The sequence below is a fragment of the Rhineura floridana genome, chromosome 16 (genome assembly GCF_030035675.1).
Source record: "Rhineura floridana isolate rRhiFlo1 chromosome 16, rRhiFlo1.hap2, whole genome shotgun sequence".
In the NCBI taxonomy this organism is placed as follows: Eukaryota; Metazoa; Chordata; class Lepidosauria; order Squamata; family Rhineuridae; genus Rhineura; species Rhineura floridana.
Window position 1 is genome coordinate 19,605,234 of NC_084495.1, and position 266,913 is coordinate 19,872,146.

At 44.9% G+C, this 266,913-nt stretch overlaps 4 protein-coding genes across 10 annotated transcripts; 2 read left to right on the forward strand and 2 right to left on the reverse strand.

The window, feature by feature from the left end:
• Nucleotides 1-1,643: 1,643 nt before the first annotated feature.
• FAAH2 (fatty acid amide hydrolase 2) lies at nt 1,644-24,760 on the forward strand. The gene is made up of 11 exons (XM_061598755.1): nt 1,644-1,947; nt 6,459-6,541; nt 8,336-8,472; nt 12,946-13,155; nt 14,452-14,571; nt 15,770-15,905; nt 16,506-16,623; nt 17,823-17,942; nt 21,752-21,863; nt 22,480-22,674; nt 23,602-24,760. Exons 1-11 carry the CDS (start codon nt 1,705-1,707, stop codon nt 23,775-23,777), a joined length of 1,650 nt encoding a protein of 549 aa, XP_061454739.1. The 5' UTR covers nt 1,644-1,704; the 3' UTR covers nt 23,778-24,760.
• A 19,597-nt stretch (nt 24,761-44,357) lies between these two features.
• On the reverse strand, nt 44,358-64,727 carry CLIC2 (chloride intracellular channel 2). Its single transcript, XM_061598561.1, has 6 exons — nt 64,249-64,727; nt 56,443-56,552; nt 54,804-54,929; nt 50,268-50,374; nt 49,834-50,015; nt 44,358-48,065 (listed from the first exon to the last, which is right to left on the reverse strand). Exons 1-6 carry the CDS (start codon nt 64,303-64,305, stop codon nt 47,904-47,906), a joined length of 744 nt encoding a protein of 247 aa, XP_061454545.1. The 5' UTR covers nt 64,306-64,727; the 3' UTR covers nt 44,358-47,903.
• A 3,252-nt stretch (nt 64,728-67,979) lies between these two features.
• On the forward strand, nt 67,980-86,086 carry LOC133371336 (protein eva-1 homolog C-like). Its single transcript, XM_061598657.1, has 7 exons — nt 67,980-68,121; nt 70,701-70,900; nt 76,984-77,107; nt 78,039-78,191; nt 79,678-79,821; nt 81,291-81,365; nt 85,574-86,086. Exons 1-7 carry the CDS (start codon nt 68,022-68,024, stop codon nt 85,957-85,959), a joined length of 1,182 nt encoding a protein of 393 aa, XP_061454641.1. The 5' UTR covers nt 67,980-68,021; the 3' UTR covers nt 85,960-86,086.
• Nucleotides 86,087-97,303: 11,217 nt separating this feature from the next.
• Nucleotides 97,304-197,448, reverse strand: NHSL2 (NHS like 2). 7 transcript variants are annotated; one of them, XM_061598235.1, is made up of 8 exons: nt 197,378-197,448; nt 125,374-125,520; nt 122,540-122,674; nt 119,552-119,747; nt 114,832-114,963; nt 110,404-112,653; nt 108,215-108,347; nt 97,304-105,027 (listed from the first exon to the last, which is right to left on the reverse strand). In XM_061598235.1, the coding sequence occupies exons 2-8, from the start codon at nt 125,407-125,409 to the stop codon at nt 104,733-104,735; spliced, it is 3,177 nt and encodes a 1,058-aa protein (XP_061454219.1). In that variant the 5' UTR covers nt 125,410-125,520; nt 197,378-197,448; the 3' UTR covers nt 97,304-104,732. The 7 variants fall into 7 exon arrangements, with proteins under 7 accessions (XP_061454219.1, XP_061454213.1, XP_061454215.1 ...); XM_061598229.1 differs by lacking the exon at nt 197,378-197,448 and adding an exon at nt 164,926-165,170 and having other exon boundaries at nt 122,540-122,676; XM_061598231.1 differs by lacking the exon at nt 197,378-197,448 and adding an exon at nt 149,507-149,580 and having other exon boundaries at nt 122,540-122,676.
• Between the last annotated feature and the right edge of the window lie 69,465 nt (nt 197,449-266,913).

Here is a 266,913-nt window from a genome sequence, read left to right on the forward strand (position 1 = left end):
TCAGTGTAGATAGTACTATGCTAGATGGAATATCTGGCTCAGTATTACACAGCTTCTTATATTCTCTTTATTTAAAAAGTATCCTTTAGTACAGTGATTCCCAAACTCCCCCACCCTGGACCATTTGAAAATTGCTGATGGCCTCAGCAGACCACTTAATTATTTTTCTACCTGTTATAGTAATTGTAATGTGCAGTGATAGATGCTGTACATATTTTATTGTATTACAATTTGCTTGCCATAGAATTCAGATTGTAATACAATAAAAGTAAGATTGAAAAGAACAAAATACAGTAAAGAAACCAAGATGAGTATTTAATGCAGATGTGCCGCACACCACGGGAATGAAGCTTGCAAACCACTGGTGCCCCACAGACAGCAGTTTGGGAAGCCCTGCCTGGAGGTTTCCTTTTTGACATTTCCACCATCACACTCTCCACCCTTAAGTCAGGTTTCCCAAAAGGGGTCCGCATGAAATATACCTATTGATTTCTTCATTGCATTTTGATTGTTTCTTTTATGTCTTATTTGTTTTTATTGCCTTACAATTTGAATTCTACCGCATGCAAACTGCAATACAATAAAATAGTGTTGCGCGCCTCCCCAATCTCCGAGCGGTGAGATTTCCTGGGGTCCCTGCGCTCGCCCTGGGTTTGGTTTCCTTGGGAAGAAGGTCAGCAGAGACTGTGGTGTCTTGATGAAATATGGTTTGTTTATTTACACACATTCCAACCTGAGCTTAGGATGGAGGGGTTCAAGGCATCAGCCGTCCAATATCCAAGTTTCCATCAGTGTTACAGAAGGCATCCTAAAGCCATGGTGCAGAGAGCCAGTCTCTCTGCCTGCTTCCAGTCCCCAGCCAGTCCACAACTCAAAACACAAGCCTTTCCTAGGCCGCAGGAGAGGGGGGGGGCTCTCCTGAAGAGTTTCAATGACAAAAGGGTCTTCGTGGCCCATTCACCAGTTGCTGGGAACCTGACAGACCCATTAACAAACCTGCCACTCTATTAGCGTGACAAAAGAAACTCATCTGGCCAGCCCAGCGAGTTTCTCTCCCCAAACCACAGGATTCCAAATCAGAGGCTGGAAGGGCTCATAGGAATTATCCATTCCAACCCCCATACTCACAACAATATAATTTAAGAAAGAAGCAATCAACAGATAATTAAAAATCCTACAGCGTCCACTGCAACCGGCTTACTTCTGCCGGTTTTCTTGGCTGCTTCCCAATGACATACAAGCCAGTTATTGAAATAAAAAAAACTCTATAAAAAAGGAAACAAGGAAAGAAGCCTAAGCGGTGGCTGCACGGCCTTCTACTCTCTTGAATTTCACACTTTTTTCCTCCACTTCCCAGTCCCTTTCCCCTGGACCGGGACAAAAGTACAAGGCTTTGCGTAAGGGACCATGGTGAAAATCCATACTGTTGGGAGAAAGAATGCTACGCTAGCACCGCGCGTTACAATGGCTACAATATGCGGAGGTCAGCCAAGGCCCAAAGCAATGTTCATGTAGTCCGTGGGGAGAAGCTTGGGAACCCCTGCCTCATGAGAAACTTTCTTCTTCCACCAACCAATGTAAATCTCAGGGGGAGGAGGGCGGGGCTTGGCACAGGGCCCCAACCACAGGCCAATGGGCGTGGCCACACACCCCTCCCTCCCAGCGCCTTCTCTCAACTTGGTAGTTGGGCTGGTTTCTGGGGCCATGGCGCTGTCGCGCGCTGAGCGCTGCGTTGTGCTGGTGCTGCGCTTTCTGTCGCGCGCCGTCCTCGCGCTGCTCAGCCTCGGGGCACGCGCCTCATCCTTCGCCTTCCCAGGGGGGGCGGCGGCAACGGCAACGGCGGCTCCCGCTGCTGCCCCCCGCAGAGCCCGCGCCGTCCCGCCGCCTGACCAACCGCTGCTGCTCCTCTCCGCGGTGGAGCTGGCGCGGCGCATCCGCCGCAGGGAGGTAAGGAGGCGGGGGTGGGGCAGGAAGCAGGTTGCTAAACCCATCACTCGAATAAGAGGCTTTGAAGGCGACAGGAGAAGGGCCCGCAAGGTCTCTTGGGAGTTGTAGTGTTTCTGTTTTTGACAGGGACGGTGAAGAGGGGGGTGGGGGAGCGATGGCCGTGCCCCTTCATGTCAAGAGGTTCGTTTTGAGGCACAGCCTCACCTTCTGAGCCTCTTTTGAATGTGTGGAGCCGAGGGGTGTGTGCCTGAATGTGAACGAAGGGGGGGGGAAGCGCCTTCTCCGAGCATGTGCAGAGTGCCTTGCGTGGCTGCTTGGCTTCAAATACGTTGTGAACCGCCTCGAGATCTTTGGTCATTCATTCAGGACTATTTACAGCCTGCCTGATAACCAAAGTACTTATTACAAAATTGATTTGTTCATTAGCAAATACATCTCTTTGTGCTGAACAATAATCCTGGCCTCCTCCTCCTCCAACTGATTAAGCTTTAGGCTGTGTACATGCCATACATTTAAACCACAACCCTCCCCACCCAAAAACAATCCTGGAAGCTATAGGTTATCCCTCACAGAGGTACAGTTCTCATCACCCTTAACAAACTACAGTTCCCACGATTCTTGGGCAGGGTGCTTTGAAAGTGTCATTATGCATAGCCGTTGTCAATTAATTAATAGCCTGGCTATTAATCTAGAGGGGGACTTAGTATGTTTTCTGATTGAGTGCCTGTTTATGGTCTCTGCGCTAATTATATACAATCTCTCTCCCTTCCCGCACTCCTAATCAGGGTTTAAGGAACAGGGGACCTAGGCTTCCATAATTTCTGGACTGGATACCTAGCATGTGTCAGTCTGCTTAGGAGATCCTGCCACAAAACCAGTCTGGACTCATAGGTGGATGTCCTCGTCCAGGGACATTCAGTTAACACAGTTCCAAGCTGGCAGGGGAAGGTCTGCTCCCCCCCCCCTCGCCTTGGCACCCTCTTCTTCTTTAAGGCTTGGTGTCCTGCAGTGTGTGTGTTACTTAAGGAATTTACACCTGGTCATTCCACCTCTCAGTTCTTCCAGGTGATTTCAAAACATGCCTGGTGAGAGATGTTCTCTGCCTAGGTAAGGGTGGGGTGGGGTGGGGTGGGGTGGGGTGGGGTGGAGGCTTCCACATGTAGACCTTCTAGGACAAAGCAACAAATTCCCTTGCCTTGAATCCCAGAACCTTCTCACACAGAACAAAGTCCTGGCAGCACCATTAGAAGCCCACCCCCTTGCAAACAAAAAGCAAACTTACAACAAGAATGTGGGGTGACCTTGCATTCGGTTAAAGGAAAGAGGCCACTTTTAATATTAATTGGTGCCACTTTTACAGCCGGCATGGTAAAGGCAGGTAATCTCAGGCAGCATATACAGAGCAAAGTGCAAGTATTTGCGGGTGTGTGGCTTGGAGGAATGATGTAGACACTACTGTTTCTACAGCCCACACTGCTCACTCCACCCAGAGCAGAAGGTAAAAGGAGCAAAACAATATCCCCTTGCTACACTAGCACAGTGAAGAGGCCTGCATCACGTGTCAGCAAGAGGGCTGGCAGAGGATCCAGTGGATCCTGTGCAACCCCAGTTCCCCCTCCCCCCCCCAACCTGTTTCAGGATTGCTCCTGGTGTGGATGTTACTGGTCATAGGTTCCATCTGGTGCTTGGATGGGTGCATTGCAGTGCCCCTCACTGATAGGGCTTCCCCACTGACAGTGGAGCTCCCCTGGCTGTGGAGGCCAGAGAAGTGACATCTCTCCTCCCTCCAACCCCACTCCAGCACAATGGATTGAGAGTTTGGATTGCTCCATTAGTCACCCGAGGTAGTGGTCTACTGAGTCAAAACATTTAACTTTCATACAGAAGAAAATCAAGAGCTGCGGGGAAAAATCTAGTTCCTAAAAATATGATACCTGATACTTTTCTAATTCTGCAAGAAGGTTTGGTGTGACATCTGAAGCAGCCCATTATCTCTGCAGGGGGAAAGTCTGTGAGCTGAACATTGTACTCATTTGAAAAAGGTCTCCTTGTCTGTCTTCAGCTCACCCGCTACATAAAAGTGTGTAAAAGAAATCCTACCCAGTGCAGAGGCAGCCCTTCTCCTGTTGTTTCTCTTCTGCCCGCTTTTCCGTGGTTTAAAATGTGGTCTCTCCCTCCCCTCAATACATAAATAAATCTGCAAAGAGCCCTGCTGGTGTTCATGTTGACAGAAATTGGGACTGTTTTCAACTCAAATAATTCTCACTGGCGTTGTCAATATGTGACAGAAACCAAGCTGCACCTGTGCATCCCTAGAATTAACCTAGTAATCCTGAAACAACCAAAATCGCCTGGAGAAAACTAATAGAAATCTTGTAGAAACACCCCAGTTGTGTTTTTATTTATTTATTTTATTAATAAATGTATTTGTATACCGCTATTTCATTTTTAAAAAGCATCAAAGCAGATTACAACAATTGTTTATAAACTCTATAGTAAAAACCATTACAAATACAGTAAAAACAAAAGTCAACTGTTGTAAAAAGACATTTTCTAATTGCCTGCAAAAGCCTGGCAGAACAGAAAGATTTTCAGCAGACATTTAAAAACTGAAGGCGCCTGCTGAAACTCTGTTGGCAGAGTATTCCAGAGAACTGAGCAGATGACACCGAAGGCTCGATTTCATGTCGATGTTAAATGAGCCTCGCCAAAGTAATGCAAATAGTTAGTAGGGGCAGAGAGTTACTGGTCCACAGTGATGTTGATCACGTTCCTTTATCTGCCTATGTTATCAGTTTGTGGCATGTTTGCAGGTTGGGTGGAGGAACAATAAATCAGCCTTTCTTCCTTGCCTGGTCAACTGGAGGCAGTTTTACATTCAACAGGTTTCTATTTGCAGGCCTAAATTTACGGAGGTAATAAATCTTACCTCTGTTGATGCTGTTGCTCTACTTTTATTGTCGCCTCCTCCAATTTAAAATACACCTGTTGCATAAATTGATCCTATTTTGTTTCACTGGCACTTGTTTCAGTGGAAAGTGCTATGCTCTGGGAATGCATGTCCTTCTTGAGTTGCTTTTTGTCAGGGTGGTGAAAGGATACCAAAAGTCTCTTCTCTTGCCTTTCCTTAAAGGAATGTGGGTGTGTGGTTTTTTCTCAGTAGCTTTTGTGGTGTGTGTTGCAAATAGGCTTGGAATCTTGATGGGTGACTTAGGAGGAATCCTGCATCTCATGTACACTCTCATTTGGTAATTTTTTTTTTTTTAAAGAAATCTTCAAACACTGTTCAAATTGTAACTTATCCAGAACTGGTATGATTAGCCTGGTACAGAGTAGAGACATAGGCAAATGACATTAGCTGTTACTTGCCCTTTATAGCTATACAGACGTGTGCACTCATTTCAAGCCTTCTCATGTGATCTTTCACATGCTTGTGTCACACCAGGGGTTCCCAAACTGTGGGCCGTGAGCTGCAAGCAGGTGGTCTGTGGCATATCTGGAAGATGGCACGTTCATCACATTAAATAGTCAGAACTGAGTTTTAATTGTATTTTAATTTCTTCTGTTTTATTTCTTATATTGTATTACAGTTTGAATTCTATGGAAAAATACAATAAAATCAGAGCTTGGAAAAGTTACTTTTTTGAACTACAACTCCCATCAGCCCTAGGCATCATGGCCACTGGATTAGGCTGATGGGAGCTGTAGTTCAAAAAAGTAACTTTTCCAAGCTCTGAAAAATACATAAGAAATAAAAGAAGCAATAAAAATACAATGAAAAATCAGACAGCATCTAAGCCAGAGCATTACAATTGCTCCAAAAGGCAGAAAAATTGTGAAGTGACCTGCCGAGGCCTTCAGCAATTTCCAAGTGGTCCATGGGAGAAAAATGTTTGGGAACCGCTGATGTAGACATATCTCTTCACTGTAGATGAGTTTCCAAGTAGGAAGAGAAGTGATTCATAATGATCAACATAAGCCTCTGGATGGCAGCCAAATTCTGCCGTTCTCTGAAATCATTCTTGCTGATCAGAGGCCTCTCCCACACTGCAGCACACACCCAATTGATGATAATTTGCTTTATCTTATTTATTACCGTTTGTATCGCATGTGTATTCTGCCCCAAGGAGCTCAGGGCTGGTGTACATGGGCCTCTCCAATCTTGTGAGGTACGTTAGGCTAGAATACAGTGATTGGCCCAAGGTTACCTTCTATGGCTGCATGGAGAACCTTTTCTCAAACAGTAAATGATATTCAGTGGCATACTGACAAACAACAAGGATAGTGTTGCTGGCTTTCTGTCCTCACTGTGAGGAATGGGATTAGATGGCCCTTTGATTTTCTCCATCATGGTTCTTATGAGATTCATATCTTGATTTCCCTTATCCAAGCTCTAGCCATGCTGCCAATTCTTGTGAAACAAGACATTTTAAAATATTGAGCAAGGATGCCTCTGAAAGCCACCCAGTTTATGCAAGAAATCATTTCACAAAACCTTTTATCTCTTGCAGGTGAAATGCATTGATGTCCTTGAAGCATACATTGGGAGGATCAAGCAAGTCAATCCACTGATCAATGCCCTTGTCAAAGACAGGTGAGCCTGATAAAGCCCAGCCTTTTTATCCTACAGGCTTCTACCCGTGGAAGAAAAAGGTGGACAGGTGCGGTGCTCTGCTAGAGGTTCTCTACGTCTCAGATGTTGACCTACTTTGAGTCAGTCCTGTGCCTGACGGATTCTTCCAAGCACTCATGCGGTTAGGATTTGCCACACCCTCATAGCAAAAGTAACTAGTTTGTAGCTTGTCTAAATCCAAACAAAGGGAGCTCTGCTTATTCTTAAAGCACTCAGATTTTCTCTGACCTTGTGCAGCCTGTATTCAGACTAAGAACCCGAGAGCTGGCCTACTGGAGTTGGGGGAGCAGGCAGGGGGAAGTTTCATCTCACTTAGCGTTCTGTCTCCAACAGTGAATCGGATCAGATGCCCCTGGAAAACTTGCATGGAGGGGAGGCATGGTGGAGAAAGCCATTCCCCATTGTTTATCTTTAGAGGCTTGCAATCTGAATATCAGGGCTCCATTTGTTTTCCTCCACCCCAGCTAGCCTACCCTGTTTTCAGAAGCCCGATTTACAGATTAGTGACCAATGATTGAAAAGCTGGTTTGGCTAAGCATTCTCCAGCATGCCATCTACTAGTGTGTGAGACCAGCATCTGGCACTGGGTAGGGAGCTGTTATCCTGGCAGGAGCCCAAGAGAGCCTTATATCTTCCCTGCCAATGCCTCCCCTTTCCAGGACATCAGCTGGGTCATAGTTCACAGCACAGTCTTCTTCTTTCCAAGGAGACCCCTGGTGAGAAAGCACCCTGGTGGCCAAATAGGTGCTCCTATGCTGGCTCTGGGCCTCCCACCAGATCTTCTCCAGCTGCCGTCCCTCTTGAAGTGTGTGTGGGGAACTATAGTAGGTTCTTCCTGGTCCCCAGCTTGCTCGGCAGGCTTCTGTGCCTCTTCCTCCAAAGTCTTCCTTGGGCACCTGGTTTGTTTGGATGTGAGCACGTGGCCAGCACCTGTGTTAACTTTTTAACAGGTGCATTCTACTTTGCCTGCTTGTTTCTGTTAAAAGCCAAGATAAGTTGCATGTTTGCTACTTCCTACATCTGTGCTGTATATTTAAAGCACTATCATGCCACTTTAAATATTCTTGGATGCCCCAGAGAATGCTGGGTACTGTGGTTTAATGGTACTGAGAGTTGTTAGACCCCTATTCTCCTTGTAGAGTGACAGTTCCCAGTGTTTTTACAATCTGTCCCTCTTCCCAGGGAGCTCTGGACATTGTAGCTCTGTGAGAGGAATAGTCTCCTAAATTTCTAAGTAGTCTCCTAATTCTCAGCACCCTTCCCAAACTACCCTTCTCAGGATTCTTTGAAGGAAGCATTTAACTGTTTGCGATAGTGCTTTAAATGTATGGTGCAGATGTGGCCATAATGTTCTTTTGTTGAGGATTTTTGAAACCATGGGACAGCTAGTCTTTTCTTCCAGCTAAGAACTAGCCCAGAGTTGCAGACCTAAGGGAACAGCTGGGGGCAGATCACTGTTTTGTCTATCTCTCTGAGACCAGGACCTCTGCAGAAGAATTAGCCTCTTTGCCACTAAGCAAGGCGTTGCTGGGTTGCAGTGATCACGAAGCAAAACATTTGCTCTTGCTTCCTCTAGGCTGCTTCTCTGAAGCTTCTCCTCGACTTCACCACTGACTGTGGCCCCAAAATAGAAATTTGGGAGAAACAGTGGGAATGGGATGCAGTGACCATTGCTGGAAGGTCAGTGAGGCTACAGGTAGAGATTGATGGATTTTCTCTCTTTCTTCCTGTTCTTTACCCAACTGTCCCTCCCAGGTTCGAGGCGGCCTTTCAGGAGGCACATCAGGTCGACAAGCTGCTTTCTGAGGGGCATGATGATGAAGAGTCACTGCAGGAAAAGTTCCCCTTCCTGGGGGTTCCTATTACCATCAAAGAATCCTTTGCACTGCATGGTATGTGGTTTTGTATAGCCTCCTTCACCCGTCTGTTGACCTCAGTTCATAGTCTTCCCTTATTTGATTTGTTTACCTATTTTATAGATTTACTGTATGTCATGTATAGCCTTTCAGTATGAATATTTCCAGGGCAATGTACAGTTGTCAAAGGTTCCCCACATCTGCCTTAAAACAGCAAGCAGGATAAAACCATAGGTATTTTCACAGTGTGTTTTCTCACCATTTGCACCCATGCTGTCTGCCTTCCTGCTTCATAGCCCACAGTTCCTTGGTAAAGTACAGAGGTGCAGAAAAATCTTCCTGGTGGCAGAGAGTGTCAGGCGTGACTGTGCTTCCATTGCAGTCATCTCTGCACTCCATGGAGTGAGTAGGAAGTCAGGCATGTCAAATGGAGAGTACCTAAGGGCCTTCGGGAATCCAGATGCCATCAGCCACCAGGGATAGACAATTCTAAATAAGTGGTAGGGAACTGGATCTGACTGGCCAGCTGGATCCCGATGTCCCCCAACCCCTGCAGACCACTTTGACAGATGTGTGGAGCTGCCCACCTGTTAATCGCCTAATGTCAGGTGAAGGGTTCTGCTTAGTGTAGTTTGAAATCAAAATTCCTTTGGGCAGAGATTGGCGGCAGTATGGTGTTTCAAATCATGGCTTGGGGCTTGCTCTGAGTGCCAGTCAACCGATGAATGCTGACAGCAAGCCCCAGTTGGGCAGGGACTAAGTGCATTATGGAGTTCCCAGTTGGTGCAGCTGATCCCAGTAGGGCTTGCTTGCCAAGGAACAATCAGGAGCACACTTTAAGGACAACCAGGAACACACTTTACTTGCCACCCCCCACATCATGTCACATATGACATCAGATGCAGGGCAGATGGATGAGATTTCTCCTCAAAGGCCAAATTAGGATCCCAGAGGGCCTGATTTGACCTGTGGCCCAGTGGTTCCCTCCCTACTGTTCTAAATATGTCTACTGTGTTCCTTTTATAATTGATTTCTGTACCTGGTAACGGTGACAAACAAGGAGCAGGGTTGTCTCATATACTGTATCTAGCTTCTTAGTTTCCAAACACCTGCCAATTTGTTCCACTATAAGTATTGTTCAGGAACTGTCTTCTCCATCTGATGTCAGGCCAATACAGAATGTTCCAAAGATGTATTGTTACATATGCTCCTTTGGTATTGTTCCCAATATGCTTGTCTAGATTGGAATGATCATTTGATTTGTTTGCTTAAAATTTTTACTCACCTTTACATGCAGAATACCCAAGGTGGTTAACAATAGAATACATCTTAGTATATAATAAAAAGGTAAGGCTGTCATAACACAGCTGTTCACTTCACTGCCAATAGGTGGCACTGCAAACTACAGCACAACAACAGACTTTTGAGAGTTGCTGGACCAGTGGAGGAGGGGAACGGAGGCAGGCAGGTGTAAAGGGAGGGGGTGTTTTTTGGTGAGGGCGGATGGGTGGGTAGGTGTGGTGGGTGAGCAAAGTGAGCAGGGTTGCAGCCCCAAGAGAACAAACTATCATAACAAGTATATATGCATGGTGTAACTGGCATTAACTGATAGGCTTGTCCCTTAGTTGTGTTCTTCATAATTCATTTTTCTCAATGCCCATCAACTGGGAGTAGGCAGTTTCCCACTTCCCCTTCCCTGAATCCCCTTCTCTCATTCCACTGAAAGCATGTGGGGTTCTTTGCATTTTAGTAAGTGTAATGTAAAGCCAATAACCTTGGGTTTCAACAGCCAGACCAGAAATACTGGGCAATATCCAGCTAAGTCATATTCGGAGTAGACCCGTGGAAATTAATGGACTCAAGTCTATTGATTTCAGTGGTCTACTGTGAGCACGACTCACACTGGCTATCGCCACATGGATTTTTAAGCTAAAGGTGGACCTCAAAAGTGGGTTGTCCAGGCCACACGCCAAGAGGATCAGTCCAAGAGGATCAGTCACGGCCACCCCAAACTCCAGCAGGAAATGCTCTGACCGTGATAGGCAAGTAGGAAAATCCCTCACAACCAGAACCCTGGGCTAGCCAAGAATACCAAGTCATGAGTGCACATGTGTTGGGGACAGCCCCTAGTTGCCATGGAGGCCATGAAATGTATTCTTCATTGCCACCTCTACCCATCTTGCAGGCAGCTTAGCCCTCTTCATTAGCCGTGGCTGGAAAGATGGGCCTGGCAGACAGAGCTCGTTTTCCTTCCTATCCCCTTTAGTTCTCTGTGGTGCTGCTGCTCCCTCCTTCAATGCTCTTCTCCCTCCTTAAAAGAGGATGCTCCCTTGTCCTGAGCCAGACCAATGATCCAAGTAGCTCAGTATTGTCTGCACTGACAGGCAGCAGTTCTCCAGGGTTTTAGGTGGGAAAGTCTTTCCCAGCCCTGCTTGGCGATGCCAGGGATTGAATCTGGGACCTTCTGTGTTCAGTTCATGTGCTCTGCTACTAAGGTGTGGCCCTCCTCGTGCACATTCATTTGTTTCCCATCCCCTTTCACAATTCTCTAGTTCCCAATAGGCTGTTTGCCATCTTGCTTCCGGGTTATTTGTTGACAGTTAATTCCTCGGATCGTTCTGCCTTTGGCTCATTTCAGAGTTTTTGCTTGCGTGGCCCAGGGTGTTTTAAACTAGCAATTTTAGCATTTTAAAGGTGGTTTTGTTATTCCCCCCCCCCTGACAATGATAGACTCAAAACAGACAGCACAGAACACAAAAGTGAAATTATCACCAAAACCATCAATAAAACATATTCCTCTAGTAGAATCAGGTGGTTTGGGGCGGATCTGGGCTTTGACCAAATCGGGTTGAGACAGGCCTACATTGGCCTGGGCCGAATTGGTGAGTGCAGTCCTGCTGGCTGTGGGGGGCTGCTTCCCACTGGCAAGCAACACCCAGCAGGGTTAAACTTTGCTGTGGTGGGGGGACAGTGGAAGAAGGGGCAACATTTCCCCTTCCAACCATATGTTTAACTAGGGTTTTAGAACCCTAATTGAACATTATGGCTGGCCCCTAAATCAGTTTGGGCCCTCATCCAGGTTGGGTTGACCCTGGATTGGATTGGGTCAGGACCAGTCTCAGTTCCCAGACTGAGGCCTGGATTGGGGTGGGTGGGGCATGCACAGTCCTATCCCAGAGCACACAGTCTGTATACAAATCATCCCAGTCCTAACAAATGGCTTTCTGGATACATTCCCAAATTCCTTTTTCAGTCTTTCTCTCTCTCCCAAGTCCCATCATCTCTACTGTACTGGCTGGAGCTGATGAGAGTTGCGAGGCCAACAACATCTGCAGGGCCACAGGTTCTGCCTGCCACTGACCGGTACCAAGTCAGTTTGTTCCTGACTTTCTTAAACTGCAGTTCCTGCATTCTTTTAAAAGCAGCTTATCTCGTTCCCAGTTGAGGAGATCTTGAAAACAATGATTGCCGACCATATGTAACAATGTTGCTTGAATGTGACTGCGGGCGAATGCTAGGGGCATTCTTCTAAGAGTGCATGACTCACCCAGGACTTGGGAGACAAGCAGGTGGTTCCACTACTAACTTTGAGGACTTTGCTTTGTGTAATTGTGCAAGCTGTGTTAAAATCCTGCCATGTTGAGGGCTCCAGATCTGATTGCAACTTAGCATTTCTCCTATCCCTGAGTCCTTGCTGCCGCTCAGGGTGGGTGGGAAGAATAGCAGACTGCTTCAGCAAAATGCTTCTTCACCTGTCAATCCCCAGCCGGTTTCTGTACTACAAGGCTGAGCCAGGGGAGTAAGCAGGGAAGAGGAGGAGGAGGAGGTCAGAGGAAGCTCAGCCAGGAAATTAACAGATTGTACGTTGAAAACTGGTTCCTTCTTGGCTGAGCCAAACTTCTTTCTACACACTCAAAACATGCGAGATACTGCTTGGTTTGAGGACTGTGTGGACTGGAACTGGCTGGAAAGGAGGAGATAATTATAAAGCACAGAGTGAGCAAAATTCTTCTTTGTCTTATGATTATGATTAATTAATTTATATACCACCTTTCCCCCTGAAGGAGCCCTGGGCAGCAAACATAAACAAAACAATTTAACAGGAATCAGTTCTTAGGTTTTGTTTTTAAAACTTTTGTGTGTTTCTGAGCTTGTTGTTTTGTCCGTTTGAGTTTGCAGTGAAAGTGTGGTGTGTTGCTTCCCCGCGCTGGAATGCTGGGAAGATGAAGATGAGCTTGTTTCACTACAGGCTAGGAATGGTTTCCTAAAAATGGAAACACCTACAAACCAGAACCATTCCTGCCTGACAAAGGGTCATTGAAAAAATGCCATGTGCCTGTGGCCTGCTGTCCAGTGTATTGCTCTAGTTTTTAGATAGTCCTGGAGTTGAGAATGTCACCATGTAGCCGTTTGGGGGGCGGCTACTCCCTTGGCTCTTGGTCTCATCATTGTCCTTTATCTGTGTGCTTGACCAGTATATCTCTGACCCATTTTTTCCTTTTGTGTCAGGGTTGCCCAACGCCTCTGGATTGGTTAGCCGTCGCAACATCATCTCCACGTCTGATGCCACAGTAGTCTCATGGGTAAAGCGAGCAGGCACCATCCCACTAGGGGTGACCAATTGTAGCGAGCTGTGCATGTGGTTTGAGTCAAGCAACCGGATCTACGGCCGGACCAACAACCCATATGACTTAGAGCGCATAGTAGGAGGCAGCTCGGGTGAGTGGGCTGTCCCTTGTGGGGAGCACATGCGTGACTCATCAGATGAATTGAACCTGGCTAATAGAGTCTGCTGCAAGTGATTAACTGCCCGTGGGACAGGGGAGTTTGGACACATGACCAGAACTGAGCAAGAATGTATTGGGCACCTGAAGTTCACTATGACCACATTCATACCATACATTTAATCCAGTATTATTCCACTTTAAACACTTATGTCTTCCCTATTCCCATCACAGAGGTTCAGTTCCCAGAATGGTTTTAATAGTCAATCCCTCTTCCCAGAGAACTCTGGGAGCTATAACGCTGTTAGGGGAATAGGGATCTCTTAACAACTCTCAGACCCTCCGTGGCGCAGAGTGGTAAGCAGTGGTAACGCAGCCAAAGCTCTGCTCACGGCCGGAGTTCGATTCCAACGGAAGGAGGAAGTCGAATCTCTGGTAAAAGGGGTCGAGGTCCACCCAGCCTTCCATCCATCCGTGGTCGGTAAAATGAGTACCCAACATATGCTGGGGGGTAAAGAAAGGCTGGGGAAGGAACTGGCAATCCCACCCCATATATATGGTCTGCCTAGTAAACGTCGCAAGACGTCACCCTAAGAGTCGGAAACAACTCGCACTATAAGTGCGGGGACACCTTTACCTTTACTTTAACAACTCTCAGCACCCTTCACAAACTACAGTTTGAGCTCCTACTGGGAGGAAGGGCGGGATACAAATTTAATAAATACATACATAATACTTACAGTTCCCAGGTTTCTTTGGGGGAAGCCATGACTGTTTAAAGTGGAATAATAATGGAATAAATGTATGGTGTGAATATGGCCTTGGGAACACATTGCTTACTCTTCATTTAAATATAACGTACCATTTAAATATAATGTAGAGGAAGGGTTGTATGGAGTATGAGGTGGAAAGCAACGTGGCATAATTTGCAAGTTAGGTGTGCATAAAACCTCTGGGTGGTATTCAATGTTAGTCCTACCTGAGTAGACCCATTGATGTTAACGGACATGACTAACATAGGTTCATTAAATTTTGTGGTTGTATTCTGAGTAGGCCTTAGATGAATACAACCTCAGCGGCCTTTCTGTTCTGTTGGGTCTGCAAGTGTTTGAGATTAAATGAAAAGCACTGAGTGGTGGCACAGTCCCCGGAGCTGGAGGAAGTTGCTTCACTAGCTCTGATTCTCTGGGTGTATTTGGCTCTCGCAGAGCAGATCCTGTGAGTGGCAAATATGAGGTTGCTCAGATTTGTCCCTGGTCTAATGCCAGTCTGACTTTTTTTTCCCTTCTAGGAGGAGAAGGCTGCATCCTGGCAGCTGCTGGCTCCGTGATTGGCCTGGGCGCAGACATTGGGGGCAGCATCCGTATGCCTGCTTTCTTCAATGGGATCTTTGGACACAAGCCCACCCCAGGTCCTATATGGCCATTTCTTGTTGAATATGTTTCTCATTCTCACCAAGTTAATGAAAAGAGCCAGTAAGGGGTAAAGAACAGTTGTAGGTCCTCTAGATGCGTGGAATAGAAAACTGATCTGGACCTTAAGGCACCTGGCTTTAAGAATCTGGGCATCCAGTTCAGCAGGAGAGTCGTGGACTTTTCCTGAAAAGTGTGGCTGTCTTGGCCACATGAACTGGCATTTCTGTAGCAGAAGCAGTCCAAATGTTGCAGCAGTCTCCTGTTGAAAGTCATTATTTTTTTTTTGTCATTTGGAAACTGCCTGAAATGTTCTAAGCATTGTGCAGCTATGAAAAGACAAGACAATCCCTGCCTGTGGGCTCACAGCTTAATAAACATGCTGCAAAAGTAACGAATGGGGAGGAAAGAGAGCACAAGCTTTAGAACCCCTGCTCCTTCTCTGGCCCATGTGTGGGGCCAGGTTGATCTCCCCTGCCCATAATGGTCCTTCTGGCAGCCAGGACCTGATCGTGCCAAAGGCCAAAGTATGGTTCCCTTCAGCTCTCTATTCTCAGGGACAATTGGCAGTAGGAGCAGAGAGTTCTTTCTGTCAGAAAGCCATATTGTGGTTTGGACCTAAACTAACCTTGAATATAATACTGTCTGTCTATCTGTGATGGTATATGAATATGAATGGGTTGCTAGTTTGTTTCCGGGCCCAATTCAAGGTGCCCTTGCTCATATTTAAAGCCCTAAACAACTTAGGCCCCAAATATTTGCAATACTTCCTCCTTCCCTACAGACTCTCTCAGGTGTTAAAATCAGCAGAGGGGGGCCCCCTTGGTAGTTGCACTGCCCTCAGACACTGGGGTGGGGGATGGCGGCCCAGGAGAGGGCATTCTCTGTGGCAGCTCCTAAGTTGTGGAATTCCCTCCCCAGAGAGGTGCATGTAAGCTGAAGACCAATCCTGGCCTTTGACATCTGAGCGAGAGATAATTTCAAGACTCACCCAATTCCTGTGACTGTAATTTGTTTTAAACTGTTTTTTTTTAGTATTGAATTTTATATTGCTGTAAGCACCCTGGGACGCCTTATGGTGCAGGGTGTGTAAGAAATTAGATTAATGATGATGATGAATCCTACTCCATCACTACCACCACCAAACCATAAGGATGTGGTTTGTCATGCAAACACCATGCCTCTGTGTGTATCTAGATGTGGTTCCCAATGACGGCCAATTCCCTAATGCTGTGGGTATTCGGACAAAGTTCCTGTGCACCGGCCCAATGTGCCGTTATGCGGAGGACCTGGAACCTTTGTTGAGGGTCATGGCTGGACCAAGCATCACAAAGTAGGTGGTTTCTCATTGCTTTGTGGTGCATAAAAATGAATCCCGACCCTCATCCTAGGAAGCACAAATGCTTTTGGTGTCTGCCATCAGTATTGCTGGCTCTCTCTTGTCACCCGATTGTAGAACTCTGCAAGGGGAAGAGCAGGGCTGCCTAAGGCAAAGGTCAGAAATTCCTCACCCCACCATACCATGTACAGAAGCCAACTGGACTAGCAGCTGAATCTTATTTCAACGCTGGCAATGGGGCAGCATCCTTTGCTGTACCCGCGGGCAGCAGGCTTGCTTAGGGGGTGCTGCACTAGCTGTATGGCATACCCAGCTCCAGTACTTTGCTGCTGTTCCCTGCCCTCCAGCATCTGCTGACTCAGTCTGCCTAATGGTTGGGCCGGCCCTGGGAGGACAGTATTCCCACTGGTTTGGGCCCCTCTGTGGCAGTAGTATTCTACCGAGATCTGGTAATAAGAACTAGGTGTTCATCAAGGAGTTGGTCCATGTCAAAGCCTGCTGTGCAGATTGGAACTTGTTTGCCCCTCTGAGGGACAATGGAACCACAGTGCTCCTCACTGTTGACTTGTGGCTGTCTTCTTTCTTTCGCTTCAGGTTGAAGCTGGATGAAAAGGTATCCCTGGAGAATGTAAAATTCTACTTCATGGAGCATGATGGAGGCTCGATCTTTGTTTCCCCGGTGAACAAAGAGATTCTCCAGGCTCATCGGAATGTAAGAGGAACCTGCATCAGATTGCTTAAAAACTTGAGAGCCATCACAATAACAGGGTGTTTAGGTAGGAGTTTAGGTAAACAGCAGCTTAGACAGGGAATTCTGTCTGTGTGCTCCTTCTTGCACCCCAACCTATCTGGGCACTATTTTTGTCAGAATCATACAAAGCACAGGTTCAGTTCTTGGTATCTCCAGATAGGGAAAAACCCCTAGAGAGCCACTGATACACTGCTTTTGTGTCTACCCTGATGATGATGATGGTAGTGGTGATTTTATAGTCCCAGGCTATGGTCTGAATACACATGAGGCCACCATCTTGCTGAAGCTAAGCAAGTCTGGGTCTGGTCAGTGCCTGGCTGGGAGACCGCTTGGGAACCACATATATGCCTCCTTGGGTTCTATGATGAAAGAAAGGCCGAGTATAAATGAAATAAATAAATAAGTAAATAATAAATGTATTTCTTTTTACAAAAAAACAAGTCTCAAAGGGACTTACAGCAAGATTATGAATACAAAGATACCGTAAAATGGCCAAAAGCAATAAAATCATGCGTACATACCTTGGTGTAGGATTGCCAGCTCAAAATGGCAACCTTAAGGGATACTTGCGGAGCTGGGATATCTAAGATTGGGGGCATTTTACTCTGTTTCAGCTGTGGCTGTCTTGAAACTGGAGGGTATTGATCAACCTTCCGTCAGTCACTGTTGCAGTGGAAGTATTGAAGGGTATGGAGCACTGTTCTCCATCCTTCGCTGTAAGAGAGAAAGTGTTCACACATGATTACAACTGACTGATGTATGCAGATATTTGGGGGGGGGGAAGGTCACTTTCCAAAGTCCACAGACAAAGTCTTTGTATCATGGCACCTGAAACACAGTGATACTGCTGGAAAGTTGTTCAGCTGTGGATGCCCAAGCCATGAGCCATATCAAATTGTGTCCATGCATGTGTGAATGACCCCTCAGTGTTTCTGCAGCTTGAGATTAGAATGTGAGAGATGCTGCCAGTTTCTTCTGTCTCCATTGGAATGGTGATAATACTGTTTTCCTGTCCTCTGTCTGTGTGGTGTGTTAAAAATCTTGTATTTCCCCCCAATTGTTACTGGTCCTTGAATGGCCTTTGACCCTCAAGCATCCCACCCTCTTTTAATAACTATTTACTATATGGCTGTTCTTCCCCCTCCCCCTTATGTTTTAAGGTGGTAAAGCACCTGGAGGCTGACTTAGGGATTCAAGTTCAGCACGTGACCATTCACAAAATGAAATATTCCTTCCAGATCTGGTCTGTTATGATGTCTTACAAGGACAGCGATGGGCAGGTATGCAAAATGCAGGCTGGGGTGTAAGCCCACTGCAACAGAAAGTCTTTATTCCTGTGGTGATGTTGAGGAGAGAGAGGCTAGTGTGTTTCACTCTTACAACCTTCAGAGTACCTATTTCACATTGACTGTTAAAGAATTCATGCATGTTGTCGTGAACCCACCCTTCACCAGGGTTGATCGCTCCTAACACCCCACACTTGGTTCAGGAAATCCCCACCCAGCGAGATGCTTGCCTCACCCTGGGTCGGATATGCTCTTTGCACAAGCTTCAGCCTTTCCACCTTTTGTCCCACCCAAAAGGTGACCACTGGTGTGCACTGTTAGCACAATAGGATGTAGGTACAGGAACTGAACAGGACCCTGATATGCTAGCACACGTGACAAGGCAAACATGCAGGAATTTAAATGAACCAAGTAACTTTATGAAAATACAAGATGTTAAATAGTATATTGATGTATAGTCCCTGTCCTCCCTGCCTGTCCTACCCCCCTCTAACTAATATGTAATCCACCCTTTTCCACCCAGCTCACTCCCACAATACAACCTCCCTCCTTCCACTCCAAATCACAAATCACAAAAACCTCCCAGCTGACAAAAACAACTGTCTTTTATTCAAACCTCCCTTAGAACTCTCACTCATACCTCCCCACACCTGACAGTCTTACATCTTTTATTGTTAATCCTGTCTTCCTAATGGCAGCACACTTTTCAAATCTTCCAGATGCTCCTCCAAGGTTGCATTTATAAATGGCTGTGTCATCTATGTAAGCCAGGATGAAATCTGACATGCCACGGAGCACTTCATTAACCAGTTTTTGAAAGGATGCAGGACTATTTGATAAACCAAAAGGGAGCACTTTGAACTCATAAAGCCCGTCTGGTGTTATAAAGGCTGGTTTTTCTCTGTACTTTTTTCCTCAACGTGCATTTGCCAGAATCCCTTACATAAATCACTGATGGATATTACTGTGGCTGCACTCAATAAATCTAATAGGGTATCCATTCGTGGCATAGGCTAGGCATCCATGACTGATTTTGTTAAGCCTCCTATAGTCCACACAGAATCTGATGGTTCCATCAGGTTTATTAACTAAAACTATTGGTGAGGTCCATGGGCTGTTAAATTCCCTAATAACACCCAATTCAAGCGTTTCCTGCACTTTTAAGGTTGGTTCTACCAGGCTTTGAACTAAAAAGGATTGTAAATGTTTGCAGAATTTCTGTGATAGCATCTTGGGTTTCCTTAGGTGTATCTTTTGGCCCATTTAATTTGATCTAGGCCTCCACTCTCTTTGCTTTGCTGCAAAAGATCTTGTGCCTTTCTATAATCTTCTGTGGGTAATATTGTGAGATGGTAAACAGGAGCCTCCCTACTGTAATATGGATTCAACACATTAATGTGCACCACTTCCTGTTTTCCCCCCTCCACATTTGCAACATTGCATGGTAAGGTCATATTTATCCTTGACCGTATATGGCTCCTCCCATCCAACTTCCAATTTATTATGCTTCCTAGGTTGGAAAACCGTAACTTTGTCCCCAGTTCCAAAATGTCTTGCTCTAGCTTTTTGATTGTACCACTGATTCTGTCTTCGTTGCGCAGTGGTTAAGTTTGCCTGAGCTAGTTCCATTGTTTCCTTTAACTTTTGGCGTAGGTCCATAACATATTGTACTACAGACACTCTCTCTTCAGACACACCTTCCCAACCTTCCCTCATAAGGGATAAAGGGTTTCTTGGCCTTCTGCCAAACATCAGTTCAAATGGGGAAAAACCAGTTGAATCTTGGAGCACATCACAATAAGCAAACAACATACAAGGCAGTTGTTTGTCCGAATCATATGGGAGGTCTGCCACAAATGATTTCATCATATTCTGTAAAGTTCCATTATATTTTTCCACTAGGCCATTGGTCTGTGGAAGATACACTGTTGATGTGAGGTAGTTTATGCCACAACATCTCCACAAACATTTAATTATATCTGATAAGAATACAGTTCCCCTATCAGATATTAGTTCACGAGGAAATCCTAAACATGAGAATATTTTTAATAGGTCCTCTGCCACTGTCAATGCATCAGTGTTTCGGAGAGCTTCAGCATCAGAATAACGAGTTGCAAAAGCCACCACACTGATTGCAAAACGTTTTCCACTCTGAGTGGGTTTTGTAAAAGGACCTACTATATCCATAGCCACTCTATAAAAGGCTTTCCCAATTAAGGGCATTGGTTGTAAGGGTGCTTTAATTCTTCATTCACCCTTTCCCACACGTTGACATGTCTCACAGGATTTATAATATTCTGTAACCTCTCTGGAGATATTTGGCTAATAGAAATCAAGCACTAAACATCTGCACATTTTCCCAGTTCCCAAACGTCCAGCCACAGGTATGTCATGAGCCAATCTCAACAACTGTAGGTTGTAGGTCTTTGGAACTGTTTTTCAGCCACACAACGTTCACCTCTGATAACTAGTAGCCATCTTCTATATAGCAAGCCATTCTCCCAGAAGACTTGTTCCCTTTGGGATTGCCCAAAAGAACTTTCTTCGTGTTGTGCTACAGCTCTCAAAGATTTCAAGCTCTCATCATACCTAGTAGTGCTTTCAAATTCACTGTCTCCCTGTGCTGCGACGGCAGAAGGTAGCGGGCACTTGTATCACATGACTGGACCCCTCCCTGGTTGCTAGGCACAAGGGTCAACATTGGATTTGCTTCTGACACATTCTTACAGGCATTATTTTCCTCATTCAACATTGAAACTTTCTCCCCTCTTGCTTTCTGGGACCTAATGACAATATATGATTGCTTATTATGAAACACAATATGCTTCCCCAGAATAAAAGACTCACTCTACTTAACCCCATATTCTCCTTCAAAACCTCTCCAGTTCACTGCAACTCTTGCCAATGGAATTTGAACCAGCTCTCCCCGTAAAATATTTTCAGGTTTAACCAGATCTGTGCATATAAGTGATATTTCTGCCCCAGGTCCAAAACTGCCAAATAAATGCATTCCTTCACAGTCACTTTTTCCTGAGTGTCAAACTCAGGCAGTCTATTCCACTTCAACATATAATGTTGTAACCCCTCAGGTTTGTTCGACACAGGGTTACTCTGAACCTGGACCCACCTCACTGAGGTGGTTTTTCCCTTATCAATTCACATTTGGGGACATGCAGACTTAAGATGTCCAATTAATCCGCACTGGAAACATGCTCTGTCTGTATTGCCAAACAGTGGTTTAACAGACTGCTGTTTCTCTGGACTGGCTGGTGTCTGCTGAGTTTTGGCTTTTTCCATATCTCTCTTCAATTCCCCACTTTTATGCATTTAATGCATGTGCTTCCCCCACAAGAATCCTAAGAACTGTAGTTTAAGGGTGCTGGGAATTGTAGTTCTGTTATGAATAAACTACAGTTCCCAGGATTCTTGGGAGGAAGCCATGTGCCTTAAATGTATACAGTGGATGTGACCAAAGATTCTTCCTGGAAATGTACATTGCAGAGGAAGATCAGTAATGATGGGCAAATTGCTTTTCAGGGATGCTGATCTTCTCCCTGAGGCTTCCATGAAACTCTATAATGTTCCCTAGCATTTGAAAAAATGCTCACTAAAGCCTGTCCATGTCTGGTTCCACAGCTCTTCCCCTCCCACTATTGAAGATTTGTCATATCCAGTAACAGTGAGCTAGTAGTTTTGGTACAGACTGCAACCCTTGCATAGAAAAACACTAGTTATTCCACCTAGAAGCAGGAAATGTTCCAGAATTCTCTCCATCCTTGCTTTTCAATGCACTTTATTTGCAGGAAACTGAAACATTCACAGATCTGCTTGGTGATCATGGAAAGCCAGTGTGGCCATCATGGGAGCTGGTGAAATGGATGATTGGGAAGTCTACACATACTCTCCCAGCCATTGGTAATGTCTCGTTTTTCAACTCAGAATTTTTTTTTTTTAAAAATAGTTGCAGTTCTTTTTTGGGTTGGAGGGGGTAGTTTTGGCCAGGCTGTGGATGATTGCCTGGTAACTAAAACAGGATTGTAGTAAAAAAAATTTCATGCAATAATGTTTCAGGACCAGAAGGTGGCACCATTTCTCTAGAAGTAGGATGCTGCTGCTGACAATCTAGGCTCTCCTTGATAAGGAATTCAGGAGTCTGTCTAGTCATCCTGCCCAGTTGTGTTCATGGAGATACCTGCTTCAGAGTGAGGGACAGCACCTACTTGACCAGAGCAGCAAGAAAGACAGAATCGCTAAGAGTTGTTTTCAAATGATTGTGTGTCATGCCTTGACTCTCTAATTCCTAGTGTGGTGCCTTCCAGATGCTGTTGGATTCCAAGTCCCATCAGCCCCAGCCAGCATGGCTAACAATCAAGGATGATGGGAGTTGTAGTCCAGCAGCACCTGCGGGGCACAGTGCCAGCTACCCCCTGCTCTAATAAATGACTTTATAAATGCCATGGACTGTTGCAGTAACTGCTTTTCAACTTTAACCTGCCCCTGTCTCTGCTCTCTATTTCTCCCCCTTTTTTAGCACTAGGATTAACTGAGAAGTTTGTGAAATACAGACCCAAGGGGAATGCTAAGCTAGCAAGCATGGCACAGAGTCTGAAGACCGAGATAGAGGATTTACTGGGAAATGATGGTGTCCTCCTATACCCTTCCCACCCTGTAGTTGCTCCCAAACACCACACTCCCCTGGGGATGCCTTTCAATTTTGCCTACACGGGTAAGACGTTCCTCTCTTTCATATGTTTGTATTAGGTATGTATGCCTGCTTAAGAGACCCTTCACATTCTACATCTATATCAGAATTGTCTTTAGACATCATAACTGTTTGTATTTGCCACCCTGGAAGGGTGGGATATAAATTTAATAATAATAATAATGTAGTGCCTTTATTGTGCATGAGTACAAGAGGACAGGTCAATGCCCCAAAGAGCTAACAATGAAAAATTCAACATAGAGGAAACGGAGAAAAGGGAGGGAAGCAGAGGCTAGGATAAACCAGGAAACAATATTCAGTTGTCTCAGTTGCATGTGCTTTGCTCACCTGTAACTCAGCCTATCGGTATAGGCTTAGCATTGCCTCGAAAATGGCACCGAGGTGTTGACCATTTCAGCTGTGCTATTGGTATCCTCAGTATGAGGGTCTTATTGAAGTTTATTCATCAATTTTGTGTACAAATATTCCTGGTAGTGTGGTTTTGTCTGAAAGCTATTTCATATGTAGGTGAATCTGGATTTCTTTACATGTAATGGAGCGTGGGTTTGCACATGTGTATATGCTTATGTGCACCAGCCATATAATATATGATGCAGGCAAATGTGTGGTGTACACCTGTAAATGCAATACAACCCTGTCCCCGAATCCCACTACTTCTAAACAAGGGTGATGAACCTTTTACACTGTCATCACTGTGACCGGGACTCTCTGGATGTGGAGCAAACTGTGCTTTGTTTATTAGAGGCCTCTGTGACTCATGTTGTCTGATAGCCAATTCAGATATTCTTGCACTTTAGAAAACCAACTGGATACATTCCAAATTCTCAAGGAATGATTCTAGATGGCAGCGGATGAAAAATGACTGGGTTGTTTTGTTTTGTAAAGAAGTGCTTTAAGTCTCTAATTTTTCCACTCTCTCTCCTCATTCAGCCATTTTCAACATACTGGGCTTACCGGTGACCCAGTGCCCACTGGGCTTGAACAAGGAAGGCCTCCCACTGGGTGTCCAGGTGGTGGCGAGACCCTACAATGACCACTTGACTCTGGCCGTGGCGCGATATTTGGAGAAGGCATTTGGAGGCTGGGTTCTGCCTGGTACATCATAGCATGACTTGCTTGGGCCCTGCTGACAGCAGAAATATGAAGACCATCCAGTCTGTGAAATCCAGCATCGGGCAACTGCATCTGAAACTGGGAGAGCTGTGATGCCACGTACACCCCTGCTTGCAACCGAAGGGAACTTAGATGGCACAACTCATCCACCTTAGGTATCCTCTCCCATGAGGCCAAAGGTGACATGGTGGAAGCCCAGCTGCATCTTTCATTTTCTCCCTTTCCCATTACAAAGTGACTTGAGAAGCTTAGGCAGGAGGACATTCTCTGCTTTCTCAGGGAAATCAGGGCTTTGGGGTTGGGGGGCTGTGTCTGGGGACAATCGCATTCTGTGATGTGGGAGAGGGTAGTCTGTTCATTTGTCTTGACTGAGGGATTGGCAAAACAGGGCTTCAAGTCCCCTACTTCCGTTATTTTTTTCTGCTTTTGAGACCAGACCAGACCAGACCAAGGACATCATAGAGCTGTGCTGGAGATTAATTCCCCTACAAAAAAAGTCTTTGGGAGACTGGGGTCCCCATCTTGGATAGAACACTGAGAACAGTGCTGGACAAGGAGCTCTCTTGTAACCTTGCCTTTTCATGGACTCCTGCTTAAGTTGGGCTTGGCATTTCCTCTTATGGTGGGAGATGCATAGGGCAGCTATTACATCTCTTGGAAGGCACATTTTAATACATCTGGGACCACTTCGTTTGAGGCATGATGGATCAAGTGCATGTACACACATACACACGCACATACACACACTCCTCTTCTGATCCTATGGGACAGCGTCTTGTAGCTGTGAGGTCCAAGTCCTGCTTTGTTATTGGTGGAAGCCTTTTTTTATTGTGACGCTGTTGATTGATCATTACTATATTCCACACAGGCCTCTTGATCTGGTGCATTGAAAAACAATGGGCTGTCAACCAGTTGTCGTGGGCCAAATAAAAATGAAACGTGTCGTTGCACTTAGAGAATATAATGTATTATCCAACACCTCAGGTCTGTTCCTTTGTTGGTTTTTTCCTCTTTTCTAACCAGATCTAATGTTAGTCGTTGTGAAGCAAGGACCCGAAATGTCCTTTGGCCATAAGGATGATGGTGTATGTAATTAACTAATTAGGTTGTGCTGTTCTCCCAGAGCTAGACCTAAAAGGGCTCGAGAAGCATTTATGTCTTCTTGAAATGAAAGGCAGTATATAAATTATTTTAGTGACAATAATAATTTGCAACTTCACACAAATGAGGCACCTCCATGGCTGTGTATTACTTTGGTCATTCACTCATTTTATTTGTATACCACTACCACCCTAAAAGTGGTTCACTACAAACAGACCTGCAAATACATCAACAAGGCATTATTACGTACATCACCTCCTTATAAAAAAGTGATTCAAAACAATTTAATACTACATACAAAATAAACTAATGTTCTTTCCAAACAGACCATTCATAATTTATTACTAATAGGAGGAGAGTAAAGATGCCCTCTGATCTAGGAGGTGGTGGCAGCCATAGGAGCGGTGGCGTGAGCTCTTTTCACAGGGCTGCAAAGGGATTTGGCATTTCACACTTCACATGTGCGCTCTGTCATCTTTACAGCATCACTGTTGCAAGCGAGTGGGAAGGCTGAGAGCAAGAATGGGTTTTTTTAAGGCCACAGTCCATAGAAAAGGTGAGAGGCTTCCTGATTCATAATAGTCTACAGCTCTATGCACTGCATCTTGTGGGAAGGAACTAGGATCTGCAGGGAACGGAAATCTCACCCCCTGATCAGTGGTCAGTCTTATGCACGACTGCTCTGGCTTCTGAGATCCCCCCCCCCTTTCCCCAAATACAGTACATCTTGGCAGCAGTAAGGAAAAGGAATTTTCTTTTAAAAAAGAAAAGAGTGGTTCTGACAATGTTGAATTGCAAATGCTATGGAACGTAGACAGCCCTGGTTTACCACTTTACACAATTCCGCCAGCTTTTTGTTTACACAGTTGAGGTGATTTAAGATAAATTTGTTCACCGCTGCCCAGAGTTACTAGAGAATGGAATTGTAATCACTTGACACTGAACATTAAGCATGACAGGTTAAAACGTTCAGGACAAAAAGGATAAGCTAATAGAGGGCGGCATGCATGGTTCCAAAAGGATATCGTGGAGAAACCTGCATGTTATCTTTCTCCTGGTTTTGTAAGGACAAGGAGTGATGATGATACTCTAATATGGAACTCAGTGTTCTACCCACCCTGCCCCAGATTGACAAAACTGCCACTGTGAAACAAGGGGCAAGGATCAGCCTGCTTGGGGCACCCTGAGGTTTGAAGCAGCATAATCAAACATCTGCATGAGAACTGAGTATGTTCAGTGGCCTCCAGGAACTATGGAATGCGAGTCATTTGAAAAATGTAAACAAAACTGCAGGCCTGGTGAGTGGTCTGGCTGGCTTGAGCCCCTTACAACTTTTTATAGTATCACAGAAGAGAGCATGGCTAGCTGGAACCCTGAACAAGAGCACTCCTGTTTAGGAGGCAAGGATGTACCACAACATTTTGTTGTACTTGCTTTATACTCAATTGCAGAACTCCCTCTCCCCACCCTCGCCTTCCCAAATGCAGACAAGCAGTTTAATCCGTTGTCCATTGCAGAGCTTGGAAAAGTTACTTTTTTTGAACTACAACTACCATCAGCCCCAGCCAGCATGGCCACTGGATTGGGCTGATGGGAGTTGTAGTTCAAAAAAGTAACTTTTCCAAGCTCTCGTCCATTGTGAGATCAAGAGTGGAGAGATTTCCTGTAAATTGTGGATATTTGATTGTGGACTCGTGGGGGACGGGACGGCGGTAACTGCTCTACCACCCTTTCTATATCCTTTCATAAGAACGTAAAGAAGAGCCTGCTGGATCAGACCAGTGGCCCCTCTACTCCAGCATCCTATTCTCACAGCGGCCAACCAGATGCCGATGGAAGCCTGCAAGCAGGACCTGAGTGCAACATCATTCCACCTGTGATTCCTAGAAACTGGTATCCAAAGGCATGCTGTCTTTGTGGAAGCAGTACACAGTTGCCATGGCCTGAGCAGAATAGCACTCTCTCACTCATGGTCCCCGGCAACTGGTGTCAGCGGAGGAAGAACATAGCCATTGTGGCTAGTTACCATTGATAGCCTTACCCTGCATGAGTATCTAAACCTTTTTTTAAAGCCATCCAAGTTGGCGGCCATCGCTGCCTCTTGTGGGAGTGAATTCCATTGCTGATGCGCTGAGCGAGGAAAAACTTGTCTGTCCTGAATCTCCTAACATTCAGCTTTATTGGATGACACCAAGTTCTAGTGTTATGAGGGAGGGAGAAAAACCTTCCTCCACTTTCTCCACAATGTGCTTTCTCTAAAGTAAAAAGCCCCAACTGTTTCCTCATAGGGGAGTTGCTGTAGCCCCTTGATCATTTTGGTTGCCCTTTTCTGGACCCTGTTTGGCCCCCCAATATCCTTTCTGAGGCGTTCCCTGCTTGCTTAGCAATGGCTGCCCCACGTGTGGCTGCCTTCAGTGGGTGGCTCCTCTTCAGCACTCAGGTCTATGAACTGTGACCCTGGCTCCCCAAACTTTTTTCCAAGGGGAATCTCTGCATCTTGTTCCTAGATGCTGCTGTAGTGCCCTTAACTATGCAAATAATGCGCTAGCAGCTGCTAGTGATGGGAAGACAAACATCAGGGTTGCTTTGGTATAGCAAACAAAAAGGAAAAAAATGCACCAGGCTTTTCCGACCCAGAGACAATGGCCGTTTAAAGTTTGCCCCCAATGCAGGTACCAAAGCACAGATGAACTACAGAGTTTACATAAACTGCTACATTGGCTGATATTCTTGACAAAGAATGAATGACGTGGGTTGGAACTATGGTTGCCAATTTTGGGGGGGTGGGGTGGGGGAGGGAAGAGAACAGACACTAGCCTGACCTGCTTGTATTCTTAACAACAGCAGGCTATGTACAGAAATCAGCCAGTAAAGCTTTCCAGGGCAAGGAAACGAATGCCTGCTAATGTCTGCCCATTAAGATACTGCTAAAGTTTACAGCTATAGCAGCCTGTTGAAAAATCCAGCAGAAAACTCTGATCGAAAATGCAAAGTGCATTATCCCACAGTCAACTGTCTCAATAATTCCGAAAAGGAGATGCAGGAGAAGTGACTCCAGTGTGCCTCCAGATGTTGTTGGACCACAATTCCCATCTTTCCTGACCATTGGCAATGCTGGCTGAGGGTGATGGGAGTTATTGTCCAACAACAGCTGGAGGCACACTGGTTGGGAAAGTCTGGACTAAAGATTTATGGATGCAAGGCCAAACAAGCCTGACCCATTCACTGAGATAATGTACCATATTGAGGGAGCTGCCTTCTCCCAGCTCAGGCTATCTGTCCATTTAGTCCCTGGCTGTGACTCTCCAGGGTAAACACACAGTTATTCACCACCCTTTTGCTCCTCTGTGGCTGTTTTGTTTGTTAAACAAACAGTACTAGTTTATTTTGAATGAGCCTCATGGCCTATGGGGAGTAAGAGACTTCAGTTTGGCTCTCCCTTCTGCCAAAGCAAAGGAAGGGAGATCAATGTTTGAAACATATTTATTTACACAATTTATATTTCCTACATTTTCGGCATACATTCATGTTCCCAGGGCAGGTAACAGCATAGTAAGAAAATAAATGTGTAATTAAAAAATAGTAGTCGTAGTAATGAAAAATAAGGAAGCATCAAAATAAATAAGCTGAAACAGGAAAAACCTACGGAAATAGAGGGTAAAATCAAATTGGATTAAGCAAAAAATGGTTACGCTAGCAGGTCTTAAAAGGCTAGGAAAACAGAAATGTATTTGTCTGGCCTCACAAGAGCAAGGAATTGTTAGGAGACCCCTATTCTGCTCACAGGGCTACAATTTCCAGAGTGGTTTAACAATCAGTCTTTCCCAGTAGGGATGGGATCTGTTGGCCGGTGCTGGTTCCAAAGCATTGGTTCCAAAGCATTCCATCAACCTAACAGACTGGTATCGAACAGAGTTGGTTCTTTATCCACAAGGTGCTGCTTTTGCCTTCCAGGCGTTTCTTTTTATGCTGACAGGCCTACGCAGTTTTTCCAAATTTTCTCAAGCAGCCAGTCATTTTAATGATTGTTGTATGCTACTTTTAATCTTTGAAACGTTTTCATATTGCTGTACACTGCCCTGATATTTTATGAGAGGGCTGTATCGAAATAACTTTATAACTAACTAATTAAATAAACAACTGTGGTCCCTTTACAGGTGTACTCTGTGACATGCCATTGACGCAATCAAAGTGTGTTAGTGGTGGATCTATAGCTGAACACTCCACATATCAGTCTGCTTTATTAGTTGTTTTACAATGCTCCCCCAATGTCAGTGCATTATTGCCATCTGGAGGGTCACTCGTGCACTACAGCGCAACGAAAGCGGGGGGAGGGGAAATATAAACCGGAACGTTTGTGGTATAAACAGTTACAGGATTTCAGCAGGATGTTCCAGGACATGGTTGGAAACAAAGCAGTGTGGCTGCCCCGAATGTTTGCAGGCACAAACAATACTGAAAGAGGAATTGCACATAACTGCCCAGAATACCATCATGAGCATGAAAATCAGCATAAATGCACAATAAAAAGCAGGCCTGGAGGACTGCTGTATGTCTCCTATGAGTCTTCTGGAGCTTCTTTGATACCCTCTTTTTGCCTTGAGCCAGCTAGTGGCTCACGTCTAGAATTTTTCATTCGATGACACCCGACATCAAATAAATAGGAGCAAATTGGATACAGGACACAAATAGATGTTGTTAGGGCAAGGTACCTGAAGCAATGATGGGCACTTCAGGCCAAGATGGATGAGTGTTCTGTTTCATCCATCTTTCCTCTCCCCTCTCTGACGGGCAAGGGATGTGCTGCTGAAGGGAAATTAGGCTGTCAGGACTGAGGGTGAAAAACGAGCTTCGAAGCAGCTGATGTGACTCCTCTGGAAAGATGCAGGTGGAATGTTTGTCCATTTTTCTGCAGCCGTATGTCGGTGGCTCTGATGTGGAGCCATCAAGAAGCACAAAAGCAGAAGCTGGCTGATGTAGCTTTTGGGTCTCCTATAGGTCAGCAAGCCGCAGACAAGAGTATTGTTGGAGCTCCAATGTCATAAGGTCATAAGAAGAGCCTGCTGGATCAGTCCAGTGGCCCATCTAGTCCAGCATCCTGTTCTCACAGTGGCCAACCAGGTGCCTGGGGGAAGCCCGCAAGCAGGACCCGAGTGCAAGAACACTCTCCCCTCCTGAGGCTTCCGGCAACTGGTTTTCAGAAGCATGCTGCCTCTGACTAGGGTGGCAGAGCACAGCCATCATGGCTAGTAGCCATTGATAGCGCTGTCCTCCATGAATTTGTCTAATGTTCTTTTAAAGCCATCCAAGCTGGTGGCCATTTCTGCATCTTGTGGGAGCAAATTCCATAGTTTAACTATGCACTGAGTAAAGAAGTACTTCCTTTTGTCTGTCCTGAATCTTCCAACATTCAGCTTCTTTGAATGTCCACGAGTTCTAGTATTATGAGAGAGGGAGTAGAACTTTTCTCTATCCACTTTCTCACTGCCATGCATAATTTTATACACTTCTATCATGTCTCCTCTGACCCGCCTTTTCTCTAAACTAAAAAGCCCCAAATGCTGCAACCTTTCCTCGTAAGGGAGTCGCTCCATCCCCTTGATCATTCTGGTTGCCCTCTTCTGAACCTTTTCCAACTCTATAATATCCTTTTTGAGATGAGGCGACCAGAACTGTACACAGTATTCCAAATGCGGCCGCACCATAGATTTATACAACGGCATTATGATATCGGCTGTTTTATTTTCAATACCTTTCCTAATTATCGCTAGCATGGAATTTGCCTTTTTCACAGCTGCCGCACACTGGGTCGACATTTTCATCGTGCTGTCCACTACAACCCCGAGGTCTCTCTCCTGGTCGGTCACCGCCAGTTCAGACCCCATGAGCGTATATGTGAAATTCAGATTTTTTGCTCCAATATGCATAATTTTACACTTGTTTATATTGAATTGCATTTGCCATTTTTCTGCCCATTCACTCAGTTTGGAGAGGTCTTTTTGGAGCTCTTCGCAATCCCTTTTTGTTTTAACAACCCTGAACAATTTAGTGTCATCAGCAAACTTGGCCACTTCACTGCTCACTCCTAATTCTAGGTCATTAATGAACAAGTTGAAAAGTACAGATCCCAATACCGATCCTTGAGGGACTCCACTTTCTACAGCCCTCCATTGGGAGAACTGTCTGTTTATTCCTACTCTCTGCTTTCTGCTTCTTAACCAATTTCTTATCCACAAGAGGACCTCTCCTCTTATTCCATGACTGCTAAGCTTCCTCAGAAGCCTTTGGTGAGGTACCTTGTCAAACACTTTTTGAAAGTCTAAGTACACTATGTCCACTGGATCACCTCTATCTATATGCTTGTTGACACTCTCAAAGAATTCTAATAGGTTACTGAGACAGGACTTTCCCTTGCAGAAGCCATGCTGGCTCTGCTTCAGCAAGGCTTGCTCTTCTATGTGCTTAGTTAATCTAGCTTTAATAATACTTTCTACCAGTTTTCCAGGGACAGAAGTTAAGCTAACTGGCCTGTAATTTCCAGGATCCCCTCTGGATCCCTTTTTGAAGATTGGCGTTACATTTGCCACTTTCCAGTCCTCAGGCACGGAGGAGGACCCAAGGGACAAGTTACATATTTTCGTTAGCAGATCAGCAATTTCACATTTGAGTTCTTTGAGAACTCTCGGGTGGATGCCATCCGGGCCCGGTGATTTGTCAGTTTTTATATTGTCCATTAAGCTTAGAACTTCCTCTCTCGTTACCACTATTTGTCTCAGTTCCTCAGAATCCCTTCCTGCAAATGTTAGTTCAGGTTCAGGGGTCTGCCCTATATCTTCCACTGTGAAGACAGATGCAAAGAATTCATTTAGCTTCTCTGCAATCTCCTTATCGTTCTTTAGTACACCTTTGACTCCCTTATCATCCAAGGGTCCAATTGTCTCCCTAGATGGTCTCCTGCTTTGAATGTATTTATATAATTTTTTTTTGTTGGTTTTTATGTTCTTAGCAATGTGCTCCTCAAATTCTTTTTTAGCATCCCTTATTGTCCTCTTGCATTTCTTTTGCCAGAGTTTGTGTTCTTTTTTATTTTCTTCATTCGGACAAGACTTCCATTTTCTGAAGGAAGACTTTTTGCCTCTAAGAGCTTCCTTGACTTTGCTCGTTAACCATGCTGGCATCTTCTTGGCCCTGGCGGTACCTTTTCTGATCTGCGGTATGCACTCCAGTTGAGCTTCTAATATAGTGTTTTTAAACAACTTCCAAGCATTTTCAAGTGATGTGACCCTCTGGACTTTGTTTTTCAGCTTTTTTTTTACCAATCCCCTCATTTTTGTGAAGTTTCCTCTTTTGAAGTCAAATGTGACCGTGTTGGATTTTCTTGGCAATTGGCCAGTTACATGTATGTTTAATTTAATAGCACTGTGGTCACTGCTCCCAATCGGTTCAACAACACTTACATCTCGCACCAGGTCCCGGTTCCCACTGAGGATTAAGTCCAGGGTTGCCGTCCCTCTGGTCGGTTCCATGACCAACTGGTCTAGGGAATAGTCATTTAGAATATCTAGAAACTTTGTTTCTTTGTCATGACTGGAACACATATGCAGCCAGTCTATGTCCGGGTAGTTGAAGTCACCCATTACTACCTTCAGATGCCCTGGTTTTTGAGCATTCATCCTGATTTGCTTGCACAAAGTTAACACGGAGGTTAGATTACACCCAGTCCTTATTGAACATTTGTTCATATTTGTTTGCAGGGCGGTTATACAACAATGAGCGTTCATCCTGTTTCATCCTCATTTGCCTGCGGGGTGCTTATACAGCTTCCTATTAGTCATCCCTTCATCCCACACTTTTCAATGCATTTTCCCTTCACTTTCCAAACTGCAAGAAGTCAAATTCTTTTCCAAGTGGATTTGTTGCACTAGGGTGATAGAGCCCTTTAATCCACTTTAACTGTGGAAACCTGAAGTTCCAGATGCACTTGAATCCCTCCTGCAATACTGTTACAATGTGGAGGCACCCAGTGGCTGAAAGCTGCTTGGACAGCTCTTTGAAAGTCTGGACTAAAATCCGGAGTGGATTTCACTGCCCCACTGACATGGCACCACCAGCCGCCACTGGAGGCACCCATAGTCACACATTTTAGAAAAGGAATAGGGGTCCTGTGGTCCTCCAGATGTTGGACTCCAAATTCCCATCAGCTCCAGCCAGTATGGCTGGTGGACTTAGGGATGATAAGGGCAGTTATCCAACATCATCTGGAAGGGCATAGGTTCTCCACCCCTGTTTTAGAATTATATAAACATGCATGATCTGGGCACAGCTTAGAAATAGGACTTCTCCAGTAAAAGAGGGCTTCTCCAGTTACAGAAATCTTCTCCAGTTAAATAGTGAAAGAGGGCTTCTCCAGTAAAAAGGAGGCAAGGGAATAGCGAGATACAAGCCATTCTCAGATGGCTGGAACCTTTAGCCTTACCTTCCTGGCTGGCTACTCTTAGTCTCCCCTACTGACAAAAGCTTCACTCCTTAACCCAGCACAAGGAAAGGATCACCAATCAACCCATATGCAGCGGGGGGGGGAGCTCAGAAATAAGCGCAGGTGGTTCAGTGGACAAGAAAGGGCAAGATCCGGTTTGCAAGCAGGAGCCCTGATTAGTACAAGGGGCCTTCAGCAGCTTCTCAACAACTGTTAGCCCTGACAGCTAAATGAAGCCTCCATGTGCAAAGAGAGTGTACTTGTGACTAACAAGGCTGGTGAAAAAACAGTTGGAGGGGGACTTCATGTGCCACTTGTTGTGGGCTTCCTAGAGACACCTGGTTGTCTACTATTTGAAACTAGATACTCGACTAGATAGATCTTTAATCTGTTCCAGCGGGGCGAGAGTCTCCTTCAAGAACAGTTTTGAACCATGAACAGCTGATCACTTGCCAACAGCAGAGTGCAGCTAGGGCTATTCCATGGACATCCTTTTGCTTTTAGTGTGATGTCTTGGACTCCTACTGAGAAACCTCAGGCCCTGGAGCCAAATGCAGCATTCCAAACCTCTCTGCCTGGCCCTTGGGACTCTCCCAGGCCGCACCTTCCATTGGCCTTGCTTCACACCCTGCTCGCCTGACTTGCACTTTGGGAAGGGCTGTAGTTCAGCGGTTCCATGCGGAAGGCCCCAGGTCCATCATCCCCAGGTAGGGCTGGAAAAGAATCCTACCTGAAATCTTAAGTAGCCACTGCCAGTCAGTGTAGACAGCACTGAGTGAGATGGATCAATGGTCTAACTCAGTAAAAGGCAGCTTTCTGTGTTTGCCTGGATGGAGGATAGAGAGGGGTGTGCAAGTAGAAACGAGCCTACTGTACAAAGTTAAGTTTTACACTCATTGCTCTGGCTACTATTGCCTTGAGCCCTCCCCATCACTGGCATGTGGCCCCCAGAAAGTTACCCAGGAGGGAATGCAGCCTGAGGGCTGAAAAAGGTCTCTTATTCCTATCCTATAAGAATGCATGGATGATCCTAGCCTTGATGGACTCTTGACTCCAGCAAAACTTTGGCAGGAAGCAAAGGAAATGCATTGCCAAGGAGGTGCTGTTTGCCTCCTAGAAGTAAACTCCTCTGCATGGCCTTTAAATGGGGGGGCGGGGGCGGTGATCTTTGCAGAGTAATATCCCATGAACAGGAAATGCTGGTTTGCATGATGCATACCAAAAAAAGTATCATTTGTTTTACTGTCAATTCCATTCATTCCAGACCCAACTTGTTGTTCACTTCGGTAAGTCCTTGACGTCACAGCCCTCTGATTCTACCACAGGTTCTCTTGGCCAAAGCAAACGGTAATGACCTCTCCGATCCAGTCCAAACATTTGTTAAGGGCTACCTGTTCAAGCGACGATAGGACAGAAGTGTGAAGGGATGACGGTGCGTTGGGATGACAAACCCTGTTAACGCTTGTCCGTTTGTCACTGCGATTGATGGATGGCTGGGATGGTGAGAATCACTTACAAGATGATAATGTATTGATCTTGCAGAGATAGATAGATGGAGGAAGAGGGTATAAAGGAGGGTCCTTTCTGCCCAAGCACTCAGGGCAGTGCAAGATCCTTACAGTTTGGCCAAGCTGCGGAGAGGGGGCAGCAGACAAATGGAGATGCAGTTCCAGATTTTGGTGTATGCTGTTGTAGCCCTTTCAGTTGCCCGCTGTGTGGACACCTATCCTGTTTACCCGGACGTTGATGGCATGCAAGGTAAGAGTCACTTTGGGGTGGAAGTTGGTTGGTGCTGTTGTGATAGTTTCATGCTAGGCTATGAATGCATAAGAACATACTTGGAGCGCTGCTGGAGGTCCATCCAAAGGTCCGTCTCACCCTTCCCCAACCTGGTGACCACCAGATGTTGTTGGACTCCCAACTCCCATCAGCCCAGCAAGTGTGGCCAATGGTCAAGGATGACGGGTGTTGTCTTAACAACATCCGGATGGCTACAGATTCCACATTCCTGAATTACAGACTCACAAAAAGGAAAGGAAGTCTTAGGTGTAACCTGAAATCTTCATAGCAACTAGTACAGAGATGGAAAACCAGGCCCTCCAAATAGACTCCGAATCCTATCAGCATCAGCCAGCATGGCCAAAGGTCAGGGACAATGGGAGTTGTAGTTCAAAACTTATGGGGATACTAGGTTGAGGAAGGCTTATCTGTCTAGTCCACCATCCTCCTGTCTGGTCCACCATAGTAGGATGCCTACAAGCAAGACTTGAGCGCAATAGCCCTCTCCCACAGTTGTTCCCAAGCAACTGGTATTATCCTGTGCTGCCTCTGAAAATGGGAAGTTTCATATTAAGAGCTGCATTAACAGAAGTATAGTTTCCAAATCGCATGACGTACTAATTCTCCTCTATTTGGCACTAGTTAGGCCTCGTGTTGAGTACTGCATCCACTTCTGGACACAACATTTTAAGAAGGATGCAGACAAACTGAAAGAGGTTCAGAGGAAGGCAACAAGGATGATCAGGGGACTGGAAACAAAGCCCTACGAGGAGAGACCGAAAGAAGTGGGCATGTTTAGCCTTGATAAGAGAAGACCGAGGGGAGATAGGATAGCACTCTTCAAGTACTTGAAAGGTTGTCACACAGAGGAGGACCAGAATCTCTTTTCGATCATCCCAGAGTGGAGGACATGGAAAAATGGGCTCAAGTGACAGGAAGCCAGATTTCAGTTGAACATCAGGAAAAGCCTCCTGACTGTTAGAACAGTATGACAATGGAACCAATGACCTAGGGACGTGGTGGGCTCTCCAACACTGGAGGCCTTCAAGAGGCAGCTGGACAGCCCCCTGTCGGATATGCTTTACTTTGGATTCCTGCATTGAGCAAGGGGTTGGACTCGATGGCCGTATAAGCTGCTTCCAACTCTACTATCCTATGATTCTGTAATTGTCATGGGATTATACATCTCCTTCATGCATTTGACCAATTATCCTTCTTAAGCGGCGGCATCATTGCTACTTCAGCAAATTCTATTATGTGGGAAAGCGTGTTTACGCGAGTCTGCTGTCACTGAATGATTTTGAATTCTAGTAATATATATCAGACATAGGGATGACATAGGGAAGGTGAATATCATTTCAGGTCACATTTAAAGCTGAACTTACGTACTTCACACTTTCCAAAACAAAATGTGAACGGTAACCCAGCCATCCTTCAAACTTTGCACTTCTCTGAATTTTACAGTCCAGTTCTCCAGCCAAGTAATGTGTACAAAAAATGCATGTACTGGGGGGGTAAAGTGTATATATTGATGAAAATAGCATGCACAAATGCATTATAACAGGGGGAATTGGTTTGCAAAAAATGTGTATTTTAGGCAAAATTGCATGCAAATGTGTATATTAGGTGAAATTCTCCCTGAAATGCTGATATTTCATGAGGACTTTTTTTAAGAACAAAATTGCAAATTTATGTGAAAAGTGAAGAAGAGAGAAACTGGGAGAAATCAAACTTGCCAGATGCACCCATTCATAAGCAGAGAGTAAAACACCTCTCTATCCACTTCCTCCATACCCTATCTAAGCAGTCTTGCAAGAGGAAAATTTATATAGACCTTCCCTGGCATGGAACCGAACCATTCAAAGTCCTGTTTGGACTCTTCCAAATAGAGGAAATCAGGTTTGATCATTCTGAGGCTCTTTCTGTATTGGAAAGACCATAGCTCAGGGGTATCTTCTTTACATGCAGACCCCAGGTTCAATCCCCAGCATCTCCAGATAGAGCTAGGAGAAAAAAACCTGTCTGAAATCCTAAAGAGCTGCTGCCAGTCTGTGTAGACAATATTGGACTACATGAACCAATGGTCGGATTTAGCATCAGGCAGCTTCCTATGCTCTCACATTTAATGAACTTCTGCCTCGGATTCATCCCATGCTCTTATAATCCAGGGATGGAGAAGCTTATGCCCCTCCAGATATTGTTGGACTCCATTTCCAATCAGCATGGCCAGTGGTCAGAGATGATGGCAAGTGGAGTCTGGAAGGTCCTGCTCTGTTTATAATCACACCTAAACTCAGCTTCAGTTTTTGTTTAAGTTGCATTGTTACATCACAGTTTCTTCATCTGTGCGCCAATCTGTCTCTTTTTTCTCCCTGATGGATCACTGGGGCTTCTATGGTTCAAAGTCTCTTTTTTTATGTTCTATTCAGATTTTGTACCTACGGATTTTAACTTGGTGGACAACGCCGAAGGCTTCATACCAGATGATGCACCTTCTCCAGGACTTCGTCAGTCCTGGAAGCTGAATTCAGCTTTCTCTGCCCTGGAAGAAGGAATTAATCAGATCCAGAAAGGTGGACGGTGGAATGGTTAGTGCGAGGGCATGGTTTGGGGCACTCCTAGGGGGCTGTGTTAGTTTGCACAAAGTTTGGTTGTCATCCCACACTCCAGTGCAATTATAGAGGTGGTGGGCTCTCCAGCACTAGAGGCATTCAAGAGGCAGCTGGACAGCCACCTGTTAGATATGCTTTAACATGGATTCCTGCACTTAGCAGGGGATTGGGCTCAATGGCCTTATAGACCCCTTCCAACTCTACTGTTCTACGATTCTACGATTTACTTTTTATTACTTTTTTCTTGGACAATGACTGAGAGCCATTCCTTGCAGGGCAAAGCCCAGTAGTCTCTCTCTCTGTGTGTTTTGCTGTTTGCGGAGGGATTTCCAGATGTATTTTATCATTGCAGGAGGCAAGGAGTCTCTTCAGGAAGACAGCCCTGATAATCTGGTGAGTGTTCAAGGCATACGCTCCCAACTTTTTATAGATTAAAACAGATCACATATATATTTTAAACCAGGGATGGGGGAGAAATTCAATTAAATTCACATTTAAAGATGAATATATCAAATTTCACTGCGAACAAGGAAATCATCTACCCAGAGGGACAGGGTGAAATTCAATTCAGTTTGCAATTGAAGGTAAACTTACCTAATTTGTACTTCGTGAAACAACGCACAAACTGAAACATAGCCATTCTTCAACATTCACACTCCTCCGATTCCCCCCCCCCAGCCAATGTATACCAAAATGTATATACTAGGGGAAAGTGTGCTAAAAATGCATATATTCGTCAAAATAACATATAAAACCCCATTATAAAAGGGAAAATTGCTTTGCAAGTCTGTGTTAGGCAAAATTGCATATAAGCATTTGTATATTTGGAGAAATGTGTGCTAAAATGGTAATGAAGTGTCATGAGGATATTTTTTAATGCAAACTAACATGGAGAACTGCTCTTGAAATTGGAAAAATGGGAAAATGAGAGAAACCAAATTTGACAGAATCACCCATTTCTGGGGACACCTTAAAATAGCATTTCACTGTAGACAAGAAAATTATCTATCCAGACTAGGGATGAGGGAGAAATTTGATTCAGTTTGCATTGAATCCTGGAAAAAATAGAAACATAGAGTAATCAAAATTGACAGATTCACCCGTCCCTAACCCAGACAATGAGATGGTTCTTTCTAAACTTTGTACACATTTTAATGTCTCTCTCTCTCATTTTCCAGCTACTCCTTTTTATTTTCCTGTTAACTGTTTGGCAGCTCAAGAATGCACATCATAGGGTAAAACAGGCCTAGAAATGCATTCTTTGAGACAAATGGATTTAAATACACATTTAATCCTTGCAGATTTGGGGGGGAAAGCAATTTAATGTATAACTGGGAGAGAACAGACATATGAATAAACACATGCAAAACTGACAGGGACTGGAAATAGACTGATCATCTGTCCATCTCTGTATTTCAGATGGAGGATGTGAAGACCATTCTGTGGAAACTGGCAACAGCAGACAAGCTTCGGAGCCAGGCTTTTGTCAAAGCAGATCAGTCTCCTCAGAAGCCAAGCAAGAGAGGTGAGAGACATCTCTGGATTTTGGTAATGTGAGTGAAAGCGAGCTGGTTTCTACATTATGCAGATAGTAGAATTCCTCATTGTACCACTTCAGGCCTGTACAGGTAGAAGGTCCCTAGGGGGAGAGGCCTCACAACATTCTTAGCCCCCTAACCAAATTCCTATTTGAGAAAATGGATGGGGGAGATATTTGATTCATTTAAAGTAAAACTTAGCCAATTCACACTTTCTGAAACGATATGAGAACCGAATCACAGTCATCCTTCAAAATTCACACTTCTCTGAATTTTGCAATACAGTTCACAGCCAAGTAACATGTACTAAAATGCATATACTGAGGTAAAGTGGGCACAGAAATGCCTATATTCATGAAAATAACATATAAAAATGCATTATATGAGGGGAAACACTATCTAAAATGTGTCTATTAGGCAATATTGCATACAAAAATTGATATATAGGGGAAATTCACACTAAAATGCTCGTCAATTTTCATGAGGACTTTTTAAAAAACTGATGTGGAAATGTAGAGAGCTGAAGACTGGGAAAGTGTGCAAGTGAGAAAAAGTGAAATTGACATATTTACCCATCCTAGGGAAAGCCATGACAGTTAACCCTTCTCCAGGCCTTCTACGCTCATGTAAAAACAATTTGCACGGAGGGGGAGCAGGGATCAGTGTGCTGAGCTCTGCCCTCTCTTGTTGTCCTTGGTCATCTCCAGACTGTCAGTATTTTGCAGACGGGATTCAAGGCAACACTGGAAGCTTTTGGCTCCTCCAGGCAACATGTTTGTTCAGCTTTCATCCTGATTTGCTTCCACAAATCTTACTCGGTGGTGAAGCTGTGTCTGCTCTTTATTGAACATTCATTCTGATTTGTTGGCAGGGAGGTTGTACAAGTATGAACGTTCATCCTGATATGCTTGTGGGGTGTTTACACATCTTCCCATTATTCATTTGTCATTAGTCATTAGACATTTGTTCAAGGTTATCCAGACACATAGATGCTGACGTGTTTCAATCTTTTTCTTGGTCCACTGTTGTTTTGAATCTTTTAAAAAACCAAAACAGCAGATTCACCATCCTAGCAAAGGTTTAAAGCCGCTCCCCATTCCTGTCATCCTGATCCCAAACACCACCCTCCTGCGATGGCTATTTAATTTTAAAAGTCCATTTTGATGTACTTTTATTTATTTAACTAACTAACTAACTAACTAACTTATTTATTTATATCCCACCCTTCTTCCCAGCAGGAGCCCAGGGCATGAACTTTTGCATGAACCATGCCACATCTCGTGTGGCCCTTAGTGAAACATTTTGCTGGTCCTATGTGTTTGTGCAGTGGTGCTCACTTTTATCTAGGGATGGGGGAGCAATTCAATTCAGTTTGAATTTAAAGCCAAACCTATCAAATTCACACTTTCCAAAATGATATGAGAACTGAAATACAGCCATCCTTCAAAATTTGCACCTATCTGAATTTTGCAGTGCAGTTCACCAACCAAAGAATGTTTAGAAAATGCATCTATTAGGTTAGGGGGAAATGTACATATCACGACTATATTAGTGAAAATATGAAACTGCAATGTTAGGAGAAGATGCTTGCAAAATTGTGTATGTTAGTCAAAATCGCATATATTAGGATAAATTTGCCCTAAAATACTAAAAAAAAGATCGCAAGGATTTTTTTAAAAAGTGCACTTTTCTGAATTTTGAAATGTAATTCTTCAGCTAAGCAATGTGTACAAAATGCATATATTAGGGTAAAGTGTGCATATAAATGCACGTATTAATGAAAATAACATCCATAATGCATTATATTAAGAGAAACTGATTGCAAAAAATATGCATTTGTCAAAACTGCATACTAAAATGTGCTGATTAGGATAAATTTGCACTAAAACACTGAATTTTCTCAAGGATTTTTTTTTTAAATAGCAAATTGCTGCAGAAATGTGAATTTAAGACTGGAAAAACAAGAAACTAAGAGAACCGAAACAGACAGATCCTTGCATCTCTATTTTTGCCACAGGCCTAGCCCCCACCCACACCACATCTCAGCCCCACCATGTCTCTTGACAATCAAGAAGTAGAGCTTCCTGAAATGTGGGAAGTGTAACTGTTTCTTGCCATTAATTGCAGTGCCTTTTTCCTCTCCCTCCTCTCTTTGCTTTTCTTTGCCAGCTTGTTTCTGGAAGTATTGTGTCACCAACTGAATGCAAGGACCTGGATGGCCTTCTCTGTGCAAGTATGCCCATCTTTTTCCAAATTCCTCCTAGAGAATGCCTTCGAACCCAGCCTGTTCAGAATGTGGGTTCCCTGCTTACAGCTGTGCTTCGCTGTGCCAGCTAACCTGAAACAAGCTGTGCCATTTTGGTTGTGTGGAAGAACTTGCCTTGCCTTGCATTGTAAATATATTGTTTTTCCCCAGATCATTACAACAGCCGCTTGGTGTGGATAGCAGAAGCCGTTTTCAATACAGATACTGGCTTTGCCCATAGTATATCAGACGAGAATGAGAGAGAGCAAGGATAGAGCTTCCACCTATGAAAGAACAGACCCTTTCACCACCAAACCACCCACTTTAGCAAGGTGGAGGGTGGATGGAAGAGTCTGAGCTATGAAAGATAAGACGACACTCACCAAAATCAAGCTTTTAGGTCCAGGTGAGTTAAACTGAGCCTTGCCCTGACGTAAAATGAGATCCCATAATGAATCCACTTTGTTCCTGGATCCAAAACATAAAAAGCTTAGTTGGTTGTTTAATGAAGTTCTTTTAAAAGCCTACCCATCTTCTTCCCGTTAGCTAACCTTGAACAAAATGCCAGAGGCAGAACAGCAAGGTACTAGATGCCTACTTTTATGTATTTTATTTTATTTATATACTGCTTCATCAGCAAAAATCCTCTTAAGGGGTTTATCTAAAACAATCTTTTTAAAAAATGGCAAAAAATGTAAAAAAATTGGAAGTGTGAAGAATCGACCTTGACACTGGAAAATATGAGAATTGGAGAGAAAGTGAAATTGACAGATTTGCCTGTCCCTTGTTGCAAGTGACTGCACCTCCAGGTTGTTCCTCAAGTGCTACAACGCTTTGTCCTGAACAGCTTACTCATCCAAGGAACAAGTCAAGTCATAGCCTGTCCTATTGGACTGGTTGGGTGTCAGTGCCAGTTTATAGAGCTTTCTGTGTGAAGGAGTGAAATGTCCAAGCACCTTGACTTTTGACATTGCTGACATGATGGATTGTATCCCCCACCCCACAACTGTATAGACTAGTGGCGATCATCCAAAGTAAGATCCCAAATCTTCATGAATTATTTTGGACAACACATTCTCCCCCATCCCTCTGCATTAATATGCCCCATTTCATTGCCCCTGTGACAGCAAGCCTGTGTTGCTATTCCTTGTTGTACTGAATAAAATCCTTCAGTGTTTATTACTGGGATGATTGTCTCTTTCTATGCACTGCTGTCTGTGTTTCCACGGGCATGCCTCCAGTCTTAGGGTTCCACTAATTTTGGTTGCACAATGCTAATTAAAGATTGGATGTAATCAAACCTCAGTGCAAGCTTTGTGCAAGCAATCAGGACAATTGGGAAATTCCAGATAATTGCTTTTTAAACTCAGAGAAGGCAAATGCCAAAATATAAAGAATTGTATTATGGGGAAAGGGGGAAGGGAAAAGTAAGACAACAATCTCCCCCCTCCCCCCCCTTGCAAATAAAATAAAGTCAGTCCAAGTTAGCTTGTTACATATCTGCTTGAGCAGAGACTTGGGTTGCAGAGCATTTGAAGAGTTCCTTGCAAAAGAGGGGTTCTGAGAAAGAGCTGGACTAGTCTAACCAGATATAGCATTGTGAAAAAGAGCTTTCCTCCTGTGTGTTTGTTTAGAGACAGGGATTTGCTTCATGGTAGGGGTCCAAAATCCCAGATGCTAGAGGTGGCACTGGGAATTTACATACAAGGGTTTGTAGCATATGGTAATGTGCTTCACACAATCAGCTCATCATGTAGCCATTGCTGCTTTGAGGGGTGTTGTACATTGTCCTTCTGTGTGGTAACATCACCATCCAGTCAAATTTAAGCACTCTTTTAAAGTTCCATTGATGAGTGTAACAGAGTTTTTGGGCACCAGAAATCAATAGAACTGAAATGGGCTTAACTTTGGCTGGATTCCCCAACAACCCAATCTTGCCCAGGTTTATTTAGGGCAGGGATGGGGAACCTGTGGCCCTCCAGAGTCCAACAACATCTGGAAGATCCCAGGTTCTCCATCCCTGATTTAGAGGTAAATCTCACTGAGTTGATTTAGGGCTTTCTAATAAGCATGCTAAGAATTGCATTCTGAGCCTTCATTCACACTAACAGCAGGATAGATGATTTAAAACGGTTTCCTCACCTGTACCACCTCAAAGCACCAGAAGAGAAATCTTGGTTTAATTCTACTCCAGATATATAAAATTCCCAGCACAGAAAACTAATCTCAGGGGAAAGAGTTCTAGAATAGTTGTCATTTTGGTAAACTAGTGTAAACCTCTTCACCCTAGCCTTTGACACCTAAGATGCACGTTTTCAGAAGCCTCCTTATTCCTGTGAGTGTGATTTGTTATAAACAGTTTTTAATGAATTTTAAATTGTTGTAACCTACCTTGGGATGTTATGGTGAATAAATCAAATAATAATAGATTTCCCCTTCTCCAAATTATTTCTTTATTTAAAGCATTTACCTCTCACTCTTTAGCCAGAAAAGCTCCCAGAGTAGCTCACAAATCCATAAAAATAACATAGCCCCTGTCTCCTGACTCTCAATTGAAAAAGATAGGACACAAAAGGAAAAACTGATGGGGAGGGAAGAGGTTTTATAAGAAACCACACAAACATAATAATAATAAAGTGGTATCGTCCAGGAAAGTTTAACCATCTGGTCTACTGTTTGTGTGAACTAGACCATAAGTTAGGTTTCTTGCTAATTCGGAGGGAAACATACCAATAAAAGACCTACCTAACTCTATCCACATCATACCCAAGCAGCGTCCAGCAATAATTTTCCTTACATAGATCCAGGCCAAGTTGTGGAAGTTGTATATAAAATAAAGTTTATTATCATTACAGTAATACAAAGTAAACTACGAACTTAAACACAGCCATCCTTCGAAATTTACACTTCTCCAAATCTTGGAATGCAGTTCTCCAGCCACGTAAATACACACACTAGGGTAAAGTATACATATAAATGCATATACTAGTGAAAATGACATACAAAAACACAATATATTTGGGGAAACTGCTTTGCAAACATGGGTATATTGGGAACAAATGCAGACAAAAATATATAGGAGAAAATCACACGAAAATGCTGATGAATTTTCAGGAAGACTTTTTTTTTTTTAATTGCAAACTGATGTGGAAATGTGAAGAACTGAACTTCAGATCTGAACAATGAGAAACTGAAATTGACTTATTTGCCCATCCCTACTGCACTGTTGAGAAACCAGTTCCTGCTTCCACCCCCTTTCATGATGTCACCTGAATCAAGTCACTTCACCCTGCTGGCAGGGCCAGTCCTGGATCTTTATCATCACCTGCCACCTGGTCCTTCTAACTGGAGATGCCAAGGACTGAACGTGGGACCTTCTGCATGCAAAGCAAGGTCCTTTCCCACTGAGCTTCCATCCCTTTCCAGAGCTTTTGTGAACCACTCCACAGCTAAGAATGGGGGATAAATTTGAATCAGTTCACATTTAAACGTGAACCAACTTCTTGCCCTTTCTGAAATAATATGAGAACTGAAACACAGCCACCATTCAAAATTAGCTCTTCTCTGAATTTTGCAGTGCAGTTCTCCAGCCAAGGAATATGTACAAATGGGTACATACTAGGGTAAAGTGTTCATAAAAAGGCATATATGAGTCAAAATAACAGAAAAATGCATTATATTTGGGGAAATTACCCTGCAAAAATATGCATATTAGGCAATATTGCATACAAACATGTGCATATTAGGAAAAATGTACACTAAAATGCTGACTTCATGGAAAGAGATGTAGCTTAATAGCAGAGCACCTGCTCTACAAACAGGAAGTCCCAGGTTCAATCCCCAGCATCTCCAGGTAGGGCTGTTAGCGTCTCCTAGCTAAAACCCTGGAGAGCTACTACCAGTCCATGTAAACAAGATGAGATGGACCAATGGTCTGACTGTCAGTATAAGACATCTTCCTATATTCCCATGAGTGATGAACTGGGCTCTGTCCCAGTACCACTTATTATGCCACAATACATTGATTAAACCTTTGGGGTGTCACACCCCCTGTTTTTTGCTGCAAAAAACAGCTATCCCTCTGGAATTTATCCTTCGGACAGCAATATATTTACTTGTTTACCCCAGAGCATTTACTTTGATTACATTACAGACATTGCTATTACCCTTTTACACTATCACTAGCAATTAAATCAGGTGGGCAACTGACACAGTTAGGGCAGAATCTTGTCAACTGAGGTGGAGCCAATGAAGAACCTGGAGGGTTATGGGTAGAAAATGGCAGCATTTGGAGATGACTGTCTTCATAGACTCCCAAGCAGGCATTTAATAGGTATATGTTTTCCAATCATGTTACTGGGAGGGAGGAAAAACTGTCTTTGTTGAAAGTAAAAGGGGTGGGAATCTGTTGCGAGGAACAGGGGAGAAATTCAATTCCGTTCACATTCAAAGGCGAATCCACCTAATCTGCACTTCCTGAATCAAGATGTGAACTGAAACACAGCCGTCTTTTGAAATTCAAACTTCTCCGAATTTTACAGTGCACTTCTCCAGCCAACTAATACGTACAGAAATTCCTATGCTAGTATAAAGTATGCATGAAAATGCATGCATCAGTGAAAATAACATACAAAAATGAATTATTTTAAGGGAAATCGCTTTGCCAACATGTGTACACCAGGCAAAATCGCATGCAAAAATGTGTATGTTAGGAGAAATTTACATGAAAATGCCAATGAATTTTCATGAGGAAAAAATAATAATAAAATATAAATCCACAAACTGATGAGAAAACAAAGAAATCAGATTCGCCAGTCCCTAGGGGGAAACCTACTGCCTCCCCTCACAGCAAAGACCTAACCTTACCACACACAGCATTGTGCCCGTGTTATATTTTCTCTTTCTTTCTTTCTTTCTTCCTTTCTTCCTTTCTTTCTTTCTTTCTTTCTTTCTTTCTTTCTTTCTTTCTTTCTTTCTTTCTTTCTTTCTTTCTTTCTTTCTTTCAAAACACTACATTGGTCGCATAGCTTATAGTTAAGTAGTACTTCTGTCCATGAGAATCATTTGTAGTTGGCTCTGCCTTGCAAGGCTGAGAGAGCACGGAAGGGCAGACATTCAAAAATAAACACAGCTGGCGTTGAAGGGTGAACCTTCACCGTTTGCTGACAAGTGTGAGAAACTGGCAAGTGTCCAGTTGACACAGGTGTGGCTTGGGAGGAAGCCCAGTAAAAACAACACAAGGACTAAACACAGTTATCTCAGGGTGTTTGCCTCCACCATTATCTTCAGCAGTCCCTTTTTGGGGATTCTTGTTCCACTGCCCTAACTTGAATCATCCCCTTTTTCCAGGCCTACAAAACCAATTTCCCATTTTTACAGGTCTAGACATGCAAATCCAGCAGCCGCTGCAGAACTGGACAACACAAGGGTGCCGTCCAAACTGCCCTTGATGCATTTGAAGTTTTGGTCAAGGCTCTATTTCCTTTCTGTTTTGTTTTTTATAAAGAGCTTAGAAAGGTTAAGAGTATGGGAGATCACTCAGGAAATACTGAGGGGGTAAAGGGACAAATCTGCTTAACTGCAGCATTAGAACTGCATCGTGGACCTTCTTCCTCTGGAGCATTCTCTAAGTCACCATGTCTTGCCAGAGGAAACAGCCTTTGCCAACCTAGTGCCCTCCAGAAGTTCCAGACTACACTCCCATCAGCCCCAGCCAGCACACTGCCTCGCTTTGCCTAGTGGTAGGGCCAGCTCTGCTACTAAGGCTGCTCCTTTAGGGTGAAGGGTCACTGCCCACCAACCTCAGTCTGCCCGCAGCTGCTTACAACAATCAGTCCAGGAGATGCCACTGGCTATCAGATTCTTCCTCCTTAGTCTCAGTGTTGCCCTTGTAAAACTCAGCAGGTAGAAGGATGGGGAACAAAACTAGAATTTGTTGGCTCCGCCTGTCATTGGCTCTGACTCCACCTACTAGTGGGCTCCTTGTTTTCTGCCCTACCAATCGCAACGGTCACAAGCCACCACTGTCACATACTAGCCATGCCCATAGGCTCACGAGCTGTTAGCTACTTCTACCACCACTACAGTATGGAATGTATAGAGCATATGCACAAGGATAAAAATCCCACACATATACTCAACTCATCATGGAAAGAAGATACTTAGATGTGACAGAAGAGACATAGCGAAAAGACTTTTTTGCTAAGATGTTTTGAAGGACTCCTTGAGATCTAGTGTGATGGCACATCGAGAGCAAGAGGGATGGGTCTCTTGCAACTAGCATAGTGAAACACAGCACCCTGATGAGAATCTTTCTGGGTGCAGAGTTGGAAATGTCAGGTGCCAACGTGAACGGCCTCTGCAGTTTCTTAGCTCATCTTCTTGGCCACGTTGGCATAGGTGCGTTCAATCTCTTCATCTGCTGGGCAGGTGTGGCTGAACTCATCGCGGGCATAAGCATTGTGGAGATAGCGCCAAACAGCCGTCATCTCCGGGGGGATCTCAAAGTTGCGGTATTTCTTTGCAGCAATCTACGATGGGGCGATGGGGATGGGAATGGATGTATAGAAAAGAGAGATGGAGATTGCCTTCCTCTGAGCAAAAGCACAGATTGTCGCTTGTTACTCAGGAGAGGGATAAGGTTGCACAATTCATCAATGGTAAGGATTGGTGCTGGTGCCAGGCATGAGGATGCCTTTGGCATGATCCCTGGGTAGACTTATTCAGCACCGGCCCTCCCCCTTGCTGGTGGTGGATTTTTTATTTATTCATTTAAGCCATTTCTATACCGCTTAATATATATAAAAAACTCTAAACAGTGTACAGAAGATAAAACAACAGCAAATATTATAAAAATATATAATAAAATTACAATACAAATGCATACATAATACAAATTAACAAATAAATATTAAAACAATTGCCTTGCACTTCTCCCACTCAACATCTCCCAACCTCCTGGCTCCCACCCAGGACTCCACCCATCCACCCTGGCTCTCACCCAGGGTCCAGCACACACAAATCACCCCTAAAGTCTCACAAGCTCCCCAGGGATCCCAAAAACGGTGAACAGAAGGATGCGGGGGAATTCTAATGGGAAATTAAGAGCTCCTGATTGGTGCCAAGTGGCAGCCATTTTACATTTCCTATAGTGGCCCCGAGTGTGGAATGTTGGGTGTCCCAAGGCATTGTGGGGAATTTAAAATGGCAGCACCCACAGTGGGAGGGGTTTGTGTCAGCAATTATGGTCCCTGCTGGGGTTTGTGATTCCCAACAGCTAGATGCTGTTGCTAGATCTAGTTAAGGTAGAGGGCACACGCTTGAAAGAAGGTTATTACAGGCTCTCTGGGCTTTAGCTTACATAGATGAACGTAAGAAGCTGAGTCAAACCACTGGCCAATTTAGCTCAATACTGTCTGCACTGATTAGCAGCAGCTGTCCAGCGTTTCAGGCAGGGAACATTTCCATTCTGACCAGGAGATGGCAGGGATCGAACCTGGGATCCTCTGCATGCAAAGCAGATGCTTTACCACTGAGCTAAGGCCCTTGTTTGTTTTATTTACATTGATAGGCCATTTTGACCCTCACAAATAGCTCTTCATAGTAGCTTGCAACAATAGATAAACATGCATATGATAAATAAGAAAAGGCCAGAGAGTAGAAGTGCCACAATTGGGGACAGACATTCAGTTCAGTTCACATTTAAAGGCAAGCTTACATAATGTGCACTTTTCAAAGCAATATGTGAATGGAACCATACCTATCCTTTGAAATTTTCACTTCTCCTAGTCCTCTCAGAGAGCCACAAGCTCCAGAATTCCCTGGGCAGCAGAACTGAGTTAAACAACTCTGCGAATTGTAGCTCTGTCAGGAGAATAGGAGCACCCTTAACAAGCTCCCAGGATGCTTTGGGGGAAGGCAGGGCTGTTTAAAGTGGTATAATTCTGCTTTAAATGTATACTGCACATGGGGCCCAATGTGATGATAGCATTTGGGAGGTTCTGATCTGTACAGTTCATTAATGACTTGTGGTCTAGTCACCAAGAGGTGGCTCATCTCAAGTCAAGGCTGCAGTGAAGCAGGGGCTCCTAACAAGCTCACTTGGAGCAGTGGAATCCGCTCCAGGTTTTACTCCAAACACTAAAGGAGCTGTTCAAGGTGCTGAAAATAAGACTAAAACCCAGAGAGGATTCCACTGCCCCACTGACATGGAGCCACCACCTGCCACTGACTTGGGGAGCTGAGGCTTGATCTCTGGAATAGAAATTAGGAGTTTGGCAGCCCAGCAAACGTTCTCACCTTGATTATATGGAGTTTTGGGAGCAGGTTGCAATCTGCTAATGTCATCCAGTTCCCATCCAGGAACTTCCTCTTCGAGACCAGCACTTCCTCAGCACAGTCCTGGTCAATTTCCTCTGGGAGCGGGGTGTTTAAATAATCATCCAGACGCTTGAATTCTCTCAACAAAGCTTTTTCCATATCTAGATTGTAAGAACCAGCCACAGAATTTAAGCGTTTGACCAATTAAACAGTTTTATTCAGTCATTTTGCTTCTTATTTCCAACCAGTGTCATCTATTAATTGATTGACTGTCATAAAACATATAGGTTGACACAGTTATATTTTAAGGGATTTCTGGATGTGGGCAAGATCATGGCTGTGTTTGGCTGCCTTGCTAAACCATAGTTTAGTGTGGCAATAACAATAACAACAAGAATGCATATATTTCTTACTCTTGTTTGTTTCCTTGTGGGGGTTCTTGATGTATGCAGAGAACTTGGCAAAGATGTTTCTTCCCACATCCATGGACTCCTTGTTTTGGGGCATGAGCCGTGGGTACCTTAATGAGAAATACAAAGCTAATTTAGGTGTGCAGGAAAGTAATTTAACACTTTCCCCCCTCCATTGTGTAGTCCACATATTTAAGAATCCACCCCTCTTCTCTGGGAACTCTGAGCATTATCACTCCATGATGAAAGAGGTATGATACTGCTTTAAATGTATAGTGCAGATTATCTGGAAGCCTGCCCCATAAGAGCTTGAAGGAACAAGATTTTGAAACCATGAACATTATACTGACCCAACTGCAGATTAAGGTGTGAAAATCTAGGGAGCCAGGCAGGTGAGGAGTAGGAAATTATAAACCCCAACCCTTGTGGTCCCAGAAAAATAAAAAGCATTCCATCTAGAGATACAGTATGCAACTGAGGACATTGCCAGGTCTCTAAAGGCTCAGGAGGGTATGGAGGGCAGAGACCAACAGGGCAGAGGTGGAGTCTAGTGCTAACCTGGAGAGGCAGAAGATGGCGTGTAAAAGCTCTCAAGCTAAGCAGACAAGAGCCTACCCCCTTGATTCTGGTTCTGTGAAGCAGTTAAAAAACAAACAGACCCCGACGCTTCAAGTCAAACCCTGAGAGGGTAGAGCATTGCATCTAAGTGGCAGTGCTGGCTCAGGTTTGCAGGCAGGGATGACAGGCTTGGGCTGCATGCACACGCCACTCCCCAAACCACCCTGGGAATGATCGTTTACCCCTCCCAGAGCTATAGATTCCAGGACCCTTAACAAATGACAGGTCCTGGGATTCTTGGGCTGCCCCCTCCCCTAGAAATATGATTTAAGCGTGGGCTTTAAATGTAGGGTGAGTACGCAGCCTCCTGCTCTGTGCAGCCACCTCCTCGCTTCTTCTGTCACCGCATGCTCAGTCCCCTTGGGCCCAATCCACAGTGCCTCTGAAAGGATGGCTGCGGCTGCTGCTCCTTGCTTGCTTTTCCTGGGTCACCTGGAGAGGACAGGTGAGCAGGCAGGAAGATCAAGGAGAAGCAGCATCAGGGTCCGAGGGCTCTCGAGGTTGGCAGTGGGGGGTCCTCCCGGGAGCCCCTGACGCAGGCCTTGCTAGCAGGCAGCAGAACATGGCCGGGTGGAGCTGGCCCTCGCTGAGCCTTCAGCTTCAACACGACTGTTCCCGACAGAAAAGTAACTCTGTCGTATTTGGTGGGCTGGATCCAACATTCTTTGCGCTAGCGGACGGGTGGGTTTTAATATTGCACAACAGGTCAATCCGGCATGACAGCTGCTTTAGTGGAAGCTCGTTTCGCAACAGCCCACGCAATCTAGTGTGCTTATTCTTGGAAAGGGCCGTAGCTCAGTGGTAGGGCATCTGCTCTGCATGCAGAAGGTCCCAGGTTCAATCCCCGGCATCTCCAGATAGGGCTGGGAGGGACCCCTGCTTGAAACCCTGGAGAGCCACTGCCAGTCAGTGTAGACAATACTGAGCTAGGTGGACTAATAGTCTGATTCAGTATAAGGCGGCTTCCTATGTTCCTAAACTTACCGGCATTCTGCTTATGCATTCTCTGGCGCAACTATGGTCCACTGCTAAAAAAATTTCACCAGCAGAACAAGAATGCCACTCAGTGACTTTAACATAGCGCCACATTGATTGGATACAGACAAGCATTACCTCATTGCCCCATCTAGTACAGGTGTAGGAAGAGACAAGCTTGTAGATGCTAGCAATACAATTGACAACCAGCAGAGGGCGCAGCTGTAATTGTATATACCCCACCTTTCCTTTAAGCCTGACATTGACAGGCTGCAAACACCATATCTTTAAAGCACATTTAAAGCACATGGCCGCCAAAGAATCCTTGGAACTGTCGTTTACCCTTCACAGAGCTACAATTCCCAGCACCCTTGGCAAACTACAATTCCTGGCATTCACTGGGTGAAGTCATGTGCTTTAAATGTATGGTGTGTACATAGCCTTACTGCTTTAAGCTGAACGTTTGACACCAAAGCAGGGATGTAGTCATCCAGAGTCTCAGGGGATGTGTGTGTCTTAGACCCTTTGCTTTTTTGGGAGCCAGGTCTCAGCAGGGTCCCTATGTCTCCAGCATCCTATGAACCAATCAGCATGATTGGGGAGTGTGTTAGCTACCGAAAAGAGTCTTCTAACTTGCGTCCTTGTTGTTTCCTGCTAATTGGAGCCAATCAGAGTGAAAGGAATCCCTATTAGTTCCTACTTCAAGAAGCCAAGTTGTGGAGAGATGAGAATTCTGTAATTGCAGAAGAAGAGACAGTGAATCCTGATGATAGCAATCCTATCTACATCATCAAGCTGTTTGGTAGCAGCAAGAGGTAAATGTGCAGGCACTGAATTCAGTCATTCAAGCAATATCTCTGGCAGTCAGAAAGGACAGTGAAGTGGTGACAGTGATAGAGAAGCAGAAGGCAGTATTCATGCCTGGCCAGATTACTCTATAATATGAAATGGGGACATAGCTATGACTGTCATGAAAGGACCCTGAATTTGCAACTACACCCCTTCTTGAAATGTATCATCCAGAACCTGACAGTCCTCCACCTGCTGTCTGACCAGCACAGAGCAGCATTTCTGACCAATAATCCTGAATTTGCCACCACGATACTGCACCAAAGTGTCTTTTAGACTTTTTTTTGAACAATAAAGGGTGGTTGTGGAGCCCGGAAACAACACAGTTCTCTGAACATAATCTTCAGCAGTGGTTCCCAAACATTTCCCCCCCACGGACTACTTGAAAATTGCTGAGAGCCTTACCAGACAAATTCATGATTTTCTACCTATTGTAGCCACTGTAATGCACTACGCTAGATGTTGTATGAGCTTTAACTATATGTTTACATAATTAAAAATATACATATAAAATACACATTATATTTTTACATAATTGAAAATATAATGAAAAATATAAATTGCAGGCCACCTGGGTGATGCTTACGGACCACAGTTCGGGGACCCCTCATCTAGAGTTTTGTGGTGACTTCAAGGCTAGATTTTTTCTCTCTCTACAGGAGGAAGCATTGTGGTCTCCTGCAATCGTTCCCCAATATTTCCCCCCACCGGACCATTTGAAAACTGCTGAGAGTCTTGGTGGGCTATGCAATAATTTTGTTGTAGCACTTGAAGTGTGCTCTGCTAGATGCTGTATGATTTTTAATTGTATTTGGTTGCTTCTTTTCTTTCTTATATATTTTATTGTATTGTATTCCACGGGGATCAAATTGCAACACGATAAAATGCAATATAAGAAAGAAAAGAAGCAATGAAAGTACAATCTGAATATTTAATACAATGGATGGGCCATCTCCCGTCTTCAGCCACAAATCCACAGACACGCCGCAGACCACCTGCATGAAGGTTGCCGACCACGGGTGGTCCATGGACCCCAGTTTGGGACCTCCCAGTCGAGTAGTTAGAGCTGAGTTAGGGAACTGGCAGCCCTTGGGGTGTCATTGGACTCCAACTCCCATCAGCCCTAGCCTGCAAAACATTTGCGTTTTCCCTGCACGTGCGATTGATTGCTAGGGAGACCCTGCTCAGAGTGTGAGTCCTTTAAAGCGCCTCCTGTTTACTGCAGCTGCAGCTGGACAATTTGGAGATGAGGTGCCAACTATGAGCACATCTTGGCTGTGCTCCTATCCTTTGCTCTCTTGAGTGTTTCTCTTGGCTTAGCTACAGAGCTCGGCCCTTTAAAAAGCAGAGAGACAAAAAAGAGGGGGAGGGGAGGGAAATAGGTTTTTGAACATCCCTGCCATTGCAGCCTTGCAGATGAACACTGGGACATTCATGTAGCCCCATCTGTGATCTTCTTTGTATACCTTCCACCTTTTTTTTGGAGGAGGAGCTCTTTGTATCTTTCTCTCTCCTCTTCTCTCCCCCCCCCCCGTTCTCTCCCCTGCAGTGATAGAGAACTTCCTTGTATTGTTTTTAATCTCTCAGCCCGATACACTTCCTCCCTGATCGTGGCAGGGAAACAGATGGGTCTTACAAGCTGCCTCACTCTCATCAGGAGGCCAAAATCACCACCTCCCCCCCCCCCGCCAGGGGTCATTGCCCATTTGCATATGTTCATCTTGCATGCCAAATCAGTGAGCATCCACATGGAGCAAAAATGGAGTCCCTCTGGGCCTGCTGGGATGGGGAACCCATGGACTCCAACTCCTAACAGCCCCAGCCAGCATAGCCAATGATCAGGGAACGGAACGTTACTTCAACACCCTCTGAAAGTGTGATCCCTTTGCCCTGATTTCAGATGCACGTTGGTTGTGAGGAAAAGGCACTTTGTACATGTACAGAGGCACTCTCATCTTCCTGTTGAACGCCAGGTCCTGAAGCTCAGCCCTGGGCTCCTACTGGGAGGAAGGGTGGGATATAAATCTAATAAATAAACAATAAATAATGTAGCTAGATGGAAATGAAAGAAGCCTAAGAGATTGTGAATGGACATACTTGGGTGGTGAAAGAGTCTGCTCCAGAAAGTCTTCGATCTTCAGGAAGTCGGTTTTCAGCTCCTTGTTGAACACCAGGAAGGGAGGCTTGATCCCAGGAGCCAGATCTTTCAGCTCGTCAGGTTTCCTAAACAGCAGTGTCAACAGAAGAAGAAAATAAAGGAAAAGTAGGTTTCTCCTGTTGTCATTCTACAGCAACTACTATTGGAGGTATACTGCCCCTGCACATGGAGGCTCCATTTAGTTAGCATGGCTAACGGTAGATAAATCCTTATTCTACACAAATGTGTCTAATACGCAAGGATCTTGTGGCAAAGCCCTGAATAACTTGTGTCTAGGATACCTTACGAATACAGCTGGAGCCCTCATGTCCCACTGAGATCATCTGGAGGAGCTCTGTTAATTGTCCCCCGTGTTACAGAGGCTGATTGGCCTCAACTAGAAGTCAGGCATTTAGTGTCACCAGCCCAGGCTGTGGAACACCCTTCCAGCAGAGATTCAACAGGCACCCTCACTCTTTAAGGCTTTTTTGTGCCAACAGGCCCGTGCAGGCTGTTTAGAATGTTTATTTGAGTAGCTTGTTGTTTTAATTATTGTTTTGTGTTGCTTTTTAATGTTTTTATGTCCCTGCATACCATGCTGATGTTTTGTGATAGGGAGGTATATAAATACATTTGTAAACAAACAAACAAACCAAAACCCCTTTTCAAAACCTGTGGCTATCTCTATCATTGCAACAATGGCAGTGAATTCCATATGTTGTATCCTGCAGAGATGGGGAACCCCAGGGCCAGGGGCCAAATGTGGCCCTCCAGGCTGCTCTTTCTGGCCCTTAGGACTCTCCCCTGGCTACAGCTTCTGCCCAGGTCATATCTTCTGCTTTGCTTCCTCCTTGAGTGTTTTCTGGCTGGCTGGACTGGACGGAGGACAGAGAAGGGTGTGTGCATGGGTGCAGAAGCCAGCCTACTGTACAGAGGCAAATTCACATTCGTTGCCCTGCCCACAGCTGGCATGTGGCCCCCAGAAGGTTGCCCAGAACAGAAAGCGGCCCTTGGGCTGCAAAAGGTTCCCTACCGCTGGTGTATTGTGTGGACTTTCTTTTGCCCATTTGTGCCAGTTCATTGTTCCTAGCCTAATCAAGGTCTTGTCCAACTGCAGATTTGGGAATTTCTCTCATCTTTGCGTTTTTAAACATGAAGGATGCATAGGTAAGGACAGATGAATTTGTCAATTTCACTTTCTCTCAATTTCTCATTTCCCCAGTCTTTGTGTTTTCCACAATTCTGCATCAGTTTGTGATTTTTTTTAAAAAAAGTCCTCATCTGAACCCATCAGCATTTTAGCATGCATTTCTCCAAATGTACCCATTTTGATGCAGTTGTGCCTCGTATGAACATTTTTGCCAGCAAATTTCCTCAATATGATGCATTTTTGCATGTTATTTTCCTATGCATGCTTGGGCACATTTTTGTATGCATTATCTGCTTGGAGAACTGCAGGATGAAATTTGGACAAGTGAGAATTTTGAAGGATAGCTTGGTTTTGGTTTGCCTATTGTTTTGGAAAGTGCAGAATACGTAGGTAGAACTGAACTGAATTTCTCTCCCATCCTTCTCCATAGGCCGCCTCCATCCTCTTACCTGGTCATATCAACTGTTGTCACGTTGAATCGGACACCTTTGAGCCACAACACCATGAAGAGGCTTTGACAGAAAGGGCAGTTCCCAATGTTTTCCCCATCCAAGCCAGCCTGCAGTTAGGGGCAAAATGGGAAGCAATCAATCACTGGCCAACCCTCTAGGGGAGGGGCTTCAGCCCTGACAAGGAAACATGTTGGCAATCTTAAACTGTGGCTCTCTTTAAGTAATGCAGGAAAAAATACTCTGCAGATGCTCAAAGGCACAGTTCTGCCACAGAGAAGTCTCTGATCATGCTCATAGCTGTTTGGTGGCATATGATGGTTAAAAATAATGCTTTATTTATACAGTATTGAATGATCACAGCACTTAGAATCATAGAATTATAGAGTTGGAAAGAACCTTAAAGGTCCTCAAGCAGTTGTGTAGTGGCAGATTCAGAAGTGCAGGGTCCCTTCATAATAGTCACAGTCCCACACCCCCAAGCTATCCCCCCTTCTAAGATTATACAACATTATAAGATTATAGAATAATCTGACCCCGTTTGAATACTGCTTTCTGCTTCTCTCTGTCACCATTTGAGTGTCCTTTCTCACTGTCAGAAATATTACATGAATTACTTATTTCAGTGTCTACAGGTTTATCTACCTGTTGCTAGAATCTTCCCAGTGGCTGGCTCACATCCTTTCACTCTGATTGCCTCCAATCAGCAGGAAAGGACAAGGAAACAAGCTAGAAGACTCTTCTCAGTGTCTAAAAGACTCCCTTTTCAAGCAGGTTGGCTGATAGAATGCTGAAGACAGAGGGACCCTGCTGGGACTGGGCTCCCCCAAAAGTAAGGGGTCTAAGACCCCCTGAGACCCTCTACAATTACACCCCTGTCCTCATGTCTAGCCCCTATTCAGTGTAGGATCTGTAGTACAAGACACAGCTACAGTGCCCCTGGCAGTTGGCTGCCTAGCCTTTGCTCAAACACCTCTAGGGACAGAGAGCCCAGAACCGCCCACTTCACATCCATTATGTTGTTGCAATGCTAACAATATCCCCATAAAGTAGGCCAGGATCAATATCCCCATATTTGGGGGTGGGAAGTGAGGCTGGGAGAGAGATGCTGGCCATAGCATAGGAGAGATTCAAATGTTAGTATTTTTGCCGCTACATTAGCTCCAGAGGAGGCTCCCAATTAGGGCAATGCAAAGCAGTGGTTAAGAGAGCTTCCAGACTGTTGCTGTTTCTGGGTTGGGATTCAATCACATGCCAGCAAGTTCAGGTGGTTGATTGTGGCTGATTGGACTTTTTTTGCAACAAAGGATGGGGAATGCACTGGGAACTGTGGGATAACCTTTGCTTTGACTCAACGTCATCTAACCTGAATGCAAACAAAATCTTGAGCAAGTTACTTGTCTCTGTGTCTCACCACTTTCCTGTCTGTGAAATAGGTTTTGGGAACTGTCTTGGTGCAATAACAAACATCATTAGCTTTGCGTATTGTTACACCTGGCTAGTTGTAATGCCCTCTGCCCCCATCAGGCCCAATGGTCTGCAGTGGCCACTAATTAGCTCTCGTGGCTAGGTCTGGGGTCTCTCTGTGAGTGTGCTGTGTCTGCCTCACATCAACCCTGGGAGATGCTACTTCTTAGCTGGATGCTGGCATTCTTTTTTGTTTTGCTTTCAAGCCAACAGCACATTGCTTCCATTTCCTTAGGTGGGAGCTTGATCGGGGTAAAAGCAATACTGAAAGCCCTCCATGTTCTTTGCCAGCCTATTGTAGCAAATCTTTATCTTCTCGGCCTGTGATTGTGAGATAAAGGATCAGCAAGAGAACACACAGAACTCTTGGTTGGGAAGTCTGGGAGGAGAATGCAGGAAGGGAGGCTGCACATTAGCAGGGGGAAGTCTCAAGAGGGAAGGTGTGGAGGAAACTGTTTTCCACAACAGTAATCCATGTTTCCCCCCCTTCCTCTCCTGTTTCTGTTTCTTTTCATTAGGGAAGCTCATGGGTTCTTATTCATCTTTTCCAGAGATCAAATCGGTGTTTTCCACCAATACCCTCTTTGAACTCTGAGATTTGATGTGGAAATAACCTCTCACAATTGTCATGCTAGCCTGTTTTTTTAAAAAAAAACTCTCCTGCACAACCTCAAGGAACAGAAACTAGAATTTTTCAGAAGATAAAGAAAAACAAACTGTTGCCCGGTATCTTCCCATTTTACAGCTTTAGTCACTATAGGCTTGTTCATATATATCACATTGAACATGGGTACATGTTGTCTCTACACAAGTGTTTGTGTGAAAGAGTATACACTTGTTGATTTGCACAGCTCAACTATTATGTACACAGGTACACCGATTGTACGCTCTTTGAATGTAATGTGTGAACAGCTCTTATGCCAGGCCTAGGTAGGCTTCAGGCTTGTGGGATCCACTGTGTTTTTTTTACTAGAACCCCGAAATCCATCAACACTTGTGAGATGGTAAACAGCTCAGATCTATTGACCTCCTTGTGAAGCAGATGCACTTCAAGACTGATACCTTAATTTTGATTTGTTAAAATATATGACACGGAAGTTCTTCAGAGGCGTGATGTCAACAATCTTAACAACAGTCCTACAAGGCAGGCCGTTGTTATTATCCCCCTTTGTTGGTCATCCTCCTCACCCCAATGCCGTAAGTGGCCCTTGGGGGGCCAAAGGGGTTGGCCACCCCTGGTGTACTGAGCTTGATGGACTAGGGGTCTCACTCATAAGAACATAAGAACAGCCTGCTGGATCAGGCCAGTGGCCCATCTAGTCCAGCATCCTGTTCTCACAGTGGCCAACCAGGTGCCTGGGGGAAGCCCGCAAGCAGGACCCGAGTGCAAGAACACTCTCCCCTCCTGAGGCTTCCGGCAACTGGTTTTCAGAAGCACGCTGCCTCTGACTCGGGTGGCAGAGCACAGCCACTCCATATAAGGGAGTTCCTTCTGTTCCCAGGAGCAGCCCCAGATTCAAACTCTGGATTTATTTGTTTAACATCTCATCTTCCTTCTTCCATGGAACTCAAGGTGGCACACTTTGTGTTCCCAGGCAGTCTCCTGTGTAAGCACTGACCAGACCAAGATCTGCTCAGAATCAGCAGAGTTACTCTATCAAGTGCCTTCATAGCATCAGCATCGTGAACTTTAACAAAATCATAAGCGTAAAGCTGAATCTTTGGCAGATCACATGTATCGCTCCCTCTAATTTTGAACATGGGTGGTGAGTGCCAACATGAATGGAAGATAAAATGGGGTCACCAGTGGTGGCTGGTCCATTAGGACTCATGGGGCACTGCCCCCACAACCTGAGTCAGTCCCTGCCCACCTTCTTACTTAAATCCACTGGATTCCTGAATGCCCTGGGGCAGTTCCCAGTAGATAGAGCAGGTGACCCTGTTGAAGCCCTTGTCACGCTGTGGAACAGCGAGGCACGTTGGGCTCCTGACACGGTTGCCCCCAAGCACTCTCTCTGGCATTGTGGAGCCCGGCTTGCACCTTGGTACACCAGTGAGCTAAGGGCAATGAAACAGGCTGGATGACGGCTAGAGCTCAAGTGACGAAAGATGTGCTGTGAGGCTGATCGGGCATGAGTAAAACATCATAATCATGCCTACTGGGTGGCGGTGAGGGCGGCGAAGAAGGCCCACTTCTCTGCCTCCATCACATCCTCAAGTATCCATCCAGTGGAGCTTTTCCGTATTGTCAGGGGTCTGTTGACATCAACTCCAGGAAATGGAGTTTTAGACCCTTTGTAGGCCCACTGTGAATTGTTTGCAAGGCACTTTGGGGGTAAAGTCGCTCGCCTCCGTAGCAGTCTAGATGCCCCATCCACATCTACTGTAGTCCCCAATGAGGTGTCCAGTGCAACGTTTGCTGCAACTTCTTGGGAACAATTTCAGTTGATGCGGCCTGATGACATAGACAAGGTGCTTGTGATGTTGTGGCCATCAACGTGTCCTCTTGACCCTTGCCCTTCTTGTCTTATTAAAGCTTGCCGAGGGGGTTTGACTGAGTGGATCCAGGGTGTGGTCAACACATCATTGCAGGAAGGCGTGGTTCCAGCTGCCTTGAAAGAGACAGTGATCCAACCACTCCTGAAAAAGCCCACCCTGGACCCATTGGTTTGTGACAACTACTGACCAGTTGTAAATATCCCCCTTTTTAGGGAAGGTTATTGACAGGGTTGTGGTGCAGCAATTGCAAGTACTCTTGGATGAAACAGATTATCTTGACCCATCTCAGACTGGGTTCAGGCCTGGTTATGGGATTGAATCAGCCTTCGTCGCCCTGATGGATGACCTTTATCATGAGAAGGGCAGGGGGAGTGCAACTCTGTTACTCTTACTTGATCTCTCAGCTGCTTTTGATACCATTGACCATGGTATCCTTCTGGGCCAACTTGGTGAGATGGGTACCAGAGGCACTGTTTTACAGTGGTTCTGATCCTATCTCCAAGGTTGTTTTCAGAGATTAGCATTGGGTGTTTGTCTTTTGACCCCCTGGCAGTTGTGCTGTGGGGTGCTGCATGGTACCATCTTGTTCCCATGCTGTTTAACATCTATATGAAGCCCTTGGGAGCGGTCATCAGGAGATTTGGGACAAAGTGTGAGCAGTACGCTGACCATACCATTTCTCTGTAACATCTGAATCAGGAGAGGCCGTGCAAGCCCTGGGCCGCTGCCTGGACTCAGTGGTGGGCTGGATGCGGGCCAATAAACTGAGTCTGAATCCTAGCAAGCTGGAGGCACTGTGGGTTGGTGGTTCCTGAGTTCAGATAATTGGTCAGTTGCCTGCTTTGGATGGGGTCATACTCCCTCTGAAAGAGCAGGTCCATAGTCTGGGGGTCCTTCTGGATCCATCGTTGTTGCTAGAGGCCCAGGTGACCTCAGTGGCTAGGAGTGCCTTTTACCAGTTTAGGCTGGTAAGACAGCTGTGGCCGTTTCTGGAGCGGGATAGCCTGACCACTGTTGTCCATGCACTGGTAATCTCCAAGCTGGATTACTGTAATGTGTTCTATGTGGGGCTGCCCTTGAGGTTGGTCCAGAAGCTGCAGCTAGTGCAAAATGCCACAGCGAGACTGCTCATTGGGGCAGGGTATTGTCAACATGTCACTCTACTGCTGAAAGAATTGCACTGGCTGTCCATTTGCTACTGGGCCAAGTTCAAGGTTCTAGTCTTGGTGTACAAAGCCCTATACAGCTTGGGACCAGGATACCTAAAAGACCGTCTTATCCCTTATATACCCAGTTGATCACTGCGCTCTGCAGGTGAGGGCCTCCTGCAGATACCACCTTATCAGGAGGTCCATTCTACACAACATAGGAAAAGGACCTTTAGTGTGGCGGCACCTACTCTGTGGAATTTCCTCCCTTTAAATATTAGACAGGCACCATCTCTGTTATCTTTTCTGTGCCTATTGAAGACCTTTCTCTTTCAACAAGCCTTTTAAGTTGAGACCTTATCCCAGTCTGTGTCTGTGTTGGAATTGCTTTTTAATATGTTTCTTAAGCCTTTTCTAAAAAACAATGTTTTTAAAAATGTTTTGTTTTAATGTATTTTAATGTCTGTTTTTATGATGTTTTAAAGTGTTTTAGTGCTTTTGTTTGCCACCCTGGGCTCCTGCTGGGAGGAAGGGTGGGATATAAATCAAATAATAAATAAATAAATAAATCCATCCATCCATTCCAGGGGGTTGCCCTGGCTGTCAGCTTATTCCTCCTTTGTCTCAGAGTTGCCATTGTAGAACTCAGCAGGGAGGAGGATAGGGGCTAGACCAGCACCAGTGGGCTCTGGCTGTGATTGGCTCTGGCTCCACCTATAATAGGGCTTTCTGCTTTCCGCCCACCAACCCCAATGGGCACAAGCTGCCACTAGGGGACACTCGGAAATAAGAGGGAGATGTCAGCATGTTCGGAAAGGGGAGATCCCGAGGTTTGCAAAGATTAAAAAAAAAACCCAAACAAAACATAACAACAACAACAAAACAACCTTAAGGGGGCAATCCTTCCCCTCCTGATAGCTAAATGACAAACTGTGAACTTTAGTAGCCACAGATTACTAAGTGCTACTTGGAAAAGAAAACTGAGAGTGAGGGTGGGCAGGACTGGAGTGAAATGCCCTGTTGGAACATCTCATAGCATATAAAAACCTGGAGGAGGGAATGGCTGGCTGGCAGGAAACCTGAATATGAAGTGGCAGATACAGGGACATAGCTCAGTGGTAGAGCATTTGTCTTGCATGGAGAAGGTCCCAGGTTCAATCCCCGGCATCTCCAGGTAGGGCTGGGAGTCACTTCCTATCTGAAATCCTGGAGAACCACACTGCCGGTCAGTGGAGGCTAGATGGATCCAGAGCTTGGAAAAGTTACTTTTTTGAACTACAACTCCCATCAGCCCCAGCCAGCATGGCCACTGGGTTGAGCTGATGGGAGTTGTAGTTTAAAAAAGTAACTTTTCCAAGCTCTGGATGGATCCAACATTCTGGCTCAATATAAGGCAACTTCCTATGTTCCCTATAGCACAGGGATGGGGGACCCACGGCCACACAGTTGTTGTTGGACTTCAACTCCCATCACCCCCCACCATTGGCCATGCTGACTGAGGCTGAAGGGAGTTGGAGTCCAACAACACCAGGAGGGTCACAGGTTCCCCATACCTGCTGCAACATTTCGTTACAGGTCTCATTTGTAAAGTCTGCAATATACTCATAGCTTAGAGACAGAGTGAAAGACCTAAGTTTAAAAAACAACAGCAGCAATGAAATAAAGACAGCAAGCTTTTCCTGGGTACTGCACCGTTCTTATCTGTGTCCTGTAAAAACATTCATGTTTAGTATGGGACACATCGCTGTGAGGGGGCTGATAAGGAAAGTGTGAGCATCAGCACAACAACTTCCAAACAGGAGCTCTGTCTCCCCAGTCCCTACCGCCCCCAATCTAACCACACATCGCCTCCAAGCTTCAGTGGCACTGAAAACAAAGCAAATGCTGTAGAACCCATATTGTGAATCACCATGCATTTCAAGCACATTGAAAGTGCATCCACTCCTCCAAAGAATCCTGGGGACTCTAACAAACTTCCATTCCCAGGAAACTTTAGGGGTGGAAATGTGCTTTTAATGTCCTTTAAATGTATGGACAGCCCCAGTCTCCTCTATGTGCCCGCCCACTCAAAGCACATGGATACACATCAGTCTCTCCGTCTGCAGCTTCGGTGTTGCACAAACCCAAGAGAGGCCAAACTTTTGGTTCTGTTGACTGGCCACACCCAAGCACGGAATCAAAGCTTTGGTGGCCCAGAGAGCTCATTATAAGCGTACAAGAGTGTGCGAACAAGAACCACAGCACATTAGTGCAGTGGTACAGTAAAGATCATTTTAAACTCCAGATGCAGTGATCTGGGAGAAGGCTGTTTAGATGGTAATGTGGATTGTTTCACTTACTTCAACATGGGGTAAGCCAACCCTGCTGTTGCTGTGTTGGGGACCCTCCTGCTCATTCTGGGAAGGATGGAAAGGGGGCAGGAGACCTGCAAAAAAGGCCCTAGGACGGCGTACCTACCACGCATTTAAAGCACATGCCCGCAAAAGGGAACTGTAGTTTGTTAAAGGTGCTGGGAATTGTCATTCTCTGAGAGGGTAAGCGACAGTTCCCAGGATTCTGTGGAGGACAAAAAATGTGCTTTAAACGCATGGTGTGTACACAGCCTAGGAGTTTTGTTGCAGGTCTCATGTCTAAACTCAGTCTCCCTCAACATCTCGCTCTGACGGTGCTGCTGCATTCGCATGACTCTCACCTTGACAAAGAGCTCGATCTCCGGTTCCTTCAAGGGGTTGCGGAGTCGACTTGCCATCTTTTCTTCTTTTGCCCACCAGACGCTCCTGCTGAATGGCTCTTGTCTCTCTCAACCAACCTCCACAAGGTGGGAGTTCTGATGGGACAATGTTGTTTTCCTGGGCAGCAGTGTTGATGAGTCCCGTTCCAGGACGTCACTTGGCTACGAGTCGACCCGTCACTTTCCTTCCTTCCTTCTACCAGATTTCTAAGCCAGAAGCTCAGAGGTGTGCAGAGTGACCTGCTCCATGTGTGTGTCTGCGTGTGGGAATTTCCACAGAGGCCTCCCAGCTGTGAGTCAGCGAAGTTGGACTATCAGAAAGCAGCATGCCACCTTCTCCGCTGGTGTATCGGGAGGGCAGATGTTGCCCTGACTCTCTGAGAAACATCCCAGAATAGCTTCTCTGCATGAAACGCCACAGCCGCCAGAGTTTCTATCACAGGAAACAAGCTGGGCAGTGTCCCGTACCTCAGTGGCTTGAGAGGCCACTTATATAATATCTCTGTCCTAGACTGGGGGGTGGATGGGGAATGCCTTGTCCTCTCAAATACGTCCAATGCACCAGGGATCCTTGACCTTAGGGGCCCCTGGAGTGCATTTGGAAATCTACAACTGCATTCACCCCATACATTTAAAGTGTGTGACCTCCCCAAAGAATCCTGGGAACTGTTAAGGGTGTTGGGCATAGTAACTCTGTGAAAAGCAAACTACAATTCCCAAGATTCTTTGGCAGAAGCTATAAATATGCTTTAAATGTATGTTATGTACACAGCCTAAGAAACTGCCATGGTCCCCACGAAATATGCTCTTCAGAGAAGAAAAACTGTCAATGCTCAGACCCCCCCCCCCAAAAATCATACAGGGGAACAAATACCCTTTCATCAAACAAATAACGCACACACAAAAAGGCAGCCACACCTCCAAAGGAAGCAACCTCCCAAACCAAACAACAAAAAGGCAACCCCTATCAATTAAAAAAAATAACATTTTTTGAGGGGTGGGGGACCTTGGCAGGCAACTGGGGGGGTGTCTGAGGATACTGTGGTCCATGCCTGTTGCTTACATGCTGACAGTCTGTGGAGTGAAGAACAGAAAACTGGGGGTGTGTGAGAATGGGCTCGCTCGTTTGTCTGGAAATCTGAACAAGATACCTGCACTTTGCAACATTTTGTTGAAGGTCCCACTTGTAGATATTAATACAGAACTCAGCTAGTGAATGCCAATAGTGTGAATGCCAAAACAGTCGCTGAAACACCAGCAAGAAGGAGGTATCAGCATGCTCCAGAGAACTTCCACGTTTGTAGGAATAATCATGACCCTTTATTGAAAATACCTCAGGCGCAACCCCCACCACCCCCACCAAACAGCCCAATGAAGACTGAGCATGCTCAGTGTCCACAGAATGTTGAGTGTTGGGCGCGCAAGTAGTAGAAAATGAGGGGGGAAGAGGAGAACGCAATGGAATATCCTGAAAAGTAAATAAGTGGCTGGCTAGAACCCTGAAATGGATCTTTCCACAATAGGGCTGGGGGGGGGGTTGATTCAGTTTGCATTTAGAGTCAAATCTCTCAAATTTGCACCTTCTGAAACAATATCAGAAGCAAAACACAGTCATCCTTCACAATTTTCACTTACACAAATTTTGCGATGCAGTTCCCCAACCGAACAATGCTTACAAAAACGCATAGATTAGGGGAAAGTGTGAATGAACAATGTGAATACATTAGATAAAATAACATACAAAACTGTATTATATCAGGAGAAATTGCTTGCAAAAAGTGTATACATTAGTCAAAACTGCATGCAAAAATATATTTATTAGGGTAAATTTGCTCTGAAATGCTGAAGAATTTTCATGAGGATTTTTTACTTTAAAAATTGCAGATGGCTGTAGAAATGTGAGAACAGAATTTCTGACTGGAAAAAAATGAGAATCAGGGAGAGCTGCAATTGACAGATCCTTCCACTCCTACTCCAGTGCAGTATTTTCTTGCAGGTCCCGTGACTAAACATTTTTTATTCTTCATCCAATAACAGCAACACACAACTACTCCTAACTACAGCCAAATCTTTCCCCTGATTTTAGAGGCTGAATGTTTTCCTCCCTAAACAATTTAACAAAGCAAAGAAGCCGGATGAAATTGTGCTGCCTTTCTTTAGAGCAAGCCATGAGAAGAGCCCAGCTGATGTTTGTCCACTATGTTGCGTTCAGCCATAAATAGCCGCCTTTCACCGTTCAGTTTCAAGACCTCCACTGGTGTCCCTCTGTGTCTGGTCTTTTTGTCCTTGCTGACCTCAGATTTCAAAACCAACATCTTCTGTGGGCAGTTGTGGATGAGACAATCTCTTTGGCTGTGGTGGCATTCAACCCAACTTATTTATGTGTTGCTGAGAGTTTAACCCAGCCTTCCCTAACCTGGTGCCCTCCTGATGTTTTGGGATATGACTCCCATCCGCCCCAGCCAGTGCAGACTTTGGGGTTCAAGTCCAAGAGCCCCATAGCCCCCTTTGGGGGGATGGGGAGAGACACAGCCTGGCTCTCTGCTTCCAGCCCCAGCCTGGACTGAACCGTCTCGGCCACTTGGCAAAATTGTTGCTTAGATTTTAAAACACAAAAGGGAAAAAATGCACTTTAAAAATCCATCCACACGACTCTAAGTGGTGCTTTGCAAAGATGTCAGCAGCAGCTGGCTTTGGGATGGGGGGTGAATTCAGTTTGGTCTGCATTTTAATGTGAATGGATGTGATTTGCACTTCCTGAAACAATACATGAACCAAAACATAGTTATCTTTAAAAACTGCAGAACTGTGAATTTTGTGATGATGTTCTCCAGCGAAATAATGTGTACAAAAATGTGTACACTAGGGAAAAGTGTGCATAAAATTCATATATTAGATAAAATAACATACAAAATGCATTATATTAGGGGAGATGGCTTGCAATAATATGTACATTATGCAAAATTGCATACAAACGTGTATATTACAAGAAAAGACACTGAAATGCTGATGAATTTTCATAAGGACTTTTTAAAAATAAAACAAAAACTGATCTGGAAATGTGCAGAACTGATGTGAAAAATAAACTCAGAGAAACCAAAACGAACAGATTTGCCCACCCCTAGTGCAGCCAAGGCGGATGGCAGCCATTTTGAAAATGGGGCTGAGAGGAAGCGGTAAGGGAACTGTGGTTCATGACAGCTGCCATTTTGAAGTTCCTCTCAACTCAGTTTTCAAATTGGCAATGGGCCCGGCCGGTGATCACAGCCCCAGAGGAGAGTGTGGACACCAAGCAGGCAGGCACTTCAGGGGTGGAGGAGAGGAAGAAACCATGGCAACAAGGGGAGAGAAACTGGGGTGGTAGAGAGGGGTGGAAAGTATGGCACTGAGGGAGAGAGCAGGCAAGACCTTGGCCCTTCCAGAGGTTTGCCCAGGACCTCCTAAAATGTACACTGAACTGTTTGGATGGGAGTCATTTGGATCTTTCATTTGAGGCATGATGAAGTCTAAGGTCAACACTGATTGGACTTACTGGGCCTCTTTTGGTTAACTAGGAAAATGCACGCGCGCACACACACGCTGCCGGCAATGCTAAGAACCAGCTCATTGTTAATGGACAATAGGAGCATGTGAGCTCCAGCAGCAGAAACAAGTGAGAGATACCAATGCGTCTGGGGTTAGAGTGGCACTGGGGCAGGCAACGACAGGAAAACCAGGACTGTGTGTACGATGCGATGCCTGGATTTCGGCGGATGAGTTGGCTCCGGGTGTTTGGAGCAGTACTGGCCTTCTTCTGTTCTTCAGCTTTGCTGAAGGCAGCTCCTGAGTTTTCAGGTGAGTTTGTGAGATGAGCTAAACTTGGGATGAGGGAGGTTCTTCTTCAGCATCCAACCTGTTGTAGCTGCTGTCTCCTAACAGGCGGAGGCTGTGGAAGGAAGGCGACTTCCACTAATTATACACCCAAGATCTCTGTCTTTCCATTCAGAGAGATAGATGCGGGAGCAAAGCAAGGGGAAGGTGAGAATGGGGACCGAAGAGACTTTTTCTTTTCTTTTCTTTTTGATCAATGGCTTATTGAATCATAAAGTTGCAGGGGATCTCAAAGGACATCTAGTCCAGCCTCCTCCTTGTCGATGCAGGAAATCTACTACTACGGCTCCCCTGATAACTGACTGCACAGCCTCTGTTGGCTATTAACTTCTCCCAAAGCAGACCCCACCACCTTCTGAGATAGTTTGCTCCCACTGGGCCAAGAGAGTTCCCTACCCATTTTAATTCCTTGTCCAACCCGCTGCCTTCCCCACACCTTGTGAAGCATCTTGCCTGATGAAGAGTTTTGGAAAACTAAAAAGAACCAGAATCCATCACATTTTTGATGATGGCACCAGAGGCTCTGGAGAAACAAAAAGATTTCAGGAAGGGCAGCAGTGTGAAGATTGATGGACATGAGGGATGGAAGGATCTGCCAACACTGTTCTCTCAGTTTCTAATTTTTCCAATCTTAAATTCAGTTCTCCAAGTTTCAGCAGCAATTTGCTTTTTTTTTTTTAATTAAAATATCCTCATGACATTTCTTCAGCATGTTAGTGGGAATTTCTCTAAATAAACACATTTTTGTTGGCAATTTTCACTAATGTACACATTTTTGCAAGCAATTTCTCAGAAGATAATGCATTTTATATGTTACATTCACTACTATTTTTATACACACTTTCCTCTAATATATACATTTTTACAAAATTTGTTTGATTGGAGAACTACAGTCACAAAGAATCGAGAATTCAAAGTATAAAGACAGAGAGAGAGAGAGAGAGAGAGAGAGAAACAGACCCCATTGGACTTTTTTCTGTCAGAGTTCTCATAATTTGTTGAAATTAATTAAAAATCAGCCATGTTCACAGAGTACCTGTAATCCTGTTACTGACCTTCACCTTCTGCAGTTTAAAAGTTAAAAAAATGCCTAGCTGATTTTTAATTAATTTAAGAAATTTAGCATTGGAGCCAATGATAAGCCCAGGCATGCTCAGTAAGAACCAATTGTCAGTGTTCTAAAAGCCAGACTCACAGCTGCTTAGCTTGCCTAATCAAGGGGCCACACCCATGCCAGACATTTATTTCACTTTAGACAGTCATGGTTTCCCCCAGAGAATCCTGAGAAGTGTAATTTGTGAAGGGTGCTGAGAGGAGACTCCTGTTTCCCTGACAGAGCTCCAGTGGCCAGAGTGGTTTAATAGTCAGCTGCTCTGATTGAAGCTCTGTGAGGGGAACAGGACCTCTCCTAGCAACTCTCAGCACCCTTCACTAACTACACTTCCCAGGATTCTTTGGAAGAAGCCATGACTGTCTAAAGTGAAATAAATGTCTGGTGTGGATGTGGCCTGGGTCAGCTTTGGTTTAAATTTGGGTGGGAGACTACATGTGCCTGCTGTAGAACAAAAAGGTGGGGGAAACCCTGAAAAACAATGATACTGTTCACAAAGGTTTCCTTTTGGAAAGGAAAGGGGCTTCCCCTCTGCCCAGTGCCCACCCACCCAATCTCCTTCCCTCCCCATTCCTCCCTCTCCCTCCCCCTTCCTCCCTCTCCCTCCCTTTCCTGCCCTCCTCTTCTCCTCCCTATCCCTCCCCCAGGTCAGTTTCACATAGCCTAAGCAGGATTGCACAGGAGTAAACCCTACTGAACTCAAAAAGCATACAAATGATCAAACCTGCCCTCCCTTCCTCCTCTCTCCCATCACCTCCCTTTTGCCCCTTCCCTTCCCCTTCTTTGCCCCCTTCCAATCCCCTCCTTCCCCTTTCCCTCCTTCCGCTCCCCTCTCCCCTTCCTTCCTCTTTCCCTCTCCTTTCCCCTCCCTGTCCTCCTCCTCCATGGTCAGTTTTACCTATCCTAAGCATGATTGCACAGGAGTAAATCTCATTGAACTCAATAAGCATGCCAATAACCAGACCTCCTTTTCCCTCCTTTCCCTTTCCTCTCCCTTCCTCTTCCCTTCTTCCTCCTCTCCCCTCTTCCTTCTTCCTCCTGCCCTGCCCACTCAGAGGCATATGCTACCAAATGCTCAGAGGCATATGTTACCAAATTCTTCCAAACTACATAGGAAGTGCATTGGACTATGAAAGACCAAGCCAAATGGTGTTTGCAGTTTGACAAATATGTAGGGCAGTACAATATCTCAGACAGAAGGTCAGGTCTCCTGCTCCGCTGGTGCATTCACTATAGCTGTCCAATTTCCCTGCTTTTTAAAGTTTGATAGAAATATATGTTGGGTATAGGTATGTTCTTAAACAGCAAGGTCTTTTGCATATTAGTGAACATCTCATTGTAGATGTGTAACTGATAGGCGATTGGCAAATCTGTATTTAATATTATTGTCTTCACAGAGACTCCCAAACCCCCTTTTCTTTGCTTTTTCCAGGCTACTTACAGAAGATTTTGAAAAACCACACTGCCCATGCCTGTGATGGGGAGCAGATGACAATTATTTGCCCCCACAAGACGTCCATCAGTGTCCTTTCTGCATTCTATGGACGTCGGGTGCCCAGTCAAAACCTCTGCCCAACCACACAAGACCTCTCATTGGAAAACATGAATTGTGTGTCTGCCACAGCCCGCCAGGTAAGAGGCCCTACAATTCAGATAAAACACCACAAGATACCGTTGATAGAATTATTAATAGAGAACTGGGGCATTGCTTGCCAGAGCAGCTAGGAAATCATATGCCATTTTAAAAAATGGAAACGTGCAAAGGTTTTTTTTAAATCAAGGAGCTGCAGAATGTGTCCTTTTTATTGTGGGATAGGTTATTTTATGTTATTACAGGATGAACTCTTTTAGTTAATAATGTTCTTTTATCTTTTGCTATATTTTAAATTTGGTATTGTATGCTTTAAAAAATGAAAGTTACTTTGAGAGAAAAATGTTGTAGTAAGCATAATAATAATAATAATAATAATAATAATAGCTTAACAATAGGGCATCTTGGAACTGATTCTAAAAACTGACCTCATGGTTACAACATCCAACCTAATTTTTCTACTTTTTAATTCAGGGGTGAGGAACCTTAGGCCCACGGGCCAGTCTTGGCCCACCAGGAGGTCCAGTTTGGCCCATGGGGCCACTTTCACCAAACTGCACCTGCCTGTCAATCAGCTAACATCACTGAATGATGGGCAGGATTCAATCCTATTGGGGGCTGCTTTATGGGAAATGTGACCCCTGAAAAGAGCAGGATTGAACCCCCTGCTCTTCAGTTGATGAATGAAGAGTTCAATCCTGCTGGATGCTGCCTAGCCCCCATAGGACAACTTTGACAGGTAGGCCGAACTGCTTGGCTATCTGTCATGTGACATCATGATGACATCAGATGATTGACAGGTGAAGGTCTTGTCGAAGTTAGCCTGCAAGGTGTCAGGGTTAAAGATCTGGCCCACTGGGCCAAAAAGGTTCCTCACCTATTTTAGTTCCTCATCCTATCCCCTCCCCCTTGCATAATATCTTGCCTGATGAAGAGCTATGGAGAACGTAAAAACTTTTTTGTGACTTTTCAGTTGGACACTGGAGGGTTTTTTCCCCCCTAATGGGCGAGTTTGACCACCTTTGCTTTTTATGTAAAGGTAGCAAATTGATAGCCGCTTCATTTATTATTATTCCTGTAGTTTTTACTGTCAGGGAGTGGGGGAGAGGTGCTTGTGAGATTTCCTGTCTCAGGAGTCAGAATGCCATTAGCAGCTTTGGGTGCTGTGGGTGCTATGGCCCTTGACTTGGGGTGGAGCCATGTGGCCACTGTCTCCATCTTAGGCTGGCCCTGAGCCACTTCTAAGTAGTTATGGCATAACTCAGCCTCTACCAACCATGTCTATGATAAGCCCACAAGCAGAATCTGAGTGCAATGGCACTCTCCCCGCTTATGATTCCCAGCCACTGGTGGACAGAGGCATAGTGAAAGGCTTTCCCTACAGAAGGGACCCAGGTGAAATCCCTAGTATCTCCAGGCAAAGTGATCAGGAAACACCTTTGTGGGAGACCTTGAAGAGCTTTCAGAGGCAATCAGAGGCTAGATCTTGGACTAAATGCGCAAATGGTCATAAAAATGCATGTTTTACTAAAAGTAACATCCTACATGTGTTATATTAAGGGAAATTGATAGCAAAAATGTGTATATTGGGCCAAATTTCACACAAAAATGTGAATATAAAGAGAAATATCCCTTAAAATACTGATGAATATTTGTGAGGACATTTTTTTAAAGCAAACTGATGTGGAAAGTGAAATTGAAGGATTCTTCCACTTATTTACAGCATACTGATTGCAGAGGGCACAAGAAGATCCATCGAAGGAAAACTAGCACTGTTTGCTCAGTAAACAAACCAGCCAGCCTAGTTTGCAAGGAGGTGCCAAAGGATAGAAATAGCCGTGTTCATCCAAGGTTAAAGTTAAGACCACCTGGGTCAGGCAACTCCTCATTTGCACAATTGCAAATTGTGAGGGTGGGGGGACTCCTAGACTTGTTAGACTGTTAGCCAATAATTCTGAACCTGCCATCAGGATCTGACTCATGTTGTTATTGCCAGAAAATCCCTTCTTTGCATAGCTCATTGTGTCTTCCCATCATTGCACGCCCACGAGATCACGTGCGATAGTAGCGCACAGATTGCACTGTACTCTTCTTATTTATTTATTTATTTATTTATTTATTGCACTTGTATACCGCCCCATAGCCGAAGCTCTCTGGGCAGTTTACAGCAATCAAAAACATTACAACATATATACAATTTAAAACACATATTTTAAAAACAATTTAAAACACAATTTTAAAATTTAAAACAATATAAAAACAATTTAAAACACATGCTAAAATGCCTGGGAGAAGAGGAAAGTCTTGACCTGGCACCAAAAAGATAAGTGTTGGCGCCAGGCGCACCTTGTCAAGGTGATCATTCCATAATTTGGGGGCCACCACTGAGAAGGCCGTCTCCCTTGTTGCCACCCTCCGAGCTTCCCTTGGAGTAGGCACCCGGAGGAGGGCCTTTGATCTTGACCGTAGTGTACGGGTGGGTTCGTATTGGGAGAGGTGTTCCATCAGGTATTGTGGTCCCAAGCCGTGTAAAGCTTTATAGGTCAAAACCAGCACCTTGAATTGAGCTCGGAAACATACAGGCAGCCAATGCAAGCGGGCCAGAATCGGTTTTATATGTTCGGACTGTCTGGTCCATGTTACCAATCTGGCCGCTGCATTTTGCAGAAGCTGAAGTTTCTGAACCATCTTCAAAGGCTGCCCCACGTAGAATGCATTGCAGTAATCTAATTTGGAGGTTACCAGAGCATGGACAACTGAAGCCAGGTTATCCCTGTCCAGATAGGGACATAGTTGGGCCACCAACCGAAGTTGGTAGAAGGCACTCCGTGCCACCGAGGCTACCTGAGCCTCAAGTGACAGAGACGGTTCTAGGAGAACCCCCAAGCTACGAACCTGCTCCTTCAGGGGGAGTGCAACCCCATCCAGGACAGATTGAACACCCACCATCCGGTCAGAAGAACCACCCACTAGCAGCATCTCAGTCTTGTCTGGATTGAGCCTCAGTTTATTAGCCCTCATTCAGTCCATGTGTTCTATATTTGTTTTAAATTTTTAAATTGTGTTTTAAATTGTTTTTTAAAAGATGTATTTTAAATTGTATTTGTTTTTAGTTATTGTAAACTGCTCAGAGAGCTTCGGCTATGGGGCGGTATACAAGTTTAATTAATAAATAAATAAATTGTCGCAGAACACAAAAGTGAGTTCTCAGTGGGGTTTTCCCGTGAAATGGCCCCAAGTAGCAGCAGTAATGTGGATGTTACAGCAGTTGCTGGAATGCGTGAGAAAACACCAAAAATGTAGAGGATGGGATGAAGTATTTCAGTACACGGGACAAGAGGATAAGGCTACGGATGGCTACTAACTGTGCTGGCTATGTACTACCTTCAGTGTGAGAGTCTGGAGACCTCTGAATTCCAGTTGCTGGAAATCACAAGTGGGGAGAGGGCGGTTGTGCTCATGTCCTGCTTTCAGGCTTCCCATAGGCATCCAGATGGCCACTGGGAGAACAAGATGCCAGACTAGATGCGCCTTTGGCCTGATCCAGAAGGGTTCTTATTATGTTCTTACGATTGGCTAGAAGAGATTCCTAGGGAGGGGTTTGTAGGTAGGTTGCAGAGACGTTCACAGTAATGGTCTTACAGGGAAGGGGACTCTCCAGGTGATAATGTGTATTATTTCACTTACTTCAAAATGTGCTATGCCAGAATTTGCTCTGATGAGACCTCTGGATTTCTGCCCCCAAATCCTGCCCTGATAGCACCACTGGCTATTTGGACTGGTGGACCATGAGTTGTGCAGAGCCCTGCTGGATCAGCCCAATGGCCCATCTAGTACAACATCCTGTTCTCACAGTGGCCAACCAGTTGCCTTTGGGAAGCCTGCAAGCAGGACCTAAGTGTAAAAGCACTGTCCCCTCCTGCAGCTACCAGCAACTGGTGTTCGGAGGCATACTGTCTCTGAGCTGCACAGCCATCATATCTAGTAGCCTTATGCTCCATGAATTTGTCTAATCCTCTTTTAAAGCCATCCAAGTTGGTGGCCATCACTGCCTCTTGTGGGAGCAAATTCCATAGTTTAACTATTCGCTACATGAAGAAGAACTTCCTTTTGTCTGCCCTGAATCCTCCAACATTCAGCTTCATTGGATGTCCACAGGTTCTAGAGTTATGAGAGGGGAGATATAATGAGCAGCTGGATGGCCTTCAAAAAGCACATCACTCCATCTAGTGCTTAGTTGAAGACTTGCACATGGCTGCTGTGGTGGGACTTTTATCAGTATATTAGGATCCCCCATGCGGATGCTTTAAAGGCTGGGAAATGGCACTCTGCGAGAGGATGTGTAACTCTCCTGTCCCATGCCTTTTTCCACGTCTAAGGGCCAATCAAATATGACATTGAAAGCAACTTTGCATTTAATTTACATTGCAAATAACATCTGAGAGGATGAGGTCTGATCATTATCAGGATGCATCATGCAGGGAGAGGAGGTTTAACCCTATCCTCCCTTGCTTCTGTCCTGAGGAAATCCCATCCTCTGAAGTCATTATTTGTATTGGGAAAGAATCCTCCATTTGTGCCAATGGTGCAGCTTTTCTTGGATGAGAAGGGGACAAATGGTTAAACTCCCTCTCTCCATCTGTTGCAATCCTAATAATCATCAGCTCTCCGCCCACACACACAAAAGCCAGATGCTATTTGTATTTTTAAAAAAATACAGATCAACGGATAGACAGCAGATCAACAAACAAAGAACTGTAATCTTTCTACCTGGTATGATCGGCTCTTAACAGTATGAGGTATGATATACATCAGGGTTAAGAGACCTGTGGTCGTGCAGATGTTGTTGGATTCCCATCAGCCCCTGCCAGCATGATCAGTGATGAGAGATGATGGGAGATGAAGCCTAACAACGTCTACACTACCACAGGTCCATCCTTGGCATGATGGAATTAACTGGCATAATCAGAGTAGAAGACAGGAGAGGAAGAGGCAATGCATTTATAGAAAGGAGGCGTTTATTTTGTACAGGAATTATAGAACTTGTGGTACAGCACAACCTTATTTATTGTTAGGGACAATATAAAAAAAGTGATAGTTTCTTTTTTAGGGAGTTTTTTTCTTTATTCTGACATGACATTTTTCATTTCTGCCTTTCACACAACCTAATGCAATATTTTCTGTTTGGCCATGAATCACCCCAGGTCCACAGTAGCTGGTATACTTGTTTCTCCCACACTCACCCTTCCCTAAAAAATAAATTAATTAAAAATTAAAAGCAGTTATAGTTAATATTCTATCTCAGAGAAGGCCGCTTCTTTAATCTTCAAAGCAGCCATGCATTGCTGTAATCTGTAAACAAACCATTTGGAGTTCCTAATTAGACAGGTCTCCTTCATAATATCTACTTTGGCCATGAAGATCTCCTCCATGGCATTTTAGGCACTGTGATAACCCTGCAAGTCCTGGTTCAAAGTGGGGATGGACAAGAAATTTGATTCAGTTTGCCTTTGCAGACCAATCTACCAAATTCACATTTTCCAAAACAATATGAGACCCAAAACACAGCCACATCCTTCAAAATTTGCACTTTTCCGAATGCGCAATGAAGTTCTCCAACCAACCAGTGTTTATAAAAATGCATATATTAAAGAGAAATGTTATAAAAATATATCTATATTAGTGAAAATAACATACAAACAAGCATTATATTAGGATAAATTGCTTGCAAAAAAGGGTACATTAGTCAAAACGGTATATAAGCATGTATTTTTTTGAGAAATTTGCACTAAAATGCTGATGAATTTTCATGAGGATTTTTAAATTAAAAAAAACACAGATTACTGCAGAAATGTGGAGAACTGAATTTAAGGTTAAAAAAATTAGAAACAGAGAACTAAAACGGACAGATCATTCCATCCCTAGTTCAAAGACACATCTAGTTATGCTTCTAGGCCAGCCTTTGCCAACCTGTGTCCTCCAGATGTTTTGGACTACAACTCCCATTAGCATGTGCTGGCTGGGGCTGATGGGAGTTGTGGTCTAAAGCATTTGGAGGGCACAGGATGGCAAAGCCTGATCTAGGCAGAAGTGATGATCTTAAAAACCTTTTCTTCTCTTACAGAAAATGATGGATGAGTGTCAAGACCAGAGATGGTGTCATTTCTCTGTCCATAGCCACGTGTTTGGCCCTGATCCATGCCCAGGGACACACAAGTACTTGGTGGTGTCCTACAAATGCAGACCAGGTGAGAGAGTTCAACAAGGCATTAACAAAGCCAGGGTTCATTGATGCCAGAGGCTGATCATGCTCATTTGTTTGAGTTCACATGTAAAGGCAAACCTCTGCAACATAGGCCATCCTTCAAAATCAGCACTTTTCCGAATTCTGCAGTGCAGTCTTCCAGTCAAGTAATGTGTGGGTGGAAATGCATATATGGTGGTAAAACATGCATAAAGTGCATATATTCAGTGGAGGCTGGCCCATTAGGGCAAACAGGGTGCTGCCCCACCAACTTCAGCCAACCCCCACCTGCCTGCCTTCTCACTTACACCCAATCCATGTTCTACTGCTGGTTGTCAGCTTCCTCCTTCTTAGTCTCAGTGAAAGAAGAGGATTAGACTAGAATTAGCTTACTCTGCCTGTCATTGGTTCTAGCTACAACAGTCATTGGCTTTGGCTCCACCTACTGTTGGGCTCCCTCCTTTACACCTCACCAGTCCCCACTGCATATATCAGCGAAAACAACATTAAAGTGCATTATGCAGGCGGGCCCCGCTTTACGGTGCTTTGCTTTTCAACGTTCTGCTAATGCGGCGTTGTGCAAATGCAGAAAGTCCCCGCTTTAAGGCGTTTGTTCCGCTTTTATGGCGGTTTTTCTCATCGTGTGCCATTTTCACATCATTTTCGCACGACACGCACCATTATTGTCTATGGGTTCTGCTTTTCGACAGCAGTCCGGAACAAAACCTGCCGTATAAGCAGGGCCCGCCTGTAACAGGGAAAATTGCATGCAAAGATGGGTATATTAGGAGAAATTTGACTAAAATGCTGATGAATTTTCATAAGAACTTTTTTCTAATTGCCAACTGTTATGAAAATGTGGGGAACTGAAAACTGGAAAACTGAGAAACTGAGAGAAACCAAAATTGACAGACTTGTCCATCCTTATTTTCCAGCCAATCACCGACTCAAGACTGTGTGTGAAAATGACAAACTGAAACTCCAGTGCCGGAACAAGTCCCTCTTAGCCATTTACTCTGCGGTTTATGGGAGGCCTTTGCGGGGGAAGCCAGAGTGTGAATCTGTGAATGGGACAGGACCTGACATAGGTATGTAGGGAAATGTAGGTGAATCTGTGAATCAAATGTGAATCTGAATGGAACAGGACCAGAATCAAATTCATTCACATTCAAGTGTGAATCTTTGAATGGGACAGGATGAGAATCAAACGAGAATCTGAATGGGACAAGTTCCAACAAAGATATGTAAGGAAATGTAAGAGGCTCGGAATTTCCCAGGAGAAACTTAAGAATTTCTGGAACTTGAGTAGTCTCTATGGGATTAAGCAGAGCAGAGAAATTTTATTGATTGGTCTGATTGCATTTATGAATTGCTTCCCATAAAATATATCAAAGTGATATCACAGTAAAAAACACCAACAATTAAAACAATTGAAAACAATTCTACATATACAAACAAAAACAACTGCATATGTAAAAGGATACCTTTAACCCTGTCTGCATCTGTATTTATTTATTTAATTAATTAATTAATTTTTATCCCACCCTTCCTCCGAGAAGGAGCCCAGGGCGGCAATTGGAATTATTTTTAAGATGTTTTGCTTTTAAGGTGTTTGTAGTGTTTGTATCACTTGTTGTTTACTGCCCTGGGCGTCTTTTGGGAGGAAGGGTGGACTATTACTACAGCTACTACTACTACCAATAATACAAATCCTATAAAGATACAGACTGGGATAAAGATGTCTACTTAAAAGTCTTGTGGGAAAAGGAAGAACTTCAGTAAGTGCCAAAAAGACAACAGAGACAGCACCTGTTTAATACCTAATGGGAGGGAGATCCAATTTTAGGCATTTTAGGCTTTCCTTCCAACGCCCAGTCTCTCATTCAACCACCACTGCTTGTTTTTCATACTGTTTGGATCACTCGGGGACTGACATGGTCTTGAGCAGGTGCATCAGACTTGCTACCAAAGATGAGCCATGTGGAACCTTCAGCCTGTGGGGCAAATTAGGCCGGGCAGACCTCCCCATTTGGTCCATAAGCTTGTTTCAGCCAAGCCAGGCTATCTGCCCTGCACCCAGTGGAAACTGGTGGCTCCAATGCCAGTGAATTCACTCTGGATTTTTGTCCAAACTTTCAAGGAGCTGTCCAAGGTGCTTTCAGTTCAGACTAAAACCTGAACCGGATTCATGGCCCCTCTGACATTGGAGCCACCAATTTCCACTGCCTACACCTGACAGGTGTGGGACAGGTGTCTCTTTAAACTGAATTGAAGGTGGTGATGCAAAGGATCCCCCTCTGTAGATGTGGCTTCAGCCACGCCCACACAATGTTTTTGTGGGGACGCCACCTAATGTCATTGTGATGTCAGGTGACTGACAAGTGGGAGGCCCCACCTACATGTTAAAATGGCTCCCTGGGGGGTCTGCAGCAGGATCCGCCCCCCCCCCCTGGCTAGATGCTGTTTCCCATCCCTGAGCAAGTTCAGGATTGAACTGAGGTCCGGGTTCACTTTTCCCCATTGTGGCACTTCCCCCACTCAGCTGGAACTGACTGTGCTGCGCATGTGCTTTAGAGTGTGTGGCTCCTGACGCCTTGAGGAGAGTCTCCCAGAGGTGTCACAAGAAGGAGAACTGCACCATTGTTGCTGATAAAGCTACCTTTGGCGACCCCTGCTTCCCCAGGGTGAAGAAACAGCTGAGAGTCTCCTACACTTGTGGTAAGTGACAGAATTGGATTTGTGCTTGATTTGGAAACTGGCAGCTTATATGCATTGGAAGGGCAGGAGAATGGTCAAACTGCTACTAACCTCTGTCTGCCCTCAGCCAGCCCCACCTACCTGCCTTCACACTTAGGATCAACCTAGAAGGCTGGCCCTGGCTGTCAGCTTCCTCCTCCTCAGTCTCAGTGTTGCCCTCGTAGAACTCAGCAGGGAGAAGGATGGGGGCAAAACTGGAAGGAGTTGGCTCATCCTGTCATTGGTGCGGTGTCTGTCATTAGATCTGGTTCCACCTACTGCTGGGCTCCCTGCCATGGTCCTGTCCCACTCCTATTCCCCAGTGTCTGGAATTCAGAAACACTCCACCTCTGATCCTGCGTGTAGTATATAGCCATCATGACTAGTAGCCAGCCACTGATAGTTTCATCCTCTGCTTCCCTATTAAGGTTGTTGCCAGATGACCTGCTTATTGAGCTTTCATCCTGATTTGTTTGTTGCTTGTTAGGAGACCCCTCTTCCCCTCACAGGGCTACAGTTTCCAGTGATCTCTGGGAAGAGGGTGTGACTGTCACACCACTCTGAGAATTGTTGCTCTGTGTGTATGTGTGTGGGAGTCTTCTAACAACTCTCAGCATTCTTAGGGGGAAGCCATGTCTGTTTAAAGTGGCGTGCTATTGCTCTATATAAGTATAGTACAGACAGGGATTGTGTCTGTCTCACTGGCTGCTGCCATGTTATGTTATGTTAATGCTTTTTAAAAGCATTATTAAATTCTCAGTGGTGTGAGTGTCTGTTTCATGCACACACACACACACACACACACACACACTATTATCTGTTACTGGACCCCAGTCAGGGATGGAAAGATCTGTCAGTTTCCGTTCTCTTGAGTTCCTTTTCCCCCCAATCTTAAACTCAGTTTGTAGAATCATTGAATAGTAGAGTTGGAAGGGGCCTATAAATGTTCTCCACATTTTTGCAGCAATTTGTGATTTTTTTAAAAAAAACAAACCCTAATGAAAATTGACCAACATTTTAGTGCAAATTTATCCGAATAAACACATTTTTGTAGGCATTTTTTACTAATGCACACATCTTTGCAAGCCTTTTCTCATCATATAATGCATTTTCTTAGGTTATTTTCACTCAGGCATTCACTTTTACGCACACTTTCCCCTAATGTATGCATTTTTGTCTGGTTGACGAACTGCATTGCAAAATCCGAGTTAGTGGGAATTTCGAAGGATGGTTTGTGTTTCAGTTCTCATATTGTTTCGGAAACTGAAAATTTCAGCTTGAAATGGCCTTGAAATGGGAACTGAATCGAATTTCTCGCCCATCCTGATATCGAAGCATTCACTGGTGCAAGCAGCGGCGACTGCAAAATGGTCCTATGAAGGTTAGCAGCAAAACATCTGTTCCCCACCCCTCACCCTCTGAAAAACTACCAACCAAGCTTCCCTTTTCAGTGCCAAGACAGCTGCTGGAAGAGGTGGGCCGCGACTCCCAGGAAGACCCCTTCTCAATCTCGGACTACACACATGGTAAATACTCTGCCTGTACCGTAATCACAGGTAAAGCTCTGGATTCAAAATGCTCTGGTGGAATCCTCCATCCACCCGCTTTCTCCACCTGAGGCAGGCAGGCAGGCAATCTCTCCTTTGAAAAGCAGATTCAGGTGGTGGATGCCAAGGTGAGTGAATCCTAAATGGGCCACTAAGAAATAAGGGGGTGGTATCAGGATGATCAGGGGAATCCTAAGATTTGCAGAAGCACAAAATATCTTTCCCCCCCAAAAAAAGACCAAGAGAGCAACCACCCCCTGAACAACCCAATAATTACAACAAAATATAGCCACGAATTGTTGAGTGGCAGCTGGAAAATAAAAACAAATGATGAGTGGTAGTGGAACATTCTGCTTGGAAGAAATGATTGGCTGGAACCTTCAACAGAGCAGTCTTTTCGGGGTGGGGGTGGGGTATTACACTGCAACATTTTGTTGCAGCTTCCACCTGTTGCTTAGATTTCCTACTGAAGGAACCAAGGCCTTTCAGAGCTTGTTTTGTGAATAGAAGAGAAAGCCAGAGGGAGCCCATCCCATGGGACAACAGGAAGTTACTTTCCTTACCAACAACTTGGCCCCAAAGGACCCAGAAAATTCTTACTGGGTTCTCCCCCTGGCATTCACACTCCTAAAGGGACACAGGCATCATGCTTTGCCTCCATGTTTCCCATATTCCAAATATTTAATCCCAGTGTAAGCCATTTTGCCCAGGTCCATGCTTGCCACCTTTCTTGGTTGTTCCCTGCTCTGCCTTGAACAGGATATGTTATCCATTGGGGCCCATTTCCTATCTCTGTGTTCTTGTGACTCTCTAGATCCCTATTGGGCCCAGCAAATTTCCTCATGTTAAGGGGGAAACTCATTCCTCAAGTTCATTCACACTTTTCCTGAGTGGTATGAGATGGCATTTAAAGCCCTATGATGCCCCTTTAAACAGTCATGGCTTCCCCCAAAGAATCCAAGGAACTGTAGCTTGTGAAGGGTGCTGAGAATTGTTAGGAGACCTCTAGTCGCTTCACAGAGCCATAATTCTCAGTTCCCTGAGAAGAGAAATTGATGGTTAAAGCATCCTGGGAAATTGTAGCTCTGTAGCTCTCAGCACTCATAACAAACTATAGTTCCCAGAATTATTTGGGGGAAGCCATGATTGTTAAAGTGGCATCATAGTGTTTTAGATATATAGTGCAGATGTGACTCATGTTGCTGGGGCTATCCTGAGTGTTAACCGTGCAGTGAGGAACTATCCTCATATATGCCTACTGGACTGCATTGATCTGCAGAACTGGCACTGTTACAGGTGCCCCATAATACTCATTCCACACTAGTAAGAAGTCATTCTGTTAGTGTGGCAGCACCTACACTTTGGAACTCCCTGCCTAGTGACATCAGGCAGATGCCTTTCCTGTTCTCTTTTTGAGACCTGCTTAAAACATTTTTGTTTAGGCAAGCCTCTCCAGACACAGAGAGATACTGTTGGGTTTTAATCTCTTTTTAGTCTGATGTTTTTAAATTTTTTTCAAAAAAAATGTTTTTAATTACTTGCTTTTTATTGATAATTTTAATGTTTTTGGAAATGGTTTTTCACAATCATGTGATGTATCAGTTTTGTTAAATAGATAAATGTGGCAAAAGCAGCAGCTAGAAGCCAGTTAAAGATTCTCTCCGTTATGATGCAATATTGGTCGGTGGGGTGCCCAGAGGAAGCTGGATCATCAGCTGCAGCTTTTATTTAGGGATGGCATCCACTCCCCATTCTATGAACAGGAGTGAACTAGACCAGCAGATGACTCTTACTTCAACAGTGCTGAATGGGATAGGGCCCACCGCTGCATCGGAGACAACAGGCTAGTTTAGGAGGGCCAGGATAGGCCATGTCTCCCAAACCCTTGTCAGTAAGAACATCCTATCCCCTTGTTTGCTACAGGTGGCTGGTATACTGGGCCAAGGCTTTCCAGGCTCCAAGAAAATCTGATGATATTTACTAGCTCTCTGGAAACTTTTGCCCACATCTGGGGTATGTCTGACTTCCCTGAATGTGCAGAGGTGGGGTGCTGGGGACAGGCTGGGACAATTAGGGCCACCAAGGACATGATGTGGCAAAGGTGTGGCTAGATCAGAGCTTGGAAAAGTTACTTTTTTTGAACTACAACTCCCATCAGCCCGAGCCAGCATGGCCACTGGATTGGGCTGATGGGAGTTGTAGTTCAAAAAAGTAACTTTTCCAAGCTCTGGGCTAGATCATCCTTTACCGTAAAGAGGGTGGGCACTTACTTATTGCAAAAAGTAAAAGCATCACCAAGAAAGAGGACGAAAGGTTTGCATAAAATGTGCATATGCTAAATTAAAAAGTTAAGTTGATTCTGACTTATGGCTACCCTATTAGTGGTTTGCAAATGTTTTTCCCCACTGACCAAAATTACTGAAGGTCTTGGTGGACCACTGAATGGTTTTTCTGCCGGTTTTAGCAATTGTTATGTGCTGTGCTAGATGCTGCATGATTTCAAATTGTATTTCCATTGCTTCTTCTGTTTCTTATGTTGTGTTTTATTGTATTGCAATTTGCATTCAAATGGTAACAAGGAAATGCAATAGAACAAATAAAAGAAAAAAATAGAAATATAATTACAATCAATATGAACATTTAATGTGGACATGCCACGGACTACCTGAATGAAGCTCATGGACCACTGGAGGCCCACAGACCACAGTTTGGGAACCTCTGGCTTAAAGCAAAAATAATAAAAAGAGATGATGCCATCACAGATTTTCCACTGCACACACATTTGATTTGGCCTTTTGGGATGTCTTTCTGTGGGTGGGCTCCCCCCTTCTTTTTTGAAGGCATAGCTGCAGAGTTGCAAAAGGAAAGTCTGAATGAACCTGGGGGGGGCATGTCCTTCTCTTCCCTTTGAAGAGACGACAGAGCTGAGGATCATGGGGGGCATCTGAATGGTTAATACATGCGGCAAGGAACATAGATTGGGGTGTGTCTCTTTCAGGTTCGAGGTCATTGAAAATATGGCTGTACATTCTCTGCAGTTGAAAACAAACCCAAACAAAATCCTGTGTGAAGGCTCCACTTCTTGTTGTTGTTGTTGATTTCTGTATAATTTCTTTGGCTCCTGCTAGTCATGGGGCAGGGCAAAGAGCTTTTCACAGATTTTGCCAGTTCTTCACACAGCCGTAAGGACCACAAACGTATTGGATTTTATCTCCCCGCACCTTGTCGAAACAAGTTGAGACCCTCAGCTGGCTGAATTATGAACCCACTGCCAATTTACGTACCAGTGCAGTATAATGGGGGTGGGGGAACAAGAAGCAACTAGCATGGAAAGCCCTAAAAAGAAAACAACAACATAGCTCCAGTGACATTCTGCTGGACCTGAAAGGTGCTTGGGAGACCTTCTGTGTCTCAAGTAGACCCCACCTGGAGGACAAAGCTGAATTCACTCTCTCCCTGGTCATCTCCACATGGCCGTTTATTGTAGACTCAGAGCTGCTCCTGCATGCAAATTTTGCTCAGCATCCACACAACATCCTCCTCCTCAAAATACCGTCCTATATTTATTTTGCCAATTTAATCCGGATTTACCATTTCTGCAAAAATAACAGTAAGTAAAACCTGGCAGATTGGCATGCAAATGGCACGAGGACAGCATTGCGTAGGCCAGGGGTGGGAAACCTTTGGGCCCTCCAGATTCTGTAGGGCTACAGCTCCCATCAGCCTTGACTATTGGTCCTGCTTGCTGGGGCTGATGGGAGAGGTAGTTCAGCAACATCGGGAGGGCCAAAAGTTTCCCAGCCCTAGTGCTGTGAAAAACGTGCATGCACAAGCAACATAGAAAGTGGTATTCAACTAAGTCTTACTCAGAGTAGACCCACTATATTAATGGACCTAAATTAGTCATGTCCATGAACTTCAACAGGTCTGTTCTGAGCAGGACTAGCATGTAACACCACCCACTGTCCACAATTAATGGTTGTCTGGAAGCGCCCCCTTTCTCCAGCCAAGCCGTAGGCTTAAGTAGTTGAGGACGGTGGTGGTGATGGAGCAAACGAACACCACTCAGCCAGTCCAAGCCATGCCCTTTCTGGTCCCTCTTGGTCTCTCCCTCTCTGCACTCTATCTTTACAGGGGAGGATGATGCATGTGTTTGTTTGTTTCCTGTCCACTTTTTCTTTTTGCAGGTGTTCCTGAGAAGGTGGGTTTTTATTTTCTGTGTGGCATCTCGGGGGGCTTGGTGTTTCTCCTCCTCCTCCTTGCCCCCAAAATGGCCTTCCTGCAAGACTTAAAGGAGGCCTTCAAAGGCTCAGAACTGAGCGACAGCTTGGAGCTGGAGACGACCAAGTTGCAAGATGAACATGACGAAGAGAACCACGACGACAGCTCCTCCGACTCCTCCTTCCGCCGCTTCACCTGCCCCTACCACAATGCCAACAACATCTTTGGGCCAGAGTTGACTGCAGCCCTGGAAGGAGCGGCCGACCAGAGGAGCCGTGAAGGAGATGAAATCTGGATACCTAAAGAATCCAGTCCGTATGCCATCCACAAAATTAAGTCTGCCACCAAATGAGAGGGAAACGTCATGCAAAGCAAGTCAGAGCTCAGGTGAACTCAACTCAATGGTTCGTGAGGTTGGTTTGGTTACCTCCCTCTCCCATTACCAACTCTCTGGGGGAAAGGGGTTAGAAATGGCAGAGCTTGGAAAAGTCACTTTTTTGAACTACAACTCCCATCAGCCCAATCCAGTGGCCATGCTGGCTGGGGCTGATGGGAGTTTTAGTTCAAAAAAGTAACTTTTCCAAGCTCTGAGAAATGGAACATAAGTAAGTCAATCAAGAGGAGGTTACAGAAGAGCCGTTAGATCAGGGATGCGAAACCTGTGGCATCCTCCAGAAATTGGATTGTAACTCCCATCATCCCTGCCTAGTAGCCATCCTGCCTGGAACCGATGGGAATTGCGGTCCAACAACTGGAGGGTCACAGGTTCCCCATCTGACCCAGGAGCTGGATAGTTTTAAACTTTCAACTTACCTGGCGGGGACTGGGGAATGAAGAGTCCTCCTTAGATGGCAATGTGTTACTCCCTTACTTCAAAACTTGGTAAGCCAGTCTTGCTGCGTTTGGGGGCCTACCTGCTCATTCTGCAGAGTAGGGATCCAAAGTCTTGCCTGACCACTGGCAGATTGTTTGAATCACTGACATTTTCAGGTGTTCAGATGGCCTGTGCCTCCTTTATTGTACATACAGTCACTAGGGATGGAAAAGTCTGTCTTGGGCTCCTTCTGGGAGGTAGGGCAGGATAGAAATTTAATAATAAATAAATACATTTCAGTTCTCTCAATTTCTCATGTTTCCAGTCTTAAACTCAGTTCTCCACCCTCCTGCAACAATTTGCGATTTTTAAAAAAAATCCTTGTGAAAATTCTTCAGCATTTTAGTGCAGATTTCTCCGAACAAACACATTTTTGTAAGCGGTTTTGACTAATGTACATATTTTTGCAAGCCATTTCTCATCATATAATGCATTTTTGTATGCTGTTTTCACTCGTATTCATTTTTCCACTGTTTGCTTTTTTGTAAACATGGTTTAGTTGGCAAACTGCACTGAAAAATTCAAATAAGTGTGAATTTCAAAGAATGGCTGCGGTTTGGTTCTCATATCGTTTTGGAAAGTGCATTTGATAAGATTTGGCTTTACATTTAAACTGAACCAAATTTCCCCTCCATCCCTAACAGTCACTATATGACTGTGGGAGATTGCACAAGTGATGCATCAGTACGGAATTTAATGGGTGGGTGCCACCCTCGCAGGCCACTTCTTCTCCTCACTCCCTTCCTGGGTCAATATTGCCCTCTGAGACAAAAGGTGTATGCACACACATACGTTGCTTTTCCAAGGGAGCTGGGAAAAGTCAGATCCAGTAAAATTAATCTGAGCCTTGAAAAGCACATCGAGCTGAAAGAAGAATTGGGAAAGGGCATCGCTCTTCCAACTTCCTCCTTCAGCTCCATGTACATTTCAAGGGAGAAAAAGATAACCACTCCTCACCATCGCATGACCCAGGAGCCAGTGAGGGAGGGGGCTTAGAGGCTTTGCAAGCACCAGATCTTAAGGGCACCATTGTGCCCACAGGTGCCGTTTTGACACCCCTTCTACTAATCTGTTGAAGCGGTTGAGTTTTGGGGTGGAACTATGCTTCACATAATTCCAGGACTCCTTTTTGGGATTTGCTTCCTTGAACACAACGGACCTACTGAGGCTGTAATTTGAAGTAGAAGGGCTGATGGAAGGGGAGAAGAACTTCTCAACCCTTTACCTTTGACCCATTTTCCTGCTAAAAATCACCCTTGCTGAAGCTGCTTTTTAGTAGAAATGGACAAATCTGTCAGTTTCATTTCCAATTTTTTCTAATCTTAAATTGAGTTCCCCACATTTCTGCATTAGTTTGTGAATTTCTTTCAAGTCCTCATGAAAACCTGTCAAATGTTATGCTAGTATCTCCTAACATACGTGTATGTATGCAATTTTGCCTGTTACACATATTTTTGCAAGCTATTTCCCCTAATATAATGCATTTTCTCTTATTCTCACTAATATATGCATTTTATGTGCACTTTCCCCCAATATATGTATTTTGTACACATTCTTTGATTGGAGAACTGCATCACAAATTTTGGGGAAGTGCAAATTTCAAAGCATAGCTGTGTTTTCGTTTGCATATTGTTTCAGAAAGTGTGAATTAGTAGGTTCACATTAAAATCTGAACTAAACTAAATTTCTCACTCATCCCTATTTTTAGTTATATCTTTCCAATATGACTAAAAGCAGCAGGCGGGGGGGGGAGTGAGGTAGAAGAGGAGAATTTTCAGCAAATAGCATTAGGGGAAAGGGTTGGGGAAACCTTCACTCCATGCCCACCTTTTGCTTTCAAGTGGGTCTGATGCAAAAGAGTGTATACAGTCTAAAAACAAGAAAAAGTATTGTTATAGCATTGGGTGGTGTTGGTATGGATGATGTCTGAGGGTATCCTCCAAGCTTTTAATCCTGCATCTGAAAGCTTAGATCAACAGTGCAAGAAACCTGCTCTACTGGTCACACTAGTTCCTTTCATAAGTTAATAGTTCTGGCCAAGTCAATCTGTGAGTTAATGGGTCTACTGAGTGGCCGATCTACATGCCAAAGGATGTGGTCCAGAGGAAACCTGTTGCTATAGGAACTCTGGCAGGAGAATGATCTCCCCATTACTCCCCCCCCCCATCCTGGGTCCAGGAGGTGGTCTGTGTAAGTTAGTCTGAGGTGAAGCTGAAAGATGGAAAGAGCCAGAGAAGCTTGCCTCGTTCTCTATGCTGAACCCCAAGCCATAGCTTTGAGGAGTTTCCTAGAAGCCTAATAGGGAAGTAAGATCTGTTGGAATGTTAATGCTGAGAACCCCTTCATCTTATGCTCAGGTTGTATACATGTGTAAATAAACCATATATCATAAAGACACCACAGTCTCCATTGACCTTCATTCCAAGGAAACCAAACCCTGGGTATGTGCAGGAACCCCTGAAAGTCTTGCACTGCTTGTAGATTGGGGTGTGTGCAATAGTATGCTTTCTTCAGAAGTATTGCTTTACTCTTAGGCATATCTTGGTGAATTCAGTTGCTTAATCAGTTAAATTGACTCACTCATACAATCAATTCATTCAGTCTGATGGCAGCCCTAGAATTAAGCAGGGACAAGTCCAATTACAACAGAATGCAAGAGAGTACTGTACAAGGAACCGTAAAGGGCCTCAGTGTTAAAGCATCCAATGTGCCTTAAATCTTCCAGCATGACTCCTACTCACTCTTTGCTCAGAGTGTAGTTCACCCTCTGGGGCAGCGGCAGCTGGTGGTTCCATGTCAGTGGACAGTGGAATCCACTCCCAGTTTTAGTCTGAACTTTCAAGGAGCTGTGTGAGCACATTGGACAGCTCCTTCAAAGTTCAGACTAAAACATGGAGGGGATTCCACTGCCCCACTGACTTGGAGCCACCAGCCACCACTGCTCATCACCTTTGCAACAGTTACTTCAAGGAGATAACATATCACACTTAGAGTCAGGTTTTTTTAGACATTTAGATAGTGTATTACCAAGCTTGCAAGGAGTTAAAAAGTACAACATTCAGAAATATAAAAAAGTCTCTCTATGCATCTCCTGTTACTGTACAGTGGCAAGAATGTGAATTCAAAAGAGGGCGCATTCAGCCCCAATCAATTTTGCATTGACATGCACAAAAAGAGTCAAAAAAACCGTTTCCGTCTTTCTTGTGACTGGCTCACGATAAGACAGGCTAATACAAATATAGAGATAGCTAGATTAAAGTATAGGTAGGAGACTTAGGTTACCTTGGCTGTACAGAAATGCCTCAGGAAAAAAGGTTTGTCTAAATCCACTTAGGTGTAGAGCAAGAAAAAGGGACTCCCAAGAGAAGCAGGCTTGCAAAAAGAAAAAGTTACTTTCTAGGTGTTTTATGTTTTTTAAATGTAACCTATTTAAAGAAAAGTGTTTGGGTGGGGGAAGCACAGGCATCCTGTAGCAAAATGAGGATTTGGGGATTGTTGTTTTTAAAGGACATGGTGTCAGGATCAACAACTATTTTCTATCATAGAGGGCAATCCTAAGCATGTTTACTTGAAAAGTGAACCCCACTAAATTCTGTAGGGTTTGCCGTCTAGTAAACGTTCTTAGGAGGACTTTCCAAAAATGATTTGTTATAAAGAAAATCCAAAAGGGAGGAGGGCAGGTTGCTGAGGTGAAAAACCAATGTGCAAATCTCTCGTCAGCAGGGGTCTAGCGGTCTCGCCGACATTATAAGACAATCAAGTAAAGGGTTAGCCACCACTGCTAACGTCTCCATTTCACCTCCTTTTCCATTTTTTTTTCCTGAGCAGCCCTGTGCGACACTATACAAGGTTTAACGGCATTTCGTTTCTTCTTAGCCACACATTCAGGCAACAGTTTGTCTTGAACACATACGGCACTAAACTTTACAGATTCACCCCGGATTGCGGTGATGCTTTACAAAAACAATCAACAAAAGTTGTTCTCCTCGCACCTCAGGTTTGTGTGTGGTCAAAATACATTCATGGGATGAATCTCCATTCGAAGTGAAAGTGCTTGTTTGAAGCCCTTGGTGGGAAACTTTCATGTGTATCTCAAGGACAAGACCAAGCCCTCCCCTGGGATCAGTGATGATTCACCTAAGAGAAATACACTGGAGGAGGATCTCAGGGCACATTTGGACCGGTCAACAGTTTTGCTTTGTTACACTGACATTCATTCTGTTGATCTAGTACTGAGCAAATGGTACATTCACGCCTCTGCAGCAATTGCCAGCAGTTAAAGATGGACTGTGTGGCCCATTTCATTGTGACTGGCGGTCAATCATAGGTCGGTTCCGTCTTGTTTTGTGCAGGTTTAAAAAAAAAACACATGGAAAGTTTACATTTAAATGGTTCACATTATTGTAGGCATTACTGTATGTGTCCCCCCAAGATAAGACATTTTTCAATGCTTTTCAGTGCGCTTTCCCACAAAATATTACATTTTAAGTGTATTAACTATGTATTTTTGTGCGCACAGTTTTGTCCATCAAAACTGCTCTATAAAAATGTGTCGATCCGATCAGGAGTTGCGCTCTGCTCTGCCAGCAAGTTCAGGAGCTTCAAATCGGGTTGGTCTGCTTCGAAAAGTGGATCGGACAAATTCCCTCACCATCCTTCCCAGCGGTTCCGTATCCCATTGGTTTTCCCTGTTTGGTACTGCTGCTGTTGATAGTCCTTGCCGCTTGGGAGAGTTTTAGGTGAAAAAATACAAAAAAGAGGTCTGATGGCAGGGAGCAGTTATGAGAAAGTTTGGCCGAAGCTGTGCCTTGACTGTCAAAAGCTACCAGTACCTTTGCAAAAAAATCCCTTTTCAAAGCTGAGTTTAAAAGAACACACACATATCCCCATGTAGGAATATAGGAAGGTGTCTTAAACAGAGTCAGAGCATTGGGCCATCTAGCTCAGTACCGTCTACACTGACTGGCAGTGGCTCTCCAAGATTTTAGGCAGGGTACATTTCTATTCCTACCTGGAATTGCAGGGGAATCGGACCTGGGCCCTTCTGCATGTAAAGCAGATACCCTGCCACTAAGCCACGAAAAGTGGCTGTGGAGCCACACTGTTATTTCACCATGTCAAATTCAAATGGATTCTCTGATGGATCAAAGGAAAAAAGTAACGCAGAACTACCTGTGATAAAAGGGGATCAAGCCTAAAGCTGAAACAAAATTGCACACAAAATTTTCAGAATTTGTATGGCAGTTTTTGAATTTTCAAAGGAAAAAAAAGCTTTCAAAGTTGGCTTGGAGGGATACATTAAAAACAACAACAAAAAGTGCAATTCTATACAAGTCTACTCAGAAAAAAGCCCCACTGAATTCATCAGGACTAACTCCCAGCAGGTAAGTTTGCACAGGATTGCATCCTGAGTCTGTCTGATGAATGTTTAAGTCTATAAGGTTCAGTATTCACTTGGCAAACCCCAAAGTTGTACAGTTCTCCCTCTCCCCTAAATCTAGCAGTATCCAGACTTAGGAATTTGAATACATTCACTCCCCACCGCCACCAAAGCAGACTGAAGACAGGAGAATTCCACCCACCCTCCTCCATCAATTAATTGCTAGTGTCAACCCTCTTTGGAGAATGAAACCACAGGAGGCACCCACACTGGAAGTGGATTCTGCCACCAGGACTTGACTGAAAAAGAGGTGGCAGCATTGTAGGTATCAGGTCCTGGCCTTGTGACACCTGTTCTGAAAAACTGTAAAGAATCCAAGTTGTTAGGGCTTACAATCATTGGTACTTCAGCACATTCCTGAGTTTTGCTTGAAGGACTAGGGCAGTCCCCCGACACCTTTTTTAGGACCCAGGGGCACATTTGGAAAGCTAAGAAAACTCTTGTGATCACCATTTCATACCCATTTCACACAGAAAAAGTGGTGATGCTCAAATGAAACACACACACACATCCCCCAAACACACAAAAACACAGACAAAAAAGGTAGACCACACCCTTCCCCCAAAAGCAACCTCTCACCAAACCAAAAATGATGAATTAAAAAAAAATTGGGAGGGGCAGAAGACCTTGGTGGGCACCAAGCTACATGTCTGATGGGGCCACGGTGCCCACAAGCACCACATTGCGACCTCAGAACTAGGGACAGAAATTTCTCAAATAAGACCACAAACCGTACCACCTCCCCATTTCTCCTCTCTGACACAAGTTCTGTTTGCCTGATTTGAAAAGGGAAATGTCAATCAAGCTACATTGGGGAGTAGTCCCCTTGGTGAGAAGATACCAAGGCCACATTCACACTATACAGATGCCAAAGGGGAGGTGGAATTAATGGGACAAGGATGCTGGTGATTATTTTTTTTGGTGTTTTTTTTTAAAAAAACACTACCCAGGATTAAACCTGACACATTTTTTAAAATACTTTTGCTATACAGTAGTGGGGGTCATTTTTTAAATTAAATGGAGCATGGCAGAGATGCTAGGAGCAAAACCGGCCCTTTCCCATGCCTTACCTCCCTGCGCTCTGCTGATTTAAGGCTTTCTCTCCTATGTCTGGGCTCTGATACTGAAAGAGTGCTGGCTTGTTTTGTTTTTTCGAGTGGGGAGTTTTAAATAGGGATGGGTGGATCTGTTTCAGTTTCTCATTTTTCCAATTTTAAATTCAGTTCTCCACATTTCCACATCAGTTTGATCCTTTCTTTTTTTTTAAGTTCACATATTACTCCTAATATATACATTTGTGTTTGCAATTTTGGCCAATCCAGTTGATGTATCTTTTGTACATGGCTGAAGCACTGCATAATTCAGACAAGTGCAAATTCCGAAAGATGGCTGTGTTTGTGTATGCAAATTGAATTTAATTTCATCTCCACCTCTAGTTTCAAAACAGTAGAGTACATGGAGGGAAGGTGGGGGGGAGTCACTCCTATCCCCCTCCATCACTATTTTACAGCTAAACTGGCAGATTCATGCTTAACAAACAGGTGCATATCTGGTTTGGCCCTTTTAAGGATTCTATCAATTGCACCCAGCAAGTACACAGATTGGTCCTACATACAGAAATGCTGGACCCTGAGAAATTCTGCTCAGCAAAAAAAGAAGAAGCGAGGCTTAAAGGAATGCAAACCCAATGAAATCTCCCAAATCTGGGGATGGAGTTAAGCCTTATTTCCGTGGGTCAAAAGGAGGTGGCCTCCCTGTGGCTATAGAAGAAATATAATCAATTATGCAAAATTAAGCAACCACACAGCACTTCTGTATGTGCTTCAGGGTTGTAGTCATCCAGGGTTGCAGGGGATCGTAGACCCCTTACATCATGAAAGGAAAGTGTATTAGCCACTGAAGAGTCCTTGTCCTTTCATGCTGATTGGAGCCAGTCACACTGAAAGGAGGTGAGTCAGCCAGAGAAGACTCTTCCCAGTAGCTAACACACAGCCTCTCCTTTCATGCTGATTTGCTCCTAGGGACGTCTGTTGTAGTGGAGTGTGGACTCGGAGATGACACAGAGAGCACGAGAGATGAGGGAAAGTGGAAGTGACTGTGAGACTATCATGAAGGAACCCTTTAACATCTGAATTTGCCACTACACCACTGATGTTCTTTTGAAAAAACTGTATATTTATCCTGCTGTTACATGAGACTCCCAATGGTCTCCATCTAAGAGACTGATGGGTCCCACACTTGCTTACTTTCATCAGCATCAGAATTGAGACTCTTGAGGGTAGTAGTGCACTTTTTGCATCATTCAGACAGGCAGCTTTGATCAGTGCAGGATTTTTATTTTGTTTAATTTTGTTAATTTTCTAACAATGGAAACACACCGTCCTCTACATAGTCTTTTCACCCTCCTTACAACTGTCTTCCTTATACCCCCCTTTTGAGGGCAAGCTTTCACCAGATCCACTTCTTCTGGAGAAGGGGAGTTGTCTGCAGTGTTTGCTACCTGCCAGATTCGACCCAACTGAAATCCCAGTTGGTGCCACAGGAGAGGGGAGGAAGAACATTCAGCTATGTTAATGGGACCCCTGAAGAAGGGGTTGCCTTCCTCCGCACAAGCACCCGCCCACATTTTATATATTTCCAGCAACAGCAAAAGCAGAACGAAAAGGGGGGGGGGAACTCACAATCAATGAAGCGTGGACATTTTTATGATATATTTTTCTTGAACGTCTGAGCTGGGACATTAATTACAGCCCTAACTATGCAAATCCATGGCAACAGATGGAGGAATGTGTAATTAAAGCCAAACTAGCAGTGGCAGCAACCAGAGCCAAGCACATTTGCAAGCAAATTCCAGCTCATCCAAGCAGAAGGGGCAGGTAACACCTCCCGGGAGACAAAAGGCGTATTAATAGAAAGAAGCCTTGCTGTTTCTTAGGATGACACGGATGGTGAAGTGCTTCATGCAGGAAAGAAAGAGACTTTGCAGAGGAAGAGGAAAGGCCTGAGCAGTTGCTAGCTTTGATTTTGGACTGCACACATACAGAGGAAGCAGCAGCCAGAAAAGATAAAAAAAACCCATAAGAACCCTGAAACATCTCATGGCAACACAGAAGTAGATTCAGTTATAGGTCACTCATTAATCTTCCATATCATAAGAAACCATCAGTCTTCCAATGTTATTGCTCATGTCAGGCCTGCGTGAGATCAAAGCTTTTTTCATTTTTTGGTTTCCAGCCGCAAATGACTGAATGCACTCCGGCTAGCAGAACTGGGGGGAACAATTGTCCACACATGTGAATCTATTGCTTGACTTCTCACAACTGAATGTGTGGATTGCTGTTTGTGTTGTTGGGTCTGTTTGCACATGATGATAAGCCAGACTTTGCCTTAGTTTACTCACCTGATTATTGTGGTTTGCTCCGCCCCCCGTCATGAGCAGGATAAACATACCAGAAAGCCTAGTCTTCCCATTACATCTCAACCAGTAATTGTGGTTTGTTTTTCTCTGACAAGCCATGATCTTAAGCCATGGTTAGTTGACTCTCTGATCATGTTAGGGAGCAACAAACCATAACCTTTGGTTCAGATGCAACTGGAAGTCAAGGCTTCCTGGTTTGTTATCCTGCTCATGCCAGGGAAGGAATTAAGCAGAAGCAATCAGGCAGTGTGCACTAGTGTTCACAATAGATAGCGTTCTTTGTTTTTAAAGATTGTTTTATTATGTTCATAATGTTGAAAAGTTGTTTTTGCTTATTATATTTGTTATGTCACTGTTTTATTATTTTTTGTTATTAGGAAATTGTTCTTGCAATTGTTTTTGAGATGTATTTTTGTCCAGCTTGCTGTAAGCCGCCTTGAGCACATTTTTATGTGGAAAGGCGGCATACAAATAAAATGATGAATGAATGAATGAATAGACCACAACAAGCCAGAAAGTCTTATGTGTGAATATGGCCAGTTTGTCTGAGGCCAGTTGAAGTTTCTACCTGTAGTGGCTCCTTTATACCTGCAAAATATCATCTGAGGTTGCAGTCATCAAGTAGTGGGCATGGATGCATCACCAGGCCATGCCACCATATGGATGAGAACCTATATAAAAAATTAACGTGGATCCAGTAGTCTGAAGAGGAGCTGATATATTCAGTGATTCTCCTTAAACAAGGGAAGAAGGAAAACCAGAGAGCATACAGGCAAGGTTCGATTAGACTTCAAGACCTGGGAAGATGTGTGAGCAATTAACTGACCGGTGAGACTGCACAGCTAAGCAAAACTATCATGAACTGTCAACGTAAAGAACTAACTGGGCCAATCCAAACTAGCTGCCATCTTTGATGCAGAGACAAAGCAACACAGTTGAAGGGGCTTTTGCAAGGGTTTTACTCAAAAAGTTGCATCGCATTCTTAACAAGACAAAAGTTTGAGAAATATAGAGGAGATGAATATAGAAGAAACAGCCATGCAACGGTTACGCAATTGGCTGGAAAGCAACTGATGCTCAGCACTGCCCAAACTGCAGTTGGAAAGGGCAACCATCTAGGTTAGGTCCAACCAGAAATTGGTCATTTAGGGAGTCTTCAAAATGCAGTGCAGCAGAAATGATACTCTCATGCTGTATACTACAGATGCTACATGAATGGTTGTAACTCCTGCTTCACATGCGTACGTTCATGGATTGCTGAAGTATGTTGATACTTCTAAGATGCCCCGTAGGTATGATCTGCTCCTGCTTTGGTAGGGGAATTCCTTTTCGCTGCTCTCTTGGCTCACGCTCATATTTTCTTCACAACATTTCAAAGTGAACATCTTTCAACTGGGTGTGAGAACTAAATCTCTTAAAAGCCACACAGTATGCTGCAGAATAAGGAAGGAAATAGGCAAGTTCAGACTCCGGCATCTCCAGGTAAGGTTGGGAGAGACTCCTGCTGGGAGAGACCCTGCCACTCGGTGTAGAAAATATTGAGCTAGGTGGACTGATGGTCTTACATAGCATAAGGCAGCTTCCTATGTTCCTTAAGAAGGAAGGTCAAGAAGAAAAATTGGGGAGAAGACCTGGGCTAGAGCAAGGCCAACTAGGTCGGCCAACCTTCCAGGGAATGTGCAATACGGTGACTTCTATTGGCCTACAGCCATGCATTTTATTCCTTATTTTCTGGTTGGTTGGTTACCTTCTGACTGATTGATCACCATGGGGGATTAGCTTTCTTCAAGATCCATATTCCTGGTAAATTTCAGAAAACAATGATGATCACGTATAGCAAAAAAGCCAAAGGGAATTGTCCGTTGAGATGCTAACAACACTTCTTTTGTCTTCCACGTATCACTTTTGAATGCTGTTGATGTGATTAAAAATAAGTGGGGTAAGGGATGCATTTTGGAGGGGGGGAAATCAATCAATCAAAAATCAATGATGGCTGCACTCTGCCACAATAGTCAGATGCTTCGGAAAATCAGTTGCCAGTAGCTGCAAGACGGTAGAGTGCTCATGCACTCAGGTCCTGCTTGTGGGCTTCCCATGGGCATCTGGTTGGCCAGGAGAGCTGGACTAGATGGGCCACTGACCTGACCCAGCAGGCTCTTCTTATGTTCTTAATGCACATTCCCGTTCATAGCATAAAGGACGAAAAGGCAAGTTGTGCAAAATCCAAGAGTTGTTTTGGAGAGAAGATGCAAAACAACTTCCTAGGCCACATTTTTGGATCACATTTATTTTCAGAAAATGCATTTGACTCATTGTCCCCTCTCTGATCAGCTTTGCAGCAGCCTGGCACGTCTCCAGCAGGGTAGGTATGGAGTTCTTGAGCACAGGTGCCTCAACAAAGAGATGAAAGCCCAGTCTTGAGATAATTAATATGGGCTGAAAGAGCAAACGCTAGGAGGGAGCCATAGTGAGCTTATCTTCCTGACCAGTTTGAAGGAAAAGGGCCCTAAGTTACTTTCTCGCCTAGAGGGCAGGACAAAGCCAGTATATTTTTCAGGTTCTTGCAAAAAAGGAGTGAGTGAGAGTGAGTGAGTGAGTGAGTGCGTGAGAGAGAGAGAGAGAGAGAGAGAAGGAACATTGCTAAGAGGCCTATCATTTCCTTCCTCTGAAAATGAAGCATCAGTTACTCTTTAGATCTCAAGAACAACTAAGAACCTATGGTGATTTTTCAATGCATGCTTCACCAACAAGACTGGAGTGGCCACAAAAGTGTACACACTTTGGGCTATCATGCCCTTCTTCCACCTCTCCAACAAGACGAGAAAGCAAATGTCTTTGATGCAAGTTGAACCAATAAAAGGAAACCCTTTCTTTCTGTATGACTGCAGCACTTTTCCTTGGAAGCAAACTTATTTCCAAGTCAAATCATAGCCTAAGGCAGGTGTGGGGAACCTTTGGCCCTCCAGAAGTTGCTGAGCTACAAGTCCCATCAGCCCCAGCAAACATGGCCTATGGCCATGGATGATGGGAATTCAGGTTCAGCATATCTGGAGGGCCAAGGGTCACTACACCTGGCCTATGGGACAATTTAAATGCATCTCCCCAAAAAAGGCATATGGCACAGTTCTTCCTGGACTGTTGGTTGTGGAATAGGCTGTTTTAAACCCAATTTTCCTGTATGTAGAAAGCTAGCACATAAGGGAGAAGGCCAAGCTTAAAACCCTGTTTTTTTAGGAGTTTCGTTTGAGTGTGCATGCAATCCTTTGCTTGCAAGTGCACATGGCATCGTCCAAGACTTCATTATGTACTTCTGCACATTTTTTGAATCTGCTTTCAGTGCAATTATTACTCAGCCCCAATTGAATTGAGTACAATTTCTCATTAGGAGACTAGCACTTGAGGGGGTTCCTGAGTTTCCATCCAATATTTAGGGAGAGGGTTCTCCCCTCAGTTTCATAATGATTTAAGAATACAAACACTTTCCAGCCAGAATCATGCTTACTACGCTTCTTTAACCAATATATAGCCACTTATATTACCATGAGATAATTTCATCCTTGCTCCCAAGGACACACACACACTAGTGCATTTGTTGAATGATAAGCAGCAGGACTCCAAGATGGCTAGAACAGTGTCACAGCAAAGCAAGGAAGAACACGTATTCCTTCCTCCCAATCCCTTCTTTAGCATGATTTGCAAGACCAAGAGTTCTGCAAAAGGAGACAAAGCTCTTTCGAGGCACAGCTGATGCTAGCACTAAGCATGTTTTAACCAGTGTTAATGCTAGGGATGGGGGAATATGTCCATTTATGTTTTTAGAAACCCCACAAATGTTCGCATGAAAATTCATCAGCATTGTAGTTTTCTCTTACCATTTTTGCATGAAATTTTGCCTAACATACATTTTTTGCTAAGCAATTTTCCTAATATAATGCATTTTGCACGTTATTTTCACTTACATGCATTTCCATGCACACTTTACCCTAGCATATCCATTTTGCACGCATTAAATGGCAAGTGAATTATATTGCAAAATGCAGAGACGTGTGAATTTCAAAGGAAGGTGGTGTTTTGGTCCATGTATTGTTTTGGAAAGGTGAATGATGTAGGTTCATCTTTAAATGAGACCTTAATTGGATTTGTCCTCCATCCCTATGTATTACACACGCACACAAAAGATACACATACATACAGCCTCAGATAAAGTCAGAGAGAGAAAATTAAGTCCTGCTGCAGTCCAATGTTAGATTGGTGATGCTGAGTTGGAAATGTTAAATTTCATACAACTGTACTCTAGAATACATAAAAAATCTAAACCCTGTTTTTGTTTTTTTACAAAAAGACCCTGTTTCACTTTTTTCATAAGTGGCAAGTTACTGTTGGCTTGTATTAGCTAGCTGCTATAGTTACTACCCTGTTCCATTAGGAGCACTTTTTGGCCATCAGAAAATCAGGCTGCTGATGAGACAAACAAGGAGATTCTCCCCCGGTCCCAGCCAGCCAGGCAGATACTGCATGTGAGCCATGTTTTGGAACACATAATAAAGCTGAATTCAAATGTAGCACTAAGCCAGGGGTAAGGAAGCCTTCTTGGCCCTGGGCAGCAGTCCTTCTTGGGAAACCTTCCAGGACCTGCATGCCAGTGGTGGGCAGGTCAGAAGCAAAAATGGGTGAGCCAGAGGCAAAAATGGGCATTTCAATAAATGTGATATTTATCTTTGTACAGCATGCTACATTCTAGCCACACAAAACGTAGACGTTGTGACACCCACCCACCTCTCCATCTTCTTTTCAGGCAAGCAAGTAGTATTATAATAGTTAAAGGACACAGAAGGCAAGACAGAGAGGTTCCCCACCTCTGCACCAAACCATGGTTTAGTGTTCCAAGAATGAGCCTAGTGTCAGACTCCCATGCTCCACTCTTCCCCTCTGACGCCATTGCGAGATCAGAAGCTTTCACTTTAAATCAACCACCGTTTAGCATGTTGTTCTTAACCTAAACTGTGGTTAATTTTAACTGTAAGTTGCACAAGCCGGCTTTGTAAACTACGGTTGGAAGTTGGCTTGCTTCAACTAACCACAGGTTTAATTAACCACAGTTTATCTGGGTTTGGACAACACAGCAAAACTTCTAAACTCCCCCTCATGGCTATGCCAGAGAAGGCAAAGGGAGCACATGAGCCCAAGGCTTGCTGTGGTTCATCTCATTAAACTATGGTTTGGAATTATATCCAAACCAGACCAGGCTTCCACAAAAGGGCTGTTTATATTTGGAGAAAACTTGTGTTTCTGTGGCTAGTGAGATATGTGGACATTTAAAAAAAGAAGTAAAATGGAAAATGTGTCCTTTAAAAGCTTGCCAGTTGTATACTGAAGACATGTCCATACTATAATCTTAAAGTGGTTTAAACAGCCACTCCCTCTCACCAGGAAACCCTGGGGATTATAATGATGTGAGGGGAAAGCATAGGGATTCTTAGCAAATTACGATGCCCAATATTTCTGGGGGAAACCGTGACAGACCTAATCCTGCCTGGCAACACCTCAGGTCTACAGATGTTTAAAGCAGATCTGTATACTTTACAGACAGAAGACTCTCAGAGCTTGCAAAGCACATATCTACATTATAACTGTTGCAACAAGGGATGGGGAAATCTGTAAATTTTGGTTTCTCTCAGTTTCTCATTTTTCCAGACTTCACTTCTATACACTTCTGAATCAGTTTGCAATAATAATAATATAAAAAGTCCTCATGAAATTTTGTCAGCATTTTAGTGCAGTATTTATCTAACAGATGCAATTTTGCCCGATATGCACCTTTTTGCAAGCACACCCGTGAAAATGAGGAGCCTAAAACTTGGGAGGAGATGGGCCACGGTGTGAGTAGAGTAGGTGAGTAGATGCGACTGACATTGCCCATTAGAGGGAAGTGCAGAAAGTGGGCAGGGTTGTATCAGTCAGTAGAAGCAATAGCTCTCTGGACATTTCTAATGATTGTCTTTGCACCCCAAACCTATCTGCCTTTCTAGTTTTGCTTGCCCCTTGCCCTGTCAGTAGGATCCCGCACCCCAGTTGTGAAACTGGAAAAACCAGAGGCAGCTCGTGAAAAACAGGGAACACAGTTCCCTGCATAGAGAGAGAAATCACAGGGCAGTGGGAGGCGACTTGGGACACTCACTGCAAGGCCATGGAGCTGTGTGAGTAGATGAGAGTCCAGAGAGTGTAAATATCTCCCCTCCCACCCTCCAAAAAGTATTGATCAGCTGTAAAAATGGGGCAGGGGAGGGGAATTCAAGAAGCTGCCACCAGCAAAAGGTGTAAGTTCCAAATCTTAAGCAGCAAAGTGCCCTTCATTATGGGTAGGAAATATGTGGAGGGAAGGGCTGTTATACTGTGATAAGCCCTACTATGTGTGTGTGTGTGGAGGGCAGGCTTTGGCACAAGGCAAGCACATCAGTTACCTCTTTGAATGGTGACAATTCACTCCAATGGGAAAAAGTTAAAGAGGTGCACTTGGGGACACCATTGTGGTGGGTGAAAGATGCTCTGTGCCCCTGGCATCTTCAGGCACTGCGAATTAATGCATACTCCCTTTGTGGTTTCTGTTTCTTGGTCATGCTATATAGTGTGATGAAATGTTTGTAACTGGCTTTTCTCTGTATCGGGGAAGCCATTGGGCACTCCAGATGTTAAGGGGCTCCCACCAGCCCTCCCACCAGCCCTAGCCAGTATGGCCAATGCTCAGGTGTGATGGGAGCTGCAGTCCGATGACATCTGAAGGGCCACAGTTTCCTCATCCCTGCTCTATATAGCTAACCACTTTCGGAGAGATAGCCAGATTAACCTTAGTAACAAAACCAACAGAGGGTCTGGTGGCACCTTAAAGACTAACAGATTTATTGTGGCATAAGCTTTTGTGGACTACAATTCATCAGATGCCTGAAGCATTATCCCTGGTTGGCTGCTCCATACGTATTAGCATAGTAAAGCTAAGAAGAGTTTGGTCATTTCAAATTACTGCTGTTGCGAGGGATCTGTTTTGGTTATGTTGCATACATGTAAGCCAGGGATGGGGAACCTGCAGCCTTCCAGATGTTGTAGGACTACAGCTCCCATCATCCTGAGACACTGCTTATGCTTGCCAGGGCTGATGGGAGTTGGAGTTCAACATCATCTAAATGGGCCCTAGTTACCCACCACTGATTTAATCTTTGCATAGAATTGTCCTGGTCTCTACCCTCTTGAATTCTGGGGTCATGTGGCCCCCATAGTTTACAGTGTCCTCTTCTCCCCTTACTCACATGTATCCCAATGTAGGAAAACACTTTTATGAATCAGAAAAAGTGGGCTCTAGTACATGACAACTTATGCCACAATTCATCAGACAGCGTGTAAGGTGCCCCAAGAGACTGTTAATTCCTTTTCATTACATTACATTAATTACACTTTGAGTCATCTCTTTCACCAAGATGCAAATTTACAAATCCTACAAAATAGAGACACTGTGTGTTATAAACAAGTCTTTTGTCTACTACCATGTTGGGCTTTTTCATCGCAGAACTCTAGGATGCCAAACAGAGCAGTTATCTTTGCATTGTTCAACATTCTGCATTTGCAAAAAACATTCCGCTTCTAAAAATTAAACTGATCAGGAATTATATTTTGATTATTCTGCAATGTGTATTACATTAGACTTCATAGGCAGCAAGTAGTTTTTAGGATTTGGGAGGGGCAGGGATGGCAAGCTTCAGCTTGAAGGCACAGATGTTAGCAGGGTGCCCCAAATATGTGGTTATGGCGGAAAGGGAGTTCCCCTTGCCCTGTGAAATGGGGCAGGGTATACAAGGCTTCAGCTCCTGTGGGCCTCAAGGATAAAATACCCTGTTCAGAACATTTCTAGGGATGCAGCTTCCATTAACTCAAAGCACTGCAATTTTAGGAACATCTGGAAGAAAACTTTGTGAAAGTGAAGAATCCTGCCATGATAGCTGTTCCAGACATTATTCAGACCCAATGCCTTGCATTCTTCCTTTAAATAAGATTGTTCCCACCAGTAACTCCTGAACAGGTACAGTTTAAGCATAGGCCCACTATTCAAGATGGCACCCAACAAGCAGCCTATCATTCTAAGTCTTGTGTCTGCAAAAAAAAACCCAATTGCACAGAGGCCATTGTTTGTAGGACAAAGCCCTAAAGACACAGCAACAGCAACAATGCCATCTGCTTTGATTCAGTGGCATCTGGTAGCTCCATGTCAGTGGGGCAGTGGAATTCACTCTGGGTTTTAGTCCAAACTTTCAAGGAGCTGTCCAAGGTGTTGAAGCCACCATTACTTTGATTCCCTTTTAGACTGGGAAGAGAAGCAGATTGGTAGACTTGTGAGGACTTCTAGCCAGATAATAGAGTTTTGGCACCAAGGATTTGGCAGGGCTAGAAAAATATTCCAGAGCTACAATGCCTAAAGTTCCCTGGGAAGAGGGATTGATCATGAAACCACTCTGGGAATTGTAGCTCTGCAAGTGGAATAGGGGTCTCCTATGGTAACAACTCTCATTATCCTTAACAAACTGCATTTCCCAGGATGCTATAGAGGAATGCCATGACTTAAAGTGGTATGACAGTGCTTTAAATGTATAGTGCAGATGGAGCTTTAGATGAGCATCAGGCACCGTCTTGAATAATGATCGTCATTCTTTCGCTTGAACAGCACCTGTCCTCATCTTCCTAAGAGACCCGCTTGCCACTTCTATCCACCCCCCAGAAGGTTTGGAATCAAAGCTGCAAATGATAAATTCAGATTATGAGGAAGGAATTGAAAAAAGAAGCCACAACAGCCATATACTGAATCCTACAAGCACTGAAAGTACCCATGCCAAAGAAACTCTGAACAGTTCCAAGCTAGCTTCACTGCAGAGAAGAAATCGGAACAGGAGGACTTCCCCAGCCCCCAAAATGTGTACACATGGAAAAGAAGAGGATGATCAAAAGAGAGAGAAGGTATTCTGCTCCTCATGCAATTAAAGAAGGTGCCTAAGTCTGACACCAGCCTGTGATAGCCCTGCCTAGCAAAATCCTTCCCGTTGCAGGTCCGTCTTCCAACATGGCAACAGAAATAAAGTTTCCTCCCTTAAGAGTAAAGATGTGCAACTGATTCCAGTGGGGATGGGTGTGCTCTACATTTAAGACACTTTTCTTGATTATGGAGTACCCCCCCCCATAAAAAACAGGAAAAGATGTTTGGCCACTGCCAGAAAATCAACAAAGATGTTAGAAAAGGAAAGAAAAAAAAAGAAACCATGGGGAGTGGCCTCACCCTGACCATTCGCCAAGCCAGCGTCCCCAGGAGATGGACTGGGGCGTAGCATGAAAAGACAAAGCTTTCTCAAGATATACTCATGGCTGGGCTTTGGGGCCCTGGATTGTCCCATCCACAGCAAACTCAGTCATGACCCTCCGGGCCAAGGGGTTGGTGGTCTTGAGAAGTTCCGCCGCGGATGTGCGGATGCCTGAAGCGCCCTTGCCACCTTTCTTCTGAAGGAGAGCCTTAAAGTCTTCGTTCCTGCTGGAGGTTCTTGTAATGCCCGTTGGAGGGCATTCGTTGCTTGGGGACCCTGCTGCGTTCTTTGAATTCTGCCGGTTGCCAAAGGCATCGCTGGATTCCTTCCAACCCAGTAACTTCCGTTTGGACCTAAAACACATACATATCAGAAACCCCTTGAGATTAAGCAGGGCTGGTGCAGGCATAACAATGCAAAATGGTGCACTGGGACCCATCCAGAGGAAACTATGGGAGCTTTGTATGCCATTCTTCAATCTGCCATGGGTGCTTCCAGACAGGCTGCTCCTAGAATAGCCTTTCCCAGCTTGAAGCTCTCTAGATGCTTTGGACTACAACTCCCTTAATTCCTGAGCAGTGGTTCTGCTGGCTGGGACTGATGGGAGCTGTAGTCCAAAACATCTGGAGCGCACCAGGTTTGAGAAGGTTGTCCTAGAGCTACCCAGTCACTGCTTTTCTGTTGTAAGCTGCAAGCAGAATTGTAATTGTCTTTTCACAGTACCAGGGGAATGGTGCTTTTTCTGAAGCACATTCTTCTATGTTCCATCCACACTAATGGACATGACACAGCTCTGTGGGTAGGGAAGAGACAATTCACCTACTTTTTAAATTAAAATTTTTTTTCACCAATCTCTTTTTTTAAAAAAAAAATCAATTATTTAATTTGTGCTGAAGTGCTTATTTCTGTAACTGCTATTTCCCAATTGCTTGCAAAACTTGTGAACAAACGTTTGTAAAAATTAGGAAGTGTGTTAGGGTGAAATGGGTGGGGGGAACTCCTTACTAAAATGCCACATTTTTAAAAAAAAAAACCATTAAAAATTAGCAGTATAACACTTTTTCATTTAAATGTTATTGCTTAAGTATTTTAATATTTTTGCACAGATATTTTAATTTTTAAATAAAAAATATAAATGAAAAAGCATTGTGGGACTAATTAAAAGATTGATTTTTAAAAAACAAAGAAACAGTGATATATTGGCACCCACCCGAAAGGTAATACTGGAGGTTTGCTGCATGACAATAGGTTCACATGCTAAGACATCACTGCATACATCAAAGCCATGCTTATAGGCAAAGACGGAAGAGGAGAGTTAAGAACCATTAACACCTACAGCTGTTCTGCTCTTTTCTAAAAAGTCATACAGAAGAACCACAGGGAAAACACAGGAGGATAACAAGTGGACGATGATCTCATGTAGATGCTGTAAAAAGTGAGTGAATTAAGTGTGACAAGTGAGGTTGTATTCACCCCATCCATGGGCAAAGACGGCTCTGTTTACAGCAGGGTGGGAGGCCCTGTGGCCTAGGCCCTCTAGATGCTGTTGGACTCTAACTTGCACCAGCCTTAGCCGATAAGGCCAATGCTCAGGGATGATGGAAGCTGTGGTCCAGCAACATCTGGCAGGCCAGAAGTTCTACCTTCCTGATTTTACAGGAACTGGCTTTAAACAGGATGCAGCAGTACCGTTAGTAATTCTGGACCTCCAGACTTACGGATGGCTTTCTTTAGATATTAATATGTATTACTTCAAAACATGGGAAGACAGCCCTGACGTATGTGGGGCCCCTCCTGCTCATTATGCCAAGTGGGGCCCTGGACTGCTGCCCCAAAGTCCTGCCCTGATAGTTAGGAGCTTGACTGCTGTCTGAATTATCGGTGAACTGGATGACGGAGCATAGAATCTGAGACATGGCAGAGAATTCAGCTCGTCAAGATTCTCAAGCTTTCATTTGAAAAATGCAAGTCACTGGTCCTTAAGATAAATTACACAGAGTAGCATGAAAACAAACAAGCCTCGCCTGATGAAATCGCATAAAAGTGGAGCAGGAGGTGGGGTCCAAAAAGGCCATGTGAAGTGGTAGTAGTAGTAATAGTAGTAGTAATGTTATTATTTATGAATCACCTCGCACATATGTAATAACAACAGCTAAAAACAGTTAAAAACAGCACAGAAAATAACAGGAAATGAATTTTAAAACAGTCCAAATTGAAATGAGGTGGCACCATCAGAAAAGACCAAGGAGGGAGGCTACAGCAATCTAAAATGGGAAAAGGGTCCTGTCTGCCTGGGGTGGCTGGAAAAAAGAAGAAGCCTACCTGGCACAGGAGTTCAGCTTCCAGGTTCCAGACTAGATCCAAACTGGCAATTACCAACTATTATGAGGTCTCTGGAACATAGGAAGCTGCCTTATATGAGCCAGACTATTGGCCTATCTAGCTCAGTATTGTCTACATTGACTGGTAGCGGCTCTCCAGTTTCAGGCAGGAGTCTTTCTCAGGCCTTCTTGGAGATGTCAGGGGCCACATTCACACTGCTTCTTTATTCCACTATCGTTCCACATTAAAGAGTCATGGCTTCCCCCAAAGAACCCTGGGAAGTGTAGTTTGTGAAGGATGCTGAGAGGCGTGAGCAGACTCCTATTCTCCTCACAGAGCTACAATTTACAGAGTGGTTTAACAGTCAGTCCCTCTTCCCAGAGAACTCTGGGAATTGTAGCTCTATGAAGGGAATAGGGTGTCTCCTAACAGCTCTCAGCACCCTTCGCAAACTACACTTCCCAGGATTCTTTGGGGGAAGCCACGACTATCTAAAGTGGAATAATGGTGGAATAAAGATGTAGTGTGAATGTGGCTGGGGATTGAACCCAGGACCTTCCGCATGCAAAGCATGTGCTCTGCCACTGAGCTACAGCCCTTCCCATGAGCTATGGCCCTTCCCTGTAAACTGAAGCACTAGAGTAGAGTGTGTGGCCAACGAGGGACTTTCCCCAAGTCCATGCGGGCTGGCTGGTGTAGGGTGGGGCTAGAGAGATGGAGTAAGTAAAAAATGTCACACCCTCAGTAGGGGGTGGGGGAATCTGCCATTCAGATTCTCTCAGTTTCTATTTTTCCAATCTTAAATTCAGCTCTTCACATCTCCATATCAGTTTACGATCTTTGGTTTTCAAAAGAAGACCTCATGAAAACTCATCAGCATTTTAGTGCAAATTTCTCAAAATACACAGATTTGCATGCAGTTTTGCCTAATGTATGCATTTTTCCAAAGCAATTATCCCTCTAACATAACGCATTTTTGTTTGTTATTTTTGTTAATATATGTGTGTAGATTTACACTAATAGTCTATGCATGTTTTGTACACGTTACTTGGCTGGAGAACTGCATGGCATGGCTGTGTTTCAATTTGCGTACTGTTTTGGAAAGTGCGAGTTAGCTACGTTTGCCTTTCAATGGGAACTAAATCCAATATCTCCCCTATCCCTAGCCCTCCGAAGAGCTATCGACTCCCAGGATGCAACACCTGGATGGGCCCCCACCTGTGAATGACAGTAAATAAATCCTCTGTGGTTCGGGATGTCACGAACACATCGTCGTCCTCCTCAGTTATCGACTCGGCCGTTTTGTCACTTACAAAGCTTTTCTCGTCGGCCCTTAACTCCATTGAGTTCCCTGAAGAAAAGAAAGCAAGAATCTTGGACAAACGGGTTTCCTGCCAGCAAGATTCTGGGCATGGATGGTAAGCTAGGACAAAAGAAGCACTTCCAAAGGCAGCAAGATGGGGGAACCCAAGTCGAACAAAACCTGTAGGACAGCCTTTCCCAACCAGTGTGCCTCCAGATGTTGTTGGACCACAACTCCCATCTTTCCTGACCATTGGCAATGCTGGCTGAGGCTGATGGGAGTTGTGGTCCAACAACATCTGGAGGCACACTGGTTGGGAAAGGCTGCTGTAGGGCCACAGGTTCCGCATCCGTGCTGTACAAGCAGTCAGCACATGCAATGGAAAGCAAGAGCTAATCCCATTTTAGGAAGCTGCCTTATACAGAGGTCAGACATCTAGCTCAGTACTGTCGCTACACTGACATACAAGCTCTCCAGGGTTCAGGCAGGGATCTCTCCCAGCTTTACTTGGAGATGCTGGGAATCAAACCCAGGACCTTGTACATGCAAAGTAGGTGCTCAGCCTCTGAGCTACGGCCCTCCCCAGTCCGTGTACACTGTGAAAAGGTAAATAAATAAAAAACCCTGGATAATCACAAATCACTCCTTGCACAGAAAAAGGGCCATAGCGCACTGGCAGAGTGCATGCCTTCTACCTAGAAGGTCACAGGTTTAACCCCTGGTATCTGCATCATCAGTGGCTCCCCAACTTTTTTCCTCATGGACCACCTGAACATTCTGAGGTTGTTGCCGGACCACTCTAGGATTGTTCTGCCTGTTGTAGCAACCTAATAGAATTTAAACTGTAATACAGTAATATACCACATAAGAAATATGATGGTTGTGCTGTCTCCCATCTTCAACCACAAATCCACAGACATGCCGCAGACCACCTGAATGGAGCTCGTGGACCACTGGTGGTCCATGGACTAAAGTTTGGGAACCCCTGGCATCTACATCAAAAGAAGAATCAGGTTACAGGGGACGGAAAAAACCATGGCCTGAGACCCCAAAGAGCTGCTGCCAACCAGAGGAGACAACAATGGACTAAATGGACAAGTAGTCTGATCAGATATAAAACAAATCCCTGTGTTCGTAAACGTGTGTAGCTGTGTCACACTGGCCAGGTTCGCATGTCTTGCGAAGTCAAATCTTGGCTTAGCACAAATGCACGAGTGCTCAGGCTCCTAGAGCTCACAGCCACTTTTGTAGGGGCAAAACCAAAACTGCTTGTTTGTCCCATGTCCAGAATGGAAATCAGCCCAACAAATACAACTGGTATTTGCTGCTGTTGTTTTCAGTCTGCATAACTGATCATTTTCCCCCCATTTGCATTGTGTTTCCTTTGCACTGAAATGAATGATGTGGAATCCCGAAATAATTCATTATTGCATAGTAATTCATTATGTAAAATCCTGCCACAGCAGAAAGTGAGCATGAATGACATAGTTTTTGTTGGAAGCCCAAGTGCAGTGGAACAGAAACATGTGATGAACTCAGGACAGAACAGAAATAAGTGCCTTCTTATACCCCTACCGTTCCTGGGCCCTTTTGGTGCTATGCCATGCTAAGCTAAGCCAAGGTTTGGCTCAGTGAGTGGTGTGAATGCAGGCTGATGGTTAAGCTCTAAACACGAGCTGTCACCAAGAACAAACCCTAGTTACGGCTTGTGGTTAGTCTGGAGACAGTTTAACTATAACCCTGGGTTTGGACGACATTCAAAACCAAACCTTGGCTTAGCTCAGCCCAGCGCAGCCCAGCAGCAGAAAGGACCAGGGAGGAGTAAAGCCAACACATTTGTGCTAAGCCATGGTTTAGTGTGATCTGCAAACCAGGCCACTGACTCAGACCACTGAGTCACCCAGCTCAGTTTTGTCTACTCTGAGTGGCAGCAGCTCTCCAGGGTTGTGAGCAAGGATCTGCCCCCATCGCTTGATACTTTTAACTGGAGCTGATGGAGACTGAGCCTGCAGCTTTCTGCGTTCAAAGCAGGTGCTCTTATTATTGTTCCCCTTCAACTACCTTACAGAACTCAGGCAGGAGACCAAAAGGCAGAAACACTTACCTGAAATGTCTCCCCAAGATGCTGCTGCAGCAGTCGGACTGACGCTCCCCTCATTGCCCACAGGGGCTGGCACCTTGCAGGGAGTCAGCTCAGAACAAGCAGAGTCCTCGTCCAGCATAATGACAGGGCTGGCCGCCAACCTTGGATCCCCATGACAGGCCCCTGGGTGGATCGGGGAGGTCACCAGCGGCAGGTAAAGCACACTAGGCTTCTTGGGGACAGGGGGTGGGACTTTGGTTCTGCGGCTCTCTCCCCCAGGGGTTCTCTCTGCCATCAGCTTTGGCTTCAGCTGCTCGTCCTCCTCTAAGCTGTCCACGGAGAGTCGCCGAGCAGCAGAGAAAAACGTCCCCGGGGGGCCCTGTGCGGGAGAGATTGCTGCCACGGGAGAGGGCGGTGCCACAGGGCTCCAGGCATCTGTGTCCCACCGGTGCTCAGGCCTCCGAGTCACCAAGTAAATGTTCTCTACAGGGACCAAGCCCTGAGGTGCCGACGGAGAGGTCGGAGAGCCCACGGGGGACTCCTCTTGGACGGGCGGGGTCTTATGCAAGAGCATCGGCGGTCTCCTGGAAAGGGGTGGTTTCTCTGCCACCGGTGGCCGGATCTTCTTGCCGGGCTCCTCAAGAGGTTCAGGGCTCTCTAGGTTATCCTCGGTCTCGGAGCGGCTGATGGAGCGCAGGCGGACAGAGCGTAGGTCCAGCTGCGTCACCATGGGCATGACGGGCTGCACTGGGCTCAGCTTTGGGCCCAACTTGACCCCAAAGGTGGAGTCAGAGTGGTGTCGGCTTACTTTGGGCTTGGCCTTGAGGGAGATCTTCAGCCCCGAGAGGTCCAGGTGCATCGGCGGAGCAAACGGCAGGTCGAATGACAGCCGTGACTTGGGGCTCCGCTCCATGGGCGAGACTGGAGGCAGCGAGGACTTCCTTTCAGGGACAAGGGGCCTCATCCGCCCGCTCTGGTGTGGGGCGTGCCCCATGACTACAGATGTCGGGATGGTTGGAGTTGGTGTTTCTGACTGACTGGAATAGCCGCTGGAGGGGGACATCACCCCTGCTGGCCGCCCTGGGGAGGAGGTTTTCAAGTTTACCTCAGCAGAGAGCTGGGATGGCGTGGTGGCCCGGGAGACAGAAGGGGAGGGGAGGGACTCGGAGCTACCGCATGCCTTGGAGAGCTCAATCACGGTGGTCCCAGTGGCCGTGCTGGAGCCAGACAGGGAACAGTAGGGGTCACCAGGACTCCACTCTGGCAAGTACCACTGCTGGGGGTATGGCACACCTTCCAGTTCTCTGGTTGTGTCCCTGTGGACTTGGCTGTGGACCTGCACATCAGGCAGCAAACACAGACTTTTTGGTCTCTGACCCTGGGGCAGCACCTCCCCGTCATTGCCCTCTGCTTTGCTCCCTTGGCTGTCCTTGATCAAAGAGACACTGCGGGTCGGTGGGGAGGGCTTCTTTTTGGCCTTCTTGAGAGAGATGCTCTTGGTGCGCTGCCGCCGTTGCTGTGCCTGGGCCTCCTGCTCCACTGCCAGCGAGACATTGTCTGTGCTTGTGCTACCCTCCGAGCTGGCACTGGGATAGCTCAGGCCACAGGTCTCACTGCCCCCGATGTCCATGGAGCACAGGGAGGCCGTGTCCGTGGGGACAGAGAGTGACCTCTCACGGAACTTGCAGGCGATTCGCTCCCTCTCCATTCGGGGGCACTCCTCTTCACTTGGGCTGGCAGGGATCAAATGGGCCTTGACCTCTTTTCCTCCACATCTCAAGCCTCCTTCAGCACTCACAGGAGATTCGGGAGAGGCACAGAATGCCCCAGACCCATTGTTCCCAACTATGTTGTCTTTGCCAATGAAGAAGGAAGCAGGCTGGTCGGAGTCTGGAGTTACCCTCTGGCCGCAGGGAGATGGCTGGGTCCTGCTGTCCGCTGCCAGCTCGCTTTGGCTCGCAGAAGGGCTCATGTAGGCAAAAGATGCTGCACTCCAAGCAGGGGAGAAGACCGAGTCCTCTTTGGGGCCATTGCACGATGGACTGGCATACATCGCCCCGGGGTTCTCTGTGCGGCTGGCTGGCACCTGGCGACACCGTCCCTGCAGAACCCCCCCAAGGTCACTGAAGGTCTTTCTCAGTTGTGGCCGAGCCTGCGGAGACCGGACCTGACGAGTGGAACTCCTACCGTTGGCCACTTCAGAGACAAAATGACAAGAGACGGATTCTGCTATGGTCGCTGGAGGACTGAGGATGGGGCCATTGGTATTGCCTGCAGAAGAGATGAGGGAAAGACAGGAATTAAGCACGGCCTGGAAGATCTCTTGCTTGGCTAAGCCTCAGCAACAAAAAGGCCCTACTCTTGTCTACCAATGCGGCCTTAGATCAGGTGGTTGGGAATCTCGGGCCCAGGGGCTGAATGTGGACCTCCGGGCTTCTCCATCTGGACCTCGGGATTCTCCCTAGGCCACACCCAGCCAAACCTCCTCTCCCCCAGGCCAGGTACAACTGACATTCTGCTTTGCTCACTTACCTGTATTTTGCTTCTGGCCCCACCCACTGCTGGCATGCGGCCTCCAGAAGCTTGCCCAGAAGGGAATGTGGCCCTCGTGCTGAAAAAGGTTTCCCAGCCCTATCTTTGCAATTATACAACCCAGTACAATGTCATTGCCACTTGGGCACCTTCTCCCACCAAAACAAAGACATCCAGGCCTGGCTATACTGTTGCTTCAGAGAGAGAATTGCTCAGCTGGCCCTGGATAGATCTGTAAAGGTGGGGCCATTATTTATCTGCCTCTGCTCATTCAGAGGGGAAATTTCCACAGGTGTTACATCCCCACTGAGGACCCTGCAACATAGTGGGAACTGCTATAATAAAGGGCTTTTCTTGTTTTCTTTCTTTTTAATGTTGAAAGATAAAACTTCAGACCTGTCCCGGGGAGTAAATTCTGCTAGTCAGCCTCACACATGGCTGTTCTGATACTGTGTGCGCCTGGCTACTTCTCTCCCCTCCCTGCCCCCCCCCCAATTTAATGGCCACGTCTGCATCATGCATTTAAAACACTTTTCTACCATGTTAAACAGTCATGGCTTCTCCTCAAGAATCCAGAGTGGTTTAACAATCTGTCGGGAATGCTTTGATTTGGATTCCTGCATTGAGCCTTATAGGCCCCTTCCAACTCTACTATTCTGTGATTCTATGAATCCTTTTTCCCTGGGAATTCTGGGAATTGTAGCTCTGTGAGGATTTCCTAACAACTCTCAGTTCCCAGAATTCTTTAGAGGAAGCCATGACAGTTTAGAGTGGTATGATAGTGTTTAAATGTATGGTTCAGATATGGCCAATATCAGAAGTGGAAACGTAGTGTTTGAGTGCAGGGGGACCTCCCAAAACACATTTCTTCATAATGCCAGAGAAATCTTAGAGAGGATGCTCCCAAGGACAATGGGCTAAAAAAAATGCCCTGGGGAATGAAAGATTCTCAAACAAATTCTTCCAATTCAAATATCGGCTTACAGACATTCAAAATTTCTACATTCTCTCAAATGGAAAGTTTCTGGGTGATATTAAATCACTCTCAAAATGGTAAAAAATGAAACTTGAAAATGGTTTAAATGAAATTGGCCAAATTTTGGGGGTGTATGAAAGTTTTACTTTCCCCCTCTGCCCTCTTGGAAGAGTCCTACAAACCCCAAACCAAACAGACTTCCCTCAAAATCTATTCTTCCCATCCACCAGGGTCAGCAGTGGGTGGAAATAGCTTTGATTCCACAATTGCTTCTAAGAGCCCTTCTACACATCCTTTTTATTGTGGATTCACAATGATTTGTGTTTGGGGAGGTTATACATGATCCCACTTTCAATACAGTTTGCGGCTGCAAATGTTTGTGGACATACTAGTTTGTTTCCTATCAGAGCATGTCCCATAACTTCTTGCTGAAATCCTGACATTTTTCACACCACAAATGTTCTGAGTCCTTTCCCCCCCTTGCTTTTGTTGCTCTATAGCACAAGACTGTCCCTCTGGGTGGCTATTATGCAGCATCATTTGGGAACAGAGCAAGCTGCCTTACACTGAAGCAGATCATTGGTCCACCTAGCTTAGTACTGACTGCACTGACTGGCAGCGGCTCTCCAGGATTTCAGACCGGAGCCTCTCCCAGCCCTACCTGGAGTTGCCGGGAATTGAACCTGGGACCTTCTGCATGCAAGGCAGATACTCTACCACTGAGCTATGGCCCTTCCCCGAAGCACTGCAGAACAGCGAAAAATGCAGAATAATGTGTGGATGTTCCAGTATAAACCCACTACTAATGCGCTGTTATTGCATCAATTACGTGTGGCACAATACACCTGCAAAAACCCCACACTAGTCTGGCAGGGCCTTGAGCCTTCACGCCATTTCCCCTTGACTGCATTGGCAGAGAGCGGCAATGCCACCATTGTCACCTGGGTCTCGCAGGGCGAGGTGAGGGAAGCCGATAACCGTCCGTCTCCGGCGCAGCAAGGACTTGGGGTTCATGGCTGTCTCTGTGTTAAAGAGGGAGTGGCGAGTACTTGCATGCCTAGCAAACGGCTGCCCTGTAGCCAAAACAAAGACACTCAGCAGTCCGGGTGGGCAGTGGGAAAACTCAGAGGAGGCTGTGAGGCGTGGGATGAACAGTGAGCGCAGCTTTACGATGAGATGGCAAATGGTTGCTAATCATGATAGCCCCTAGAAACTGGGCTCTCAGTGATGCGGCTCCAGCTCTCTGGAATCAATTCCTGCTGAAATCAGAGAGGGGCCTAGCGCGAGGATGTTTAGGAACCGCCGGCTGAAGACATTTTTTGTTTAGGAAGGTTCTCCCTGAGGTGTAACCCAGTCATTAAAGAATATCAATTTTATATCTGATGAAGTTGTTTCATAGCTTTTGGAGCTTGTATGGATAGTTTTATTGTTTCTAGAATCTGTTGAATTTATTTTATTGTTTTTACCGCTTGCGTCTGTGTGTTTTATTCTGCTTTATCTTGTACACTCCTTCTTGTACACAAATGGCACTCCTTTGTGCCATCTGTAAAATTTATGTATGTATTTATTATTAACGATAGGAGCAGCTATGCTTCTGAATTCCAGCTGCTGGAAACCACAGAAGGGGAGAGTACTCTTGTACTCAGGTCCTACTTGCAGGTTTCCCATTGGTGAATCGGTTGGCCAGTGTGAGAACAGGATGCTGGACTAGATGGGCCATTAGCTTGATCCAGCAGGCTCTTCTTAGGTTCTTATGGTGGCCACAATGGGCTTTGGGAGTTGAGATGAAGATTTAGTTCAATCTGCATTTTTAAGCAAACCAAATTAGAGTTTGCACAAGACTAACATGCAGATTGGAACACAGTAAATCCTTGTGGTTTCCTCACATCTCCAGACTCTGTGGTTCAGTTCTCAGCATACAAAATGTACTGAAATTGTGTGTAAAAATGTTTATCTCAGGTTAAAATTCAGATTTTAGGGTAGAATACCTTTGAAAATCATGTGGATTTTTGTGTGGTAAAAACAAATAAATCTGCAGATTGATGTGGAAAGAGGACAGAACAGACTAATAGAATGAACAGATGCAGAACGGACACAGACTCTGGAAATGGGGCTGATCCAACCATCCCAACCTGCAGTGACAGCTGGAGGCTCCATGTCAGTGGGGGAGTGGAATCCACTCCAGGTTTCAGCCCAAACTTTCAAGGAGCTGTCCAAGGTGCTGAAATCTATATGGAGCCACCAGCCACCACTGCCAATCTGAATGGAAGTGGGATGGAAAGGGGCTTTAGAGCAGGGAAGAGATTTCGATCTGATGCCACTGGCAACATGGGAAAGGTGGAAGCCAGTAATGGTGGGAATATTCAGGGTTGATCTGAGATGACTCAGATGGGATGGGGCAAAGGTTTGAGGGGCCTTGAATGGGTGGGTTGGAATTGAAGAGGCTCACACCAAAGGAAGGGCACACGAAAGGCTACTGCAGGGGTGGGGAATCTCACACCTGGGGCTTGAATGCAGCCCTCCAGGTCTCTCTGTCTGACCTTCGGGACTCTGCCCAGGTCATATCTCTTCCTGGGCAGTGGTGGCTGTTGGCTCCATGTCAGTGGGGCAGTGGAATCCATTCCGGGGTTTAGTTTGAACTTTCATGGAGATGTCCAAGGTGCCAGACCTATTACTTATTGAATTTCAGCACCTTGGGCAGCTCCTTGAAAGTTTGGACTAAAACTCGGAGCAGATTCCCCTGCCCAACTGACATGGAGCCATCCGTCACCACTCTTCCTGGGCCTACTCCACACTCCAGTGCTTTTGCCCGGCTGGAGTGCGATTCTTTGAACAGTGAGAATGCCTCTTGCTTGACTGGTTGGAGGATGGACAGATGGGTGTGAGGGGTGTCTGCATAGGAACCCCTGAACTTTCGGTGGCTAGAATACAACCTTAGAAAACAACAAAGGGAAGAGTTGCATCCATTGCTCTGGCCACTTTTGCCTCTGGTCACACCTACCACTGGAATGTGGCCCCCAGAAGGTTGCCTACAAAGGAATGTGGCCCTCAGGCTAAAAAATGTTCTTTAAACCTGGTCTAGTGAGGAAGAGTCATCTTGGATTCTAAAGCATGTAAGGAGCCTCCAGGGATACCAAAGGCTCCCTGCTTGAGGGAGTTGCCTTCCATGAGTTAGAAGGGGAAGACCTCAATGATGCAGGGTGGGAAGGGGCAGAGATAGCATGCTCATCCCCGCTGCCTCCATTCCCATGTTTACTTTCCCCTAGCTGTAACACCTGAAGAGGACTTTCAGCATCACACCAAACCATTGCCTGCAATGTGATGGTTAACACCTCACATCATAGTTTTACTTTCCAGAGGTACAGTGGGCAAACCATGGTTCAGAGTGGCTTGTCTGTTTCCATTTTTCATGTGCTCAGCCCTGAGCTTCCAAACATTCACTCTTGTCTCCATGGTTCAGTGCCTAACTGTGGTTTGCTGGACTGCCAAAATTCACAAACCTGTGGCAAACCACAGTTAGGTTTGCAAAGCCAGCTTCACTGTGGTTTGTAAACCAGCTTCAAACCATGGTTGATTATCCTCTTTTGGCAAGCAAGCTGTGGCTTGCAAGCTGGCATATGTCCAAACATTAATGCCAAACTGTGGTTTGGCATTATGCAGCCCACGACTCGCTGTTGAACTCCCTTCCTGCTGAAGCTTAGAACAGAGATGGACGGTACATGGACACCATGCGCTGTGAGAATCAAAGTGACAAAGAGACAGATGTACTGGTTAACTGTGGATGCGTTAGGAAATGTTGATGAGACTAGAATAACATAAGTACATGTGCAAAAAAACCCACCATAAAGCCTCATAGTAAGGAGGGAAATGGCTCTGAGAAGCCTCAGCATGATGGGACACACTACACATGTCACTCCACATGAGTCCCAATGAAACCCCAGTCAGTGCCTGCACTTTTCAGTTTTGCTGGTCCTCTTGCACATCACTCCCTCACCAGCCACCTTGGTGGTCTAAAACTCTCCATCCTGTGCCCCCAAACGACCCAGTGCCATTTGTTCTTATGTGCCTTCAAGTCAATTAGGACTTATAGTGACCCTATGACTCAGTGACCTCCAATAGCATCTGTCGTGAACCGCCCTGTTCAGATCTTGTAAGTTCAGGTCTGTGGCTTCCTTTATGGAATCAATCCATCTCTTGTTTGGCCTTCCTCTTTTTCTACTCCCTTCTGTTTTCCCCAGCATTATTGTCTTTTCTAGTGAATCATGTCTTCTCATTATGTGTCCAAAGTATGATGAAACTGAGGTTATATCATTTTAGCTTCTTGTGATAGTTCTGATTTAATTTGTTCTAACACCCAGTTATTTGTCTTTTTCATGGTCCATGTTTGCGCAAAGCTCTCCTTCAACACCACATTTCAGATTAGTTGATTTTTCTCTTCTCCCCTTTTTTCACTATCCAACTTTCACATCCATACATAGAGATCGGGAATACCACGGTCTGAATGATACTGACTTTAGCGTTCAGTGATCCATCTTTGCATTTGAGGACCTTTTCTAGTTCTCTCATAGCTGCCCTCCCCAGACCTAGCCTTCTCATTTTTTGACTACGGTCTCCATTTTGGTTAATGACTGTGCCAAGGTATTGATAATCCTTGACAAGTTCAGTGTCCTCATTGTCAGCTTTAAAGTTACATGAATCTTCTGTTGTCATTACTTTAGTCTTTTTGACTTTCAGCTGTAGTCCTGCTTTTGTGCTTTCCTCTTTAACTTTCATCAGCATTCGTTTCAAATCATTAATGGTTTCTGCTAGTAGTATGGTATCGTCTGCATATCTTAAATTATTGATATTTCTCACTCCAATTTTCACACCTCCTTCATCTTGGTCCAATCCTGCTTTCCGTATGATATGTTCTGCATATAGATTAAACAAATAGGGTAATAAAATACACCCCTATCTCACACCCTTTCCGATGGGAAACCAATCGGTTTCTCCATATTCTGTCATTACAATAGCCTCTTGTGCAGAGTATAGGTTGCACATCAGGACAATCAGATGCTGTGGCACCCCCATTTCTTTTAAAGCATTCCATAGTTTTTCATGATCTACACAATCAATGGCTTTCCTGTAATATATAAAGCACAGGATGATTTTCTTCTGAAATTCCTTGGTCCGTTCCATTATCCAATGTATGTTTGCAATATGATGTCTGGTACCTCATCCTTTTTTAAATCCAGCTTGGACATCTGGCATTTAACACAAAGAGGAGCGGACATTGGCAGTGTTTGCTTATTTGTCCCACACCAGGAATGGAAATCAATCCAACAAACACGACTGGTATTTGCTGTCGTCGTTGCTCTCAGTCTGCCCACAATATGTAACCAATCACGTTGTTTTCCCTGTTTGCATTGTGTTCCCTTTGCACTGAAACAAATGGGATGGAGTAGCGTAATGATAACATAACTTGCATAATTTCACCATGGGGGACAGTGAGACGAGTGACATAGTTTTCGGCAGAAGACGGAGAACTGCAGTGGAACGGAAACAGCGCTACGTGCAATGAATGCAGAGCAGAATAGAAAACAATGCCATCTTACATCCCTAGCCATATGATAACCCTTCAATGCCCCCTGCCTCCCCACTCACATACACCATCAACCTTACCAGAGACGTTGATAGGGACAATGTTGGCTTGGGTTGAGCAGGGCTGGTGCAACATCTTCTCGTCAAGGGAGGGCAGAGGACCAGCTCGGGTCCAGGCTGTGTGCTTGTCTGGGGTAGCGGGCAAGCTCAGCGAAGACGCCGGGGCTCTCACCCCTAGTGTCGTCGTCTCGTTCTCCTTCACTTGCTGGCCTGCAGGCTGTCAGAAAGCAGGGGTGGGTGGGAAATCAGGGAAATCAGCACAGTGGGTGTGAGTTTAGGAATATATGAAGTCAGAAAAGAGGGCTTTGCCCACTGCAAATCCTTGCTCTGGGAGCTCCCCCTAGCTGAGAGAGACAGAAGGGGATAAAGAGAGAGAGGAGAGGAGGGGGTGGCAGTGAGACAGAGAGAAAAAAGACAGCAATAACAGAGATGAAAAGAGAGAGAAGAAGAGAGAGAAAAGGGGTTGGCTAGCTCACCCACTTTGGGCTTTGCTTCGTCCACTGCTGGTATGTGGCCTCCAAGAGATTACCCCTAAGGGAATGCAACCCTTGACATAAAAACATTACCCACCCCTGATCTAGGATCAGTGTTCCTCAGTCCTTTCCTGCAGCCTCTCCACCCACAAGCATGCACCTTGTGCAGCTGTTCCACGTAAGGGACCACGGGTCTTGAGCCAGAGACTGGCCAGACTCAAAGCAGTTGTGCTCTTTGCAAATCTGCATCACTTACTATAAACCGCCCAGAGAGCTTCGGCTATGGGGCGGTATATAAATAAATAAATAAATTTATTCAGCAGTTGGGAAGGGTCAGAAAGCTCCATTGCAGCCTTCCCCCAAATCCCTCCATGGCCTTAGGACACACAGTTTAGATCCCCCCGCTTCCCAGTTTGCTAGGTGCTGGCCATATGCTTTCAAGCCTATCTACAGAACTAGAAAGTCGGTATAAACAAATTTGGGGTTGAAGGATTCTCTGCCTGGTGCCCCATAACCAACTTCTGTACCTGCACAGTGCAAATGCAGGACAAGCCTAGCTCCAGTTTTTTGGCGGGGGGCTGGACAGTGACTGCTGGTGGGCCTCTTCCTCTCCTGGTGGCCCCCTTTGCACTTACCTGGCAGTGGTGGGAGACAGCTGCACTCTGATCAATGCTACAAGTAGCATCGGGTGGCTGAATCAAGTTGAGTTTGTATTTTTCTTCAATGTACTGGAGTAATGGAGACCTAGCTGCCCAGCATTACTCAGAGCACCAGGATGGAGTTTTAAAAAATAATTTAAAAAGAGGGAGTGCTCAGGGCTGGGGTTAGCACTGGACCCTGCTGGAGCCCTGACAACTGCCCAAGAATGCCAGGTGCTGGTGCCAGCCTTGATTCAGAATATGCCTTTTGATATCATCACCAGCTGACCACAGACTATCCATCCCCTACCCCAGAGGTGGCCTCCATGGTGCCCTCCAAATCTTGTTGGACTACATCTCACATCTGCTCCAGTCAGGATGGTCAATGGTTGGGGATGATGGGAATTGCAGTCCGCAACATCTGGAGTTTTGATATCATAATGAAAAATCTATGGTGTGGCCACATTTGAAATACTGTGGTCGCCTCACCTCAAAAAGGATATTGTAGAGTTGGTTCACAAAGGGCAACCAGAATGATCAAGGGGATGGAGCAACTCCCTTATGAGGAAAGCTTGCAGCATTTGGGGCTTTCAGGTTAGAGAAAAGATGAGTCAGAGGTAACGTGACAGAAGTGCATAAAATTATGCATGGCATGGAAAAAGTGGCTAGAGACAGGTTTTTCTCTCTCTCTCAAACCATAGATCAATGAAGCTGAATGTTGGAAGATTCAGTACAGACAAAAGAAATTACTTCTTCACACAGTGGATAGTTAAACTATGGAATTCGCTCCTACAAGAGGCAGTGATGGCCACCAACTTGGATGGCTTTAAAAGAAGATTAGACAAATTCATTGCGGAGAAGGCCATAAATAGCTACTAGCCATGATGGCTATGCTCTGCCCCATAGTGAGATGCAGTAGGCTTCAGAAATCCAGTTGCTGGAAGCCGCAGGAGGGGAGAGCACTCTTGCACTCAGGTCCTGCTTGCGGGCTTCCTATGGGCAACTGGTTGGCCACTGTGAGAACAGGATGCTAAACGAGATGGGCCACTGGCCTGATCCAAAAGGATCCCCTTATGAGACCATCACATTAGCCACCCTTGCCCCACCCAAGTTGCTCAGAGGGCACTAGCAGGAAGCTCTTATCTTCTATCAGGATCCCGCAGCCAGACACCAATTCCCTACTTCATGCACCCTCAGGGCCACTATTCTGAAGAAGAGATTTCAGGGCTGGGATTCTCATATACTGCCAGAGACCAAAACCCCTCCTGGTCTTGGATGGCAGGCGACTGTGGACAGCCAATCTGATGCAGCTTCCTCTATTACTAAAAAGCCTCCAAACCCAGTGCCTTCCAGCATCCTTTATGCTTCCTGATTTGCTATCCTACTGTCTCCTCATCTCACCTCTTAACCTGGGGGTGGGGGGTGACCTCAGGCCCTGGGGGCCAAATGCAGCCCTCCAGGCCTCTGCATATGGCCCTCGGAACTCTTCCTAGGACACCCCCCTCTCCCCAGGACACTCTCTCTCCCGGCCATGTTTCATGCCCTCCTCCAGTGTTTGTGGCTGTCTGGAATGGGTCCTTGAACTCTCATCACGTCTCATGCTTGCCTGGATAGAGGGCAAAGAGGGGTGTGCGAGTGCATGTGGAAACCAACCTACTGTACAAAGGTAAAAAAATTACATTCGTTGCTTTCCCCACTTTTGCCTCTTGCCTCACCCATGCCTGGCATGTGGCCCCAGAAGGGTGACCAGAAGGGAATACGGCCCTCGGGCTGAAAGAGGCTCCCTATCCTTATTCTAAGCCATGGGATGGTAGAACTTGCCTAGGTGCCCGGCAGAATTTGGACCGAAAAATTCCCTTCCTTCTCTGGTGCAACACTGAGATGTTCAGCAGACTCACCATGAACACAAACTCCAGGCGTTTGGTGGGTACTGGGGGCCGGGGGCTACAGTCACGGGGCCGGTCGGCGGAGAGGGGACTGGCATAGCGGAAGGTCTGGCCGCTGGCGGCTTCTGAGTAGGGCTCCTCATACTCCTCTGGAAGGAACGGAGCAAGGAAAGAAAGCAGCTCAGTCATCATTCCATCTCCTTCCCCACCTACATGGCAAGCAGGGGCGCCCAGATTTCCATTTGCCCAGATTTACATTTTTCTTAACACTCCCAATTACAGAGGCTGCAAGATTCCAGGAGTGGGAAGGGACCCAGCATATAAAAGTGCAATTTCATAAGCAGTATTAGGAAAATGTTGGATTGCAAAAATGTGTGCAGTTTTTCACCTCTAGTCTCCAAACCCCAGAGAGAAACCCCAGAGAGATTGATGGTATAGCCTACGCTTTATTTGCACGGTTTATTTGCATGGTGGTTTCTTTTTTATGTTTCCATACTCGAAAAAGAACATATATTTGGGGGCATGGAATCAAACCTGTGTTAGAAATGAAGGCACTCCTGTCTTTCCTACTGCCTTTTCCCTTGGGGCGGCGGAGGGGGGGGCATGCAACTGTGCAGTGACACTTGTGCTAAAACTCTTTTTTTCTCAATTCCTGAAACAGCTTCAAAATGAACCAGGCAGTCTTCCTCCATTGTCTGAATATGGAGAAAAAACCCTAGAGCAGGGCTCAGGCCCGGTGCCAGCAGCCATCCACGTTGGGCACTGGCCAAGGGCCCCTGCAGCTGAGAGGGGGCCCTGCTGCTGGGGCTGGGTGGGTGTAGCTCCTGCTCCATGATCTGCCCCAGGACCTAATGCAGGCATGGACTGTAGAGCGGTTATCACCCTCCCAGGCAACACCCCCCACTGGCTGGCTGCGCCACTTCCCACATTGCCACATTGATGCATCAGTGTCCTAGTGTTCTGCATGGCATGCTTGCCATTACCCAAGATGGAAGAGGGGGTGTCAACATGCCCCCCCCATCTTGGGTGATGGCAGGTGTGCACGCACAATGTGTAAGCGCACTGACGCGGCCAACTTATTTGAGCCTGTAGCTGTGGAGGCAGTAGTGCCACCACATTGCTGCCACCGCTGCCACCCTCGAGGGCCCGCTGTAGTCTGGTGTCCAAGGGTCTACTGCAGTCTGGTGGAGGCCCTTGCAGGGCTCCCAAACTGTGCTCCATGGACCACCAGTGGTCTGTGAGCTTCATTCAGGTGGTCCACAGCATGTCTTCGTACAATATTCATGTTGATTTTGAATTGCATTTTGATTGCTGCTTCTATTTCTCGTCAGTAGCGTAGTGGGAAATTTGGAAGTGCAGGGTCCCTTCATGATAGTCGTGCCATGCCCCCAGGATTCACTGCCTCTTCTGCGATGACAGAATTATAGAACCAGAGCAAAACTGCTGTGTGCGTAGGCTTCCCCCCACTCAGTCTCTCTCTCTGGGAGCCAAACACTGCCAGAAACGTTTTGATTTTAAGAATTCTGAAATGAAGCCAGATGTGGGACCAGGAGTTAGGAGACCAAGGTACTTTGCCATGAAGCTCACTTCTTACTTACCCTAGGAGCCAATCAGCATGAAAGGAGAGGTATGTGTTAGCTACTGAGAAGTCTTCTCAATGAGTGATTCAGCTCCTTTTACTCTGATTGGCTCCAATCAGCACAATAAGGACAAGCAAGCATGCACTTACAATATAGCATATAAAACAATTACACATATAAAAAAATTAAAATTAATTATAAATATAAAAACAGTTTAAAACAACGAGGCGTACATAGGATCTATTCAGATCCAGGACAGACACCAACTTGGATAAAGATTTTAGAAGGTTTGTTGAAAGAGGAATGTGTTTAGCAGACGCCAGAAAGATAACAGAGAAGGCGCCTGCCTGATATGCAACAGAAGGGAGTTCATTTTTCAGTAGAGTAGGGTAGGACTTGTCTTTTCTATAACGCTGCAGGATGTGCACTTTTGGTAAATAACGTTGCAGTGTTCATCTTTTACTGGGTGAGGTAGGATTCGTCCTTTTATAATATTGCATAATGAAGTTTTTTGTAAATGTTTTTTCTGTTGATGCCGTTTTAAATCTTTATTTTTGTACTTTTTTAAGGTGGTAACTCTCTTTGAGACATTTTATGCAGTAAGGGATGAATTAAACATAATGAATGAATGAATGAATAAATGGAGACTTACATTTTTTAAAAAATGAAAGCTTAGAGGATTGTAGCAACGTAGCAGTAAGTAACTCATTCTGTTAGTGCAAGGATTTACACTTATGCAACAGAGCTTCCCCTCTCCTCCCCCCATGTACCCCTAAATCTGTTCTGGGGGTTCCCCCATTTCTCTGCAGTAGATTTGGGGAGAGTGTAGGGTACACGTAGGAGGAGAAGATGGGGAAAGTTTATTGATTGATTGATTGATATCCCACCCTTCCTCCCAGCAGCAGCCCAGGGTGGCAAAAGTTCTGTTGCACAAGCATCAATCCTTGCACTAAAGAAATGAGTGCATGGGTACACCGCTTATCAACTGGCCTCACCTTGCTGGCTTTGCACCACCTACCCCTCTCTACTGGGGCCTGGCCAATCCAGAGACTTCACCCTCTCTGCCAATTGCAAGGGCTGATGTCTGCATTCTCTGTGCCCAAAGAGGGATCTGAGTTCTGGGCAGATTCTTCTGCAGGAGGTCAGCCAGCTGTTTCCCAAGCCCAGACTCCATTGTGTCTAGCTGGAGCTGAGACCTCCAAGTCAGAGACACAAGCCTACTGAGGACTCTCCTACCTCCCCACACTCCCAGTTTCCCCCAAATACCTTGCAGCAAGCTCTGGAGATTAAGTTCAGCTTCATGGTGCAGTTCCTCCACCCCAACAGGCCGGGCCAAGAAGATATTCACAGGCTGATGCCATAGGAGCTTGGGAGGAGTGGGTTTCTTGACATCCAGGTCTACGTTAGAGGTGGCTAGGGGAAACAAACAAACAAGTATGTCAGGCAGGGATTCTAGAGACACAAAGAGGTCTTACGGCCTGCCCACAACTATACACTCAAACCAGTTTCAAACCTGTTTTGCCACTACAGCTCCAATGTTCTGCTTTCTGCAGTAATCTAGATGCCTCTGAGATACCCACAAGCCAGATATAAGGAGAATGGCTGTCTCCCAGTGAAGACTGGTGGCTCCGATGTTGGTGGGGCAGAGATTCTGCTCCAGATTTTAGTCTGAACTTTCAAGGAGATGTCCAAGGTGCTGAACATATTTTGGGAATAAGTTTCAGCACTTTTGACAGCTCCTTGAAAGTTAAGACTAAAACCCAGAGCAGATTCACTGCCCCACAAAAATTGGAGCCACCAGCCTCTTCCACTGTTTTTCTCTTACAACTAATATTTCAACCCATGCTGCCTCTGATTCTGGACATTGCATATAGCCATCATGACTAGCTGCTGTGGACAGCCTTATCCTCCATCAATTTGTGTAATCCCCTTTTACAGCCATCCAAGAGAGTGGCGATTACTACATCTTGTGGTAGTAGATTCCATCATTTGTCCTCATTTATTTATTTATCTATTTATTTATGTATCTATAAAAGTATTTCTGTACTACAACATTAAAACATGGAATATCTTTACAAACAATGCAGATAATCTTTAAGGTGGTTTGCTAATAAACAAATAATTAAACAGCTACAAAGGCCTGTTAGCATAAAAAGGTCTTCAAGAGACACCTGAAAGTCAAAAGCAAAGATTCCTGCTGAATGTCTGCCACAGCATGGGATCAACAACACTAAATGCCTGGCTTCTCATTGAGGCCAATTGGGCCTCTCTAACACAACTAACAGTGCTCCTCTGGATGATCTCAGAGGTCAGGCTGGAACATAAGGGCTCAGGTGGTCCTTCAGCAATCCTGCACCCAAATTGCTCAGGGCTTTGGATATCAACACAAGAACCTTGAACATGGCCTGGTAAGACATGGGCAGGCAGTGCAGATGTTCTGTCTGTCTTGAATCTCCTACCCTTCAACTTCACTGGATGTCCCCACATCCTAGTATTATGAGAGAGAGAAACAGGACTTCCCGGAAGGAGTGCTGGCTGGTGGTTGTCTCTGAGGGAGCTCTGCCTCAGAGGAAGCTTTTTTCAGGTTAAAAGCCAGCCAAGAGGAATCTTGGACTGGCTTAAATGTTCTCCAAGGTATAGGAGAACCGATCAGATTTTCCACAAGACTTCGTTGAGCTGTCGGCGGCTGGAATTGATCAGGAAATCCCTGAGATAAGAAGGCATGCCGATCGGCTGAAGACGGAGTCAGGATTTCCACGCAAGCTGTACTGGAAAAAAGCGAAGCGTTTTTTTTTCTTCTTCTTAAAAAAAACGTTCTTAACCAGCGAGCCTACTTCTGTCTAAATCTTATCATTTGGCTTAAATTACTACAATAAAAGGGATTTGTTTACGAATCAGCAACTGAGAAACCTGGGTGAGTCATACTTTTTCTCTTTTAAATATAATTAAGGAAGAAAGAAAATGTAAACAACTTATATACTTTTTTTACGACAAAAAGCTGGCCTGAATTTGGAGTTTTAAAGTTTAAAAACGGATGAGAGGTAATTATTATATTTTGGACTATTTTTCTCTTTGGACTATTTCTTTTTGGACGAATCTGCTGCTCGTATATGTTACTAATTGTTTGGTGTTGGCAACCAGAATTGTTTTGCATTCTTGGATGTAGATAAGAACTGTGCTGTGCTGGCTGGACTTTAATAACAGGCCTGGAATATTAACTTTTTTGTTGGTGGAGGAAAAAAAAAAGAAATAGACTGCCTCTAGGTTTTGGAACAGTGATTAATATCAGAAATTAAAGGCTTTTCTTGAAAATGACAACTAAAAAAGCAACTAAGACCCAGGAGCGAAGAAGAAGTTCTACTGATCCACGGGAAGGAGTTATACCCCCAGATATGTTTCAAAAAATAATGGAAGGGATTAATGATATAAAACAGGAAATGAAAACTGAATTGACAGATATAAAAGACTATATTAAAACACAAGTGGATGAGATTAAAGGGACAATTGGGCAAATAAAGGAGGATGCAAAAAACACTAAAGAAAAGGTACAAATCTTGGAGAATAGAACAGATATATTAAATCTGGAATTAGAAAAAAACTTGGACTATATGGCTGTGACTGAAATGAAAAACAAAGAACATTGTTTGAGATTCCGTGCAATTCCTGAGGAAACAGGTGAAGACATCAGAGATAAAATTGTTAATGCTCTAGTAAAATTTCTGGATTTGAATGAAGATCGGATGGAATTTGAAATAGATAAAGTGTATAGAATTAATTCCAGATATGCAACAATGAATAAAATTCCAAGAGATGTGCTTGTTCATTTTATAAAGAAGACGACCAGAGATATGGTATTACAGCAACACTTTAAAAATACCTTTAAAATTGATGGTAAGGAGATACTGGTGATGAAAGAAATTCCTATTAGACTTTTACGTAAGAGAAAAGAATATGCTTTCCTTACAGAGAAACTTAAGCAACGCAAAATTCAATTTAGATGGGATGTTCCAGAAGGAGTGATCTTTACATTCAGACAACAGAAATATAGATTGAATACTGTTCAAAAAGCAAGGGACTTCTTGAGAAAAGCTTCAAAAGATATGGATGAAGATAAACTCAAAGATATGGATATAATTCCTGGGGAACAAAGTCAACAAAGATATGCAGAGGAAGGGAAGGAAGATGATGGATTAAAAGGAGCATCAGGCACATTTTAAAATACACGCTTAAAGATGGATTACAAATATCTAACTTGGAATATAAATGGAGCTAATACGGCGCAGAAGAGAAAGAAAGTGTTTCACTATTTGAAAAAATTAAAATTGGATATAATTTGTTTACAAGAAACTCATATTAAGAAGAAAGATTCCAAATATTTGATTTGTAAAAATTTGGGTGAAGAATTTATTTCGGCTGGACCAAAAAAAAAAAATGGAGTTGTTCTCTACATTAACCCACAATTGCTTCCTAAATTGGTATTACTGGATGATAGTGGTAGATTTGTGGGGGTTGAAATTACTCTACAGGGTACAAACATTTTGATAGTGGGTATCTATGCCCCCAATGAAGATAAAACAAGGTTTTACACAGGACTTATGGAAAAATTGTCAGAGTTTTCATATGACCATTGGTGCGTTATGGGTGATTGGAATGGGGTAATCACACCAAAAATTGATAGGCTTTCTGAAAAAAATATCAAAGAGACACAGGGTAAATTACCGAAGATTTGCTTTGAACTGATGGAACATTTAGAATTGGTGGATACCTGGAGATATATAAATGATAATGCAAAGGAATTTACTTATTTTTCAGAAAGACACAAAACATTCTCGAGGATTGATATGATCTGGATGTCTAAAATTTTAGCGAAGGACACTTTTAAAATGGATATATTACCAAAAACTTTTTCGGATCATAACCCTGTGATATTAACTTTAAAAAAGAAAAATCTTGGATTTAGATGGAGACTAAATGAATCTCTATTACAGAATGACAAAGTAGTACAAGAATGTAAGAAGAAATTAAAAGAGTTTTTTGAACATAATTTACATAAAGGAACAAGTGAAAATATCGTTTGGGATACAAGTAAGGCATTTATGAGGGGATATCTTATTAAATGTAACTCTGAATTAAAAAAAAAGAAACAACAGAAAATGCAATTAATTTTGGAAGAAATAAAACAAAAAGAGGAAGAATTGAAAAAGAATCCAACTAAAGTTTCTATTGTAAATCAAATCAAAATGTTACAGAAGCAAGTATCAATGCTGACAGTTAGAGAAATTGAAAGAAAACTAAATTTTGCTAAACAAAGGACTTTTGAATTTGCAAATAAACCTGGGAAATGGTTAGCATATAAATTAAGAAAAGAATGTCAAAAAAATATCATTTTAAAGATACAAGAAGGAGATGAGACGTTGACAGATAATGTAAAAATTAAAAAGATTTTTCATCAATATTATTCAACATGGTACAAATGTCAGGAAATTCCATCTGAAAAAATAGAAGAGTATATATCTAAACAGAATTTGCCTAAAATTACAGACTTTCAGAGACAAGCTATTAATGGCCCTATTACGTTAAGAGAGATATCTGAAGCTATAAACAAAATTAAATTAGGAAAGGCACCAGGACCAGATGGGTTATCTGCAATGTATTATAAATGTTTGGAGGAAGAACTCTTACTACCTTTACAGTCTACAATGAATCTTATTCTGCAAGAGGGAAAGATACCGGATAGTTGGAAAAATGCTAATATAACATTAATACCTAAAGAGGAGCAAGATTTAACTAAAACAAAAAATTATCGACCAATATCTCTATTGAATAATGACTATAAAATTTTTACAATGATCTTGGCAGAAAGATTGAAAATAATATTGCAACAATTTATTCAGGAAGATCAATCAGGGTTTTTACCTAAAAGACAATTACATGACAACATCAGAAATGTCTTGAATGTCTTGGAATATTTAGAACAACGAAATGATAAACAAGCAGCTTTGATTTTTTTAGATGCTGAAAAAGCATTTGATAATTTGAATTGGAAATTTATGTTTCAGGTTTTGGAGCAAATGGATTTTGGAGACAATTTTATAAAATGGATTAGATCGATTTATACATCTCAGAAGGCTCAGATAATTGTTAACGGAGATTTAACGGATTCATGTGAAATACAAAAGGGTACAAGACAGGGATGTCCTTTATCTCCTCTTTTATTTATTCTGGTCTTAGAAGTGCTGCTTAGAGATATAAGGCAAGATAAAAGAATTTCGGGATTAAAGATAAAAAAAGAAGAATATAAATTGAGAGCATTTGCTGATGATTTGATAATTGTACTAGAAAATCCTTTGGAAGGAATTAATGTATTGATGGACAAATTAAAAGAATTTGGACCGTTAGCAGGATTTAAGATCAACAATCAAAAAACAAAGATGTTGGTGAAAAATTTAACTTTAAGGGAACAGAAAGAGTTAATGGACAAGCCAGATTTTACAATAGAGAAAAAGTTGAAATATTTAGGTATCATTATGACAAATAAAAATTCAAAGTTGTTTCATAATAATTATGAAAAATTATGGACAGAGATAAAGAAAGACTTGCTAAGATGGGATAAACTACAACTGTCATTAATGGGTAGAATATCTGTGATAAAAATGAATGTATTACCGAGAATGATGTTTTTGTTTCAAACAATACCTGTAATATCCTCTGATTTACCTTTTAAACAATGGCAAAAAGATATCTCTAAATTTGTATGGCAAGGAAAAAAACCAAGAGTCAAATTTAAATTACTACAAGATGCCAAAGAAAGAGGAGGACTGGGATTACCAAATCTGAGACTTTATTTTGCTGCCTGCTGTCTAGTCTGGATAAAGGAATGGATCTTATTGAGGAATAAAAGACTATTGGATTTGGAGGGCCATAATTTGAAGTGGGGATGGCATGGATATCTATGGTATGACAAAGTAAAAGTAAATGTAGACTTTAACAATCATTTTATAAGACGTCCTCTGTTGAAAATATGGAATAGATATAAGCCAAGGTTTTATTCGAAAATACCATTATGTGTCTCAAGTCAAGAAGCGTTTTATAGAAGAGAAATGGCTGGAAAAGAGAAATGGTTAACTTATCAAGAACTATTAGAAAATGTACATGGAGAATATACAATGAAAGAGAGAGAACAACTGACAAAGGAAGGATATAGTTTTCAATGGTTTGCCTATTTACAATTGTTAGAAAGATATAAAATGGACAAGAAAATGTATGGGTTTGAAATAAGTAAATCTGATTTTGAAATAGGACTGTGTACAAATGATGAAAATATAATTGCGAAAATGTATAAACTCTTATTGAAAATGGATATGGAGGAAGAACAAGTAAAAGAGTGTATGGTAAAGTGGGCAAAAAATTTTGGTTATAATATACAAATGGATCAATGGGAAAATATGTGGAAAAAAGGTTTGAAATTTACACTATGCTATAATCTTAAAGAAAATTTTTATAAAATGATGTACCGTTGGTACATGACTCCAGAAAAGTTGTCAAGAATGTATAGTAATGTTTCTAATGTTTGTTGGAAATGTAAACAACAAGAAGGATCATTTTATCATATGTGGTGGTTATGTAAAAAGGCAAAATCATTTTGGGCACAGATAGGTAGGAAGATGCAAAAAATTCTAAAGATAAATATTCAGTCAAAACCAGAATTTTTTTTATTGGGTTTTATGGATAAACAAATAGAAAAGAAATATGGAAGAATAATATTATATATGATTACGGCAGCAAGATTATTATATGCACAAAAGTGGAAAATGGAATCAACACCAACAATGGAAGAATGGCTATTGAAATTAATGGACTTAGTAGAAATGGATAAATTGACATGTTTACTTAGAGAAAAATCGACGGATACATTTCTTAAGGAATGGAAGCCTCTCTTGGACTTTTTGTTGAAAGATCAAAATATAATGATGATACTGGGATTTGACGATTAATTAAGACAGCCTATGGAGAAAAGGGATTCTGTATGTATATATTAAGGGACAGGTTTGATGTATATTATATACTTATAGCTGATCTGTGACAAATCGGAAGTCAACTATTTTATTTTCATTTTTTGTTGTTGTATTGTTATGTTTTTTTGACTTTGTTTTGTTTGTCTTTGGAAAAATTTGAATAAAAATTATATATACGAGAGAGAGAAACAGGCATCCTGCCTTAGAGATCCTGCTGAGCCTCGCTCTGGCTTTTTGAGATGTCACGTGAGAGCTCGAAATATGTGTGAACTGAAATAAAACATTATCACCATGTTCATCCCAAAACTCAACGGTTAGCATGGTTATCTGGGAACAAAGCAGACCTGCCCTTCCTGGCGCAACCTGTCCTCATGCCAACTGTCTGTTCGCTGTTCTCCAGGCACAAAAGGCATGCTCACTCTCCCCTCCCCACTGCCCCAGGCTGACATGTTTTTCTTTTGTTGCTCAGTCCTTGAACTTCCATGCAAATGGCAGTATGAGTTGGTCATAATTGCACTCTTTCATTCGAGTGGGAGGGTGTCATTGTGCATTTCTCCAAAGAGCTCAGGGGGGAAACCTAGTTAGGGGGTGTGACAGGCAAGTAAACACCCACCTACAAATTCCCCAGGGGCACCCTGACATAACCTGTGGACTGCCAACATAATCAAGCAGGGGAGAAGCAGATCGCTGAGGCAATCTTCGCCATTCTACACAAGGCAAGCAGCCTCATACGAAGGATAAAGGGAGGCAGAAACACTGGGAGATGTCTCAGATCACTGGGCCATCCAGCTCAGTATTGTCTACACCAACTGGCAGTGGCTTGTCAGGCTTTCGGACAGCAGCCTCTCCCAGTTCTACCTGGCGATGCCAGAGATGTATGCAATGCAGATGCTCTACCACAGAGCTATGGCCTGACCCCTGTGAAGTGAAGAGGCACGGCACCTGACTGGCTGAAGGGCTCCGTATAGGGTTGCCAGGTTCAGGGCCTGAGACTGATCTTGTATCTTTAGGAGAAGAGGAAGTCAGCCACGTGCAGGTGTTTTTGCAACACTGTAATGAGAAAAACCACAAGGTGGAATTCTCCCTTCCCCCTGCCCAACCTTTAAAGATACAGAAGACCTCTTGGTTGCCAGGCCAGGCCTCCAAGAGGTCTTTTGTATCTTTAAAAGTTGTGCAGGGGGGAGAATTCCACCCTGTGGTTTTTCCCATTACAGTGTTGCAAGAACACTTGCCCTTGGCTGAATCTTCTCTTCTCTTAAAGATACAGAATCAGTCTCAGGCCCTGAACCTGGCAACCCTAGCTCCGTATGTGGTCAGACACTCTCTCTCCCCTGTCCAGATAACATCACACCTGGGGGATGAGCTCTCCCTTGCTACTCAGGCAAAGCTTTTAATTTCACAGCCAGATGCTTTGCAAGCATTTCCTGCCTATATTTCCCCCCTGTAGCCAGCAGATGGCGTAACTAGCTGTCCAAAGGCCAATTTCCGTAACAGGCTGGCAGCTCATCACTTGGTATACAGTGCTCATCTCTGGCTCAGGGCCAGCCTGACTGTTTCCAAGGCAAGCTGTCAGATCCAGAAACCTTTCATTTTGGTAGTTAAGTGAGGAGGTGAAACCAGTTCTGCACATGCTCAGAGGCACCCTCACTTTCGTTACTCTTTATTAGGGAAGTGGTTCTCAAACCTTTTTTTCCCATGGACCACTTGCTAGTGGTCTTGATAGACCACTGAATACATTTTTTTCTGCCTGTGGTAGCAATTGTAATATGCTGTGCTAGATGCTGTATAATTTTTAGTTGTATTTTGATTGCTTCTTTTCATTCTTATATTGTATTTTTATTGTATTACAATTTGCATTCCACAGAATTCAAATTGTAATACAATTAAATGCAATAAAAAGAAGCAGTCAATATACAATTAAAAATCAATATGAATATTTGATGTGGACATGCTGCAGACCACCTGGATGAAGCTCATGACCCACTGGTGGTCTATGGACCACAGTTTGGGAACGTCACACCATGAAAAAACTCTTGGCTGGTTAGGCTGCAAAAACAGGGCCCCTGCACCTTTAATAGCTGTGCCGTTCCTGAATTCTCTATTAAAGGCGCAGGAGCCTTGCCTTCTCTTGCATTGGTTCACCCTACAGCCGATTTATGCAATTTTATATATTTGTAATGAGTATAAAATAATAGTTCTGGAGGAGCAGAGGGAAGAATGCTTTCTTGCTTTTCTAGGTGATGCACAAGTGTGTTATATGCAGGACACCCTCTCACTGTAGTGCCCATTTTGCATTTGGGATGGATATTTGTTTGCCAATGTTGACTGTTTTAACACTAGTAACCAGGGCATTGCCCCACCAAGCCCAGTCTGCCCTCAGCCAGCCCCACCAGCCTACCTCCTTACTTAGCAGTAAGTACTGTCAGCCTTCCCCTCCATAGTCTCAGGGTTGCCCTTGTAGAAGTCAGCAGGGAGGAGGATGGGGACAAAGCCGGAATTAGTTGGCTCCGCCTCTCATTGGCTCTAGCAAAACCAGCCTCCATGACTTCTGCCCTACCAGTCCCAATGGACAACCAGCTTTCCCTGCTAATAAGAATGAAGACGATGTAGTTTATCCACCTGCATAAGCCACACTCGATACTTTCATAAGAAAACCAAGGGAAAGATAATAAACAGAAGAGGCATTGCTCCCCTGTGTGGCAGACAAGGAGGGGGGGGCACCTCTTCTAAGACAGAGTTTGCTGATTTGATTGATTGATTGATTGATTTTTATTTATGGTCACAGTCCAAACTGATTTGCTGATTTGATATTTGATTGTACTGCTGAGGGTCCTTGTCTTACCGTCTTGTCTGTTGGAAAGACGCTCTGCAAGCGTTTGTTCAGAATATGTCAGGGGTGGGGAACTTCTAGTCCGCAGGCCAGACTTGGCCCATCAGGGCTTCGCATATGGCCAATTCCTCCCAACAAAGGGATAGATAAATCTGTCCATTTTTGGTTCCCTCGCTATAGTCTCGTTTGGTGTCTCATTATTCCAATCTTAAATTCAGTTGTCCATATTTCTGCAGCAATTTGCTATTTTTTTAAAAAAAAAAAATCCTTGGGAAAATTCTTCAGCGTTTTAGTACACATTTCTCCTAATCGGCACAGTTTTGTACGCAGTTTTGACAAATACACATTTTTGCAAGCAATTCCTCCTCATGTAATGCATTTTGGATGTTATATTCACTAATACATGCGTTTCGACGCACACTTTACCCCAATACGTGCATTTTTGTACACATCGCTTGGCTGGAGAATTACATGACAAAATTCAGAAAAGTGCACACCTCGAAGGATGGTTGTGCTTCTGTTCACATTTTGTTTTGGCAAGTGCAAATTTGGTAAGTTCCTCTTTACATGTAAGCTGAACTGAATTTCTCCCCCATCCCTAGCCACAGCCGACATTAGATGTGACATCAGATGTAGAGACACGGCTGCCAATGAATGGTCAGGAGCCTTAAGTGTGCTCCCATTCAAACACTGGCAAGGAAAAGCAGGCTTCAGCTTTACCACCCATGAGCTGATAGGTGCTAGCGCTGAAGCCTGCTGGATCAAGTTCCCCGCGGAGATTTCCGCCTTGCAGCCAATGTCCACAGAAAGCATTTTTTGTTCAGGTTTGCAAAATGACTTTGGGACTTCAAAGCTTCTCATCACCTGGCGTCATTCCCAGAGTGGTTCAACAGTCAATCCCTCTTCCCTAGGGTTGCCAGGTTCAGGGCCTGAGACTGATCCTGTATCTTTAGGAGAAGAGAAAGTCAGCCAAGTGCAGGTGTTCTTACAACTCTGTAATGGGAAAAACCCCAAGGTGAAATTCTCCCTTCCCTCTGCACAACTTTTAAAGATACAAAAGACCTCTTGGAGGCTGGGCCTGGCAACCAAGAGGTCTTCTGTATCTTTAAAAGTTGTGCAGGGGGGAGGGAGAATTTCACGTTGTGTTTTTTCCTATTACAAGGTTGCAACAACACCTGCACTTGGCTGACTTTCTTTTCTCCTAAAAATACGGGATCAGGATCAGGGATTGAACCTGGCAACCCTACTCTTCCCAGGTAACTCTGGGAATTGTAGCACTGTGAGGGAAGCACCCTTCTCAAACTGCAGCTCCCAGGATTCTTGGGAGTAGAGCCATGACTGTTCAAAGTGGTATGATACTTCTTTAAATGTTTAGTGCAGATGGGGCTTCAGACAGGGGTCTTTCCCAGGCCAACCTGAGATGGCAAGGACTAAACTTGGGAGTAGAGATGGGGGAGAAATTCAGTTCAGTTCGCATTTAAAGCCAAATCCATCAAATTCGCACTTTCTGAAACAATATGACAACCGAACCACAGCCTTCCTTCCAAATTTGGTCTTATCCAAATTTTGCAATGCAGGTCTCCAGCCAATATTTACAAAAATGTATGCATTAGGAGAAAGTGTGCATAAAAATATGAAGATATTAGTGAAGATAACATACAAAAATGCATTCTATTAAAAGAAACTGCATGCAATAATGCGTCCATTAGTCAAAACTATATAAAAATGTATTATTAGGAGAGTTGGGAGAAATTCGCACTAAAATGTTTAAGAATTTTCTTGAAGATTTTTTTTTAATTGTAAATTGCTACAGAAATGTAGAGAAAGGAAGAGAAGAGAAATTGACAGGACTTTCCATCCCTACTTGGGAGCTTCTGCATGCTTTTCATGGGCTCTACCACTGAGTTTACAGCCCATTCCAGAATAGCCTGGGAGGGAATCATTCTTGAAAACCTTGTTTCCCTAACTCCAGTGGCTTTGCAGCAAAAGCTGTAGCTTGGCTTCAGACAAACCACTGTGCAGGCAGAAAGAGGATTTCCGTTTGCTAACGGTTTCCTGCCTGTTTTTCATGAAGAGATGACCCAGGGAATGGGGAGGGGAGCAGGGGCTGACTCCACAGCTGGGGGATTTCTCTCTCTTGAGTTTCAGGAAAGGGGCCAAGGAGGTTCAGATCTCAGGAGGCCAGTTCCATCAGAGTGCTGCTCGTAGGAATTTTGCTGTCTTTCGCCTGCATTGCACAGAACAACATCATGCAAAAAAAATAAATAATAATTCCAGCATCTGTGCTCATTCACAGAGAATAGGTAGGAGCTTCATGATGCCTCATCATGCTCTGAAGGCTTGCATTACAGCGGGACAACCACTAGTACTAGGGATGAGGGAGAAATTCAATTCAGTTCAAATTTAAAGCTGAATCTATCAAATTCACACTTGTGGAAACAATATGAGAACCAAAAACACAGCCGTTCTTCAAGATTTGGACTCATCCAAATTTTGCAATGCAGTTCGCCAACCACACCATGTTTACGGAAGTGCATCTGTTAGGAGAAAGTATGCATAAAAAGAAATATCCTGGAGAAAATAACACAACAATGCATTGAAACAAGGGGAAATGGCTTACAAAATGTGTTTATTTGGAAACATTCACACTAAAAGGCTGAAGAACGTAAATTCGCAAATTGCTGCAGGAATGTGGGCAGCTGAATTTAAGACTGGAAAAATGAGAAACGTAGAGAACCAAAACTGGCAGATCCTCCCATTCCTAACTAGCATGCACCCCTTCCCAAACTGTTGCTTCTAGGCAAATAATGCCCCTGGCACTGCCCCCTGCCCCAAGGAAGGGCCACAGCTCTACATTTCCACAAGATCCATCCCAAGATGTTTCCTGTGCAGTTCAAGGAGGGTGTGGCGACTTGGGGAGGGGGTTCCCTTCCAAGCCAGATACTTTTTTTAAAAAAGCACGTGGGGCTCCACGGACAGCCTAATACATATTGATGCCTGGAGGTGGAAAATCTCTAATTCCTGCCCAGTTTCACAATGCTCGCCCAATCCTCCCCCAAAACTGGTGGTGCATGCCAGTCCATAGACCAGCCTTTCCCAACTGGTGGGCCACCAGATGTTGTTGGACCACAATTCCCATCTTTCCTGACCACTGGCAATGCTGGCTGAGGCTGATGGGAGTTGTGGTCCAACAACACCTGGTGGCCCACTAGTTGGGAAAGGCTGCCATAGACCATGTGCCACCATGTGGCAAAATGCCCTTTCAAAGCTGCTGCTGTGTCACTTTGGCACACCAAATGTTAGTTTCATAACCAAATTGCATCCTGTGGAACATACTGCATGTCAAGCCACGGACACAAGGTCACTTGTAAGAGCAGTTTTGTTGTGTTTTTAGAAATAAAACGAGGTACATGACAATTTGCCACTCTTTAATGAAGCCCCAAATCAGTTGCTAGAGGCAGCCACCACACCCTACCTCATAGTAGGGCTGGCCCTAGTCATCACTGAACAAGTAGGATACCATCTCTTCATTTATTGCATTTCACGCACTTATATGCCACCTTTTGATACACTGCATTTCCTGGAATTCTGTCATACTGAAAGAAGATGCTTATCAGATTGCACTGCGCTTCTGTGACTCATATACTCATACACCAACAGTTGTAGCAAAATTAGGCGATAGAGGCCTGAGATGGCAGAGTGGACTGTACCACTTCAGGATGCAAGCAAGGATCACATTTTTAAAATGCTCCTCTGCGTAAAAAAACCCAAACAACCAAAAACCTCCTTGCAAGTAGAAAAGTAGGACAGCAGGGAGCTAGAATCTCTTTGATATGATTTACTTTTTAAAAAATAAACCACATTGGAGGGAGAATTGCTCTTTCTCTCTCTGACACGGGGAAACATGAAAAAATGGCATTTTCCAACTGCAGCCTGTAGCGCCACCTCTACTGTATGTATAGACTAAGCCATCTTCTGTGAACAACTTCAGGATACAAGTTGCTCCATCCAGAGTCAAGACAAATTGTAACAGGTTCAGAGGAAGGCAATGAAGATGGCCAAGGACATGGAAAACAAATCCTGTGAAGGAACTGGGTATGTTTAGCCTGGAGAAGAGATGACAGAGGGGGACATGACAGCACTCCTCAAATACCTCAAGGGCTGTCACATACAAAAGGGCAAACATTCATTCTCTGATTCCCCAGAGGGCAAGACTAGATCTAATGGGCTGAAGTCATAGGAAAGCAGATTTCAGCAGAACACTAGGAGAAACTCCTTGACAGTAAGAGCAGTTAAGACAGTGGAACTAATTACCCAGAGGAGCGCCTAGGCTTTGCCTCATTGGAGGTCTGCTGGGGATGCTCTTATTCTGGATTTCGTGCATTGAGCAGGGGTTGGGCTGGATGGCCATCAAGACCCCTGCTAGCTCTAGGATTCTACGAAGGCATCTGAGAGATGCCATAGGACCCTGTCCTACTCTAGCACTTTCATGCCTGGGATATCCACACATTCTTGCCCAGAAACCAGAAGGAAGCAAAATACCCTGACAGGTTCAGAGGCGGAGGAACTTTCTCTAAGGTTGCTAGCCTCTTTCCAGAAGGGCTCTTTGTGCCTTCAATAGATGCAAGACCAATTCAGCAGGTGGAGCTCCCTTCCACCTATCCAACACACTGACTGATTTCTCCTTGTTCAAGGGATAGGAGCCTTGCCAGAAAAAAAGAAACAGCCAGTAATCCCCAGTATAGGCACACCCCAGAACTCTGACATGAAAACATTTTGGTTTAAGCGCTGTGTTGGGAGCAGCAGAAGAGGGGCGTCTTATTGTTATTGCTGTTGCTGTTATCATTATTAACCAGGTCCTGCCTGTGGGCTTCCCATAAGCATCTGGTTGGCCACTGTGAGAACAGGATGCTTTTCTTATGTTCTTATTCAAATAGGAGTTGAGGGTTGCCACCTTTTATTCTGTCAGGGTTCCAGTGCATTGGAAGCAATTTAGCTGGGGTAGCTTTATCCAGAGATGCAAAGAAGCAGCACCCGCTTAATTTCTGCCTGCCACACAACTGTCAAAAGGCATCAAGAAGACCTACTAGGCAACCTAAGACAGCAGGTGACCAAGCACGGATTTCCTCAGGGCTTCGAGGGAAATTGATCACGTGGCCGCAAACCTGAAGATGGGCAAATATTGTCCTAATCTTCAAAAATGAGACTCTATTCAAAAATGAGACTCTAGGGAAGACTCAACGGTCCGCCTTCAGTCCCAGGGAAGACACTAGAAGAGATTATAAATTGGGTTGTGATCTCCCCAATGTCTCTTAATAGCACCCAGACATACAGTATCATCCACTCTCTCCAGTTCCAGATGCCTTTGTCTCCATTGCAGGAAGGTCTTGGGTGGGGGTTACCTGCCCCCACACTGAAAGGCTACTGGAACAACGACGTTTTCACCAACTTGCAGTCCAGAAGGAAATGTTCTGCCTCCTGCGCCCACTTGCTGTTGGAATTTAGGTTGCCATGGCAACCTGACATAATGGAAGACTCCCCCCCCTTTAAATAATTTGACTTGTTGTCATGCCAACAGAGGGAGGGATGTGGAAGCAGATGCTCCACAGAATACTCCAGTCCCCCTATGCTGGAGGGTCGAAAAGGAGCCCAAGCCTCACTTTCTGCAAACACAGGCCGAATCTGAACACCGGGATGGATGTTCAGAGATGCCGATGTACTCGGATCATTTAAAGCCTGCAGGATTAAAAATAGCGATTAACAGTGGGAGGTCTGCATTTCTGTATTGCTACTGCTCCAACTTTGGCAACATGCACACAATTTTCATCTGTGGCATTCGAGTCCAGCAGCAGCCTTCTTGCAAGAAAGCCTCCAAAGCCCGTACACCAATAATGAGAAACGTGTGACCCTTCAGATGTTGTTGGACTGCAACTCCCATCAGCCCCAGCTAGCATGGCCAAAGGTCAGGGATGGTGGGAGTTGTAGCCCAGTAATATCTGGAGGGCCATTCCCATCCCTGCACTCTCTGAATCCCTGGCAGCAGGGGTTTTCAGTGTGGCACAGTATGGTGCTTCTCAGAAACTGATCAGGGATTCCTCTAGAAAACAGCATCACAAATGGCAAACAAGCCTCCCCAGAGCACTGCTTGCCACACCGTTGCCAACATTCTCTTGAAATATGCAGCAAAGACCATAGCTCAGTGGTAGAGTGCATGCTTTGGACATGCTTTGCATGCAGACGGTCCCACTTTCAATTTCCGGAACCTACAGTTTACAAAGGATGAGGCAGAAGGGCAGGGAAGATTCCTGTCTTGAAACCCTGGAGAGCCACTGCCAGCCAGAGTAGACGATACTGTGCTAGATGGATAAAGTGCAAGCGAAAAAACTTGTTGAGCTTATTGCTTGACTCAAACAGCTGTTTTCTGGGTAATCAATGAAAGGCCAAGTATCCCCTGGCATGCTCCTTGCTTATGCTAACAGACGCCACCTGGAGGTTTGCACAGTGTCTCCCGGAGCACCTTGCAACAGATGAACTGTGCCTTGGCAAACAACTATACGAAATCTGTCAACTCAAGATGGATATTCCTGTTCCTGCTAGAAGAAGAGAACATTACTGTATCCATGGATACAGTATGTCTTGTCCACGCCAGGTGCTAGGAATCTCAAAATAGCAAAATAAAGGCAATGGAGTTCAATCTAGGAGGGCACTTGGCAGCGGGGGGGGGGATTGCCTACAAGGCTAAATGCATGAAAGCAGCTTCAGATTGTTGGATAGGCACACATACACATACACACACTAACTTCCTCCTAGCAAAACTTCTCCAACTGCTACGTGACAGGCAGAAATCCAACATAGGACACTTCCTCCATCACTGCATCTACATTCTGGGGGGAAATCTCCCCCTAATACTTCCCATGAGAAGATAAAAAGGACCCTGCTGGATCAAGCCAAAGGCCCAGCTTGCCCACCACTCTCTTGTCACAGTGGCCAACCAGATGCCCACTGGAAGCCCACCAGCTGAATGTGAGCACAGCAGGGCTCTCCCCACCTGAGATTCCCAGCAGCTGGCAATAAAAGGCATGTGCAGGCAGACAGCATTGGAGGCAATATGTCTCTAAATACCAATTGCTGACATTCACAAGTGTGGAAGAGTGCTGCGGTGTTCACGTCCTGCTTGTGGGATTCCCAGAGGCATTTGGTTGGCTACTGTGAGAATAGGACTCTGATGGAGGAAGTCCTTTGGTCTGATTCAGGGGATCTCTTCTTATGTTCCTACTGAATATCTGTCCCTCATGCTGCTGTCTAAAGCCCCACCTTCACTATACATTTAAAGCAATATCATGCAGCTTTAAAGAGCCATAGCTTCCTCCAAAGAATCCTGAAAATTGTAGTTTGTGAAGAAGGGCGCTGAGAATTGTTAAGAAATGGAAACTGACTGCCTTCAAGTCGATTCCAACTTATGGAGACCCTATGAATAGGGTTTTCATGGTAAGCGGTATTCAGAGGGGGTTTACCATTGCCTCTGAAGAGCTGAGAGGCAGTGACTGGCCCAAGGTCACCTAGTGAGCGTCACGGCTGTGTGGGGATTCAAACTCTGGTCTCCCAGGTCATAGTCCAACATACTAACTACTACGCCACACTGGCTCCCAATTCCTTTCATAGAGCTATAATTCTCAGAGTGGTTTCACAGGAAATCTATCTTCCCAGGGAACTCTGGGAATTGTAGCTCTCAACGCCCTTAAGAAACTACACTTCCCAGGATTCTTTGGGGGAAGCCATGACTGTTTAAAGTGGTATGCTTTAAATGTATATGGCTGATGATGAGTCCGAAAAGAAGTCCTGCAGGGAAGAAGAAAAAAGTAGGAACAACCCTATTAGGCAGGGCTAGCCCAAGACATTGTGCTGCTTGAGGTGAAGGGCAAGATGGAGCCCACCTCATTACATGCACAAAAGCCAACCAGACTGGCAGTTGAATCCTGCTTCAATGCTGCCATCAGAACATCCTCTGTAGCCCCCGAGGGCAACAGGCTAACTTAGGAGCTGCAGAGTAGGCCGTGTGCCACACACGGCTTTGTCCACTCTCCACTCTTCAACATTTGCTGCCTGAGACAGCTGCCTCATTCTGCCTCATGGTAGAGCCGGCCCTGCCGCTGGGGTTTGTCCACAGAGGTACATAACAAACAAGTCCTATAACCAGATTTCCCTCCCGGTCCCCAGTAGAAATGGTATCATATTCAGTTTTTAGATGCTACACCAGTTTTTGAGGAGTAGCCGAGGTAAAAAAATAAGGGTTTTTATTTCTATGTCATCAGGAGCTTTGGGTTGAAAACGCTGGGTGCTAACGCAAAAGAGAGGAAGGCTGACTCATTGCATCCTCTCAGTTCTCAAAGTGTCTATGGTCTAGATATACCAGGGGTGGGGAGCCTTCTTGGTCCTGCAGGCCAGATTTTTATCTCCCCACCCCTAGGAGCCAACTTTGACATGTGGGCAGGATCGCCCACTTGTCAATCATCTGATGTCAGCTGATGTGTGGGGAGTTCGATCCCGCTTTCTGCAGGATCGGCTGTGTGAGCACAGCTAATCCAGCTGCATCTCTACCTGCCCCACAACTGATGTCAAGTGTAGGAAAGGTGGGTGTGGTTTGGGGAAACGGCCTGCAGGCTAACTGTGACTTATGAGCAGGAGGTTCCCCTCCCAGAAGATAGATCATGGGTGGGCAACCTTTTTGAAGTTGAGGGCTGCATTTCCCCGGAGGAAGGTTTTGAGGTCTGCATACTGATGATGCAGTAGGTGGAGCCAAAGGCAAAAGAGGACACAGGACACCTCTTCCCCCCTCTCATTCGCACACACAAGCATGCATCTCATCCATCCTCTCTCTCTCACACACATAGGCACTCCATTAATCTATTACTCATTCAACCTCTCGTCTCTCAACTAATGGACAATTAGGAGGCCAAAAGCTCAATCCACCCTGCCCAGCAGCTTTCCACTTGGCCCCTAGCAAAGCCTCTGGCCCCAAGGAACTGAGACATTTTCTTTCTGTATGTATGGGATGGATAGTTCACATCCCTGTTTCATAACTCCAATCTAAACAAGAACAATGCTTTGAATTGATGGAAGACTGAAGGGCCAGAAACACTGTTTTCTGCCCATTGAAGCACTCCCACCTGATCGGAGACACAGCCAAAGGGCTCTTTAACCGCCTCCTTCTCAGTTCCAACAACAGATGCTTTGGCAGAACTTCTTTTTCATTACTCTGAGACGCTGCCAAAGGGTCTGCTGAAACTTTTTCCTCTGTGCACTGCACCAGAGTCTCTATCAGAGTAGCAGCTGTGATGCATCAAGGGAAGAAGGTTGCCCAGAGCATCTTCTGGTAGGCAGTCAAAGAGCCCTTTGGCTGGATCTCTGCTCACGTGGAAACAAGCAAATATTTCTGAGCCTTCAACTGTTACTCAATTCAAGGAATAGCCCCTATTTAAAAAAAAGAGTAGGTATCAGGCAGGCAACTACAACTCTGAGCTCAGGGGTTCCTAAACTGTGGTCCATGGATTACCAGAGGTCCACAAGCTTCTTTCAGGTGGTCCCTGGTGTGTCTATAAAAATACAATTAAAAATCATACAGTATCTAGCACAGCACATTACAATTGCTCCAACACAGAGAAAAATCACTGAGTTGTCCATTAAGACTCAGCAATTTTCAAGTGGAAAAAAAGTTTGGGAACTGCTGACTTACATTGACCCTTACATTGTGCTTTTGGAAACACAGGATGCAGCCATGCACCTGTCACTTTGATAGTTACACCTCTGCATTATTGCTGTTCTGTTGCTGGGCGTGTTCTGATCACAGTAACAACAAGGCATTAGGATTTGCCTCTTGCATGCATTGTAAGAAGCTCAGCACCAGCTATTGATCAGCTGATGTGGGATTTTAAAAAATGGCCTCCAGGAATAAGCCAGCCCCTTTAATCATTCTACTTCTCAGCTCACACGGTTGATTGTACCAGAAGACAAAAAGCAGGAATTCTCCCCCTGTGGTCCCAAATTTCAGCTAGCTGCTGTAAGCAGTGGAGAAGCAACGGGAGAGAAGGAGGCAGGAAGGAAAGGACACAAAGGGCAGAATAAAAACGGAAAGCCCATTTGAACAAGTCAAGAATGGGGAAATTGTGAACTTCCGAATGCTGTTGGACTCCAGGTCCCATCAGTTTCAGCCTGCATGGCCAATGGTCAGGGATGATGGGAGTTGTAGCCCAGCAACATCTAGGAGGACACAGGCTCCCCGTCCCTGGCATAAGTGATGCTTAAATTGCTGGCCCGTGGAGTCTTGGGTCTACATTTCCCAACAGCCCCTGCTCTAGACTGTACCTCTGACCTAAGGTGGAGGGCTGTGGGGCTGTAAAAAGGAGAGAAAGCAGAGAGAGAGAGCGTGCAAAAAAGGGATGCAGGTTGGGAGGAGGTCTGTGAAGGCTGGCAAAGTGCCAGTGGGGACTCAGGTGGAGAAGAACCATGCTAGCAGCTTAGATAGAAAGGTAGCCATGTTGCTAGTCAAAGTGACTCTGTGGGAAAGATTCTGGCGGGGAAAGCCTCCCATAGAAGGGAGTAGAAAAAGAGGAAGGCCAAACAAGAGATGGATTGATTCCCTAAAGGAAGCCACAGACCTGAATTTACAAGATCTGAACAGGGTGGTTCATGACAGATGCTCTTGGAGGTCATTGATTCATAGGGTCGCCATAAGTCGTAGTCGACTTGGAGGCACATAACAACACAGTGCTAAAGCTGTGCAGGCCTACCTTCGAACTGATAAAACACCGAAGCCTGGGCTGTTGCACTTTTCATAGGATCACAGAACTGTAGAGTTGGAAGGGGCCTATAAGGCCATACAGTCCAACCCCCTGCTCAATGCAGGAATCCATCTTAAAGCATACCCAACAGAGGGCTGTCCAGCTGCCTCTTGAAGGCCTCCAGTGCTGGAGAGCCCACCACTTCCCTAGGTAACTAGTTCCATTGGTACCACTCTAACAGTTACAAAGTTTTTCCTGATGCTCACCCAAAATCTGGTTTCCTGTAACTTGATCCCATTATTTATTTATTATTTTATTTATTTTATTTTATTTATATACCGCCCTAAGCCCGAAGGCTCTCTGGGCGGTGTACAAAAAGATAAAAAACAAGCAATATATAAATACAATAAATACAATAAATCAAGAAAACAAAACAAACAAACAATAAAAGAACCAAACAGCATCCAAAAATACAAATAATGATGAAAATACCATTAAAACACACTTTAAAATGCCTGGGAGTATAAAAAGGTTTTCACCTGGCGCCGAAAAGATAGTAGCGTCGGCGCCAGGCGCACCTCATCGGAGAGCCTGTTCCACAGTTCAGGGGCCACCACAGAAAAGGCCCTGGTTCTAGTCACCACCCTCCGAGCTTCTCGATGGGATGGCACTCGGAGGAGGGCCTTAGATGTTGAGCGCAGTGTCCTGCACTCTGGAACGATCGAGAAGAGATCCCAACCCTCCTCTGTGTGACAACCTTTCAAGTACTTGAAGAGTGCTATCATATCACCCCTTAGTCTTCTCTTCTCAAGGCTAAACATGTCCAGCTCTTTCAGTCTCTCCACATAGGGGTTTGTTTCTAATTCCCTGATCATCTTTGTTGCCCTCCTCTGAACCTGTTCCAGTTTGTCTGCATCCTTCTTGACGTGCGGAGACCAGAACTGGAATAGTGCTCAAGATGAGGCCTAACCAGTGCCGAATAGAGGGGAACCAATACTTCACACAATTTGGAAACTATATTTCTGTTAATGCAGCCTCAAATAGCATTTGCCTTTTTTGCAGCCACATCACACTGTTCGCTCATCTTCAGCTTGTGCTCAACAACAATCACAAGATCTTTCTCGCATGTAGTATTGCTGAGCTAAGTATCCCCATCTTAAAACTGTGCATTTGGTTTCTTATTCCTACGTGTAGAACTTTGCCCTCATCCCTGTTAAATTTCATTCTGTTGTTTTCAGCCCAATGTTCCAGCCTATTAAGATCCCTTTGAATTTTGTTTCTGTCTTCCACGGTATTAGCTATCCCTCCCAATTTTGTATCATCTGCAAATTCGATAAGCATTCCCTGTACCTCCTCATCCAAGTTATTAATAAAAATGTTGAAGAGCACTGAGCCCAGGATGGAGCCCTGCTGTACTGCACTCGTTACTTCCCCTCAGTATGAGAAGGAACCATTGATAAGCACTCTTTGAGTATGATTCTGTAGCCAACTGTGGATCTACCTAATAGTTGTTCCATCCAGCCCACATTTAGCTAGCTTGCTAATCAGAATATCATGGGGCACTTTGTCAAAAGCTTTGCTTAAGTCGAGATATATTATGTCCACAGCATTCCCACAGTCTACCAGGGAGGTTACCCAGTTCTTTTATACCACTCCCTAGACCAGCCCTCTCCAACCTAACTCCCATCAGCCCTAGCTAGGTACAATTTACATTCCTTGCTCCACCTACTTTTGCTTCTGGCTCCACACACCACTGGCAAGTGGCCCTCTGAGGGTTGCCCAGAAGGAAATGCGGCCCTCGGGCTGAAAACGATTCCCAACCCCTTGGTTAGAATAAACATTCCATTTTAAAATGACCCCGCTGCCTCTTTGTATTCTGCATGGGTGGCATTCACAAGCATGCCAGTCTAAAAGGTGTTCTCTAGTGAAAACAGCTGTGCACGTATACACTAGCAACTAGCAGCTAGTCTGAAGAGCCATCCTCTCCTCTTAGCACGCAGCTGCCCCGCAGTATCCAAAAGATTGTAGACCAAAACCTACTACAGCATTCCACACAACCCTATCAGGATGAAAACAATCCTTTTAAAGCCACTGCACTATGAGAGATATTGTGGTGAGAGTGCCTAAGGGTATATGGCAGCGGGGGGGGGGAGAGATGATTGCAAAATATCCAGAATCTAAATACAGGTAGTTTAACACAGCCTTGCCAACCTGGCACATGCTGGCTAGGGCTGATGGGAGTTGTAGTCCAAAACATCTGGAGGGCACCAGGTTGGTGAAGGCTGGACTGCCATATTTATTTCACTGTATTAATATTAATCATAACATTTCATGAAAAAAATAAATAGTCTAGTGCAGGGATGGAGAACGCATGGCCCTCCAGATGTTGTTGGTTCACTCTCATATTTCCATCTTAATCCAACTGCATTTCTGGAGGAACTCGCAATTAAAAGAAATCTTTTAATTAAGATTCTTCGGCATTTTAGTGCAAATTCCTCATAATAAACAATTTTTTTTATGCAGTTTTGACTAATGTACACATTTTTGTAAGCAATTTATCCTAATATAATGCATTTGTTTGTGTTATTGTCACCATTATGTTGATTTTGATGCGCGCTTTCCCCTATCATGTGCATTTTTGTAAGCATAACTCGACTGGAGAGCTGCACTACAAAATTTGAATCAGTGAAAATGTCAAAGGATGGCTGTGTTTTGGTTCTCATATTATTTTGGAAAGGGCAAATTTGATAGATTTGGCTTTAAATTCAAATTGAATCTAATTTCTCCCCCATCCCTATGTTGGACTACAATAATTCCTGACCACTGGCCACGCTGGCAGGGGCTGAAGGGAGCTGGAGTCCCAACAACTTCTGAAAGGCCACAGTTTCCCAATCCGTGGTCTAGGTGCTTGTCAATCATTCTAGCTGCTTGTCAATCATTCCAGTGCCTATACATTGGCCAGAATGCTGAAAAGATGACAGCTGGTCTCCTTTTCAGGGAGAAATTAGATAGGTGTCTGCTTGCATGCCTTTAGTTCTATCTCTCTCCACAAATGAAAGCTGCAAATTCAGTAAAGGAGCCCGAAGCTTCCCTGAAGTGGCCCAGTCCCAGAGCCCCCCCATTCCCGCTCAGTGCCTTACAGCCCCAACTAAGAAGCAGAATGCAGCATCCATTCTGAACACCCAACCAGTTTTGCTGGATAAAGGGGCAGGTGGGAGGATGTAGATTATATAAATGCCTGGATTTTCCCCACTGTGGGGCTAACAGCAGCTTACTGGGAGGTTGGGAAATAATGACAATAAGCAGCACAGGGGAAATGATTCACACACACACCACCCGCTACCACTGTGCCAATAAAATTTTAAGCCCCCTCCCCTTGCAGCTAGTTTTGGGAAATAAAGGTTCTGGCAGATCTCACAAATGAAGCCAGTTTTTAGCCCTCCAGAATGGTACCTGATGATGGGTTAGTCTTTCCATGCAGAAGGCTTTAGGTTCAGTCCCTAAGCATTTCCAGTTAAAAACGGACCAGGGAGCAGGTGACAGGAAAGACCCTCTGTCAGAGAACCTGGAGGGCTGCAGCCAGCCAGAGTGAACTGAGCTGGATGGTCAAATCAGTCTGATCTAGGCTAAGGCAGCTTCCTGTGTTCTCTCTGCTCCCAGCCACACAACAGACCTTGGTGCAGAAGGAGCCCAGATCTCTGCAGTTCTCTGTCCTCTGTCCTTCTAACCACCAGCAGGGTAAGGAGAGGGGAGTGGTCCCCAACCCCCTAGCTTACACATTTGTCAGCTGCAAGTGTCTTTCCGGAAGGTTCTTATCCGGAGCTGCAGCTGGTAGAAGGGAACCCCTCCCTCCAGCAAGACCATCATGAGCAAACCACAATGTTGCAAATATAGCTTATGAAATGGGAAGTGCAGGGAGGAAGGGGCGATTCTGAGATAAGGAAGGGGAGGTCTTTGGAAGGGTTAGCACTTTTTTTTTATAAAAGCATCTTCTTGTTATGTGCCTTCAAGTTGATCACAACTTATGGTGACCCTATGAATCAGCGACATCCAATAGCATCTGCCATGAACCACCCTGTTCAGATCTTGTAAATTCAGGTCTGTGGCTTCCTTTATAGAATCAATCCATCTCTTGTTTGGCCTTCCTCTTTTTCTACTCCCTTCTGTTTCTCCCAGCATTACTGTCTTTTCTAGTGAATCAAGTCTTCTCATTACGTGTGCAAAGTATGATAACCTCAGTTTCATTATTTTAGCTTCTAGTGATAGTTCTGGCTTAATTTGTTCTAACACCCAATTATTTGTCTTTTTCGCAGTCCACGGTATCCGCAAAGCTCTCCTCCAACACCACATTTCAAATAAGTTGATTTTTCTCTTATCTGCTTTTTAAACTGTCCAACTTTCACATCCATACATAGAGATCAGGAATACCATGATCTGAATGATCCTGACTTTAGCGTGCAGTGATACATCTTTGCATTTGAGGACCTTTCCTACTTCTCTCATAGCTGCTCTCCCCACCCCTAGCCTTCTTCTAATTTCTTGACTATTGTCTCCATTTTGGTTAATGACTGTGCCAAGGTATTGATAATCCTTGACAAGTTCAATGTCCTCGTTGTCAACTTTAAAGTTACATAAATCTTCTGTCATGCAGCTAAGCAGTCACAAAACAAGCAGAAAATCCCTGGGTGAAAGTTTTCTTGGCATGAAGGTGCAGAGATGGCAAATCTTTCACCTGTTCATTTCTGCCCATTACAAAACGGTTTAAAAAACATGAAACCTCTGCCCGTTAAGCAGAAGGGAGGAAACCCAGTCTACGTTATTTTAGCCAGATATGCACCTGTAACTGTCCACAGTAAACAAATCTGGCTAGGAAAGCACAGAGCTGCCTTGTTTTGGTGTGTTTATTTATTTAATTTAGTAGCTTTATAACCCCACTTTTTTCCATTGTGGAGTTCAAAGCAGTGTGTGTGTGAGCTTCCCTGCTGATCTCCCATTGTAGTATTGACCAGATCCAGGCCTACTTAGCTTCAGCAAGGATCAGGGGTCATCATCACATGCTCCAAAATAATGGTTCCCAAACATTTTCCCCCACTTGACCACTCGAAAATTGCTGGTGGTCTCGGGGGATCTCCCTTCATGATTTTTCCGCTTGTTGCAGCAATTGTAATACACCACGCTGTATGATTTTTAGTTGTGTCTTGATTGCTTTTCTTTCTTATATTGTAGATTTCAAATTGTAACACAATAGAATACAATATAAAAAATAAAAGAAGAAATCAAAATACAGTTAAAAATCGGTACGTTTGATTCAGACACACTATGGACCACAGTTTGAGAACCCCTGTTCCAAGTAATCCCTGCTTGCAGGCTTCCCCCAGGCACCTGGTTGGCCACTGTGAGAACAGGATGCTGGACTAGATGGGCCAACTGGCCTGATCCAGCAGGCTCTTCTTATGTTCTTAAGACCATGCTTGGGCCCTAGTGCCGTTAGGATAACTTGCTCCATTCAGCAAGGGTGGCACACACAGAGCACTGTCCTCTGGAAAGGACATCTCTCAGCTGGGGTAAGCATTGTGAAGCTTGGAAAGAGTCCCTCCCTGAAACCCTGGAAATCCCTTGCCAATGAAGTCTAGACAATACTGAGCTAGATGGACCAATGGTCTGACTCAGTACAAGGCAGTATCCTATGTTCTTATGCAGGCCAAGACCAAGGCCACCGTGGGCCTGCATAGGGGGTTGTCAGCAAGCAACACAGAGCAGAGGTAGCCACTGTGGTGCCCTCCAGATATTTTGGGCTACAACTGCCATCAGCCCCAGACAGCATATGCGGCCAACAGTCAAGGATGATGTGAGCTATACACTACAACACACGGAGGGCACCATATTGGGTACTCTTGGCCAAGAGGTCTGGGAGCAAAAGGTAAATTTTGCAAGCAGCTCATGGGTAGCCAATTTGCTTCTTAAACTGGCAATGAAATGTGTAAACTAGACATAGATCCAGCAAACCCCGCTGTCCCATATATCCCACATGAGATGCAAGATCAGAGGAGCTGCTTCCACCACCAATGGTCCACAAAGCCCAGGACTGTCCTCTCTGACTATCAGCAGGTCTGATACAGAGGCCTTCTCCAGCCCTGCAGCCCAAGACGTTTATCAGGGGTGCAAAGCAACAACCCTTCTTTGACCTTATATGTGCAGAGCATAGACTCTGTTATCAAATTGTTGTTGTTGTTATTAAATTCATGTATACCCTGGCTTTTCCCCAAAACTGGGGCTCAAGGTGGCTTACAAAAATTAAAACAAATACAAATAAAAACATACAAAAAGTTATTATTAAAATGTAATTAAACTATCTATAGAATTAAAACCATGTAAAACATATATTACTATTTATACAGATTGGTGTTGTGGACCTGCTCCCCCAAGTCCTGGAAAGTACCTTAGCTACACCCTTGGCACCAATTTGTAAATAACTGCATTCCATGGTAAAGACCAGCCTTTGCCTATCTGGTGCCCTCCACATGTTTTGGACCACAACTCCCATTTCTGGACCATCCACTCCCATTTATATCCAAACGCTTTCTTCCATGATGGAATTCAAGGTCAGGGCCAGCACCAGTGGGTGGCCAGGTTGGGCCCTGCCTGAGGGTCCCTGGGTCCCAAGGGGCCCCTAAAGGGCCCCTCCTTAGGGTGGGTGGGTAGTGCTCCTGCAGCAGCATTGGCTCCCGCCCCTGCCATGAATCACAGAGAGGGAGCTCCCAGACACCCCCTCCACTGCCACACAGGCCCCACCTACCTCTCCCTTGAAGTAAATGCTAGTTGTGCTACGGGTGCAAGCCTGCCATCAACCAAGATGGCGGCCGAGGTTTCCCTAAGGGCTTGATTCCCCTTCTGCCATCTTGGTTGATGGCAGGGATGGGCACGTGTAGCATGAATGTGTGCCATTAACCAAGATGGCAGTGGAGGCATCAATCCTTTAGGGAAGCCTCAGCCGCCATCTTGGTTGATGGTAGGCTTGCGCCGGCAGCACAACCAGCATTTGCATCAAAGGAAAGGTAGGCGGGGCCTGCGCGGCAGTAGGAGGGTGTCTGGGAGCTCCCTCTCTGAGATCCACGGCAGATGACAGAAGGTAGGTAGGTGAGGTGGGCGGGTGGGCGCCAGGGCAGGCTAGTGCCCAAGGGCCCCGGCCCTGTTCAAGGTGTTGTATGGAGGGTTCCTACTAGGCAGCATCCTTTCGAGTCACTGGCCAAACCTGGACCTGCCTTCAAGACCATGCCCTGAAAAGACCAACGAGCTTATACTGATTATTATAATTAACCAGAGGGGTAGCTGTTCGTAGCCTGTTGTAGCAAAAACACGGGGAGACAGATGGTGAAGAGGTCTCCAGTACCTGTTGCATTTGCCATTGTTTCCCAGTGCACTGGAAATGCTTGCCTTAGATAAAGGCAGAAGAGGAACCTTCTCAAGGAAAACAGGAGGGGTTGGATCATTGAGCTCCTGTTGAGGCCAGAGAAGGCTGGCCACGTACAGCTTTTGAGGCTCCTCATTGCCATAATGGTCTCAGGCTATGGTCTGAAGGCATATGAGGTCACCCACCAGCTTGCTGAAGCTAAGCAGGTCTGGGTCTGGTTAGTGCCTGGATGGGAGACCACTTGGGCACCACATGTATGCCACCTTGGGTTCCATGGAAAGAAAGGTGGGGTATAAATGCAACAAATATATATATAAATATTGTGGTTTGTTTAACCATAACATATATGGTTTGTTTATGTAATCAGCTGATCTGAGAGGACATATTCATCACGGGAAAATCTTGTGCCATCAGAACTATTATTTGTATTAATAGTTATGAACATTTTTTAACTTTTTCATATGCCAAAACCTATTATTTTTATTTATTTTGTTTTATTTATTGAATGTATATCCTGCCCTTCCTTCCAAAGGAGTCCAGGACAGCAAGATGTTTATCAGGGGATGCCAAGCAATAAAACTTCCTTGATCTTAGATATGCAAAGCGTGGACTTTGTTATCATTATCTAGTATATTAATATCTATATCGGTTAACAAACACCAGTATGAATGAATTTTACCTTCCCTTATTTGCTTAAATTTGCTGCTGTCAGCTGAGACACTGAGTCCCATTATGGTCCAAGTTGCATAAAAATAAGTTGCAAAACTTATCAAATGCCCCCAAAATTAACAAGTGTAAAAAAATTTGAGGTCCCCTCTGAGCTTGAGGCTCAAGCCAAATGACTCTCCAGCCACCCTGCCACTAATTGGCCTGGGATCAGGAATGCAGTGGTCTTGGGTCTTGGGGGGGGTCTTGGACTCCTTGTTTTTTAGCAGAAGGGTCCCTATGTCTCTAGCATCCTACGAACCAATCGGCATGAAAGGGGAATGTGTTAGCCACTGAGAAGAGTCTTCTAACATGACTCCTTGTCCTTTTCATCTGAATGGAGCCAATCAGAGTGAAAGTCAGCCTTTGAGAAGACTCTTCTCAGTAGCTAACACCCTCCTCTTTCATTCTTAATGGCTCCTAGGGATGTCTGTTGTTGTGGGAGAAGGCATTAAGAAGGATCTCATTCTCAACCACACAGCAAAAAAGGGGGCATGGCTGTGACTAACATGAAGGAACCCTGCACTTCTGAATTTGTCACTACTGTACTGCTCAGGAGTCCTCCTCTGTTCTCTGTTGCATAATTTATTTTTATTTTTATTTTATTTATTAAATTTATATACCGCCCGACTAGCAATAGCTAGCTAATAATAGGGAGCCGATTATGACCCACTTTCAATTTCTGGAGCCTTTTAACCTTCTTGGAAATTTTACCAGGTTAGGCCAACAGTCCATCTGGTTCAGCGGTGGAGAACCTTTTTTCAGCCCAAGGAAAACCTTCTGGGAAACCTTTCAGTGGCCGCATGCCAGCGCTGGGCAGGGCCAGAGGCAAAAAGCAGGCAGAGCAACAAATGCAAAGTTTACCTTGGTACAGTAAGCTAGTTTCTACACATGCTCACACCCTCCCTCTATCCTCCACCCAGGCAAGGAAGGAGCATTATCCAAGTTCAAGGCACATCCCAGCCAGGCGAAAACATTCAAGGAGGGTGCAAAGCAGAGCCAGTTAAGGTATGCGGGCTGGGGAGAGGAGTGTGTGGCTGGCCAGGGGTCTGCAAGGAGTTCCAAGGGCCAGCCAGAGAGGCCTGGGGGCTGCATTGTCATGAGTTTCCTCACCCCTGATCTAGCTCAACATCATCTGCACAGTCTGTGAGGAACCTTTGGCCCTCCCAGTGCTGCTAAACTACAGCTCCCATCATCCCTGGCCATTGGCCATGCTTACTGAGGCTGATGGGAGTTGTAGTTCAGCCATACCTGGAAGATCAAAGGTGCTCCACACCTGGTCTGCACCGGTTGGCAAGGGCTCTCCAGGATTTCAGACAAAGGCCTCTCCCGCCCTACCTGGAGATGCTGAGGACTGAGCAAAGCAGATGCTCTGCCACTGAGCTGCACCCCGTCTCCTGGCACTGCCTCCTTGCTCACTTGCCCTCTGGGAGTGAATGAGCAGCTGGAGGAACAAGGAGGAGCATTAACCTCCACAGGCCTCATCATCTCCCTCAAAGAGATTGCGTGGATTGGGCCCTGCAGGAAAGGCAAAAGACTACAGTCACATCGACGCCATGCATTTAAAGCACATGGCTTTCCCAAGGGCGCTGGGAATTCCCAGGATTCTTTGGGGGAAGCCATGCGCTTTAAATGCATGGTGTGGATGAGGCTTAGGCAGCTGTCAGCAACACCTGTCAGAAGAAAGTGGCCAGCTTCAGAGAGAGGGGGGCCACTGAAAACACCTTGGCCAAGGTCCCTCTCCAAAACCTCAGCTTTATTGGTTTAAAAGGAAAACGAAGTTCCGATACTCATAACTTGACAAAAGTACTGTGGGTGCCAGCACAACATGGCTTGCCTGGGCAACGAAAAAAGAGGTGTTGGTACCATCACAAAAGCCCTGCAAAACCTAGGCTTATGCCTGAAGCTCAAAGCATCTGAGAAAGAACAAAGTTTGACACTGGTGGGGAAGCTCACTAGGGGAAGGGTTGGAAGGCAGAAACAGCGAAAGGCAGGAACCACCACATCAGCAACACTCCCTGAACAAACTTTATGTAGCCTTCCCTCTCTTGCCTAATTCAGGCAGTCACAGAGTGAACTAAAATGGGGGGGAGGGGAAACAAAGACCACCATCCTTTCCTTCCAAAGAATAATTCCCTTCAGTGGGTCTGACCACAGATCTTTCCACAGAGGTATGGGGAGAAGCAGTGCACACACACACTGCAAGTCTGCTATCAGGAAGTGTGCGCTTTTATGTTTTGCACATATGTGCATTGCCCTCACACGTCTGCAGTCCGGTCCTGCAGGGTGTGGGAGAGGCGCCGTTCCATTCAAGCACGTCATGCACAGTTCCAGAGCTCAGCTGGGGCAGGCATCCAAAGAGCTTGTTAAAAGCCTGGCTGGGAGGCACAGAAGTTCCACCTGCTGGTTGCGGTGACCAGCCGCAGCTCTGACAGGGATGAGGCCAGCAGGAGGAAAAGGCCAAAAGGGAAGCTTTTATGGGAAACACAGAGGGATGGATCTGTGGCCAGGCACATAACCTGGAGGAGGGGAGCACAGCACTGTGTGCCAGCCTGCCTTGTGCCAGTCTGCCTCTGCAGAACAGACCTCCTGTCACACCCACAGAAGGGTGAAGCTGCTCTTAAACAGGGTTGCTAAGCAACCTCTCCTCCTGCCCTCAGGATCGCTGTTCAGCCAATGGCATCATGATCCTATTACATCACAAGCCTTCAACGTGGCATTAACGTGCATGTGCCTGGCTAAATTTTCTCGCAGCAAGGTGAAGCAGAATGCTATGCAGAATCAAGACTACTGCCCTGTAGAATTCCCGGGCTCCTACACATCTCTTTGCAAAACTAGGGGTGCTGTGTTAAATTTCCTTCTGTCCTAAAGCAAGCTGATCATCCCCATACAAGCCTGCCTCCTCCCCCCGCCTCCATTAATGAACCATTTCATTTTCAGCATTTTGAAGACTTCATCAGAAACTCTTGCTGTCGTTTGTTAAGGGTGTCAATTATTTTATTTATTTTATTACATTCCTGTCCCACTTTTCCTCCAAGGAGGTTAAGGTGGCATACAAACATGGTTCCCCTCCTTCCCATTTTGCCCTTGCAACAACCCTGTAAGGCAGGTTAGGCTGAGAGTTAGTGACTGGCTCGTGATCACCCTGTGAGCTTCCTGGCTGAGTGGGGATTTGAACTCTGGTCTCCCAGGTCATAGTCCAACACCCTAACCATTACCCCACACTGACTTGTCCCTCTATGAGGGGTAACCTACAGTTCTCAGGATTCTTTGGGGGAATAAATGTGCTTTAAATGTACAGCATGCCATGCTGACTGGAGCGGATGGGAGATGTAGTCCAAACACCAAGCAGAGGTCACCAGGTTGGTTAAGGCTGCCGTATAAATATAGCAAGCTCATTATCCAAGTACCAATTCTCTCTCTCTCTCTCTCTCTCTCTCTCTCTCTCTCTCTCTCTCTGTGTGTGTGTGTGTGTGTGTGTGTGTGTGTGAGAGAGAGAGAGAGAGAGAGAGAGAGAGAGAGAGATCCCCAACAGCTGGCCTCAGAATGCTGACTGACTGGTGGAAGGTGTGAGGGAATGGAAAACTGGGAAGGGGGAGAGGAATGAAATATCCTGGGAAAGGGCGTGCATCACTGGCTGGCATCCTCAACAAGCACACTCTACACTGAAACATTTTGTCGCAGGTCTGTTTGTAAGCTGTCTATTTGTAAAGATGCAGGTTGAGCAGGCATGTTGTGGGCTGCAGAAGCAAGTACACAGGGAAGCAGCACTAATTCCAAAGCAATATTTGTCACTCCCCCAAAGAGCTCCATCTAGCTGGAACCCTTTCATCAACCCTGGCAAACACAAACCGACTTCCTGCATCTGTTGCCCCCATTCCCCACTTTCACACTCTGATTGTTTAGGTTTGTTCTTTTTCCTGGTCAAGTGGCTGCAATTTTCATTCACGATAACCGGAAAGATAAAGCATCAGTCCACATGGAACCTACATCAAGAACTGTTTTGCACGGTGGAACAATATTTCTTCTGAAAGCTAACCTGCAATCTCCAGCCCTTTACCCAGTTAGCAGCATTTCCTTTCTGTCTAGGTTGCTAATGAAAAAGGAATTGTTTTCTCTTCTTCTTCTGCAAAACCAAAGCCTTTCATCTGCATGCTTGTAGGGATGAATACCAATGGAATCGCACTGATTTGTCCCTATTTTCCCATCACAATGCCTCCCGCACCTGTCCTACTGTTCCAGCATGCAGGCATCCGCCACGCAGTACTTGCAGCTATTCAGAGCTTTTTCCCCTTAGAAACCAAGCAAGCTGGAAGCTTGCTTTATACAGAGATGCCCTCCAAACTCCCATGACTTCAAGACCTCAAGAACACAGAGGGAAGAAAATAAAACCCTCCAGATGTCAGATGGCAAACTTAGGAAACAGCAAGGAATCTTTTAAAAGACCCAGCACTGCATTTTTCAGGTGGTAAGAAGAGCTTCCTTCAATGAATTGAGGACTGAGACAGGAAATGCACTAGGAAGGGTCATAGCCAAGGGTGTAAGTCATCCAGGGTTTCGGGGGTCTTAGACCCCTTACTTTTTTAGGAGCAGGGTCCCAGCAGGGTCTCTAAGGTTCTAGCATCCTACGAGCCAATCAGCATGAAAAGGCGTAGTGTTTAACCAATGAGAAGGGTCTTCTAACATGCTTCCTTGCCCTTTCTTGCTGATTGGAGTCAATCAGAGTGAAAAGAGGTGAGTCAGCCACTGAGAAGACTCTTCTCAGTAGTTAACAGGCTTCTCTCATGATTTTGGGCTCCTCGGATGAAGGCATTAACAAGGATCTCATTCTCAACCCAGCAGCAAAAAAAAACCAGGAGGGGGACGGGAGGGGGTGCAGTTATGACTGTCATGAAGGGACCCTGCACTTCTGAATTTGCCACTATACTACTGGTCATAGCTCATTGGCATCCGCTTTGCATGCAGAAGGTCCCAGGTTCAATCCCTAGTATCTCCAGCTAGGTCTGAGAGAGACTCAGTGCCTGAAATTCTGGATAGCTGCTGCCAGTCAGTGTAGACAGTACTGAACTACATGGACCCATGGCATAAGGCAGCTTCAGAGGAACATGGGAAGCTACCTTATATCAAGTCAGACAATTGATCCATCTAGCTCAGTATTGTGTACACTGACTGGCAGAGGCTCTCCAGGATTTCAGACAAGATCCTGGAAATGTTATAATGTTATGTTATAGTTTATTTCTGTGTTGCCTTTCAGCCAAAAAGCCCCCAAGCAGCTCTCAAAAAATATGCACAAACACAAAACACAAGTAAAAAAAAAATTTAAGACAATGAAAACTTAACATTTTTTTAAAAAGCACCTAAAAGCCAAATACATTCATCTTCCTGACAAAGGGCAGTCCCCAGAAAGATGTCGGAAAGGGCTAGCCAGGGATTGATCCTGGGACCTTCTGCATGCAAAGCAGATGCGCTTCCACTGAGCCATGGCCCTTCCTACATGAAGCTGACCACACCTTTGGCCTAGCCGTTAGCCCACCCTCGAGCACTCCGTTCCCTCCATCCAGCTACCTTTGCTGAAAACCTCCAAGCACAATTCAAGGAAACTGCCTCCAAGTCAGAGTGACAGGAAGGAGGCCCGTGGCACAGTCTGGGAAGTGAGATCAGACACCGAAAGACAATTCAATGGCACAGCCAAGCAGGCCGTCTGCCCAAATGACCTCATTGGTGCTGCTGGATTACAAGACAGCCTTCCATTCCTCTGTGATGCAAGGCTGGCTGGATAGCCGCAGTGACAGCCCTCCACTAACTCTAGCCAGGAACTAACAGGCAGGGAATTCCTATGTGGGAGAAGTCTGGAGAGGTTTTGGGGAAAGAAAGTGCATCGGATCTTTGGAAAAGATCACTGATCCCACAACATAGGGACGTAAAACGTGAGCTTTATTTCACCATCCACATGGAAGATCAAAACGCATATAAAATAGCAACTGTCCTACAGGTACTGCCTTCTCAGGGATCTTAGAAACTGGCTTCTGAATCCTTCTTTGTCTCTTTTGACAACCTGAACAGTTGCCCGGCCACATCCGCACCATACATTTAAAGCACTGTGATACCACTTTAAACAGTCATGCCTTCACCCAAAGACTCCTGGGAAATGTCATTTGTTGAGGGTGCTGAGAGCTATAATTCCCAGAGTGGTTTAACTATCAATCCTTCTTCCTAGGAACTCTGGGAAACGTAACTCCATGAGGGGAAATGGGATCTCCAAACAGTTCTCAGCATCCTTGACAAACAACAGTCCCCAGGATCCTTTCGGGGAAGCCATGCCTTTTTGAAAAATGGACTGCCTTCAAGTCGATCCTGACTTATGGCGACCCTATGAATAGGGTGTTCATGGTAAGTGGTATTCAGAGGGGGTTTACCATTGCCTCCCTCTGAGGCTAGTCCTCCCCAGCTGGCTAGGGCCTGCTCAGCTTGCCACAGCTGCACAAGCCAGCCCCTTCCTTGTCTGCAACTGCCAGCTGGGGGGCAACTGGGCTCCTTGGGACTATGCAGCTTGCCCACGGCTGCACAGGTGGCAGGGCGTGTAACCCTGAGCCACTCACTGTGGGGGTGATCTTTAGCTGGCCTTTGACACCCAAGAGACACGAGAGGGGATTTGAACTCACAGACTCTGGACTCCCAGCCAGGCTCTCCTTCCCACTGTGCTATACCAGCTGTATCATGCCTTTTTAGAGTGGTATAATACTGCTTCAAGTGTATAGATGGGGCCTGAAAGAGACACAGCGCAATGCATATATTTACTCAGAAGACAACCCAATCTATTCACACATATGATTGTAGTCCCAGGGATTTTCGGCATGTGGTGTGATTTATGATAACATCTGATCTAGACAGAAAAGAAGTAGAGAAGAAGCATTTTGCAATGCAAAAAGAAGCAATGTAGGTTTTGCAAGATAACAAACTTGCATGAAAAACCCAGTTGAAGCAAGAGTTGTTTTCAGTCTCTTGTGCACGGAAAACACACACATAAGGATCCACAAGGATGCAACGCCCTAGGCCTTTGTTCACACACAGGTTCTTAGAATGCTGAAGGTGTCTACAAGGTACTTTGAAATAACTTCATGCCCGATGCTTTCCTGCGGTGTCAAGGAAAGAGACAGTCACAGTCTGACCCTCACATTTAAGCATGCCTTCAGTGCAGGCGAGTGAGCAAGCTGGTGAAGGAGACAGAGTGCTCCATCCCTCCTCTGCATGTAGGGATGGAAAGAAATTTGATTCAGTTTGCAATTAAAGGTGCATCAACTGCACTCACACTTTCCAAAACAACATGCGAACCAAAATATAGCTGTCCTTCAGAATTCACACAGTTCTCTAACCAGTGTTTACAAAAATGCTCATATATTATGGGAAAGTGGTCATAAAAATGAAAGTATGTGGGAAAATAACATACAAAAATGCATTAAAATAAGGAAAACAGCTTGCCAACATGTGTACATTAGTCAAAACTGCATACAAAAATGTGTTCATTAGGAGAAATCTATACTAAAACACTGATGCATTTTCACGAGGATTTTTTAAAAATAAAAATAAATAACAAAACTGCTGCAAAAATGTGGAGAACAGAATTTAAGTTTGGAAAAAATGCTAAGAGAATCGAAATTGACAGATCCTTCCTCTGCACCCAGCACAGAACCAAATAGGCTGCCAGAGGAATGAAGTGACCTCCTCTACCAGAATAATGCATCAGTTCCTCTCATGCCAGCCCACACTAGGCTAGTAAAAAAAACAAAAAAGTAGTCTGTTAATTTTTATGAGCCTGTTTGCAAGGCTGATCATAGTCCTTCATTTATTGTCTCTTTTATCACCTGCTACTTAGACAGTGAACAACAGATGTTTCCTAATGGCCCATCAGGCCAGGCTTCATCTAAGTTTTCTAGGCCCACAACTATTTTTCTAAAATGTAGGCCAGATCTGCATTATACATTTAAAGCCCTGTTATACTACTTTAAACAGTCATGGTTCCCCACCACCACCAAAAATCCTGGGGAGTGACTATAGTTTATTAAAGGTGCTGAGAGTTATTAGGAGCCCCACAGAGCGTCAATTCCCAGAGCTCCCTGGGAAGAAGAGGGATTGGTTATTAAACCATGCTAAGAATTCTGAGATGATGCCTACTACTACATAGACGTGCATTACATTTTTTTTCATGTTCAACATGCAATCGTTAAAGGTGGGGATCCCCCAACATCTCTATGCATGTCTGTCCCTGTGTGCACTGGCCCTAAATTTCCCATGTTGAGCAGGGAAGATCTGTAACAGGCTTTAGTTGCATTCACTTGAACATGAGTAGAACTCTTTGTGTGATTAAGAACATAAGAGTTTGCTGGCTCATCTAGCACAGCATCCTGTTCTCACAGTGGCCAATCAGATGCCTATGGGAAGCCTGCAAGCGGGACCTGAGTGCAAGTAATTTAAGATCAGCTGCCTCTGGTCTCCATTGCATGCGTGGAATGAAAGATGTCACGACTGGCAGCCGTGGCCCCCAAGGTTTGGAATACCCTACCCCAAGAAGTTCACTCTGCTCCCTCCCTGGTGGTTTTCGGGAGACTTCTGAAAACCATCTTGTTCCGGAGAGCCTCTGGGAGGGAGTGAAGGTAGAGCCTGAAACTGATTTTATTTTCTCCCCCTTTTTAGTTTTACCTCTTTAGTCGCTTTTAAGATCACTGTCCTAGATATCTTAACTGCATTTTATGTATTTTTTATTTATTTTAATATTTACTGTGTATAATTTTATTGTGTATGATTTTATTGTGAGCCGCCCTGAGTGCCCTATTGTAGGGTAGAAGGGCAGGATAGAAATATTTTAAATCAACAAAATAAAATAAAAAAGAGCACTGTCCCCTCCTGCTGTTTCCAGGATCTGGTATTTGGGAGCATACAGCCTCCGACTATGGTGGCAGAGAACAGCCATCATGGTTAGTAGCCATGGATAGCCTTATCCTCCATCACTGGGGACCAAAGTCCCATGGAGACCTTCCCCACTCCACATGGCAAGGCCATGAACTGAGCAAGGTGGGTTAATGTGCATGGGGGCCCTAGAGATGGGCCTTGCATGTGCACCTCTGCCCCAACTTTTAACCAGTGGGCATTCAGATGAATGCCTGAGCACGGCAAAAAGCAATCAAATAATTGCCTAAAACCCATACAAATAACCAAATTTAGATTCCTTTCAGCCGGTGACAGCCCTAAAAACTTACCTGAGGCTCAACACCTACCCGAAGAAATGAATCTGTTGAGCACTTTGATCTTAGGCAAAGAGAAGGAAGCACTTTACGTTTTTAGAAATGGATAAGGGAAAGCACTCAATAGGAGCCACCTCTACTGTTGCTACAGCTGCTGTTTTTGGACACTGATAAGCTATCTCAGGTTTGGGGAGGAGCCACAGAACTGTGACAGAGCACATGCTTTGCATGAATAAGGTCCCTAATAAAATGCATTTGTGTATGTTATTTTCACTAATTATTGCACAGATACGGGCACTTTACACTAGTATATGCATTTCTGTACACATTACTTGCCTGGAGAACTGCCCTGCAAAATTCACAGAAGTGCAGACCTCGAAGGATGGCTGTCTTTTGGTTCCCATCTTGTTTTGGAAAGTGTGAATTAGGTAAGTTTCCCTTTAAATGTGAATTCATTTCTTCCCCATTCTTTCTCCTGAGCCATTCCCAAGCCCCTTTCAGCGCTGATTAGCCTTGCAAGCTCATAATCGCATCTCTCAAACAACCAAGCTCCCTCCCAGAAAAACAGCAGCGATGTTGCCAATAATTTTGACTTCCTATTTAAGCCTGTAAAACTGTTCCCACCTAGCATCATTCCTGCCCCTGCCCAATATTGATAGATAACACCAACAATTAAAAAATAGCTCTCATTTTATAGAACTGATTTCTGATTTTCACTGTTGTATGAGAAAAGACAGGAAATGAGCAAACTTTTAAATTTGTGCCACCCTTGATGCACAAGTACAAATGTATGTATGTAAAAAGCACAAATCCCCCCCCCCGGGGAGGGGAACTGTGGCTTGTATTGATAACAACTCCATAGTGTTATCATAGTGAAATTAGGGTGGCCATGTGTCCTACTTTGAAGAGGCCAGTCCTGTATTTGAAGGACTATCTGGTCCAAGTCCAGTTTAAAGATAAAGAACCATCACAAGGGGAGAACAGGGGCCTTGAAGTTGCTCATAAACAGTTAGCACCTTTTTTCTGCTAACAGGAGATGCAATGTATTTCTATATGAATTATACTAATTATTTCTAAATTCGTATCGGTACATATAAAGTTTTTTTGTTTATGGACTGTCTTCAAGTTGATCCCGACTTATGGCGACCCTACGAATAGGGTTTTCATGGTAAGCGGTATTCAGAGGTGGTTTTACCATTGCCTCCCTCTGAGACTGAGAGGCAGTGACTGGCCCAAGGTCACCCAGTGAGCTTCATGGGTGTGTGGGGATTCGAACCCTGGTCTCCCAGGTCGTAATCCAACACCTTAACCACTACACCACACTGGCTCTCACATATAAAGTAGCACATGGAAATTAGCACACACGCTTAATCAAGGGGTGAAGTGTCTGCTTTGCATGCAAAAAGTCCCAAGTACAACCCCCAGCATCTCCAAGCAGGGCTGACAAAAGACCCTTGCATGAAACCCTGGAGAATTGCTGCCAGCCAGCGTAGATGCTATTGAGCTAGATGGACCAATGGTCTGACATGGCAGAAAGCGGCTTCCTATCTTCCTAACACATTGCTTTGTGTTGCAATGATATCTGAGACCAAGCCTTTGAAGCTTGCTGTGAAGCTTGCTCCTGCCCCCATGTTTTGTGCCCTGGTGGGTGCAAAGCAAGCAATCACAACTAGAGCCCATGGCTAGCAACACCCTTGGCAGCTGCTGCTGCCCCTGCACCCAAGGAGACAACAAAACGCTCACCCAGGACCTCATGCTCGCCACACGCATCAGACCTCCTTAGCACACACAATTTATTCCCCACCCCGTGCACTCCCTTCCATCCTCCAGTGGGCCTTACCTGCTCTGTGCAAAGACATAAGCAAGGATCCTGCCCTCTCCATGACCACTGGCCCCACATGCAGCACCAAAGGCTTCAAAGCACAAGAGCTTTCAGCACCATGCACAGACGCCTTCACAGCACCCTGGTTCATACAACAGACCCCCTTGCCGTCGTTCAATCTAGCCCAGTTCCGAAAGCAGCAGAGAGATATTTGCAACTCGGCCCCTTTGCTAGGTGGATCGCGCTGCCATGTCAGGACTGGTAATGGAGAGGGAGCTGCCCCCTTTTGTTCCTCGTGAGCCTTGAGTCCTCCTCGACTGAACTTCCCTTCCCACTTTCTCCGGCCCCTCGACAGGGAGAGGAAATCACCAGGAATTGCCTGTTTGAGTCAACTCCTGCTGGCCCATTGTCATGGGCCTGTCCCGTCTTCCTTCCTATCAACAAGGCGCTGGGAGCAGAGAGAACAAGTTTCTCTGTGTGCAGGCATCTAGGCCAAGTGGGACTTTGTTTTTCGAACATTACTTGGCTTACATTTTACACACCTTTAGGAAAATAGCTCTAAGATCACAAAGATACTGGGTCAGCCGGATGGTGTTGTGTTTTTTCCTAGGAGTGAGTGTAGCATGGTGGGCCTGGCTTTCCTCTCATCTCCCAGGCTGCTGTCAAGTCCCATTTTCATAGCTGATGCTCCTTCCCTACATCCCTTGAGGCTGGCACCTCTCTGGAAGACAGATTTGGTCCAAGGGATGCTGGTTGCAGATTAAAACAGGGTTGGGGAACCTCAGGGGCCAAATGTGGCCCTCCAAGGCCTCTTTATCTGGCCCCTAGGATTCTCCCCAGCACACACCCCTCACTGGACCTGCTTGGCACCCTCCTTGAGAGCTTTTGCCTGGGTAGAAATGTGTCCTCTTGCTTGCCTAGATGTAGGATAGCATGGGGTGAGTGAGTGTGTGTAGAAACTAGCCTACCTGTAGAAAGGTAAAAATTTGCACTAATTGCTCCGCCCACTTTTGCTTATGGCCCCACCCATCCACCACTGGCATGTGGACCCTGGAAGGTTACCCAGAAGGCAATGCAGCCCTTGGGCTGAAAAAGGTTCCCACCACTGTTATAAATGATTCAAGAGCCACTTCTTGACCATCTCAACCATTAGTCAAATCCACACATCAAGGGGGCATAAAGAGGTGTTCTGGTATCAGCTCTCATAGTTGCTTTATTTGTTGAAATAACTTCTATACTGACTTTAAACCAGAAATTACCAAGAAATTACAACATAATAATTCAGAACAATCCAATGGAACACATTAAACACCATTAGAGCACAGCGGTGCCTAGTGGCTCCATGTTAGTGGGGCAGTGGAATCCGCTCCGACTTTTAGTCCGAACTTTCAATGAGCTGTCCAAGGTGTAAAGGATTCTTTGGGGGAAGCCACATGCATTAGTTGTGCTTTAAACATATGGTGTGGAAGTGACCAGGGGGTCCTGCTTAGCAAATTGTGTCAATTTGTACCAGCTGCCCACCTCTAGGATTAACATGGTGAGGGGGTTTCAGAGTGTCAAAGAAGCTGACAGCAATGCCATCAGGAGTCTAGACCAAGAGGCTAGACTCCTAGCAGGGACAGCCAAGGTGGAATGGTCAAAGCTGAAACACCAGACTAAGATGCATCCAGACTCAGAGGAAGGTAATGGTAAACCACCACTAAATACCTCTTACCATGAAAACCCTATGAACAGAGTATCCAAAATGCAACACGAGAGAGTGCCAGAAGATGAAACTCCCAGGTTAGAAGGCACTCACCGAGCTACTGGGGAAGAACAACGGACAAGCATGAGTAGCGCTGTGACCAATGACGCAGCTGGGTCAAAGCAAAAAGGAAGCCCAGAGGTTGATGGGCACAGATGCAAGAGGAGAGTCCGGAGATGTATGACGTACAAAACAGGAACATAGAACGTGAGAAGCATGAACCAGGGAAAGTTAGAAATTGTCAAGCAAGAAATGGAACACATCAACATTACAATACTTGGTGTGAGTGAATTAAAATGGATGGGAATGGGACATTTTCAATCAGGCAGCTACAAAATATTTTGTGCAGGAAATGAGAAATTAAGAAGAAACAGGGTTGCTTTAATAGTGAGAAGTGATGTAGCAAAAGCAATTAGGAGCTACAACGCAAGGTCTGAGCGAGTGATATCAATGAGATTTAATGGGAAACCTATTAACATAACCTTAATCCAAGTATATGCTCCAACGGCAAATGCAGAAGAGAAGGAACTGGAAAGATTTTACGCAGAAGTACAAGAAGAAATTGATCACACACCAAAACAAGATGTGATGATAATCATGGGGGACTGGAATGCAAAAGCAGGGAACAGAGAAGAACTAGGAATTGTGGGGAAATGGGGCATAGGAGATAGAAATGAAGCAGGAGAAAGACTTATTTAATTCTGTGAAGCCAATAATTTGTTTCTTGCAAACACATTTTTTGAGCAACTGAAAAGAGGACTGTATACATGGACATCACCAGATGGTCAATATAGGAATCAAATTGATTATATAACTGGTAGCAGAAGATGGAGAAGTTCCATACTTTCTGTGAAAACAAGACCAGGAGCAGACTGTGGCACAGATCATGAACTGGTAATATCAAAAATCAGAATAAAGCTAAAGAAGAAGAACAAAGCAATCATAATGCCAAAATACAATTTAAATAACATCCCAGAAGAATATAAAGATCAAATAAGGATAGGTTTGAGGCTTTCAACTTAGTTGACAGAGAACCAGAAGAACTATGGAGTGAAGTCAGAGACATTATCAGGGAAGAATGCAAAAAGACGATACCTCTAGTTAAAAAGAGAGAAAGACCTCAATAGATGACTGATGAAACTCCTAAAATGGTTAAAGAGAGAAGGAAAGCAAAAGCAAAAGGCGATAGAAAAATGGTTAGAACCCTAAATACAACAATACAGTGACTAGTATGTAGGGACAAAGAGAACTATTACAATAGTTATTGTATAGAAATAGAAAAGGACAACAAAAAGGATAGGACAAGAGCCCTATTCCAAAAGATTAGATAAATGAAAGGGAAATTTAGGGATGTTGAATAATCAACAGCAGAACACACTGACTGACCGAGATAAAATAAAAGAAAGATGGAAGCAATATACTGAAGAACTCTCTAAAAGAGATACAAGGATGTCAGATTCATTCATGGAGGAACTGTATGTTGAAGAACCAGAAGTTTGTGAGGTGGAAGCTGCCCTTAAAATACTTGGAAGAAACAAATCACCAGGAACAGATGGCATACCAACAGAGTTGCTACAAGTTACTGAGACTGAATCTGTCCAAAATTTGAAAAAAAATTGTCAAGAAATATGGGAAACTAAACAATGGCCCACAGACTGGAAGTGTTCAATATACATTCCAATTCCAAAAAAAGGGGATCCCAAGGAATGCAGCAATTATCAAACTATTGCCTTAATATCCCATGCAAGTAAAGTAATGCTCAAGATTCTACAACAAAGGCTCTTACCATACATGGTGCGAGAAATGCCAGATGTCCAAGCTGGATTAGAAAGGGAAGAGGTACCAGAGATCATATTACAAACATACATTGGATAATGGAACTGACCAAGGAATTTCAGAAGAAAATCACCCTGCGTTTTACAGATTACAGCAAAGCCTTTGATTGTGTAGATCACAAAAAACTATGGAATGCTTTAAAAGAAATCTGATTGTTCTGATGCTCAACCAATACTCTGGACAAGAGGCTACTGTAAGGACAGAATATGGAGAAACCGATTGGTTCCCCATTGGGAAGGGGGTGAGACAGGGGTATATTTTATCACCCTATTTGTTTAATTTGTATGCAGAACATATCATACGGAAAGCGGGATTGGACCAAGATGAAGGAGGTGTGAAAATTGGAGTGAGAAATATCAATAATTTAAGATATGCAGACAATACCATACTACTAGCAGAAACCAGTAATGATTTGAAACGAATGCTGATGAAAGTTAAAGAAGAAAGCACAAAATCAGGACTACAGCTGAACATCAGGAAGACTAAAGTGACAACAGAAGATTTATGTAACTTTAAAGCTGATAATGAGGAGATTGAACTTGTCGAGGATTATCGATACCTTGGCACAGTCATTAACCAAAATGGAGACAATAGTCAAAAAATCTGAAGAAGGCTAGGACTGGGGAGGGCAGCTATGAAAGAACTAGAAAAGGTCCTCAAATGCAAAGATGGATCACTGAACACTAAAGTCAGGATCATTCAGACCATGGTATTCCCAATCTCTATCTATGGATGTGAAAGTTGGACAGTGAAAAAATAAGAGGACAAGAGAAAAATCAACACCACTATAACAGTCATGGCTTCCCACCACCCCTCAAAAAATTCTGGGAACTGTAGTTTGATAAGGATGCTAACCTCACAGAGCTACAGTTCCCAAGACTCTCCACAACAGTTAAACTAGGTCCCAGGCTATGGTCTGAAGGCAAATGAGGCAGCCAGCACCCTGCTGAAGCTAAGCAGGGTCACATCTGGTCACTGCCTGGATGGGAGACCGCTTGGGAACCATATGTAAGCTGCCTCGGGTTTCTATGATGAAAAGAAAGGTAATAAATAAATAAACAAACTGGTATAGTAGTGCTTTAAAAGTAGGGTGTGGATGTGACCTTGAAAGGACAGGGTAGAATATGATGGAAAAGTCCCGTTCTTTGGCCGAGACCTTGGAGAGCTGCTGCCACTTCAGAATTGACCAGGGATAGGAAACCTGTGGCACTCCAGATATTGTTGGACTCCAACCTCATCAGCCTGAGGCAGGGTGGTCCAATGGTTAAGGAAGATGAGGTTGTAATCCAACAGCATCTGGAGGGTCGCACAGTCCACGTCCCCCTGGATTAAGCAATACTGGTCCAAATGGACTGATGATTTCCCCTGGTATAAGGCAGCTTTCTTCACTCAAAATAAATTGAAAGTTAGAAGCACTAGCAGCAAGACCCTGCTGCTTTGCAAGAACTGAGAGGGATTCAGGCTATCAGCCGATCCTACGACCAGGCTCTTCCTTGCTAGATTCTGGCTGCCCAGGGGCTGCAGGTTGTTATGCTCCATGTTTGTGTGACTCGATCGCTCAGATTCCTTTCTTGCAATGACATTTAGCCCATTTCAGAAAGAGCCCAACCGGAGTAAAGCCAGTCGCCTCATGGCTGCATAGTAATTGTGCCATCCCATCCCCAGGGCTCTTTATTTGAAAGAAAGTATGTTTATCGCCATCATCCCTCCACTGTAGAGATGAGTTTTGATAGAACAAGAAATATGTGCTCTAGGCTGCAGATACACAACGAAGCAGCAGGAAGGCAAATGGGCAACAATCATCAATGTTACATGGCTGTTCAAACATAGAGACATTGCTTTCTCTCTCCCCCTCCCCTCCCCCTCCATCACTTCCCTTTCCTGTGAAAGCCCTGCCTCTAGACCACTGGAAGTTCTGCTTACTGCTACCCCCACCCTCTACTTCCAAGATTTCAACAGGAATTGCTCACAAGGCTAGCTTTACAACCATGAGAACTAGAAACCTGTTTGTTTGGTTTTTTAAAAAAGAATAAAAGAGATGTTCCAGGCACTGAAACTTGCACCCAGGGCGAAATTTTGCACTTAACTATTGCAAAATATATGCAGTTCTCCTTACTAGGGCTGAGCTGGAAGATTTCAACTGAGAACTCAAAACCGGGTGGGGAGCAGAAATAGGGACTGGTTTCAGGGAACTTACCACCCCCTTGCAAATAAGCCCATAAAAGTTAGTAGCCTGCAAAAAAAACCAAACAATAATCTAGACTGCCAAGAGACTAGTAGCATGCTAGCTGCAGATGAAAGGTTCTCCTTCTGTTAAAACTTAACACACATAGTAAGTGGGCAAAGAGAGGAGTAGAGTAGCCAGATGCAAAAGATGACAGGGCTCTTGCACCTTTAATAGTTGCATTGAAGATGGAAATTCAGCAGGTGTAGCCTTCATAACAAGCTACACCAACAGACTGAATTTTTTATTTATTCATTACATTTCTATCCCACCTTTCCTCCAGGGAGCTCAAGGTGGTGCCCTCTCCCCCTTTAGGTGATTGGCCCAAGGTCACCCAGTGTGTTTTATGGCTGAGTGGGGGACTTGAACTCCCCGTCCGTGGAATGTGCTCCCCTGCGAGGTCCACCTGGCACCTTTGTTTACATATTTTCAGCACCAGGTAAAGGCTTACCTTCTACCCTAGGTTTTTGATACGCTAAGTTGATCCTGTCTATTGGTGTACCGCCAAAGCTTCTGTGGCAATTATGTGGGTTGAGTTGTTGTTTTAATGGTATATATGTGTTTTTAACAGTGTTAAGTCACTTAGAGTCCTTCAGGTAACAAAGCTAACAACTCTAGTCCCCCAGGCAGTGGAGGCTGGTCCATTAGGGGAAATGGGGCTCTGCCCCTCCAACCTCAGTCTGCCCTCAGCCAGCCCCCACCTGCCCACCTTCTTACACCCAGTCCAGGGCGTGACACTGACTGTCAGCATCCTCTACCTTCTTAGCCTAAGTGTTGCTCTTGTAGACCTTCTTAGCAGGGAGGAGGATGGGGCAAAACTAGAACGAGCATTTTTGTCCACACAGGTATGCAGACTTGCTGAATGTAATGCGTGAACAGGTTATGTTATGACACAGCATCGTTCCAAGGGGTTGTGAGGTGGTGGCAAAACCAAATTTCCAAAAGAAAAAGGCACTTTTGGGGAAGGGCCATAGCTTGGTGGTAGAGCATCGGCTTGACATGGTGAGGGCCCCAGGTTCAATCCCTGTCATCTCCAGGTAGGTATGTATGTATGTATAGACCTCTTACTATCTAAAAGATCTCAAAGCGGTTTTACAATAGAATACACAAGGTACAATAAAACATATCAAATTAATTTTCAAAGCAAAATACATAAACAATATCCATATACATTATTATTATTATTATTATTATTAAGCAAAACAACAAGCATGAGTCAACTCACAGGAGGATACCTCTAGCAATATACTACAGCCCAGATGCTCCATAAGGTAAAACAGGACCAGAGACAACACAGTATATCTTTGCTGGTTCCAGGCACTCCATCTCCCCATCCGCATTTGTGCAAAACCATGAGGACCCCATGGAGATAGGGGATGACCAACCAACCATGTTGTTCTTAGGGCTTGGAGAGATTCCCTATCTGAAACCTTGGAGAGCTGCTGCCAGTCAGTGTGGGCAATACTGAGCTAGATAGATCAGTGGGTATAAGACAGCTTCCCATGTTCCACTGTTACTGCTACTCAATATTCTCCCCTTCTCAAACCTTGCAAACAATCCGCTTGGCAAAAACAGCTGAAATGCTCTACCCAATTTGCCACCTATGAATGGGGTGGTAAATTGGAAGGGGTAGCAATTTGGAGGGGGTGGCAGGGAGGGCATTTTTGCTGAGTCCTATAGCTTGGGGGGGGGATTAAAATTTCTTGGCACCGGAAATCAACTTTTAGAAGCCAGCATGCATACAGAGATTATCAAAATTCTTAGGCATCAGCACCAAAAAAAAATCCAGCTTTGACTGCTGCCTACCGTTTTGTGCCAAGAAAGTCCCTTGGAAATTGAAACTGAAATGAAATAGCTCTCTTAAAACCTCCAGTCGTAGATGAAATGGGTCTTTGGGTGTTTCATTCCATACTTCTTCTTTTTGCCCTGATGAAATAGTTCTGATGAGATACACTTTTGCACAGTCAAAACTACTGATCACCACAGGCTCTCTCCTCCTTACCGCCCAGTGACCTTGTGAACCACCCCCATCACCTACACTGCAGCAGGTGGGGTATAAAAAATAGAAATGGACTGCCTTCAAGTTGATCTTGACTTATGGTGATCCTATGAATAGGGTTTTCATGGTGAGCGGCACTCAGAGGGGGTTTACCATTGCCTCCCTCTGAGGCTGAGAGGCAGTGACTGGCCCAAGGTCACCCAGTGAGCTTCATGGCTGTGTCGGGATTTGAACCCTGGTCTCCCAGGTCGTCATCCAGCATCTTAACCGCTACACCACACTGGCTCTCAGGTGGGGTAAAGCTTAGCTTATACCTTCTCTTCCTCAGCCAATCAGCTTGGGCCTTGCTGACTATCAGCCTGCCTCTTCCACATTGCAATTGCTGCCTCTGCTGGCTAATTAGTAAGCGAAAAGCAATCACCTGGGTGCCATGGCAACCACTTGCCATTCTTTTCAATGCCTGTTTGTCTAATGAGTTGGTTTTCAAGAGGGCTTTTTTTAACGCTTCAGACACCTGTCTCTCTGAATAAATTGGGAAGAGGTAGGCAGGTAGCTTCATGAACACAGAAAGCTGCTTTATGTGGAGTCAGACCCAACAGTCCATCCAGCTCAATACTGTTTACATCGACTAGCAGCAGCTTTCCAGGGTTTCCAGCAGGGGATCTCTCCCAGTCCTATTTGGAGATGCTGGGGCTTGAACCTGGGACCTTCTACATGCGAGGCAGATGATCTACTGTTGAGCAACGGCCCTCCAGGAATGATGGGAGCTTATAGACCAACAACTCCAGGAGGTATGAACATCTACAGACATCAACACTACTTCTTGAATGCATGCAAAAAAATATGCACATCGTTGCTCTTTGTTATTGCTAATGTGATGTCTTTTTATGGAACAAAATATAAATAAATAAACTTGTTAAAAAACTGCTTCTTGAATGATCACTGCCTAATGGGATAGGGGTGGGGGAGGAGTGCAGCTCTGGGACTTTTTTCAGAGGAGCAATGATGTCACCTGCCAGATGACATCACTAAGAGACACCGCAGGGGGAAAGAGAACTTGTTAAAAATAAATAAATAGTAATTACTTTATATGAGAGCCAGTGTGGTGTAGTGGTTAAGATGCTGGACTACCTGGGAGACCTGGGTTCGAATCCCCACACAGCCATGAAGCTCACTGGGTGGCCTTGGGCCAGTCACTGCCTCTCAGCCTCAGAGGGAGGCAATGGTGAACCCCCTCTGGATACCGCTTACCATGAAAACCCTATTCATAGGGTCGCCATAAGTTGGAAATGACTTGAAGGCAGTCTATTTCCATTTTCAATTATTTATTTGTATAAATAATGATAAAATAAATAAAGCACACACTGCACTTAGAGCAAATTCTTACACTAAGGAGAAGTGGGAGGAATAAGAAGAGCCCTACTAGATCAGGCCAGTGGCACATCTAGCCCAACGTCCTGTTCTCACAGTGGCCAACCAGATGCCTCTCTCGGTAAGCCCACAAACAGGACCTGGGCACGGATGCATTGACTTGCCTAGTGACAAGTACTAGAACCAAGCGGAAGCATTCAAACTCACGCAAACTCCACAAAGGCAAGAGACATATGAAAAAGGTAGGCCTGTAACATTGGGGTGGGGGGGTGGGGGGTATTGGAATGGTCCTACTTGGACAAAAATGTACAACCAGAGGATTCAGAAGGAGAAAACTGCTGTGAGGATTGGGGAGGAAAGGGGGGGTTAGCAGTATTGGAAGCTAGTAAGCAAAGGAAATTAATTAAGAAAAGCCTTTGCTCTAGCAGAACTCTTTTAAAGTTCCTTCCTGCACCTAAGAGACAGAACAGGCAAAAGAGCAAAGAAACCCACGTGAGTCAAGGCTATATTTGTTCTCATCAACATCCCTCCCTCAAAGCACTGGGATTGGAGAGTCCTGGTAAAACCGGTTCCTGTGATTCCAAACTAGACCTGTCCGTCACACAGGATCTCTCCCTCTCTTTCCCCACACTGCTGTTCTTCTTATATGTTCTTTAACAAACACAGCATAGCTTTTCTAAAAAATCCAAGTGGACAAGGCAACTGGGGTGGTGGTCCTCATTTCAACTCAGGGTGCCTCATGCAAATCTCTTCAAGCAAGACACCCCAACTTGGAATTCAGATTTGTCCAATTCCAGTGCATTACCCCTAGTTTCCCACTTCCTGCTTGCAGTTTAAATGGCATCACTCCTTTGCAAGGTTTAGCTTTGCAAGGTAAAGTTTGCTTTTCAGTGGACTAATGCCCACGGGCACTGCAAAGCACCCTGGAACAATGAGCACTCCTTACTATAATTCTCCCCACAAAGTACAACTGTTAAAACAATGCCACACCAATGCCTTCTGTTGCAGGGGTTCCCCCACTTCCCCCACCATGGACCACTTGAAAATTGCTGACGGACTCGGCTGACCTCTGCCTGTTGTATCGATTGTAAAACACCGTGCTAGATGCTGCATAATTTTTTTATTGTATTTTCACTGCCTCTTTCATTTCTTATACTGCATTTTATTGTATTACAAGTTGCATTCCCTGGAATTTTATGTAACACAGTAATATACAATATAAGAAATAAATGATGCAATAAGAATACAATTAAAATCAACATATTTAATGTGAACATGCTGTGGACCACCTGAATGAAGCTAGCGGACCACTGATGGTCCACAGACCACAGTTTGGGAATCCCTGCCCTATTGCATCTATGCGGGCGGGATTTCTTTTTACATTAGCCCTGCCTGTTCCCACTCACTCCCTCTCTTCCCAGAATCTCAACTCCAAATCTTTCCTGGATAGTGAACTCACAGGGTTCTGTAAAACAACATAAAGCCTCTTGACACCTCAAAGACTAACCAGTTTATTATGGCATAAGCTTTCAGACTAGAGTCTACTTCATTAGATGCATGAAGTGTATCCTAAATTGGCAAGTATGTACGCAAACGCCCGAGAAGGCTTACACAACCTGGTGCCCAACAGATATTTGGATTACAACTCACATCAACGTGGTAGTGCTGGCTAGGACTGATGGGAATTGTAGTCCAAAACATCTGAAAGGCATCAGTCTGGGGAAGGCTGTTGTGGGGGGGGGGGTTGAGGGTGGGATGAAGGTAGTGACACTAGAGAGAAATGAAATGCAAAAAATACAGGCTGCAATAATGACATTAAAACTTTAAATGTACATAAGATAATTACAGTGAATTCAGTAGCGTAGTGGTAGATTTTGCAATGCAGGAATCCAAAAATTCAGGCAATTGCGTTGATCCATTGTGTGTGTAATAATATAATGTGCTCCTCCTCCAAGGATAATAGGGTTTATTAGGTTTATTAGGTTCAGTTGACAGCCATAGAATACTGAGCTGGCAAAGGGCGGTATAACAGCATGTACAAAGCTGGCTACAGAGACCTGAGTTCACATCCCTGATCCGTTACGTGGCATGACTGCAGTCCTCTCCATAGTTACCTGGGAGTAAGCTCTGTTGAACTCAGTGACACATGCTTTGGATTGCATAGGATGGAGAGCAATCTAATGGACAACTAATATATTCGGACATAAGGCAAGACCTCTGGAAGAAGCAGGAAAACCTCCCCCAGCCAGGAAAAATATATGTGGGTACAAAAACACAGTTGCATCAGATGTGCATGATGCTAATACAGGGTTAGAAATAAAATGGTACTTAGCAAAAGATTTCTAACGATTCAAGAGAGGTGGCCTGTTTTTTCATTCTCATAAACCTCTGTAATGGTTGAGCCTTCCTTTAAACAAAGCACGCCAGTCAACTTCTCCAATTCAAAGCCATACAGCTTGATCCTATACAGAAGTAGGTCCCACTGATTTTAATGCACCTTATGTATGAAAAGGATGGCAGCCGTACAACACAATCCTATGCATATTTTCTCAGAAGTCAGTCCCACAGCCTGCAATAGATCTTACTCACTTGTGCAGGAGTAGACAGTGTGGTGCTCTCCAGTTGTTCTTTGACCCTGATGGGACTCCAGTTCCCATCATCCCCAACTATTCACAATACTGGCTGGGGCCGATGGGAGTTGGAGTCCAACAAATATCTGGAAGAACATAAGAACAACCGCTTTGGGACCACTTCAGTCTGATGCCACTGGGTTCTTCCGATGTTTGTTTATTATATTTATATGGATTAGGTCCCTTATCGCTACCAAAAGCCCATCTAGTCCAGCATCCTGTTCTTATAGTGGCCAACCAGGTGCCTACGCAAGCATGGCATGAGCACAAGAGCTCTCTTCCCACTTGCAATTCCCAGCAAAGGCATACATACCACCTCCACTACTGGAAATAGTACACAGACACTGTGGCTAATAGCCACTGACAGCCTTATCCCCCTATTAAAGCCATCAAAGCTGGTGGCCACCATCGCTATACCTAGCGGTAGGGAATTCCATCATTTAAGCATTTCTTTTCTGTCCTGAATCTTCCAAAATTCAGCTTCCTTGACCGGGTTTCTAGTATTATGGGGGGAGAGCTTCTCTCTAGCTACACTACACATACTTTTATACACCTCTATCATGTCCTCCCTTACTCACCTTTTCTCTAAACTAAAAAGCCTCAAGCATTGTCAGCTTTCATCACAGGGAAGTTGTCCCAGCCTCATGATCATTTTTGGTTGTCTGAACCTTTTCCGGCTCCACAATATCCTTGTTGAGGTGAGTCAACCAGAACTGAATATAACATTCTGTGCGCAGTCACACCACAGTTTTTGTATGATGGCATTATAATATTGGCAGTTTTATTTTCAATCTCTTTCCTAATGATCTGTAACATAGAATTCAGCTTTTGTGCAGCTGCCACACATTGGGTCAACATCATCATTAAGCTGTTCACTACCAACACCAAGATCTCTTTCCTGGTCAGCCACCACCAGTTAGGATATTTTGCCCCAGCATGCATCACTTTATACTTGCTTACATTGAATTGCATTTACCATTTTAATGTGCATTCACCCAGTCTGGAGAGATCCATTTCTCTTTTAGTTTTTACTAGAAATGTGAAGGCCCGGGGGGGGGGAGGAAATATACAGGAAAAATACAGGAAAAAATGGGGGAGGAAGGGTCCTCAATTTTTCTGATTCCCCCCCCAGACCTTCACATCTCTAGTTCTTACCACCCTGAACAATTTGGTATCATCCGCAAACTTGGCCACCTCACTGCTCATCCCTTACTCCAAGTCAACAAGTTGTTGTTGTTTACTACACTTGTTAGTTGCTTGTTACCCAAAGGTCTCCAAGCAACTTGCAACACATGAAAAGCAAATTGTTCCTGTAATATGCCTTCAAGCTGATTATGACTTATGGCGACCCTATGAATCAGTGACCTCCAAGAGCATCTGTCATGAACCACCCTGTTCAGATCTTGTAAGTTCAGGTCTGTGGCTTCCTTTATGGAATCAACCCATCTCTTGTCTGGCCTTCCTCTTTTTCTGCTCCCTGCTGTTTTTCCCAGCATTACTGTCTTTTCTACTGAATCATGTCTTCTCATTATGTGTCCAAAGTATGATAACCTCAGTTTCATCGTTTTAGCTTCTAGTGATAGTTCTGGTTTAATTTGTTCTAACACCCAATTATTGGTCTTTTTCGCAGTCCAAGATATGCTCAAAGCTCTCCTCCAACACCACGCTGCAGATAAGCTGATTTTTCCCTTATATAAATATAGAATACAAATTATATTTTTATATAATAAAATATATTTTATATATGTAATATAATATAATATATTCACAAATATAAACACATAATTCCATAAAACAGAGTAACCCCCATAACAGCCACAAGAAGCTTGGCAGCGCACTAATAACAAAACAACACAGTTAAAAAGCACAGGTCCCAATCCTGATTCTTGGGGGAATCCACTTCTTATATGCCACCATGGCAAGAACCATCCACTTATTCCTACTCTCTTACTTCCTGTTCCTTAACCAGTTACAGATTCATAAGAGGAACTGCTATCTTATCCTATGGCAATTGCAGCCTAAGTCTGAATCCTACATCCACCTACCTAGAAGTAAGCTTCATTGACTCATTGGGGCTGCTTCTGAGTACTTTTCCACATCCAGTTGCAATTACAATCACGGAAATATACCAATAAATTTCTATCCTAATTATGAGCCATGGAAGCTAAAAGAAGTGACACAAAGACCCGGAATTAATTTATATCTAATTTATCCCAGCAGGTTTTCAATTTGCCTTTCACAGTGAGAAGCACATTTGAGTTCAGAAAACATTTTTTCTGCTGGTCACTCCAGCTGGTAATTCTCAACTTCTACTCACAGAGCAGGGTTAGAATAAATGACCTTCAGGTACACTACCACCCTTAAGACATAGTTTTGGGAAATGCCACAATTCTTACATTTATATCCTGCCTTTCCTCCAAGGAGCGTAAGGCGGCATATGGAAATATGGAGGGGGGCCTCTTCCATCCACCCAGTTTTTATCCTCATAACAACCCTGTAAGGTAGCTTAGTTTGAGAGGTAGCAACTGAGCAAAAATCACCCAGTGAGCATCATAGCTGAGTGGGGATCTGAATCAGGCACTCTCCATCTCTAGTAGAACATAAGGACATAGAAAGCTGCCTTATAGGCTTACACCGAATCAGACCATTGGCTCATCTAGCTCAGTACTGTCTACACTGACTGGCAGCAGTTCTCCAGGATTTCAGTCAGGGCTCTCTCCCTGGCTTACCTGGAGATGCCGGGGATTGAACCTGGGACCTTCTGCATGCAAAGCAGATGCTCTGCCGCTGAGCTATGGCCTTGCCCCTGTAGTCTGATGCTCAAAACACTATACCATACAAGCTCTCATGGTTATTCATTTCATTCATTCATTCATAAGAACATAAGAAGAGCCTGCTGGATCAGGCCAGTGGCCCATCTAGTCCAGCATCCTGTTCTCACAGTGGCCAACCAGGTGCCTGGGGGAAGCCCGCAAGCAGGACCCGAGTGCAAGAACACTCTCCCCTCCTGAGGCTTCCGGCAACTGGTTTTCAGAAGCATGCTGCCTCTGACTAGGGTGGCAGAGCACAGCCATCATGGCTAGTAGCCATTGATAGCCCTGTCCTCCATGAATTTGTCTATAATTCATTCATTGGCAATCACTTGTGGCCGAGTAAGATTGTCTTCCAGGGTAAGGTCTTTAACAGTGGGTCCGTAAGTGACTGTGGAGGCCAATTCTTGATCCACGCAGCCTCCCACAGTGAGGACATAGGTTTCCAGATGGAAGATGGTCACGATGAGGATTTGCTTGACATCCCTTTTGCCCTGTACTTGTGCTTCTTCAAAGTGCTTCTTCAAAGCTCTCATGGTATATGTTTAAGGACCGATGATATTCTTGCTTAGACATATCGGGGCGTATTCATGCTTTCTCAAAATAAGTCCTGCCAAACCTCCTGTCCTTCATTTCAACACATGCCCCCTCCTCTGGAGAGGCAGGGAGTGGTTGCACCTGCTATGCTGTAAGAGGTCGTTTGGGTCGACCTTGAATCTGGATAAAGGCTGAAGTGGGGGCATGTGGAGCCACAGAATGCAAAGGAGCCACAGAATGCAGAGGATGAGGGCAGACAACACAAGTGGCGGATAAAGCCATCAATGGCTACTAGCCACGGTTGCTGTGTTCTATCTCCACTGACAGGGGCAGTCTGCCTATGAATACTGGTTGCTAGGAATCACAGTTCTCCTGACATGAACCCACCCGTACATTACGCTCAACATCAAAGGCCCTCCTCTGGGTGCCTACTCCGAGGGAAGCCCAGAGGATGGTAACAAGGGAGAGAGCCTTCTCAGTGGTGGCTCCCAAATTATGGAATTATCTTACTGACGAGGTGCGCCTGGCGCCAACACTGTTATCTTACTGACACCAGGTTAAGACTTTCCTCTTCTCCCAGGCATTTTAGCATGTGTTTTTAAATTGTTTTTTAAAAATGTATTTTTAAATTTGTATATATGTTTTTAATGTTTTAATCATTGTAAACCGCCCAGAGAGCTTCGGCTATGGGACGGTATACAAATGTAATAAATAAATGAAAATAAATAAATAAGAGTGCTGTTGTGCTCATCTCCTGCCTGTGGACTTCCACCTGGTTGGCCGCTATGGGAACAAGATGCTGGACTAGATGGGACACTGGCCTGTTCCAGTGGGTCTCTCCTTACATTATTACGCGTGTGGAAGCAAAGAAGGGGACGAAGGGCACGTGCATGGCACACATTTTCTCAGAAGTAAATCCCTCTATGTTCAATGCAGCTTATTCCCAGGGAAGCGCACACAGGGTTGCAGCCCTAAAGCACAATCCTACGCACGCTGATGCAGAAACGAGTCCCACTGAGTTCAACTAGACTAACTCCCTCGTCAGTGCGTATAGGATTGCAGCCCCTGTACACCCTTTTCTTTCTTTATTCCCTTTCAGCTGGATCCTAAGGATGTTTTATTGGGAAGGAAGTCCCATGGAATCGAACGGGACAGTGTGTGGGATGGGGCAACCTTAGGGAGGAATGTACACATGCACATGACATGGTGACTTGCATTTGGGGGGGGCAGCACTGGTGAACCATCAACAGACAAGATCTTTTTGCACTGATCTCACAACCTCCGCAACACAGCCATTTCACATGTTCAGCTACAGGTCATGGAGGACTTGGGGAAGCCAGACCTTATGAAGGGAAGGGAAAGAGCATCTCCAACACATGCATCTTTCGAATACCGGAAGAGCCTATGCCACAATGCAACACAAATAGCACATGGGGAGATCTTCAGAGCATGCATATTCTGACCTGCAAGGATAGTCCCTTTGGATAGTTTCTCCTCTAGCCTTTGAAGATACAAGGGAAAGCATTGGTACAGTGCAATCCTATGCAAATGTTTTTTTCAGTGGGTCTTGCTCCCTAGGAAGCAAGCTTAGAACTGCAGCCTGAAGCATCTCGGCTGCTATCCAAAACTCAGATCGTAGAGTTGGAAGGACCTCAAAAGGTCATCTAGCCCAACCCACTACCAATGCAGGAAATTCATGACTACAGCACCCCTGATAGGTAGCCTTCAAGTGAAGAGAGTCTCCTGGACAAATGGAGTGCAGTTTCTCTCACCTTCAACATCTCTCTGCCTCCCTGACCTCTTTCCCTCAACTCCTTGCCAAATGGACCGCTGGCCTGATCCAGGAAGGATCTTCTCATGTTTGTATGCAAGAGGCATTTCTGTACTGAAGCCAGCAGGTAAGGGGTGCACCTTGTTGCTCCAAATTCCCTCTCCCCTCTCTTCCGTGCGTGCACACACACATAGGTACAGTTATCTAATTTTAGACTCTAGCCTTCACATTCCTAACCCCACCCCTTTTAGAGGTCAATGCGCATTACTGCACTTCAGAATGTGGTAAGCCAGCTCTGCCACATGCACAAGCCCCTCTTGCTCATTCAGCTGCATGGGGGCCCAGACTTGTGCCCCAAAGTCCTAACCTGGATGGCACCACAACGCCATGTGCTTCACAAACCCAGCAAGTGCAGGTGTGAACCATCTCCAAAAAGAGGCAGAAATGGCTGCCACACTTACCCTCCCTTTGAGCTTCAGATTGTGTGAAGGGGCCCTGAGAGCTGTAGCTGAAAATGCTCCTTGCAGTGCGGAGCTTTGCTGTGCAGTCTCTGCCCTGCATGCAGAAGGTCCCAGGTTCAATCCCTGGCATCACCAGGTAGGGCTGGGAAAGACTTCCTATCTGAAATCTTACAGAGCTGCCAATCAGTGTAGACAATACTAAGCTAAATGGACCAACAGCCCGACTCAGTGTAAAGCAGATTCCCATGTTCCTGAGTTCCTATTTTGGGGACAGATGTTCAGCGACAGAGCATCTGTTTGGCATGCAGAACGCTCCAGGTTCAAGCCTTGGCACCTTCAGGTAGGGCTGGGAATGTCCTCTCTGGGGAACAAAATGAAGCGGCTGCCAGCCAGTGTCAACCATAATGAACTAGATGGACCACTGATTCTGCACACCGCAGCTTCCTATGCACAAATAGTCCGGGGGGAGGAATAATCTGATAGGCTCACCCCCCCAAAACCCCAACTAATCTCGGCCCCGATCCTACCTGTTGCCGGTTGCACGGCAGGGATGGCGGAAGAGGAGGAGGGGGAGACGGCGGCGGTGCGCGGGGTCCGCTTGCTCCGCGGCGCCTTGCCCAGCATCACCGGCGGGGAGTTGCCCATCTCGGCGCTCTGCTGCTGCGGCGGCTGCTGCTGCAGGGCTCTCCGGGGCGCAGGAGAGCATCGCTCAGGCTCCGGAGCCCGGCGGCAGGGAACCTCGAGCACAGCCAGTCGCCGTTACTGCGGCTCCTCCGCGTCGATCCTGCTCGGTACTGGCGGCGGCTGCTCGGCTCGTGCCCTGCGTTCCTCCGAGCCGCCGCAGCAACAGCAGCGTCGTCGTCGTCGCCACCTGCCCCCGCCTGCGGGCGGGCTGCGAAAGAAAGGAGGGGGGCACAGAAAGAGGAGGGGAGGGGGGAGAAAATATTCTCCCAACCCCCCTCCCCGTCCTCCTCCTCCCTCCGGTTCTTTTCACAAGCACAGGCTGACACGAGCCCGTGGCACCCGCACACTCAGGCGGGGTGCAAAAAGGCAGGTACAGGATCTCGCAGGAAGAAGACTGCCCAGTGGTCAAATAGTGGCCAGGGGTCACCCTCTGGACGTGTTCGGCAATCCCCGGGCCTTGGGAAGGCATAACTAAGAAGACAGCTGCCCAGAGCATGTGCAGAGAGCGCACAGCCATCTCTTCCACCCCAAAGGAGACCCTGCTTCTACCCGGAAGGTGCTTCTGAGTGCAAAGGGAGGAAGCGCCCAATTCACTTGGTGGTGGTACAAGATGACCCACTCCTGTGTACTGCGCTGTCGTGCATGTGCTGGGTGGCAACTATGCCCAGCAAATGTACACATGTAGGAGGTCAGTGAACACAATGCACAGAGTGCTGGATCCTGCTGGCTCTCTCTCACTCACTCACTCACACACACACACACACACACATACAGACTTGCACACATGTTGTCCCCTCTTGGAATGTTCTTTCTGGAGGGAAGGAATTCTGACATTGTTTTGAAGAGGTGAGGGGGAAAAGTACCCAGGTCAGAGGATACTTTCCACACACCTCTTGTTTCAATTTTGCACATGGCAAGCATCCACAAGAAGAGCTGAACAGCCATATCCTTTTGTGTGTCTCTAAAAGGTCAAAGATGTTCACAGGCATGACGTGCAGCAAGTAACATGCAGACCGAGGCAGAATCTTGTTCATGCACTGGCACAACCCCTTGCCCCACGAGAACACATCAAAGCATGGAGCCAGAAGCACATGTGGCCTGCAGCCATGGAGCAACCACTGGCTCAACTTAGAAGCCATTTCTGCCATTTCTAGCTCACCCTCATCCTCCCAAACATACCCTTTCATCTAATATGCAAGGCTGTCACCTGATCAAAGAAACCTCGTCTATGGGGAAGTGCCGCAGCTCACTGGCAGAGCCCCCTGCCTTGCAGCAGAAGGTCCCAGGTTCAATACCCAGCATCTCCTGGTAGGGCATGGAGAGATCTCTGCCTGAAACCCTGGACAGCTGCTGCCAGTCAGTGTTGGCAATACTGAGCTAGATGGACCAATGGGTCTGACCCGGTATAAGGCAGCTTCCTATGTTCCCAAACCTTAGTCAATTAATTTGAGTTAATCAACTGAGGCTCCCATCCCGAAACACACAAGCAGTAGTGTAGCGGCAAATGCAGAAGTGCAGGGTTCCTTCATGATAATCATACCATGGCCTCTCTTTCCCACTTTCTCTTGCTCTCCATGTTTCTCAGAGTCCACAGTCCACTACAACAGACACCACAATCATCATGAAAGGGGAGGCTGTGTGTCAGCTACTGAGAAGAGTCTTCTCAGTGGCTGACTCCTTTCACTCTGATTGGCTCATACATAGGGACATGGCTGAGACCCTGCTCCTAAAAAAGTAAGGGGCCTACGACACCACCACCACACAACCCCGGATAGCTCACCCCTGCTTACAAGTGAGAAAACCCCGTTGAACATGGTGCCACGTATTTCCATGAACAGGATTGCCAAGCTTTTCTGAATAAATATGCATAAATCTAAATGAGTTCACGCATGTGTTTAAGAAACAATAGTTTTAAAGTGCAGGTGAGGAACGTGCAGCCTTCCAGATGTTGTTGAATTCCAACTCCCACCCAGGTAGCCAATGGTCGGAGGGGGGGGTTGCTGCAGTCCAACAACATCTGCAGCACTGCAGGTTTCCCACCCATTTTTTAAAAAACTTAATGTTTACTGAGGGTTTGTTTGGGGGAAGGGCTGTTTGTATCAATATGGCAAACAGAACTATAACAAGAAAAAAAGCAAACAAATATAAAACAAAAATAGAGAGAGAAGTGAATCAGCATCCATAAATTTTCCTTATTTTCAATTTATAGGGGATAAGTCAGCAAGTTAACATCTTAACAGAGGCACTTCCTCCCCACCTTCTCTTTCACACAGGATGGAACAGTTTCTCCAAAGGAACTTGCCATCTGCAGTTTATATAAGCACTTCTATTAATAATAAGGATAATATTTTAATATTAAAATGTCCAATTAACTGAAGTACCTTTTTAGTTGATCAAAACACTGCAGTTCAGCTAACATGTCTAAGGCTGCAATCCAATAGGTGCCTACTCAGAAGTAAGCTCTATTGGGTTCAATGGGACTTACTCCCAGGTAAGTGTGCATTGGATTGCAGCCTAAAGCAGCTATCAGACAGGTAACCAGCCAGGGGGAAATCAGAAAGAAGAGTGCAAAATTATTGTTTTTAAAACCCTGCTAGGTCAGAGTCAAAGCTTGGAACTAATGTTCAGAAGCCATTCCTGGCTTCTGTGTTCAGCATCTAAAAGGCAACGCAACGTGGGCAGATGGGTGTGTGTGTGCACGTACATGAGTGACTACTAGCCGGAAGGCATACTCAAATTGCTTGGAAGCCTTCTCCTCTAAATCTGTGTTAGTGATATAACTCAAGGAAACTGCTGATTATACTTTCTTCTCAGATAGACTGCTCCTGCCCAGAAGCTTGCTGGCCAAAGTCGCAGGTTTCCAAGTTTCTCCTCAAATGTCGGTATTTAGCAACTCACAGTACAATCCTATACATGGCACACCTAATCTGAAGTTAAGTGTCATTGAGTTCGGGGCGCTTACTCCTAGAGAAGTGAGCATATGAACACAGCACAAATGCGCTTTCCTGTACACACACAAGCCAAAAGAGGTGAAGTGGTGCCACTCTTACCTAATCTGTTGAAAAATATCACTCCAAAATTAACTCTCGTTACATCAAGAGTGAGGGACCTTTTGCAGACCAAGGGCCGCACTCCCATCTAGGCAACCTTTCAGGAGCCACATGCATGGGAGGGGGGCGCACCCAGGAGCAAAATGGGGGGAGAGATGTGCCGTAGCTCAGTTACACAGCATCTGCTTTGTAGGCAGATGATCCCAAGCTCAATCTCTTCCAGGCAGGACTGGGAGAGATGCCTATCTGATGCCCTGAAGAGCTGCTGCCAGTCAGTGGAGACAATACTGAGCTAGATGGATAAATGATGCAACTTGGTATAGGTAGCTTCCTATGTGGGTGGAGCAATGAATGTAAATTTTGCCTTTGTACAGCAGGTCTTCAAATGCAAAGATGTATCACTGAACACCAAAGTCAGGATCAATCAGATCATGGTATTCCCAATCTCTATCTATGGATGTGAAAGTTGGACAGTGAAAAGAGCAGATAAGAGAAAAATCAATTCATTTGAAATGTGGTGCTGGAGGAGAGCTTTGGGGATACCATAGACTGCAAAAAAGACAAATAATTGGGTGTTAGAACAAATTAAACCAGAACTGTCACTAGAAGCTAAAATGATGAAATTGAGGTGATCATACTTTGGACACATCATGAGAAGACCTGATTCACTAGAAAAGACAATAATGCTGGGGAAAACAGCAGGGAGCAGAAAAAGAGGAAGGCCAAACAAGAGATGGATTGATTCCATAAAGGAAGCCACAGACCTGAACTTACAAGATCTGAACAGGGTGGTTCATGACAGATGCTGTTGGAGGTCACTGATTCATAGGGTCACTATAAGTCGTAATCAACTTGGAGGCACATAACAACAACAACAGCAGGCTTGTTTCTACCCACACTTACTCTCCCCTCTCTATCCTCCGGCCAGGCAACCAAGAGACATTATCAAAGTTCAGGGACACATTGCAGCCAAGCAAAAACACTCCAGGAGGCAAGAGGTAGGACTGGTGAGGGGTATGGCCCGGGGGGGGGGGAAAGGGGGATCGCCAAGGTGACCATTTAATTGGGGAGGCCAGGGATTGAACCTGCGACTTTCTACTGGCAAAGCAGGTGTGCTAACCAGCGAGTTTAGGGGTGGAACAAGAGAAGTGTCCTCAAGAGAACTTTGGCCAACCATTCCTGCTTCATTTCTTCTTTAGAGTGTGCACACTGTTGTGACCCAATGAAGTCCTCAGTTGTCCCTTTGTACTGGCAGGGACTGGGAAAGGATCAACACAGTCACTGCGTGGCATGCAGAAAGTGTCAGATGTGCTGAATCAGTGAGTGCTAAAAATTTCTCTGGGCCAGAAGCAGAGAATAATTATCATTTATTTCAAAATAATTTCTCTGATTTTCATTTAAAAAAATTAAAAGTTAATTAAAATGTTTAAAATTTTATTTAAAAAATTAAAAGTTCATTAAAAATTTTAAAATTTCATTAAAAAAATTAAAATTTTAAAAATCCCAAGGCGCTTTGCAACAATAAAAATGAGAGCAATAAGCCAGGCCAAACAGCCAGTCCTACGCATAAAATGTAAGCAAAGGACCATAGCTCAATGGCAGAGTTGGATGGAAGGTAGGGCTCAGGACTCAGAGCTTGGAGTGGCAGGGAGGAGTTTACAGAATATAAGAAAACAAGCCTACAAAACCACTTGCATTCCTTTAGCCTTGCTTCATAAAACTACCCTTGGCTCCCCATTTTGCCATTCGCTTAAGTCCAGCAGATCCTCTCTCTGCTATATGAAAAAAGGGGAGAGAAGAGAGAGACCGGCTGCATGTGGGAGGCAAACTAGACTCCAGCACATACTGTCTGATAAAGAAGAGAAGGGCAAGGACGGAAAGGGGTCTTTTGGCAGAAGGGCTCAGAGACGCCTAAGCTGGGCTTTTGACAAGTTATTTCTGAAAATGCCCACGTCTAGCTTTCTATAAAAGCAAAGGTTTTTGTGCCTCACTTACAGAGGCCAATTCCCCACCATCATCTGTGTTAAGAAGATGGAGTACCAGAAAGCACTGGAAAAGTTGCTATGGAAACAGAGGCAAATTGGATCAGTACTCAGCATCCCTTGGCAGAGCTGCTTCTTCATTGACTGCTGAAGAGGACTATTTCCATGGGCATCTGTGTGTGCAAACCCAGCCACCTGCCTGGGCAGCGGTGTCACACCTGCAGCACAACAGCTCAAGGTGACACTCACCATCCCGATGAGAGCAGCAGCCAAAAATATGCAAGTGGAGCCATCAGAGCTATGCAACTGGTGCACGGCGGCTGCAGGCCTTGATTACCTCCAGACCCCCATAAGGCCCATGTCAGTGGCTCCCAAACTTTCCCCAACAATGGACCACTTGAAAATTGCTGATGGTCTTGGCAGACCAGTTCATGATTTTTCTGCCTGTTGTAGCAATTGTCATGCACCGGGCTAGAAGCTGTATGATCTTCAATTGCATTTTTGTTGCTTCTATTCCTTATGTAGTGGACGTTTTTGTGTTCCACGGGGTTGTGTATCCAACTCAGCGCTAAGGAAAGAGTTCAGCCAGCGCAAGAATTTCTGCTTGTGCAACAGAACTTCTCCCCTCCTCCTGAATCTGTGCTGGGGGTTGCCCTAACCCTCCAGAGCAAATTTGGGGAAGGCACGGTGCATGTACAGCAGGGGAGGAGAGGGCGAAGTAAGTCCCATTAACACTAGTGGTGAGACTTGCGCTGAAAGGATGAAGTAGTTGAATGCCATGCCTAGAATTCAAGTTGTAACACCATAAAATACATTATAAGAAATAAAAGAAGAAATTAAAACACAGTTAAAAATCAATACAAGTATTTAACATGATGGATGTGCTGTCTCTCATCTTCAACCACAAATCCACAGTCATGCCGTGGACCACCTGAATGAAGCTTGCGGACGCAGTTTGGGGACTCCCTAGCCTATGGGACTGAGATGTGTGAAAGTCAGGTAACATCCACAAAGAGCTGGAATTACGCCCTTGTTCTATGCTAGCAAAAAAGTCTCCTGCAGGTCCAGCCTCAGGTCCTTGGAAGCCCTGGAGACAATAATTCTGCTGGGTTCTCATGATGAGGCTTCAAGTTGCCACATTGTCTTTCATGCTGCTGCTTTCTCTGTGCAGAGAGGTGCATAGCTGTTTTTCCCAACACAGATAAAGTGATGAGGAAGGCTTCTCCTGTTGAATTTCTGCCTACCGTGCAGCTGTTAAGGGGGAGAGGCCATAGCTTAGCAGCTGGGCACATATTTTGCATGCCAGAGGTCCTTGTTCACTACCTGGCATCTCCAGGTCAGGCTGGGAAAGATCCTAATCTGAAATTTTGGAGAGACACTGCCAGTCAGTGTAGACAATACTAAGTTAGATGGACCAACACTCTGACTTGCTATAAGGCAGCTCCCTAGCTTCCTATGGCATAGAAGACATACCAGGGGGAAAAGGGACTTTTGCACCTTACTCTTTCACTGCTGGTAGAGGATTTTCAAACCTCTTCATCTTCAGGGAACACGTTCCACGTTAATCAGTCTGTTAAGGAATACCCAAGATTCCACCATGGCACTGCTGTGCACTGAAGAGAAGCCTGGAGCATGTCTTAGCACAAAGGTGGGGAAACCTCCAGCCTTGGCCCACCAGGGGCTCACATGTGGCCCACAATGCCATTTTCCCTAAACCACACACCCCTTGCACCACACCTGATGTCATATGTGATGTCAGGTGTGGGACAGGCAGAGATGCAGCTATCAGGGCACAATTGGGAGTGTGCTCCCAGTGGTGCATTGGCAAGGGAAGGCAGGGTCCGGGAAAGCCGTAGCCTGCTGAATTGACTGCATGTGAGAGTTCCCTGCAGAAATCTGGAGGAAGCCAAAGGTCCCATCTGTCCTACGCCTTTACAGCTCTAGAGTACGTTTAGTCATGGCTTCTCCCAAGGAATGCTGGGAACTGTAGTTTGTTAAGGGTTCTGAGCATTGTCAGGAGACTCCTGTTTCCCTCACAGAGCTACAACTCCCAGGGTTCCTTGCAAAGTGGGATTGATTGGTATACCACTCTGGGAACTTTTATTTTTGTGAAGGGAATACCCATTTAATATACCAGTTTGAATTCACCGGATCAATCTGATCACTTCAGAAACTAGAATGTGCTTTCCGCAAACCAATATTTTCAGGCAGAGGATTACTCCTGCCCACCCTTCAACAATGAGGGGAGGGGATTACACTTTTCCATGCACGTACAGACTCCCCCCCCCATTTAGACCACGTGGAAGAGCCCAGATGATTGACGGAAACATCTCCACTGTCAAGACCTGTCTTACCTATGGCAGTTTTCATCTGCCATTGTGGCCAAGGGCTATTAGCAATTGGCAAGGGCTAACAAAAGTGAAAATCTCAAGGATTACTGCCAGCAAGGGTTGCTCCCCTGCTTTTGGGGGTCAGAGAGGTGAGGTTCTGGTGCCTTCAAGAGTCAAGCAGATGTTCATATACACACAGCTTTTCAGTTTATTGCATCAATAATGCAGGAAGTGCTGCTCCCACTGAACATTTGCTTGGCATGCAAAGGAACCCATCCACAAAAATAAAGTTTAAAAGCTACATCCATTTTTTTTCTTGAAGAACTAACCCAGCAAGAGGGCCACCCTCCACTTTGCACACATTTGCATTAGAATTCCCCACTCAATGCATTCTCAAGATCCCTTAAAAACCAGATGAGCTCACATACTTTAAATACCCTTTTGTAAATGCAAACTCAGGGTGTGTAGAGCCAACAAAAGAGTGGATTTTAACCCTTTCATTTACAATGCACTACTCTGGAGATGTACTTGTGCCTTGCTCCAGATTGATTATTATTCTATGTGATTTATTACCCGCCCTTGACAGTAAGGTCCCAGGGCGGGTCACAGCAATTTACAAATACAATATTAATTACAGTCACAAGAATAGGGTGAGTCCGAGAGAGAGAGAGAGAGAGAGAGAGAGAGAGAGAGAGAGAGAGAGAGAGAGAGAGAGAGTGCAGGGTAAGGAGGTGCATCTCCAGCATAGGATCGAAACTATGTTATTAAACAGGAGTGTTCTCACAATCACTCAAGTGGCATTCAAATTGCTCTCTGGAGGATAGAGGGGAGGGGGAAACACACCTTCTTATCACTCTTTAGCAGCCCTGATTGTGAGAACGATGAACCATTTATCACAGCACCCGAAGTGATAATAGCAGCATTAAACAATCTCGCTAAACAATCAGTGCAAGTCCAGACTGCTGCTTCCATAACATGGGCAGGGAATAGTCCTGATTTAACCAATCTACGAATGGACCAAGCATTTTTGGATGCCTGCCTCCAATCATAATCTCGTGGCTCCCACTTTTCTTTCTGTTGCCATTATTTTGCACTGTACTGGTTTTATGCAAGCTGCCTTGTCCACTTTTTGTAAAAATTTAAATTTAAATTTAAATAATAATAGTATGTGCAGTGATTCTTAATCCTAGGTGGCAAGTGATGGCAAATAAGGATAGCATCCTGATGGAGATGGTGCTTTCTGCACCCCCCTGCCACGTCAGACAAGACCCTCGCTGATCCACACTGACTGGATGGGCATCACTGCATCAACATTGCCCCGCTATCCCAACCTGATGTAGAAAGCAGAGGGCTTAGGAAGAGCTGTTGCTTTGTTCTAATGGAAGTTGCAGGAATGTAGGAAGCTGCCTTATACTGTTTAGCTCAGTTATGTCTGCACTGACTGGCAGCGGCTCTCCAGGAATTTCAGGCAGGAGGTCTTTCCTAGCCCTACCTGAAGATGGCAGGGATTGAGCCAGGGACCTTGTGCGTGCACAGCAGATGCTCTCCCACTGAGCTACCTCCCCCCCTCCATCCTGGGGCATCTCTCCAGGAGCAGTCAGATGTGCGTTGGATGGTGTCCTTTTTCTGTTCCTCTTACAATGCCAGTCTTGGATTAAGATCCTAGTTTACAGCTCTCTACAGCTGGTATAGCACAGTGGGGAGTAGAGCATGGCTGGGAGTCCAGAGTCTGTGAGTTCAAATCCCCACTCGTGTCTCCTGGGTGTCAAGGGCCAGCTAAAGATCACCCCCACAGTGAGTGGCTCAGGGGTTACGTGCCCTGCCACCTGTGCAGCTGTGGGCAAGCTGCATAGTCCCAAGGAGCCCAGTTGCCCCCCAGCTGGCAGTTGCGGACAACAAAGGGGCTGACTTGTGCAGCTGTGGCAAGCTGAGCAGGCCCCAGCCAGCTGGGGAGGACTAGCCTCAGAGGGAGGCAATGGTAAACTCCCTCTGAATACTGCTTACCATGAAAACCCTATTCATAGGGTTGCCATAAGTCAGGATCGACTTGAAGGCAGTCCATATCTCTCTCTTACAGCTCTCTGGACAAAGCAGTGTCAAGCTGCACTGTAACCACACATGAGGCATGCCCAGCTGATGATTTCTGGAGCAGCAGATTAGCGGCCAGGGGTTGGATGGAGGTGAAGTTTAGAAAGAGGGTCAAAGTTTTTGTTTTGGTTTGGTTTGTTTAAAAGAAAGTTTGAGAAAACACTGCTATAGGAACCCAGGGCCCAAATATCATATAGGACAGGGTAAATAAATTGCTCAGCCTTTTCCCTGCTACGTCATCTACTCCTCCCTTGCAGTTCATTCATCTTGAAAAATCAACGGAGACCAGGGCTCAACTATGAGCAGGGATTCACCAGGGCTGAACCCAACGCTGAACTATTTGAAACTGCAATTAAAAAATGATTTGTCTCTACACATATGCAGAGTGCACCCCCCCTCTCATATGCAAGGATGCACCCTCCTTCTCTCACACAGAGTAATGTAGTGGCAAATTCCAAAGTGCAGGGTCCTTTCATGATAATTGCAGCTATACCCCCTCCCATCTTTTTTCCCCCTACTGGCTTGAAATTGAGATCCCTGGTATATGCCTTTTCTCAGGACAACAGATGTCCCTAGGAGCCAATCAGCATGAAAGGGGAGTGTGTTAGCTACTGAGCAGAGTCTTCTCAGGGGCTGATTCGCCCCATTTCACTCTGATTGGCTCCAATCAGCAGGAAAGGACAAGGAAGCACATTGACAGACTCTTGTCAACGGCTAACACACTCCCTTTTCATGATTGGCTCACAAGATGCTGGCGACATGGGGACCCTGCTCCCCAAAACGTAAGGGGTCTAAGACCCCCGAGATCCTGGACAACTACACCCCTGCTCACACACACCCCCGCCCCGGCACGTCTGTAAGCATGGGAGAATCAGGCTTACAGCCCGATCCCAGGGTGCCAATGAACCGGCAGCAATCGCTCCCTACAGCTTTCCTTCAAAATTCATTCCTGCAGGCCACCCAGGGGCTTGCACGCAATCCTTTCCAGGTCACGGGCACGCCCTTTAGCACCCTTCCCACGCCCTCCTGCCACCAGTCAGCGCCCTGCTGCAGCTGCCCTCTGGGGGCCCGGCTGCTGTGACCCCCCCCCCCGGAGCCGCAACCGAAGCCACGAAAAACGAAAATGACAAACACACGGAAGGCGCACAGTTCCTACATACTTGGCTGCGGCAGCTCGGAAGCTTCAAAAGAGCCCAGCCCAAAGGAGGGCGGGGGATGCCTCTGCTGTCCGGGTCCTAAGCGGGTCACGCAAGCTCCAGTTCAAACCCCGGACAGTTCCCAGGGCCTCTGCCCACCCGGAGCACGCTGCTCCCCCGCCTCCCTGCCGGGGCTTGGGAAGGGGCTGGATGGAGCGGCTCGCCCCTTTCGCTGGCTTCCCTAACTCAAGCCAGATTTGCTTCAGGCAAAGCAGTCTTCTGCAGTTGATTCTCCAGACCGGGCCCTTCTTAAAGGCACACACCCTACTTTTCCCGGGCAGTGGGATTCTCTGCCATGCTTCAAGTACCTATGCAGGCTCCCCCCCCCCCACTCTTAAAAAAAATGTTCAGGGCAAGACAGTTGAACAAGGGCATAGAACAATTCCCTAGAGCTGAGGCTGTGGCCCTAAAGACAGTGCTAGACTACAACTCCCATCATGCTATGCTGGTTGGGGTCGAAAGGAGTTGTTGTCCCACAACATCTGGAGGGCCACAGGTTCGCCACCCTTGCTCTAGAGCAGTGGTTGTTAACCTGGGGTGCATGCATCCCTGGGGGTGTGAGACACTTTTTCTAGGGGTGCGAGCCCCAACCAAAGATTTTGGAAAACTGTCATTTATCTTAGCTAAGTTAGGCTAAAACACACATTAAAATAAAATAAAATAAAAAATGAACAGTATTTTTTCAGGGGGTGCAAGAGCATATTTTGGAAATCCAAGGGGTGCTCGCAGTGGAAAATGTTAAGAACCACTGCTCTAGAGCTTGGAACAGAAGCACAAGCCAAAACACTTTTCACCAGGTCTTAACAACTTAAAAACAACAACCCTGTTCTTTCTTACATGCTTTTTAGAGGGGCAGGCAAGGAACTGAAATGAAACTGTCTTTTGATGGCATGGAGCTAAAGTGACCCAGGGAAGCTTCCTCTGCTGATTGATTGATTGATGGTTTGTCAGAAACCCTGGAAAGCTGCTGCCAGTCAGTGTACACACTACTGAGTTAGATGAACCAGTGCCTCCAAGCAGACAATGCTGAGCTATACAAGGCTGCTTCCAAAGTTCCTCTCTACACGAATCATCTCCTCTTCCTCTCTAGGTACATGCCAGAAAGTATAGACACATCCTTGCACAGGCTCAGTCATACAACAGAGGTATGGACAGGGATGTAATGGTCCAGGGTCTCAAGGGGTCTTAGACCCTTTACTTTTTGGGAGAGCAGGATCCCAGCAGGGTACCTATGTCTCCAGCGTCCTATGAGCCAATCAGCATGAAAGGGGAGTGTTGGCCGCTGAGAAGAGTCTTCTAACATGCTTCCTTGTTCTTTCCTGCTGATTGGTGCTAATCAGAGCGAAAGGAGGCGAGTCAGCTACTGAGAAGATTCTTCTCAGTAGATAACACACTCCTCTTTCATGCTGATTGGCTCCTAGGGATGTCTTCTTGTTTTAGTTGCACGTGGGAAGAACTGAGGAGTGTGGAGATGACAGCTGACAGCAAGTGAGTGAGCAAGGGGGCATGGCTATCATGAAGGGACCCTGCACATCTGAAGAGGGCCTTCTCAGTGGTGGCCCCCAAATTATGGAATGATCTTTCTGACAAGGTGTGCCTGGCGCCAACACTGTTATCTTTTCGGCGCCAGGTCAAGACTTTCCTCTTCTCCCAGGCATTTTAGCATGTGTTTTATATTGTTTTAAATTTTTTAATTGTGTTTTAATTGTTTTTTTAAAAGATGTATCTTAAATTGTATTTGTTTTTAGTTACTGTAAACCGCCCAGAGAGCTTCGGCTATGGGGCGGTATACAAGTATAATAAATAAACAAATAAATAAATAAATTTGTCACTACACTACTGGGTATGGAGCTGCTTTTGCTGGATGGGCTGCAAGCTCAAGGGATATTGCTCTCTGGAGTGGCAGGCCTGAAATTCTATACTCATTGCATGCTGGCTCTTTCATGCCATGTTCTGTGGATAATCATGAGAGGACACAGTGCTGCAGCCCATGAATGAGGGATGGGGAACTTGTCACACTCCAGATGTTCTGTCACCGGCCCCAGCCAGCATGGCCAATGACCAGGAATGATGGGTGTTGTGTAGTCGAACACTATTTGGAGGGCCACAGGTTCCCCCATCCCTGCCATAAACAGACATCTGCCTAGCACCCCAGTTTTGTAATACAGTTAACTGTAATACAATAAAATGCAACGTAAGAGATAAAAGAAGCAATCAAAATGCAACTAAAAATCAATATGAATATTTAATGCAGACATGCTGCGGACCACCTGGATGAAGCTCATGGACCACAGTTTGGGGACCTCTGATCTAGTCCATGAAAGCTTATGCCAGTGTGGCAGAGCAGTTATTGTGTCAGAGCAGGACCTGGGAGACCAGAGTTCAAATCCACACTCAGCCATGAAGCCCACTAGGTAATCTTGGGTCAGCCTTCTTCTCTCGGCCTAGCCTACCTCATAGGGTTGTTGTGAGAATAAAATGAGGAGGCGGACAGCCATGTACACCCCCTTGAACTCCTTGCAAGAGAGGTGGAATATAAATGTAATAAATAAACAGATAATATTTATGTAAATATAAGCAGTATAGAAATGGTCTAAATAATAAATTAATAAAATAAATAAATAATAACAAAATATTGTTAGTGTTTAAAAGGCTGCAAAACTCTTTGGCCACTTCCAGGCTGTTGTTATTTTTGGGTAGGATTTAGTCAAATACTGGCAAATGCAGGTTGCATAATTAATAATGTTGATTAGTAGTCGTGCACAACAAAAATCCCCCTCCCCCATTTTTTGGGGGAACTTTTTGGACTAAGGAAGATGATAGAAAAATGCACTTGCAAGTATGGGATAATAATTGCTTGTTGTAACGTCGTATAACCTCCCTGCAAACCAATCGGAATGCGTGCTGAATACATAGCCAATGAACTTTTGTGCAAACAAACCAGGATGAATGTTCAATACACAGGTAATCTGGAAGCGTCCTTTTGCCCGTGTCCTTTCTTTACTGGCTAGCATTGGCTCTCCAGGGTCAGATATAAGTCTTTCCCAGACCTTCCAGGAGATGTCAGGAATTGAACCTGGGATCCTTTGCATGCAAAGCATACGTGCCCTACCACTCAACAACAACCCTTCTCCAATATAACAGGTTTAAGCAAACATATGAAGTTGTCTTATACCGAGTCAGACCACCAAATTGGGAGGAATTCAAGCACAACCCTACTCACTGGCCCCTTTTACAGTGCTTTTGCCTGGCTGAAAAGCATCTTAGAATTGTGATCGCACTTGCATGGATGTGGATGTGTGTGTAGAAACCTCTGACTTTTGCGCGGCTGGAATGTAGTCACATTCATTGCACCATCCACTATGCCACTGCCATGTGGCCCACCTATGCCAATTGTGTCTACTCTGGCTGGCAGGGGCTCCTGAGGTTTTCAGACAGGAGCCTTTCCCAACCCTGCCTGAAGATGCCACGGATTGAACTCGGGACCTTGTGCATCTACCACCAATGGCCTGTGGGCTCAACCTAGATGTTTCTAGGCCCTTATCGTTTTATCCAGGATGAATTTGTGCCTGACTCATTCAGTTCAAACCTTGTCAATTTCTTCCATCTATTCCTTTTAGCAGTAGCTGTTTCACAAAACCAGACTCAGAAATTTGACTAGGCAGAAACGTGTTTAAATCGTAAACACAACATATATAGCAGGACAGCAAAGAACAAAAAAAGTAAAAGTAGACAAAAAGTGCTAATCTGGACATACCTTAGTTTCCTAGTGTTGTTGACACGCCAGTCAGGAGCCCGTGAGGGATACTGCAAAATCCTGATCCTCACACAGAACAGGAAAAGGCAGGAAAATGATATTTGTATTGCTGCAACCTCTCTCTGAGCTGTAACAAAGCTTTTGTAAGCAGCTCAAGCTATAAAGCCTGAGAACAGTTGGGCTTAAATTTCCTCTCCACCCCACTAGATCCTGGTCAGAGAAAGCAGAATGACCTCAGGTTTTATCGCTTCCTTATCTTCACATTATGAAATCCACCTTCACTCGCCCTGTCTTCCAGGCAACGAAGAGTAAACAGCCCCCCTCTGTACTTATCAGGTCTGTCCGAGCATCCCTGAATACTCCAAGGAGGAGTCACTGGGCTCTCCTTTTAAGCTATAGAAACTTTACCGCATAACTGCATGCAGGAATTCGCAGCTAAAGGCTTTAGGCAAGAGATAAGGTGGTGAAGCAATAGATCTTCTCTATCACCCACAGGCGGCTACCCGAGCAGTTATAGCGGAATAAGTTTGTAGGCCATTTCAGGCATTAGTTTTTCAGGTTTTGTTTTTATGCACATGTGTAAAAACAGAATGTAAACAACGCATGAATTAAACACATGTTTGCAAACATGCAATTTTTTAACTGTACTTTAGAACATTTCAAACTGTGCTTTAGCATGTTTTTAGTTGTAATTGTGTTTTCAAATGTCTTTTTAACTGGTTTTAGTACGCTTTGCTTTTTCTTGTTAAATTGTTTTGTTTATGTTCCCCACCGTGTGCTCCTTCAGAAGGAAGGGAGGGCGATAAATTCAACAAATAAATAAGAATAACATAAATATTGAACAGCAAAATGTGCTAAGGAACTGGGATTGGTTGCAGTTACTCCACTGTCGGTTTAATGGTTTAAGATTTACCCCAGCCTTGGCTACGTACACATTGAAAGTACATGGCTTCCCCCAAATAATTCTGGAAAAGTAGTTTGTTAAGAGTGCTGGGAACTGTAGCTCTGTGAGGGGCAAATTACAGTTCCCAGGATTCTCTGGGGGAAAGTTATGCACCCTAAATGTATGGTGTATATGCAGACCTTATCCCAGAGGCCACAGGCAAGGTGCAAGGTGACCCATCCCAGTCTGGGTTCAGGCCTGGTTACGGGACTGAATCGGCCTTGGTCGCCCTGATGGATGACCTTTATCGGGAGAAGGACAGGGGGAGTGCGACTCTGTTATTCTTACTTGATCTCTCATCGGCTTTTGATACCATTGACCATGGTATCCTTCTGGGCCGACTTGGTGAGATGGGTATTGGAGGAACTGTTTTACAGTGGTTCTGATCCTATCTCCAAGGTTGTTTTCAGAGAATAGCATTGGGTGACTGTCTTTCGGCCCCCTGGCAGTTGTGCTGTGGGGCGCCGCAGGGTACCATCTTGTGCCCCATGCTGTTGAACATCTATATGAAGCCCTTGGGAGCAGTCATCAGGAGATTCGAGGCGTGGTGTCAGCAGTATGCTGACGATACCCAGCTGTATTTCTCTGTAACATCTGAATCGGGAGAGGCCGTGCATGCCCTGCTTGGACTCGGTGATGGGCTGGATGAGGGCCAATAAACTGAGTCTGAATCCTAGCAAGATGGAAGCACTGTGGGTTGGTGGTTCCCGAGTTCGGATAATTGGTCATTTGCCTGCTTTGGATGGGATTGTACTGCCTCTGAAAGAGCAGGTCCATAGTCTGGGGGTGCTCCTGGATCTATCTTTGTCGCTAGAGGCCCAGGTGACCTCTGTGGCTAGGAGTGCCTTTTACCAGCTTCAGCTGATAAGACAGCTGTGGCAGTTTCTGGACTGGGATAGCCTGACCACTGTTGTCCATGCACTGGTAACCTCTAGGTTGGATTACTGTAATGTGCTCTATGTGGGGCTGCCCTTGAGGTTGGTCCGGAAGCTGCAGCTAGTGCAAAATGCGGCAGCGAGACTGCTCACTGGGGCAGGGTATTGCCAACATGTCACCCCACTGCTGAAAGAACTGCACTGGCTGTCCATTTGCTACCAGGCCAAGTTCAAGGTTCTACTTTCGGTGTACAAAGCCCTATATAGCTCAGGACCAGGATACCTGAAAGACCGCCGTACCCCTTATATACCCAGTCGATCACTGTGCTCTGCAGGTGATGGCCTCCTGCAGATACCATCTTATCAAGAGGTTCATTCTGTACAATATAGGAAACAGACCTTTAGTGTGGGGCACCTACCCTGTGGAATTCCCTCCCTTTAAATATTAGGCAGGCACCATCTCTGCTATCTTTTCGGCGCCTTTTGAATACTTTCCTCTTCCAACAAGCCTTTTAAGTTGAGACCTATCCCAGTCTGCGTCTGTGTTAGAATTGCTTTTAATATGTCTTTTAATATCTTTAACCCTTTTTTTAAAGTTGTTTTGCTTTAATGTATTTTAAGGTCTTTTTATGATGTTTTGAAGTGTTTTTCGTGTTTCTGTTTGCCGCCCTGGACGGAAGGGTGGGGTATAAATAGAATAACAAATAAATAAAATAAAAATGATAATAAAGAAAATGAAGAATCTGCTGGCACTTCAAACACTAACAAATATTTCCTTTGCTGAGTGGAACTGGGTGGCAAGCTGTCAGGGATGCTGTAGTAGCATGCCACATTGCAGATCCTGCATTGAGCAGGGGATTGGACTAGATGACCTCTGAGGTGCCTTCCGACTTTTAAATTTGATTAAATTTATTGTGACACAAGCTCTTGTGGGCCAGAGCCCAATCCATTAGATGCATGAAGCATTGTACTCAGTTGAAAGATATATACAGGTAAATGTTGTTTAGATGGGCTGAAACTGAGATCCATTCAAACACGAGCACTCTTTTTCTGATCAGTCAGAATGGGTGTGCACTACCCACCATAGGCAATCCCTCTGAAAATTAAAAATGACCAGCCATTGTACCTATACTGAAACAAAATTATGGCTGCAATCTGAAAAGACACATTAGCCTAGTTCACACATAATGCTAAACCATGGTTGTTAACCGCAGTTAATGATAAACCAAGGTTTATGTGAGTGTTTGCCAGGTGCCTCAGCTTTAACCATGGCTCATGTTAACTATAGTTATCAGGTCACAGAACAGTTAAAAGCACCAGCAACAGCAGCCTTGAGAGTGGTTTGAATTTTTTTACCAGTCTGCACTTGCAAGCTCTGTAGCTCTGGGGCAGCCATAGCTCCTTAAGCATAGTTAAGAAGGGGGTCCAGGTTCACATATAACACTAAGGGGCATACATCTTTGCCCAAGGGAGCTGAGACATCTCAGAGTTCAAATCCATAAAAACATCAATAGGTTACTTCTGGCTAATTATAGCCCTATTTGGTACAAAATAAGATCTGATCTCAATAAATGGTTGAAACAAAACCTGTGTGTCTGCCTGCACAGTGGCTGTAAAAATGATAGCACTACCCAAACCTGAGCTGGTATAGCACAGTGGGGAAGAGAGCCTGGCTGGAAGGCCAGAGTCTGTGAGTTCAAATCCCCACTCGTGTCTCCTGGGTGTCAAGGGCCAGCTAAAGATCACCCCACAATGAGTGGCTCAGGGGTTACGTGCGTTGCCACCTGTGCAGCTGTGGGCAAGCTGCATAGTCCCAAGGAGCCCAGTTGGCCCCCAGCTGGCAGCTGCAGACAAGGAAGGGGCTGGCTTGTGCAGCTGTGGCAAGCTGAGCAGGCCCTAGCCAGCTGGGGAGGACTAGCCTCAGAGGGAGGCAATGGGAACCCCCCTCTGAATACAGCTTACCATGAAAATCCTATTCATAGGGTCGCCATAAGTTGGGATCGACTTGAAGGCAGTCCATTTCCATTTCATCTAAACTTACCTTTCTCTTCCACGCACTTCTGATTTAGGTTTCAGGCAAACAAAAATTTGGCAATCTGAGATGGAACACTTCATTTTTAACAACAACAAAAAAGCCCCAGGATGAAAAAATCCAATGCTGGACACAAATGGAAACCATCTCCATAGACAGTATTCCAATTGGGTCGATATTTTTTCAAACTATCCCAAGAAGAGCACTGAACAGTTCGGAAGACATGCATTCATGAGTATGCTCCTCAAAGGCTGGAAGAATCATTTTCTTGCCCCACTGTTTTCATCAACATTTCTTTAATAAAAATAGGTACTTTCCCCTGCAATGGTGGCCAGAAAAAAGGATTTTTCCAACTCAGGGATTTTTATCCAGCTAAAAGGCTGATCGCTGAAAGAGACTTTCAGATGGCACTGGGAAAACATGGATACACTGCAGATAGTTACATGGTTTTCTTTCCTGTCCTGAGATCAGGAATCAAGCCCTATCAAATCTGTCACCTTTTGAAAATTTAATATCAGCTGCAAGGGATAGAGAAAGTTAATTAGTCTCCAGACTGTGTACTGTTGCTAAACTCAGGTTCGGAAGTTCTGATGGGACTTAAATGGGAAAGTAACTGTGAGATGGAAATTGAGGAGGAAGATAGGAAACAATCATGGAACAAGCTCTTGGTCACGACATCATCCCACCAAGTCCAGGTAACAATGTTGAAGGTGCACACAGGTGATATAAAACACCTGTGAGACTGTCAAGAATTAGTCACACTCAATCTTCTAGGTGTTGGCGGGGTTGTGAGGAGGTAGGCACATACCACCATATGTGGTGGTCATGTGAAAAAGTACAGATCTTTCGGCAGTCATTTTTTTCTGAAATGCAACTCTTAACCTCACAAACCTTGGATTGGAGCCCTCCAACTAGCAGTTATGAACTTTTTCATGGAAGAAAATTTGGATCTGAACCACAAAACCTTATTAAGTCACCTTGTGATGGCAGCCAGGCTGACAATAGCTAAACATTGGAGGGATTTGACAGGAGACACTATTACAAACTGTTACCAGAAACCACATGGTTTGGCTAATTGCCAAACTTAAAGTAGCAAGGGGAGTTTCAAAAAAGGATAAATCTGCCGAAATATGGTACCCGTTTATAGTTTATGTCAACAGAAAAGAAAATGGATGTGATCCATCATTTAATTATGCCTGAATATGGAATGCATGAAATGATACGATCTTTAAGAAACTGATTCACTTCAAATGTTATCTCAAATTCAGGGATAAACGTCCAGTAGCATGTATTTTACATAACAACGCCAATTTTATTCCTTAATTATAGGAGAAAAGAGTATTTTGTAAGCCTGCCTAGGCCTTGTCATTGCAGGGGGCAGGTGTCTTTTTTTAAGTTACAGTTATAAGTTTATTATATTTATATTTTTCCACTCTTGTTGTTTGAGTGGGTGCTTTGAAAGTAATTTGGAAATGAAAAGAGGGGGGTCTCTCTGGCGTAGTGGTTAGTGTTGGACTACGACCTGGGACACCTGGGTTCGAATCCCCACACAGCCATGAAGCTCACTGGGTGACCTTGGGCCAGTCACTGCCTCTCAGCCTCAGAGGAAGGCAATGCTAAACCACCTCTGAATCCCACTTACCATGAAAACCCTATTCAAAGGGTCACCATAAGTCGGAATCAACTTGAAGGCAGTCCATTTCCATTTTTCAAAGTACATAGAGCTGAAGGGGGAAGATGAAGAGTGACACTCTTTCCCACTTCCTCCTTCAGCTCTCTGTGCCTTTCAAAGCACAGATTAATTCTTGCTAATAGATCTGACTTTTCAGGTACATCGTAAAAATGAAAGGCGTGTGTGTATGTGCACACTTTCTCTCATTTTGTGTCTTGCAGTGTGCATGTGCGCGTGCACGCGCGTTGATTCAGGAGAGGGTGGAGAGAAGTGACCACAGGAGGCGACGCTCACAGCACTCACTCAAAAATGTGCCCATGGGCCTAAAAAGATTGACAGACCCTGGGCTTGAAGAAGGAATTTCAGCAGGTATAACTTGCATGGCAACCTACACCTGCTGAAATTCCTTGTTCTAGACAACTATCAAGGTACAGGAGCCCTATCCTCTTTTGCATCTGGCCACCCTAGCTCTTTTGAAGAAGGTGCTTTTTTGGGAGGGGGAGATCTTGATCCATTACTCCCCACCACTCCTTCCTCAAAAATGGCACACAGACACACACACACAGAGCAAATCTAACTGCTGATCCATTCCTTACGTCCACACTGTGGAAATGGCACCAAAAAAGAAAGAGGAATGCTTGCAACCTTGGCAAAAGTGGGTGGTGGAAGGTCACCTGGAGCATTTCTTTCTTTGATGCCCCATATTCTCCACCCAAGTCCTTGGGTTGGGATAGCTAAGGTGCAGACAGCCCCAGGAACCTGTTAGAAGCTGGACAAGATGCTCTCCTACGGTGCCACCTGCAGGACTTGAAGACAAATTGCAGCTTCAAAAGGCAACTGGATGTAATCCCCAACCTACACTTCGGCTTCTGGTCTATGTAGAAAGTATACTAAAGGCTCCTCCAGATTACCTGTTTATTGAGCATCCATCCTGATCTGCTTGCACAAAGCTTACATGGCAGATAGCTTTATACTTGTTTTTTATTGAGCATTCATTCTGATTTATTTGCAGGAGGGTTACACGACAACCAACATTCATCCTGATTTGCTTGTGTGATGTTTATAAGCCTTCCCGTTAATCATTCATTCATCCCACACTTTTCAGTGCACTCCTCCATCACTTTCCTAACTGCAAAAAACTATTTTTTTAAAATTTATTGATCACATTTGCATCCTGCCCTTCCTCGCAAAGTTCCCAGGGCAGCAAACATCAAAATGTTAAAACAATACAATTTAAATGAAAAATATATGACCAAAAAAGGGGGGGGAATGGGAAGATCATTATATACAGACCAACTTCCAGCCATGTTAATGTGTTACAGATCTTAAAGCAGACACGGGGAACCTTCGGTACTGAACGACAACTCTCATCAGCCCCAGCAAGCATGGCCAATGGCCAGAGATGACAGGAGTTGTAGTTCAGCAACATTTGGAGGGCCAAAGGTTCCCCACACTTGCTGTAAACAGTGGGATGAAACGGCAACAAATCACAAAGCATATAGTCTATAACAATTCAATTAAAACTGAAATATATGCGAAATGACCCCAGTGACCATTCACAACAGTAACAGCTGATAACATTGCAAATCTAGGATGATTGAGTTAATTAATGTGCAATGCCTACAGTGGGACAGAAAGCCATTGTCCCTGTTCAAGCCCAAACTAAAAGTATGAAACTTCTAGGTAAGTTCTAATACAGCTGCTTCATACTGGAGTCTTCTTTAGCTGTAGAAAACAACGTTAAAGTCTGCAGTGCTCACTTACCCATGTATTCAACCTCATCCAGTGCACGGGTGCCAGCCACCTCCATGTGGCAGTACTATGTGCATGTTGTTTGCATTCACAACACACAGCATTCACAGTGCACACACGTAGACTAAGCAGTCTGTGCAGATACTTCAGATAACATTCTACTCGGGCCAATAAATATGGCATTTGATGAATGAATGTTGGAAAGAAACAGGAACACAGGAAGCTGCCTGAGAGTGAGTCAAACTATTGTCTACACTGACTGGCAGCAGCCGTCCAGGATTTCATCCCTATCTGGAGATGCCTTTTCCCCATTCCTTCTTGTTCTACTCCCAGGCTTGGCCATACTTATGCTATCCTACAGGTGGCAGCAGTGGCTTAGGGCCAGGTCCTGCGAGGTCAAGGACACTTTGACAAATCTTTTGTATCATCTTGTGATTTGTTCTGACATTTACCAAGACTAACCCATTTATGCCCTGCCAATACAAGATGAACATCCAAGGCAGTTTACTGGGGTGGAGGGACAAACATGCAGCCCATCAATAGGTAGTAAGGAGGCAATATATTGCCACACAGAAACACATCCATAGGAATTAGGGATTGCCACCTTTCCCTCATCCCCTTCGCTGCCATTAATGGGCACAACAAGCCGAAATCCCACAAGTACGTTTTTCATCTTCACAGCACAAAGAAATAACGGAGGGAAGGCAAAAGTCTAAACCAGGTGTGGTTAGTTCAGATGTTGCTGAACTAACTACAACTTCCATCATCCCTGGGCATTGGCCACCCTTGCTGGGGCTGACAGGAGCTGTAGTTCAGCAACATCTGGTGGGCCAAAGGTTCCCCACATCTGACCTAAACTGATCTTTTTAAAAACCAAAACAAAAACAGAGATAGGGAGGCTTCACCTGTTGAGCTTCTGCCTGTTGCAAAATGGTAAAAAAGGCACATGGGTCCAGAAGGAAAAGTGCTCTTCTCCACACACAGACATACCATTAGGACAAAGTCTGCCAAGGTGCTCCTCGCCAGCCTGCATCCCTCAAGGGTACCGCTTCCCCTCAGAACGGCCTGTGAAGCAGCTGATCTGAGCTATTGCTGCCTGCTGCCTGCTCCATTCTCCCTCGTAACTCTGCCTCAACCTACTCTGACTCCCCAACCGGATGCATCTCCAAGAGAAACGTTTGTTCCGGGCTGTGCAATGATGAACTCCGGAGAGAGGGACCTCTGAATAAGAGGCACCCAGCGCATTGCTCTCTTTCACTTGTGCAGGCAAGCGCGCGCGCACAAAATGCCAATTCTTGGGCAAGCACACTTGGCCCATTCAGCCAGGCACAGCGCAAGGGAGCCTCCCAGCCAGCTTCGGCACCCCCCACTGAAGCCACACTTTGTGCCTGCAGCCAATGCCCTGTGTGTGTTGGTGTGTGCACGGTCCTTGCTGGCTGCCTGGGGTGCTGCCAACGGGCACAGTGTGCTTGGTACTTTAGAGGAATGTTTGCCAGGAAGAGGGGGTAGGGGAGAGGAGGTGGTGGCAATGGGAAAAGGCCTCTAGAGAAAAAGGCTGCGTACACACAACATTCTATTCTACATTCAGTGCACACTGAGATCTTGTTTTTGCTACCTAGTCCACACGCAATCTGGACCTAGTGCGTATTTTATGCCCCTGAAAAGTGTTGCTTCTTCCCCACGAACTAATTTCATTCCAAAAATTAAAGCTCAGTACAGACTGGTTCTGCATTACCCTCCAATGTGTCTATTTGAAAACGGATGAAAGTGGTCCCAGTAATGGGAGCTGCATCCACACCTGCCCAGTGACGTTGTGGGTGGGTGTATACCAAGATCACAGTGACCACTTCCGTCTTCATTTACCTGGGATGTGCTTGGGGAGGAAAAGGTGTGGATAGCCTAATTAAGGGGAGGGTTTTTAAATGTGTGACCCTACCCACCCTTGAGGATGGCAGGATGTAGTATCAGGCCCCATCTGCACTGTACGTTTAAAGCAGTATCATGCCACTTTAAAAAGTCATGACTTCGCCCAAAGAATCCTGGAAACTCATTTTTTTAAGGATGCTGAGAGTTTTAGGAGACCCCTATTCACTTCACAGAGCTACAATTCCCAGAGTGGTTTGACAATCCATCCCTCTTCCAAGAGGACTCTGGCAACTGTAGCTCTGTGAAGGGAATAGCCTGCAAAGCAGTTCTAACAACTCTTAGCACTCTTTACAAACTACAATTCCCAAAGCGGTTTGACAACCCATCCCTCTTCCAAGAGAACTCTGGGAACTGTAGCTCTGTGACGGGAATGGGGTCTTCTAACAACTCTTAGCACTCTTTACAAACTACAGTTCCCAGAATTCCTGGGGGGAAGCCATGGCTCTTTAAAGTGGTATGATACTGCTTTAAACATATTGTGCAGGTGAGGTCTCAATCTAGATATAAAGCAGCATGTTGAGGATAAGCATAATTCTGTGTTGAGAAAAACTAGGTCTTTACACTACAAACGGGTAAGTGTGTACAAGGCTTAAATCTACTTGGAGCCCAGATGTGACGGAGCTCTACTGATCTCTTGTCAGGTGTTCCTGGGCCCTGCACTGACAGCGAGGGCATGAAGTGGATAGGGAGGGTGGATGTCACCCCATTGCCATGGTCAGACTACTTCCTGGTGAAGTTTAGACTTGTAGCTCCGATCCTTCCCTGCATGGGTGGTGGACAGATTAAGATGGTCCACCCTCGGAGACGAATGGAATCCACTGGATTCCTGAATGCCCTGGGGGAGTTCCCAGTAGATAGAGCAGATGACCCTGTTGATGCCCTTGTCACACTGTGGAACAGCAAAAAACAGGCTGGATGATGGCTAGAGCGCAAGTGGCGAAAGACGTGCTGTGAGGCTGATCGAGCACGAGTAAAACATCATAACCGTGCCTACTGTGTGACGGTGAGGGCGGCAAAGAAGGCCCACTTCTCTGCCTCCATTGCATCCTCAAGTAGCCTTTGGGCGGAGCTCTTCCGTATTGTCCGGTGTCTGTTGACATCGACTCCAGGAAATGGAGTCTTAGACCCTTCAGAGGCCCACTGTGAATTGTTTGCAAGGCACTTTGAGGGTAAAGTTGCTCGCCTCCGTAGCAGTCTTGATGTACATCTACTATAGTCCCCAATGAGGTGTCCAGTGCAATGTCTGCTGCAACTTCTTGGGAACGGTTTCAGTTGATGCGACCTGATGATGTGCTTGCGACAATGCGGCCAGCAATATGTCCTCTAGACCCTTCGTTGTGGATGGAGACAGAGGCAAAGATGGGTGGAGCACTGAATAACAATTTTACCTTTGTAGAGCAAGCTAGTTTTTACATTCCCTCCCACATCTCTCTCTGTCCAAACAAGCCAAGAGGTATTATCAGAGTTCAAGGACACATTCCGGCCAGTAAATTACACTCAGTGCAAAGCAGGGCTAGTGAGGGGTGTGGCCTGGCGAGAGTTCCAAAGGCTAAATAGAAAGACCTGGAGGGTCACATATAGCCCCCAGACCTTAGGTTCCCCATCCCTGCCTTAAAGGTACAGTCACATATTTAACAAAATCTTATTGTCCTAATAAGCACAGCCCCACCATGGAGACGGCCATGTAGGTCTTTCCCACCTGATCACCACTCCTGATCCTGGCTAGGCGATGGTTGCCCTTGAACCATTCTACACTACAGGCATTGCTGGAATGCCTCTGGTGGCCCCCACTGGGAGTCTAGCAGCTGCCATTTCAATTCCCTACAATGCCCCTGAGCAACACTATATGTCAGGGTATTGTGGGGGAACCAGAGTTCAAATCCTCAAGCAGCTATGAAGCTCACTGGATGACCTGGGACCAATCACTGGCTGCATATACACCATGCATTTAGAGCACATGGCATCCCCCAAAGAATCCTGGGAACGTTAGTTTACTCCTAGCAGAGCTACAAGTCCCAGCACCTTTAACAAACTACAATTCTCAGGATACTTGCGGAGGTTGTGCTTTCAATGTGCTGTAGATGTATGGCGGAACTCCCTTTCAACCTCACCTACTTCGCAGGGTTGCTGCGAGAATGAAGAACCATGTCTGCCACCTTGAGCAACTTGGAGGAAAAAAAAGTGGGATAATCAGTAAATCGATAAATATCCACCACTGCCAGGTCAGTTTATGTGGGGAGAGAGATGGGAAGACACACCAGGGGGCCTCCTCCGCCCCACATCCCCCTCCCTAGACATTCCGCATCCTTAGCCAAACCCTGAGCAGAAAGCAGTTGTGTAACCCTTTTACAGACCCCGTGGATGATGGCGTGTGCATCCATCCACTGAAGGCAAGTGATAGGAACACACACAAAGGGAGACCACCCATTAAGTGGGATTTGCAAGATGTTTCTGGCACAGCCCTTGGCTCCTGGCAGTGGCTGCTCCTGTCTAGGCCCAGACAACACAAGCAGTTCTGCTCCACAACTCTGTCTCCCTTTCATCTCCATTGGCAGGCCTTGGCCAGTCTTCTTCCCAAACCACCTTTTTTTCCACATTGTCGAGAAAGTTTAAAGACTGATGAAAAGGGGTGTTTTTCTTACTCTTCCAATTATCAGCATTGTGGGCGGTGGGTGAACTTGCCCCTATGCCTACCTGGTTCTAATTTGCTTTATGGTCTTTCCAGATCAACACATGCACGCACCCGCGAGCGCACACGCACACACACACACACACACACAAGCTTTCTTTTCAAATTATCCTAAACTAGACCCAATTCATTTTGGTTGGTTGGTTTACCGGGCACCGTCCATATGTGTGATGCCAGCGGTGGCTGGTGTCCATTGGAACTGGTGGGGCGGAAGGCAGGGAGCCCAACAGAGGGGGAACCAGAGTCAATGACAGGCAAAGCCAGCTAATTCTAGTCTTGTCCCCACCCTCCTCCCTGGTACACGGGGCAACACAAACTACGGAGGAAGAAGTTGACAGACAGTGCCATGCCACTCCCTGCTCCTAGTTGCAAATAGGAAGGTGAGCAGGTGGGAGCTGACTAAGGGCAGGCTGACGTTGGTGGGGCACTGCCCCATTTGTCCAAGTGAACAAGACTCCACTGCATGATGCGTTAGAGGACAAGCCCCTCCCTAACAGAGGGGAAACAATGCAAGAGGGGGAGAGACAGAGGTGGGGTGAAGTGGGGGTAGAGGGGGTGGGTAAGCAATATGCAACTGTTTCAGTGGCACGTGCTTAGGCTTAGATCAGGTGTGGCCCTCCAGATGTTGCTGACCTACATCTCCCATCATTCCTGCCAACTGGCCATGCTTGCTGGGAGCTGATGGGCAATGCAGTTTGGGAACATCTGGTGGGCCAAAGGTGCCTCACATGTGGTTTAGATACAGGTTCAATTAAAGCAGAGAACAGGAACATTAAATACTATCATTTTCAGCCTCATAGGCAACATATGGAAGTAGGCCACTTTCAGAGGTTGAAGGGGATCTCTCCCAGAGTTAGACTAGCACAGCCAGATCAGAAGAGGCCTCTTTCTGGAGATGGGCATCTACAGGATTTTTTCCTGGGGGTGTGTGACTTCTCCAGGTGGATAAGTAAAACACTGAAGAGACGGAACAGACTAATTTCTCATACACACACGAATTGAGAAGAATAGCATCTATATACTTTGTAGAATCTGAGATATAAGACAAATGCTAGAAACTAGAAACTGCTAGAAACAAGATGCAGTAATGGCCACCAGCTTGGATGGCTTTAAAAGAAGATTAGCCAAATTCATGGAGGACAGGGCTATCAATGGCTACTAGCCATGATGGCTGTGCTGTGCCACCCTAGTCAGAGGCAGCATGCTTCTGAAAACCAGTTGCTGGAAGCCTCAGGAGGGGAGAGTGTTCTTCCACTCGGGTCCTGCTTGCGGGCTTCCCCCAGGCACCTGGTTGGCCACTGTGAGAACAGGATGCTGGACTAGATGGGCCACTGGCCTGATCCAGCAGTCTCTTCTTATGTTCTTATGTTCTTAACTTACTCTCCTTTTTAAAATGAAAGCTAGGAATCTAGACGTTGTAGTTCATGGGGGGGGGGAACTGCCCAACTTCCTCCACCTCTGATTCTGGACCATACTGTATTTTATTAAGAATTGGATGGATGGATGATGGAAATGGCCTTCAAGTCGATCCCAACTTATGGCGACCCTACGAATAGGGTTTTCATGGTAAACGGTATTCAGAGGTTTACCATTGCCTTCCTCTGAGAGGCAGTGACTGGCCCAAGGTCATGCAGTGAGCTTCATGGCTGTGTCGGGATTTGAACCCTGGTCTCCCAGGTCGTAGTCCAACACCTTAACCACTACACCACACTGGCTCTCTATTAAGAATTAGCAGCTGGAATAGCTTTTCCTATTTACCATCCCCTCCCATTTTACTTTTGACTTGTGCCTATTAAATTGCAACCCTATGGGCATGGACTGTGCTATTGTTGTTCCAACCTTTGTGCACCACTTAGACAACTTTTAAGCAAGAAAGAACGAACACCAGATGCAGTCATCTGCACTCAAGGGACCAAATGCAACTACATATGGCAGGTCCAAAGGACATAAGACCATCAGAAGAGCCTTGCAGGATCAGGCCAGTGTTCCATCTAGTCCAGCATCCTCTTCTTACACCCAGATACCTCTGAGAAGCCCGCATGCAGAACCTGAGAGCAAGAGCATTGTCCCCACTTGTGATTCCCAGCAACTGGTATTCAGGGGCATGCTGCTTCTGACAGTGGAGGCAGAACATAGCCGTTGTGGCTAGTACCCATCGAGTTAGCAGTTGGTGTCCAAATGGGAATTTCCCCCAAGTTTAGATTGTCGTATTGTAGTGCTGCAGAGATGGAAAAAGCTGCCTCTTTATTTATTAATTAAATTTATATCCCGCCCTTCCTCCCAGTAGTAGGAGCCCAAGGCGGCAAACAAAAACATTAAAAACAAAAACTCTAAAATATCATAAAAACAAACTTTAAAATATATTAGAGCAAAACATCTTTAAAAACATTTTTTTAAAAAACAAAAAGCTGTAAAAACATCTTTAAAAGCAACTGGGATAAGGTCTCTATTTAAAAGGCTTGTTGAAAGAGGAAGGCCTCTAGTAGGCGCTGAAAAGATAACAGAGATGGCGCCTGCCTAATATTTAAGGGGAGGGAATGCCAAAGGGTAGATGTTATTATACTAAAGGTCTGCTTCCTATGTTGTGCCGAATGGACCTCCTGATGAGATGGTATCTGCAGGAGGCCATCACCTGCAGAGCGCAGTGATCAGCTGGGTATATAAGGGGTAAGACTATCTTTCAAGTATCCTGGTCCCAAGTTGTATAGGGCTTTGTACACCAAACCAGAACCTTGAGTTTAGCCCAGTAGCTAATGGACAGCCAGTGCAATTCTTCCAGCAGTGGGGTGACATGTTGGCGATACCCTGCCCCAGTGAGCAGTCTCGCTGCCGCATTTTGCACCAGCTGCAGCTTCTGGACCAACTTCAAGGGCAGTCCCGCACAGAGGGCATTACAGTAATCCAGCCTGGAGGTCACCAGTGCATGGACAACAGTGGTCATGCTTTCCCAGTCCAGTCCCAGGCTGCAGCTGTCTTACCAGCCGAAGCTGGTAAAAGGCACTCCTAGCCACAGAGGTCACCTGGGCCTCTAGTGACAAAGATGGATCCAAGAGCACCCCCAGATTACAGACCTGCTCTTTCAGAGGGAATACAATCCCATCCAAAGCAGGCAACTGCCCAATTTTCTGAACTCGGGAACCACCAACCCACAGTGCCTCTGTCTTGTTAGGATTCAGACTCAGTTTATTGGCCCTCATCCAGCCCACCACCAAGTCCAGGCAGCAGTCCAGGGCTTGCACAGCCTCTCCCGATTCAGATGTTACAGAGAAATAGAGCTGGGTATCATCAGTGTACTGCTGACACCTCACTCCAAATCTCCTGATGACTGCTCCCAAAGGCTTCATGTAGATGTTAAATAGCATGGAGCACAAGATGGTACCCTGCGGCACCCCACAGCACAACTGCCAGTGGGCAGAAAGACAATCACCCAATGCTATTCTCTGAAAACAACCTTGGAGATAGGATCGGAACCACTGTAAAACAGTTCCTCCAGTACCCATCTCACCAAGTTGGCCCAGAAGGATACCATGGTCAATGGTATCAAAAGCCGCTGAGAGATCAAGTAAGAGTAACAGAGTCGCACTCCTGTCCTTCTCCCAATAAAGGTCATCCATCAGGGCAACCAAGGCCGATTCAGTCCCCAAACCAGGTCTGAACCTAGATTGGAATGGGTTAAGATAATTCCCTCTACAGAAATTCCCCCTACTGTGCAAACAGGTAAAAGTACACAACCAAATCCTCTGTTGCATAGGGGTCATATACGTGAATCTGAGTCCCACTGTCGATCCACCTAGCTCAGTGTTGTCTCCACTGACTGGCAGCAGCTCTCAGACGGAGATCCCTTTCCCAATGCCGGTACAAAGATCCTTTTCCTTTTCTTTTTTAAGTGGAGGGATTAGGGATTGAACCTAGCAGAGCCAACCCTAGATCGGATAGCTGAACGCATCCATTTTTTAATTTTATTGCATAGCCCAGTTCACGCCTTTAGTGCACAATTGACGTGCCCTGTCATTGAAAATAATACATTTGCACGTGCGGATCTGATCACCATCACACATGCTGGTTAATGCGCACCAAGGCTGTAAATTTTTCCACAAACGAAAGAAGAAACGGAAGTAAATGGGAAACTGTTTATACTGCTCGTTTCAGTTGCTCAGCTGACAGATGAGTAGACAGCCTGATGCTGCCCCAGGTCCTCAGCTGGGAAAGACTGTAGCTCCGTGGTAGAGCATCTGTTTTCCATAAAGAAGGTCCCAGGATCAATCTCCACCATTTCAAGGTAGGGCTGGGAGAGAATTCCACCGGAAATCCCAGAAAGCGGCTGCCAGTCAGTGTAGACAATACTGAACTAGATGAAGCAATGGCTGAGGAAGGGCTGTAGCTCAGTGGCAGAGCAGGTGCTTTGCATGCAGAAGGTCCCAGGTTGAATCGCAGCTATCCCCAATCCGGACTGGAGAAGAACCCGGCCTGGAATCCTGGAGGGCTGCTACCAGTCAGCTTCAGCAATACTGAGCAAGATGGACCTATGGCCTGACTCGGTGCAAGGCAGTTTCCTATGTTCCTACACCTCTAAATCCAGCCCTGGCTCTCTACCCACTGAGCTACAGCCTGTCCCCCTAAAACACAATCTACAGGTTGGGTTTCATGGGCTTCACAAGACCCAGGCTGCTCAGCGCAGACAGGAGTGAGGATTTATACCGTTGTACCACAGCAGAGAGTCCACCCCACCTACCAGAAGACCCAGGTGAGGGCTCATCCTCCATTCCATTGCGTCCATCTGTCACATGCAAAGAGAGCTGTGCCGCCACAAGATCCCTGCTCCATTCAACTAGACCCCGAGGAAGGAGGGAGAGGCAGTCCAACACCCGCTTGCTCACTTGCTGGGAGAAAAGAAGCACTGTGGGGATGGCGGCGAGACAGGAGGGCTGGGGGAGGTGGCTGTGAGAGGCACAAAGGCTGCTTCCCAGCCGCCCACACAAGCGGAGAAGACAGAAAGCAGGTGGGAAGAGGCTGGCTGGGGAAGTCAGGGGGTGCTAGGCCCAGCCACCCATCTCTGCCTGGTGGTGTGGTTTGGAGACAGATATTGGCACATGGAGAGGGAAACAAGCCTTTTCAAGCATAGCAAAGGTTTTTTTAAATGGTAATTTACTGATATATTTTTTTGCAGTCTCACACTTTACATGTTAGGTATGTGTGTCTGATTATATATCCCCAATCAAATTAATTTTCTTGTATTTGTACAGCATGCTGTCTAAGACAGTGTACACACACAGCATACATTCAAAGCACATGATTCCCCCCAAAATCATCCTGAGGCTGCTGTGAATTGTAATTCTGTGTGGGTGAATGACAATTCCCAGGATTCTCTGGGGGAAGCCCTGTGCTTTAAATGTAATGGTGCCTACACAACCTAAAAGTGAACTTGGGTGATGAGCACCACCAAGATTGTAGGGGAAATGGGGGCACTGAGATGTTTCTGAACTACAACTCCCATCAACTCCACCCGGCATGGCCAAGAGGTGACAGGAGTTGTAGTCCAACAACAACTGGAGGTACTTGGCTGAGGAAGGCTGAAACAGAACCTAGAGAGAGTGCAACTTCTCCACATATTTCAAAAGGCAAATGCATTTTTTCTCCTTCCCCATAAGTGCTAGAAACTTTAAAAAACAAATCTGACATTCTGCTGATGTGTACTCTATACAAATGGGCCTACGTTGAAGAGAGCAGTGGAGGAAAATGTGTCATATTTTATTGTTATTATTAATTTATTATTATTATTATTATTATTATTATTAGCAGCATTAACAGCAACATTCATTACCCGCCTTTCACCCAAAGGTTCCAAGATGGTTTACAACAGTTTTAAAATGCAACATAAAAACAATTAATAACAACCTACAACAACCTAGTAGACAACGAAGACAAGGACAACATTTCCAGGAACAGCCTCGGATTACCATGCTGTTCTCAGCAAAGCACTTCACAGAACAGAGAAAATAAAGGCTGTAGAAGGCAGGTGGTGACCTTCAGCCCAGAGCAAAAGGACCCATTGGAGACCCTCCCCTCCAGGGCCAAGCAAGCCCACATGTGGTGGGCTGGAGCCCTGCATTTGCTGTCTCAGTGCCAAGACATGCTTCCTCTCTGCCAAAACCCACACCCCTTGGGCTGCCCACTGGATCAGAGCCTGCAATCTGGAAGCAATTTCCCTGCTCGGCTCAGCCTGGCCTGTTTGGGAGCAAGCCTCTGGCCCCTCAAATTCCACTTGGATGGAGGCTGCTTCTGGACGAACTCTTGTTTTCCCTCCAGTTGGAATCTGCAGCCTATGACTGATAACAAACCGTGTCACTGGGAGGGATTTAGCACAACTGCACCAAGTCATGCACTATGTTTATCCCAGATTCGTTTTTGTCCTCTGCCTGATGAACAGCAAAATAAATACAATGTGGCTTTAAGTCCAAGACAGTGGAAGGCACAAGTACTGAAAAACATGCTGAAAACCACAGCAATTATTTCAAAATAAGGATCCATACATATATATTCACATATGCCCATTTTATGCATATTTGTAGCATGGGCTGGTGCCTGAAGTCTTTTAACAGGGCTGGGGAACCTTTTTTAGCCCAAGGGCCATATTCCCTTCTGATCAACCTCCTTGGAGCCACATGCCCGTGTGAGGTAGGGCCAGAGGCTAAAGCAGGCAGAGCAACGAATATAATTATTACTACCTCCATTGCAGATTGTAATATTTATTTTACAATGTTTTACTTTAAATATTTCCATCCCTTCCACCATTTTATTATACTTTTATCTATTATTATAAAAGGAGCTTTGCATGGCTAGCAAGTCAGTACTTCTTGGATCTCTCAGCCATGCTTGCATAACCCAAGATGCTGGCTAGACCAAAGCAGAACATGACCTAACTAGCGCTCAACTAATCTTTGCCGAATTGAGCTGCTAAGTAGTATTTGTACCATTTGCCTCCTTCTGGGAGATACTTGGCCCATAATTTACACAGCCCTAGCAGGCTTTAAAGTATTCTGAGTGCCATAGTGTTTTTGCTGCTAGCGTGAGCCTCGCAATTTGTCTTGCATCCCAGATATGTCCTGCTTGGAAGCAACTTAATTCAGGCTGCATATTTGGGAAATACAACTGATCCCTTTATTCCCTCTTGTTTGTTCCATGCTTCAGCCTGCAAAGTCAGAGGGCAGCAAATGGCTGGATTTTTTTTGCTGCAAAACACCAGTAAACAGTTTATTACTAACAGGGTGTGGGACAGGCTCTGCTCACAAAAACTCTTCACAATCCAACATTGGGAGCAGAGAAAGAAGACTGAACCATACCGAATTAGCTGTTCTTTTTGGAGTGAGAGTGGTGAAGGAGTATTGCTTCTTTGGCCAAATGCTATTGCTATTATTATTATTATTATTATTATTATTATTATTATATCCTGCCCTTTCTCCCAAAGGAGCCTAAGGCAGCAAACATATCAACAAAAACAACTGAACAAGAAAAGGAAAAGCATTCTAGAAACACAGTTAAAAACATTCTAAAATATAGTCACAGTTAAAAACATTTTCATCAGTGATCTTCAGGTCACCAGGAACAGTACCCTTCAGCCATCAAATGCACTGGGAGTCTTTTCTGTAGGTGTGGTGTGCATTAAAACAATAACTATGGAAGAGACCTAACGAGACTCCTTTGCCAGGGAGGGGGAGTCAAATCCCAGGCCTAGCCCTAGGGAGATTCCCAAAATTGCTCCCCCCATCCTAGCACTGCCTGTCGCAAAGAAGAAGTCAGGCTGCTGCTTTTTAAACTGTTTTCGCCCCACCCCATAATCCTTCCTGGTTGGAAAGCAAGCAAATATCCCTAGAACAAGCATCCACACAAGGCACGCTGAGATCACCAGAGATGCAGTGCCAAAAGTTCCACTCTGACTCGAACAGTTAGAAGGGGAAAGAAAATAAAAAAGACAGTGCAATCAGCAAAGTCAGCGCCCTGCCTGGCTAGCAGCAGGACAGCTTCATCCTGTAACAATGTATTCGTTCTGGCCTTCAGAGGGAACAAGCTATCCTTCTGACTAGGACCAGCTGTCCCTGGTCTCCAATTCAAGCAGGACACCCTCCTTCCCATGGAATGTCAAGGGCAGAGCAGAAGTATCTGTTGAGCAACAAAGGCAGAAGCTCTGGAGTTTCTGCACCCCAAAAGCGGCACAGATTGAGTTTCACTTGCTCTTTATTTATGCACTGGGACCAGGGTTGACTCCAAGTTTTACAAAGTGGTGGCCACCCCCTACACTGGTGGCAGGTCTCCTAGCAGATTAACCTGCTAGCTGCAACAGGCAACGGAAGTGCCGCAATCTGTACTGAGGGGGTGAGAGCTGTCCACTATCTACATTTCCCACAAGGCTCTGCAGCGACACATTGGGGCATTCTGGGTAATTAAACCAGCAAATGACTTACATAACACAGCCATCTTGAGTCTAGTGACAGCACTTGGCCCTACTAGGGCCCTGGCAAGTTCCCAAGAATGTCGTATGTTGACACCGGGCATGATTGGAATCCTTGAAATTCCAAGCAGAAACTCTAGGCTCATCTCAGAGCACCTGGAGGATTTGCTGCAAACAGGGACATCAAAATCTGACTTATACCGGGTCAGACTATGTGTTCATCTAGCCTGGGGTTTGCCAGCATGGCACATATGGGTGCCCTTGTGCTCACAGAGGCTTTCCCTAGAGTCTGCAGGGTATCCTCCCCCTGCTGAAATGAGGCTTGCAAGAAGGATTCGGTAGCAGCGAATAGAACAGGCTGCAATTCCTAATGGAGTTTTTTTTGTTCTTAAACTTTAAAGCAGGAACGAGGAACTTTTTCCAGCCCTGGTGGCAGCTACATGCCAGGAATGGGTAGGGCCAGAGGCAAAGGCAGGCAGAACAATGAATGTGAATTTTACCTTTGTACAGTAAGCTGCTTTCTGCGCATACTCACACGGCCTCTGCTATCCTCCACGAAGACAAGCAAGAGGCATTATCAGACTTCAAGGACACTTTCCAGCCAGGCAGAAACACTCCAGATGCAAACAGGGCCAGTGTGGGCTGTGACCTGGTGAAAGTTCCAAGGCCCAGAGATAGAGGCCTGGAGATTGGCTCACCGGGCCTGAGGTTCTCACCACTCTCTTAAAGCAACCATGGGGGACACCTTGGACAGCTCCTTGAAAGTTTGAACTAAAACCCAGGGTGGATTCACTGCCCCACTGACATCGGAGCCACCGGTCTCCACTGGCAGGAAGGGTTCCAATTTTGGCATTGCAGGGGGAAGGTATTTAACCCTTTGCTCCTGCACCATTTCCCTGATCTAAACCATCCTTCCCCACCTCAAAGCTGCTATTAGCTCCAGCACGAGGCAGGGAAGGGAAGAGGTACACCATACCAGCCCAATTTCTTATCCTGTCGTAGGGCTAACAGCAACTCAAGAACACAAGATGAGTCCTGCAGGATCAGACCAAAGGGCCACCTAGTCTAGCATCCTCTTCCTCACGGAGACCAACCACATGTTTGCTGAAGAAGGACATCAGCAAAATAGTTGCGATTCCCCAACGACTGGTATTCAGAGGCATGGTATCTCCCAACATGGAGCTGCAGAGGGGTGAATTAGATCAGGATAACAGCAAGAACTTCAACACCCCTTCCCCTGGCTCTGATCAAAATCAAAGTGGTCCTCCACAGCTGCTTTACAATTAACAATAAAAGCTGGGTTGTGTCCTGCAACATGCCTGGTTTTGGCCTCAGCAATCATACCCCAGTTCTGGAATGTCAAATAGGTCTGGCAGTCTCGTGTTAGTTCATTTTTCTCATGCATACCACCACATTTCTCCCCCTAAAAGAAATATAGGAGTTTTTATGATGTTGGTTTATGGATGTTTTGTCTATTGCTGCTTTTTATTTTAAATGGAAGAGATTATTTTGTGTGCCGAAGTTTTATGGTTTCAGCTGTAAGCCAACTGGAAGTATCTTCTTGGAAGAGAAATATCAATTATGTGAAGAAAGAAATGTGAGCCAGTGCTCAACAGAGGTTAACCCCTGAACCAACTTTGAATTCCAAGGCTCAGCTTATGTGAAACAATGAGGAAGAAGAGCTCCTTTAAGCATATACAGAGTGCACTTTTTTGGGAGGGCAGTTTGGATCTTCCAGGTGGTTCTGTTCTCCAGTACCTCCTGTTTCAGTTGTGGGCATAACTGAACCAAAGTTAAACATTTTTTCAGTCTCATTGATTTACATAGTCAAGATTTTAGCACATATTTTGTTCTCCGACTGAGGTCAAAGGGACTTAGTGTTTAAATTTGAACTGGATCATGCATGCTCTACATGCTTTGCAGTCTTTGTATAGTTTTGGTCTCTAACCAGCCCTGTGAAGTTGTTTGACACTATTCCCATTTTACAGATGGATCCTCTCCAATGCAACTTCCTGTCTCTGCCTGGCCAACTTCACAGTTTTGCAGTGGGCCATTTACACAGGCTCAGGGGAATAAGGGATTCACTCTCCCACTTCCTGTTGTTCATTCCCAGCCGCCAGCAATTTTAAGGTTTCAAATCTCCTCCAGCTTGTTCCCAAAGCTGAAGTCCAAAGCTGGAAACGCATCTGTGCTCCGCCCTATGGTAACGCTTCCTTCCTGTGTGTTGGATCCAATTCTAAATGGTGTGCTTACTTTAGAGTTCATTTGTGCTCCCATTCTTAACTTCCAGAATCTGAAAACTCCTACTTACGAATCATCCCAAACTTCCTGCACCCCAGTATATACTACAAAAGCAAAAGGAGGATCCAATTCAACAAGCAGGCACTTGGCTTCCTCTACACATGGCTTAGCCTGAACCAGGATACATCGTTGCTTGTTTCCAGAACTCGTTTATAACATCAGAGTTTCCTTTAGGAAAGGCCGGCCCTAACATTAGGTCAGATGTGGGGAACATTTGGCCCTCCAGAGGTTGATGAACTACAACTCCCATCAGCCCCAGCAAGCATGGCCAATGGCCAGGAATGATGGGAGCTGTAGCCCATCAACATCTGGAGGGTCACAGGTTCCCCACACCTGCATTAGGCAGAGTGAGGTAATCACCTCAGACAGCAGATGTTGGCGAGAAGCAGCAGCCCCCGCCCTTTGCTATTCCTCTCTAACTCCCAGTCCAGCTGGCTTCTATGGAGAGGGAGCCCATCTTGTCCTTTGCCATATTAAAAAAGGAGGAGGGCAAAACCAGATACGCTTCCCCTAAACTCACTGGAAGGCGAAGGAATAAAAATGCAATAGATAAATCCTAGAAGTAAGTATCTCTGAGCATGTGCAAAATGCTTTCCTTTCATCCTTAAATAATGGCAGTCACAACCTGACACAACTGAGGATTAGGAGGACCCACTTTTCAGAACAGAAGAGGCATAGTTCCCAGGCAGACCACTTTTATGCCAGTTTCACAGACGGGAAACTGAGAAAGAGTAACTCAACCAAAGGCCACAATCAATAGACCCACAGGTTCACAATTTCCTAGGTCCGTTCACCTCTCTATTAGATTTCTGCACCAGTTAAACAGCTAAACAATCCAACTCATGACTCTTATGGCTTCAGCAATACTGCATTGATTTAATCCCCCAATATACTGGTGTCATATTTTCCATGGATCTGTTATTAATAACGGATTGGTTTAAAGATTAACACGTGACCATAGTTACTGTGGTATTAAAGATATCAGTGAAGACAAATCCAGGCGAGTGCTCTAGTATTTTTTAAAATATATTTGAAAAAGTTAGTTTGATACTGTAATAATGCAAAGTGCAAGAAAACGCTTCTCTATTTGCAACACAAAAACCCATCCCCAGAATATGCTTTTGGCTCACTATTGGCATGTGGGGAGGGCTGGGGGGCCTGCAGCCCTGAGCAGATGGAGACGCAAATGGCAGGAGAGCTCGGTGGGCATTGCTGAAACAGACAAAGACACCCCGCAGAGAGTTACAGCAGAACTGCCCTCAAAGAAGATTGGTTTTAAAACGAAACCTTTGCTGAGAAATCTTAAACATGAGGTTTTTCACCCTCTTCCAAAGGACAGAAACAGCAGCAGAGCAAAAAATCAAACAACCGATTGGAAGAAAATGGAAAACGACAACCAACTGTAACACAATCAGTTGGAGGATCTTTGAGGTCATCTAGTCCAACCCCTGCTCAATATAGGAAGTGCATAGCTAGAGTGTCTCTAGCAGATGGTTGTTCAGCTTCTGCTTAGACCTCAGTCAAGGGATACCCTTAGGTAGTTGGTTCCACTGTCCAATTGCTCTTACCACTAAGAAGTATCTCCTAAAATTCTACCAGACTCTACCTTCCTGTAACTTAACCTCATCAGACTGAGACAGTGAACACACCATGCTTTCAAAGCACACGGCTTCCCTCAAAAAAAACTGGGAACTGTAGTTTGTAAAGGGTGCTGGGAATGGTAGCTCTCTGAGGAGCAAACTACAGGTCCCCGGATTTTGGGGGTGGGGTGGGAAACTATGTGCTTGAAGTGTGCCAAATGCTTGAGCATCTGAATTCAAGAACCACTGCTTCACCAGCATTTGCCCTGCAGGTACATCTTATTCCAGTTTTTTTTTTTTTTTGCTCATCTTCATAAGAACACAAGAAGAGCCTGCTGGATCAGGCCAGTGGCCCATCTAGTCCAGCATCCTGTTCTCACAGTGGCCAACCAGGTGCCTGGGGGAAGCCCGCAAGCAGGACCCAAGTGCAAGAACACTCTCCCCTCCTGAGGCTTCCGGCAACTGGTTTTCAGAAGCATGCTGCCTCTGACTAGGGTGGCAGAGCACAGCCATCATGGCTAGTAGCCATTGATGGCCCTGTCCTCCATGACTTTGTCTAATCTTCTTTTAAAGCTATCCAAGCTGGTGGCCATTACCGGGTCTTGTGGGAGCAAATTCCATAGTTTAACTGTGCGCTGAGTAAAGAAGTACTTCATTTTGTCTGTCCTGAATCTTCCAACATTCAGCTTCTTTGAATGTCCACAAGTTCTAGTATTATAAGAGAAGGAGAAAAACTTTTCCCTATCCACTTTCTCAATGCCATGCATAATTTTATACACTTCTATCATGTCTCCTCTGACCCGCCTTTTCTCTAAACTAAAAAGCCCCAAATGCTGCAACCTTTCCTCATAAGGGAGTCGCTCCATCCCCTTGATCATTCTGGTTGCCCTCTTCTGAACCTTTTCCAACTCTATAATATTCTTTTTGAGATGAGGCGACCAGAACTGTACACAGTATTCCAAATGTGGCCGCACCATAGATTTACACAACAGCATTATGATATCAGCTGTTTTATTTTCAATACCTTTCTTAATTATCCTAGCATGGAATTTGCCTTTTTCACAGCTGCTGCACACTGGGTCGACATTTTCATCGTGCTGTCCACTACAACCCCGAGGTCTCTCTCCTGGTCGGTCACCGCCGGTTCAGACCCCATGAGCATATATGTGAAATTCAGATTTTTTGCTCCAACATGCATAATTTTACACTTGTTTATACTGAATTGCATTTGCCATTTTTCCGCCCATTCACTCAGTTTGGAGAGGTCTTTTTGGAGCTCTTCGCAATCCCTTTTTGTTTTAACAACCCTGAACAATTTAGTATCATCAGCAAACTTGGCCACTTCACTGCTCACTCCTAATTCTAGGTCATTAATGAACAAGTTGAAAAGTATAGGTCCCAATACAGATCCTTGAGGGACTCCACTTTCTACAGCCCTCCATTGGGAGAACTGTCCGTTTATTCCTACTCTCTGCTTTCTGCTTCTTAACCAATTCCTTATCCACAAGAGGACCTCTCCTCTTATTCCATGACTGCTAAGCTTCCTCAGAAGTCTTTGGTGAGGTACCTTGTCAAAAGCTTTTTCAAAGTCTAAGTACACTATGTCCACTGGATCACCTCTATCTATATGCTTGTTGACACTCTCAAAGAATTCTAATAGGTTACTGAGACAGGACTTTCCCTTGCAGAAGCCATGCTGGCTCTGCTTCAGCAAGGCTTGTTCTTCTATGCGCTTAGTTAATCTAGCTTTAATAATACTTTCTACCAGTTTTCCAGGGACAGAAGTTAAGCTAACTGGCCTGTAATTTCTGGGATCCCGCCTGGATCCCTTTTTGAAGATTGGCGTTACATTTGCCACTTTCCAGTCCTCAGGCACGGAGGAGGACCTGAGGGACAAGTTACATATTTTAGTTAGCAGATCAGCAATTTCACATTTGAGTTCTTTGAGAACTCTCGGGTGGATGCCATCCGGGCCCGGTGATTTGTCAGTTTTTATATTGTCTATTAAGCCTAGAACTTCCTCTCTCGTTACCACTATTTGTCTCAGTTCCTCAGAATACCTTCCTGCAAATGTTAGTTCAGGTTCAGGGATCTGCCCTATACCTTCCACTGTGAAGACAGATGCAAAAAATTCACTTAGCTTCTCTGCAATCTCCTTATCGTTCTTTAGTACACCTTTGACTCCCTTATCATCCAAGGGTCCAATCGCCTTCTTTTGGCTACATGACCTAGCTTTAAGAACATAAGAGCCCAGCTGAATCAGACCACAACTCTATCTAGTTCAGTATCCTGTTCTTACAATGGCCATCCAGAAGCCTCTGGGAAGCCTGCAAGCAGGATCTGAGAGCAGAAGAGGACTCTCCCCGCTTGTGATTTCCAGCAGCTGGCATTCAGCAGCATCCTCCCTCTGACAGCAGGGGTAGAAGATGGCTGCAAAGTTGTAGCAAGCAAGAGGGTTCCTCCCCCCCGTTAGTTTGCTGCTCTTTCAACTTTCCTATGTCAGTCAGAAATCCTTCTCACCACAAGTGTGGAGAAGCTATATCAGCAAGCATGTTTTGTTGAAGATCCTGAAACTTTTTTTAAAAGCCACTTTTTAAAAAAAGGCCTCTGAGCATGGACAAAGGGTCTTTTCTTCTTTCTCACTGAGTAACCATACAGTTGGGGCCAGGGTGTCCAGGATATAAACAGTGGATTGCGGAACGTTTTCAGAGTGACACCCGACTCTTCTTTTCAGAGAGCAAACTCTGACGTTCCCATCTTCACCCGAGTTAACCCCTCCCGTGCCCCCACCCTCTGAGTTTGTAATGAGGTAGAGAAGACATGGGGCAGAGCCCTCTGTTTCCAGGAGTCCTCTGCTTGAAGGACTGCGCAGTACAAGGCTGCTTTGAAAACGAAGGTCCCTAAGAAGTTGACAGCACTTGAAGGGATCGTGAAGTTGCCTGAAACAGTTCAGCTGTGACAGCAAAGTGAGCGGCTACACAGGTCACCTGGTCGCTGGCTTCACCCATGGGGTGAGACGGGGGGAGTGCATGCAGACAAAGTATTGGTATCCCTCCCACCTCGCCCCCTTGCCTTGGAAAGCCGCCCGTCCTCTCCGGAGCGCGACAGGTGCTGCTACCCACGAGCCCAGCCGCCCTCCCTCGACGGGGCAGGCGGCGCCTTTTGTTGCTTACCTGGCCCTGGAGACGCTCCGGGGCGGAGCAGCCCGTGGACGCGGCGGAGGCGGCCTCGCAGCCGGTGGGCGCGGCGGGCGAGCTCCAGCAGGCGGCCCTCCAGCTCCGCCAACAACGCCGCCGAGTGGCCGCACAGATCCGCCAGCTGCCGGAGCAGCGCCAGCGTCGCCAGGCCGCACACGTCGTGGAGCTGGGCCAGCGGCAGCGCAGCCAAGCGGGGGGCGACGGCAGCGGACGGGAGCAGCCGGCGGGGCTCCACGGTGCGCTTCCAGAAGGGCATCGCGCTGCCCTCGAGGGGAACCGTCGCCGCGACTGCGGCCTCTCTCGGCGCAGCTCGGCTGCTTCTCGCAGCTCGCTCGGCGCCCGGCTGCCGCTCCTGCTGCCGCTTTTGCAGACGGGGCGGGAGCTGGCGCCCGGCCGGCCGCCCGTCGGGGCCCTCTGTGGTTCTTCCTCCGCTTGCCCAGGGCCGCGAGGCGGTACCAGCCGAGTTCCCTCGAGCTGCTCCTCCGGCCTGACAAACCCGGGGAACGCCTCGCCTCGACGGGGAGCCCTGAGGAGGAGCGGTCGGGAGAACCCCAAGGGATTAGAAGGGGCGTCTCTGAGCAGATTTATTCTGGAACCGGCCGACAGTCGGTGAAAGCAGCCGCGGCAAAAGACAGCAGAAAAGGAAGCGTTTTGTTTTGCAGCCTCAGTTCCTGAGTTGGGCTCTCTCTGGTCTGCCGTCAGAGTCCGGCGGCCCTCTTCCAAGGAGCGCAAAGCCAGCAAACCACAGTGTAGTTTTTATGTCTCTTCAGAAGAAAGGGGCTTAACTCCACAGGATGGGGAAGCCTTATGGGCACATAATCTTAACACACACGAATGCTAAACCGATTGTTGCAAACCACCCAGAGAGCTTCGGCTATGGGGCGGTATGCAAATGCAATAAATAAATTGTACATTGCTTTGGGAATCTGCCTCTCTTTAGCTTTTCGGCAGGGTCACAGAGGGAAGGGGTAGACTGCCCCTCTCTGCCGGTCCCGATCTTGCGAGACTGTCTGCATTTCAAAAAGAAAAGGAAAAGAAAAAGGTGCAGGTCAGCTGCAAAGAGGTATTCCACCTGCAATTCTTTTACTGTAAAGACGCACCAGCCCAGCATACATTTAAAGCAGTCTTATAACACTTTAAACACTCATGGCTTCTTCCCCCAAAGAATCCTAGGAACTGTAGTTTGTTAACGGCGCAGAGAGGTATTAGGAGACCCCACTTCCCCTCACAGAACTACAATTCCCAGCATTCCCTGGGAAGACGGGTTGTTAAACTGCTCTGGAAATGGGAGCTCTGTGAGAGGACCTTAACGTGGTGAGGGGGTTTGAGAGTGTTGAAGAAGCTGAGAGCAAAGCCGTCAAAAGGCTAGACCAAGAGGCTAGACTCTTAGCAGGGGCACCCGAGGCGGAATGGTCAAAGCTGGGGCAATTACAAGGCAGTTATGTGAAGATGCTGCCAGTTAGTACATTGTACAGGTTCAGGATTTTAAGTCCCTTTTTGTTCTTCTTTCTGCCATCATTCAGATCAAGAGGTGATCTGTCCTCTTATACTCTATAAAGTACTAAGCACACTCGTGGTCACACACACACACACAATATTCACACAAGAGCAACATCCTGATTCTTAAATTCACATTTCCCACTCCCAGCATGTCATTTTGATAGGTCCTTCCCCTGCTATTTCTGCTGGATCCTTCCTCTTCTGCCCCCACCCCCAGCCACCTGCGAGTTGACTTCCAGTGTGATGCATTTAGAACAATGCACACTTAGAAGACAAAAATACAATCTTCTGATGCACAAAAGTGTAATTAAATGGGAAGGTGCCAGCTAAAACTGAATGTGTAGCTTTAGCTTGCCCCCTCTTGGCCATCACGAACAACACATTTTCTAAACCAGCCTGGATGGCTGTGCATCGCCAACCTCGCTCCCCCCTCCATTATTCACATTTGAAATGTAATATGTTACCTGAAACAGATCACTTTGTTATTTTGATCTTGGCAGATGCCAAGTATGAAATAACCTAAACTGCTAACTGCTAATGCTACTATCAGTTTCAATGGGCAGATATTAAGTATCATTCAGAAGGCCCTTGCTAGATCAGAGCAAAGACCCATCTGATGCAATCTTCTCCATCCTTTGGGTCCCTAGATCAGCCTTTCCCAACCTTTGAGTCCCCACATGTTGTTGGACTACAATTCCCATTATTCCTGACCATTGGGTATGCTGGCTGGAGCTGATGGGAGTTGTAGTCCAACAGCACTTAGGGACGCAAACGTTTGGAAAGGCTGCCCTAGATGTTGTTGGACTACAACTCCCATCAGCCCCAGCCAGCATGGCCAATGGTCAGGAATGATGGGAACTGTAGTCCAGCAACATCTGGGAACCCAAAGGTTGGGAAAGGCTGTAGTAGAGCATTCCTATTCCCCACCAACCTAGCTGATAGCTCTGGGAAGCCCACAAGTAGGACATGCATATAATAGCCCTCTCCTGATCAACGGGTATACATAGGCTTTTTGCCTATGATCCTGGAAGCGGTACATAGCCAAAGCCATCATACAACCTTATACTCCAGGAATTTGTCTAATTCATTTTTAAAGCCTCCTAAGCTTGTGCCTGTGATGTGTCATGTGAAGTAGTACTTTCTTTTGTCCACCCTGAATCTACTGCCAGTCAGTTCCATCGGTTTAGGATATAACGCATTGAGTTAGTTTGCAGACCATATAAAATGAGAACAAAATAGAGTATATCTAAAACTACACATGAAAGCACACATAAGTCAGAATTTTGTATTCGGTCTTTATCCAAACAAAACTAAAAAATGAAAACCTGGGGAGAACCATGTCAAAATGATTTTATAGCCTCAGAATCCCCAATGAAATGGGTTCCAGAGATCATTTCCTGAGGCTGGAAGACTTTGCATCAACAGAGGCCGCCGTTCTAGTCACAGACTGATCAGTTCTGCAGAATGAAAGCTTAATTTTGCTAGTATTAGAATAAAGCCACCATTGAAGAGTGCAGTGATGCAAATCCTCCCAGTACAGCTGCCCCACAGATACATAGTCTGTCTTGGACTGGTATGCTCCCAAAGTCTTCCAAATAGAACCACTGGTTCCATCTGTTCAAAATGGAGTCAGAAAAAGGCTTTCCTTTACGAGGTTGCCATTTGTTGAAGCTAAGCAGGTCTAGATCTGGTCAGTGCCTGGATGGGTGACTGGCTGGGAAATATTGGTATGATGCCTTGAATTCCATGGCAGGTGGGATATAAGTGGAGAAGGACCATAGCTCAGTGGTAGAGCATCTGCTTTGCATGCAAAAGGTCCCTGGTTCAATCCCTGGCCTCTCCAGGTAGGGCTGGGAGAGACTTCTGCCTGAAACCCTGGAGAGCCACTGCCAGTCAGTGTAGACAGAATTGAACAAGACGCACCAATGGTCCGTAGGCAGTTTTCTAAGTTCCTAATGTAAAAAAAAAAAAAATCAGTAACGATGCTGACATTTTGCACTTGCTAACCAATGCACAAAACTTGTAGAGGAAAGAACAGCTATGCCAATTTGTGCTTCTACATCTAATACTCTTTGTTCAACAAAGGACTGATTCGCAGGGGAGCTAAACTTCGTATTAAAGACGAAGCTTTTCCCATCGGGATAGATTTTCAACGTTCACGCACTCTTCCAATCCGCTGTTTTCCATTCACATTTAGTATCGCTGTTTCCTTGTGGCCCCGCCCCCAACTTTACATGTTTGCTCCCTCCAGAGTATTGCTAATGGAGAAGGGGAGGCGGTTTGCTGAAGCGGGAGAGCCTGGGGTGCAATTTACATGAAAAACTTCATTCTGTCAGTTTCATTTCCTCCTGACATATTCATAGCAACCCCCCTTTTTTATTAAGTACTTATGAAATGCAATCTTTAGTGGAAGTGTGTGTGTGCACACACACCTTCGGTCACATCAGTAATTGGGCGTATGGAACTCAGAATGGAGAGGGGGGCACAATCCCCATGACTGTTCCGGGCTTAAAGGCTGAAGCAGGGAGAGTGCCTCAGCATGAAATTGACATGACACTGGCTATTTCCCTGTTGCTGCTGTTGGTTTCTTCTGGAGGAAATAAAAGGCAGCCAATTGTAAGTCATCTAGCTGGTGAGAGGACCCTTTCCCTCTGAACTGTATTCAAAACAGGCTGCTGAGGCTCCTTCAAGTGCAGCAAGATGAGTACCTGAAGCTGTATTGCCTGTTAGCTTTCTGTTTGCTTTGTACTTATGTTTTAAAGTCTAGATTATTTCTCTTGTAATACTGAATGTTTGCTAAATTGTTTTTGTCCTTTTTGAATGCATTGGTTGCTTTGTTAACTGACTTCTTTCCCCTGCCTCAGTATTTTGTATTTTGGTATTTTGAATGTTTGTTGTAAGCTGCTTTGGGCACAGCTCACTGTGGAAAGGCGGCATATAAATACACTCAAATAAATAAATAAATAAATAGACACCCCCCTCCTATTCCTAGTAAAACCCTTTCTTCCTTTTTCTTTTTTAAAATTAGGTAGTCAGAGACAGGTTTTGTGTATATGTGTGTGGGGGGGGGGAGAGAGAGAGAGGATGTTGCAATGAAAAGTAGCTGCTGCCACCCCCCACCCCACACTATGCAGGAAAGTGGCGGAAGTAGTTCAGCTTCGCTTTTGCAAAGCCCAAAGGTGTTTGGGTGGAAAGAGTTCCAAAGAACAGGAGTGAAGGAAGGCAGTTTACTGGGCGAGTAAGGGGCGAGAGAAAGGAGGGCTGCAGCAGTTCAGGAGCAGCCAGTTGGAAATTGTTTCTTGAGCCCCTGGAAGTGAAATGGATTTCCTGGAGAGTTTGGTGGGCAGAGAAAGGGGAGTATCTGAAGTGATGATCCACCCCCCCCAACAAAAAACATCAGAGGAATGAGCTTACATGAGAGGAGCGCAGTGAAGCAGAGACAGTTTTTCCTTCACTTATCGCATTTTCCACCGGTTGCTTTGATTCGGATTTAAAGGGAAAGCAACACACCTTCCCTTCGCCTGCACAGTCATGTAAACTGTGCGAATTAAATGAGGGTGCAGGTGGCACCCATCTCACATTAAATCTCCGTGTGAACCAGCCCAAAGTTTCAGGTTACATTTCCAAGTGAATTCAAGGCCTGCCCTGAGAATCCATACTACAGTCATAACTTTGAAATGTTTTGAATCCAGAAACTACCCAAAGATAGGGCCGTCTCTTCGTCAAGGGACATCTTAGGGAGCCTATCTTCACGCATCTGAATTATTCTCCACCAATAATTAGACATTCTAACATGGACCCAGCCAGAGTTCTCCTCAACACTCAATTCTGCTCTAACTAAATAAGCAGGAGTAGATTTTCATAGCCCTAAAAATCATAAACAGCTTCGAATCCTTTTGATTGTGGTGGTATTTGCAAAGCCCCAGATTTCTGCTTCAAAAATTAACATTGCTTTAAAGGCATTTAAAATTGATCATGTGTACCTAACAATCAGGAGACTATTTAAAACTTGCATACAAATAGCTGATTTGTTTTCTTTAATTTGTACAGCCCAAGATCCCAAAACTGGAAAAAACCCAACTATATCAAATAGTTATATTTTTTTACCTGCTCTATTTCTTTAGAGTATCTCTACCATTCGTGCAATGTTTTTTTCTTATTAAAGACTTTGTGTACACCACTGTTAATAACTAGATCATTTGCTATACAGAAAGCACTGAAGTGTCTCAGGACCCCTCCAGACATCCTTTTAATTGTGCATGTATGATGATTTGGGATTATGATGCCACTGGGGTGGTCATGATCCTGCTTTCAACACTGTTTGTGCCTACAAAGGTTTAGGGATGGTCATACTGCTTCATTTCCAGTTGGTGCATTTCCTGTAAAAATTGTGCATTTCCTGCAACTTCCTATTGAAATCCCATTAAATTTTCACACCACAAATGTTTGGGGGAGGGGGAAGAGTTCCTACTTTTATTGGGTTATAGCCCCTCCAGACAGGAATAACGAAGCAGCTTTGGAGAAGCTGAAGCAGAGTGAATCAACCGCTAATGCAATGTTATTGTGTCAAGAACATGTTGCACAATACACCCCCAATAAAACACCAGTCTGGAGAGGCCCTCAATAATCTGATGCCAACTTGAGATGTTGAAAATAAAACCATGTCATCAGCATAAAGAAGTATGTTTACAAGCCTACCCAGAATCTTGGGCATATGGATTTCTTTTTATAATGCAAAGTTAAATCTATATCGTTAATATAAAAATTAAAAATGAATGGACTTAAAATTCAGCCTTGTTGGACTTCTTTACATATAGGAAGATCATCTGCAAGAACACAATTTCAACCTATTTGGACATTCAGACATGTTTCACCCTAATTTTGAAAAAGAAGTCTCAAATCAGTATTTTTTAAAATAATTTATCCCACAGAAAATGTCTATTTATAGAATCAAAAGATGCACTTATATCAATACATGCAGTAAAAAGCTGCCTGCATTTTGCTATAGTTTTAGTCATCAAATAGAGTAGTGTAAAACAGTTATCAACAATGGATCTTCCTTTTCTTAAGTCTGTTTTTTGTTCAACCAACATCTTCTGCTCAGTTTTCTAATCTTTGAAGGATATACTTAGCATAATTTTTGGCTGTATCAGTCAGGCTGATTGATCTATAACTCCTAGAATCCTTAAAGATTCTTAAATATTGGAACTATAGTGGGCCTTGACTAGTAGCAGATGGTGTGGTCTGTGGAGTGCTGCCGCTGACCTGACCAGAGGGAGGGGCACTGTTGGTGCGGTGCCAATCCAGCTCTGCTCTTTGGAAAAGGACAAATTGCTGGATCACCAAATGCAAAAACAGATCTCTGAGCTGGCTCAAAACTTGCCAAATATAAATGAGGAAGTGATCATTAATCAAAGTGAGGCAAACAAAACAGATGATTAATCAATTGAGAACTGGCTTATGATGATAACAAAGGACATGAAATAAGTTAAAACCTTCCTGTTTGAATTGTATTTATTTATTGCATTTAGTTTATATCCTGCCCCTTCTCCCAGAAGGAGCCCAAACAAAAATACTAAACAAAAATACTAAAAACACTTTAAAACATATTAAAACAAAACATCTTTAAAAACATGTTAAAACAAAACATCTTGAAAAACATATTAAAACAAAACATCTTTTAAAAAATAGCTTTAAAAACATCTTAAAAAGCAATGCCACAGATGCAGACTGGGATAAGTCTCTATTGAAAAGGCTTGTTGAAAAAGGAAGGTCTTCAGTAGGTGCAGAAAAGATAACATATTTAAGGGAGGGAATTCCAAAGGGTCGGTGCCACAACACTAAAGGTCTGTTTCCTATGTTGTGCGGAATGGACCTCCTGATAAGATGGTATCCGCAGGAGGCCCTCACCTGCAGAGCACAGTGATTGAATGGGTATATAAGGGATAAGACAATCTTTCAGATATCCTGGCCCCAAGTTGTATAGGGCTTTGTACACCAAAACCAGAACCTTGAACTTAGCCTGGTAGCTTATGGGCAGCCAGTGCAATTGTTTCAGCAGCAGGGTGACATGTTGGCGATACCTTGAATATAATAAGCTGTTAACTACAGCAGTGGAAAGTTCTAAAAAAGATGGAGATGTGTATTGTATTGGATGGATTAAAGAGAAGCTCTTCCCAAGACAGACTGCTAATTCATAAACTGTAAAGAAGTGGATGGGAAGAAGAGGAGTAACAAACCAAATAATAAAAACATTAAGAAGAATTTGAAAAATCATTACAGCACTATAGGAAAATGGAGTTTTTAAAACGTTTTAAATCTGTTAGAGGGAAATGGTAAACAGAACCCTGCACAGAAAGCAAGTTTAGAAAATAAAGGAAAGAGATAACAATACGCTGAAGTCTAAAAGTATGGACTCTCCCTCACTGTATGTGCTTGATAAGAACTGTGAGACCGATATGCAGGATTCTTAGACGTGTGTACTTATGGGAAACAACTGAAGAAGTGAGCAGGAAAATTCAGCTGCAGCAGGTGAACAATCTGGAACATGCCAGGAGGAAATTGTATACACATTTTTATATGCAGTTTTGCCTAACATACACATTTTTGCAAAGCATTTTCCCCTAATATAATGCAGTCTTTTGCATGCTTAGTATATGCTTTTTGGTACACATTACTTGGCTGAAGAACAGTATTGCAAAACCTCGAATTTTGGAGGCTGCCTGTGATTTTGTTCACATATTGTTTTGGAAAATGTTAGTTAGGTAAGTTTGTCTTTAAATGCAAAGTGAATCAAATCCCCCACCCATTAGTCTTGACTGAAGACATACACCAAGTATTTAAGTATGGGGGGAAAGTCTTCCATGCCAATGGAAAAGTTATTTTAGACTCCTTTTTATGTTCTCTCTCTTGAAGCACAGAATGAGCTTATAGAGACCCTAGCAAACCTGAAAGACCAATTACACCCAGTTGCAATTTATAAAGTACACTCACATGCAAATATATCTAATAAATATAGAGCAGTTTATTGATATAAATCTCACAAACGCAAGTTCAGTGTATTTGTAGCAGATTTAGTTACGGCTGCAACAAGACTAAAGACATTTTAACTGATTAATCACATGAATGTTTGTTATTATATTTACATATGGGTAATATTTCTGAAGCAAGAAATAGATTTTCTTTTTGTTGCTAAATAATGCATGTGTGTCTGAGTAGGAATGATCTTTCCTGCAGTTATAATAAGTACTTGCAGCGTGTGTGTGTGTGTGTAGATTAGATATAGATATAGACACACCTGGCAGGCTCCTGGACAATCAAAGCCTCTTCTTCTTTCTCCGCTACTGACTGCAACTCCTCACAGTCCAATCCCTCCAGCTGCCCATCCACTTTCTAGATCTCTTTAGCCACCCCAGTCTAGGTGCTCTGCAGCTGGACTCCCGGGTCACTCTCAACTCCTTGTAGTGGCTGATCAGGCAGAGCTCTCACTTCCTCACATAGGATCTCCCCTCCCAAGAAGCTTCCAATCATCTCCCCCATTTGTTGCCAGTGCTCCTGTTCCTCTTGGCACTCTCATTGCCTCTGCTGCTGGTTCTCCTGGCTATACTGCCGGAGCATCAATTTTATGTGTTCCAGGAGGGTTGCCGTTTCTCCCTCCATTTTGACTCAGGCACACCTTGCTCCCAATGCTTCTTCCAAGAAACTCAATCCCCACTTCTAACACCAGTGTTGCGTGTCACCCCAATCTCTGAGCGGTGAGATTTCCAGGGGGTCCCTGCACTTGCCCAGGGTTTGGTTTCCTTGGGAAGGTCAGCGGAGACTGTGGTATCTTTATGAAATATGGTTTGTCTATTTACACACATTCCAACCTGAGCTTAGGATGGATGGGGTTCAAGGCATCAGCAGTCCAATATCCAGCTTTTCCATCAGGGTTACAGGAGGCATCCTAAAGCCATGGTACAGAGGGCCAGTCTCTCTACCTAACTCCAGTTCCCAGCCTTTCTCAGACACAACGCAAACACAAGCCTCTCCTCGGCACCAGGAGGGGGGGAGTCTCTCCTGAAGAGTTTCAATGACAAAAGGATCTGCCCAGCCCATTCACCAGTTGATGGGCATCTGACAGACCCATTAACCCACCTGGCCACTCTAATAGATTAACAAAAGAAACTCATCTGGACAGCAGAGCGAGTTTCTGACCCCCCAGGCATAAGTCTCCAAATCAGAGGCTGGAAGGGGACTCATAGGAATTGTCCATCTCAACCCCCAAACTCACAACAGTATATTTATTGCTTCTTTTCTTTCTTATATTGTATTTTGTAGTGTTACAATTTGTATTCCATAGAAAATTAAACTGTAATACAATGAGATGCTATATAAGAAATAAAAGAAGCAATGAAATATAATTGAAAATCAATAGGAATATTTCATGTGGACATGACGCAGACCACCTGGACAAAGCTCGTGGACCACTGGCCTACTAGCAGTGTCGGCAGGTGGCTTCATGTCAGTGGGGCAGTGGAATCCACTCTGGGTTTTCATCTGAATTTTAAGGAGCTGTCCAAGGCACTAAAACCTATTCACAAAATAGGTTCAGCATGTTGGACAGCTCCTTGAAAGACTAAAACGCGAGCGGATTCCACTGCTCCACTAACATGGAGCCACCACCCTCCAGTGGCTACTAGGCTACCTTACAGGGTTGGTGCTGGAGTGGGAGCCTCCCTTGCATAACAAGGGCATGATGCTGGTTTCTGGTCTCAGAGAAAATAAAAGAAAAACGTAAGTTATAAAAACAGCTGCCTCTTCCATGGCCCAGCGCAAAACATTCAAGCCCCAGCGAAATGTGATCACCGTTAGTTTGACTGGGGCCCAGCCTGGGATGCCACCTTCTCCTACCACCTGCATTGAGCTCTCCTTTAATTTTCTTTCATTAGCATGCAGAAGGGAGAGACATGTCACTCAGTGGTGATCAATCAATGTCAGCTCTGTTTAAGATGATGAATGTCTTTCTGTGCTTCGAATTGGTAGATCGAGTCAAGTAAGCACCTGGGTCTTACAGGCACATGATGAGCATATTTAGAGGTTGGACTACTGCAGCATGTGTCACGTGGGACTCCCCTTGAGGAATGCTGGTACACTGCAACTGATGCAGAATGCAGAAGCTTAGCTGCTAACAGGCATGGGTCTATGGAAGCACATTATACCCATGGGGCAGTTTTTGCGTTAGCATCTCAATAGCTCCCAGGCACCAGTCAGAGTGCTGATTTTTACCTGCTAAAGGTCTAAAATGATTGGGGCCTGAGTATCTGAGCTGAAGCTCAGTGGTAAGAGTATCTACTTTGCATATAGATGGTCCCAGGTTCAGTCCCCAGCACCTCCGGTTAGGGCTAGGAAAGAACCCTGCCTGAAATACTGGAGAGCTGCTGCCAGTCAGTGTAAACAGCACTGAACTAGGTAGACTAACAGCCTGACTCAGTACAAGGCAGCTTTCGGTCTTCACTATCAACAAGGATGGCATCAGACTGAATGCCCACACAGCGGGACCTGCGGCCAGCTCATCCATACAAATAACTGGTTATGAAAGGGATCTAATCACATAAGCAGGGAAATGCCCAGGGGAAGAGACATACAGAAGACTGCACCTCTTCCACCACAATTAGAAAAAACAGCATCTTCAGAATTCAGGTCCCATCTGCCCTTATCCATTTAGAGCACTATCATATCACTTGAAACAGTCATGGTGTCCTCCAAAGCTGACGTTTGTGAAGGGTTCTGAGCATTGTTACAAGACCTTTCTGCCCCTCACAGAGCTACAATTCCCAGAGTTTCCTGGGAAGAGGGACAGATTCTGAAACCACTCTGAATAGTAGCCCTCTGTTTACAGATAATGGGAGACAGAACAATCTTTAAAGGGAGAGGTGGGGAAGAACAGAACTGCCCCACACTTTGTGGATGGTGCAGGGTCTTCAGTCATGCAGGGATGCCTCCACGAGTACAGCAGGATTTCTACTGCAGACCTTTGGCATGGTCTGTTATGGGGATCCTTGTCCCTGCCAGTCCCTTCTGCCTTTCCCTGCAAGAACTTCTTAGCAAATCTGTTGTGAACAGCCAGAGCTGCTGCTGCTTCAGGAAACAGGAATCTCCAGGGGTGTAGTCATCCAGGGTTCTGGAGGAGGGCATTTTAGACCCCTTACTTTTTCGGGAGCAGGGTCCCTATGTCTCCAGCATTCTACAAGCCAATCAGCATGAAAGGGGAGTGTGTTAGCCACTGCAAAGAGTCTCAATGAGTGTCAATTGCAAGCATACCGTTTTTAGTTCCTACTTCAAAAAGCCAAGACAAGTTGTGGAGAGTGAGAATTCTGTAACTGCAGACGAAGAGACAGTGAATCCTGGTGGTGGCATCCCATCTATATCATCAAGCAGGTGAGTAGTAGCAGGAGATAAATGTGTAGACACTGAATCTAGTGATTCTAGCAATATCTCTGCCAGTGAGAAAACACAGTGATAGAGAAGCAGAAAGCAGTTTCAAGCCTGGTCAGATTATTTTATAAATTTAGAAAGTTGTATAATCTTAGATGGGGGTGTGGCTGTGACTATCAAAAAGGGACTCTGCACTACTGGGAATATCAGTCAAAGCCCAGCTTAACCTTTTTGGATGAGCTTAACACTGACTATTGGAGAGTGTTTGGATGGATATTCTGGTAGCGGCCAGCAGATGGTGGTGGACACCTATCCATGAAATTACCTTGGGCAGTACATAAACAGGTTTAGATTAAGAATTTTGCCTAAACAACAGGCAGATGGGAAAGAACATTTCTTTTGTGGTCAGTGTGAAAACTCCAGGGCTGTACCAAGGCCTGATGGTTTCTCCACATCCCCCAGATCTTTCATCTGTCTAATTACTCTTCCTTTGGGCAGTAAAACTATGTTTCCACCACTCAAAATATGAAGATTTTGGTACTTTGATAACAACTGCTTGTGGCAGATCACCAACTTATGCCCTGCTAGTCCAGCACATTCTCTCATCACCGCTGGCCAGCCAGAGAGATAGGAACATTGAAAGCTACCTTATGCCACTGTCCCATCTAGCTCAGTATAGTCTATCTACTATCTACCAAGGTCGAGTAACCACAGGCCAGATTCTTAATGGGATCTAGCCTCATGGGCCAAATTTGAAAGGTAGAGGGGGCTGCCTACCTGTCAATCACTTGACATCAGGCGATTGGGCTCTTTGAACTCCCAAAGTCAGGACTGCAAAGCATCATGTGCAGCCAAAGCCTGCTATCTCTTGCAGGGCACACTTTAAGGCCGCAGCTATTTCTGCCCCACACTGGATGTCACCTATGATGGCAGGTGTAGGGCAGGCAGGTGTGATTTGGAGGAAATGACATCACAAACCAAATGTAGACCCCTGTTTAGCCCTCAGCCCAAAGGTTTCCCACACCTGCTCTACACATTTTATTCAGATATGCAGTATCTAAAAGCATTATAGGGAAAATACCTAATGTGCCTTCATTCCTCCACATTAGATTTTAAATTTCACGCACACTGAAAATTGGGCAGAATTTCAAGATTTGAATTGGCATTTGATGCATGACATTTTTGGTGTGTTTTTTATCTCATTTTTGAAGAAGTCTTTTGAAGCAGTTAAAATCTAAGAACATGATTCAGTCAACATTAAACGTATGTAAGCCCCATTTGATTCCAGTGGACAAGTTAAGCACATGCCACCCAAGCCCCCTTTGTAATCAATGGAATGCATTTCTGCTCCACACTTTATTTACAGCATTTACTGCTACAAATACCAGCATGGATATGGCAAACTCTCTTGACCACATAAAGTATGTCTTAACCCCAAAAGAGATTGACTTGCAAGCAGCTTGAGGTCTATTATCAGTTTAAGCATTGCCACCTCCCTGCTCTTAGATCATGGAAGCACATTTACAGATTTTTCTGGGCTTTTAATATAATTTTGAGTGAGGGTGAGGAACATTTTTTCAGTCCAAGCCCCACTTTCTCTCATGGGCATCTCCCAGGGGGCACATGCCAGTGATGGGTGGGGTCAAAGGCAAACATGGGTGGAATAACAGATGTGACTCTCTTATCTTTGTACATCCCAGCCATGAAAACATCAGAGGTTTCTACACATACGCTCCCCCTACCCACAACTCTCCGTTCTCCATCCAGGCAAGCAAGTGACATTATCACAGTTCCAGGGCAGATATACATTCCAACTGGGCAAATGTACTCCAGGAGGGCACCAAGCAAGGCCAGCGAAGGGCATGACCTGGGAGAGGGACGTGGCCTGGTGACAGAGGGTGTGGCCTGGGAGGGGGCTGGGATGGATATAGGGGTGCGGCCTGATAGAGGGGTGTGGGTTGGGAGAGTCCCAAGGGCCAGAGAGATGCCTGGAGGATTAGGATGGAGAATAAATTTCATCCAGCTTGCATTTAAAGGTAAGCTTACCAAATTCACATTTTCCAAAACAAAATGTGAACTGAAACTCAGCTATCTTGTGAAATCTGCACTTACCCAAATTTTGCCATGCAGTTCTCCAGCCAAGTACTGTGTACAAAAATGCATATACTAGGGCAAAGTGTGCATATATTTGTGAAAATAAATGCATATATTTGTGAAAATGCCATACAAAAATGCATTATATTAGGGGAAATTGCTTACAAAAATGTATACATTTGGAGAAATTGGCACAAAAATGCATTTGAATTTTCATGAGGATTTTTTTTTTAAACTGTAAACTGACTTTAAAATGTGGAGTACTGAAATTAAGGTTGGAAAAATGAGAAATGGAGAAAAACTGAAACAGACAGATTCGCTCTTTGCTACTGGAGGGCCACATTTAGCCCTGGGGTCTGTTTCCCTACCTCTGGATTTGAGTGTTCACATTTATGTCTTTTTGCTGACAGACTTTCCCGAGATGAAAAGAAAAACAAAACACACTTTGATTCTCTCTCTCTGCTGGCTCACACTGGAAAAAATGTACCGGTATTTTTTTATGCCTCTGGCTGAAGAGTTTCTATGGCATTGGTGGAGGCCGGATGGCACAATATAAGACAACTCTGATGATGACAACAACTGGAGAAATGCATTCTCTTTCTCTCTGTTCATCCAGCATTAATGTTGTCTGATCTGTCTTGGAAGGGGGGGAAAGGAAGTAGCAGAACAGTTCCCCAGATATAGAAGCATCTGATGGTTATCTCTGGAATTGAATAGGTCTCTGTCAATCCTCATTAACGTTCAGTAATGAGAGATTATACAAACTCTCGGCTTACCTAACAGAAAAACTGCAATGTTCATTTCCTCCCCTTTTTCTTTTCTTGGAGATGAACTGCAAAATGTTATTGTTTCTGCAGTCTATTCTTATTCCATTATTGGGTGCTAATTATCTTCCCAGCGCTGATCATTTGCAAGGTTTAATGAATTCTGCACTGCTCTGCATACAAAGGAAATGCATTTCATCAAAAGAATGTCAGGCCCTAAACAAAAATATGAGACAACCCCCACCTCCAAAAGTTACATTTTCAAACATCCCGCATTCAGTCAGGATCCGGCATACAAATTAGTCTCACATAGCCTTACAGACAGATATGTCAGAGTTGGCATATTTCTGGTAGGCATATATAGCCTACCTTTCTTCCAAGCTCCCTTTATTTTGTATTCACACAACAACCTTGTGATGACGATTTGTCTGTGGCCTAAAGTCACACTTGTAGCTAAGTGGGGATTTGGGGCTAGAGATGGGAGAATATGTCCATTTTGGTTTTTCTCAGTTTCTCCCCCCCCCCCGAATCTTAAATTCAGTTCTCCAGATTTTCAGTATTGTTTTCGCCTGCAAAAGTTTTGGATCAGAGACATTCTGTTTCATTTGCAATAAGTGCCTGCCCTATAACTTCCTAACATCAGACGATAAGAAGAGGATTAACTTGCATTGATACTGGCCTGTTAGGTCAACGGAATGCTTTCGAACTGGCCAATGGATCCCATCCCTACTAAGAACACACATTGGCCAGCAGTGCCCATTAGCACAACTTGGAAAAGTTACTTTTTTTGAACTACAACTCCCATCAGCCCCAGCTAGTATGGCCACTGCATTGGGCTGATGGGAGTTGTAGTTCAAAAAAGTAACTTTTCCAAGCTCTGCCCACTAGGCAAGCATCTTTAGCAATCAAGCTATACAAAAACCATGCAAGATGGGCATCTCTTTGCTTTGCACAGCAGAGCAGCATGGTTGTGACAGGACAAGGATTATGCTGCCACCAATTAACTTGATAGGCTCAGGTTTTCAAAAGAAGAACTCTGCTTGGTTTGGTTTTACCAATCCAGTGTATCAATAAAATGTATCTTGGGCTTGCTATAACTAAACTAGATCTTCTGCTTTCCTGCATACCGAGTTGTTGCTATACTCCCTTGCATCTTGCTCATCTGGATATTAGTTGTACTGAATATGAGCAAAAGTAAGCCTCCATTTAAAGGGATTTTACTAGAATTTGGGTTGTTGAAATGACAGGTGTCTACTCAATCACTACTGAGTATTCTCTCTGGCCTGGAGTAATGACTTTCCAACACAAAATAGGGGGATCTTCTCTTAGCAGTTTCTGGAAAAGAGGTACAAGAGGAGAAATTGGTCCTGTCGTTCATTCTGTGGTCTCTTAAGCGCCCAAATTGGCTCAGTCTGATCAATGACAGATTTAAGGGAAGTAAGTGATTTGTGCAGTAAGTGTCTGCAAAAAGAGGCGACGTCTCCCATCCCGCAAAAGATGATCACAGGGAAGAGGATTTAGATGCTTTAACTGGGTTGAGATGAATTATATTGTCCAGATTAAGCAGAATAAGCATTTTGTTAATCATTCAAATGGGAGAAGCATCTGTGAAATCAGACATATGCAAACTCCATCATTCATTCATGGTTGGATTCAGTTAAACATAGGCCTGTATATTCATAATGACAGTCTGCCACGTTTAGCCTGAGTTATTAAGAGAAAGTATGGGCATTGCTTAAATGGACACAATATTCATGCAGATTAGGGCATACTCATTTGAAGGATGATTTCTTGGGGGAAATGGTTCACAATTCTATGTTGACTTGTTGACTTCAGGCCTGCTCAACTCAACCAGATAATTAATACAGAGAGATAGATATTTAATATATATTGTATCATTATACTAGAGGTTCTGAAAGAGAATATTGAAATGAAAACTGGTGGCAATGTTTGAAATAAGTGCTTAATGAAATGTTGGTTAAGATATTGCTCTTTTGCAATTGAAGAATTTTCAAATAAAATCCTACTGAAGCAAAAAATTATTAAGTGGCAATTTTATATCTGCTTACCTGAGAGCAACCACCATTGAACTTAATGAGCCTTCCTTTTGAGCAGAAATGTGTGGATCGCACTGTCAAGCACAGAGCTCATGTTTCTCCAATTAATTGCAAGGGAACTTGAGGCTATGCACAAATTGCACTTTTTAAACTGGGGAAATACCTCGGCACAGTCATTAACCAAAATGGAGACAATAGTCAAGAAATCAGAAGAAGACTAGGACTGGGGAGGGCAGCTATGACAGAACTAGAAAAGGTCCTCAAATGCAAAGATGTATCACTGAACACTAAAGTCAGGATCATTCAGACCATGGTATTCCTGATCTCTATGTAAGGATGTGAAAGTTGGACAGTGAAAAAAGCAGATAAAAGAAAAATCAACTCATTTGAAATCTGGTGTTGGAGGAGAGCTTTGCGCATACCATGGACTGCAAAAAAGACAAATAATTGGGTGTTAGAACAAATTAAACCAGAACTGTCACTAGAAGCTAAAATGATGAAACTGAGGTTAGCATACTTTGGACATATCATGAGAAGACATGATTCACTAGAAAAGACAATAATGCTGCGGAAAACAGAAGGGAATAGAAAAAGAGGAAGGGCAGACAAGAGATGGATTGATTCCATAAAGGAAACCACAGACCTTCACTTACAAGATCTGAACAGGGTGGTTCATGACAGATGCTCTTGGAGGTCATGGACTCATAAGTCGTAATTGACTTGAAGGCACATAACAACAACAAAACTGGGGAAAGACCATCTGCAATACAGCTGCAATGTTCATGCATGGGACATGGTGGCTCTCAACTGTATGTGTCACACTGGTACTCATCCCAGAGAGATGGGTTTGACCAAAAATCCCTGTCTCCTTAATGTGTAGTAGCGAACACACTTTTGCCACCATGAAGTGCTGTTGCTAGCATGTACCCAAAGAGTTGTAGCCAATGCAAGTCCTACTCTATATCCACTGAAAATAGTGAACATGACTAACTTGGGTCTATTAATTTCAATAGGTCTACTCTGAGTATAACTTGGGCTCTAGGTGTGAGCCAGGAGCCTATGTCAAATGGGAAATTGTGAAGGAATTTCTTTTGTATTTATTTGTTAATTTTTTTATCTTCGTACATCTGTACACATTCTTTGGCTGGATTTACAAAGGATGGCTACATTTCAGAACTCATGTTGTTTCAGAAAGTGTGAGTTAGGGAGGTGTGCCTCTAAATGTGAACAGAATCAAAAAAATTTTCCCCATCCCTGGGGTTGATTCCCATAAAAAAAAAATCTCAGGGCTTTTGCAGTACATTGTGCCCCAAATATGAATGTCTCTGTGTTATGTGTGGTTAAGCATGAACAGAAACCCAGACTTCTGTTAAACAGACAAGTGGCAAAAAGATTTCTTAGAAAAACAGGGCCATTTTTCACTCCTTGGCACTTATCCTCTTGTTCACAACTCCCGATAACCCTTTGAAAACAGTCTTGCAAAATTAGCTGTACCCAGAATCCCCCGAGAGTAATAGGCCAACATGCTGTTTCGCTAGAATGCTCCAGCATCTCCATATATTGATTTGATTAATTGCACAGAGAGAGGGGGGGGAGGGGGACCTATAAAGCAACAGTGTGTGAGAAAATCGAAAAAAATTAAAACTATAAACTGTCAGCTCACCTTTGCGAACAGGAGTTGAGCTCCATATTAATGAGCTGCCAGTCATTCATTGGCGATCACTCGTGGCTGAGTAAGATTGTCTTCCAAGATAAGGTCTTTAACGGTGGGTCCGTAAGTGACTGTGGAGGCCAATTCTGGAGCCACACAGCCTCCCACAGTGAGGACAGAGGTTTCCAGATGGAAGATGGTCGCGATGATTTGTTTGATGTGCCTTTTGCTTAGCTCATTTGTTCCGTTCACCCTGTATTCGTGCTTCTACCAGTAAGTGTGGGTTAGTCTCCCTAGAGCAGCCTTTCCCAACCAGTGTGCCTCCAGATGTTGTTGGACCACAACTCCCATCTTCCTGACCATTGGCAATGCTGGCTGAGGCTGATGGGAGTTGTAGTCCAACAACATCTGGAGGCACACTGGTTGGGAAAGGCTGCTCTAGAGCAACAATGGGGACCTTTCCCCCCCCCGGAGGGGTGTACTTGGTTGAGGAGCAGAAGAAGAGCCTGCTGGATCAGGCCAGTGGCCTGTCTAGTCTAGCGTCCTGTTCTCACAGTTACCAACCAGCAAAGCTTGGAAAAGTTACTTTTTTGAACTACAACTCCCATCAGCCCAATTCAGTGGCCATGCTGGCCGGGGCTGATGGGAGTTGTAGTTTAAAAAAGTAACTTTTCCAAGCTCTGCCAACCAGATACCCCAAAGGGAAGCCCGCAAGCAGGATGGGAGAACAAGAGCACTCTCCCCTCCTGCAGGTTCCAGCAATTAGTATTCAAAAGCATGCTGCCTCTGACCATGGAGTATTGCCATTATGCCTAGTAGCAACTGAAAGCCTTCTCCTCCATGTATTTGTCCAAGCATCTTTTAAAGCCATCCAGGCTGGTGGCCATCACTGCCTCCTGTGGGAGCGAATTCCATAGCTGAACGATGCGCTGCGTGAAGAAGTACTTTCTTTTGTCTGTCCTGAATCTTCCAACATTCAGCTTCGTTGGATGTCCACGAGTTCTAGTATCATGACAGAGTTTTGGTGTTACGAGTGCAAGTATTATGAGAGGAAGAATGACTTTCTTCTATCCACTTTCTCCATGACATACATTATTTTACACACTTCTATCGTGTCACCGCATGTTGGTGATTGGGAAGTCTAAAGCCAGAGTCAAACGTGGACAGACCCACACCTTCTCTCTCTCTGCCACCACATACTCTCTCCCCTCCCCCAAACAGGCTGCCATGGGAAAGACAGATGGGTGCTGCTAGAGGTCTGAACTAGGGATGGGTTAAAATATGTCAACTTTGGTTTACCTCCATTTCTCATTTTTCCAGTCTTAAGTTCAAGTCTCCACATTTCCACATCCATTTGTGATTTTTTTAGTCCTCGCAAAAATTCATCTGCATTTGTATGCAAATTTCTCCTAACATGCACACTTTTGGAGGCAATTTGCCGACTATACACACACAACTTTGTGAAGCGATCCCCCCCAATATAACTCATATTTGTATTTCATTTCAGTCATATTTGCATGCATATACCCTAGTTGTATGCATTTGTATACATATGACGTGGCTGGAGAACTGCATTGCAAACTGTGGAGAGCTGTAACGTTTGAGGGCTGAACTTCAGTTTACACTTAGTGTCTGGGAGTGTAAATTAGGTCAGGTTCACCTTTAAATGAAAACAGAATTGGATTTCTCCCCCATCCCTAATCTGAACTGGTTGCATCCAAAGAGCTGTAGGACCACAGCTTGCCCACCCATGCCCTAGACCAGGGATGAGGAACCTCTCAGGCCCAGGGGAGGGAGGAAATTGAGCCCTCTCGGTCTTTCTATCTGGCCCTCAGGCCACCCCTCAGTGGTCCGGCTCCACCCACTCCATCAGTTCTTTTTGTCTGGCTGGAACGTTTCTACCTGACTGATCACCCAGCAAACTCTGCAGTCTTATATTGCTGTTATGTCTTCCTCCCAGTGTGAAGACAGATTGAATCATCTTTTTATTAGCAAAGGCCAGACTCGTGATAGCAAAACACTGGAAGGGGAGGGAGAAACCTTCCCTGGAACTGTGATAGAGTCACAAGATGTGTGAGAGCAGTGCGAATTCAGGACAGAGCTGATGATTTTGATGAAACGTGGCTTTGTTTTATTAGCTGTGTAAATATACAGGCTGAGGCTGGAAGATCGCTACACTTGAGTCTTTTGAGAGAGAATTGAACTGACATGACTGGATATTTCTTGGGACTAATAAAGCTGGCCTGTGGACTGAACAGGCAGACGAAAATGGTTAAGCAGTTGCTCAGGAAGGTGGGTAGGAATGGAAATTCTGTTTCTTGTCTGTTGGTGTACTGTTGTTATATCTGGGGAAAAAGCCCTATAATTTTATAAAGGAGAAAGGGAGAAATACAGTTGCACACACAAATAATTATCTCTTAGCAGCCAGCCTCTTCTATGAGCTGCTTCAAATTTTTGACCATCGTTCCTTTCATTTTTCTGCCCTTAGCTCTTGTGATCTCCGTTAAGAGTAGGGAAAATGTTCTATCCAGCCCAGCTTTTGTTAACATCTGGCTGACAGCAGCTTACAATTTTCGTGTCTTTTTAATAAAATCAACCGTCTGTTTGTTCAGTGCTTTCCCGGCCCTTGACAAATATATATTTTTGAGCTTTCTTATACAACAACAACAAACACCACTGTTTTCCCAACTATGAGCTTTCAAGTGTGGCACACTTTGCTGCTGGGCTTCGACCGATTCTTTAGCCCCTTGGATAAGCAATTTCAGAGCTTGGAAAAGTTACTTTTTTGAACTAGAACTGCCATCAGCCCAATCCAGTGGCCATGCTGGCTGGGGCTGATGGGAGTTGTAGTTCAAAAAAGTAACTTTTCCAAGCTCTGGCAATTTTACAATGCATTTGCTCTATTTATAGCATTTGCGTCTTGCTGCTTGGCCAAGGAACTCAGGGGAAGATACATGCAATTGGCCCACTTTATCCCATTGTATGTTCTGGAAGCATAGGATGCAGCAGCTTTGCCTAGTGACTAGACGCAGCGAAGACTGATGCCAGTGGGGTAGTGAATCTGCTCTGGATTTTAGTACAAACTTTCAAGGAGCTATCCAAGGTGCTAAAACCTATTCCCAAAACCAGTTCAGCTTCTTGGACAGCTCCTTGAAAATGTGAAGTAAAACCTGGAGACAATTTACTGCCCCACTGACATCAGAGCCATCAGTCTCTGCTGCTTGAATGGGGCACTACATGGGAAGCCTATATACACCATCATGAGTTCCATGGCGGAAAACAGGTGAGGTCTAAATGAAATATGTATTTTATTACATTTCGATCCCACCTTTCCTCCAAGAGGCTCAAGGTGGTATACATGGTTCTCTCCTCCCCATTTTATCCTCACAACAATTCTGTGGGATAGATCAGGCTGAGAGACAGTAACTGGCCCAAGGTCGCCTAGTGAGCTTCATGGCTGAGTGGGGATTCAGATCCTGGTCTCCCAGGTCCTAGTTCAAGGCCATAACCATTACACCATGCTGACTCTAAACAATGTTTTAAAAAAGCACATAAAGTCACGGTCTAATCAGACATGATATGATTCTGAAAAATATACGTAGAAATGAATGGTGGAAATTTAGTCGATGGCTGATAGAATACACAATAATGCCCAATTACTAATGCACATGCACTTTACTATACAGAGTGTGATGTGAATTGTTCGCTCAGTATACATACACTCCCAATGACGACACGGCAATAAAATGCAGGGGTGTACTAATACAGAAATATGAAATGCGAAGATAAAATGCACAACAGATCTAAAATAATATGTCAAACATGCCAAACGCGTTTTGACTTGAAGCAAGTCTTCTTCAGTGGCATCTATTGGGAGAGCTTCTCTTTGTGTGTGGGTTCAGATTATACAATGCTTAAACATATTTAAAATATGAAAATGCTTTTTATTAACCTAAAAGAATGTACCAATTCATATTAAAAATATACTAAAAATTAAAAATCAGGCTTACCATGTGAACTATGTTGCTGCTGCAGATATCATTTATGAAAATTACTTTACAATTCTTCCGTAAAGCAGCATGATATAAGCCTCTATAAACATAACCACTCAGGATTATATTCCAATTCAAGCAAGATTTTTTTTTTAATTGTCTCAGTTATCCATAGAAAAATTTACTCACCCAAACATACTTACTCCTATAGGCACTCTTAAACAGCATGCATATGCTTCCTGTTCTAGGCCCACACTCAAAAATAAGCTGGTTAATACATTTTTTGATTTTTTTATATATAATGACTCAGCATCCAGTATGAGGATGATGCAATGTTGTCCAGGGCTGATGCAATACTAACACCCCTGTATATGGGTGACAGACTGACAGACATCTGACAGATGATCACTTAAACCTTGGTTTATTACATCACATTGAGAGAAGCATTTTAGTGTGAATGTCTCCTAATAAATACATTTTTGTATGCAATTTTGACTAATGTACACATTTTTTGCAAGCAATTTATCCTAATATAATGCATTTTGCATGTTATTTTCACCAATAAATGCTGAGCCTTGAGAACAGTTTGAATTTTTTGCCACTCTTCAATTGTGGCTCTGTAGCTCTTGCACACTGATAGCTCCTTAAAAATAGTTAAGAAGGAGGTCTGGATTCGTATGTAATTCTAAGCTATGGTTAATGTTAACTAAGGTTTATAAACCAACTACCAACCTTGGTTAATGAACAAGCTTTATCCATAGTTAATAAACCATACCTAAGCAGCTGGTCTGGGTTCACACATAATGCTAACCCACTGTTGTTGTGCTATAGTATAAGTGCCCTTTAGATAGCAATACTGTGGTAACATTGGGAAAGCATCACAGGATAACTAATAAAGTAGAATGATGTGTGGTCCAGTATAAATCCACCCCTAATGCACTATTATTGCATCAATGATATGTTGACAAAAAAAACACCAGATCAGTCTGGAGGGGGTCCTGATGTGGGAGCAGTAGACTTTGGGTGGGATTTCAATCTGTGTCTCCATCTACACTCAACCTGTATATTTGCATACAAACACAAATATAAAGTGCAATAAGCTTCCAGTGATTTCTTTTACTAGGAAACCAAACCTGGGTAGGCACCAAGCCCTGAATGCTCTTGCTGCTTATAGAAGTGGGATGTGTCACCCAATATTCTAGGTTTATAGATCCGCTCTGTTGCTTAACACTGCAATTTAGTGGGAGCTTTACTAGCAAGGAAAACATACCTCACATCCCCATCCTTCTTCACCTTGAGAACTAAGTGGGAGAAACAAACAGAGGAGATCAAAGGTGGTGTAGATTGGAGCCAGGGCAAGTAGGAAGAGCAACTTGCTTTTAAAATAGTGATAGTGGGGGTCTTGACTGATGTTGGGACTATAAGCTCTTCTCAGCACTCCTTTGGAGTGGGATCTAGAAGTGCTCAAGAATGCCCACTCTAGCGGAGACTATACCTGGACCCTTGTGATCTCACCTGAGCATCAAATCCAAGAAGGATGTTGACAAACTGAAGAGGATGCTACGAAGATGATAAGGGGTCTACAAAGCTAAATCCGATGAGAAAGGGCTAAAGGAGCTTGATAAGGCTGTCCTTGATACTGAAATGCAGCAGCTAGAGAATTTGAGCTTTCCCCCTTCTTTTTAAACCCTGCAGCTGCAGGAGAAAGCTTCAAAAGACATGGAAGTGCCTCACCTCACAAACCAGAGAGGGGCTGAGGGCCCTGTATTCAATGTTAACCCTTAAGATAAGAGACAAGGCAGCAGAACTCTGAGTTGCTCCTTATTACTTCCCACATATCCAGTAGATTAAATTATGCAAAATAAATAGCATTAGTCACACACACACACTTCCCATAAGGCTTCTTTTGGATGTGAGCACACCCGAGTCTTACAGCACACAGGAAGCTGACTTATGCTACGTCTAGCATATGCGGCCCTCGATTCCAGCATTGTTTACTTTGACTGCCAGTGGCTCTTCATCTCTGTCAGAGAAGGATCTTTCCCCTCCCCTACTACTACTACTACTACTATTATTATCATCATTATGTGATTTATCTCCCGCCCTTCCTCCCAGCAGGAGCCCAGGGCGGCAAACAGAAATGCTAAAAACACTTTAAAACATCATAAAAACAGACATTAAAATACATTAACACAAAACAACATTAAAAACATTTTTTAAAAAGCTTTAAAACATCTTTTTTAAAAAAGCTTTAAAACATCTTTTTTTAAAAAGGTTAAAAACATATTATTAAAGAAAACATATTAAAAGCAATTCTAACACAGACGCAAACTGGGATAGGTCTCAACTTAAAAGGCTTGTTGAAAGAGGAAAGTCTTCAAAAGGCGCCGAAAAGATAACAGAGACGGCGTCTGCCTAATATTTAAGGGGAGGGAATTCCACAGGGTCGGTGCCGCCACACTAAAGGTCCGTTTCCTATATTGTGCAGAACGGACCTCCTGATAAGATGGTATCTGCAGGAGGCGCTCACCTGCAGAGCACAGTGATCGACTGGGTATATAAGGGGTAAGACGGTCTTTCAAGTATCCTGGCCCCAAGCTGTATAGGGCTTTGTATGCAAAAACTAGAACCTTGAACTTGGCCCGGTAGCAAATGGGCAGCCATCTAATCCTTTTAACTGGAGGTGCCAAGGAAGTGAACCTGGGACCTTCTGCATGCAAAGCATGTGCTCGAACCACTGAGCTGTGGTTCCTCTCATCAAAGGAGTCTCTTTAAGCATTATTTGGAGACAAAAAGGCATTCCTATGGAGTAGCAGGTCAGATCCCCAAAGAGAGGCGTTCCAGAACCCAAGACAGGCCCAAGCCAATTCATAGCTCTCTCTTTCTATTTCAGGTGAAAATGGATCTCTGGTCACATCCACACTACACATTTAAAGCATGTTTATGCCACTTTGACAGTCATGGCTTCCCCCAAAGAATCCTGGGTAGTTTTACCCCTTACAGAGCTACAACCCCCAGCACCCTGAACAAACTACAATTCCCAGGATTCTTTGGGGGAAGCCATGTTCTTTGAAGGTATGGTGCAGATGCAACCAGCTCTTATTCACCCACCTGTCTCCTCACCTTGGCCAGGGATAGGGGAAATGCCATCTTCCCAGGTTCTTCCTACTTGCTAATTTCCATTAGCTTGCACCAGAAGACTATTCTGGGCTATATTAACTGTCTGCCCAATAAAGGAATAGTTGACTGGTATTATTATTATTATCATCATCATCATCAACAACAACAACAACAACAATAATAGTTAGTCGCTTGTTACCCGAAGGTTTGCAAGCGACTTATAAAACTGTTAAAAACACAAACAAATATATCATACTATAAAAACAAAACAATAAAACAACCACCACCCCATACAGCCACAGGAAGTTTTGGCAGCCCAATAATAACAAACAACATCATCTTATTCTATCAAAAAGCCTAGGGGAAAAGATAAGTCTTTTCTTGACACTGAAAAGATGTCAACAAAGGCACCAGGTGGACTTCACTTGGGAGTGTATTCCATGGATGGGAAGCCAGAACTGAAAGGCTCTCTCCCTTGTGTCCACCCTCCAAGCCTCCCCCAGAGGCAAAGGGGGGGGGACACTTCTGAATAACTACATTAAAATATGGCTTAATTTGCAAGATTAATTCAGATTACAAAATTTGGTGTTTTGTAATATAGAGCAGCAGCAACAACAAACAACAACATTCCCATTCCTGCTTGGAATAACTTGCTAAATAGTACTCTACATTTGTATAGTGATTTCAATTATGCAAAGCACTTCACATGCATTATCTAGTTGAAATTAATATATATTAATACATACATTAATGTAAAGTGTGCTTATAAATGCATATATCAGTGAAAATAACATACAAATGCATTATACTGAGGGGGAGGTTGCTTTGCAAAACTGTGTCTAGTGGGCAAAATCAGTTTTCCACATTTTTTGAAGCAATTTGTGATTTTTTTAAAAAATGTGTATATTAGGGGAAATTCACACTGAAATGCTTTTTCTGAGGATTTTTAGAATGAGGACTTCCTTTAAAAATTGCAAACTGATGTGGAAATGTGGGGCACTGAACTTAAGACTGGAAAAATGAGAAACTTAAATTGACAGATTTGCCCTTCCCTAGTCAGGAGCCCATGCCCAGATCCTGACCCCAATGATGACACCTCTGTGGAGGAGGAGGAGGAGGCAGACCTCACTGTGACACTGGTACCTCAATCAACACTCTGCCCCATGAGGCTGTGAAACTCCACAACCTCCACCATCAACCCCAGGACTCTGCCAGGGCTGCAAAGATGACAACAGCCCATGCGACGACCATGCTCCAAAGACAGGCACAGTGCCAGTTTAGCAGCTCAAGACCTCTGATTACTTCAACCTTACTCAGGAGGAAAGCACAGGCAGGATCAAGGCCCTGCTGCACCCAGGAAGAGGCAGGACTGATACAAAAATCCCTCAGTCTCTGCCAATCAGTTGCTGGTGAAATGGAAGTGAACTGCCTTCAAGTTGATTCCGACTTATGGGCAACTCCATGAATAGGGTTTTCATGGTAAGCGGTATTCAGAGAGGGTTTACCATTGCCTTCCTCTGAGGCTGAGAGGCAGTGACTGGCCAAGGTCACCCAGTGAGCATCATGGCTGCATAGGGAACCCTGGTCTCCCAGGTCATAGTCCAACACTCTAACCACTACACCACACTGGTTCTCGTCAGTTGCTGGTAGGTAGGGATGGGAAAATCTGTCTGTTTCGGTTCTCTCACTTTCTCATTTTTCCAATCTTAAATTCAGTTCTCCACACATCTGCAGCAATTTGCATTAAAAAAAAAAAACCGTCATGAAAATTCTCCAGCTTTTTAGTGCAAATTTCTCCTAAGCGGAAGTAAAAAAGAAAAAGTTACAATTTTCAGAGTGGTTTAACAATCCTCCATGGCACAGAGTGGTAAGCGGCGGTAACGCAGCCGAAGCTCTGCTCACGGCCGGAGTTCGATTCCAACGGAAGGAGGAAGTCGAATCTCCAGTAAAAGAGGTTGAGGTCCACTCAGCCTTCCATCCATCCATGGTCGGTAAAATGCGCACCCGGCATATGCTGGGGGGTAAAGAAAGGCAGGGGAAGGAACTGGCAATCCCACCCCATATATACGGTCTGCCTAGTAAACGTTGCAAGACGTCACCCTAAGAGTCGGACACGACTCGCACTATAAGTGTGGGGACACCTTTACCTTTACCTTAACAATCAATCCCTTTTCCCCAGGGAGCTCTGGGAACTGTAGCTCTGTGAGGGGAATAGGGGTCTCCTAACAACTCTCAGCACCCTTCATAAACGATACTTCCCAGGATTCTTTGGGGGAACCCATGGCTGATTAAAGTGGAATAATACTGCTTTAAATGTATAATGGACAGCCAATGTGGGGTAGTGGAGAGAGTGCTGGACCATGACCTGGGAGACCAGGGTTCGAATCCTCACACAGCCATGAAGCTCACAGGGTGACCTTGGCCAGTCACTGCCTCTCAGCCTCAGAGGGAGGCAATGGTAAACCACCTCTGAATACCACTTACCATGAAAAACCTAGGGTCACCATATGTCGGAATCAACTTGAAGGCAGTCCATTTTCAAATGTATAATGCAAGGGGCCCAAGGTAACTGTCTCTCCCACACACACACACACACACACACTTTGCTTAACATCCAGCCTCATTAAGTATTCTGGAGAACTCAAATGTTTGCTCACCGTTTTGTGACATTTCGATTGGTTGTATTATTATTATTATTATTATTATTATTATTATTATTATTACATAGGAACATAGGAAGCTGCCTTATACTGAGTCAGACCATTGGGTCCATCTAACTAAGTATTGTCTACACTGACTGGCAGCAGCTCTCCAGAGTTTCATATCAAAAGTGTTTCTGAGCCCCCCCTGGAGATGCAAGGGATTGAACTACAACTCTTCCCATATATGTATGACTTATTAGTTGCTTGTTACCTAAAAGGTATTTAAGCAACTTACATTTAAAAATATAAATACATTATAACAGTTTCATACAACACCTTCAATTCATTAATATACATATTACACACAAAAAACCCCTCCCCCTCCTAAAATAAGTATTGTCCCACTGTAGATTTTGGATTAAAAAGAAAAGGTATTCAAAAGTTGAACAAACGGAGAGGTGCCAGAGATGCCCCTCCCCAGGGGTCCCATTTGGTCTAGGGCTAACCTTGCATTAACATTTGCTACCCTGCTGGGACCACACAGAATTCAACAGTGAGAGATTCTGATTAAGCAGCCATTTCCGAGAATTAGCCTGGCTGGCCCAGCACCCCCCCCAGATGGGCTCTCATGGAATCTTCCAAGGTAGCTTCCACCATATGGGCCACAGGCCTTTGCCTGCACCTGTGGACTGATGCAAGGAGGGGGTGGGTAGAGGGAGGAAAATGACAAAATGGCACCGAATTCCCAGGCACACAAACAAACCCTTTGGAGCCTGGCTGGCAAGTGAGCCAATGAGGCTGCTTTTCATGGGGGAAGATCCTAATTGAATCATGCAGTTAGCTGGCCAGGGTGAAAGCAGAACAAAGAGAAAAACCTGAAGCTATTAACGATCACTAGCCCCCATCCGATTATCATTCATTTACTCCCTCGAATTCGCCACCCAACCCCAAGTGTGGGAAAGAAATGGCCTCATCTGCATGACAAAAGGCCTTGGTGGGTCCGTAAGGGCACCATCCCAAGCAAGAGGGATGGGAATGAAATAGTGTGACATCAGCCTCAGCTTTCATAATTGGCAACCTTGGCCTTGTTAGTGCCTGACAAGCTGGCAACATGAGAGTAATTCTCTCATTAACCTCCACCCAGCAAAGGCAGTGGAATCAGGAGCACATTCCTCCTCTTTTCACAAAATATTCCTCGCCTTTTCCCCAGCAGATTTGGAAGGGTAAAAGAAGGGGGGGCACATTCAAGCATCCAAAAAGTGACAACAGCTGACTGCCCTTTCTGAAGGATACGCACAGTGGGAAAGAGCTGTTGGGGGGGAAAGGCAGCAGGAGGCAACCCCATATCCACAAGGGCCACATGGAACCCTGGACGAGGCATCGCGGGCTGGCTGCACAGGAATATTTATTTCTCTTGTTTGCTTGCTTAAAATATTTGACACCCCAAACAAACTTCTGGAATGACTCTTGTAAAAACCAAGAAAACAGAACACTAGTGAAATAACGATAAAAATTGCAGCATCAGCTTTATGGGAAAACGGACTGCCTTCCAATCGATCCTGACTTATGGGCGACCCTATAAATAAGGTTTTCACGGTCAGGGGTATTCAGATGTGGTTTACCATTGCCTTCCTCTGAGGCTGAGAGGCAGTGACTGGCCCAAGATCACCCAGTGAGCTTCATGGCTGTATGGGGATTCGAACCCTGGTCTCCCAGGTCATAGTCCAACACTTTAACCACTACACCACACTGGCTGTCACTACACCAAGCCTTATATTTATTTATTTACATTCAACAGCATAAAACAGACTGTGGTTTTTATTCCAGTTTTCCTCCAATGAGTTCAGGATGGCATACATAACTCTTTTACCTCCCCAATTTTATCTTGGCAACAACTCTGCGAGGTATGTTAGGAACATAGACATATAGGAAGCTGCCTTATACTGAGCCAGACTACTGAGTCTTGTCTATCCTGACTGACAGTGGCTCACCAGGGTTTCAGACAGGAGAATCTCACAGCCATATCTGGAGATGCCGGGATTGAACTTGGGACATTCTGCATGCAAGGCAGATGCTCTCCCATTGAGCTATGCCCCTTGAAGCTGAGATATTGACTGGTCCAAAGTCACTCACTAGGTTGTATCTGGCTAGAGGCAGGAATGTCCTATTGTTGTTCAGTTATTGTCTAGCTTCCTGATTGGTGCACCCTCTAAGCCTTCCATGACACCATATGCAAAATCAAGTTTTAAACCTATAGATACCCAAGATAAGGAAAACGGCACAACTCTCGGCACCTTCATCTTTAATAATCCAGTGTGAAATCCAGTGATTGTGCAGTGGTTAGAGCAGCCACACAAACCGGTTGCAGTCCAGATGTTTCGGGCTACAACTCCCATCAGCTCCAGCAAGCACTGTTGAATGGGAGTTCTAGTCCAAACATCTGGCAGGAACCAGACTAGCGAAAGCTGGGTTAGAGTGTTGGACTAGGACCTGGGAGACCAGGGTTCACTTTGCTCCTCAGTCACGAAGCTCACTCTCCGCCTGGCTTACATCACAGGGTTGTAAGGACAAGACAGGGATGGGGAAACCATAACTATGGGTGCCAACTTTGGCTTCTTGGAGGAAAGCTGGAATAAAAAGCAAATCATTAATTACTAATCCTGCAACATGGAATATCAGCTTGCTTTTGTCTACTGGCATCACAATGAGGAAGTATCAACGCCATACATTTAAAGCATTATTTAACTACTTTAAACATTATTATTTATTTATTTTATATTTATTTATTTATTACATTTGTATACCGCCCCATAGCCGAAGCTCTCTTGGTGTTCCCCAGAGAATCCTGGGAACTGTAGTATGTTAAGGGTGCCAAGATTTGTTAGGAGACCTCCCTGCTCCCCTCACAGAGCTCAACTTCCCAGAGTGGCTTAACAATCAATCCTTCTTCCCAGGGAACTATGGGAATTGTAGCTTTGTGAGGGGAATGGAGATCTCCTAATAAATCTCAGCACCCTTAAAAGTACAGTTCCCAGGATTCTTGAGCGGGGAGGGAGCCATTATTGTTTAAAGTAATATAATGGTGCTTTAAATGTGTTGTCTGGATGTGGCCTAAGTTTACTCCTTGATTCTTGGTCCTTGGTTTAGTCCTTGCCTATTTATATGATGGTAATGGTGCTGTCGTGACCCACCATAGATCAGGCTGTGACCAATGCTCAAAGACACTGTGGAGAATTACAATGGTGGCTCCAATACAGGCTGGCCATTTTAACTTCCTATAATGCCTTGGAATAATGTCATGTTGGGCATTCCAAGGCACTATCAGAAATTTAAAATGGCAGCTTCCCAGTTGCTGGCCAAGGTGAGTTCATGGCTGAGGAAACCCACTCAGCCCTGGAACTGGCCCCGGACCACGGCTAGCAGCCTTGCTCTCTAAGATCTGAACCATTTGCCCAAGATAGTCAGGGATTTGAAGGGGATTCAAAGTACCATATACACACACTTCACATTATGGCCACATTCCCAACTGTCTGATCATTCAGTTGGCACATATAATGGCTCTCTGTGCATACCAACATGTGAATACCAACACCCCCAGGATCTCCCTCCTGTGTAGCTCTACACACATGCATCAGTAAACATGCAGCTGACTGTGGGCGAGGGTGGGCATGGCCACTGAATACATTGGTGACAAGGGTGGGCCACAACCTATGACCCCCTCGCATTTTCATTCAGTGCATGGTGAGGAGTGCCTGAAACATTACCCCAGTGAAATGTAGTCATGGCAACACAGTCTTTCCCAGCCCAAGGCCTCAGGTAGAAATTCAGTTTGTGTTTCAAGCCCAAAGCTATCAAATTCACACTTTCCAAAACAATATGAGGACCAAAACACAGACATTCTTCAAAATATGCACTTCTCCAAATTTTGCAATGCAGATCTCCAACCAAAAATGCATGTATTTGGGGGAAAGCATGCATAACAAAATGAATATATTTCTGAAGATAACAAAAATGCATTATATTAGGAGAAATTGCTTTCACAAATATGTACCTTAATCAAAACTGCATACAAAAATGTGTTCATTAGGGGCAATTCACTCTAAAATGCTGAAGAATTTCTTTTAAAAAAAATCACAAACTGCAGAAATATGGAGCACTGAGTTTGGAAAAATGAGAAACTGAGAGAACTGAAATTGGCAGATCTTTCCGTCCCTAGACTTGGGACAATTCTCCCTTCTTTGAACCAGAGAGCAGCCATCTTGAATCTAGCAGAATGGCTAACTGTGCTTCCAGAATGTAAAGGCTGATATGTGTGGCCACACAGAGAGAAAAAAATACAAAACTCAATTGGAAGTACAGGGCAAATATGACTTTTTTCTTTCCACACCGGGTACGACATCATTAGCACACAGTCCAGTGTCCTGTGATAACTGAGTCGTGTCTTTCGTGTTATGAGTAATTCTCTATCCAATTAAGAGAGCTGTATGTTTCAGCTTGTTATTGGGGGTAATTAGCACCTTTCTCTGACTTGACTTAATTAACTTCTCAAGCTTGCTTTCCATGTTGATTTTTTTTTTTTGCTTTGGAGACAGGCAGTATTGGGGCTTCCACTGCATTTAATTACCTCTCTTACTGTACCTCCGAATGCTCTGTTCAAGAATTGCCTTCCTCACAGGTGTCCACCTTCATTTTTCTTTTCACACTATAAACAGTGGATGTGACATTCCTAGGAGCACATAAACATGAAATATTAGAGTGTGCATAATTTGGGTCAGTGTGATGTCATCACAGACATGCAAAATTTAAAAAACAGATTTTAAATGTCTCTGTGGAAGTAGCTTAGGGCTTGAGACAATTGCTAAGTCTCTTGATTCATTTACAAGGGCCTTTAATCACCTCACGGCTTGTGTATTGTAAACAATTGTTCAATGTACTAAATCAGGGATGCAAATATGACTATAAAAATTGCACAGAAAATTAAATTAATCCAGATTAATTTGTGTGAACCTTTTGTTTCTAAGGCAGCCAGTCCAATTTGAAAGTTTTCCTACATATAATTACATTTTAAAATGTCCCCCTGAAAGGGGGTTGTAGCAGGTGCTTTTTTTAAAAAAAAAAAAAGCCGATTTCCCATCTGCAATCTCCATCAGACACCTCATACTAGGAATAAAGCCAAACACAAAGCATGTTTTGCTCCTTGCTTACACGCTATTTCAAAGGTGGTTTTTCCATAGGAGTCAGTAGTTCTTATCTACTATACAGTGATGATTCATTTATGAATCAGCCTTAGTTCAATAACTAATTGGTGCAAAACCAGGACTTTAAGGGTACATTTACAAGGATGCTACAAAGCATTACATGCCCAAAGATGGAGGCGAAGAAGAGGAGATTCTGGCCCCAAAAGAAGGTATTTTAATATGGTTTAAATATGGAAGTTTAATATGGAAACTGAGTGCATTCTACCCTTATATAATTTGTGTACATGTTGTCCCTGATACTGCCTATCATTTAAGTGCTTAAAAACACATACGCCTAGCATTTCAAATCCCCCCTTATTTTTCAAACTGCGCATTATCACCTGTCCAACTGCACCCATTTTTCCCTACTCCACATTTTGTGTCCAACTGCTGTAGAGTATGGAACACAGAATCGTAGAGGTTGGAAGGTACCTAAAAGGTCATCTAGACCAACCCCTGCTGCTGCAGAAAAGCTGCTGCTACAACATCTCTAATAGGTGGCCATCTAGCCTCTGCTTAAAATCATTTAACAAACAAGAATCCACAACCTTTGAGGCAGTCGGTTCCATACTTGCAGAGTTTGTATCTTTAGGAAAGTATTCCTAATGTTCAGTCAAGATCCCTTTCGTGGTTCAGGTCCTAGGCTCCAGAGCAGCGGAAAACAATTTTGCTTTGTCATTCATATGGGATTTTGGGATTCTGAGTATTCTGAATCTAGCCTGCAATGTCTAGTCAATCAATCAGATTTATCAGTTTCAAAACTTTAAAATGATAAAGGTGTCCCTGTTTAATTGGGCAGAATTTAAAATAAAATTAATAGAAGTACTTACAAAAATTGCAGAGAGCAAGTACATCCTCAGGATAAACAATCCCTGTACTCTCACATACACAGGAGATCAGTCCTGCCTGGTTTGGATGCACAAGAGACCTCCCTGTGCACCTGGGCCCTGCAAAAAGCAGGACACACATTAGGAAATGAGTGGGGAGGTCAATCCTACCCTGTACAAGCACTTGGGACCTGCTGAGTGAGGGATTTTGAGAGGAGGGCGGGACATCCTACCTGCTAATCCTCTGATGTAACAATAATGCACAAAGTTGTCCCACCCACCTGTCAAAGTTGGCCCACAGAGCCCTGCCCCAGAGAGACAGAAGCAGAGAGCTGTGAGGAGGCTAAAAGCCAGCTCTGGAGGTGTAAACAAGTACCTCTTTCTGGGGATCTGTTGTGGGGTACATGGATCTCATGCTTGACAAGAACACCATACAGTTTGCTTTTACTTTTCCTCTTTTTGTACATTTGTAAATAAACCAAATATTACAAAATAGTCTAAGTCCTTTAGTGGCAATGGGAGGATCTGTCAATTTCAGTTCTCTCATTTTTCCAATCTTAAATTCAGGTCTCCACATTTATGCAACAATTGCAATTTGTTTGAAAAAAATGTTATTTTCACTAATGTGTTTGTTTTTATGCACTTTCCTCCCTAACATATGCATTTTTGTAAACATTGTAACATTTTTGCAAGCATTGGTTGGAGAACTGCATCACAAAGTTTGGATAAGTGGAAAGTTTGAAGGATGGCTCTGTTTCAGATCTCATATTGTTCTGGGATTTTGATAGATTTGGCTTTAAATGCGAACTAAATCAAATTTCTCCCCCATCCAGTGGTCTATCCTCCAAAAGTGATCTATCCTCCAAAAGGAAGCCAAACCCAAATAGGGCTGCCCCTGCAACTCCTGACCACTTAAGGAAATAGGGAACATGGAACACTATTCATTTTTAAGGTGGCCCAAAGCTACTTGTTGTTTTTGATGAAAGAGACCAACATGGCTACCCCTATGGAAGCTGGCACAATTTCCACTGCACCGGCAACTGGACAGCTGGCATGATGCAGCCAGCGGCTCTTTTATTGCAGTCTCCCTATACATCTCCTGCTACACTTCACCGACCTAGCTCTGCCACCAGAACCTGGATTTATAACTGCATACAGAACCACATAATTGCATACAGAGGAGCAGGATTTAACAGCCAAGCTTCAAGGCTGCAGTAAAATTTTTGTAAAAATCCATGAAGTACATTCTACCGAGTCAGATCGCTGGTCCATCTAACTCAGTATTATCTACACCAGAGGCTGGAAAACCTTTTCAGCCCGAGGGCCACATTCTTATCTGGCAAATTTTCCAAGAGTTACATGCCAGTAGTGGGTGGAGCCAGAAGCAAAGGTCAGTGCGGCAATGCATGTAAATGTTACCTTTGTACAATATAGACTAGCTTCGACACACTCATGCACCCCTCCATATTGTTGTGAGTTTGGGGGGGTTGGAATGGATGATTCCTGTGGGTCCCCTTCCAGCCTCTGATTTGGAACCCTGTGCCTTGGGGCTGGCTCTGCTGACCAGATGAGTTTCTTTTGTTAAGCTAATAGCATGGCCAGGTTGTTAATGGGTCTATTAGGTGCCCAGCAACTGGTGAATGGGCCAGGAAGATCCTTTTGTCATTGAAACTCTCCAGGAGAGCCTTCCCCCTCTCCTGGCAGCTAGCAGAGGTTTGTGCTTTGAGTGTGTTTAGAGTTGTGTTGGAGAAAGGCTGGGAATTGGAGGCAGGCAGAGAGGCTGACTCTCTGCACAATGGCTTTAAGGTGCCTCCTGTAACACCGATGGGAAAGCTGGATATCAGACTGCGGATGCCTTGATTCCCCTCCATCCTAAGCTCAGGTTGGAATGTGTGTAAATAAATAAACCATGTTTCATCAAGACACCACAGTCTCCGCTGACCACCTTCCCAAGGAAATCAAGCCCAGGGCGAGTGCAGGGACCGCCTGGAATCTCACCGCTCGGAGATTGGGGAGGCGCGCAACAATATCCTCCATTCAGACAAGCAAGGGCCCATTCCAGCCAGGCAAAAACACTCAGGATGCAAAGCAGGGCCCATGAAGCGTGTGGTCTGGGGGCCAGGTAGAAAGGCATGGAGGGCTGTATTTGGCCTCTGAGCCTACAGTTCCTCATTCCTGGTCTACAATATCTGGCAGCATGGTCTCCATGGTTGCAGACTGATAATACAGCTCCATTTAAAGCACGTTTCCCTGGGAAATCCTGCACAGTGTTTTGAACAGACGGTTCCAAATGGGGCAAAAGGACTTAATGGGACATCAGATATTTCCAGCTGTTACTTGATTTTACAGTCCTGCTCCGTTTATTAAGTGTGAACTTTCATTACCTTTGGAGGCTCCTCTCTCCCTTGTATATCCTTTTATTTAAATTCTTGCCGGCCAAGTACAGGGCCACTTGATTCTGCCCCTGGCTTTTGGGAACACAGAGAAGAGGCCGTTCATGGAATCCTCATGGAATTATTCCCTCTGTATATTAACAGCAAACTAAATTATCTGAATTCCAATCCTGAAGTGGAGATGGAGGCATTAGGTTCCATTCACATGTTACGGTGAACCTGCCTGATCTGCACTTTTTAAAATAATACAAGAAACGTAAGCACAGGCATCTTTTGAAATCCACACTTCAAATTTTACAGTGCAGTTCTCCAACCAAACAATATTTACAAAAATTCCTACGTTAGAGCAGCCAGATCTTTCTCAGCCCACAATGGAAGCAAGTCTTCCAGTTCCAGTTAACAAGTGTCTGGATCATGGTCCTGCCATCCAAACAGTGACTTTCAAAGAGACCAGAAAACGAGGTCCATGTCCCTTTTCTTACTTGTGTGCTCAAGCAGGAAGAGAAAAATTTGGTATGATGCCATCTAGGGAGGGCATGAGATTCCAAAAATATGTGCCTGTTGGAGGCATATATCTGGCATGTAGTTAAGGAGAAGAAGGCTGTATTGACACAACTCCCTTACAGAAACCAATCCACATTGTTCAGCCATTGCGGGCTAAAATGGTTCTGAGCAGGGTCAGCTCCCAGGGCCAGCTTCATTGGGCACTTGCCAGGGCCCATGTCCCAGTAGAGGGCCCACTGTCAATGCCTGGAATCTCTTGGCCCTGCAGCTGTTTGCCTGTAAATACTCCAAGTGAACAAGGAGTGAGTAGCCTTTGCATATTATAACTTCTCCCTCTGGGAGTTTATGTGGACTGGGTCCAGAGGAAGACACACATGGCAGTGGCACTGTAGGAGGCAGTGCGCTTCTGAATACCAGTTGCTGGAAACCATAGGAGGGAAGAGCGCTGCTGCGCACAGGTCCTGCTTGCGGTCTTCCCATGGGCATCTGATTGGCCACTGTGAGAACAGGATGCCGGACTAGATGGGCCACTGGCCTGATCCAGCAGTGGCATGGTTCCTGTGGAGGACTCCTGGCACAGTGATCAGGAGGAGGAGGAGGAATGGCATCCTGGGGAGGGGCCCAGTGGGTTGCAGTGAGAAGGAGATGAAGCAGGAGAAGGGTGCGGCAGCTCAGATAGTGACAGTTCCACCTCCTTAGTTCCAGTGACAACTGAAGAAGTGCCTTCTGAAGATGAGCCAGCCCTTGTCCTGCCTCTCAGCCCTGCCTTGTCGCCTGAGCTGCCACTTGCGTCTCCTCCCAAGGAGGAGGAACTGGAGGATCAACCAGAGGCAGTGACAGAGGAGGATCCGGATGAAGTGCTGCTATCGCCACCACCATGGACGTGCCATCTGATATGCAGGTGCAAGCAGACAGTGCCAGCTTTTCAATCTTTTCACAAAAGTGCTTGCTTGCTCACACAGTCCCGTTCAGAGAAACCTTCTCCACACAAATAGAGACCCTGCCCCGAGCCTACTTACAGGCTCTCAAGGGATGTCTCTAATTGCTCTGACCATCTTAGCTTGAGTAGTCATGCCTAGTTATAGTGTATAGAGACACAGAGGCCTATATAATCTGTAAGATGATCTATGAAACGTTCTAAACTGAGATTCCACATTAACCATAGCGGAGAAAAACACACCATTGAGTCTGATTCTGAATCCAATGAGGTTGACCAGGACAAGCAGGGTTCTTCTTAGGTTCTTATGTGGTGAAGTGAAGGAGGTGGACCCTGAGAACATCTTGCACCAGTTCCCCCTAGAGCTGGCCGTGGCTGTGGGAATCCCACAGTGACAAAAATGTCTAATAGCTGTGAGCCCTGCAAGCATGTCTCCTGGAAAATCTGGTACTGCAATCCTGAAGCTTAAACAACTTGCTTCTTTGATGTGACTTTCTTGCCCTCACCTTGCGCTCAATTCCATTAAGTAAATACTCCCTTCACAGCCTGCTAGCTGAGGGTGACATGCATTTAATGAACAGCTGCAGACCCCCTAATCACATTGGCAATTAGGGTTGCAATTAGAGCAACTTGCAAATGGTTTTCATGCTGATAAAACATGACAGAAAGGAGCATTTTCACTCACTGTCAGCTGCCAGACAATCTGTTATCTATCTAATGGCAATTTAATTACAATTCCATCACTACCGTTGTTTCCGACTGCCCTGCTCTATGGCCTGGGTGGGCTGGCGTGAGCACAATCCTAGCTGACAGCAGGGCTAATGGCTGTGAATGAGAAGCAGCTGGGCTCCTTCTTGCCAAATAGCTAGGTCAGCAGCTTAGGTTGCGGCTGGTGATTAGATCTATCGAGAGGCCCTCATTCAGACAAGGAGAGTTGTCAAAATACCGTTTTTCCAGAAGGGTGAATTAAAGAGCGAGGGGAGGAAAAAATATTCTGACATGTCCTTGAAAGGAACCCTGTTGGAAGATTGGGTAACGTAACGAGCACAGCTAGCGAAGGCCAGGTAAGGTTACTAATGGATGCCTCATCTGTTTTTAGGAAGTAACATTAGCTTTCGGAACACACTGTGATCAATGCCACAAGAAGCAATGGGTGACAGTTGCAGGGAACCCAATTTCACCTAAACATTAGGAGATACATTAAGAGCTATTCGACAGCGGAACAAACTGTTTTGGGAGGTGAAAGGCTCAACTTCACTGGAGGTATTTAAGCAGAAGCTGGATGACCTCCTGGTAGGAAAGCTGTACAGTAATTGCAGATTCTGCATTGAGCAGAGGCTGGACTAGATGGCCTCAAAAGTACCTTTCCAGCTCTGTTGGTCTCTTTCTAAATTCTGTTCTAATACTTACTAGGACAACTGGACAATAATGTTTCCTGCCATCATAAGGCTATTTTTCCCCTCCTTGGTGGTCAAGTTTCAAACTCTTTTTACTGCAGTCAGAACATTTGCACAAGGAAGTGGACCTTTAGTGCAATGACACCTACCGTTTGGAATTCCCTCCCCTTAAATATTAGACAGGCACCACCTCTGCTATCTTTTCAGTGCCTACTGAAGACCTTCCTCTTTCAACAAGCCTTTTAAATAGACCTTATCCCAGTCTGCATCTGTGTTGGAATTACTTTTTTATATGTTTTTCAAGATGTTTTGTTTTAATGCTTTTAAAGATGCTTTGTTTTAATATGTTTTTTAAGACATTTTAATATCTTTTAAAGTCTTTCATTTTTAAGATGTTTTAGAGTGTTTTTGTTTGCCACCCTGGGCTCCTTCTAGAAGGTGGGATATAAATTTAATAAACAAATAAGCAAGCAAGCCATAAGGTTTATCACTTGAGTTAAAGCTACGCAGTCAAAGATTGATAAGGGGGCCAGGAGACAGAGCTTTCTTCTGTCAGGGTAATATGCCATGATGAGATTTTTCCCCCCACAAAAATTGCTGCTCGGAAATGTCAGGCCAATTGTTCTATTCCATTGCAAAAGAGCCCAGTGGGTGCATCTGTAAGAAGACAAGGCAAAGGAGAGTGCGAGATTTAAAAACCAGGGAAATGAAGAAGCCACAGGGAAGACAGCAGAGAGCTTGAAGAGGAGCGATGGCTTTAACTGACATTGACCTCATTGCACCATCCACACACTCTTCCTCACTCACACCTCCAAAATAGGAGGGCTCTAGGCTTAGTGGGCAGATTTGGAATTGGAGTCATTTTGACAAATTAACAATCATTATTGGTGCAACACAGAGAAGAGGCTGAGTTTTCCACCCATGACTCTGTAGTTTATATAAGAAGCTGCCTTATGCTCAGTGCTCTGCGGATCCAATAGTCATGGAGTGCTTCCGGATGAGCTCTTTCTTGAGCATTCATGCTGATTTGTTTGCAGGAGGGTTAGATGCTGCTGCTGCCCAATGCATTTCCCTATTACTCATTTGAAAAAGGCCAATATTTTGAAGAAGTGGGTTTGTTGTGCAAGACCTCCCAATCAACTATAATTGCACAACCTGAATGTGCTCATATTTGATTGAATCCCACCTGAAAGTAGCAACAGGGAAACACCCAAGTTGTGTGCACAGGAAACTGGGGAATCTCTGCTTCCCCCCACTAAAAAAAAAAAGCAAGTTCCTAGAACTGGGATAATGTACATATGCGGTGGAAACAGAGTCACAGGAAGACTCCAGCATTTCTGTTTGCCTCCACCCCAGATGAATGTGGAGCAACCAACACTAGGCACAGAGAGTTACAGATGGGTTGGATGAAGACCTCCTTTCCTCATGCTAATGTCCATATTGTGCCTCTGGCATGCATGTGGGAGTTTCGGGCAGGAGCCAGGGGTGCTGCATGTCACTGTCGTTGTCTTCTGTACCTCTTTGGGATATTAACCAGCCTTCCACCATACGGGATGGGACTAATCTGCATAGTTCTTGGTTTTGCTCCCTGAAATCTTTTACAGTGGAGATTTCAGGAATTGAACCGTGGACCTTCTAAAAGCGAAGTGTGTTCTCTGGCACTTCAGTGAGAACCTTGCTGCTTGCTTGCAAGTCTTTCAGCATTTGGCCTAGGTCCAACACATGGAAGGTGCCACTCACAAACAAAGGCAGCTGTTTTCTGATGTCCCTCAATAGTTTTGTCAGACGACTGTGACTTGCTTGGCCTACGTATGTTGCAGAAGAACAGCTGCCAATGGCAAAAAAACCCTCCATGTTGCTTCAGAATATCAAAAGCATGAGAACAAGCACTCCCTTCCCAGAGCAGAGCCTGGACAGATCGCAAGAATCCATGCCAAAATGTCGGGCTGCCTTGAGTAGACCCAGCCCAGTAGGCCACACTGTAACTGGGAAGCTGGCTCTAAAGGCCTGAGATGAAGAGAAGAACACTTGGAAGGTCATAGGAATTAGCTTTATAAATATCAGTCAGACCATTTGTCTATCTAGCTCAGTATTGTCTACACTGATTGGCAGTGGCTCTCCAGGGTCTGAGACGTGTTTCCCAGTCTTATCTGGAGACGCTGGGGACTGAGCCTGGAACCTTCTGTGTGCAAAGCAGATGCTCTACCATCACTAAGCTATGGCTGATCAGCGAGTGAATACCTCAGTGCAGAGGCACAAACTAGGTCAACTGGGATTGTATACCTGAAGGCACATGTGGAGAGACTGTGGAGAGCCACTGTCGGTCAGAGTTAGGGACGGAAAGAACTGTCAGTTTTGGTCCTCTCAGTTTCTCATTTTTCCAATTTTAAATTCAGTTCTCCACATTTTTGCATCAATTTACAATTTTTTAAAATCTTAAAATTCCCCTAATCTTAAATTCAGTTCTCCACATTTCCACATTCAGTGTGTGATTTTTAAACCATCTTTTCTCCTAAGATACAAGTTTGTATGCAACTTCACCTAATATACACATTTTTGCAGTGCAATTGTTCCTAAAATAATGCATTTTGT

Excerpts from the sequence above, each read along its gene's own strand:
- FAAH2 (XM_061598755.1), top strand. The coding sequence starts at position 1,705 with ATGGCGCTGTCGCGCGCTGAGCGCTGCGTTGTGCTGGTGCTGCGCTTT. Across the intron at positions 8,473-12,945 it reads AGAATCCTTTGCACTGCATG|GGTTGCCCAACGCCTCTGGA; the intron begins GTATGTGGTTTT and ends CTTTTGTGTCAG. Across the intron at positions 21,864-22,479 it reads ACATACTCTCCCAGCCATTG|CACTAGGATTAACTGAGAAG; the intron begins GTAATGTCTCGT and ends CCCCTTTTTTAG.
- CLIC2 (XM_061598561.1), bottom strand. The coding sequence starts at position 64,305 with ATGGCAAGTCGACTCCGCAACCCCTTGAAGGAACCGGAGATCGAGCTC. Across the intron at positions 54,930-56,442 it reads ACAACAGTTGATATGACCAG|GAAACCTGACGAGCTGAAAG; the intron begins GTAAGAGGATGG and ends ACTGCTGTTTAG. Across the intron at positions 50,375-54,803 it reads CAGACTCTTTCACCACCCAA|GTACCCACGGCTCATGCCCC; the intron begins GTATGTCCATTC and ends TTTCTCATTAAG.
- LOC133371336 (XM_061598657.1), top strand. The coding sequence starts at position 68,022 with ATGCCTGGATTTCGGCGGATGAGTTGGCTCCGGGTGTTTGGAGCAGTA. Across the intron at positions 77,108-78,038 it reads GTCCTACAAATGCAGACCAG|CCAATCACCGACTCAAGACT; the intron begins GTGAGAGAGTTC and ends CTTATTTTCCAG. Across the intron at positions 79,822-81,290 it reads GAGAGTCTCCTACACTTGTG|TGCCAAGACAGCTGCTGGAA; the intron begins GTAAGTGACAGA and ends TTCCCTTTTCAG.
- NHSL2 (XM_061598229.1), bottom strand. The coding sequence starts at position 165,058 with ATGAACCAGGGTGCTGTGAAGGCGTCTGTGCATGGTGCTGAAAGCTCT. Across the intron at positions 119,748-122,539 it reads GCCTGGAGTTTGTGTTCATG|CCTGCAGGCCAGCAAGTGAA; the intron begins GTGAGTCTGCTG and ends GCTTTCTGACAG. Across the intron at positions 108,348-110,403 it reads ATCTTGGGGAGACATTTCAG|GGAACTCAATGGAGTTAAGG; the intron begins GTAAGTGTTTCT and ends TCTTTTCTTCAG.